We start from the raw sequence: 288358 nt of genomic DNA on the forward strand, positions 1-288358 counted from the left end.
TCCTCCCCCTCGAATCTGAGGACATAAGGGCATCCAGAGGATTCCCCAACTTCTTGCGTAGAGGACAAGACATAAGGCTCTTCGCGTTTAACTTCTTCATCATCGGATTCCCATCCCAAGATATACGGCTCATCAGAAATAACGGCACATATACGGGAATAGTCCAGGACAACCTCTTCAGTAAGAATGGCAAAGACGTTCGGAGGAGGCATAGCATGCGTCGGCAATGGATTCCTGGTGACATTAGGAAGAGCTTCCACTGCAATTTCTTTTGCCTCAATCTTATCCTGGATCCTATGCCTTAGTGCCATACATCTGTCAGTCAAATGCCCAACACTCTGGTGAAATTCGCAATACTGATCCCTTCTCCAATATTTCGGGAGAGGATTTGGGGCTTCTCGGGGTTCCAGTAGAGTGATCTTCTTGTCCCTCAACAGCTTTTTGAGAGCCACAGATAGGGAATAGGGTAGAGGGGTGAATTGTCTGGGCTCAGTTCTTTCCGGACGAACTCCTCCGGGACCTTCTCTCCTAACTGGACGAGCAGTATTCACATTGTTAACTTCCTTCGGAGGCGCCATAGGCCTTTTTCCCTCTCTGACATCTGAGGTGGAGGTTCTAGCTCTCAGGCCGCCCTTAGCCAATATGTCTTCGATCCTAGTCCCGGTCTTGATCAGATGATCGAAGTCATTGAAGTACTGGATTGACATATGAGGAAAGTAAAAGGGGGAAAGATTCTTGACGGCAATCTTGATAAGATCGTCATCCGGTAACTTGTGGGTCATTTGTGCTGCCTTTCTCCTCCATCGCCGAATGAAGGAAGTAAAGGTCTCATTGGGTCCCTGCTTCAGCGATTTCAAGTCCCTTTTTATCACGTCAATCCCCTCTTCCATGGAGAATTGCTGGACAAATTTGTTGGCTACACCTTCAAGGGTCCTGCTTTCTTCTGGTTTCAGATGCAAGAACCACTTCTTCGCTGTCCCAGTCAAAGTTCTAGGGAACACCAAAGCAATCTGCTCTGGGGATAAACTGTGCTGCTGCAACAGAGGAATGACTGACTTGAGATGGCTACGAGGGCACCCCATTCCGTCGTATTTGTCAAAGTCTGGCATTTTGAACTTGGGCGGAAGTACGACCCCTGGAGCTATCATGAACTCAGACATATCCAAATTTTTGGGACCTTGGCACTTCATGGTTTCCATATCCCGAGTCAGCTTCTCAATTTGGTCAGCCAATTCCTGTGCTTTATCAGGATTTCCCAGGTTAGGAAGACAGTTCTCTGCTGCGTACTGGCCCTCATCAAAGTCTTCGATTTCAGGCAATACAGCTGGCCTGGGAGAAACAAGAGGAACAGAAGGTATAACTGAAGGCTGCTGATTGGCCGGGTCTTTAGAGGTAGAAAGACGATCATTTTTCAGGAGGGCTATATCATCCTTCATGGCACTCAGCTGAAGAAGAATAGCCTTCATCATCTCATTCGTATCAGGACTGTTGTTACCGGTCCCTTCCATTGATTCAGATGCAAGTGAAATGGGTGAAAGGATTTCCGGACGACCAAGGAGAAGCGGCGCAGGAGAAGTAAAGGATTCTGGGGAAAAAGAAAGTCTATTCAGCCTGGAATCTGAAGACTGACGGGACCAGGCCGATTTTGAATTGACTTTCTTAGGAGCGATGATGTCCCGCTAAGACTCCTGAATGGAAGTTAATAAGTTAGATTGCACATTTGATAATTGAAATCAGGTAGCTTCCACAAATAGAGAGAAAAGAAAAGGAACACACTTTGCATTGATTAAATCGAGACAGGTTACAACGACAACGATTGGCAACATAAAAATTGATGAAACTTTGAATCGCCAACTGCTTATAACATGTATCAAGTAAAACTCTTTTCTCTATATTTTCATCTATAATGAGACCGGGATTACAATCTTTGACTTTGATTATGTTCAAGTAAAACAAGTGAAGACAGTAAAGAAATGATAATTTCATGCCGAAAATACTCATGGTTCACCAATCCGAGCTTTTCGGCTTGCAGGCCCTCCAGACATTCCTTCCTTCCGAAGTTTAGACACGAAAGCAGATCTCCTCTCCACGATTTTGTCTCTCCAAGCAGCTACTATGGATGTAATGAGATCAGGAGTAAGGTCTTCACAGTTAGGTGGTGTGATAACCTTCGGAGCACAAGAGCTTGCATTAATCTGGCAAGGGAAACACAAAGGTGCATAGAAAGATGATTTTTCTAAACCCATAAGATAGACGAATGAGTATGGGTAGGTGCTGGTGATAATTTTTGGACAGGATTGACTCACCCAATGAAATTGGTCTTCCCCTACATTCTTCAGCCAATGGCGCCACTCATTAAGCTGGGGTTGCTTAATCTTTGTCTTCCAAGAATGAAAACCCTTGAGGGTGTACTCCATGCTGTTTTGTGGCTGAAGGATAGTGAGTTTCTCACATAGCCACACATATAACAGCTTAGCACATCCGAAAAAATTATCCTGTACCTTTTTACTAGCCATAAGGTCTAAGCCATAAAAGGTTTCGGCTAGCATTGTAGGGACAGGATTCCTCCCCTCATTTATCTGATCTACTATTGTCAACAAAGTGAAAGGGGCGGCACTAGAGTCTCTGCGAAGGACATGGCGTGCAAAGACAGCAAAGACTAGAGCATTACGTCGACATTCCTGAAAACGGGAGTCAGTTGGGTCGACGTTTTTGGAAAACAACTCAATGAGGGTCTGAAATTGCACATCTTTCTCTGCTAAACAATGCAGGGTTCTCACAGTCTTATTTTCGAATAATCTGCAAAAAAGGTCATGAGGGGAGCTTATGCTTGAAGGTCGGATCCAAAGTCCCCCAGGAGGAATCTCTAACAAGGCACACCAATCTTCGAATATAGGACAAAGTTCAAAAGACCCAAATCGAAAGACATGGAAGACAGGGTCCCAACATCCAGCAGCTGCTTGAAGAAACTTCCAATCTATACCGCGACTGTTCAGATGAGTAAATGAACCGATGAAATGCTCAGCCGCACTCCTTTCTTCACATCTTAACGGAAAAGATTTAACAGTCTCCGCTATCCATTTATCTAACAAATTATTCGCCATGATCTGACCTATCATTCAAATAGGACAAAGATCAGGAAGGAATAGGAATAACTATGCGCAGACAAATGACAAGGCTAACTCGGCAATCAGTTTTATAAAAAGGATACCGTCTGAGACAATGAATTTTTCATCCAAGATGAGAGGTAAACAATAGATCAGAAAAATAGACCACGGCCATAAGATGACAGAAGTAGGTCATAAACCGGATCTAAGTCTGGCGTTGAATACCAATAACTTTACGATCAAGAGGATCAGAATGGTAGACCATGGCCATAGGGACAGCGATAAGCTATCGGCTAGATCTCGAGGTGAAACAAGTATACAGACGAACATATATCACCAAAAATGGGTTCTAAGCTAAATCAAGGCTATACCTGGGAATTAGGAGAAGGAAAACTGACTCTAAAGAATAGCCGTCATGCTCAAAATGTGCTGCAAAAAATTCAACAGCATAACGGCTAGACAAGAAAGATAAGGTGAACTCATGGTTTAACTAACTCTGAAGAGTAGCGGTCATGCTCGAAATATTCTGGGTAAAATCCGGCAGCATGACGACGCTAGAAAGGATTCCCACAACTCAACCCAAGGTATATGAATAGCGGTGGTAACAACAACTCCTAATCGGAAAACGAAATAGGGCTGCCGAAGAAAGGTGAGCCAATGAAGGACTGACCATAGGTGAGAACTCATGACAACGAGTCAAATCCCCTAATCAACAGATCAAGGACAAAGCAGGGCCAAGGTAATGGCAAGCAAAAGGCCACTGATCAGATCCAGATCTGAATAATGAATGGGTATAACTGATTGAAAAGAATGAGGGACTCTAACTAAGAGGAGAACCCTATATAATCAGTATACAAATATACACATACACATATCCTAACCAGGGGCACCAGCCCTAATCCTAATCTAGCGGAGTCAAGGAAGTCTCGACTCAAGACAGAGTGATGAGTGTACTAGGACCGTGCTGTAGCCATGTAAAATGAACTACCCTAGTCTACAAAGGGGACGGAGCTCCTAAACTCTAGGCTTGACATGTGTAAGCAACACATGTCCGACCCTTATATGAATGCAATATACTTATATAAACATAGGTACTTCCTAGTTGGGTTTCACTAAGTCAGTAAGTATATACATAATATATAAAACAAAGTAGGGCTCCGGACTCAATCTATAAGGTACTATGCGTATGAAACATACTTAATATGTATAACAAAAGTACGCCCAATGTTATACATAGTATGCTTCATTGCCCATCGGCTGCTGTAGACAAAAGTACGCCCAATGTCTACGGCTGCAGCACCGGCGCATAGCTTGGAAATAGATTCAACAGTACCATCAGGGTGTAACAACATCCCAGTCGGGCACGCACTGAATCTATCCCGTGGAGCCAATAATGATGAAAAACAAAGAAGAAATAAACAATAAACAATATGGTAATGCATGATGTGCAGTGTGTGTATCCCTCGTTTTAATTACGCACCTACTTGGTGCCCCTGGATTCTAACGATAAAGTTCCCGTTTAGCTTGGTTTTGACCCAAATTTCTTCAAAATTAATTAAAATGGCATTTTTACAGAGTTAGGCAATGTTTCAAGAACTCCCCAGCAGAGTCGCCAATCTGTGGAACCCGATCCGAGAGAGGCGGGGGACGTGCCCCCACGCGAGTCTCGGGATCATCCACGTGAAGGAGAGCTCCGCCAAGGAACTCTCGAAAGAGTGCCCCTCACAGCATGAGCGGCGATGTGAAGTGAGATACCTCTCGATTCGGGGACTAGCCCGGATTCGAGACGCACCTTAAACAAAGAAAGAGTCGCCATCCAAGGAAGTAGGCCCTGGATCCCATGCTGTGCTCTGTCGCAACAGATAACCAGAGATATATAAAAGGTCCGTGCCTGATGACGAATGGGGAAGGGGTTAGGCGCCCCCAATTCGCCCAAGTGCGAGCACCTGGTCTCTTATGCCATTTATTATTAATTTTGAAGAATTTTGGGCGAAAATCACGCGAAATGGGAACGAAGATCTCCGAGATAACGTCTATCTAATCATGCATGTCTCGGAGATGAATAAGAAGCCCAAAAAGGAAATGAAAGATGTCACCTAAGAATAGCTAGATTATGAGTGCCATGCCTAATTGGTGTCTAAGTTCTGGTGGGCACACACATGCATGCTACATCTAAAGGTATAGGATCTGTACATGAAAGTAAGAAAACACAGCAAAACATACAGCACAACCAATGACTCGACACGACACACCCTAAACTCTAAGGCGATAATTGACTCGGACCAAGATGGCCATCCATCTTAGCTGCACTACGTATCCCAGCCTCGGGAAGAATCAGAGTCAACGTAGTTCGGCGACCTATGCTAAACTATAATGCCTAACCCTCTAGGACCGCTATCCTAGACTCGATTAACTAGACCTGACTAGTTTTTAAAGCTTCTTGCGATTGCTTAAGTTCAAGTGGATTGTAATTTTTAGGACTCCCTGTATGCCCTAACTAATGCCAGTGAACCCTACACCCTAGGTGTGACTAGGCTGTGTGTCCTAAGGAAAACCGTGGGCTATCTAAGCGCGTTCTAGTCTAGCCATCGGCTCGACTAAGTGTCTAACCGACCACGACCTGAGGCCTCCTAACTCTAGGGACACTCACACGACCGGACATGACAAAGCAACACAATCAGGACAGACTCCCCACTCTACGACACCCCCAAACGCCTAGGACTGACTCCTAACTCTATGGGAGGATCTTTTGAAAATTGTTGATAAAGTTATTTTGAAGAATTTTTGTAGTTTTGGAAGGTTTTGAAGTTGTGAAAGTTATGAAGTTGTGGGAAATATTTGCAAAATGGTGACTGCACTCAGGGTGCCAGCAGCACGCCTGAGCTGCCTACGTACCCCTCAGCTAGGGATCAAGCCATCCGTAGTTCGGACCTGACTACTCCTAATGACTCGAGATTTTTGAGATTTTTGATTTTTAGTTGCTTTTGAAGTGTTTTTTGAATTTTTGACACAAGAGGACAAAATCCTATCACCATAAGGGTAGGATAGACTCCTGATGTCCCGCAAAGGTTGGACAGCATCCTATGCTTTGCGGGGGAATTGGACAGAATCACGACTCTGCAAGGGTTGGACAGCATCCTATACATTGCAGGAGCGGATGAAAATCACATGACTTGATGAGGGGATGGACAGAATCCTAACCCCTATGATGATAGGACAGACCCCTAAAAGACTGAAGGACTGACTCCTATGCTGAAGACTGACTCTGAAAGATGGAAGGACGGAATCCTAAATTTTATGAAGGGATATGACAGAATCCTAAACTCTACAGGGGTAGGACAGACACCTAAACCCTAGGATGGTAAAACCGACTCCTAAACTCTCTAGGACTGACTCTAAAGAGGAAGAAATCCCTTAACCTGCGAAGACTCTAAGGCAGGAAGGGAAGGGGTTGGCTCAAGATACATTCCGTCATAGCCCAGATCACGAGATAAAGCTTCTGAGATCAATGGATTCCTAAACCTTTAGGAAACTTTGATCAGCACGAAGGATGGAAAGGAAGCGGCAAGGACATCATCACAAATGAGAGTTTCCACAACTCATATCACCTTTCACTAACTGAGCTATTACGCACCTCAAGGCGGACTCAAGGAAAGTCGCGCAAATGGAAATGGCAGATTGAATATGTGCATTATTTCACTCGTCTAGAGGCCATTAACCATTTGATGAACCGAATAAGGACCACTACACCCTCGTAAATGTTAAATCCACAAGCCTTAAACCGATTCACATAGCCATGAAAAACAATGGTTCTGCTACAAATCATGCTTTATTGAGTAATCATACCAGTTTAATTTGTTATCTTAAACAAAGGGGCACAACAACTGTCACAGCAAAAACCTACTCTATGATCAATATAAGGATTGGTTGAACAATTCTGGTTAGAAGTACTAAAATCTAGAAGCAATTCATATCTATGCCAACTTTTGAAAGAGATTTTTAGGCCTCAAGTAAAAATCCTTTGATAAGTTTAAAACCACTTGATTCAATGACAGCCACAATGAAAATCCATTTAAATGGGTAGAGCTGACTAAGTTTTCAAAATATAAAGCAATTATGGCTAATCATAAACTTGTTGGAGCTTGGACAATCATGGCTAATCAAGTTGACTAGCTGGTAATCTCATCAAAGCTCAAACCTCAAAGAATCATTTCCACGGCTTGCCTGAAATGAAATAAGCAATTTGGTCCAGAAGAATCCAGAGACAGTGAATTAAAATGAAAGTTGTTACACAATCCAATCACAGATGAAGTTGTCGGGAGAATGAGATCGATAATACACCATCTAGATCAGCCACCACACAATTAGGAAGCAAGACCAACATTAAAATTCAAAGAGATTAATTATCATGACCTGATTCTAGAGCCATAGCTATTAAAAAAAAATCCAAAGCATACACCCAGATCAAAACACCACTCGAGCAAAAAAAACATGGACCGAAACCAAGATCAAAATTCGGAAAAATCGATCATCCTGACCTGGTTTAAGAATTAAAATATTGGGGGATGAAATCAAGAGATATACTATTGGATCAACATCATGCCATTAGAAAGCTATTCCGAAAGAAAGAGATCATTCAAGGTTTGGAACAATACCAGGGAGGGATAGAGTTGTTATACTCAGTCGGTGTATTCTTCTCGTCCTGTTCTTCAGGCCCACGAAATCTGCTTTGAAAGCCTTTGATGGATGAACAGATAACTAGAGTTTGAGGAGATGGGAAAAGGGGTTCAGATGGAAGAGGGTTTGGGGTTGGCTGATGGTGTGGAAAATGAGGGGGATGGTGGTGGCTAAAACGAAAATTGAGTGGAGGTGGACGAAGGTGGAAGGAGGTTGAAGAAATGGGTTTTTGAAATGGGTTGGGGAAAAGGGTTGAGGGTGGCCGGTGGTGACGATGGCCGATGGGGATGAGGGAGGAGAGGAGGGTCGGTGGGTCGGATTCTTGGGTTTGGGGTTTTTAAGAATAAAGAAAAAAAAAAATGGTGGTGGTGGTGCCGAGGGTGGTGGAAGAGAAGAAACGGGGAGGGTTGCGGTGGTGGCTGGTGGAGACAAAGGGGGAGGCACGGCCGGAGTAGGGGAGGTGGGCCGTCTTCTTCTTCTTCTTCCCTTTTTCTTTTTTTTTCTCTCCTCTGTTTTCTCGGTTTTTTTTTTTTTTTTGGGTTTTGGGTAAAAGCGGGGGTGGCGGTGGAGGTAGGGAGATGGGAGGAGTCGGTCGGAGATCGTGATATGGGTGGTGGAGAAGGTGGAGATGGAGGAGAAAATGGGGGTGGTGGCCGACGGTGGTGGAGGAGGGAATGGCGGTAATGGAGGGGTTTGAAGGTGGGTTTTCGAAGTGGGTTTTGATTTTTGGAGGTGGGGAAATGGGTTTCGGGTTTCGGGTTTGAGGAGGGTGAAGGTGGAGGACGGTGGGGGGATTTTCGAAGGGTTGGGTGGCGGTGGAGCTGGAGGTGGAGGACGGTGGAGGTGGGTGGAGGATTTTTGGGTTTCGAGTTTGAGAGGACGGTGGTGGATTTTGGGTTTGGGAGTTTCGGGTTTGGGAGGATGGTGGAGAGTGGCTGTGGAGGAGGAGGAAGGTGGAGGTGGGTGGTGGTTTGGGTGGGTTGTGGCCGAAAAAAAAAATGGTGGAATGGAGGCGGTGGTCGGTGGCGGCTGAGGGTAGAGGTTGCGGCTGTGGAGGAGGGTGGTTTGGGCGGGTTGTGGTGGAGTTGCAGAGGTTGAAGAGGGAGGTGGTTGGTGGTGGTGGAATGGTGAAGGTGGAAGATGGTGGTTGCTGTTGGGGTGGAGATGGCGGCTGTGGAGGAGGGTGGTTCGGGTGGGTTGGTGGTGGAGAAAAGAGAAGAAGAAAATGTGGCGGTGGATGATGAGGGCAAGGTGGAGGCACGGCCGGAATCCGGCGAGCTTGCCGGAGAAGATGTAATGGTTTTTTTTTTTTTTTTCTTGCTCTCCACTGTTCTTGATTTTTTTCTTTTCTTTGCAAAGAATCCCTACCTCCCTCATGCAAGAACTCCCTTTGTTTCTTATACCTAGGGTTAAATCCCTAACTCTAATCCTAACCATCTATGTGGCATCTTCCTTCCCTTAGTTGTTCTCAACCCTTGATCCTCTCCCTTGCCCTAATTCTATCCTAGAAACCCTAAAAACATAGAATGCCTAGTTGATCTAAGCCCTACACCTCATCTCTTTAATCCAATGGCCTAAGTATGTTGCTTGCAAAGGAAGTAATGCCCATCCTTATTAAATGCCCCCAAGATAAAGCGATTTTACCCTATTGCCATTATGCCCTACTTGCTTTTATTTCCATCAATGAGCACCCTCACTTGGTTGCTTTTCAACCCCCTCTTTTGTAATAAAGAGAGATAACACCAACACTACCCTGCTTCGATAGCCGCGCTAACCTGCTCCGAATTTTTACACCGATTGACCAATGGGCCGACATGGGCGCACCCTCATTTCGCATCGAACGAGGGGAATGATATGAGCACAGCCAGTTTTGATGATGGCACACACTCGCCCGTCTTGTTCTCCATTTTTCGCCTGATTGCCCTGAAATTTTGCAGGGGGATTCTCAAGAATACCAACAACCTGTTGGGGAGTTTGTACTCACAAATACGCACAATAAGAAGCTCCAAGACTCAAACCTTCTTCTCATTTTGGGCCCAGTCCCCAGGAATTTGCGGAGGTTAATTTTGGGATGTCTTGGGACTCGAAATTTGGGAATTTTATTGGATATTCAATTTTGGGGGACTTTAGGGCCTTGTCAAAATGGGGTGTCTACAAAAGGGATCAAGCCAACGTAGTTCGGAACAGATTTCCTAACTACTCCTAATGACTCAAGATTTTTGAGATTTTTGATTTTTCAGATGTTTTTGGAATTTTTGACACAAGAGGACAGAATCCTATCATCATAAGGGTAGGACAGACTCCTGAATATCCTGCAAAGGTTGGACAGCATCCTATGCTTTGCGGGGGGAAAGAACAGAATCACAGCTCTGCAAGGGTTGGACACCATCCTATACCTTGCAAAGAACTGGATAAAATCATATGACTTGATAAGAGGTTGGACGGAAATCTAACCCATATGATGATAGGACTGACTCCTGAACGAATGACTCTCTGGCTAAGGATAGACTCTTAAGCTAAAAGACTGGTTCTGAAACTAGTAACTCTGAGAGGGAGGTGCTAATGAGACAAGGCATGTCTCTTACGGGTGGACTCACTAATGAGACAAAGCTTGTCTCTAAAGGATAGAACATTCTCTGTATGAGACATAGCCTGTCTCCCTAAATGGGTATGACTATCTGCTGAGACGTAGCTTGTCTCACTAAAGGATGGGCTCAAGATATCTCTTTCATTGCCCTTGCAATGAAAAGGAGAATCAAAATATCCAAAATATCCAAGATATATGCCTAAAAGACTTAGAGAGTCTTCTAAAAGAAAATGATGGGACTGGGTAATTCAGACTCCTCAGTAGATATAGCAACTGAATCCACATTCATATCATTAGCACATATTGAAGGTAATTCCCCTATCATGCTCTTGCTGGATATCTTCTGTTCCCCATTTCCACACGAGTCAGAAATTTCTACATTAACAAGAGAATCAACTTCTGATTCTCTCATTCCACATTCCAGAGAGTCTATTTGGTCTTCACTCCTGAAAATCTCAGTGACGTTAGATCTATTGGGAATGCCGCCTCCAACATCTTTGGAAATGTGAAATGCAGGGGAAAATATTGTCTCCAATACGCATTGAGTTGTTCTTTCACTACATCCCTTGTGGCCAATAGGAACAGCATCAACTGAATCATATTCCAAGCAAAGATTCTGAGACTCATCTCCCGCCAAGATATAGCTATTATTCAAATTCTTTGTGGTTTCTCTGTCTCTACATTTCTTTGATAGAACCCCAGCTGAAACTTGCACAAATCTCTGCTTTCTAGTAGAAGATGTGATCAACTCTGTAACTTTCTTTTCAACAACATGCCCATGGTCAGACACCTTTTTGTTGTCTACATAACTTGGGACTGGCATGCTCTCGAGCCGAATTTCTTGACAGAAGCTTCTTCTTGGTTTGCATTGGTAAGGACAGGAAAATATCTCACTTTTAGTACTTATTATGAGCTAGCTTGCTCCAGCGAGGTGATCTTGCATATCAAGACCATCATCTGAACTGCCTCACAAAACTCACATTAAAAATAGTTTTCAAGAGCCCTCCTGAAGCAAGCATCAATCTAAGAATCTCAAAAACCCAACTACCATGCTGGGGACTATAGATTCCACCAATTTGAAGGCACAAAGTTGTTCCTGAAATCTGAGAATCCAAAACCCTAATTTACTAGAGAGAGAGAGAGCGAGAGAGGGAAAAATTTAGGGATTGGATTTTGAGCTGACGGAGCAAAAGGGGACAAGGAAAATCTGAGGGTAGACATAGAATTATTAGGTTGCCTTTATCAGTTACGAAGAAATCAAGCAACTCTACACTTTTGAAGATATTATACAAATGCTCAGGCCCTCATAAAAGAAATCCTAGGGGCTTATATTAGCCACAACCATATTTTGGTATTCCCTACTATGTCTGTAAAATAAGCACATGTGGCTATCTCTCTTATGTAACAGCCCAACTATAAAACGTCCTCAACAATGATCTATCAATATTGACATCAACGAGTGAAGAACCAGTATGCATCAAGACATTTTACCAACCAGTTCAAATCTTCCACATTACTTCACTCCAAAGGAATTACAATGTGCTTGCATAAGAGCTAAACTAGCTTTAAAAAAAATTTAGAAAAAACATGTTGGGAACTGCAACCATGCAAAATAACAAAATCTAACACCAATAACAGACTGCACTGATTGTGGACAAAACATTGACCTAGCCCTTCCTTATTTCCAATCGTTGACAAAGATCATAACAATCCTCCTTTCAGCTATGAAAATTACCACATTAACATGCCCAAATTCATTATAAATAGGCCTTTGACTCATCATTTGTAATTCAATCCACTTTATATTCTTAAACAGGTTTCAAAACATAAACCTGAATCATATCATTGCAATCAGCTCAAATTTTTACACTCAAAACTTTTACTAAACATACAAACTACCAAAAAGGTCATCAATTTTTTCCAAGTTATGAATATCTATTCTAACGAGAATTGAAATATAAAAAAAAATGTTTTCTTCAAAATTTTCAGAAATTCACAGAATATCCTACATAAGAATTAAACTTATGCATTGTTCAGGACAATTTAATGTCTATTCCGACATGTAATGGTAATTTATGTACAGCAACATATTATAGTACGCAATAGAGATAATATCACCATCATCTTTGCTCTAATTATTCAGAGAGAAGAACACTAAAATTTATCCACATGGATATGAAGAAGACAACAGAGTACTTCAAAGGCAGAATGAGATAAAATCATCTTCATTAAAAAAAATACTTTTATGACTTATCATTCTCCAAAAGAAATCAAATCAGCTAAAGCAAACATCATCACATTCATCAATTTAAAGAAGAAATCATTCAGATAAAATACCTGATTCTCTCTCTAGAACTTTGATTTGAGGAAGTTACAACTGAAATACGAAGATGTTTACCAAATGTGACGATTTTCCAAGTAAAACTCCGGATCTGAGGCTTGAAAATGAGGATCTGAGGCTTAGAGAGATGGATCTAGAGTTTTACACTTTGATCGGAGCTCTGGCGAGGTCACTGGAATGATTGACCGGAGAAGAAACCCTAGTCTCTCTCTCTCTCTCCAGTTTGAAAGAATGAGAGTCTCTCTCTGATTTTTGTAAAAATGAGATTTCTCTGCTTGGATCTATATAAGAAATGGCCGGAAAAAGTGATCGGAGTTCCGCCTTGCCGGTCGAAGGAGATGATCGGAGAAGAAGGCTAGGATTAGAGCCCGGAGGATGACCGAAGTTTGGCCGGAGGCTTACCGGAGAAGATGACCAGAAGAAACAGATCTATCGGAGCAAGGGTTTGGGGATTTTCTCTTGTTCTCTCTCCCTCTGATTTGCTTTTTAAGAAAACCTTAGATCTGAAAAAATGAGCTCTCTCCCTTTCCTTTACCCGATCGATTCTTTTTATAAGAAAGTGATAAATTCGACCTCTTTTTCTTATTTGGACAACCACCTTTCGGATAATCCACTCCCCTAGTGCATAAGAGCAAACAATAATATATCCTCCCCTTTCATTTTCCAGGACAACTCTCGTTTAAATAATGCACTCCACTATTGTATATTAAAATACACTAATGAACCTTCCACTTTTCTCCCCTGGGTCACCACAAATCGCATAACTCACTCCTCTCTTGCTATACTATACTCTACTACACTATGAACTATATTAATCTTGATGGGCAAAACTCCACAGATTTCAACAAAATTTTGCGGAGACCTACAGGGAATCCTAACCTACTCTAGGGTGAAATTTAGGGCTTTAAAACATTGGTTTTATGGGGTTTTGCATAAAATTGGACGGTTAAGGGTACGGTCAAAATGGGGTGTCTACAATAGGACTCAGATTCAGGTCCACATGACCTCGTCTGAACCGATATCTACCTCCTCCTCGTCACTTTGAGGGTCTACACCTTCTCTCCGACGAACTCGAACTGGTGCCACTTGAGGAGGAAGTTCCTCCCGAGGATGAATTTGAGCTAGACCTTGAACCGGAACCCGAACTAGAACTAGAACTACTACACATATGCGGCAAAAAGAAAAATAGAAGACGATCTAGAGAATTACCTTTGGATAATATGACCCCAAGCTCAAGCAAGCCGCGCCGAACTGAGTAAAAGGAACAAACCGCACTAGCAGAGTAAAAAGGAAAACAAAAGTTACAGATGGTAAAAATGAGACCCCGCAAGCCCTTTTATATGCGAACCTGTCAGATGGCCAGTCATATCCACCATCCGTTGAGCGCCACGCAGCATGGTATTTAATGAAGACTCGAAAAATGAAGAGCCAAATGCCAGAAGTAAAATAAAAATACCAGAAAGGGAATGAGTACAAATCTACTCATAAAAAACCAGTAACTATGGGAGATCGTACAAAAATGGAGATCGTCTTGAGCCGTGGTGGATATAACGCAATCCACTAAACGACAAAAAATGAGAGCGTCTTGAGCCGTGGTGGATATAACGCGATCCACTAAACGACAAAAATTGAGATCGTCTTAAGCCGTGGTGGATATAACGCAATCCACTAAATGAGATCGTCTTGAGCCGTGGTGGATATAACGCAATTACTAAACGACAAAAAATGAGATTGTATTGAGCCGTGGTGGATATAACGCGATCCACTAAACGACAAAAATTGAGATCGTCTTGAGCCGCGGTGGATATAACGCAATCCACTAAACGACAAAAAAAGAGATCGTCTTGAGCCGTGGTGGATATAACGCGATCCACTAAACGACAAAAATTGAGATCGTCTTGAGCCGTGGTGGATATAACGCAATCCACTAAACGACAAAAGTCCAGATCATCTGAATCCGATATGCATTCAAGAAACAAGAATACCCAAATCGTCTTGAGCCGATCTGAATAAATTCAACCGGCCAAGGTGTTGAATAAAGGGATCAATTTTCCAGATCGCCCAAAGCCGATCTTAATTCAAGAAACAAGAATATCCAGTTCGTCTGGAGCCGATCTGGAGGACCCCAGTTCATCGAAGACCTGGCCACCTCCTGTATGAGCGCCCAAGAAAACTTCCCCAAGTCATTGCAACGACTTGAAGAACTGGGGGGCAAATGATGTGGTATGCGAAATAGCTCCAATCACCATATGACACGTGACACTGGGGCAAACCCATAAAGCCCTCACTCCCTAAAGGGTATCATGGTCATTGTACCAAGCGAAAGAGAGAGTCACGTACTCACCTCACCCAACCTTGGGCCTACACCTGTCCAAGGGTAAGAAAACATGGGCAAAACTTGATCCAATAACAGGACGACACTTGTCCCAAAAGGGTAAATGAATAAACTGACACTCAAAGCCTCACTAAAAATAGCCCTCATAAAGACAAGGTAAATGACTCGAATCCCAAAAAATCACTGTTCATAGCTTTGATCTGCTCAGTTGTACCCATCACTGACTTGAGTGTCGAAGGGCCCATCCGAAGCTACGACTCCGGGTTGGCCTTCTGACCTCGTGTTCCATTATGCAGGTCGTGACCTTTTAATCAGTTCAGCAATCAGGACTCGCCAAATCAGCTCCTTCGTCACTGCCCTATTTGTTACCAATTCCGGGCAAAACACTAGGCATGCAAAATATTTCCTTCTTTGGAAATTAATACATAACTGCATGAGATTGGCTAATGTTAGCGGCAAACTTGCCAATTTACATAAAAATTATCATCCATTGCTCCGTAAGTGATCAATGGCAACCAAAAATCCATTGCTCCATAAGTAATCATTGGCTACCAAAAAAAAAAAATATGGCTGAGGTTTTTCATACTTAGTGAGGGCTAATGTTACTTGACATCACCGTAATTCAACCCATTTTACAAGTGTATCCCATGCAAATCTGGTGAGAAATGAAATTTTATGAGTTTTCACCCAAGGGGATTGAATCGCACGACCATGTTCAAAAGCTATTACAATTCCCAAAAGGCTCTCAAATGCCTATTAAAGAGGTGTAAACGAAGGTGATTCGTCCCATTATCAAAACACGGTTGTGCAGATATCAGCCCACTTCACCTATTTTCCAATTTTGAGGGCAAAATTATCACTTTGTCCAATACGAGTAGGAGCCATTGGATCACAAGTGATCACTGGTCCATATTCAAGAGAAGAGGATTTGAAGCAGTCACGATTTTTTTTTTTTTTTATCTTTTTTAGGATTTTAAGAAATTCCAACCTTTTAAGAGAGTCTTTTGTTCTTTCTAATTAAAAACCACGTGGTTTTTGTTAAAAAAAAAGAAACCAAATATTCTTTGATGGTTTTAAATAAAAAAAACCAACTGGGCTGTAGGTTTAGAGAAGGGTGTCCCAATGCCATTGCATGGTGGGAATTGTTGAAAAGCCAAGGATATTTTTGGGAAAACTGCTATTTAGCATTTTTGGAGTTTTTAACTTCAAAACTATTCGAAAAGGTAACTAAAAAAAACACCAAAACCTATTAAAAAAAGGCTATCGATATTTGCACTACCATGTTTTGATAATGGCACAAACTCCCTTTGTCTTTTATTATTTAAACATAAAAAGGAAAATATAAGGTGGTGTTTGTATCATTATCATAGAAGGCAATTGGCAGATGGTCTGTTGCAGAAGGCACCTCGTTAATGAAGACAAAATCTGCTGAAAAGTGGACCTCTGTGGCTGCTGTCAGATGCAACAGACCATCCGTGAAATGCCTTCTGCATGGACGCTAGCAAATCCCTGACCAAAATATAAAAATATAGTAGGTGCTGGTGCATGTATCAGTAGCCTTCGAAAAAGGCAAAAGAAAAAGTAAAAGAAGATTTTTCTGTTCAATAAAGGCAGAAAAGCTGTGGAATTTCGGAAAGCACGCCTACGTGATATCTGGGTCCCATTCTTCTTTCTCTCTCTGAGGTGCCTTTAACCATACTGCAATCGGTTAAAAAGCATCACCATTTAGAAAATAAAATGATATTTTGGTAAAAGTACCTTATCATTCATTTATAACATTTTTTTATTGGATGTCAATTAGAAGTTTTGTGGAAATTGTCACATCGTTTTTAAGTAGCTAATTACAACAGTGTACAATAAAGAAAAGACAAAAGAGCATAAAGAGCATTCATGTAGTGGAGAAGACTGTTGATCTTATTATGAATCCTTGTACGGTTACATGAAGGGTCTCTCTCCTCTTTCTCTCTCGAACCAAGAGGAGAGAGAAAGACACATGGGGAGTCGATTTATCACTCCCCTTACATGAATTGTCTGGTTACTTTTGGGAGATGATATTTTCACCCCTGCATTAAGTGCACACCCCCTTTATAACCTGATTTGAAGAGAAAAGTGGGCAACTTTATGTAAAATCACCTTATAAGGGGTGTGTGCAAGTACTGCAGGGGGGTGGAAATATCATCACCCTTACTTTATTGTTATTATGAATCCTACTTTTTTTATTCCTTCGCAAGATAAAGAGACTTGTCCTGCTTTGGTACAATTAAAGATCATAAACACTAATCTGTATTCTTAAACACCCAGTAAAATAACCATATGATCTTTGATTGGACAGTTGTCAACTTTGGGGAACCCCACGTCCACCAATCTGTATTCTTAAAAACCCACTAAAATAATTAACCATATGATCTTTGATTGGACTGTTGTCAACTGTGGGGAACCCCAACAAGATGAGATGCTAGAAAAACTTGTGTGAGACTTCTGAACTCCCACTCATTTTCGAATAAAATGGTAGGCCACAGCAAGCAAAGAAGTGGACCCAATTAGGTTTATTCCTGTAATATTTCAATATAAAGGCATGAGCAAATTAAAACCACTTGCACTCAGAAGAATGTCGTCGTCTTATGGCAAGCATTCCCTCTTTTTCTCATCGTCCGAAGAAGAAGACATGGTGATGAAGAAGATCCTCGAGACGCATGAGCCTGATGGCCGACAATTCGACTCCAAAGCCGTGCTTCGTGCAATAGAGAATACTTTGCATCATGCCTTCTCTTCAAATGTACGGGTAATCTACTCAAAATTTCTTAAACCTAAACCTAATCTAAACTCTTTCTCTTTCTCTTTCTCGTTTTCTTTACGTGGAAAACTGAGTCATGGAAGTTTTCATTTATCAAGAGGTTAGTCATTCTCATTATTTTATTAGAAAGTTTTTCAAAAGTTGAATGATATTAAGTGAAGCTTCTCATAGAGAAGTGCATAATGAAGCTTCAATGTAGCTCATTCATATTATTTTGATATGATACATGAGAAGTTCTTCGTAACCACGACGTACAGGCGGCGTGTATATGGTGATTAGAGCCAATCAAGAGGGTCATAAGCCAAATTCTCATAGATCAGATGATCCAAATTATTTGATTGGTGGATTGTTGCATGCTAATGTAAGCCCTAGGTTATTGGCTGGTTTTATCATTGTTCACATAAGGTGTATGGCATATAGTGTGAAAAAGAAACAAATTTATTGAAAATAATCCAGACGATATTTTGGGTTATCTTTTCATATTCTTCCTCATTAATCACTTCATATTTTATCACCTTTATGTTTCCTATTATCTTTGGATAGTTTACTGATCAGGTTGCTTTCCTATTTTGTACCTAGTTGATTTTATCTAATTTATTGTAAGGCACTTTATTTAAGGGAGTGAAAAAGTGTGAAGCGAATGGCTTTATGGATCCATTAATGAAACCTCTCATAAACATATTGTTCATTCTTACTTTATTGCTTTCATAAATAAAAGGTGGAGTCATTACTTCTCTTCTTTCTTCTTGGATGAAAGACTTTATGTTTGCTGTGATATTTTCCATCGTTGCTGAATTATAAAAAATCCAACAAATTTGGTATCATAGCAAGGTTCTTGGTGTCATAGCAAGGTACTCGATGTAAGTACAACAACCCCAGGTAATAGTTTTCAACAATTGATACCTCTTTTAAAGGTAAAAAGTATCAGTTTTGGAGTATTAAAATGAAAACTCTACTTATCTCTTACGATTTATAGGAATTATCAAGAAGGAAAAATCACTGTAACCCAACGCACAGAGATGAAAGAAAATAGAAAAAAGATGGAAGACCATGCACTACATTCAGCAAGCATTGGATCCAATGATATTTCCGATAATAATGGGAGCCAAGACATTGAAGGAGGCATGGGATGTGATTTAGAATGAAATTTCAAGGATCTGCTCGGGTAATTGCCTTGAAATTGCAATCTTTTCTTCATGAATTTGAGAGCTTGATGACGAAAAACACAGAATCAATTTAGAATTTTTTTTTTTACTGAAGTTAACACTATTGTAAATCAAATTTGGTCTCTTGGTGAAGACCTAAAAAATCAAAAAGTAATTGAAAAAGTTTTAAGTCTAATTTCTAATTTTGATTGTATTGTTGTTGCAATTAGGGAGTCTAAAGACTTAAGTTGTCCTTTGATTATTTAATGGACTCTCGTAAAGCGCATGAAGAAAGGATAAATAAATATGCAGAAAATTCGATTGAACATGTTTTTAAATTAAAACTTGAACTAAAAAAAGACACAATTAGTGGTGCACAAACACACTCATTTGAAAAAAGAGAAGCTACCAAAAGAAGAAGAAAAAAAGTTCGTGGTAAAGGAAGAAATCAGTCCAATGAAAACAAGTGGAACGCTTACAAAGGTAATCGCGATTCTCCTCAATGTTATACTTGTAAAAAGATGGGCCATGTTGAAAACGATTTTTGGTATGAAAGTATGGATCCCAATATTCCTCAAAGTACTGATTGTAAGAAAATTGGTCACGTTGAAAAAAATTGTTGGTATAAAACCAAGGATCGAGCAAATTTTCATTAAGAAAAGACAAGTGATGTAGAAACCAGTGAAAATTTATTTGTATCACGTCTTACTATAACTATTGGCGTTGTTAGAAATATATATGTTATCTTAATAGTAGTTATAATTATATGACTAGTGATAAAACAATATTTATCGAACTTGATGAATTTGTGAGATCTCAGGTTCTGATGGGTGGTAACTACCAAATTTAAGTGCAAGGAAAAGGAGTTGTTGTAGTTGACACCGAAAGTGGTAAGAAACTAATTCATGATGTTATGTATGCGCCTAGTTTAGCCCAAAATTTGATATCATTGGGACAATTTGTTGAAAAGGGAATTTTATGCCTACTTGGATTATACCAAGTGCATGATTTATAATAAGAGAAACAAAGAGATGGTAGTCTTGGTGAAGATGACTAAAAATAGAATGTTTCCTCTAAAGTTTTCCGAACTAGATGTAAACCCCCCCACTAGTAAAAAATAATGAAGAAGAGTTATTGAATATTTTTTAAGTCCTAGGTCACTTCTAAGAAAAATGAGAAATCATGTTGATATTTATCAATCATGTGATTTTCCATGTTTTGCTTTGGAACGTACGTGTTTTGAATTTGTAGCCTAAATAAAATAATGGGCTGATGCGATGAAGGAAGAAATTGAATCGATTGAAAGAAACAAAACATGGAGGTTAGTAGACTTCCCGCCAGATAAAGAAGCCATTAGACTAAATAAATTTATAATTCCAAATTCAATTTTGTTGGTTCTCTACAAAGGCATAATGACCGTTTGCTTGCCAAAGGATATGCACAAATTCTAGGTATTGATTTTTCTGAAACATTTCTCCTATTGCTAGAATCGATACCATTAGAACTGATTTAGCATTGATAGCTCAAAAAGGATAGAAGATTATTTAATTTGATGTCAAGTCAGCATTTCTCAATGGAGAATTAAAGGAGGAAGTGTATGTTGAGCAACCGCCAAGAATTGAAGTCGAAGGAGTGGAAAAATAAAGTCTTCAAATTGAAAAAAACAAGAAGCTCCAAGAGCATGGAATAGCAAGATTAACGAGTACTTAATTTGTTAACAATAATTTCAGGAAAAGTGTTAGTGAACCTACACTCTACGTAGAACTTAAGAAATGAATGAAATTCTGATAGTATGCCTTTATACTGATGACATGATATTTACTAAACATTCCTTGAAATTAATATAATATTTCAAGGAAAGTGTGATGAGTGAATTTGAAATGAATGACACAGGGTTTTTACATTATTTTTTGTCAAAAGAAATCATTCAAGATTCTCGTGAGTGTTTGTAAAAAAAAAAGTATGCACATGATTTGTTGAAAAGGTGTCGCATATTGAATTTTAATCTTGCAATCACATCGGCGAATACTAATCAAAAGCTCGTACTAGATGATCGATGAGGTTGAAGAAGTAGATGCAAAAGAATTGAGAAGCTTGATTGGCAGACTTATTTATTTAACTCATATGAGGCCTGATAAAATGTTTGCTACAAGCTTACTTTCAAGACTTATGCAAAGACCAAGTAAGCAACACCTTTGTGCGGGAAGGAGTATTAAAATACGCCCAAGGAATAATAAATTATGGGATTGGGTATAGTCAAGAGAATGACTTTAAACTTGTTACTTATACTGATAGTCATTGGGCTGGATGTGCAGATGATAGGAAAAGCACATCAGATTTTGCACCAAGTATTGGTTCTAAGATGATCTCATGGACAACAAGAAAAAAAAAAGTGTGTTTCTCTTTCAAGTACGGAAGCAGAATACATCACAACGACAAGTGCATCTTGCCAAAGATTGTGGCTATGAAGAAGTCTATTCGATTTGAAAGAAATGCAAGATAGATCTACGACAATATATTGCAATAATAAATCAACCATTTCAATGATAAAAAATCTAGCACTGCATGAAAAGACTGATCACTTCGAGACACGTCGTCAATTTGTTCGAGAACTCATAGTAGAAGGAGAAATCAAGCTAGAGCATTGCAACACAGAGGATCATATCACTGAAATGTTTACAAAAGCACTTCCATAGGAGAAGTTTTGCAAGCTACATGGTTTACTCGGCATTGAAGCTCGTTTGGATTAAGAGGGGAGTGTTGAAAATAACCCAAATGATATTTTGGGTTATCTTTTCCTATTCTTTCTCATTAATCACTTCTTACTTTATCTCCTTTATTTTCCTATTATCTTTGGACAGTTAATTGATTAGGTTGCTTTCCCATTTCTTAGCTTGTTGATTTTATCTTCTTTATTGGAAATCGCCTTATTTAAGTGAGAGAACATGTTAGAGTGTATGCCCTAAAATCCAGTTGTATTGAATCCATTATTATTAACAAAAATATCTCATTTCATGACATCTATTGGGTATTGTACAGTAGTGTGTGATGTGCTTCTTGACACACGTTTGTCCTTAGGCAGTGTTGTAGGATTGGTCATGCCCATGGATTCACATATCCTAAGGGGCGGGGAGATATGACCTTTCAGTTCTTTGCAGGCCTAGAAGTTCTTGGGTGGGGTTGGGATTGGACATCTCATACCTGGACACAGCTAGGATCAAATTTGCCTCCATACACGCACTGTGGTGGCTTATCTCGGTCACTGGGGTAGTGAACCCTAAGTAGGTAAAATGGGTGTGATGAATGGTTCATGGACTGAACATGATCATTTTACAGAATAGCATGTGGATAATGATATGGATAAGGTTATTCTGCCAGTCAAGACCCTTTATATGTCTTTCGACCTAAGGGGTCATTTTAGTCTGTGGAACCGCCTTATGGATTTGGTGTATCTCAGAGTGATACCCAATCCGAGATCACTTACTGGTAGTGTTGGATCATTGGATAACCCATGTGATCAATAGTGATGCCCAACAAGGAATCATCCACCTCTGCTATAGAGGTAGTGAATCCTAAGCAGGTAGAATGGATGTGATGAATGGTCCAAGCTCTGAACATGACCATTTTATATAATAGCCTGTGGACAGGGATATGGATAAGGTTATTTTGTGTCAGGACCTTTTATATGACCTTCGACCTGAGGGGTCATTTTGGTCTGTAGATCCGCCTTATGGCTTTGGTCTATCTAAGAGTGGTCCCTGGTCCGAGATCACTTATGGGTAGTGCTGGGTCATTGGGTGTACCCATGGGATCAATAGTGATGTCTAACAAGGAATCCTCCACCTCTGTTATAGAGGAAAGTCATTTACAAATTCGATCTCCGCAAAGGCATTAAATATTGACTAGTTAGTCGCTTTGATAGATTGTTTACCAAAAAAATGGCAGCTTGAAAGGTATACCATTGAGTGGGCCCAGGTATTGATGTCCACCCCCTAGGACCCAGCCCATAAATGAGGATTGGAAGAAGGATTTACCCATTGGATGTGATTAGGGGTATGTTGATCTGACATCTATCTTCAGGGTAATGTCCTGGTGGGGGCCACTTGCCTAATGCAATCGTAGTGAGACTACAGTGTGTGAGATTAAGGTGGGACTCATTGAGGGTTCTGAAGGATCGACTGTCGGATCCCTGCATCGATCCTACTTATGAATCGCTTGACCCATACGGATTGTTGGACGATCTGAATACCAAATTTAATAGTTAGTATGGACGGATATGATCCATTGTATGAGATACAAGGACGAGGAGCACCATACTTATGGTGTGTACATATTAATTAATGTGGTTATTTAAGCATGTGCTAATTAGATGCTTAAAACCTATTGGTTGGAAATTAAGCTAAATCTTAGTAGCTGGAATTAGGTTAAATCCTATTGGTCAAGATTAAGAAGGAGAAAAATAGATTAGAAAGGGTTTCTAGTTTTTAGTAACTTGCTTAGCAGGCTAAAATCCTTTTGGATGAAATTTGAAAAAGGAAAGAAAGATAAATACAAGAATTAGTATTTGATTTAACTTGCTAAAATAAAAGAGTTTTATTTTCTTAAAATTACAATTTGATTTGAAATAGGAAACAAAAACAATGAATATAGGGTGGGACGTCCACTCTCCGCTAGCTCTCTCTCTCTCTCTCTCTCTCTCTCTCTCTCTCTCTCTCTCTCTCCCATTTGATCTACTTCATCTCCTCCTCCTCTCTCTTCTAGTTAGAACTTGAAGAAGCCTTTAGAATTTCAGCCTCTATTGGAATTAGATTCCAGATTAGAAGAAGTGTTCTTCTTTCTCCTCCATTGTCTGTGCAACCAAAAGAGGCCACTACGGGTTTGAGAAACACCGAAAACCAAGCGGGGTGTGGATGAAGCAGTGATTATCAATCTGATAATGGTAATGTGTTCTAAAACTCCATAATTTATTTTCATCACTATGGAAATCTATTAACTAGTATCATGGGCTAAAGGCATGGGAAGAAAAGTTTTTTGTTTTACATTATTAAATGCTTCCACTACGTATATTTCTTCCCACGACGCCTTTCAGAAAAACATGTGAAGCAAATGGATTAATGGCTCCATAAATGAAAACCTCTGAAAATTGTATTGTTCATTCTTAGTGTATTGCTTTCATAAATTAAAGGTGAAGTTAATTACTTCTTCTCTTCTTTCTTCTAGGGTGAAAAACTTCTATGTTTCCTGTGAGATCTTCCATGGTTGCTAAATTATAAGGAAGAAGAATGCATCAAAATTGATAATGAAATTTGTACCTTTCCAAATTATCTCTCTCCCATTCTTCACCATACTGTTAATCTTGGGGTATAATCTAGGGATACAACACATGCTAGGCTGGGTCGGTTGAGGCCAACCAGAGTAATCAAAACCCCAACCCCTAACCCGACCTAACCTGAGTCTCGAGTTGAGGAGAGTCAATACCAACCCAACTCACTTATAAATTTCTCAACACTAATCCAACCTGTCCAACTAGATTTTCCAATTCGGGTTGGTTTGGGCCAGGTTAGACTGGATTGGGATCGGGTTGGTCTGGGTCAAAAATGGGAAAATACAAAAACTGATGATACTAAGATTTTGACATTGTGACAAAACTAGGGAGATAGCCGGGTTAGGATTGGGTCAGGTCGCCCAATGTCTCTACTGTAACCCAACTCAAAATCAAATAGGGTTTCCTTTTCCCAACCCTAACTTAACCCAACATGAGGAAATGCTAACTCAACTTGAGCCATAATCAGGTTGAATTCGTCGCGTTCGGGTTGAGCTCGACTAAAGTTGCAACCCTAAGTGAATCGTACACATTCAAGTGTACATTGATCAAAATTTGTCGAGGGGTAGGCCCTACCATGCGTGGGTCACGGGCAAACAGTTGAAACAATTGAATGGTTTTTACTTTTCAATTGGTGGCCCCAAAGTAGATGGTTCCAAAAAAACTGAAATAAAAATATAGAATATAAAAAATCTAACAAGTTAACATTATTGGACGAAATGTCTCATTCTAAAAATTAGTGTTTCAAAGAATGGATTGTTGGTCGGGGGGGTGATGTAGTCCAAAAATCTGGACGCTCTTCGTGGCGCAGCAACGGATGGAAGATTGATGAAATAAATGAAAAAATGGGCCCCTCGAACACCGTCGTAGGGAATAGAATACTTCAATCACCGTCGAATGGGATGTGATTTACTTCGATCCAGTCGAAGTCGAGTTTCTCAGAGCGAAATTAGGCAGGTGCTAATCCAAGCAACCAAAAGTTCTCAAAAGCTTAAAGGCAAATTTCATTCAATAATCAAAGTCCATTACAATGCTTACATAACATATATTTATAATAAAAGAAACCCTAAAAGCTAACTTAATACCCAAGCAACTAATCATAGCTGTCCATCTAAAATAACATAAATAAAACTTAAAACTTGACTAAACCTTATCTAAAATAGTAATCCTGTATTATACCAATACCATATTCGTAAAATGCCTATAACTTTGTCAAATCAAGTCCAAATCGCATGATTTTGGGCTCTTTAGATAGGTAATTGAAAAACCTTTCTAAAAATACCAAAATGAGGCCAAATGACGAAAATAGAAAATAAAAAATAAAAGACGATCCACGCCACACGTTCTGCATCATTCTCCCCTGGTTTAAAAAACTCGTCCTCGAGTTTTAAAGTGTTGAAGAAGATTTATCAATTGAAACTGTTGAAGATCAAATCTTGCTTCATAATCCTGAAGAGGAAAATATAATCTTTCTTGAACTTGAACCAGCTTAAATTCATAAATATTCACCGTAGGCTTCGGCACAATATCCAATAAAAAAGGATCAATATAATTTGAGGAAGAAATTGATATAATATTTTCCCGTTCACCCATCTCTTCAATCTCTATTAGTTCATCTAATATACTATCACATCTAATTTCTTTTGTTTCATCATTCAAGATTCCATAGGGCGCATCAATTATTGCTTTAAGTGATTCACAAATCATTTCGTCACCATCAAAATTAAATTGCTCATCATCTGAACTTTTAGCAATGGTTAAGAATCCATCTTTTGAATATTCATCATATATTGGTGGGGAGTCCATATTTATGATTTCCTGCTCCAATTAATAATAAAACGATTTTTAGTCTGGTATTACCCCCCAATCCTCCCAATCTTGGCATTCGACAACTCTTCTATGAAGTGATCGAAGATAATCTGTAGCAATCACGAATACACGCAAACTTTGCTACCAAACTTCTTCAACCCAAGGAAAGATCTTGTGCTCTGATACCAACTGATGCAGTCCAAAAATCTGGATGCTCTTTGTGGGGCGGCAACGAAGGCAAGATTGATAAAATAAATGAAATAGGGGCCCTTCGAACGCCGTCGGAGGGCATAGAATACTTCGTCACCCTCGAAGGGGATGTGATTTACTTCAATCCCGTCAAAGTCGAGTTTCTCGGAGCGAAACTAGAAAATACTCCTGCATGTTCTAATCCAAGCAACCAAAAGTTCTCAAAAGCCTAAAGGCAAATTTCATTCAATAATCAAAGTCCATTACAATGCTTACATAACATATATTTATAATAAAAGAAACCCTAAAAGCTAACTTAACACCCAAGCAACTAATCATAACCGTCCATCTAAAATAACATAGATAAAACTTAAAACTTGACTAAAACTAACCTAAAATAGTAATCACGTATTATATCTATACCATATTCGTAAAATGACTATAACTTTGTCAAATCAAGTCCAAATCACCTAATCTTGGGCTCTTTAGATAGGTAATCGAAAAACCTTTCTAAAAATGCCAAAATGAAGCTAAGTGCCAAAAAAAAATACTTTAAATAAAATGACGGACATAGAAAATAAAAAATAAAAGACTTGATCTATGCCACACGTTCTGCATCAGGGGGTGACTTCGGTCTTTGAAAAACTTTTGTTCAATTTCAAAACAATTTCAATTGAACTGAAAAAAAGTAAAATTAAGATATTACAATAATTTTACAATTAAAGTATTAACAGTCTAAAATTAAGAACTAAAAGGATCAACAGTGCACAAAAAAGATAAATAAATAAATATATATATATATATATATATATATATAGAGAGAGAGAGAGAGCACCATGATTTTATAGTCATTCAACCAAACCCATCCTACGCTCACTCTGAGACTTCACTAATCGATCTCCTTACGGTTGGAGATCAAATTGTTACAATCCGAAGGTTGATCTGGTGCCTTCCAACCAGCTCCAAAGCTTTATCCTAAGCGCCTTCTCCCCAAAACCCAAGCTTTATCCCCAAGCTTGACTTCCTTAGAGGTTGATATGGTGCCTCCCGCCATGTGCAATAAGAAAGTAAACAAAAGAACCTTCTCTCCAGGTTGATTTACAAAAGAAGCTCAAAAAACACTGACAAAAGAATTTACAATGTAATTCCGTAGCTATTCCCTCAAGTATCTTGCAAATGATGGCACAAAGAGATTTTTATACTTACTATAATTCTCAAAGGTAAGTCCAAGTGTTGTGTCAAATTGTTCAAGGACTTATTTATAGAGTTTGAAAGAGAAATAGCCGTTATAGTACCTCAAAACGGTCAACGAACAACGTTAGATCGATGAACTAGCCGTTGCAAAACTGACCATGCAAGAATACCCTAGATGGTCGATCGTACCACTCCATAGTTGACCGTTATCATTCCAAGGTCGACCATGGAGATCCACGGTCGACTGTGAACAACAATTCTCACAGTTTCTTCTAGTCTTCAATTTCTCTTTCCTCTAACATGTGTAATGACTTTTATGATCTTTCTTGATCAGTTTTAGTTTGAAAAAACATACTTAATATCATCCTAGTGCCATTAATCATAAGATAGTTTAGTAATTAGTTTTACATCCGAAGGAATCTCTAGTTACTCTACACTTCTTCAATGCTTGAGTAGTCCTTTATCATTCTTGCTTTAGCTCTATGGATCTTCACTTGGATTTAGATTCTTCACACATTGAATCCAAGCTCCAAGCTCCATGATTTGATCCATGCTTCTATATACTTGAATTTTGACGTTTGAAAAGAACTCTTAAATAATAATTAAGCATTAGTTTCACAACTAATATAAAATATCATATTGTTTTTGCTGTCATCAAAACATGAATTAAGATGGTGGGCTAACACATATCACCCTTAAAATTGGTGTTTTAAGTACTTGATTCGAACAATTAGTAAAAAATAGACCACTTGTCAGATAAAATTCAATGGTAGGATAAATTTTCATATGTTATTTCAAAATAAAATACTTTAGGAAAACAACACATTGCAAATAACTAGAGAAGGTAAAAGGTCACATACCTTTCACTCATAATCTAAAAATGCCAAAGTAATCACTTTTGAATTCTTTTCAAGCTTCTTCCTCCAATCCTATAAAAAATAAAATTTCAAAATCCAACTGCACACCTAAAACTTGCTTCTAATATATCCACCCTTAAAATTCAGTTCCTTCCTCCCATATTCTTCCTCCTTTATCATTATTGCTATTATTAATATTAAACCTCCAAGATTTAAAAATTATTCAAATCATTTCGGCTTGCTTTACCTAGAGGGACAAAAGATAACCATCAGTTCAGTTGTGAGGTCCAAAGTGATGCAAGGGTTGAACTTTGAGGGAGGACAGCAACTGGTTAAAGAGTCATTCTTAGAGATGTTTTCGAAAAGACAAAATTGTTCGAGATGAAAATGCAACATCTCTGTCATTCTGGCCGGTTCAAAGTTTCTTTTAGTCTACCAGGACCAGTAGATCCAAGGCCTTTTAAGACGAACTTCTATCCTAATGGCATCCTTCATGCCATTGTTATGAAATACCAGGAAACCTCCTTGCTAAGGTACGTTCCATATACAAGGTAGAATGGGAACTGAAACTTTTTTCCCCTTTTTGTGGAACTCATGGGGTAGAGAGATGGGCATTCGTTAAGGGGGATTAATCTCTCCTCCTCCTCCTCCTCCTCCTCTCTCTCTCTCTCTCTCTCTCTCTCTCTCTCTCTCTACACACACGCGTATATATAGGCTACTTATATTAGAATTACCATGTTTTAATAATTGCACAAACTCAACTAGTCTTTTGTTCTTTAATTGGCTTCTGGGTGCGTTTTAGGAATTGTAATAAATTTTTAAATAATAAACGACGTGATGAATTAATAAAATTATCAAAATGAACTAGTGCCAACAACAGTGGCACACACACATATGGGATTTTGTAGGCAATTTCTTGGAAAGCCATTTCACAACTCACTTTTGCGGGAAAGAACAACCACACAAGGCTCACCTTTTTTAACAGATTTTGTCTTATTCATTAATTCATCTGAGGTGGCTATTCTTTCGTACAAAAGTGATCCGTGAAATAGCTTTCTGCAAAATTGCCTAACAAATCCGTAGATATATAATTGCCTAGCAAATCCTTATATATACATATATCTACATAGACTACATTTATACACATATTGATGCATGACATCAAGCAACTTCACTGACAATGAGAAAAAAACTCACCTAAGGAAAAGCTAAAACTATTGTGGAGGTTGAAGATTATTCATGGTTTTGGAGCAAACTCCAAAAAGTTGTATGTCAGAACACAATTTCTTCATGAACACCTTTGATTTCATTAACTGTCCAAAAAGTCAGTCATCCCTCCCTCCTTACAATGTATATGGTAATAGGATTCTATTCTAGCCAAGCATCAAACAAGCAAGTATCCTTTACGCTATGAAAAGGAAATAACAACCAAACTAGCCTAGTCACTTGAATAGCGTGCCTCTTAATGCAATCCTCTGTTGTCAGTTAAGTTGCTATATCTAGCAGAAACTTGCCATTCATGCAATAACTATTCTTCTTTGAAATCCTATTTCACTAAATTAAGGGCAACTGCAATCTGGTAGCAACCAGTAGGTTGTTGATTCAGTGACTTCACACAACAGTAACTCCTAAATGAAAGAGAAATAAGGACAATGTTGTAAAAGGCGTTCTAATAATACAAAAGGGGGTATGGGAGTATTAAAATGGCATTAATTGTAGGCCATCCTTAGGTGGTCCATCCATGCCAGGTTGGCATGGATGAGCTTATTGTATGCTGCTGCAATAGATATAGTGCCTCATCTTCTATATTGCCAATGTCTTATGTTGGTTAGTTAATAAAAATAGAATGTATCGTCTCCTCATGTTTTATACTGCATCTATTAAGTCCACATCACTTCCAATTGTAGGTTTTGATGGGAAATGCAGAGGCAACCATGGTGAAAACTACATATGCTGCAGAAATTATTGACATTCATGAACCATTGGGGCATACCATTTTTAAGCTTTCACGCGAGGTATTTTTGGACCACCAAACTGTATTTTTGGACCACCAAAACTATTTACTAAATATGAAAGTTAATTAGTAGTTCAATGACATAGAAAGCAATGGCAGATAACATACAAGAAGTGCTCTGGGAAGGGTAACTTGCATGCAACGACGATGATGTTGTTTGATTCTCTACGGAACTATTCGTGGGATGCAAAAGTGGTTATTGCACTTGCAGCATTTGTAACGATCTATGCAGAGTTTTTGCTCATTACAGAACTCTACAACATCAATCCGCTAGCGACATTGCTAGCGATTATCAAACAGCTCCCTAATAACTTGGAGGATTTCGAAGCTCTCAAGCCTCGTTTCAAGGCAATAGGCTCTTTGGCTAAGGTTATGGTGGATGCAGCCAAATGCATTGTTGAGTTTGCAAGCCTGCCAATGCAATACATGACTGTAGATGTTGAGGCAATGACAATGAAGATTCTTACCCATGTAGCTACCTATTGGGTAATCAGAAGTGCAGTAGTCTGTTCTTCACATATCACTGATTTGATGGCAATGAATCATGAGCAAGTGCATGTTCTTTCCCTCATCTTATTTACTTGGAATTTTAAATTTGATCATATTTATTCTCTACTGATGACAATTTGAAATCATTGCAATATTACAAGATAATGCAAACCGTATAATGGTTTGATTTGTATCCAAGTCGCGAAATTAATGTTTGAGTATTAGTGCATTTTAATCACCTATTCACTAACTATGTTTCCTAAAAAGAGTTATGTTTTTCTTGTTTTTCTATGATTGAGGGGAATATTGTCCCTATATGTCCTAACAATGCAAGAACTATCTCAGGCTAACTACTACGATAGGTGTGACATGGGAACTTTGGAGCTTGGTCCATAAGGTGTGCAATCTGCATGATCACTTGAGAAAGCAATTGGATGTTTGTGAACAATACATAGGTTAGTATAACACTGAAGACCATGAGAAAAGGTTTTTACTTGTGGCTAGAAATAAAGTGCAGTCGAATCTCCAATAAGTTATACTGTCTTGGTGGTTCTATAGTCATACCCATAATTGCTAGAAGCTCCCCAGGCAAGTTTAAAGCTTGCTTCGGAAGCTAATTTCTTTTCATTAATTTCACAAATTTAGCGTGCTTCCTCTTGATTATAACCACTTCGTTGTTTGGTAAGTATGTTTTCTTAAAAGTGTTTTCCATTTTTTGAAATCAAAAGAATTTATTTAGAACGTTAAAAGCTCATCTCAACTTTGAAATAAATCTTATGTGATTTTTGTTCAAAACAAACATTAAATTCAAGTGAACAACCATTAAGCTTGTAAAACTATAAATCCCTAACTGAACAAGCATCAAGCGTGTAACACCATAAATCGATAAAAACTGTCATTTTAATTAGTTGATAAGTCCTCGTTTACTACTTATAACCATAACCTATATCGACCTTCCTCCCTAACCTACTAGAACCAGGTCCTTTTCTATACTCTTCTTGTTTGTTTAAAATAAGGCTCATTACACGAACTTCATATTCATTTTCAATTAATGATGCTTCCCACATATTTCTTCTTTACTTTTCCCATAGATTTCTTAATGCTTTCTGTTTCTCGCATTTTCAATCTTTTAGACCCATCAATTCCCTCTTTTGCTTCTTGCATCAACTTCCCACTAGCAACTATGATCTCACCAGTAAGAGGATTTACCAGGTTTAAAACATCTAATTCAAGTAGAATTTTTCTCTAAATTCAATCATTATGATGGAGAAGCATTTTATGACCCATTGTGGCTTTTACCCCTCTGTTTTTAAGCAATAACTTATTAATTACCCTCACAAAGACTGCTTTTGTGCAGTTTGTACGGAGGAACATTTATTTCTTATTATAGATCAAATTGGTACCAACCTTATTCTGATAATCAAAGTTCACTAGATAGCCTCTTTTTTTTTTGTTAAATAATTATAAAGCACCAAACCTAGTTTGAAGCATTTGGCCCATTAATGATAATGATTTCTTTGTGTGAAATAGAGGGAGAATTGTACCAGAGACTCTTGCATATCTTTGAGGAGACCCATAATGACAACGAGGAGGTGCTTAACACATTGTTTTCTAGAAAGGAGGGCTTGCTAAATTGTTCTGGTTTTACTCAGGAAAAGGTTTGTTTGAATTCAAAACCTTGTTCTTTCATATTGCGCAAGCATTATTCGAGTTACGAAATGTGAAAATGTGGCTTAATTTAACGCTAAGCTAATTATGTGTGTGCTACCTATATGGTAATAAAAGCTTTTAAACCAGGCTTTCTCTCCTTTTACTTCTGGGATTTCTTATTGTTATTTGATTCAGATTCAATTGGTTTGCCTCTAATTTTCTTCCATAGGATACTAACATCATTCTTATATTAATGATATAGTTTGGCATAGAAGTACTAAAAAGCAAGGAGATTATACTGTTAGTCTCAAAGCTAGACATCTCTCAGGAGAAATTGCTCTTCATTCTGCACCAAACATATGATCATCCAAACCACAAGGCAAATGGGAGCTACGAAATTGTTTGGGTTGTTCTTCCAAACTCCATTTCATGGACTCGTGCAGAAGAAAAAGCTTTTCACCAACTAGCAAACACCTTGCCATGGTATTCAATATCCCAACCATGGTCACTTCGTCGAGCAGTGGTGAACTATATCTTAAAAGTGTGGCACCTTGATAATGATTTGTTGATGGTGGTGTTGGATCAAAAAGGAAGGATCACTTGCCGAAATGCAATGGATATGATATTGATTTGGGGTCTTGTAGCATATCCCTTTTCAACCTCAAGGGAAGAACAACTCTGGGACGAAGCAAGTTGGACGCTAGATTTTATTATTGGGGAGATCGATCCATTGATATCTATGTGGGTATGATTCTCAATCAAATACATGCATTCAATTTTAGTATAATGCTACACTTTACATGAATGAAAACATGATCACATTCATAAAATTGTAGTTTCAAAGTTAGGATTCAAGAGTAATTAATTCGCCAAGGAAAAGTATTCAAAAATTTGTTTAGTGTTTGGGAAAAGGCATAATTATTTTCTATTTAGACCATGTATATCCCTTTTTTATTTTTTTTTCGGTAATGACACACCGTACTGTGTGCTAGGAAATTACCGCTGTTGACAACTAAACATTAATGACCACAATACAATGAGACTACTTCGTTGCTATTGCACCTGTTGATTGTTTTCGTTCTTTTTCCACACTGTACAAGACAGCTACATGCAACCAAATTGACCCATGTGGAATGCTTTTTGGGACGGTCAAATTGCAGGATAACTCTGGTCACTGGCAAATTTCTTTCGTATAAAAGATATAGGGAAAATGCTCAGAAAAATGTACTTTTTGTCTGAAATTGTCAAAAAAGGGGATGTTTTCTAAATTACCAGAGAAGGGAAGAGGGAGAAAACTTAGCCCAATTGGGGACGAAAGTATCCCCTTTCCCTCTTGCCAAAGTTACCCCTCCAATCACCCGTTGCCCATTTTCCAACAATCACCTTTACCTTGTTGTCATGATTGCTACATTTTTACCTTCTTCAACCTCTTCTCAAAGCCAACTTACATTTATACATAGTTACATACTTACATTTCTATGTAAAAGACAACAAAAAAGCATGGAGGGATGGTTAAATGCATGTGCTTGCTAGATTAGGAGGTCAATTTCTACTGTAATATCCTTTTTCAATACTTTTGAATTTGCCACAAGGTTTATAAATGATATATGAGAAATTGACAAATTATTCTTCAATTTATCCTTTAATTCAGAAATTTTGCAAGTAAAAAAAGGGCGGCCCAGTGCACGAGGCTCCTGCCATTGCGGAGTCTGGGAAGGGCTAGATGTACATCTACCTTTGGGTTATTCAATATGTTTAACAGTTGAAAAACAGGGCTACAAAATTCTGATTTTTTTCATGAATTTTTTAATTATAATTCAGACAATTTGGTAACCATGTACACACTTGACCTGGAATACACAATTCACATGTATGAGAGTTTTGAAACACATACACACACACACACGTGCATATCAATAACTCTTGTTTAATGAATCCTATGCTCACGCAGTCATAATTTCATCAACAGATTGGAGAAGGAAGAACGATTTGCCTGTATGGAAGTGATAACCTTGAATGGATTAGGGAATTTACAGGTAAGATAAATGATATTAAGAGAGTAGGTGTGCCATTAGAGCTTGTATATGTCGGAAATAACAGCACCAGAGAGCACACAAAAGAAATTGCAGCTACAATAGTTGAAGAAAGACTAAGTGGGTCATTGTCTCAGACAGGGATATACTTCTTTTGGGCTCGTTTGAAGAGCATAAGAAGTTCAAGAACACATATTGGAAAGGATATGAAGAACGATGTTATTATGAAAGAGGTGATGTCTATGTTGAGCCATGATGATGAAGAGAAAGGTTGGGTTGTGATGGGTAGAGGTTCCTCAACTGATACCATAAAACTTCATGGTAGAAAACTCATGGATTGTTTGGCACTTTTCAATGTGTGGGGAGAAAATGTAGAGAAGGTAGGCTTCTTAAGTGCCATGAGAAATTCTCTTGACCCTCCTCCTCCTCCCCCCATTGAGAAATGCAATTGTAATACCCGGTCCCAAGTATTTGGGTAATTATCCTTATCAAAGTGAACATATGATTTTTTTTTATAATGGGTGTCATTATAAAAAAATTAAGCCAAGATTAATTGTTAGAAATGGGTGTTAGTATCAAATAAAAGTTGTGAATTTTCTTTGATATGGGTAATAATATCAAATGGACTAAAGTTAAATTAGGAATCAAATATGCAATCATTTTCAATATTCAATCATAAGGTAACAATCATGTGCTATTATCATCAATGACTAAAGTTAAATTAGGAATCAAATATGCAATCATTTTCAATATTCTATCTTAAGATAGCAATCATTTCAATATTGAAAAAGAAAGAAATGTGTGGGATGTTTGGAACCTTACGAGACTACAACCTTCTTCTTTTTTTTTCTCTCCACTCTCTTCCTCTCATTGGATGAAGGTTAGTTGGTTAAATTAGGAATCAAATATGCAATCATTTTCAATATTTTATCTTAAGGTAGCAATCATTTCAATATTGAAAAAGAAAGAAATGTGTAGGATGTTTGGAACCTTGCGAGGCTACAACCTTTTCTCTCCACTCTACAACCTTTTCTCTCCACTCTCTTCTCTACAACTTTCTCACCACAACCTTTTCTCTCCACTCTCTTGCCTACAACTTTTTCTCTCCACTCTCTTCTCTCATTGGATGAAGGTTAGTTGTTGTGGGATTTAGAAAGGGGTGGTGTTGATGAAGGTTAGTAGTTGTGGGCTTTAGAAAGGGGTGGTGTTGATGAAGATTAGTTGTTGTGGGCTTTAGAAAGGGGTGGTGTTGATGAAGGTTAGTTGTTGTGGGCTTTAGAAAGAAGAAATATAGGTGTTGGATGTAGTTGTTGTGGGCTTTAGAAAGAAGAAATATAGGTGTTGGATGTAGTTGTTGTGGGCTTTAGAAAGAGGGAATATAGGTGGTGTTTGAGGCCATTGAGATGCTTGTAACTCTCCTACATTGGGATGCTTGTAACTCTCCTACAAGACCAAGTTCTACACCACTTTAGAACCATTGCAAAACAGTCCTAGAAGCCATTGCAAGTCCTAGAAGCCATTGCAAAACAGTCCTAGAAACCTCTGCAAATTGCTATTGCTGCCGGTAAATAAACTACTTTCCACCATCTTGTTGCCATAACCTTGTGTCCAAGAATCAAGGCCTACAAGACCTCATATTCCATCACATATGTCTTGAGATCAACTACGGTTGGGTGGATCTTCATCACGAATAATTGCCAAAAATCTGTAAGTTCATATTCTTGTCTTGAGATCAACTACGGTTGGGTGGATCTTCATCACGAATAATTGCCAAAATTCTGTAAGTTCATATTCTTACTCAGTCACCTTCTAGTTTCAGCTTTGCAAATTCCCTTCCTTGACAAGAACAAAAAGGAGGAAAAGAGTAGTCTTAATTAAATAAATTTGGTTGAGCAAATGGGATTGGAGTTTAGGTGCGAATAAATTTGGTTGAGCAAATGGGATTGGAGTTTAGGTGCGATGTGTTAGAAATGAGTTTTTAGAGCCGTCCTAATTTCTTTTCTTTTTAGAGGCACAATCAAATATGAAATCTTATTTAATAGGGACTGTTACACATTAGGATAGTTAAATGACCTTGGTTTACTTACTAATGTGAAGGGGAAAAAGAGGAGTTTTTGTCAACGTCAACGTCGTCCTAGAGAAAACAAAACAAAGTCAGAAATTCGTGCAAGAGGTAGGTGATCCTACCCTATGTCAGTGTATTATCAAATAATTACATTAGCTAAGTTGAAAGCTTTCTATTTCAATTTTTGCATATCTACTTTGACTTGGAACTTCTTTTGGAGAAGATTTTTACTGAACGTTTTTTTTTAGTATGTCATTCTACATAGTTGAATATCATTATGCATGGTATCCTTTAGTCTTGACATGTTTTCATCCCTATACATAAAAAGCTTTATGAAGAACATGATTTAGAAAACTAGAATTCATGAAGCAACAATTTGAAAAGCACTTTGTTTACGATATGTTTTCGTAGATTTGAAATGAGGGAAGTTCCCTATGGCTTGAAGCGTTACAAATTTATGGCATGGTATTGCAAACATTAAAATTGCTTCTCTCTATAATTGCATACAGTCTTGGTATGGAATGGATTCCGCCAGTAAGGTTGATCTCTGGTGGGGATCTAGTGCCCAACCTACCAGTGGGTGAGTACACTGGACGTGATCACGTAGACCGGTCAAATTTTATCTACCCGTAAGGTTGATCTCGGGCGGCCAGTAGGGAGTCCTCTGGCTATTGATATTGTGACATTGCGCACTTTTGGACCTGTGAGTCCTGCGAACGAGTGTTCGCCTTGGGTTACGCTACTTGCCAATAAGGTTGGAAATTGGCCACAGAGAAGACTGTTATGTTTGAAAATATATTACTGTTAAGTATTTGATTTCCAAGTGGAAAAATGCAAAATCAAGTGTTTGAAAATATATATTCTTGTCATTGATTTCCAAGTGAAAAACTGCATAACCGAGTGGTTGGAACTGTTTTGTAAAAACATGTATTTTTCTTATATAGCTTATGTAGAAATGATCTTTTTAATTCTTATCAATTTCTGCATTGGCTAAATTTTATGGCATGCTACGTCTTTTCCGCACAAGTTTGTTTTTGGTTTTCCTATTAGCTGGCTTGGATTTGGAAAACCGGCTGGGCTGTTAGCTCATTATGTGGTTTAACAAATTTCAGATACAGAGGAGCGGCAGTAGATTTGCTGAGATCAGGCACTTGGATTGGAGCCTAGGAGATTTGTTCTTTATTTCATTGTTCCAATTTAGAAACCTTTGATATTTTATTAAGGTGATTGTCTTGAAATAATTATTGTTGGATTTAGACTTATGGACCTAATCTATATTTGTATTTCATTATGAGACTAAAATTTCCGCATTTATTAGTTACTCTGATTGTTGAGAATAGTTGATCGAAAAAGGAGCCTTGCATGCTTGTGGGGGCGACCCTATGGGCGTGCGGCGGCTGTCACGTGCGCCTTACCTAGAATTATGGGTTCGGGGCGTGACAGTAAAGTGGTATCAGAGCAATAGGTTTAAGAACCGGTAGGACCTTAGGCAAAGGCAAATTGTATTTTTACTACAGGACCTTAGGCAAAGGCAAATTGTATTTTTACTACTTAGGTAAAGGCAAATTGTATTTTTACAATTTTTACTACTTACCTTCCGATTAGATGTAGGTATTTTATAATCTAGAGCCTTACTAGTGTTTGCTATTGTTGGGATAGGTATGGCTCGTACCAAGAGAATGACTGACCTTGCTCGTAGCACGACCCGACTTCAGCGAAACCCTATACCGGCTCCAGTGCAGCCAAATCAGGCGCAAGAGGAGGAGCCTCCCACCCCTATCATCCATACTGCAGAGGGAGGGACTCATCAGGAAGAGCAAGGGTTACCCCGATTAGAGCGGATGATGGAGACTTTGGTTGGGGTGGTGACCCAACAGCAGCAGCAGCCTCAGCATCATCCGCCACAGGTCGAGCCTCGTCAGCAGAATAGGATGACCGAGTTTCGGAGGATGGCCAATACATTTGGAGGGACCACTGATCCTCTCGTGGCTGATGAATGGTTGCAAGAGACCGAGAAAATCTTTGAATTTCTGGGGATGGCAGCGCCGGACAAAGTAGTAGCTGCCACGTTCATGCTTAGAGGAAGTGCAGATGCTTGGTGGAAGATGGAGAAGCGTGTCAGGGGGAGCGCTATCATTGCATGGGATGAATTCTCTACAGCTTTCTATGACAAATATTTTCCTGATAGTGTGAGGATTCTTAAGGAAAATGATTTTTTCAATTTAAAGCAAGGGAACAGATCTGTCATAGATTATGAGGCAGAGTTTACGAGATTGGGGATGTTTGCACCCATATCGGTCATGGAGGACGACGGGCTTCTTGCTCGCCGTTTCCAAGACGGACTCAGGGAGCCTATCAGGCATCGAGTAAAAGATTTCCAGCTTAAAACCTATGCAGATGTGTTGAGTAAGGCTTTACAGGTTGAGGAAGGAGTCATCAGGTCCCAACAGCATAGGGACCAGCAGAAGAAGAGATTCAGGGCAGGAGGTCAGCAGGATGGCCAGATTTCAGGAGAGCCATCTAAGAGGCCTAATTCCTACCGCCAGGGAGGTGGATCACAGCAGAGGTCAGGCGACCATCGCCCGCAGCATCAGAGTGCTGGTCAGAGGTCTAGCTTGTGTGCCAAATGCAAGAAACATCATGCAGAAAAGGATTGCCCATGGATCACTGGGGCATGTTTTGAGTGTGGCCAGTTGGGTCACAAGGTAGCAGATTGTCCTCGGAAGAGAAATTTTCAGTTTTCAGGAGCACCCCCAGCAGCGCGAGTTCCGCCCACAGGAGAGAATCGGGCACCTCCAGCGGTGCGAGTCCCGCCCACAGGAGAGAATCAGGCATGGAATAAGAAGCAGAGGATCCCAAGCCGAGTCTATGCACTAACCGAGCAGGACGCTATGGCCTCTAATGCAGTGGTGACAGGTATGTCATTAGTTAGTTGTTGATATTCTTATTCATATAAATGTCTATAAAATTTCAACGTATTGCATTTTGATGTTTGCTTAGTTAATAGTGGGAATAGGTTAACCTATGTTTGCTTAGTTAATAGTGGGAATGGGTTAACCTATGACAGGTACCCTTCCAATAGCTTCGGTCTATGCATGTGTATTATTTGATTCGGGTGCCTCACATTCTTTTATATCATCCCGGTTTGTTGTGAAGCATGGATTAGTTCATGAGCCTTTAGATGTAGAGTTATGTGTAGACACACCTGTAGGAGGTAGCCTGATTACCGACAGGATTTGCAAGTCGTGTGCAGTGAAGATCGGTGACAGGGAGTTACCCGCTGATTTGGTAGTCTTGGAGATGAAGGATTTTGATGTTATTCTTGGGATGGATTGGCTGGCTGCTAATCATGCCAGCCTAGACTGTCACAGTAAGTTAGTGACTTTTCAGATGCCAGGACAGCGAAGGTTCAGTTTTATTGGTAGTCCTGGTGGTGCGCCCACCCAAATCATTTCGGCTTGCAAGGCTAGCAGATTGTTAAGGAAGGGTTGTGAGGGATTTCTTGCCTCTATATCAGAAGTCAGTCAGGAGGCCCTCAGGCTAGAGGACATCACAATTGTACGAGACTTCCCTGATGTATTCCCTGAAGACTTGCCGGGGTTGCCTCCAGATAGAGAGATCGAATTCTCCATTGATCTTGTACCTAGCACGGGTCCCATTTCTAAGGCTCCCTATCGAATGGCTCCAGTAGAGCTTAAGGAGTTGAGTGGGCAGTTGCAAGAACTTCTTGATAAGGGGTTGATCAGACCTAGTGTTTCTCCTTGGGGTGCACCAGTGCTATTTGTGAAGAAGAAAGATGGGAGTATGCGGTTGTGCATCGATTATAGAGAGCTAAACAAGGTAACTGTGAGAAATAAGTATCCATTGCCCAGGATCGAGGATCTATTTGATCAGTTACAGGGGTCTAAAGTATTCTCTAAGATCGATCTTCGCTCGGGTTACCATCAGTTGAAGATCAAGCCAGAAGATGTGCCCAAGTCAGCTTTCAGGACTAGATATGGACACTACGAGTTCTTAGTGTTGCCATTTGGTTTGACTAACGCACCCGCGGCATTTATGGATTTGATGAATAGGGTGTTCAAGCCATTCTTAGACAGATTTGTAGTAGTGTTCATAGATGACATCCTAATCTACTCAAAGAGCCATGAAGAGCATGAAAATCACTTAAGGCAGGTGTTGCAGGTATTGAGAGCAGAGCAGCTATATGCGAAATTCAAGAAGTGTGAGTTTTGGCTTGATAGAGTGGCTTTTCTGGGGCATGTGATTTCTAAGGATGGAGTGTCTGTGGACCCCCAAAAGATTGAGGCCGTAGTGGATTGGAGCAGGCCGTCTAATGTCGCCGAAATTCGCAGTTTCTTAGGTCTGGCGGGATATTACAGGAAATTCGTAGAGGGATTTTCACGGATTGCCGTACCACTGACCCGTCTAACGCATAAGGGAACCAAGTTTGAATGGTCTGATAAGTGCGAGGAGAGCTTCCAAGAGTTGAAACGAAGGTTAGTATCGGCCCCAATCCTCACTATACCATCTGAGAGTGGAGGATTCACCATATATAGTGATGCCTCTAAGAGTGGTTTAGGTTGTGTGTTGATGCAACACGGAAAGGTAGTGGCCTATGCCTCCAGGCAGTTGAAGCCATATGAGCAGAACTATCCGACGCATGATCTAGAGTTAGCAGCAGTAGTGTTTGCATTGAAAATTTGGAGACACTACCTTTATGGGGAGCCATGTGAGGTCTTCACTGACCATAAGAGCCTAAAGTACTTGTTCACGCAAAAGGAGCTAAATATGCGTCAGAGGAGATGGCTTGAATTGCTACAGGACTATGACCTGACCATCAGCTATCATCCAGGGAAGGCTAATGTAGTAGCAGATGCTTTGAGCAGAAAGGCCCAGGGTAAGATGGCATCTTTGATAACTAATCAAAGGCAGATCATTGAGGACTTGAGGAGGTTGAGTATTGAGGTAAGACAGCACGAGCCTGGTCTGCAAATTGCGAACCTGAGAGTTCAGCCCACTTTGTTAGAGAGAATAAAGATTTCTCAGAGTACTGATGAGAGACTCCATAAGATCAGGGCAGAAGTTGAGGCAGGATCCCAATTAGATTTTCGAGTCCATGAGGATGGGTCCTTGAGGTTCGGAACTCGGTTGTGTGTGCCTGCTGATGCGGATCTCAAGAGGGAGATTATGGATGAGGCCCATAGTTCTACTTATTCAGTGCACCCTGGAAGCACCAAAATGTACAGGGACCTCAGAGAAATTTTCTGGTGGAATAACATGAAGCGAGAGATTGCAGAGTTTGTGGCTCGTTGTATAATCTGCCAGCAGGTCAAGATAGAGCATCAGAGACCTGCCGGGAAGTTAGAGCCCCTCCCTATTCCAGAGTGGAAATGGGAGCACATCACTATGGATTTTGTGACCGGTTTGCCAAAGACATTGAAGAAAAATGATGCCATTTGGGTTATAGTCGACAAGTTGACTAAGTCGGCTCACTTCTTGGCTTATAGAGTGGGTTCGACATTGGATCAGATGGCAGAGTGGTACTTGGAGGAGATTGTCAGGCTACATGGAGTGCCAGTGTCGATTGTGTCTGACAGAGACCCAAGGTTCGTGTCTCAGTTCTGGAGGAGTTTCCATAAGGCTTTGGGAACTAGGTTGAACTTCAGTACAGCGTATCATCCACAAACCGATGGCCAGTCAGAACGGACGATCCAGATATTGGAAGACATGCTGAGAGCATGTGCCTTGGATTTTAGAGGTTCTTGGGATCGGCAGTTACCTTTGGTGGAGTTCGCATACAACAATAGCTACCAATCCAGCATTCAGATGACCCCTTATGAGGCCCTCTATGGTAGAAAGTGCAGGTCTCCCATCCATTGGGATGAGGTTGGTGAGAGGCAGATTTTGGGCCCGGAGCTAGTGCATCAGGCAGAAGAAAAGGTTCAATTGATCAGAGAGCGTCTCCGAGCAGCACAAAGCAGGCAGAAGAGCTACGCTGATGTCAGGAGGCGTGAGCTTGAATTTGAAGTTGGAGATCGTGTTTTCTTGAGGGTGTCTCCCACTAAAGGAGTGGTCAGATTTGGCATTAGAGGAAAGTTGAATCCCAAGTATGTTGGGCCATACGAAATTCTTAAAAGGGTCGGGACAGTTGCCTATCGCCTTGCACTACCACCCAGTTTGGCTGGGGTGCATAATGTCTTCCATGTCTCTATGCTGAGGAAGTATGTTCCGGACCCGGACCGTGTAGTAGAATTGGCCCCTTTGCAACTCAGAGAGGATATGTCATATGAGGAACACCCGGTGCGTATCGTTGATCGAAAGGACCAAGTTCTTAGAAAACGCACCATTCCCTATGTCAAGGTACAGTGGAGAAATCACTCTGAGCGAGAGGCAACTTGGGAGCTTGAGGAGGAGATGCAGGAAAAGTACCCCCAGCTTTTTCAAGCACCAGGTATGTGAAATTCGAGGACGAAATTCTTTTTAGGGGGGTATGATGTAATACCCGGTCCCAAGTATTTGGGTAATTATCCTTATCAAAGTGAACATATGATTTTTTTTTATAATGGGTGTCATTATAAAAAAATTAAGCCAAGATTAATTGTTAGAAATGGGTGTTAGTATCAAATAAAAGTTGTGAATTTTCTTTGATATGGGTAATAATATCAAATGGACTAAAGTTAAATTAGGAATCAAATATGCAATCATTTTCAATATTCAATCATAAGGTAACAATCATGTGCTATTATCATCAATGACTAAAGTTAAATTAGGAATCAAATATGCAATCATTTTCAATATTCTATCTTAAGATAGCAATCATTTCAATATTGAAAAAGAAAGAAATGTGTGGGATGTTTGGAACCTTACGAGACTACAACCTTCTTCTTTTTTTTTCTCTCCACTCTCTTCCTCTCATTGGATGAAGGTTAGTTGGTTAAATTAGGAATCAAATATGCAATCATTTTCAATATTTTATCTTAAGGTAGCAATCATTTCAATATTGAAAAAGAAAGAAATGTGTAGGATGTTTGGAACCTTGCGAGGCTACAACCTTTTCTCTCCACTCTACAACCTTTTCTCTCCACTCTCTTCTCTACAACTTTCTCACCACAACCTTTTCTCTCCACTCTCTTGCCTACAACTTTTTCTCTCCACTCTCTTCTCTCATTGGATGAAGGTTAGTTGTTGTGGGATTTAGAAAGGGGTGGTGTTGATGAAGGTTAGTAGTTGTGGGCTTTAGAAAGGGGTGGTGTTGATGAAGATTAGTTGTTGTGGGCTTTAGAAAGGGGTGGTGTTGATGAAGGTTAGTTGTTGTGGGCTTTAGAAAGAAGAAATATAGGTGTTGGATGTAGTTGTTGTGGGCTTTAGAAAGAAGAAATATAGGTGTTGGATGTAGTTGTTGTGGGCTTTAGAAAGAGGGAATATAGGTGGTGTTTGAGGCCATTGAGATGCTTGTAACTCTCCTACATTGGGATGCTTGTAACTCTCCTACAAGACCAAGTTCTACACCACTTTAGAACCATTGCAAAACAGTCCTAGAAGCCATTGCAAAACAGTCCTAGAAACCTCTGCAAATTGCTATTGCTGCCGGTAAATAAACTACTTTCCACCATCTTGTTGCCATAACCTTGTGTCCAAGAATCAAGGCCTACAAGACCTCATATTCCATCACATATGTCTTGAGATCAACTACGGTTGGGTGGATCTTCATCACGAATAATTGCCAAAAATCTGTAAGTTCATATTCTTGTCTTGAGATCAACTACGGTTGGGTGGATCTTCATCACGAATAATTGCCAAAATTCTGTAAGTTCATATTCTTACTCAGTCACCTTCTAGTTTCAGCTTTGCAAATTCCCTTCCTTGACAAGAACAAAAAGGAGGAAAAGAGTAGTCTTAATTAAATAAATTTGGTTGAGCAAATGGGATTGGAGTTTAGGTGCGAATAAATTTGGTTGAGCAAATGGGATTGGAGTTTAGGTGCGATGTGTTAGAAATGAGTTTTTAGAGCCGTCCTAATTTCTTTTCTTTTTAGAGGCACAATCAAATATGAAATCTTATTTAATAGGGACTGTTACACATTAGGATAGTTAAATGACCTTGGTTTACTTACTAATGTGAAGGGGAAAAAGAGGAGTTTTTGTCAACGTCAACGTCGTCCTAGAGAAAACAAAACAAAGTCAGAAATTCGTGCAAGAGGTAGGTGATCCTACCCTATGTCAGTGTATTATCAAATAATTACATTAGCTAAGTTGAAAGCTTTCTATTTCAATTTTTGCATATCTACTTTGACTTGGAACTTCTTTTGGAGAAGATTTTTACTGAACGTTTTTTTTTAGTATGTCATTCTACATAGTTGAATATCATTATGCATGGTATCCTTTAGTCTTGACATGTTTTCATCCCTATACATAAAAAGCTTTATGAAGAACATGATTTAGAAAACTAGAATTCATGAAGCAACAATTTGAAAAGCACTTTGTTTACGATATGTTTTCGTAGATTTGAAATGAGGGAAGTTCCCTATGGCTTGAAGCGTTACAAATTTATGGCATGGTATTGCAAACATTAAAATTGCTTCTCTCTATAATTGCATACAGTCTTGGTATGGAATGGATTCCGCCAGTAAGGTTGATCTCTGGTGGGGATCTAGTGCCCAACCTACCAGTGGGTGAGTACACTGGACGTGATCACGTAGACCGGTCAAATTTTATCTACCCGTAAGGTTGATCTCGGGCGGCCAGTAGGGAGTCCTCTGGCTATTGATATTGTGACATTGCGCACTTTTGGACCTGTGAGTCCTGCGAACGAGTGTTCGCCTTGGGTTACGCTACTTGCCAATAAGGTTGGAAATTGGCCACAGAGAAGACTGTTATGTTTGAAAATATATTACTGTTAAGTATTTGATTTCCAAGTGGAAAAATGCAAAATCAAGTGTTTGAAAATATATATTCTTGTCATTGATTTCCAAGTGAAAAACTGCATAACCGAGTGGTTGGAACTGTTTTGTAAAAACATGTATTTTTCTTATATAGCTTATGTAGAAATGATCTTTTTAATTCTTATCAATTTCTGCATTGGCTAAATTTTATGGCATGCTACGTCTTTTCCGCACAAGTTTGTTTTTGGTTTTCCTATTAGCTGGCTTGGATTTGGAAAACCGGCTGGGCTGTTAGCTCATTATGTGGTTTAACAAATTTCAGATACAGAGGAGCGGCAGTAGATTTGCTGAGATCAGGCACTTGGATTGGAGCCTAGGAGATTTGTTCTTTATTTCATTGTTCCAATTTAGAAACCTTTGATATTTTATTAAGGTGATTGTCTTGAAATAATTATTGTTGGATTTAGACTTATGGACCTAATCTATATTTGTATTTCATTATGAGACTAAAATTTCCGCATTTATTAGTTACTCTGATTGTTGAGAATAGTTGATCGAAAAAGGAGCCTTGCATGCTTGTGGGGGCGACCCTATGGGCGTGCGGCGGCTGTCACGTGCGCCTTACCTAGAATTATGGGTTCGGGGCGTGACAGCAATCACTCAAGGATCATCCCTTATGTTAGAGACTCTAATGAGGAGATTGTGATCTGTGAAGAATGCAAACGTCCCATGGAGAAGTGTGTTCTCTATCAATGTATGTTGAGATAAGTTATGGAAAATGAATATTTTGTAATTGGGATAGCTTTGTTTAGTTTGTCCCACACTTGGGCCTGATGTAAGATTTTATAGCTTTGTATCGCCAACTTGGCATCCATGTCATGTGTAGGTGGCTTGGGTGGAGTACCAAGGTTGTTTTGAATTAAATGCTGAAGACTTTTCTACAACTAGTTCATTTATTAGTCCTAGTAAGTTATATTTCATAAAGTGGTCTAGTAAGTTTAGTTTCATTAACTAGTGTCTAGTAAGTTGAATTGCATTAACTAATGTTTAGTAAGTTGTGTTTCTTTAAGTCTAGTAAGTTGTGGTGTTGAGAATTATAGTAGTTAATGCTTTGTGTTTCTTTAAGTCTAGTAAGTTGTGGTGTTGAGAATTGTAATAGCTAATGTTGTGCAGAGATTTCCATGTGTAGTTAATGCTTTGTGTAGAGTTTCGTTTAGGGTTCTACAAAATGCGTTGTATGAGATGAAGATGAGAATTTTAGATATCAATTTGGTTGAACATTGCTCCCGTTTCCTCCTCTTAGTTATGTTCTTGTGTTCTAGATTGTTTTTCTTCCCTCTTTATGACCCGCATTAGTATCCCTTTTCAAGAAAACTGGTACTGGTTAGTAAAAACATATCTTTAATGATTTTGTTAGTGGTCTTAACACTGTTAAGCATAGACTTAAATGTAAGGAAATAAGTCAAAAAAGAGATTGCATAAAACCAGTATGGTCAACTAGTCTATAATTTTACACGGTGCTGCGCAAAATATATTACATGTGGCAAGTGCACTGATCCAAGGTTTTAAATTTCGACCGAAATATGAAATTTCAGGTTTCAGTCGAGACCGAAACCGAAATTGGGTTAAGCCAAAACGTTACAAAATTTCGGCCCGAAATTTAAAGAATATCCAGAATATCCCTAAAAAATCTGAATTTTATTCGTTATTTAATATTATCCTGAAATTTCAGCCGAAATTACATGAATTTTCCCGAAATTCCCTACGGGATAAAATATTACTTTTTCCTATTTCAACGGATTTCGAACGATATTTTGAAATTTCTCCTAAAATTTCGGTTTCGGTGAGGACCGAAATGCATTCCGAAACCGAAATTTAAAATCTTGTATGTGGATGGAGACAGGGGCCGTTTGGATATGTGGATTTTAGAATCTAGGTTTTAGCTTGAAAACAGTGTACAAGAGGGTTCATGATCAAGCTGTTGTGTGCTGTCCTGACAGTGTTTCTTGGATTTTAAGTAAAAAATCCATGTTTTAGAAATCTCTCCCGCATCCTGCACCCGGAAACATGGGATGATCTGCTGCTCTCTCACTGATGAAAAGAAGGGCAAGAAATTAGAAAACGATGGCTGGTCCGCTTCTTCTCTCGTCTCTCATATACAATTTTGAAGAAATCCCAGATTCTAAAATCCGCGAATCTAAACGGCGCAATTACTAGGATCATGTTTGTTAATTATGAAAAACGAGTGGCTTCATGGAAGAAATAATACATTTCTTTTGGAGAGAGGATCATCCAAATAAATGCGACTTTGGCAATCCTTCCCATCTATTTCATTTCTCTAATTTAAACACCGATGAAGGTACCTAACAGAATCTAAAAATTGCAATAAATAAGATTTTTTATGGAATGGTGGGACTAAAATAAGAGACTAAAACATCCTATGAAACGAGAGAAAATGAGCAATACAAATAAAGGGGCTTGGAATTGATCAACTGAAACTAAACAATAAAGCTCAACCTGGGAAATAATTATAGATTAAACAAAGAAAAGATGCCTTGTGGCATTAATTGTTGAGGATAAATAGGAGAAGAAATAGGGGGAGGGGGAGATAAGGTTCCCACCAATAGGTAAAGCATCAAGAGTATAGAGGTCCACTTGTATATCAAGACTCTTGTTTATGTCTACAGTTACAATAAGGGTGGGGAGGGGAGAACGTACTAGGATTTGGGAGGACTTTACTACAAGAAATAAAGTCATTAATCACGGACAAAATCCGTTGCCATAAGTCCAAACTCCGTAGGCAAATGCCTTCGGCGATACCATCGCCAAAATGGGCATCGCTAACTATATTGACGACAGTTAGGGCGATAGTATTACATTCGTCACCCATTAAGGGATAAATAGCGACGGGTGAAGAAATTGAAGATGAATCAGACAAGGATGGAAACCATTCATCTGAAACAGCCTAAAAAACAGAGTACCCGGAAGAGAGTCAGGATGAAAACTCAGAAAACTCCTTCAATATCTCAACAATGGATACCACAGATGGTTCCAAAAAAGCTTGAAGGAAGAAAGCAACATGAGAAGATGACCATCATCTGATCAATTTATTGACAGTAGAGCAAGAGGACAGCAAAGAAGGTCCAGCATTTGAAGAATACAACGAATCACGGTAGAAAGTTCCACATAAAACTTGGCCAAGGCGTCCAGAGACCCAATATACTCCGTCAAGCTAGTCGATTATGTAACTCATAGGTATTGAGCCGATTTCCTAGGTCTAGTGTTCCTTTTCCCGAGTTATGGATCTCCCTTCCTCGTGTATTTCGAGTTAGGAATGACGTATTGTGCTATGTATGTATCTTCTCTCTTTATCAAATAAACCGGTAGGGGTCCATGCCAAACCCCAGCTTACCCATCAAAAAAAAAAAAAATAGCGACGGGTGGTGCCGTCATGGAAGACGAATTTTTTTTTTTAAAAAAAGAAAAAGATTTTTCCCTTACCACGGTGTAATCATTCCGTCACAACTAAAATGCCGTCGTTATATATGAGTTTTTAGCGATAGCCATGTCCCTCATGCAATTCTCTGAACAAAATAGTGGTGGGTAAAGCTGTCGTGAAATTTATTTTAACACTTTTTATATATGTTTAGCGGGTTTCTTAACAGTCGCTAAATATATTTTATTTAAAAAAAAAAAGAGAGAGAAATGATATTTGCCCCCATTTCTTCCCCCAGCCACCTTCTTTAGCATAAAAAGTGTCATAAATACACTAGGAGATGGCCTAGGAAAGAAAAAGGGTCGAATATATCACTTCCCAAAAACCAATTTCATTAATCAATTGTGGCATTACAGAAAATAAAAATATAACCCATAATTGTGTGGCTCTTTGGCTTAAAGTCATGACTATGCTCCTGGAGTTCAAATCCCCTGGGCCTATGCACATGGTTTACGGGTGATTACACGCATCCGTAGGTAATAGTCCTGCCCTAAAAATTCGGGTGGGGATACCCTATGTCATAAAAAAAAAATTCATTACAACATGTGAAGTCACAATGGTTATTTTACGATAGTTGAGTTACAATGCAATTGTTCTCCAAGCATATATGCAAGGATCTCCTTCATCTCCTATATGATCATGATGACAGGAGATCTTCCGAAAAGAATTTGTTAGGGGGGCCTGTTTCCTAACTAACAGAGTCTCATTTGCTCTTTGTATAGGAGACCTGGTTGATGATACAACCTCAAAAATTGATGAAGGTGCTGATGAATACTTAATCTGCCTTTTGTTCCATCCTTAGCCCAAGAAAACCATAGAGTCAAATATGGCATCTGCTCTAAAACTTTCCTCTTAAAGGAATTCCCAGGTCTTCCTCCAAGAGAAACATATAGTCAAATATAGCATCTACATTATTTCTGTTCTACTCTTTTAATTTCTCATATCCACTTTGACAAATGAACAGGACTTGGAGATCAATAGATAAGAACATTAATTTGGTGACTTTGATCATTGAATTATGGTTGATATTTTATCTGTATTGCTGAGGAATACCCAGTTAAGGGCTCTTCCAGTACTCACAAGGATTAACTTAGGCCAAGTGTGTCCTGATAAAGTATATAATTTTTCACCTAAGGTATTAATTTAAATTTTTGTGTATTTTTAATTATATCCATCATATGAGTTTCTAAATAATTTTCATGTAGTTTATTTCATATTTAAATTCGTTTTACTTTTTGAATTACAAAGTATATTAATTATTTCCATCACATGAGTTTTAAAATTATTTTCAAGTAGTTTAATGATCCAAATAGTTAATTATAGGGAAAATTGTTAAAAAAATGCAAACATTTTCTGAAATTGTCAATCAATAGTAGCTTTTGAAAAATTATAAAAGAGGGGTTGTCGGGTACTTTTAGAAAGCTCTTAGGACAAGAATACCCTCCTGCCTTTTCCCTCCACCTTTTAGCTCTAATCCCCATGCACTTTTCACCTACCCTTTTCACCTTTTCCCTCCACCTTTTACCTTCTTCTTCCGCAAGCCATCCCAAACGTGAGAAACTCCATGAAACTCCATTGAAGCTTGCCAATCCATACGTTAGAAACTACATTGCCATTGCCATTTGAAAAAAAAACTCTATTGGTTCTCTTTAGTTTGCTTTGGGTGCTCCGGTAGGTCCATTCTCCTCCACTTGCTTAGGTTTTAGATGTTTTTTTCATGTTTTTATGTTTTTTGTTATTTGGTTTATTTTCATCCTATTTATGTTTTGACCTCTCTCTCTCTCTCTCAATGGTTCAATGGTTCAGTAGTTCTAAATGGTTCAATGGTTATAAACATTATCAAAGATAGAGTACTCTATTTAGACACTCAGAACAGCCCGTTTATACAGTTGGAACCATTATGTAGACCTCGAAACCACAATTTAGTGGTTTCGATTGATTAAATAGTGGTTCCAAGAGTGTAAATTATGGTTCTAAGAGTGTAAATAAGGGTTCATACATTATAAAAGTGATCATGAGTGTATTAATAGTGGTTTAGGTACTCATAATCAGTATGTATACAATCAGAACCATTACGTAGACTTCGGAACCACAAATTAGTGGTTTCAAAGGTTGTGAAAGTGATCATGAGTGTATTAATAGTGTCTTAGGTACTCATAATCAGTATGTATACAATCGAAACCATTATGTAGACCTCGGAACCACAATTTAGTGGTTTCGATTGATTAAATATTGGTTCCAAGAGTGTAAATAGGGGTTGTAATACTATTTCATTGGTTCCAAAAGTGATCATAAGTGTATTAATAGTGGTTTAGGTACTCATAATCAGTATGTATACAATCAGAACCATTATGTAGACCTCGGAACCACAATTAAGTGGTTTCGATTGATTAAATAGTGGTTCAAAGAGTGTACATTATGGTTCCAAGAGTGTAAATTATGGTTCCAACTATGGTTTTAAATTTTGACGGAAATCTGAAATTTCGGACCAAATTTCGGATTTCGGTGGAGACCGACATCGAAACCACAAAAAACCGAAACAGTCATTTATTTGGCCAAAATTTCGGAATTTCGGTCGAAATTTCGTTTTTTTCTGAAATTTCACACAAAATACCATTTATTATTATTATTTTAATATTATACCCAAATTTCGACCGAAATTACTGAAATTTCGGCCGAAATTTAATATTGAATAAAATACCATTTTCTTTGTGGAACCGGATTTCGACCGAAATTTCAAAATTTCAGGGTCCGAAACCGGTACCGAAATCGAAATTTTAAACCTTGGTTCCAACAGTGTAAATAGGGGTTCATACATTGTAATAGTATTTTATTGGTTCTAATAGTGGTTTAGGTACTCATAATCAATATGTATACAATCGGAACAATTATGTAGACCACGGAACCACAATTTAGTGGTTTCGAAGGTTGCAAAAGTGATAATGTGTGTATTAATAGTAGCTTGGTACTCATAATTAGTATGTATACAATCAGAACTATTATATAGACATTGGAACAATAATTTAGTGGTTTCGATTGATTAAATAGTGGTTCTAAGAGTGTAAATTATGGTTCCAACAGTGTAAATAGGTGTTCATACATTGTAATAGTATTTTATTGGTTCCAAAAGTGATCATAAGTATATTAATAGTGGTTTAGGTACTCATAATCAGTATGTATACAATCGGAACCATTATGTAGACCTCAGAACCACAATTTAGTGGTTTCGAAGGTTGCAAAAGTGATAATGTGTGTATTAATAGTAGCTTAGGTACTTATAATCAGTATGTATACAATCAGAACTATTATGTACACATCAGAACCATAATTTAGTGGTTTCGATTGATTAAATAGTGGTTCCAAGTGTGTAAATATAGGTTGTAATAGTATTTCATTAGTTCCAAAAGTGATCATAAGTGTATTAATAGTGGTTTAGGTACTCATGATCTGTACGTATACAACCAGAACCATTATGTAGACCTCGGAACCATAATTTAGTGGTTTCAATTGATTAAATAGTGGTTCCAAGAGTGTAAATTATGGTTCCAAGAGTGTAAATAGGGGTTCATACATTGTAATAGTATTCCAGTGGTTCCAAATGTGATTATAAGTGTATTAATAGTGGTTTAGGTACTCATAATTAGTATGTATACAATCGGAACTATTATATAGACATCGTGAAAATAGACTAGGCAACCTAAGAAGCGGGATGAATTAGGTATTATAAAAATTAGTTGTTTTGAAAACCTTGTTTTAAAAGATTATACCAATTACTTTGAAGTTATCTAGCATACACTTGTAAAGTAAAGAGGTTAGGATATTACCAATGGAATCAAAAGATAAGAGAGAGTAGAAAGCACACAACAAGAACATGAAGATTTATAGTGGTTCGGTCTTCTCAAAAGACCTACTCCATTCTTCTTTGTCGTTGTGGGACCCGTTCCCGCAGAGGGAGGCGTGTCCCGCCTCTCTTGGTCTCTCGGTACCCACTCAATCGGCGTGCGTTTTTTTTTAATATTGATATGAATCATCTTTTCTGTGAACTTGGGATTACTAAAGGAATCCGAATTTCACGCAAAAGCGAATGACTAGAGTCGCCACCTAGGTAAGGGACCTAGGACCCATAAGTGACAATGTAATGATCTACGATCCTAGAGTCTAAATCTGTTACCTGATTACGAGAATGGAAGGTGTTAGGCACCATTCTCGCCCGGTAAACCGGTCTTCAATTCCAAAGGTTAACTCACTTGTCTCTCTTTTAAAAGGCTCATTTAAACTCTCTTGATGTAATTTACGTGACATGCATCCTAAAAATCTAATCTCGATGTGGTTCCTAGATGCATCTTTTGATTCTCTTAATTTGGTTTGATTCAATCTATATGATCTGCTAGCATCCTCAGCCTCGTTGATCAAATCTCAGATGGAGCCAATCCTATTTCTGTTATTTTGGGGGAAACCCTTAATGGCCTAGATACGGTTTCTGCGTATTCGAGTCTCCCTTTTTCAGGATGTCTCATTCTGTTATACATTTGGCTAACTCTCAAACTTGGAGTTTTTATCCCGAGATCCAAGATAAACATCTCCATTTTGAACTTCAACGCTTGGGCATTTGGTCAACTTTTCGATACCGAGTCCGAGTGGATTGCTTGGTTAGGTACCCGCACTATAGGAGACATATTTTGAAAGTTAGATGGATACACATCTGCTGCTCTAACCACCCATAAATCCAATCATGTCAAGATTGCTTTTAATCAAACACAAATCGTAATTGTAGAGTGGGATAACTTGTACGGGCAGCAGTACAACTATATAATTTTACCCAAACTCCAAATTCATGACAATCAAACTTAGACAATCTCTAAGTCATTGCTCCAACTACAACTTTCACATGGCCTATTCACACTATATATTATTATAGGTCTTAATATGCTGCGTCTAATAGACTAAATATACCTGCTATGTTTTCACAAGCATATAACTCAAAACATTTCAAACATGACTTCAAATTTTCCACAGATAAGAAAAGTGTTCCTCAAAATAATTTCACTTTAGAACATATAATTAAAGAACATAAGAATATATCCCTTTGAATATATGCATAAAGCTTGAATTTTAACAAGTTAGAAGTCAAAAAGGGATGGAGACATGTTCAGGTAACTTGGGTTCATACTCAGAATCCATGTACAGAAAGATATAAAACATAAATCCAATGATCGTTTATTAAATCAAAAGCTAAAATCTTTAGAAAATGATAAGAGGCTAAGTTCTAAGAGTCATCATGACTAAAGGGCAGTATAAACACAAGTTGGTTATTGAACTTTAGGCCAAAAATCTATATACTACATAGTAGAAACAGAAGTAATGATATGATAACCTTAATGACTAGAGGTCTGGAGGATTCAGGAGAAAAGAAGGACAATAAAAAAAAACACTAGCTAAAGTAACAGAACAAGAAATTTGATATAAAAGCTACACTTAAAAAAATAGGTTAAGGAAAAGATACTCTATAACGCCCATATTATCATTCCCAGGTTGTGATACACATATCAAAACATGATTGAAATGGGTAAAGAAATGACACTAATGATACCATGTTCTGACAACTACGCTAAAACACCTTGTCTTCTATCATTACATTAATGAGAGTGCCACCATCAACTTCCTAAGTCTCTTAAAGAAATGATATCACCATAGCCTTGTTTTCATAATTACACTTGCTCACCATATTTTTCCTTATGGTCAGACATCAAGGAAATTCTAAGACACCTTATCTTCTACTGATTTCTATCAACCTTATCATTATATTTTCTCATATACTAAAAGGTTTGGCTACTAAAACATCATCTTGATTTAGCTAATCGAAAAGATAGAACAACGTAGGAAAAAACACGTTAACTTACCTACTATGACCATGTTTTACATGAGGACACTCCCCTAACCAACTGAACACTATAATGAAGAGCTTACCAGAACTCTATTTAGAACTCCCTCCAAGCTCATGTCAGTGATCAAATCATATTAAAGTTAAAACAGGAAGGCCAAAAGAATTGATTTGTTCACAACCTCCCTATCTTGGCTCAGTCCTTGCATTAAGATCATAAGTGCAGGTTATACTATTATCCTCATTTTCTCTTTTTAGAAAATAGTGCCATCAAACACAACAATCAAACATAGAGCAATGTTAATAGCCATTCAAAGTGGAAAATCAAATGTGAGCAAACCAATAACTTTGGAAGAAAAAAAAAATTTTAACGCAAAAGCTCCAATCGCTTAAACCTTCATCAAATAGAACACTCATCATAGGTGATATAATCATAACATTCTAATGACCATAGCAAATTAACACAATAAAAAATAAGACTGGAGATCTAGCATCAAATAAAGTAAAGGCATATATATTATATGTAAAAAAAAATAGAATATATACTTGTACTTCAGTGGAAAGGATCTAACTTCTTCTTCTTAATTAAAACTTAATCACCAGAGCCTTGCCGAAAACAATGACGAATTGCTAGATTTCACCAAGAATGATGACATTCCAGCGAGCTTGCTAAAAATTAAGCACAAAACTGAGATTTGTAAAAGAAAATTAGGTCGGAATTTACTGAAGCTCACCAAATCTGAGATCAAAATGATTGGCTCTTGGTTGAGAATGATCGGATAGAAGCCAAGAATTATCATCTTTGAGGTAAATGATCGAAGTTAGGGTAGAGATGGCCGGAAAGAAAGTTACAACAACCAAATCTTGGAGATCCGCCGGAATCAGGTGAAAGTTAGGTCAAAGCTAGGGTTCTTGACATCAAATCTAAAATTTAAAGGATAAAAATAAATGCAAACAGTAGTATTGAGTAAGAGATTACAGATCTTCCCAGATCTCCGGTAATCTCGCTGGAGAAGATGGAAAATGAGGGTTAGGGTTTTGGAATTTGGGGATTTTTTCTTTTTTTTTGGTTGCTCTGCTAGGGTTCCTCTCCAAACAAAAATGAGGTTTTCGATGTATTTTATAGGGAGATAATAAATTTACTCTCTCTTCTATCCCATGGACACCCCTGTTTGAGACGCCCTTTTCATTGCACAAATAATTTAGGGGTGCTTATTCGGTTTAAACCGAACCGAAAAAACCGAATTGGCTGAACCGAAATTATTTTGGTGCCTAAAAAATACAACCGAAACCGAATAGGTGAAAACCGAAATTAACCGAAACCGAAATTTAATTTCGGTTATTCGGTTTTTTCGGTTTAAACTGAATAGTGATAACCCTGCTATGCATATCCGGTTTCGGTTCGGTTTCGGTTTCGGTTGTAATTTTTGAGATTGATTTTGAGTCCAAAACTGATAATTGGACTCAAATCTGCTCCTAATTTTGAGGCCAATGATCAATTTTAGATTTGAGCATTTCTCAAATTGTAAGATGAACACTGAACATGGCCTAAGTTTTAACTTTTAAGGACAAAGAGCATTTCTCAATTGGGAGTTGATAGTTCTTTGTGGTGGAATAGACTTCTGTCCTGATGCCACATTTAACATTCAAACAACACAGTCAAACAGAAACTTCTTATATGGTGGAATAGACTTCCTGATGCAACATTTAACAAGCTGCCAGTCATGGAGAGCAAGCCAATGTCATTTAATGGAATAATGGCACAAAAGAAAGATTTTAATCTAAAACCCAGTTCAATAATTAAGCTGCTTGTTGTTAGCTCAACACAGCAACAACATTACAAACCCATGTCATACAAACACTTAATAGTAGTATCTCATATGTACACTGGAAGTTTACCACCCCTGTGCTTCTTCTTACATGTTGAATATTACAAAACAAGGGTCCAATCCCACATGTAACCCCTCACGCTACACAGGTTTAACTTTAACCAAGTAGCACCTTGTAACTGTTGCTAGCAAACAGGTAACAAGAGACCAATCCCACATGTAAGACTTCCTGATGCCACATTTAACATTCAAACAACACAGATTGTTTCACCGATGTAAAACCAGATTACATACACACCACCATTCAGCATTCAAGTCAAACAACAAAGAAACTTCTTAACAGGGGAAAACTATTCCACTCACCACTCAAACAACAAAGAAACTTGATAATAGGAGAAAATTCTCTCTCACATGGTGGAGATGAATTATGAATCGGGGAAAAAATTCTCCTGGAATAATTGGCATCCATTTTTTAATGTGCAAATGGGGACAAATGAAATCAGCCTGAACATTCATTCACCAGAGACAAAAACTACTAATTGAACTGAAATAAGAAATAACCAGTGTCCAGTGGTTGTTCTTGGTCTCTTAGAGTATAATTTTTTACAGAATCTAAAAAGTAGAAGACAGTCATTACAGAAAGAAAAGAACCCAATAGAAAACCAAATTAAATGGCAGCATCTTGGAGAAAAAACCTAAGCATGTTCTGTCGTTCTCAATTGGCTTTACCTATAAAAACGACACTGGAAAACAGTCAAACTGTTTGACTCAAACACAAGAAGAAAAAATAGAGGCGAAGTGCTTGTATGATGATCCAAACCATTCAATTGCTGGGCCCCACTATGGATGCATTATAAATCTCGACCATCAAACAATGGCTCTCTAATTTATTCATCAGGAAAACTCTCCACAAATCAGTATATAGATAATCTAGATATGTCATATGTGCAAAAATCAGAAGCTTTAGATAATCTAGATATGTGCAAAAATTAGCGGCCACCGAGATCAGTGGTACCAATGCCCACACCCACATGCCATTGGTTTATATAAAAAAAAGGGCTGGCCATAGTAAAACAAGGGCTACCGATATCAGCTCTCATTTGGTTAATCAAATTTCTCGTGGACTTTAGTGCTCTACCCCTTTCCAGTTTCCCCTGTATTTTTGTTAAAAATTGCAAGCATTTACTTATAAGACTGAGTCAGTAGAGTTAGTAGACCCTGTCAAATTGTCAATTGTCATCTTGCTATCATAAAAGAGAAAGACTAACAAAACTACAAAAGTAGATGCATCATGCATGTAATTCATTAATTTGTAAATTCTAGTAAGAGTGTAAGAGCAAGTAGACCCTGCAAGTAATCATAAGAGCAACTGAGCTGCCTGAGCATGTAGAACCTGCAAGGCTGCAACTACAAGCAAACATAAGATCAAGTAGACCGTGCTATCATAAGTCATACATAACAAATTTGCTCCCCTTCAAGTAATCCTTCAAACGGATCCATATGTAGTTAAGAGTTCAGACCTAAGAGGCTAAGACCTCCAAAGCTCCAATGGCCAAATAGCCAATGGGTTCAAAAATCACTAAATTAAAATACTAGTAGCAATCCACCAATGATCAAAACTTCACACAGCATACAAGTTTTAAGCCAATTACACAGAGAAAAAAAACGAGCAAGAGTATGGATAAAATTCATTGCATAACAGCAAGGGCAACAAGGCCATATGTCTCCCTTGAATATCCTCAAGAATGCAAAAGGGATGCTCCCTGCAGATAAAAAAAGATAAAAAATTATACATTGAAGGTCTTTTGTTAAGCAGATAAGAATTATGTCCCTTTAATAAGCTGAATGAATTCCCTTGTAGTTGCAGGCTTTACAAATCATGTTTTCAATACCATTGCAGGCTATGCATGTATAGCTGACAACATTTGGGTCTAAAATAAAGTTCCAAAGTTACATTTGCAAATAGAACATGTTACAAAGTATTCAAGAACTAAATGAATTCCAACAGAACAGGTTGCAAATGAATTGGAAAATAGCTTTTCCCCATCTTATTCTGTTGTGGATTCAATAACTACCAATGCCAAGTTGTAAGTAATTCAAAAAATTCCAGTATTCAAGAACTAAAGATACAAATCAAGATTCAATTGAATACATACAAGGAATTGTATAAAGCAAAGATTACAAGAAATCATACAAAGCAAAGAAGGAACCACAATTCACAAGATATGAAGAGTAGGAACTCAACAATTACAAACCTGAAACCGTCTTCCACTCTTCCATGCTTCAAAGATCAATATTTGAGGAATCATCCCCAACATTAGAAAAACCTGAAAATAGGAATACAAATAGTTAAATATAACAAACATCAAGTTTCAAGTCAAAAGCAATATATAGAAACACAATAAAAAAATAAAAAATAAAATAAATGCAAATTTACCATTTTCAAAATTTTCAAGATCCTCTAATGCTTCTTCGACATTAATCGGCATTGACGGTGATCGAAGCCAATCTTGACCACATATAAGAGCTTCTACTATCTTAGGAGTCAAAGAACTCCTAAATGCATCAAGAACACGCCCCCCCCCCCCCCCCCCCCGTGCTAAATGTGGACTCCGAAGCAACAGTGGATATGGGAACCGCTAACACATTCCGAGCTATTTCTGACAAGATAGGAAATCGGCAACTGTTAACTTTCCACCACCCTAAAATATCAAATTCGTCGGGACCTTCTTCAATCTCTTCACTTAAATATCTTTCCAACTCTGATTTGTTATCACCACCTCCGGATTCAATCTTATGCTTCTTAAACTTTTCCTTAACCATCATCCTCACATGTTCTCTCGGTTCTTGAGAATGCTCTCTTGAAGTTGATTGGCCCAAGTTTACTTGATTTTCTTGATGTGTGTTGACTGTGTTCTTATTGTTCCACTCGTTAAACAATTCAATTGTGGCCTGGAACACTTTTTCCCTCAACTCGTTGCCTTTTCCCTCTCCATACATACCAATGAGAGCAAACTTAACAAATTCCATTTTGTGTTGAGGGTCAAGAACAACAGCGATATAAATTAGTTTATTCATCTTCTCAATGTCACCCCAATACTTGTTAAACTTATCTTTCATTCTCCTCGCCATCATTACCAAGTTAAAGTCTTCACTTTGAAGCCACTCTTGCAAAAGGTATTCAACCTCGACAATTTCAGGAAAGAGAGTGTTGGATGTAACATACAATGATCCTGAAACACGTATGGTGAGCTCATAGAAGTTTTGAAGCAAGGTAGCCATCTTTCTAACTTTTTCCCAATCTTCATGATCTGGCTTCCTAATCCCATCCACATCACCGGAATCAAGTTCACCACTGAAAAAAGGATCTTCAACATCAAACCTATCAAATGCTTTTTCAAAATTTTCGGCTGACTTTAACATCAAGTATGTTGAGTTCCATCTTGTAGATACATCTAGGCACAACAAACTCTTGCTCTGGATCCTTTCGTTCTCAACACACTTTTTGAAGAGCTTCAACCTAGCCGCTGAACTCCTCACATATTTGACCGCCGCCCGAACATGATCAACAGCAATTTCCACTTCTTTTAGTCCATCACACACTACAAGATTAATTATGTGTGCTACACACCTCACATGTAGGAATTTTCCTTGACAAATGCTAGACCCCCAGTTGATAAGTCTTCTCTTTAAGTAACCAACCGCGACATCATTTGAACTAGCATTGTCCACAGTAACTGTGAACACTCTATCAATCCCCCAATCCAAAAGACACTTCTCAATGGCCTTACCAAGAGCCTCACCTTTATGACTGGAAATTGGACAAAAGTTTAGTATCTTTTTGTGCAATTTCCAATCACTGTCTATATAATGAGCCGTGAGACACATGTAGTTAATTTTTTGCAACGAAGACCGTGTGTCTGTAGTGAGAGAAATCCTTTGACATGAGTGTCTAAAAAACTTTTTCAACTTTGACCTCTCTTCCAAGAAGAATTGATAGCAATCCCTCGCAACCGTCGAACGTGACGGGATATGAAACCGAGGGCATGCAACTGACATCAAATGTCTAAACCATTCTTTCTCCACAGACTTAAATGGAAGCTCATCAATAATGATCATACGGGCTAAGGCATTCCTAATGGCCTCTTGGTCAAACTTCCAAATAGAAATGGTGCCACTACCATCCCCCTCTTGACCCTTGATCGGTTGGTAATTCAACTGTGTTTGTGTTGTGTTCATATTGCCAGGGAACTTTTTGCATAAGGTGATGTGATTCCTAAGTGAGGTAGTTCCATTTTTCTTCGGATCACAACAAAACTCCCTCTCACAATACATACAACTAGCCTTAGGTTCACCCACCTCATTAGCAAATTTTGTAAAATGGTCCCACACATCTGACCTAGGCTTCATCCCCTTTCTCTTCCGTGCGGTTCTAACCGTTTGGTTTGAGTCTGTGGGGTTTGAAGATTGCTCGCTAGAAATAAGATTAGGAGCTTCTCCTTCTTGCGACATCTACAAGATGATAGAAACAAGACACTAAGACACCCATTTCCCAACACCAAATAAGCTACCCAATAGAAAACAAGATAGACAACAAATGAGAATGACATAAGTGATTAAGTGTTACCTTCGTAGTTCGTACCCAATAGCAACGAGCCAAAGAAGATAGAATGATGCTAACACTAATAGCCCCTTGAGTGGTGGCTCAAATCCAACTATCCAAGAACAGCAAACCTATATTGAAAGTTACAAACCAAGAATAACAAATCCAACTATTTGTCAGCATACAACAAAAGCAATCCAACTATCCAAGAACAACTAATCATAACTTAACATACAATTATACAAAGTGTCAAAGTTACAAACCTCAATTCTAACAAAGAAATTCTTATCAATCTATTTCTTGAATGTAGTATATCAACACCTACATGAAGGAAAAAGAGATCGAGAAACATTAGAATTTAGAACTCCACTTGGGTAGGGTTGGGTAACTTGGGTAACTTGGGTCTTGAGTTCAGCTTTTGCTAAAAATGAATAGATATCAATCTGAACCAGTGAACCATACTACGCCATTTTAAGGTAAAAGCTCAACTGTGATCGATTTTTGGGAATTTTGGTTGAGAATAAAATGCAACTTTCAAAACTGCATATTTGTATAACTAGAGAATAAAATGCTATGGGTAAAAATAAATTTGTAGTAATGAATTAAAGACAACGTGACATCAACATTCCTACAGGCTACAGGCAGCAGCAAACTCTAACAAAAAAAATAAAAAATGGAACCCACTTTCAGTATTTTAGCAAACTCACCCCAACCCGTCCCCAACATCTGCCCTCTAATTTTATTGTGATTTTCAGTATTTTAGGTTATAAAAGAAAATAAAAAATGGAACCCACTTTTGTAGAATTTCAGAAGAGATAAATAGATAATGCCGCTTGTACCCCTAAATCCTTCACTTCTTCATCTGGGTAGTGCCGTAGTGGGTAACTGGGTATAACATACAAAACACAAATACTCAAAAAAATATTTAGCAAAATGAAATTAATTGATAATAAAATCTAAAAAAAAGAAAGAAAGAATAAAGAGATACCTCTGTGAGCTTCGAGAGAGAATCTTTTTCCAATCCTTTGATGGGGGAAAAATGGAAAATCACAAATACAAAAGTAACAAAACACAATGCTGTGTTGATTTCTGGTAGAGAAATAGAAAATCACAAATCCAAAACCAAAAACGAAAAAAAGAAGAGAGAGAGAGAGAGAGAAAGAGAAAAGAAGGATAATGCTAGAGAGAGAGATGCCTCTGTGAGCTTCGAGAGAGACGAGTAGAGCTGTAGACTGTAGAGAGACGTTGAAGAAGAGGGTTTGATGGTGTTCTCAGATTTCCGCACTTCTCTCCGCTCAAATCTGGGCGTTCCTGTGGAAAAGAGAGAGGGAATGAGAAGAGAAGGAAAGGAAAATAAAATAAAATAAAAGCTTTGGGTATTTCTTCAATTCTTCTTACATGAAGAAAAATCAAAGCTTCTTCTTCCTTTCAATATCTCTTCTTAAATGGAATAGGATGAGGAGATGAGGAGATGAGATGAGGCGGCGGTAGTCTCGTAGAGAGAAGAGAAGAGGATTAGAGGAATGTGGGTTTTGAAAAACCCTAGCTTTTGCCTAAAAGAGTAAAAGTCTTTTTGCTGTTTTGGTCTTTTGGGTTTTGCAATTTACACTTTACAGCTTATTTAGTTATTTACATTTTACAATTTACACTATGAATGTCCAATGGGCAATGGGGGCTGTCCAAAGTGAAAAAAAAGGGGGCGTGGATAACTGGAAACCAAAATAGCCAAATAGGCTAATATAAAGCCTATCTCGTATAAAGCTAGGCAATGGGGGCTGTCCAGATAAGTATAAAGGCTACCTAATAGGCTAATAAAGCCATTTTTATTTTCGGTCTCTAAAACCGAAACCGGAAACCGATACCGAAAACCGAAATTTATAAGCTTCAAATTGAAATTTCGGTTTTCGGTTCTACCGAATTTTTTTCCTTCCGAAACCGAAAACCGTAATTCTTATTGGTATCAACCGAAACCGAACCGACACAACCTGAAACCGAACCGAATGGACCGAATAAATTCGGTTTGGTCGGTTTATTCGGTTTAAACCGATTAATGCTCACCCCTATGCACAATGGTGGTTTAAGTAAGAAAGTAGGGCCCTCTTTAAGTTTTAGCTTTGCTACTTATTGGCATAGTATTAACACACCCTGATTAGATATTTAACCCCTCCTACATTACATGGACAGCCACCTCTTTAGTATTTTGACTACTCTTTTCAACTTCAGGGGTGTGCTCGGGTAAAATATGAGGGGAGTCATTTTGGCTCTTCCTTTATTGCACTTAAGATTGGTATTGGCACACCCATTGTTAGATATATCACTCCCTTGACAAATAACCTCACAAAGCCTTGTTTTGATACTTGTGTAAACTTGACCCGATTTATTCGAAATTTTGGGGACATCTTATTGAGGTTCTAAACTACGCTAGGGTAAAATTTGAGACACTAGTTCCATCATTTAGAGGAAAATTATTCAAACCAAGTGTATAAGGGTTCGGTCAAAATGGGGAGTCTACAACATGCCCAAGAAATATATAAGAGTGGGCTGAGAAAACAAAATGACATGTAAAGCGACATAAGTCGGAGGGTCTAGGGATCAGGGTGCTGCTGAATATATAACTCCAAAAGCTCGGTGACCTTCCCCTAAAGAGAAGTGAAGATACGACTGAACTCGCCATTGCTAGAGTGAACCTGTGTGCCAATAGTAGAAATACTCTGATGCATGTTGCTAACAGCAGTGCCTAAAGCACAATAGTCACTACACTGGAGCATATGAAGTTGCACCACATCGAAGCGGAGATCTCGAATCCAGTGCTCAAGACACTTGTAATGCAGAAGGGCCTCCTCTCTAGTCATGCCGAGATCATGGTGGTACTCCTCATGCTCGTACTCCTCAGGCTCAGGTGCAGGTGCTCGTGGAGGAGGAGGAGGAGGTCGCGCAAGCTGATCTTCTTGATCGAGATGCATGAATGTGATGGTCTTGGAGTTCAAAGGAGTGGGAGCCCGGATTCGTTCTTCAGCAGTAAGATGAATGCTCTTCTTCTGGAAGATACGAGTAAGAAGCATACCAAAGGGCAGGTTGGCTAAGGGTTCGGAGCATGTCTCTGTCATAACATGGAAGAGGATGTATCCTAAGTTCAGAGGTAGGTGAGAATGTAGACAGAAAATAAGGGAGGCCTCAAAAGCATGAACAGTGCCACTGATGCCTCCTCTAGGAGTAATATTGTGAATGATGAACTTGTGGAGGATTTTACTTGCAGGCTAAAGGACATTGTAGGGAAGATCTTTTTGGCCCTCAAGGGGCATTTTGTGACCGGTGGCACGATAGACAGCTGCACATTCAGAACCAATTGCTTCAATGTCATTGAGAGTGTCAGGCCAAAAGAAGATAGTAGGCCCTGAATTAGGGATAGAGAACCATTCACAGAATTCGGCACGGGTAATTGTGAATTCCTTCATATTGACTTTTGCTTGAAAGAAGGTAAAATCCGAAGCAACACTAAGATTGGCATAAAATTGTTTGACAAGGATTGGGTATGTTTCATTTTGGATGGATGCAAAGGTCTCCCATCCAAAATGAACAACCAAGGGTTTGATCTCAAACACCAAAAAATCATCTAAGACAACTTTTCGACCTAGTAGAATGCCCTTGTCACTTACCCGTTTGAAGGTTAATGCGGCTCGAGAACTACTAGAGCCAATCCATGATCACCCTCGTCTTCTTCTTCTTCGTCGTCTTATTCTTCAGCGATGGGTTCGGGTGCGGGTTCGGCGCGAGATGGTTCGGCCCTCATCTTACGAGCCGAACTGCGGTTGGGTAGAATCTTCTTAGGAGGCATGATTAGAACTTAGGGTTTTAGAGAATAAAAAGAGAGGAAAGATGGGATTTTGCGGTGAATAGGCTAAAGTTTTTTTATGGAAAGGAAGAATCGAGTGAAAAGGAGAAGGAAAAATCAGATTGTTAAAGGTTTGAAGGAGTAGGTCTAGGGTTTTGTTGAGAAAAATAAAAATGGAGAACAAGAGGAGAAATGACAAAAATCTAGGGTAGATCGAGGGTTTTGATGGAAATAAGTTAGGGTTTTTTTAGGGAAAGAGAAAATGGAGGGAAATAAAGAAGGGAAAATGAGATTTTTAGATATTTTAGGAAGTGGATTGTGGTTTGAAGGAAAATGGAGAGAATGGAGGTTCTAGGGTTTGGTGAAACAAGGGGGAAATGGAGAGAAGAGGGTTTTTAAGAATGTGGAGAATGAGATTTTTTGGGAAAATCTAAGGAGGAGGGTATGGGTTTTGGGGTTGGAGCAAGGGCGATATGAGGGATATGGAGAGGGAGCCGTCGGAAACCCTAGTTTGTGTGGAAACAGAACATGTATTTTGTTTCTAAAAAACTGCAGAATCGACGTTCGGGTGCCCAAAGACCCTGGTTCGGGCGTCTGAACCCTGAATTTGAGCAAAATTTTCATTTTTCGGATTTTTGGTAGATGTTTGAGGAGTTTTCACTTTGATTCCCATCGTCCCTTTCTTTTAGGCTATAAGGACCTACAGTGGTGAAACTCAAATAAGAATGTGTCCAAAATCAAGTGGTGTATGCTTCCCCCCTTTTGTTGTTGTTCTAAGTTGTTAGTGAATTTGATGGCTATTTTAACAAAACCAAGAACACACACATTAGGCATTTGATATAACCACGATGTAGATGTTGACAAAAGGCTAACCAATTAGGTGTTTTAATTGGAGGTGACGGTACCAGTCCCTCCTGTAGAGAGCATGGGCACTAATTTAATGATTTTTAGCTTAGGATTTGACCATCTTCATCATGTAGTCAATGCCAAGCTGGTTTGATTCGCATCAAACAAGGTTGTCAAATTCTTTTACTTGATCCTGTGGACCCCGATCCGAGAGAGGCGGAGGACGAGCCCCCGAAAGTCTCTAGATCATCCACGTGAATGAGAGCTGTACCAATGAGCTCTCGAAAGAGTGCCTCTCACAGCATGAGTGGCGATGTAAAATAAGATTGTAGACACCCCATTTTGACCGGACCCAAGTTCGCTGTGTTTGTGCGAAACCCCATCCAATCACCAAGCTAGGATTCTGAATTGCATCACAGGTTAGGTTAGTGTCTCACCAGGGTCCCTGCAAAATTGCGTCTAAATCCGTGGTCGTTTGCCTAACAAGCGAGTGTCGTAGTGTATATATTGGGTGTGGAGCAAGGGGAGTGAATCATCTACAAGGGGGCTGTCCAGGGGTAGAATAGATGGGTCAAAATTTATCATTTCCCTTTGATAAAGCCATCGGACGAAGGTTTGGAGAAGAGGGGAAATCCATTTTCGTTTCAAAAATCTGAGAGAAAATCTCAGATCTGGATCTGAGATTTTCAGATATTAAAAAGGGTTTTTCTTCATTTTTTCGTGAAATCAAGGAGAGGGAGAGGAGAAAAACAAGGAGAGAAGGAGAAGCCCATATGCAGAGAGAGAGAGAGAGAGAGGTATTGCAGAGAAGAGGGAGAAGAGGGAGCTGCGGTCATCGTCTCCTTCTTCTATGTTCCTTTAGCCGGAGCTCTGGCAGATCCCATCTCCCCACCACCGGTTGACACCACCTTCTTCTTCATCTTTTTCTCCATTTATCTTTTTTCTTCCCAAAATCCATTTCACCCAAATCAGCCACCACCGGCCAACCCCATCAAACCCATCTCAACCACCATCAAACCCCATTCCCATTTCTCTCCAATCTTCACCTCCAAGAAACCCATTGGAATCCGGCCGGCCACCATTCCGGCCGGATTCATCCATCTGCACCACCAGCACCACCTCTGCAATCCGACCAAACCCCCATCCCCATCCTCAAACCCATCTCCATTTATATCCTTCTCAGCCACACTCCCAAACCCAACCCCATCATTTCCGACCGTCCATCTCCACCACTAGCCACCACCCTCTTCTCAACCCACCTCCTCAAACCCAAACCCTCTTCATTTTTCCCCACTTTCTTCACCACTAATTCCACCTTTGCAGCCACCATCTACTGCCCAAACCCACTTCATTTCACTTTCCTCTACAACCAGACCTAACCCATACCCTCATCGACCTCCCCTGTTTTATCCATCCTTCGATCCCAATTTGTTGGTCCCATCTCTACAAACCCACCTTATCAAACCTACCCTATCTTTTACATCCAACCTTTCCACCATTTTCTCCGGCAGAATTCATTGGATTCTGATCATTTTCCGCAAGAACACGAGCTCCGGCTGGAATTTCTACTTCAAGATCTGATTATTCCAGCCCTTATAAACCTGAGATTCAGCTCCTTCTCTCTTAGATCTAAATATCCATCTTAAATTTGATCATTTTTGGCTTTCATTCTACCATTGCCTTCTCAAATTCAAGCTTCAAGTTCAGAAATATCATTTTCAAAGGCAAAATTAAGTTTCTAGAATGCTAGATCGATCATGAGCGGAATCAAACGAGTGCAAGGTTTCTTCGAGAGGTAAGAAAGAAAGTAAGGCATTTCTCATTAAATTGTTAAAACAACAATACTTGCATGTTACTCTGCTTAAATTCATAGCTGGTAGTAGTCATTTGACATGGATTTGAGTTTTATTTGTGGCTCGATGAGCATCTTATCATGGATATGAGTTCTGTTCTGAATTTTTGGTCATCCTAGTTGAGTTTTATTATTGATATGATGATGTTTTGCTATACTCTGATCATGATCGTTGAGTTGAACCTTGTAAATCAGCTTCTGGTTTGGTCATGATTAATCTCTTGTTTATTACAAATCGTATTTGTGTAGAAATGTTTATTCTATATAACAGAGTTTACAAAAATCACCTTAAGTTTTGAGGTCTGATGAAAATGACTGAAATCAGCACAAACGCGCTTGGTGATTGCACAAGCCCACCTTGTCTTTTGGTTCCTTAATTGATTTAGAGAAGCTTTGATTTATAATTCATAGCAGGTAACATTTCTACCATCTTATATTGTTGAAACCTGCAAATTTGTTTGCTCTAATTCTCTCAAAATATGGCATTGATTCGTGGGTTTGGATGCTAATTTTATCTTTGAATGCAAGATGAAAATACAAGTTTCTGTGGTGAATGGAGGGTGAAGTGATGTATGCCTAATTGATGTAGGAAATCAGATGATACAAGTATCATCTGATTTCACAGGAGACCCATGTCGAGGGTTCAGCTGAATTGTTTTGTGGTTCAATCTTTTGATGATCCTAGAGTATGTTTGGTCTATTAAGGTTACATGTTGTTGCATTTCTCGTGGTGATTTCCTTGATAAGATTACCATTCATTAACATTTTGGAGATTTGATTCTGAGACAGGTTCTGAATTATGCAATCTGAGTGTACTTTTCCTCCTTTAGATATTTGATTCCCCCTTTAGGAGACGTGTTTCGTCTTGAAAGGCAGTTCTCTTTGAGAGACATGCCTTGTTGTTTAGAGTCTATCTCATAGGAGGGTTACCTTAGTTTGGTAGGGAGTTTTCTCGTATGAGGCATGCCTTGCCTCATTTATAGAACCCCTATTTGGAGACAAGCCTTGTCTCGCGTAGAGAGTTTCCCATTTAGGAGGCTTGCCTAGCCTCATGTTAGAGTGGCCTCCTCTTTTAGAGCGAATCTTTTTCTTGGTAGTGCTATTAAAGAGTCTTTGACTAATTCGTCTTTGACGCTTTCATCTCTTAGTTGGTTTTTTAGAGAGTCTTGGACTCACTCGCTTTCTTAGTTGGTATTATTAGAGAGTCTTTGACTCACTCGTCTCTTAGTTGGTTTTATTAGAGAGTCTTTGACTCATTTGTCCTTGTTAGGGAGTCTTTGACTTGGTTGTCCTGCTTAGCAGTGTTATTAGAGAATCTTTGACTCATTTGTCTTTATTAAGGAGTCTTTGACTCATTCGTCCTTTAGCAATATTATTAGAGAGTCTTTGACTCATTCGTCTTTTAGGTGGTATTATTAGAGAGTCCTTGATTCATTTGTCCTTTTAGCAGTTTTATTAGGGAGTCTTTGACTCATTCGTTTTTTTGTGGTATTACTAAGGAGTCTTTGACTCGTTGGTTCTTTCGATGGTGTTATTAGAGAGTCATGGACTCATTCCTCCTTTAAGTTGTAGTATTAGAGAGCCTTTGGCTCATTTATCTTCGTTAGTGATTTTTATTAGAGAGTCTCTGACTCGTTTGTCCTTAGTAGAGAATCTTTGACTCAGTTATCTTGCTTAGCAGTATTATCAGAGAGTCTTTGACTCATTCATCTTTTGTTAGTATTATTAGAGAGCCTTTGTCTCAGTTGTACTCCTTCCTTGGTATTATCTGTTAGGAGTTTCTCCTTAGTGTTGTCGTCGTTCTTCTGTTTTTTAGACTAGCACAGTCTCATTAGAGCTTTTTCTTATTTGTGATCTTAGATCATTCCTTTGTCTTTGACGTTAGTTTACCGGGTTTAGGGGTTTCCCCTGTTAGCCCTAGGGTTCGGCCCTAGGGTTTTGCTTTGTATATTCCCTTAGGTCTTTGACCAAAAGGGTGAAAACTCTTTAAATTTCAAAAACATTGAAAAAAGTTTTAAAATCCAAAAACATTGAATATTTTAAAACTCAAAAAACATCAGAAATTTAAAACATCAAAAACATTTGAAAAACCTTAAAAAATCTAATGTGTTGAGTGTTTTAGAAGTATTAGCTAGGAGAGTTCGTTTCGAACTACGTTGGCTTGATCCTCTTTCGCGAGGTACGTAGTGCAGCTTGGGATTTACATCCCAAGTCCAGCCAAACTTTTTGTGAATAATGTTTTAAACCCTCTTCAAAAAACCTTTAAAATCATGTTTTCAAAAGATCTTCCTCTAAAGTTAGGAGTTTCTCCTAGATAGAGAGTTTTTAGAGTTAGGATTTTCTTTTTGATAGGGTGTTTGATTGTTTGTTTGTTGTGTGCTTGTTTTAGAGTTAGGGGTCTGTCCTAGAGTTATAGGAACGCCTCCGTCCGGTCAGTCGGTGATCCACATCGCCGAGTGATGACTAGAGTAGGATACGCTAGTCCACCCTTGGTTTTGTTTAGAAAATACAGCCTAGTTACACATAGGTTGTAGGAATCACCTGCATTAGCTTAGGGCTAATCTGCATTTAGTTAGGGCATATAGGGTGTCCTAAAATCCACAATTCACTGGAATTTAAATAATCGTACAAGAAACTTTAATAACTAGTCCGGTCTTTTAGATCGAGTCTAGGATAGAGGTCTAGGTGTCTTAGGCATCATAGTTTAGAATAGGTGCGAAGAACTAAGTGGCTCTGATTCTTGTGGAGGCGGGGATACGTAGGCTTCTTTAGATGAATACCAGACCATCCGAAGACTCGGGCTAATCATTTAGAGTCTTAGGATTTGTTGTGTAGTCATTGTATGTTTTGATGTATTTTCTTACTTTCTTGTACTGATCATATATCTTTAGATATAGCTTGCATGTGTTTGCACATCAGAACTTAGACACCAGTTAGGCATGTCACTCACAACCTAGTTGTTATTAGGTGACACATCTTTTATCTTACTTTATATTGTGTATGCTTATTATTTCATCCTCGAGTCATGCATGATTAGGTAGACGTTCACTCGGGGATATTGTTTCCCATTTCACACGATTTTTACCCAAACTTCTTTGGAGTTAATGAAAATGGCATAAGAGACCAAGTGCTTACACTCGGACGAATTGGGGGTGCTCTTCAGACCTTCTCCATTCGTAATCAAGCACGAACCCATATATATTTCTGGTTATCCATTGCACAGAGGATTTGATTTTAGGGTTCCATGGCATATCCATGGATGGCGACTCTGAGTTTATTTTAGGTATGTCTGGGTTTCGAGCCTTGGCTCCAGATCAAGACATATCTCTTTCTTTTTATATCGCCACTCGTGCTATGCTATGAGGGTGGCATCCGTTTCGAGAGTTCCTTGGCAGAGCTCTCCTTTACGTTGTGGAGATCCAGAGGCTGTTAGGGACCTGTTCCCTCACCTCTATCTCGGATCGGGGTCCACAAAGATACATCTCGATTCGAGGACTAGCCCGAATTTGAGACGTACCTTAAACAAAGAAGAGTCGTCATCCAGGGAAGTCGGCCACGAAACCCATACTATACTCTGTTGCAATGGATAACCAAAGATACAAAAAGGTTCGTGCCTGGTTACGAATTTAGACGGTCCGAAGAGCACCTCATCCGCCCAAGTGCGAGCACCTGGTCTCTTATGCCATTTATTTATTGATTTTGAAGAGTTTTGGACAAAAGTCATGTGAAATGGGAACATATATCTCTGAGAAGACGTCTATCTAATCATGCATGTCTCGGAGATGAATAATAAGCACACGCAAAAGAAATGAAAGAAATGTCACCTAAGAATAGCTAGGTTATGAGTGTCATGCCTAATTGGTGTCTAAGTTCTGATGGGGAAACACATGCATGATACAACTAAAGGTATAAGTTTGTACATAAAAGTAAGAAAACAACACAATAAAACACACATCACAACTTGATTCGACACACAACTCGACACGACGAACCCTAAAACTCTAATGCAATACTTGACTCGGACCAGGATGGCCATCCATCCCGGCTGCTCTACGTATCCCGGCCTCGGGAAGAATCAGAATCAACGTAGTTCGATGACCTATTTCTAAATTACGATGCCTAACCATCTAGAACCGCTATCCTAGACTCGATACACTAGACTCGACTGATTTTTAAAGCTTTTTGTAGAATTGCTTAAGTTCATGTGAATTGTAATTTTTAGGACTCTATATGCCCTAACTAATGCAAGTTGATCAGCCTTAAGCTAATGCAGGTGAGCCCTACATCCTATGTGTAACTAGGCTGTGCATTCTAAAGAAAACCATGGGCTAACTATATGCTTCCTAGTCTAGCCATCGGTTCGACTAAATATCTAACCGACCAGGACTCGAAGCCTCTTAACTCTAGGGACACTCACACGACAAGACACACCACGTCAACACAAACAGGATAGCCTCCTAACTCTAAAACACCCCAAACATCTAGGATAGACTCCTAACTCTAGGGGAAGATCTTTTTTGAAAAAAAGATTTTGAAGATTTTTTATATTTTGGAAGGTTTGAAATGTTTATTTTGAAAGATTTGGCTGGACATAGGATAAAGATCCTAAGCTGCACTACGTACCCTGTGAAAAGGGATCAAAGCCAACGTAGTTCGGAACAGAATTTCCTAACTACACTCTTAATGACTTGAGAATTTTGAGATTTTTGGTTTTTCAGATGTTTTTCAAGTGTTTTTATACAAGAGGACATAATCCTATCATCATAAGGGTAGGACAGACTCCTTATATCCCGCAAAGGTTGGACAGCATCCTATGCTTTGCAGGGAGGGCTGGATGGAATCACATCTTTGCAAGGGTTGGACATCATCCTATACCTTGTAGGAGCGGATAAAAATCACATGACTTGATAAGAGGTTGGACGGAAATCTAACCCCTATGATGATAGGACTGACTCCTGAAACTGAAGGACTGACTCTCTAGCTAAGGAGAGATTCCTATACTAAGGACTGACTCTGAAATTAGTAATTCTAAGGCATCAAGCTGTTCTAATATCTACACTAAATTAAACCTGTCTTTCGTACCCTACAAAAAAAAAGAAGTGGGAGACACTAAGTTCAACCTAGCGTTTCTCTCTAAAACATAAAAGCAAAATGATCATGAAAGCATTTCATTATATTCAGCAGTACCATACACAACAATATTTTAGAATCCCCCAAGGAAATGTCATGTATTATATGGGAATGAGTAACGAAAAAATGGTTTGGGTAAGGTTACTAATACCACAATTAAAAAATCATTCATAAACCTACCCTCTGCAATTAAGGAACCAAAATAACCTCAGCCATGGTAAAGGGACCTGTTACTAAAATAATCCATAGATGATCTTAGCAAAAAGTAATTCTCAGAATAACAATTATGACAGAATAATGTTGATATTAACATTTCCTAATAAATGTCTGCTCCACTTATTATTCACATTTTTCTATTTTTCTGTTTGAATATCAAGATACAAAATGGGACAGCATGCATAAGGTGCAAAATGAAACATCATACATATAGACCATAAATTGCTCTCCCTAAAGTGTTCGTTGGCAACACTATTGAAATCACAAGGGAAGTCATTTTAATGAACTAGTACCATGTAAATTTCTAGATGGATGAAACTAAAATATTCAACATGAATCATTTGACAGTTCTTAGTGAAGTTGGATCATATCAACTATATAACCAGTTAAATGATCTATACAAAATGCTATGATGGGGACAACCAAGTTTATCATTTCCTAAGGTAAGGTTCCATTTTAGAAAAAAAGGCTCAATGGAATTTCTCATATGAAAACATCCCATTCAAGGTTCTTTACATTTATTTATCAAGTAAGGGTGTACAAAATGAGAACTCACTTTAAAACTAAACAGTAGTTTTTAATGAATTTGTACCAAATCAAAGGATGTCTTGTAATCCATTTTAACCATGAGCACACAATCATATTTTGAGATAAAAAATGAAAGCTATAAATCAGGTGAAAGAAAAACATGGGTACAAAATATTGGCATTAATCCTCTATATTCTAGGAAAATGATATTAGCATCACCATGTTGGCTTAATTGCACCATCCAATAGGGTCTTTTAATATTTGAAGTTCTGTTGAGAAATCCTAACGGTTCTTCTGAGAGGTTAAAAGTAATGGATAAGGCAAATGGTGCAATTAACAAAACACAGCCACATTTAAAGTGCTGTTGAGAAATTCCATCGGTTCTTGTGAGAGGATCAAACCAAGTAAAAGGAATAGCTAGGCCAAATGGTACAACTAACAACACATGGCTATGCTAACATCACTTTCTTTATTAAATCATAGTGGCAATTTTCTAAAAAAAAATGTTCTAAAAAAAATAATTGCAATATAAAAAAAAAACAAATTAGTATGTGCAACTAAGTAACACTCATATCAAAAACTAAAAAAAAATTACCTGAGCAGAGGGAAGATGACCAAAGATTGTGGGGGCTTTCCAATGTATTTGAGTTGGCACCTCTTTCTCATGATCCTCTGTATTGGGCGAACTTGCTCGGAGGTTAGTACCACCGCCAGAGATAATGACCGAAGATTCCCATGGTTAAAATTGGTGACCTGAGTTAAGACGACGTGGAGCCGATGGCCAATAACAGCTGAAATTGTAAAAAACAACCTCTTCTCCTCTATTCCTTTTTACTCTTTCCTGCTTCCCACAGATGGTGATGATAATGAAAATTGAAGGTGATGAAGCTTGATTGTACTATTGAAGGCCTGATGATGAAGGAGGTCGATTCCGGCCGGATTCGCGAGAATCAATGGAGATCAAGGGGTTTGGTGGCTGAAATTTAAGATGGAAAGGGGTTTGATGGAGGTGACGATCAAGGAAGAAATGATGGTTGAAAGTGAAGGTAAAATAATATTATTGATGCTTGAGTGGAATGGAAGGCTTTGGCTGGCCGGAGTTGGCTGAAACTTCGGCGAATTCACCGGAGAAGATGAAATAAGGATTTGGATCTCAGGGTTTAAAATGTAAATTTAGGGTTCTAAGGTGCAAATCCAAGGCTTTTATGACCATGGGAGTAGATAGAAAGTAATATAGGTGATGTGGAGGAACTCCAGCGATCGGATCTCCGGCGGAACGGCCGGATTTTGATGAGATCTCGCCGGAGAAGATGAAGATTATGGTTTGGGAAAAATGAGATCTCCTTTCTCTCTCTTATTTTCCCTCTCTCTCTCTCTAAAAATTAAGTTTAGAAAACCTTGATTTCATGAAAAATGAGAGTTAACTTGCTATTTATAGGAAGAGAGGGAGATTGATATTGGCACTATCACTTGATGGGTGCGCGGTTGCGCAGAAAAATTGATAGGCGCACCACTGGATCGTGTCTTTTCTGCCCCAGGCCGCGAGCCTTCCAGGATAAATTCGCCCCCCTTTCAGGATACATTCACCCCCCTTTCTGGTTTACCCTACGGACACTTCTTTGGTTCGTTCGCTAGGAAAACGCACTCGGATTTCGACGAAATTTTGCAGGGACCTTGGTGAGACCCTAACCTAGCTTAGGGTGAAGTTTGGGACCCTAATTCTTTCATTTGATGGGGTTTTGAACAAACATGGAAGGTTTAGGGCACGGTCAAAATAGGGTGTCTACAACCCTAAAACTCTAATGCTTAAACCCGAGTCTTTAGATGATCTGATGTTCATTCAAAGAAGCCTACATATCCCCGCCTCTTACAGGAAACAAAGCAACGTAGTTCTTCGCCCTATTCTGAACTATAATGCCTAACTCATCTAGGACTGCTATCCTAGACTCGACCTATAAGACTTGACCTGTTGTTAATGGCTTCTTTTGCGATTATTTAAATTCAAATAAATTATGAATTTTTAGGACTCCCTATATGCCCTAACTAGATACAAGTTAACCTATTCAAATGCAGGTGGGCCCTACATCCTATGTATAACTAGGCTTTGTTCCTAAGGAAAATAATGGGTTCACTAGCGCATCCTAGTCTAGTCATCAATCGGCGATGTGGATCGCCAACTGACCCGACGAGGCGTAACCTACTCCTAGTTAGGACAGACTCCTAACTCTAAAACAAACGCAACCTGGACAGACTCCTAAATCTAAGACACCCCAAACATCTAGGACAGACTCCTAACTCTAAGGGAAGATCTTTTTGAAAAGATTTTGAAGAATTTTTTATATTTTTGGAAGGTTTGAAAATGTTTATTTTAAAAATTTTACTGAACTTGGGATAAGGATCCCAAGCTGCCTACGTACCTCGGGGAAGAGGATCAAGCCAACGTGGTTCGGAACAGAATTTCCTAACTACTCCTAATGACTCATGACTTTTGAGAATATTTTTAGATTTTTCAGATGTTTTGATGTTTTGAAATTTCTGAATGTTTTTTAGATTTTTAAAGTGTTTTCACCCTTTTAGCCAAAGGGAAACAAGGAGACAACCAGAAAGAAAAGAACACTCCTGTGATCCATAGCCTGGATAAGTGTCGGATGAAAAGACGGAACCCTTTTAGCCTAAGAGTTGTCCTAAACAAGCAAATCGGTGTCTTAAATAGACGATAGAATGGGTGAAATTTCGAAAGGTGTGAAAACCTAAGAAAACTGAGTTAGACCCTAAGAGAAAGGAGAAGAACTAAATCAAAATGAAGCCTTGTACTGCTCTTCTCTGAAAGAATGTATAGATGAGACAAAACATGTCTTCTGGAAGAAGAAGAGACAAACAAGGATGTTTGTGAGATTAGGTAAGTCTTCTAAAAGAGAGGACAACTGTAACCAATGAGACAAAACATGTCTCCTATAGGAATAACAACTAACTCTAATGAGACACTGAATGTCTCTTACGGAGGGCTCCAAGTAACCTTATCTTTGCCCTTCCAATGATAAATAGGGTTGGGCAACTAAAAGACTAAGTTAGTCTTTAACCTAATAGGGATGTGCTAACAATGAGACTTGGGTAGTCTTCTATGAGTTGACTCGCTAGTGAGACAAAGCTTGTCTCCTAAAGGGTATGACTTTTCTTTGTGAGACATGGCTTGTTTCCGTAAGGGTAGGCTCTAGATGACTCCTTCATTGCCCGTGCAACGAATATGAGGACCTTATGTCTTAAGGGATACACATCTAAAAGACTGGGCAAGTCTTTTTAAATAAAAGATGGGAGTGCTACTTGGACTAAGCAAGTCCCCTAATGATGGGCTTGGGCTAACACCTTCATCGCCCTTGCAATGAAAGGGCTACTAATGTCTAAAGGTCTTAGCAACTCTCTACCTAAAGAGGAGGGAGGCAGAAGAAATAGGGTACTACCATGACATAGCAAGTCCCTCCAAGGATGGGCTTGGGCTAACGCCTTCATCGCCCTAACAATGATAATCTTTACAATGAACTCTAATCTTGCCATTACTACCAAAGTAACCCTGTTCTAAGCTCTTAGAAATTGTAAGTACTATAAATCATTGGATGAAAACTTAAAGGAAAAATCTCAACTTACCTTTTCAGACAAGAAAATCTACTTAATTTTCAAATATTTTGTTAACTTAAGACCTTATTCAAAATACCAGTTCAATTCTATATCTGAAATGATGAATGATTACCTACCAAAATAAAAACAACTTTAACTTCTGTAAAAGACTGTCCATCTATGGATATTCCAAGCACAAACATTCTTATTAATTCAAGTCACTAGCTGGAATGATAAAGTATGTTTTTACATGAAGATCAAATCTTTGAAACACAAGCCACCAAACTGTCATAAAAAAAAACTTAGCTATTTATAAACCCTAAAATAAATGGCTGAAATATAGTGTAACATAAGCCTTACATTGTGGACCCCGATCCGAGGACGGTGCCGAGGGACGCGAGATCCCTCCTGCAATCCTCTAAGATCTCCACAAAGTGAAGGAGAGCTCTACCAGGGAACTCTCGAAAGTGGTGCCACCCTCACAACATAGCACGAGTGGCGATATAAAAAGAAAGAGATACATCCCGATCCGGAGCCAGGGCTCGAAACCAAGATATATCTGAAAATAACTCAGAGTCGCCATCCATGGATGCGCCATGGAACCAAAACAAATGCTCTGTTTGCAATGGATAACCAGAGATACAAAAGGTCCGTGCCTGATGACGAATGGAGAAGGTCCGAAGAGCGCCCCCAATTCGCCCGAGTGCGAACACTTGGTCTCTTATGCCATTTATTATTAACCTCGAAGAGTTTTGGGCAAAAATCATATGAAATAGGAACAAATATCCCCGGGAAGACGTCTACCTAATCATGCATGACCAGGGGATGAAATAATAAGCACATACAAAACAAAATAAAAAATGTGTCGCCTAATCACAACTAGGTTATGAGTGACATACCTAACTGGTGTCTAAGTTCTGATGGACAAGTACATACAAGCTACAGCTAAAAGTATAGGTCTGCACAAGAAAGTAAGAAAACACAACAAAATATACAATATAACAATACCACAAATCCTAAGACTCTAAAACGATTTAGCCCGAGCCCTCGGATGGTCTGATATTCATCCAAAGAAGCCTACGTAACCCCGCCTCCACGAGAATCAAGGCAACGTAGTTCTTCGCGCCTATTCTAAGCTAGGATGCCTAAGACACCTAGACCTCTATCATAGACTCGATCTAAAAGACCGGACTAATTATTAAAGCTTCTTCAACGATTATTTAAATTCCAGTGAATTGTAGATTTTAGGACACCCTATATGCCCTAACTAAATGCAGGTTAGCCCTAAGCTAATGCAGGTGGTTCCTACAACCTGCGTGTAACTAGGCTGTGCGTCCTAAGAAAAACAATGGGATCACTAACGCATCTTAGACCTAGTCATCAGTCGGCAATGTGAATCGCCAACTGACCGGACGGAGGCGTAACAAACCCCTAACTCTAACACAAACACAAACAAACCACACAGCACAAGACAAACTCCTAACTCTAAAACTCTCTATCTAGGACAAAGTCCTAACTCTAGAGGAAGATCTTTTCGAAAAAAAAATATTTTGGAAGATTTATATTTTTTTTTAAAAGGATTAAAAGATTTATTTACAAAGGTTTGGCTGGACCTGGGATAAGAATCTCAAGCTGCACTACGTACCTTGTGGAAGAGGATCAAGCCAACGTAGTTCGAAAATCGAACTCTTAAACTACGCTTCTAAAAGAAACACTCAGCACTTTAGATTTTCTTTAAGGGTTTTTGATGTTTTCAAATGTTTTTGACGTTTTAAATTTCTAATGTTTTTGAGTTTTCAAATATTCCAATACTTTTGGACTTTAAAATGTTTTCACTCTTAAAGGGAACACGCAAGCAATACCACAAACTAGGGCAAAGCCCTAAATCTAAAGGGGAAACCCCGAACAAACAACAAGCAATTAGCGTCTCAAAGAGACGGACCACAACAAGAAAAATAGTGTCCCAAGAACAGAGAAAACAATCTAAGATCCTAAGCAGGGAAGGCTCTATATGACTGAGTTAGTCTCTAATGGAAAAACTCCAAACTAATAACACTAAGGAAGGAGTACAAATGAGTCAGAGACTCTCTAATAACACTACCAAGTCTAAGACTCGCTCTAAAAGAGGAGGCCACTCTTACATGAGGCTAGGTAAGCCTCCTAAAGAGGAAACTCTCTATATGAGACAAGGCTTGTCTCCGAGACACAAATGACGCAGACAAGGGTTCTGATGAGACTGGGCAAGTCTCCTATATACAAAGGAGGGGAGCTCTACTCGGACTGAGCGAGTCCCCTAAGGATGGGCTTGGGCTAGCGCCTTCATCGCCCTTGCAATGAGAGGGATTCTAGTATCTAAAGAAATTTAACAGAAATCTATAAGACTGTGTTAGTCTATCAAAGAGAGAAGAAAAGGCTACCAGATAATCGCAAATTCCATTCTATTCTTATAAAAATAAATCAAGTGCTAAGCAAAGAAGAATTTTCAATAAAAAAAATACACAATCTATAGCAATCATAAAATGATAAACAACATTAATTAGTCCAGACCAGCCGTTGGATAGCCTAATAAAGTGAAAGAAAACAATATCAAACACTTCTATGCCCAACCACAAACACCACCCCAATATGGGGATGAAATCAGATGATGCTAAAGTAATCATCTGATATCATATACACATGATAATATTTCTATATCCCGCCTTGAAATCAGACAGTACTCATGTCGATAATATTGAATAGAGTAGTCATCTGATCTCCTTCTTCCTATTAAACAATTTATTTAAATAAAAATGAATGAGTGTAATAAGCTTTGAGATAATCTCACCTGAACAATCCATTTATTACCGTCTTCGAACCCTAACTCAAAGCTTAGTATGAAAGAGAAGTATTAAATTTCCAACAAATTATAGAAACACATTAAATGATATTTTCAATTTGTACAAATTTTAATACATAACAGGGCATCAACTTGTGCAGATTCAAATGTAAAAACTGTGAGAGTGAAATATAAGCAGATTTGTGCCAACAGTGGGTCTACAGCACGTAGGTTTTTGAAATTTTCCCCAAAGCAGCTGGCATCCCTAAACATGATTTACTTGAAAAACCGAACAAAACCTTAGAAATTTCATGCCCAATCACTTGATATTTGGTAATCCTCTCTTAAAGAAAACACATAATCAAAGGGAAATCGAAATTGCCACTCCTACTCCATACTAATTGACATGAATTATGTGTGAAAATGAACTAAAGAGAGGCCACGTACATTACCTGGGCTGCTAAGCAAGGGTAGCTAAAAGGATGCTTTGATGTCGGACCCGATCGAGATAGGCGGCCGCTGAGCTTGGAGCTCCGATCAATAATGGGTCGATTCGTGGAATGATGGCCGCCCGATTCGGAGCTTGAGGTCCTCAATTGGAGAGGAACCCGAGGAGATTGTCTTTGTGGCATTTCTGAACCTCTTGATCTCGGCATTTTCTATTTCTCCATCCAGATTTTCAGTAGTGGGCCACTCTGTATGCTGTCTCCATTATAAATCTACCATCCTTCGAGGCACATGGTATGGTACCTTGTTGGAAGAAAGTGACTTGATCGGCTTCCAATCCAAAATATTTGTGACTTTCAAAAAAAACTTGCGTGTGGCATCATCAGTAGATGGGCTGGTCATTATGTACCAATGTATGGGCACAAAAGCCGTTGCGCCCTCGCTTATGGACTGAGCTGCAAGTCTTTGAACACATAAAATTCGCTCAGCTTGAAGTTGAAACAGTGATTTCCCTGACGGGAGTCCAATATTAAAACATCCCTTTGGGTCTGAACTTCGAAGTCGAGTCCCCTGGCCTCCGGATAAAAACAACACAGCCAATTTCCCTTCTGAGATAGCCTTCAAACCCATCTTCCACCATCTCTCTCTTTCTTCTCTGTTTTTTTCTTTGTGGGTTTGTAAGGAAGGAAGGAAGATGGGGTCAGATTTGGGGGGGGGGGGGGGGGGGGGGGTTGATCGGATTTGGGGTGGTGGTCGGAATAAATGGAGGTTGATGGTGGTGGGTGGTGGCTGCTACGGAGGTTTGATTTGCAGAGAAATGGTTTCATGGGTGATTGAGCCGATGGTGCTCGGGTGGGGATGGCGAAATGAGAAGAGGGTTTTGATGGTGGATGATGGTTGGAAGTGAGCGGGCGACGATGGGCCGCAGATGCGGCTGGCCAAATTCCGGCCGGAGATGGGTATGGGTCGGAGAGGGGTATGGTGGAGGTAATTGGTGGCCGTGGAATGGGTTTGAGGGTGGGGATGGAGCCGAATTTGCAGATCTGGTTTTGGGGAGAAGATGAGATTTGATGAGAAAATGAAAAATGGGTTTGAGATTGGTGTAGAAATGGAGATGGAAATGGGGTTTTGGTCGTTGGGAAGAAGATGATGGAAGTGGGTTTGAGGGTGAGGATGGAGCAGATCTTAGGGGAAAATGAAAGGGGTTTGGGGTTTTGGATTTTTGCAGAGAAGAGGAAATGGGGGCTGCTAGGGGTGGAGATCTCGATGGTGGCTGAGAGGGGGTTTAATGGAGGATGCCGGCTGGGGTTAATCGTGGATGGTCGGATTCCGGTGAGAATCCGACCGGAGAAGAAGGGGGTTTCGCCGGATTAATGGAGGGGAAATGAGGAGAGGTTTTAGATGATGGCTGGTTTTAATGGTGAAGAGGGTGGCGGTCGGAGGTGGCACGGCCGGAGTAGATGGAGATGGGTTTGTGATGGGTGGAGGAGGTGGGAAAAGGTGGAGAAGAAGAAGAAGACGATGGTGGCTGGCCTCAAACCCGCTCTCGTTCTCTGCCTCTTTCTTTTCTTTTTCTTTTTAAAATCTCTCCCCTCGAAACCCTAACCGATCGAGTATATATATAAAAAAAATGATATTCGACCCCTTTTCTCCTCCGGACAACCCCCTCTAATGCATTTCTCACTGCTCTTTTTATACTACCAAAGGGGGGTCCAAGTAGAAAATGGGGGCAAGAACTCTCTCTTAATCTAAACCCTTTGATTTGATCTAATGGCCATAAAAGATTGCTTGTGAATGAAGCAACATAAAATTGCGAAGAGTGCCCTCTTTTCACATGGGAAATGACGTTTTTAACCCCCTCCCCCTTCTAAACTTGCACCAAGACACTGCCTTAGCTCGTTTGCTAGGCAAACGTGCACAGATCTTGACGAAATTTTACAGGGGCCCTGGTGGGACCCTAAGCTAGCCTAGGGTGTAATTTGGGGTCCATACACATTGATTTGAAAAAGTTATGCACAAAACAAGGAGGTGCAGGGCACGGTCAAAATGGGGTGTCTACATACATTATTCAAGTATTTCTACAAAATAATGAATAAGAAACTATAAACAATATCTATACAATTGACTACAATTTCCTAAAAGACATTAAACAAAAATGAACTGAACTGAAAAATATTTAAACTAATTGTCCAGCCTTCATTATTATTTGTAGTAATGCAATCAGTCATCCATTGCAATATATATTTATCAGGTTCAAGCACAAGCAGACTATACAAAAGTAACTCAAAGTGCTACTCAATAATGAGTTAAAGTGCTATTTAATAATCATGTCTCTAGTTATGTAAAGAACAACACACCTTTATGTTTCTAGGAAAGGATCCTCACAACTCAACTGAACAGAATAGAATAGATAATAAAAACAAAATGTCTTAAAGATAAAAATCACGCTCATCACTTTACCATGCATACGACTAAACCACAACATCAATTAAGGCATCTGATACTCATTCATTTGAATGCATATATTAAGACTTTCCAAAAATGACTGAAACAGAACCCAAAAGAGAAATACCGTTTGAGCTTTGTATGGCTGAAAAACTAACACCAAAGCTTTGGGGAAGGAATTGCATCCATGTCTCCTTACCCATACAGTTAATGAGGGCCCAGTACCTCTTCTAAAATTGAAGTCAGCCTATTCCCAATTTTACCATCAAACAAATATCATAATCCTTTGAAGGTAGCCACAAAAGAATCAGGAGAAAATAATGAATCCCGAACAATCAACATGAATTGAGCAGCATTTGAAAAAATAGAACAGAAATACAACCAGACTCTCTCTCTAATTAGGCTAGCAAAACCCTCATTTCCCAAATAAAAGAGGTTAGATTGATATTTATAGGAAAATTGGGGTGTTGATATTGGTACTACCAAAAGTGATTGGCGCGCGGTTGCATGAATTTTGATAAGCGTATGAAGAAATCGTGTCTTTTCTGCCCCTGTTCGGCCCACTCTAGGATAATTCACGCCTTTGGGGCTGTATACGACTTACTTCGCTCGTCCTATTAGGTAATTTAGCTCAGATTTCTACAAAATTTTACAGGGACCTATGGGGGACCCTAACCTATCCTAGGGTGTAATTTGAGGTCCTAACTCACTAATTTGATGGGGTTTTGCTCAAACATTGAGGGTTTAGGGCCTGGTCAAAATGGGTGTCTGCAGATGCCCCTCTTTGGCAGAGCGTGCTTGTCGTGCAAATGCCAAAGCTGAAAAGACAGCACATTTTGACTGGCCCAATATTAGAGAGTTTAAAATTTTAGATTTTTTATTTTGAAAATGATTTCCACAAGATAACATGATGAAATAGTCTTTCACCGGACTCTGACTCTGCAAACGCTGGTGAGATAGCCTCTCTCCAACTTTTAACTTGGCAAGAATTGGTAAGATTGCCTCTCTTGCAAAACATTAAATGATAGATTTGGTTGTGAATGATCTTAGAATTTGAAGAGAAAATGGGTTTGGATGTCGTGTAGGAACGGACTTGAATGTCGTGTGAGAACGAACCTAGATGGGGAAAACGGACATAAATGCCGTGTGAAAACAGACTTGAATGCCGTGTGGAAACAGACTTAGATGCCGTGTGAAAACGGACTTGAATTTCTTGTGAAAATGGACTTAGATGCCGTGTGAAAATGGACTTGAATGCCCTGTGAAAACGGACTTAGATGCAGTGTGAAAACGGACTTAGAATACCATGGAAGGCAAAGTGAGGATAAACGCTGTAGAAAGTAAAATGCTGGATGATTAAGAAAATTGAATTGGATTCCAAATTAGGAAAGGAATTTGACTGACTTAACTGGGGATCGATTGATCATCTCTTTCCGAAAGAAATAAAGAGTACATGTTCTCTGCTGAGAACAAGATTTGAATTACTTGAGCGGGTTTTGGGTACTAGCCCCCTTTCATTTTCAAAATAGAACTACATTCTACTGATGTAAAGATTATTTTGAAAACTATTTTGAGGAAAACTAATTTTCAAAAGCATTGACTTTACTGAAAAGAATTTGACTGGAGAATGGTCAAACTCCTCTTGTCTTCATTTGTTGTGAATAGCCATCTCAATTGCCACTGTTAGCTTGACATCTTTTATGACCTGATAACTCAGGTCATAAAAGATGCCCCTACTATGATTTTACTTCCATGATAGATTCATAAGAGAGCAAACACAACAAGAAACAACAAAAGGCTTTTATTTCTTGAATGTTTGAGGTTACAAAACTTTTCTCATATATAACAGACTGAATCTGACTGACATCTTTCTTTCATTTCTACCAGCTGCTAGTGCTTCGAATGGGTCTGAGAACCTGCCATTCTTCTGAACTCTTGTTTGGCTTTGTATCACCTTTGAGGAGATACAACTGCATAATTTTTCTCTTATCACCCCAGCTTTGGGAGGGATACTAACCACACAGGACTACCCACACTGAACTTTGAAGCTTGACCTTGACTCGACAAAGAAAGGACTTTAACAATGATATCAAGAACTTCGATGATGACATGACTTGAACTTTATGAGAGACTGAATCTGCTTCTTAGTCTGATAAATGTTTTAAAATGGAACAGTCTACCACTCTTAGAATCTTTTGAAAACCGTATTTAAAGGCGATTCGTTCCTCTTTTCAGAATTTCTGTCATGGTTATTATCCCTTTGGATTGCTTAGTCTTAATTCCCTAGCTTAGAGAGTGTTAAAGAAGTCTCGCTAACACTTACTCAGACATTGAAGTAATGCCACAACAAAAATGAAAGTCCAGCTGGCTTACAAAGGTTTTGTCCTTTATGATGTCACTGCCATGACCAGATCGCCTTTTTAGGTTTTCAATCTGGCGGACCGCATGCCTTATATTTTGCCTGGACTGCCTGCCCTTGCACGTTTTACATCCAGCAGGCTCAGCACCCTGATTTTTGCCTAAGCCGCACTTTCGGGTTTTCAGCTTAGCGGGTGAATGACCCTAACTTTTGCCTAGACTGCCCTTTCGGGTTTTCAGTCTGGCGGGTTTAAGACTCCATCATTTTTCTTTCTTTCTGTTTCTCTACAAACCTAGGCCTAAATACACCAGAAGGACTTTTAGGTAGGCTCGAGTGCGAACAGGCTTGGACTTTGGTTTGTTTTCTTGTATTTTGACTGAATCTGGTCCCCCCTCCAGACTGCCTACGGATCCCCAAAGAAATAGGAATCAGGTCCGCGTAGTTCACCCTTTTGGGTTTGAAGGTTTGTTTGTTTTTCGTTTGGTTTCTTTCTTTTTCTTTGAAAGATTAAAAATAACGTGACCGAACCCGAATTGATCAGGCTGCCTACGTACCCTGTAGAAAGGGATCAGGTCATGACGTAGTTGAGGTCTTTTATCTTTTATGACGCAAGTCATAAAAGATGCCCCTAGTTTGTGTGTGGCAAAGAAAGAGTTTTTTTTCTTTAGGCCCAAAAGGTTTGCAAACGGTTTTTGACTTTGAGGTTGTTGGCTTTTAAGCTCTGATCGACCAAGGATGGCCTCCTGGTGTATCTCAGCATAGTACTTCTTTAGTTGGTCCAGGTTTGTAGGTTCTGTTAATTTTTCTCCATTTTCATCGAGGAGTCTTACGGCTCTTCCCGGCAGGACCTCTTCAACAATGTAAGGTTCAGACCAATTTGGCCTGAACTTCCCTCTCAGTTCAAATACCGGTACCCTGTATGATTTCAGGACAAGATCTCCTAGCTATAGATCTCTGACCCGGACTTTCTTGTTGAAGGCCCTTTCGATTCTTCTCTGATACCCTTGGATGTGATATAAGGCTCTCAGCCTCTTTTCATCTATCATCTGTAATTCCTGATGTCTGGCTCTTGCCCATTCAGACTCTGGCAGATTTGCTTCCATCATTACCCTTAAGGATGGAATTCTCAGCTCAACAGGCAGAACTGCTTCCATTTCATACACTAGAGAGTGCGGAGTTACACCTGTAGAGGATCTTATCGATGTCCTGTAAGCCCATAAGGCAAAATGAAGTTTGTTCGACCAATCCTTATAAGTCTGAGTCATCTTAGTGGTTATGACCTTGATGTTTTTATTCGCTGCCTCTACAGCCCCGTTTGTCTGAGATCTGTAAGCAGATGACTTGTGATGCTTGATATTGAACTCTTCACATAGGTGTACTACCTCTTTCTTGAAGTGAGATCCATTATCAGAAATTAATTCATGAGGTACTCCGTATCTGCAAATGATATTTGCACGGATGAACTTCGCAACTGTATTCGAAGTTATGGAAGCATACGAAGCAGCTTCTATCCACTTTGTGAAGTAGTCAATGGCTATTAGAATGTACTCATGTCCACTTGACGACTTTGGATAAATTTTGCCAATGGTATCAATCTCCCATACTGAGAATGGCCATGGCGAAGTCAACGAGTGTAACTCCGATGGAGGCACATGAATGAGATTTGCATAGACTTGGCATTTATGACATTTTTTCACGAATGCGAAGCAGTCTGCTTCCATTGTGGGCCAATAGAATCCAAGTCTTAGGATTTTCTTGACAGCATCTTACCATTCATGTGAGGGCCACAAACACCTTCATGTGTTTCCTTTATGAGCTCTGCAGCCTGATCTTCATCAACGCACAGAAGCTGTATCCCATCAAATGACCTTCTCTACAATTCTTCACCACAAATGATGAAGTTGGTAGCTAACCTTTGAAGAGTTTTTCTCTCTTTGCTTGAGGCCTCCAGCGGATGCCCCTTGCCTGAAATAAGGTTCTTGATGTCTGTGAACCACGGCTTTCCATCTGGACATCTTACTGATATCTCTATCGCATTCATATGTGATGGAGCCCATTGTAACCTCACAGCTAAAGGTTGAACCTCCATTGTCGCAGAAATATCTAACATTGAAGCCAGAGTAGCTATTGCATCAGCAAAATGATTCCTGATCCTTGACAGATGAGTGAAAGTGATACTCCTGAACTTCTTGACCAGAGATTCTAAATATGTGTTATATGAGATCAACCTCGCCTCTCTTGTTTTCCAATCCCCATTTATTTGACAAATGATCAGGATTGAATCCCCGGACACATCTATGTCGTGAATTCGTAAAGCCAAAGCTGTCTCAAGTCCTGCAATGCATGCTTCATATTTTGCCTTATTATTGGTGCATTCAAACTGCAACTTAATGGATATAGGGATATACTCCTACTTTGGAGATACCAAAACTGCCCATATTCCTTGACCATTATTATTGACGGCTCTGTCAAAGTACATTAACCACTTGGTACTCAGAATCTCTTCTTCGACATCCATGATCTCTTCATCAGGAAAGTCTGCCTTTAGAAAAGAGTTCTCCTCAACAGGAGCATCAGCCAACTGCTCAATGATGACCCGCCCCTTAATTGATTTATGAGTGACATAAGTGATGTCAAACTCAGACAACAATAACAACCATCTAGCTGTTCTTCCAGTAAGAGCGGATTTTTCGAACAAATACTTCAACGGATCCATCAGTGAGAGCAAAAGTATCTTATTCAACAGAAGGTAATGTGTAAGCCTTTGAGTCGCCCAAACTAATTCTAGACAAGTCTTTTCCAAGATAGTGTACTTGATTTCATACTCTAGCATTTTCTTACTAATATAATATATAGGCTTTTCTTTCTTAGACCATGCATCCTGCTGAGCAAGCATACAACCCATTGCTCTATCTGTGATCAATAGCGGTTCACCAGGAATGACTGGTGATAAGACAGGAGGCAAAGACAAGCACTGCTTGAATTTTTCAAATGCTTCTTGACATTCATCATTCCATTTCTCAGAAAAATTCTTGTTCAATAACTTGAACATGGGTTCACATGTCATGGTTAGATGAGATATGAATCTCCTCAAGTATTGCACTTTGCCAAGGAATCCATGAATCTGCTTTTTCGTCTTTGGTGGTTGCCTTTCTTGGATAGCCATGATCTTTTGAGGGTCCACTTTGATTCATCTCTTGCTGACCATGAATCCAAGCAACTTCCCTAATGTGACCCCAAATACACATTTACTGGGGTTCAAGCGAAGTTGATACTTTCGGATTCGCTCGAAGAACTTTCTTAAGGCAATTGTGTGCTCTGATTGAGTCTTTTCCTTGACAATCATGTCATCTACATAAACCTCGCCTCCTTATGAATCATGTAGTGAAGAAGAGTAGTCGCAGCCCTCTGATAGGTAGCACCAGCGTTCTTAAGACCAAACGGCATCACTCTGTAGCAATATGTGCCCCACTGAGTAATAAATGATGTCTTCATCATGTCCTCGGGTGCCATCTTAATCTGATTGTAACCCGAAAATCCATCCATGAAAGATAAGAGTGCATGTTCAGCTGTATTGTCAACCAGGAGATCAATGTTCGAAAGCATAAAGTCATCTTTTGGACTTGCCTTGTTCAAATCTCTGAAATCGACACACATCCTGACTTTCTCGTCCTTCTTCGGCACCGGTACAATATTTGCAACCCATTCAGGATATTCAACTACTTCGATGAATTTTACTAAGCGTAGTTTCTTTACTTCTTCATAGACTTTCAACTCCCATTCTGTTTTAAGTTTCCGGAGTTTTTGCTTCTTCGGCTTGATGCCAGGGATTAAAGGTAATTTATGTTGTACAATGTCCTCACTCAATCCTGGGATGTCATCGTAAGACCAAACAAAAACCTCCTTAAACTCTTTTAGCAAGGTGATTAGTTGTTCGCACTCCTCATGAGATAAAGTTTTGTCAATCCGTATCTCCCAAATTAAGGATTCATCACCTATATTTACGATTTCAATTTCCTCTTCAAGTGGTTTTGCTCGGCCACTCTCCTCTTGTTGAATCATGTTTTTATTTCAAGGGGAGTTTCGTTGGCTTCCTCATTAGAGGGGGAGTCTTGATTATCATTATTAGTTACTTAATCAGGTTTAGAAACAGAATCAGTAGAAGAGACAAGTACAGGAATATACGTAAAAGAGTCTTTTATTTCATCGGAATCAATGATTACATCACTAAGATAGTCTACAGCAGGCTTTACAGACTCTGAAACAGAATGAAAAGACAAATTGACATCAGTGTCAACACAATTCGAAATATGTACAGACAGAACATCAATGAAGACGTTCTCAGACTCAGACTCGACGCCACCAGGGATAGACTCGTCACCAAATCCAGAAGTAGACCCGACCTCTACAGTCCCTGTATCAAAAGAAAAGTTAGAAATGATAGACTCTAGGTCAGACTCAGAAACTGACTCACATTTTGAAACGTCTGACTCTTTTGAAGGGATTGAACTATACTGAAAGACTACTTGGGGTATAACCTGTGAGATCCAGTTATCGAAAGGTCCCTCGGCTGGAGTATTGCAATCTTTTGGGTTCATGAAATGTGTGTCTCCTCCAATCATCGCAATAACTGATGCCTCAACTTGGAACAAGGAGTCTAGGAGTTTTGATTCAAAGTTCTCAACCCAATCTGTGTCTTGCTTCTCTGTCACTGAAATCTGATCAAGAAAGAAGTCCTCTAGCGGCTCATCTGTGAAGAAAATCTCTAAACCCGCCATTTTCTTTCCAGTTTCATCATACCAAGGCTCAAAAAAACCATAAAACGGATAATCAGCTCCTTCTTTTCTGAATCTGCCATTCATAACCATGTTGAACGGACCCATAGGAAACTCTAAGCCTCTGCGGCGGCATGTAGCCCATGTCAGCGTGTAAGCTTTCATTTCCTGAATTTCTTTTCGAGTTGGCTTGTATCCTAACCCGAATAACCCATTCGTCGTCTTCGTTTCTGACCATTCAGTCAGGCCTTGCAGATTTCTTCCCAGGCCAGCTCCCTGGACATACCCATATTGTGGCATCATTCTTCCTACATGGACATTGGTGCTTGCTAGAAACATGATATTTTCACCCATGCCTTCTTCCATAGTAATAGGAACACTCAGAGGATTCTGTTAATCCTTCATCTCGAGCAGACAGTACATAAGGTTTCTTACTTCTAAACTCTTTATCTCCTTCTACCCATCCCAAAACATACGGTTTTTTAGAAATAGCAGCACAGATACGGGAATGAACTAAAGCGACTTCCTCTGTGAAGATTGTATAAACATTCGGCGGAGGAATTGCGTGTGTTGGCAAAGGGTTGGTTGTCACATTCGGCAGTTCAATTGTAAGTTCCCCTTTGTCAATCATGTTTTGTATCTGATGTTTCAAAGCTAAACATCTATCACTGATATGGCCAGTATTACGGTGATAGTCACAAAACTGATCCTCTCTCCAGGATCTTGGCAATGGATTGGGTAAAGCCTTAATGTCAGGTAGTTTGATTTTATTATCCCTCATCAATTTCTTTAAGGCTACGGAAAGAGAATATGGAAAAGGATCAAAATGTCTCGGTTCCTTTTTCGCTGGGTGACCTTCACTAAAGTTTGTTCTCCTTGCTGGCTGGGCAGTATTTACGTTATGGACCTCTTTAGGCACTATCATAGGTCTTTTCCCTTCTCTCGAATCAGAAGAAGTTCTTTATCACAGGCCTTTGGTGAGTGCGTCCTCTATCTGGGTTTCCGTCTTAATGAGATGGTTGAAATCAAGAAAATACTGGATAGCCATTTGAACGTAATACTGTGGAGACAGATTCTTAACCACAATCTTGATCTGATCTTTGTCGGACAATCTGTGGGTCATCTGAGCAGCTTTTCTCCTCCATCTTCGGATGAAGGCTTGCTTCAACGCTTTCAAAATTTGACAAGTACACCCCCTCCGTCAACTGTCCGTCAGGTTAACCTGACGGAAAGACTAAAACTAACCATGGTTAATATTTTGAGGACAGAAATGCCCTCATTTGCAGAGGGATTAGGGTTACGCCATTTCTCACTGTCGCCATCGCCCCTCCGGCTCGTTGCCACCTTCGACCACCTCCGCCACCGCCGTCACCTCCACCACACACAATCGAACCCCACCCCATGGCTACATCAAACCCACATTTCAAGAAAAAAACTTTGATAAAAACAAAAAGAAAGCCCTAAATATTAGGGTTTTTGTGCAAATCAATATAATGATGTGAACGAAGACAAATAAAACTCCTAAATGGAGGGTTTATGTTGATAAATCAACAAGGGTTTGAATCAAACCCCAATTTTTAGTTTTCAAGTATGACAACCCTAATTTTCAGTTCGGAAAGACGAGGACATTTTGGTCTTTTCCCCCACGCTGTCAGCTCCGTCTAGTTTAAAAACCCAATGAAACCACAGGGGGTCTACTTGTAACTTTTTAAACTTTTGGGGTCAAGTTGAATGTGTCAGAAACCACAGGGGGTCTAAGTGTATTTTCCCCTAAAAATAAAATGTCTTAAAGATAAAAATCACGCTCATCACTTTACCATGTATACGACTAAACCACAGCACCAATTGAGGCATCTGATACTCATTCATTTGAATGCATATATTAAGATTTTCCAAAAATGATTGAAACAGAACCCAAAAGAGAAATATCATTTTAGCTTTGTATGGCTGAAAAACTAACACCAAAGCTTTGGGGAACGAATTGCATCCATGTCTCTTTACCCATACAGTTAATGAGGGCCCAGTACCTCTTCTAAAATTGAAGTCAGCCTATTCCCATTCTTACCATCAAACAAACATCATAATCCTTTGAAGGTAGCCACAAAAGAATCAAGAGAAAATAATGAATCCCGAACAATCAACATGAATTGAGCAGTATTTGAAAAAATAGAACAGAAATACAACCATAGGTGCCCATAGTTAACAAGGATAAAGGGATCTGCCATTGAAGAAGTGAGAGTGATCTAGAAGTGACTTAAACAAGAAATGAATTTAGTGTGCTCAACAGGACAAGGTAATTCCACTACCAAAATGTAACAACCAATATCCATTACTACATTATTTAGCATGGGCTTCTGTTAACATTGTTATGCCCTTATCTCATAAGAACACTGACTGTGTGAATATGGTAAGCATATATAGGAGTAATCTATCACAGCTGATAAGTACCAAATAATATAACTATGCTCACCATAAAAGTGTGTAAGCATAAAGCGAAAACCAATTCCCTATGATGTAAATATCAAATGTAATACAGAAAATAGCCCAATGTGGGACCTGATCCCGAGAGAGGGGCGAGCGCGCGAGGCGCCACTCTCTCCTCTCTTGGTCTCTAGTACCCACGCGATTGGCGTGTGCTTTTTACTTAGTTAATTTTTTATTTAATTCATCTTTTCCGTGAACTTGGGACCACTAAAGCAATCCGAATTCCACGCAAAAGAGAATGACAGAGTTGCCACCTAGATGAGGGATCTAGGACCCATATTGACCAGAAATCTAGGCTCATTACCTGGTTACGAGAATGGAAGGTATGGGGAGTTACCACCACAAGCACCATTCTCGCCCGATAAACCGGTCTTCGATTTCAAAAGTTAACTCTCTTGAATTTCTTTTAAATAACTCAATTAACTCTATATCAATATGCAAACTACGTGACATGCATCCTAAAATCTAATTTCAATGTAATTCGTAAATGTGTATCTTGATTTTCTTAATCTATCCAAGCACTTGTACAAGACAGCAAACCAAGCGACAATAGCAACAATTATATAAAGGTTCAGTGGTTAGCTTGTAAGGGACTTGAATCATATAACCACTAGACTATGAGCATTTCCAAAATTTCAGAGTCCATAGATCCTTCACATGCATTACATCATATACAAGACATGCCATTTCAAGATTCACACTGTAGTGCTCTATTGATCATAAAATGTAAAACATGAGCAAATATCCAAAACCTAAAAGGGAAAGGAATTACCTATTTAAACAACATTATTCTTCAATATTTGCGCTACTCATTTTTTTCTTTCCAATCAACATGGCCATCAGAAATCATTACTATTTCTAATAACTCAAGAGATTCACAGTGATAAAAGAGACATGATGATTCAATGCCATCTGGAAGGGATAAGACAAATCAAGCAAAATTCACTATAGAAATGAAGAAAGATGAAGCGATTACCTGAATCTGATTTCTTCATACACAAATATACTTCTTCTTGAAAGAATCTAAAGGCTCTTAGTTGTAGCTGCTTGAAATGGTTAAATTTCATCTGGTAATAACGAGATCTGAGTTGATTCCAGTAAATGTATCCACAACTGTAGTAAACAATGTTAAGAAATAGCTAGATTTTAACTAGAACCTTGATCATAGAAGAGGATCTTCGAATAGAACATGAACTATGTTTTTTATAGGATTGAGCTAGGGTTTATAGGAGGCAAATCAAAAGCTTCAAGCTGAGACTTGAAAGAGACAAGGCTAGCAACTCAAGGCAAATGTAAAAAGGAATCTTGACTGGAATCCGGCGAAATTTGCAGGAGAAAAATAATCGCAGCAGAAAAACAAGGCTAAAATTAAGGTTTTTGAGGAACATGATCTGGTTTATCACAAGAGAAACAACAAATCTATGGTTTCTGAAGCTAAACTATAACAATGAACTCCGAGTTAGGATTTATATTTAGGGTTTGGATCCACAATTTCTAAGATTTCTAGGGCTTGAATGGACAAAGATAAGAGAATAGCACATCCAAATGTTGAAGATCTCGCAAGATGGCAGGAATCCGGCCAAATTCACCAGAGAAGAAGAGGGAGATGATGGAACCCTAAAACCTTAGCTCTTTGTTCTCTCTCTCTCTCTCTCTCTCTCTCTCTCTCTCTCTCTCTCTCTCTCTCTCTCTCTCTCTCTCTGTGATTAGGTTAGCAAAACCCTCATTTTCCAAATAAAAGAGGTTAGATTGATATTTATAGGAAAACTAGGGTGTTGATATTGGCACTACCAAAAGTGATTAGCGCATGGTTGCGCGAAGTTTGATAAGCGCACGAAGAAATCGTGTCTTTTCTGCCCCTGTTCGGCCCACTCCAGTATAATTCACCCCCCTTCTGGCTGTATACGACTTACTTCGCTGGTCTTATTAGGTAATTTAGCTCGGATTTCTACAAAATTTACAGGGACCTATGGGGGACCCTAACCTATTCTAAGGTGTAATTTGAGGTCCTAACTCACTGATTTGATAGGAGTTTCCTCAAACATTGAGGGTTTAGGGCCCGGTCAAAATGGGGTGTCTACAGATCCCTACTCCATATATTTAGTCCACTCCTAATATCATAGAATCGGTCTTCATTAAGTGGTTTTGTAAAGATATCTGCAAGTTGATCATTTGTGTTGATATATTCAATTGAAATATCTCCTTTTAGTGTGTGATCCCTTAGAAAATGATGTTTAATCTCGATATACTTAGTCCTATAATGCCGGATTGGATTCCTGGTCAGATTAATAGCACTAATGTTGTCACAATGGATTGGAACATACTTGATATGTAGACCGTAGTCCATGAGGCTGTTCTTCATCCAGAGGACTTGTGCACAACAAGCTCCTACTGCAATATATTATGCTTCAATAGTGGATAAGGCAACATAATTTTGCATCTTACTGAACTAAGAAACTAAGGGTCTCCCACGAAACTGACATGTGCCACTTGTACTTTTCTTCTCAATCCTACCAACGGCAAAGTCAGCATCTGAGAATCCAACTAGGTTGAAATGATCAAACTTTTCATACCACAAGCCTAGGCTGAGGGTTCCCTTAAGGTACTTGAATATTCTCTTGACTACAAACAAATGGGATTCCTTAGGATCTGGCTGGAATATAGCACACAAACAAACATTGAACATGATATCAGGTCTGCAAGCAGTCAAATACAATAGGATACCTATCATCAAGGTTTTAAATTTCGATTACGGAATGTGTTTCGGTCCTCACCGAAACCGAAATTTTGGTAATTTCCCTCGAAATTTCTGGAGAATATTAAATAATATTAAAATTCAAGATTTTTTAGGATTTTCCTTAAATCTCGGACCGAAATTTTAGGAAAATTGAAATTTCGATCGAAATTTCAAATTTTCGGTCGAAATTTTATAAGGTTTCTGGTTTACCCAATATCTATTTCGTTCTCCACCGAAGCCCGAAATTTCGGACCAAAATTTCGGATTTCAGTCGAAATTTAAAACCTTGCCTATCATCCTCTATATTTCTTCTGGTCAACTAATGGGCCAATATCATCTTTCACTAGTTTGGTAGATGTAGTCATTGGAGTTGGCTTGATTGGTGAGCTATCCATCCCAAACCTCTTCAGCAATTCTTTTGTGTACTTTTCTTGGTTTATAAAGATATCATTCTTGAATTGATGTATTTGAAGACCAAGAAAGTACTTAAGTGCACCCATCATGGAGATGGGTCGGGTCAAAATCTTAACTTCCAAATGATGGGGTATTTTTTCAATTTTAAAAATTCATAAATTCTATCATGTCCAAACATTATTAAATCTCAAAAGTCTGGTAAAAAGGATCTCATAACTTGGTTTGTAAAAAAATTTCTTCTTGTCAGGTACTGGTCAACGCACTGGTCAACATAGGCATTTTAACTGATAGTGATTTTCCTTTAAGTAAATGTTCGATCTTTTAATAAAAAGTATTTTTTAAAATATTTGGTAAATATAGTAATTTTTATTTTTTTAAATATTTAACTATTAAAAAATTTCTCCTACCCTTCACGCTCACCGCTTCCCACCTTCCTGAGAGCCTTTGCTTCCCGCTTTGGCAACCATGGATCGGCTCTCTTACAGACGACTACTTTGTTTTTCCCGTCGACTTCGACTTCGTTTCCCGTCAACCTCTCTTTCCGGGTGATGGTGTCCTCATCGTTGGTCAGCTCTCTTACAGGCGACGGCTTCGTTTTCCCATCGATCTCTCTTTTTCGAGCGATGGTGTCCCCATCGTTGGTCGGCTCTCTTACAGGTGACGGCTTCATTTTTACGTTGACCTTCATTCCGGGCGGTGGTTTCCCCACCGTTGGTCGGCTCTGCTTAGGCGACGGTTTCCCCGTTGACCTCTCTTTTCAGGCGACGATGTTCATGCCATTGACCTTGTCACTAGACGATGGTTTTCCCATCATTAGTTGGTTATCCTCTTTCTCTTCTTCTTATCTGCGGCGACGGTTTTTCGTTGACCTTTTCTCCGATGGTTTTCCCATCAGTGGTTATCTTCTCTTGGCGTTGTGCTGCTTGGTCGGTGTTCCTACTCGTGGTGCTTCGCCTTTGCTCATGTGCAGACCTTTGGTTTGCCTATTTTGCTCGATGGATTCCTGTTATTTCCCTGCCGAGGTGTCACCGTTCGATCCTTCATGGTTTGTAGATGTATTTGGCGGGTTCTCATTCAAGGGAGACCCTACTTTGCTCGCTCTCGCCGTAGTGCTACTTGAGAGGGACCTGCTCTTTTTGGTGGCCGTTGATCTCGCTGTTGTACTCATATGGCCATTGTTATCTTTCATTATGTATTCTCCACACCAGATTGAGGATGAGTGTCATACCAAACTAGATGTGTGTTGTATGAGATCATGTATGTTTTCTTATATTTAGTTGTTGTTGTAGTTTCCTTTGTACGAGTTCCATGGCATATACGCTCCAACTTGAGGGGGAGTGTTGAATAACATGTAAGGGTAGTTTAGGTATTACTTGTAGTGTTAGGGGTATTGTAGTTTTTATACATTGGATGCCCTATTTGGGCTTATATATACATCATTTACATGAGGAACTCCCTAGTGGAGACTCTCCATCCTTCACTCTTCTTCTTCCTCTCTTTCTAACCCTAACTCCATTTCTAACATAAGCTTTCTATGTGACTCCTGGTTGCCCACAAATTAGTTGAAAATAGATTGACTACCTACAGTTTTCCATGTGCTCAAGCTATGTTTGGGGTTCTCTAAAGCGGAGTTGATTTGCGAGCGCATTTGAAAGTGTCTCTTATTCAAGAAACTGTTATGTACTTCTACAATGCAAAAGCTATTGAAGAAACCATGGGAAAAAACTATGCATTCTTGTTGTTTGAAAAATATCTTGTGAAAACCCTCAGTTATTGTGGTATTTTGTTATTTTCTATGGACTCGTGGTTCAAGGAACTATCCTCTCCAAGAAAATTTGCTTCTTGGAAAGGATAGTTTAGGGGAGACAAGGAGGTTATATAGGAAACACGCTTCCCATAGAGTGGGATATGTGTTCTCCATAGAGTGGGAATCAAATTTCCCATAGAGTGGGAATCGCGTTTCCCACTTTCCGAAATGGGATTCCCAAAAATCGGGGAATCAAGAAGATTCTCATTTCCAAATTGATTTTCGGGGAATTGAGATTCCCCATTCTGAGTAGACATTCCTGCTTCCTTGAGCCGATCAACGATGGGGATACCATCGCCCGGAAAAGAGAGGTCGATGGGAAAATGAAGTTTTCGCCTATAAGAGAGCTGACCAACAATGGGGACACCATCATCCAGAAAATAGAGGTTGACGAGAAACGAAGTCGAAGTCGAAGTCGGCGGGAAAACAAAACCGTCATCTGCAAGAGAGCCAAACAACGATGGAGACGTCATCGCCCGGAAAAGAGAGGTCAATGGGAAATGAAGTCGTCGCCTAGAAGAGAGCAGACCAACGATAGGGATACAATCGCCCGGAAAAGAGAGATCGACGGAAAAACAAAGTCGTCGCCTGTAAGAGAGCCGACCAACGATGAGGAAACCATCGCCCGGAAAAGAGAGGTTGATGGGAAAACAAAGCCGTCGCCTGTAAGAGAGCCGACCGATGATGGGGAAACCATCTCCTGGAAAAGAAGGTTGACAGGACAACGAAGCCATCACTTGTAAGAGAGCTGACCAACAATGGGGAAACCATCGCCTGAAAAAGAAGGTCACCTGGAAAACCGAAACTGTCGCCTAGAAGAGAGCCAACCAACAATGGGGAAACCATCACCTGGAAAGATAAGGCATAAAGCCAAGAACAAAAGGAGATAAAACAACAAACAATACGAAGATAAGATAATAAGACTGAATAGGGAGAACACCCAACAAGAACCTAATGGAAGCACAACAACACTCCCCCTCGGGCGAGACTACATGAGCCCGGAGATGACAAGACAAGGAAACAATACAACACGAAGAACAACACCAACACTTTCCCAAGATGACAACTAAGAGGACAACACTCCTTCAAGAAAACAATACTAAGACATCACTAACACTCCCTCTCAAGAAAAGATAACAAAAGAAGAACTACATGATAACACTTCCCCTCAAGTTGAAGGTCGAATACCTTCAACTTGCAACGAAAGAAGAAAAACAAGGCACCACACCTCTCTCGAACATTTTATCGAACACTTGGTGTGCTCCTTAAAGAACCCAAAGGCCATGAAAGCCACGAAAGAGAAAGAGATGACAACAAGTCAAGAATAAGAGAACCACAAGAAACAAAACAAGACAACACAAAAGACAACAACAAGCCAACAACAAGGAGATGACTACAAGACAACCAAAAGGCAACAACAAGAGAACAATAAGACAAGGATACTACACACTCTAGCTATGGAACTACATGAGGGTTTTTTTTTTTTAAAGAATGACTTCAAGGCACCACACCTCTCTTGGACATTTCATCAAACACTTGGTGTGCACCTTGAAGAACAATATAGAAAACATAGAAGACAATGAATCAAGAGGATAAAGGACAAAGATTAGGATGGAGTAGATCTCAAGACTTGAAAGAAAGAAATGATTTAAAACATAAATAGAGGTGAAAGAAACTAGAAAGAATCCAAAATGGGTTCTCGGCAACTACGGAGATTTTCCTTCTTTTTTCTTTTGGAATTTACGGCAAACCGAAGAAGGGGTTTGCGCACAAGGAGGGGAGAGAGAGATTGCCGAGAGAGAAAAGAGAGATTGGAGGGATTTGGAGAGAGAGATTTACGAAAAAAAGGGAAGAGACGGGGAGAGAAATGAGGAGATAAAATCTAAAGGGATAGATTTTAGAGATTTAGAGAGAGAGAGAGAGAGAGAGAGAATATGGTTTGTGATTTTGGCAACTCCAAAAGGAAGAAAATAAAACCGGGAGAATGGCATGCGAGAGAGATAGCGAAATAAGAATGGCGTGATGGATGAAACTCTTCTTCTTTCTTCCCTAGGATCTTTGCTCTGATACCATGTTAGAAATGGAGTTAGGGTTAGAAAGAGAGGAAGAAGAGGAGTGAAGGATGGAGAATCTCCAATAGGGAGCTTCTCATGTAAATGATGTATGTATATAGGCCCAAATAGGGAATCCAATGTACAAAGACTACAATACCCCTAACACTATAAGTAATACCTAAACTATCCTTACATGTTATTCAACACCTTCCATATCCAATAAGCTATTGAAAGCACTAAGTAAATGATGAGAATCACATGCCTTTTTATCAAGAATACCAGAGCTTTCATATGCAAGGGCCTAAAGTACCATCCAACTTTCAAGCAAGCGACAAGATGAAATGAGCTATAGAAGAATCCAAAAATATGCTTTACCACATGGTCTCAGTAACATTTAACATAAAATTGAAATTTTAGTATTAACATATTTGCAGCTTACTCACAATCACCAGGGGATTCTAATGGAAATTTATGAACACACAAACAGATCTTGTGTATTTTTCCTGGATCAATTAAAACTACAAGGGAAGGTATCTCAGAGAAGAATATCAACAGAAATTTGGGCAGAAATTGTCACATGACCAGAGATTGAGCTCATAAAATGTCCTTCATGGCAGTAGGTTGAGTGTTGTGAACTCTTCCCATCATAAACTTCCATTCCCTTACATTACTTGTATTTCTCTTCTCAAAAATAAACCTTCATTCCTTGCAGTTTGTGATCAAATTCCCCAATAGCTTTCATCAATTTTGAAGTTGTTAGAGAACATGAGAATTACTTACATATTATGTGATTTTTGCCTTTGAATCCAGCCTAAACACAGGAAGAAAAGCCACAAACTTAACATACAGATAATTTTAAAGCCAAATTCCTTAGAAAATAATACTGATGGCACAGAGGTGTTGAACAAATAGAAAGTAACGACTTTGCCTTCTCTTTGTTGATGAATCTGAGCAAGATTTCAATAGCCAGGAGTGGATACACTAGGCTATTGAATACTGAAAATAATTTGCAAACCTTGCTGATCTGAACTCGAATTTCTTCTTTCACCTTTAGGGTCAGCAAGAACTAGAAAATTCTTGCGGATTGCTCTGATACCACTTAATGCAAGTGCCCGCAGAAAAGAATTCTTGCAAGGGGATGCAAGAATACTCAAATCTGATAGTAATCTTGCATTAAATAACATAATTGGATGAAGAAAAGAATGAAAAGATTATAAGAAACCTAATCACATTTTCCAATTTTTAAGAAAAGGAAAGGGATAGAAGAGAAGAGAAAATCTCCCTCCAAGGAGGATTTCTACGGAGGGAGATTTTCTACGCAATCTCAAATCAATAAAAAACTAGTACAAGTGAGAGCAGGAGGCATTATTAGATAGTCCCTAATACAACAAAATATGTCCAAAATACTCCTAATGTAACATGTATTGCCCAAAATACCGCTACTAAGCTAAAACAAATGAAAAAACCTAGGCTAAATGAACTGTAAGGGCTAATGTAGAGCTAATGTAGAGAATGCCAAAGGGGATGCTCCTACTTTAGCTTCCTAGATAAATTCTGGGGTAAAAAAAGCCCATGTTGGCTAATTGGTGTTAGCCAATGATGATCCTTTTGCACACAAATTCATTCCTAAGAAAAGGGAAAAATATTAGTAATCAAAAGCAAATTACTTACTAATTATTGAGATATTATTAGTATCACATCCAATTCATGATGGGAAGTACACAAAACACTTTACTTGACTACAAATAGTCGATATCATGCCGCTACGACAAAGTCTTGGCAAACACTCCCTATTGTAGAATTTTAAAACATAGAACATCCTTAAATTCACACCTAGTTCTCTTATGGCCAAACCACATACTTAATAAAAGCATCCCCATCGTGTTCATATTTAGTCGGTGCAGCATCGGTAGAGAATGTACTTCTCCATAGGGCGTTTGCACTCGGCACACACCACATTCTCTTCAATCCTCCCTGTGTTACCTGGAAGGATAAGGCGAGTGCAGTGCTCATGAGTTTGGTATGGGACAAGTGCATTTGTGAGTGCTGGGATGAACCCGTCGTGCTCCACATTAGCCTTCCATTTGTCAAACTGTAACAAGCATTCAGTGATTTTCTTTCCATGGGCCTTTAAAATCTCTGTTGATCCTCTACTTATGACAACCCAACCCTCATCACTACCATCAAAGCTAAGCATAGACATTATCTCTTGCATTATAGGATCATTCTCGATTGTCCGGCCATGTTGCATCTTCGAGTACCACATGCTCTCTAAACGGACCCAGAAAAACCAGATCATCACTGGGTCCTGCCAAAACCCACTCAATTTTTCATTGCTAATGAGTGAGATGGCTTTCTTAACCCGTTCCCTGGGATTGCTCTTTCCTACATATACCATCTCTAAGGGGATTCGCACCTCTTGTATGACATGTCTCATTGCAGTAGTGAATTTTTTAATCCATTCAATGTCCTCCCCTCCATACAAGCAGATATACCTGCCTTCCTTCACCTGTTAGTAAAGTGAAATTCGATTAGCATGTGATAATGAGTAACAATTACATTCGTCACAACACATTAAGTGACACATACATGAAGAAACAGTTTAAGGGGAACTATATTAGCTCATAATTAGGGCTAATCTGTGCATATATGAATATAATGTGATCAAAATTACAATAGTATAAATCGTGAGTACATATTTTCATACATACTCTTACACTCCCTTTCAAACTATTGGATTGGTGGCGGATGCAATAGTTTGGATTGAATTCTGATAATGAGATGATTAGAGACCTTTGATAAAATATCTCAGCTACCTGATCAACGCTATGTTGGGGGGTTCCACGCAAAAGTAAAAGATCCCACAATGAAAAAGTGAATGGACGTGGAAGGGCTTATAAGGACTAGGACACCCTCCCCTTAACAGCTAGCTTTTAAGGGAGAGTTGGAACAAGTGGTATCAGACCTGGGGCGACGGTAACCCTGGTGTACCTTCGAGGAGTGAATAAACCCCTTAGGGAAGATCTCATATTCCCACATTGCTTCCGCATGGAGGGGGGGTTGTTGAGGGTTACACACAAAAGCAAAAGAACCCACATCAGAAAACTGAATGGATGTCGAAGGGCTTATAAGGACTTGGGCAACTTCCTCTTAACAGCTAGCTTTTAAGGGTGAGTTCTACTCGGGTTCCAACACGCTAGACATATAAGGGACATGAAGTCTTCTATATAATACTGTTAAAGTATTAAAGATAAATAACGCCTTTCTCCAACAGCTTGAGCTTTTGGAGAAGTTGGTAAGTTAACATGGTATCAGAGCCTGGATAGCAAAAATCCACATGCGATGGTTGGCCTAAAGTGGGACCACATGTGCCATGTGTTTGCCAAGTGGGCCACAAGTGCGGGGGAGTGTTAAAGTATAAAAGATAAATAACACCTTTCTCCAACGGCTTAAGCTTTTAGAGAAGTAGGTAAGTTAACAAATACCTTCTTTCTGATAAAGTAGTAGTCAATCTCAAGCAAGGTTTAAGAGCATCTATAGTAGTATGCATATATGTATATAAGTCACTATAGTATGAACACAAATAAATGCAATAATGAGAGTAATGAGTCATACCCATGTGAGTATCAAGGGATCAATTTCATCAACCAAAAACTCCATCCTCCATGTCTCTTCCTTCCAAAGGGCTTCCTCCCTCGATCCAGAGAAAGGGAAGGCTAAACTTCCCCATATCCACATCATATGGAGCGCATTTGGGTTCACCACCCTCCCTTGAGGGTCCAACACTACTAGCAATGGCTTCTTATCAAAATGCCACACCTCTTTAATGTATCTTGTCACGGCAGGTTCAAGCAATGAAGGATGGCTTAGCGAGTACCACGGCATTGAAGACAACAAGCGATTGAAGTTCACTTCCTTTGCATCAGTCCCTGGGGTTGTTTTGTCTACCACTGGGAGCCAGACCACTTCATAGGGCCTCTCCATCTTGTTGCCTTGGTGGCTTTCGTTGTAGATCTGTGAAAGAATGAAAAGCTCCTCATGGGAGACATCAAGGTCTGAAATGAAGAGAATCACAATCTTCCTTCGCAGTACATCAATGCTAACCTGTAAGAAAATAATGGATCAGGACATTTAATTTGGAATTATATGGTATGACTAGGAACATAGTTACAAAACCCTTGAAACAACCTCAAATTTTTTATTCACTATTTCATATTTAAAAAATTCTGAAAGAAGCCAACTATTCTCTCACTTTTTGAAATAAATATGAATTTGCAAATTTTCCAATTTAAGCGCGAGCTTGACAAAAAAATTGAAGCTCTCATAAATTATTTATCTATCTGGTGAGAAATAGAAGTATTGAAAAATGCATTGTAGTTTTCAAATCATAATCAAAACAGGATATGTACTTAACCATTCTTAATTTCATGATGTGTTGTTTCTTATTGAAAAAAAAATAACAATATATATAACTATATATATATATATAGTGAAAATATGTTAGTAAATAGAAAGCTCATGTTTTTCTGATGTTTTCTCAAACATAGACAATCTTTTCCAAACATTTGCCTTGTTTTAAGTATTCTTGAACCCGAATTTTGTAACATGATTAGGAAAGACAATTAACAATATAATAAGTGATAACCACCTTATATTAAAAAAAGTGATAAAAGCTGACATCTTTATACTGTTTGTCAACTTGTGAATAACACTTTGTACCTAATTATCATGATTCAAACATGTGAAGCATGTGATGGGGTTGCGTTTCCTTAGGAGCATCTAATTCCTCTTTGATATGCGTTTTACATAAATCCTTGATCAAGTAAATGGAAAATTATGCATTCAAAGTTCAAAACAGACCTTTCTTCTGGTGGTAGCTTCAACGATAACGAGAGGCAGCTCATCCTTCGAAGAAATCAATGCTTTCAGAATCTTCATGTTGTCGATGTGGATCGTTTCAAAGAGGCGTATGAGATTCTGGTAAGCTTCAATGTGTATCTTCTCATCTGAATCTCAACAGCACCGGCACGTTAACATTACACATATTCTAATTAGGGGTGGAATTTGGGCTGGGCCAGGTTAACCTCTTGCTAAAAATGAATTATAATCAACCCGAACCCAGCCCGATTTTATGATAAAAACTCTAACCCTAATTCCCAAAAAATCTACCCAAGTTGAACCCCTAATTCTAATTGCAGATTCTAATCTAAATTTTACATTTTGTATGTACTTGAATAATAGGCAACTAATATAAAATTAACTGAAATCTGTTTTGCATCTTTGAAGTTGGAAGTATTCATACTGACCAATATGCTGATAGCAAATAGATAGTTGCTTTCTGAGGTGCCCATGTATGTTGCTAACCTTGTGGGCCAAGCTCGAAAGCTCCCAAGCCTCTGTGGTCGAGGTTACGAACCTGAAATCAAAGCATTTCATTCTGTTATATGAATGATATATGTAAATATATATATTTTGGGTCATATTCTAGTATGAATATCAAGGAGGCTACCAATATATTTATTGTAAACTCAACATCTATCTCGTGAACAACCAGCATTTCACGCGTGTGGTCATGATGTTTATGCATATATAGTACTAAAAGTCATTGAGTCAACTCGAAATCTCTCCTTCCTCCATCCACTGAAGAGGCAAGTAAGTACCTCGATTCAACTCCTTCTCCTACACCTCTACCTGTTACGACTGATGAGCAAGTGCACTTTAGGAAGCTGTTGAGTGCCCGATGAGGTAGAATAGTTTTCAATGTGTCCATTCCGGAATACACGACGGATGGTAAATATTTCTCAGAACATGGAGTGTGAATCAAACCCATGCTCTACTGAATATACTAGACTAGTGAGTTGACTAGCCAACAAAGCGGCGTGTACAAAAAGGAAAAGAAATTAACCCACCAAAAATTTGGGCTCCACAATCTCCTAGTTAGGATAGAATGGCCCTAACAATTACAACTTACATCCTGGTACATTAAGGGGAGTGATAAATCGACCCCCTATGTGTCTATCTCTCTCCTCTTTCTCTCTCTAACCCAGAGGAGAGAGAAAGACACATAGGGAGTCGATTTAAGATATTTTGGGGTCGATTTATCATTTCCCTACATTAAAATGCAGAATAATGTGCTTGAGTTTCTATGGAGCCAATGTAGTCACCTTTCGAGTTGACTCGACTCGATCAACTTTTGGGTAAAGTCTAGTTCTATCATAAATATAGTACATATTCTTCCCTAATATTGAAGGGGCCTAGAACAATATTCATCGCCAACTCTACATCTACGCAAGGAGAACCAACATGTCCTGCATATGTGGTCATGATGTTGATGCATATTTCTAAAACTCAATTGAGTCAGCTTTCAATGTGAGTTGACTCAACTCATTAAAGACGAGTTGACTATCCAAAGCTCTGTAGGTATAAAAAGCAAAAGATCCGCAAAAAAATTTATAACCCACAACCTTCATTTTTAGTATAGAGTAGCCCAAACAAGTAAGTCTTGCATCCTACGTATGTTAAAATGTAAGAAATGTAACTATGCCTATGAAATATCTATAAATTAATAGGAAAGCGTGTCGAGTTTTCTATTGAATCACCAGCCACTCGTTCGATTTGGAATGGAGTTGAGTCTTTGAACTATATAATGATGTTCAAAAGAAGGAAATAAGATAAGCAAGCTTGTTATTGTATGTACTTACTCATGACCCATGCCAATGAGACTAATGATTTGGGAAGAACAAGCGACGACACTTCTGATGGTCCAGTAGACCGCGGTGGGGATATGGGTCATGGCCATCGAAATGGCGGGCGTGTCGGACGAAATGTACTCAGTTGGAAGCTCCTTAAACTCAATGATGCACTTAGTTACATCTAACATGGCCTTAATGAGATTGTTGAGGGCATCAAAACGTGGCTTCAAGGCATCGGTGTGCTCTAAAATATCAGGCAATTGCTTAAGTAGCGCCACCGATTTGGCGAGGGGATTCACAGTGTAAAGTTGCGCAGTGAGCCAGAACTCCCCATAGCTCACGGAGAAGGCCGCCAGGGCCAAAACCACCTTTGCGTCCCACGAATAATTTGATAATGAGTTGAATAATGCCACGGTTGTTGCATGTGCATCTCCGCCGCCGGAGCACTTGCACGATATCTGGAAAATTCGACGATTAATAGAGGAAAAAGGAATGAATGTAGCCATTAAAGAAGTAGAAAGTAGTTGGAGAGAAGCTTTAGACCCTCTCCGTAAACATGTTTAGGTTATTTAAGAGATATAAAGCAAGTAATGGGTTTGTTAGTAGTTACCTCGCATGCAATCCTATGGATGGTGTAAGCAAGAGCTTCAAGCATACCAACAAGTTCGACCTGGTGGGTCTTTTCGTCCATGGCTTCATGTGCTAGTTGTGGGGTCTACATAAACCCATAACAATTTCATATGAAATGCTCATGCATTTGTTGCAGTTGTATCAGTAGTTGCATTATTAGTAACATTATAATGGCAATTGTCATAAAAAGAAGAAGAAGAAGAAGAAGAAGAAGAAGGGCTCCTTTGGATACATCAAACATTTTTTTTTTTCAATATAATATGATAAGCATAAAGCTTTAAAAGTAAACATTATTATTTGCAAATAATATGGTTTTTAATAATATAGCTAATGACTTCCAAAAGGCCTCAGCGTCCCATTTGAAAATAATATTAGCTTGGAATAGTCCCCATTGCAAATGAGACCAATTTTAGTAGCATCAGAAAGAAGTCCTTAGCTAATGTACTAACAAAAATGTGTGTGTGTGTGGATCATTAATGTTGGGTTTTTTTTCAACGGCAAAACCTTTGGCACAAGTGAATTACGGGTTACATTTGCATATCATGCAGAAAGATAAGATTCATATACATGTATGCAAAATGTAGCCACTCCAAGAAAGAGTCATACATATTTAGCTTGATGAAGTTAGATAAAACACCGCACAAAATCTAGCCACTCCAAGAGGATGATTATGAGCTTACATAGCTTCATGTGAGCAAAATTTTGGTTTATTTTACATAAACATGATGATGATGATTATAAATAAATGTTATAGCAAAAAAATGGATTTAAGGGAGCGTAATCCTACTACTGCAATGGGAGCTGTGGCGCGCTGCAAAACATCTTCCACGATACCGAGGAGGGGTCTGACATCAATATCACGGCCATCGGGCGCATGAGTCGAAAGGATTTGCTTCATCACCACGGTATCATCCGAAGACGAAAACAGGTGGCGCTCACCCCTCATCATTTGAGTCTTGGGTGCGGCCAATGTTTGCATCTTGGTTGTGGCCATTGTTGTCGCCTTTGGTGCAACCATTTGCATTGTTGCCATTTTCGACCCGAAATAAGAGAATACTTAAGGAACACAATCTAGGGAGAGGAGAGTTGGGGAGGGGTCGTGAGGTGAAGGAATGCATGCTAGGTATATATAGTGAAAACTAAAGGAAAAAAGCCCAATGAATCTACTTCCTTGCTTCGGACAAGGGTTTAATTTAAACCTTTTTTAGAGGAAAAGTTCTTGGTTGTGTCCATTTCAAAAAAAAAAGTTCTTGGTTGTGTGGTCCCTAGAACAATTTTTTTATATTTTTTTTTTACATTGTAAAATGAAGAGAGGAGTGTTGTCTGATTTGATTAGTTTACTAAGTCATTAGCTAGATATGGTTGGTTATAACACTGTTTGAATTATAGAAGATCATAACCAAATACTTTTAGCAAAATTAAAGTATGAAGGAGGTCTTTTGACTGAAAAAGAGAATCAGTACCTTACTTCAGTCTATAATTTGGCCAAAATAGAAACAAAGAACAAAAGAAATAGATGGGGGATACTTCACTTGGAGATCTCATAAAGAGCGGAATATAAATCATGTAAATGCTTTACTTTGAGAAAGAAGAAATAATGGATGGGGTCTTAGAATGTTCCTCTTTAGAGATTCTAAAGTTTCACACTGGCTTATAGTGAGGCCCCATTCCTGTAAATAAAGTGAGACATGTAAATAAGGTAATTGCTAGCGTCCATCACAAAAGGCATTTCGGGGCTGGTCTGTCACACTTCAGACCAGCCACCTCGTGAATGAAGACAACAGCTTTTGTCTCCATTCACAAGGTGGCTGGTCTGACGTGCAACAGATCAGCCGCGAAAAGTCTTTTGCAATGTAGTAGTAATTCATATACTACTAAGAAAATGTTACTTTAGGCCATGTTTATCAAGTGGTGAGATAGGGCTAAGCCGCTAAGGGGAATGTGAGATGAAGAGACTTGAGATCGCGAGAAGAGGGTTCCAAGTTGCTAAAAAACTAGAAAAACTACATTGTATTTTGATAAGTGTTGTTAATTCCTTGTTTTTCCAGCCTTTTCTCACCATCTTCTCACTCCGTAGTCTCTCCTTCCACCCTCCCTAGTTCTCTCTCACCGCTTGATAAACTAAAATTCCATAGAAAAAATTTTCATAGGAGGCAAACATGGCACATCTTTGAGTAAGAGTTTTTACATTTTTCTTCCTACGTAAGGTCAAATTCGAGTGAGGCACAAAATAAGGGTATTTTTCTCATGTGAAAATTGCTTGGTATTCAGGTTTGGTGGAACTGTTATATTGGGATTAGTGTTGAAACTCTGCCTAAGATCTTGGTTATAGACCTTTTGGGTATCTTTTATTTAAATCTGTAATCTATGCCTATATTGTATTGGGGTACGCACCTGATGCACAAAGGGTATTTTTATCATGTGAGAATTGTATTGTTTTAGTGTTTTGTGGGGAACTTTTATATTGGGACTGGTCTTGGTTATACACTTTTGGGTATCTTGTAATTTGTAATCTCCACCTATAGCACAAGTTCTTGGATTGACTAGTATAATCAATTTGAGATGGCAATCACCAAAAATCATGGGATTTACCATTTGGTTTTCGTTGAATATCAATCCCAAAATAATGGGATTATAAAGTTTATTTTTCTTTGCTCTTGGATCTTTTCTCCTGGCTTGTAACCACTAAAATCATGGGATTAAATGCAATCCCTTAACATCTTGTATATTTACTTCTCACCGTGAGAGAATACTCATGAATTAAAAACACATTCCAGGCCTGGTTTTGACATGTTAACAGAGCTGCATTCTACGTTTAGATTCATTTCAGTTCCTCTCTTTTATGGGCATTCTTCAAACCTTTAAACGGCACCAGCTCCAACCAAACCTTGAATGAATCTAAACGTTGCTGGAACATGCGGGGTGAAGATGTAGTTCACACAGGGGAGGGAACATGCAGGTGAGGATTCAGAACGCGCTTTGTGCCAAAAATTAGGGTGCAACTCGGGTTGATTTTTAGGAATTCGGGTTGAGATTTTACCTTGAGATCGGGTCAGGTTTAGGTTGAGTTTTATTAATTTTTTACCAAAAGCTCAACCCAACCCGACCATTTTGCACCCCTACAAAAAATAAGTTGGGATTCATTAATGGTAGCCTTCCCAAACCCACATCACCTTCCTCAGATGTTACCATGCTTGCCTCATGAATATTCAAGTCTTTAAGGAACGATTTCTACAATAGTATTGCACACGTCAATTCAACACATGGTATGTGAATTGATCTTCAAGACAGATTTTCTCAAGAGCATTGCTCCTCGAATCCATCAATAGAAACAGAACATTGCTTCCCAACACCAAGGACAGTAGTCTATCTCTGCCTACTATACCACTTTGAAAGGACTTTGGGATGAGATGGGGAGTTATACTGTTCCAGTTTGCACCGGTGGTGCATCAAAAGAATTTCTGTTATCCAAGAAATGGAGAAAACCCAACAATTCTTGATAGGGTTAAATGATATTTTGGGCACCATGAGACCCAAATCCTCTCCATGGATCCCTTTACCTAACTTGAATCGAGCTTTTGCTCTTGTATGTCAAGAAGAGAAACATCAAGTTGCTGCTACTTGTTCGCCCACTATAGAAGCAGTTGCTTTTGCTACAAACTCCACCAATATGGTAGCAAAATAGACAGAAATGGTGCAACAAGTGCAGTCATTGTAGCAAGACAAGACATTGTCTAAAGAAAAAAAACCCTGTTTTGAAATAGTGGTATATCAGCAGGATGGGACTCTGTGGTTACTTGTTAGTCTCGGGTATCGCCGTGCTAGCTCTCTATTCTAACATATTGTATAGCAGGGTCCCAAATGCTAGTTTAATATTAATGGAATATGTCATTTTTCAAAAGAAACATAGTGGTATATCCGCCAAATTGGAGACAGAGAGGATGCAAATCACACATGTGTAGACATCCAGGACCAACTTTTTTTCAAGTGATAGAAGTAGGCAATATGGCTTGGTCCAATGCCAACCGTGAAGAAACAAGGGAACATGCCACTGTTGGACCACAGAATGATGTTTCCCAAATGTCCATACCCTTCTCAATCCCGAAAAACAATCATCTCATGCTAATCTTGCCTGTAAGCACTGTTGCACTAATCCTTTTCTGCATGATTCATCAACGTGGATTATTGACAGTCAGGCATCTGATCACATGACTGCACATTACCTTCGATGTCACAAGTTGGTCAGTGTTCAAATTCTAAACCAGGTAAACTATCAAATGGTTACTATGTTCATGCTTGTCATACTGAAAAAGTTGTCCTTTCCCTCCCCCTCAATCTTTCATTCATTGCGTTCTAAATTTTAATTTCAATCTCATCTTTGAGTAAATTAACTCATGATATGAATTATGTTGCCATATTTTGTCTCACCTTTGTTTATTGTTCCACCAATAACTAGAACCACCCTTTCACTATGGCAGGCATATGTGATTAAGACATTCTGTGTGAACAAGCGTTTATCTAGTATTCTTTTTATTTCTAGATATATTTCTGCTTACAATAAAATGAGCTGTGAAATTTATCATGTCAAAACAAACTAGAATTCCTTTTCCTTTTAATACTAGAAGTTGTTCTTGTCTTGCAGTAGTTCACTATGATATTTGAAGGAAAGGGTAGTACTGATCTAGATACAAAAGCACAAAGGCAGAGAAGGGAATTCAAGTTGCAATTTGGGCACTTATGCTATCTATTCAAGAACACAGGTGAACATGGACTGATAGCAAGCAAATGCACAAGGAATGGGTCTCTGTCTCGAAAGTGATTCAGTAAGGTTATATCACTCTCAGTTTCAAGTTAAATTCCTAAAAGGCCAAATGAGGTTGCCAATAAATTTCATCAAAACAAGAGAGAGACACTGGAACTGTATGTAGTACAGTCAGATTTATAGTTGTCAACTCCAAAAGAGGCTTAAATCCAAGTTCTGCATGTTTGTATTTGAAACAACTGAGAACCAATTGAAAATTCTGGAAATTCCATGTTGGATGAGTAGTTTAGAAACCTATAAAGAACCAACAACTAAAAGATGAGGAATTGGACTAGGAAGAGGATCAAAACACATGTATTTTCCACAGATTCAATGGCACACTGAGAGTTCCTTAAATGGGATACACATATCTCTCTGATTTTAAGCCTTTTGTGAGATGTTTTAGTTTACAAATATCTCTCCGATTCTTTTCAGAATTCCTCTATTCTTCATAATTTTAAGATTTTTCACACATTAAGATTGCTTTTGCTTTCTTGTAGGGAAAGTAGAAAAGGGTTATAATCCAAATATATAAAAAAAACCCAAAACTATTTAATCTCGGTTTTGATATGAGAAAAACCCATGGTCTGTTTAAGATTTCTTTAGAAAACAAAAAACCCAATTAGAACCCAGTAAATACTAATAAAGATAAGAAGTAAAATAAAGGAAATTTAAGAAATAAATGTACCAGGAGACAGGTAACAAGATGCTATGAGTTAATCAACATCATGCTGTTTAATACTGGCGATGGATTTTTGTTCCATTTTCTGAATATATGCTTCACAACAAGAACAAACCCACATAAAAAAAAGGGCAAATGCTCGGTCAGTAAGAAGCAACATAAAACCCTAAAACTGTGCCAGGAATGTGCAGAAGCAGACTCTTTATTTGAAGACTGACAATAGGAGAGTGATATCTCTGTCAGCCTTTGAAAGATTAGAGAGCTCTGCTTTTCGCAGGTTAAAAAAACCTTTGATTTACGCTTTCGTTGACACGCTCGTTGGGATACCAACGAACGCAACGCCTTACAAAAGCGAGAGTAGTCATGGAAACGAGAGTGAAAGAGCAAAAAAAACCCAAACCCTAACCCTAACCCTAACTCAGCAACGAAACCCTAACATCGCTACGATTTTCCCCTAATTTTTTCCGAGGGGGCATATTTATAGGTACAGGAAGACTGAAGAGGTAGATCGAGAAAAAACCCTATTATCACCGTACTTTTGGTTGAAAATGACTTGAATGGCCCTCCGTTTCACAGTTTTACTTCTGTGTCCCTGGGAAAAAAATAAGGGGATGATATATATTCGTCCATTTTTCTTCCCTGGGCCACCCCATTGTAGTGTAAAAGAGTCATCGTGAATACAGTTGAGGGGGCTGGCTCGGGGAAGAAAAATGGGTGAATGTATCACTTGCGAAAATTAAAATATAAAATTTAGGGAAATGTTATCAACACAACCATCATATTTTTATATTTGCACAAACCCAACTGTCTTTCCCTCTTTAATTGGCTCCTGAGAGCTTTGTAGGTAGGGGTGTCAACGGATCCACTTCGGGTCGAATCCACCTATGTCACAGTCACGATCCATTCAAATTCCTTATCGGTCGAGTCGGAGTCGGATTGTTCTTCAGATCCTACTTTCCAGGTCATGATCACGATTCATTTTAATTCGGACCGTCCATCGGAGTGTCCTATTATGTCCCACTAAGCTAAGTAAACAATTAATTTTTTAAAAAAGAGATAGAATGGAAGTCCACTATTAGTTTGTCTCTACGCATTTTCTTCAACTAAATTAAAATTTTATCTATGTTTAATCTATGTGTATAATAATGCTTATAAACAATAAAACTAATCAAAATTATATACACAAATATAATGTATAACTATTATCAAAGAATATGATCCATAAAGAACAAAACCCCTCTCTCTTTTCCTTCGTGAAAGTATGAAATGAGTGAAATCGCATTCCCATCCGATTCATTAAGTGATAAGAGAGGTTTTGACCAAAATACCCTTCATAGAAGGGTTAGCATTAACAAAATTTAGAGGGTATTTTTGTAAACCATTTCGGATCGTGACTATCCAATGGACATATGTGGCGTGCCCATACACAATCCAAAAAAATTTGGATCCCAAATTTGATGATCCGAAATATGCCCATGGATCCTATTCATATGTTTAGATCCCGTTCATTAACGTTCAGATTCGGACAATCCATCGGACCGTCTGGATGCATTGACAACCCTATTTTTAGGGAAATGTAATATAGGGCTAGCAACCGGGCGGGGGGAGGGGCGGATGTTGCATCCCCGTCCCCACTTCGAGGATGGTGAGGGATTCCCCGTCCCCACCCCGCACACTGAAGGCCAAAGGCCAAAGTACAGATTTGGAATTTAAAATTAATAATTTTTTTGATAATACAAATTATGTACTAATAATGGCATTATGCAATGTATTGAATCGAATCGGGGATGCCGGGCCCAAAGCCATCCCCCGTCCCCAGTCCGGGGAATTTTTTAAATCCCCGTCCCCATCCTTGCCCAAATCGGGGAATCTTGTGCAGGGCAGATCCCCATTTTCACGGGTGAAATTGCCAGGCCCAATGTATTAACCGCTTGACAGCTCTTTAAATACTAAAAGACAAGATGGTTTGCGAAAATATCAAAATATGGTTGCGCTGATATGAATTGCCAAAATTTAATTCAAAAAACTTCAATAAAAATTTTATTCGAGGTGAGAATCAAAATACCACCTCTTACGGCATGAAATAGATTCCAACAATTTTTCACGATATAATTCTTCATTGATTCCATTTTTTTCTTAAAACCATCGGAATCGAGCATAATCAAGAGTAGATGCCAATTCCAACCATCCAAATGCACCTTGTCGCGTTTGTCTTGTTCCTCCCCAGTCCAACCTCTTGTGGTATAAAATGAGTAGTCATAAACATGGTTTCAAATTTCGGTTTCAGAATGCGTTTCGGTCCTCACCAAAACCGAAATTTCAGACAACATTTTGAAATTTGATCGAAATCCAACAAAAAAAAAGCTAATATTTTATCTCGTACAAAATTTCAGCCGAAATTTAGGTAGTTTTGATTGAAATTTCGGCAAAATATTAAATAATGAACAAAATCAAGATTTTTTGGTGACATTCATTAAATTTAGTACCAAAATTTCGAGAAAAAATAAATTTTGACTAAAATTTTGAAATTTCAGTCTAAATAATGTAGGATTTCGAGCATTACCAATTTCGATTTCGGTCAAAATGTAAAACCATGGTCATAAATACACTAGAGTCGGTGGCATGGGGAAGAAAGTGGGGAGAATATATCACTTCCCTTGTTTTGTTCAACAAAGTCTTGCTAGTCTATCTCTATTTATTGTTAGATAATTTTCAAAATAGAAGTGTTCTAGAAAAGATTTTAAAAAGAAAAAACATTTTGTTTGTAAAGTGAGTTTGTTACGTGTGCAACAGGAAGCCCTTTTCTTTCTTGGTCAACAAGTCACTTTCTTGGTCAATAAAGCAAGAACGATAGTTTTACCTACAGATTTGTATAAGGAGGGAGTTAGAGATAATCATGTCCTCCAAGTTAGTAGGTATTGTTCGTGTGTTTGTTAGTATGCCATTTAGGTGGTTGGTTTTTACTGGCTAGTTTTACAAGGATTGTTGGTGTAAGCTTATCTCACCTATTTTCATGTAACCCAACGTGGCCTTGAGTATCTAAATAAATAAATCATTTACAGGGGGTATGCGTTTTTAACCCAACCAGTAACACTTTTGTTATTTTGAGACTTGGTTTCCTCCATTAAACCAACACTATTTCTCACTCAATTCTCATTATCCATCATACGTAAAGGGCAGAATAAGAAGGATATTCCTCTGTACATACCAAAGTGGTATCAGAGCAAGGACATGGATCAACGAGTGGAGAAGTTGGAAGGCGATGTGAGTTCTCTCACCATTGGACAACAACAAATAATGGAAAGGCTCAACGAGTTGTTCGAGATGCTTAGCCCACGTCCTGCCATTATTGATCGTGAAGAACATGAGAACTCAATGGCTCCACTCTCGAACCATGGTGTACAACCTAGGAACACCAATGGGAGCCGTAAAAACAGATCACACCATTCTTTCGCCCCAAAATTTGTCAAAATTGATTTTCCCCGTTTTAATGGAGAGGAAGATACAACTAGTTGGACATATAGAGTGGAACAATTCTTTCAGTTCCACCAGACTCCAGAAGAAGAACGCATGGCTCTTGCATCTTTCCATCTGGAGGGAGACGCTCAACTGTGGTATCAATTATTCACACAAGGAGGCGCCATAACTTGGAAGACATTTTGTGATGGGTTCCATGCTAGGTATGGTCCTGTGGACCCCGATCCGAGAGAGGCGGGGGACGGGCCCCACACGAGTCTCAGGATCATCCACGTGAATGGAGAGCTCTACCAAGGAACTCTCGAAAGAATTGCCCCTCACAGCATGAGTGGCGATAAAAGGTGAGATACCTCTCGATTCGGGGACTAGCCCAGATTCGAGGCGTACCTTAAACAAAGAAGAGTTGCCATCCAAGGAAGTGGGCCAAGGATCTCATACTATGCTCTGTTGCAACGGATAACCAGAGACATAAAAGAAGGTTCGTGCCTGGTTACGAATTTGGAAAGTCCGAAGAGCACCTCGTCCGCCCAAGTACAAGCACCTAGTCTCTTATGCCATTTATTATTGATTTTGAAGAGTTTTGGGTGAAAGTCATACGAAATTGGAACACATATCTCCGAGAAAACGTCTATCTAATCATGCATGTCTCAGAGGAATAATAAGCACACACAAAATAGAAGAAAATGGCGTCGCCTAAGAATAGCTAGGTTATGAATGTCATACCTAATTGGTGTCTGAGTTCTGGTGTGCAAACACATGCATGCTACAGCTAAAGGTATAGGATCTGTACATGAAAGTAATAAAACACAGCAAAACATACAACACAATTCAATTCTATACATGACTGGATAAAATGAAACCTAAAACTCTAATGCGACTTGACTCGGACTAAGATGGCCGTCCATCCCAGCTGCTCTACGTATCCCAGCCTCGGAAAGAATCGGAGTCAACGTAGTTCGATGACCTATTCTAACTACGATGCCTAACCATCTAGAACCGCTATCCTAGACTCGATCCACTAGACAAGACTGATTTTTAAAGCTTTTTGCATGATTGCTTAAGTTCAGGTGAATTGTAATTTTTAGGACTCTCTATATGCCCTAACTAATGCAAGTTGATTAGCCTTAAGCTAATGCAGGTGGGCCCTACATCCTATGTGTAACTAGGTTGTGCAACCTAAAGAAAATCATGGGCTGACTATATGCTTCCTAGTCTAGTCATCGGTTCGACTAAATATCTAACCGATCGACTCGAGGCCTCCTAACTCTAGGGACACTCACCCGACAGGACACACCATATCAATACAAATCAGGACAACCTCCTAAATCTAAAACACTCCAAACAGCTAAGACAGATTCCTAACTCTAGGGGAAGATCTTTTTAAAAAGGTTTTGAATATTTTTTGTATTTTTGGAAGGTTTAAAATGCTTATTTTTAAAGGTTTGGCTGGACCTGGGATGTGGATCCCAAGCTGCACTACGTACCCTGTTGAAAGGGATCAAGCCAACGTAGTTCGGAAATAGATTTTCCTAGTATGCTCCTAAGACTCAAGTTTTTTGAGAATTTTGGTTTTTTCAGATGTTTTTTTTATGTTTTTGACACAAGAGAACTGAATCCTATCATCGTAAGGAGAGGACAGACTCCTGATATCCCGCAAAGGTTGGACAGCATCCTATGCCTTGTGGGGGAATGAACAGAATAACAACTCTGCAAGGGTTGGACAGCATCATATGCCTTGCAAGAGCGGATAGAAAAGTACATGATTTGATGAGAGGTTGGACGAAAATCTAACCCCTATGACGATAGGACTGAATCCTGAAAGAAGGACTCTCTAGCTAAGGACAGATATCCTATGCTAAAGAACTGACTCCTAGTGCACAAACCTAAGAGGGGATTGCCACTGAGACTAGGCTAGTCTCCTAAAAGAAGAGGAGATAAGAAGGGTGCTAGTGAGACTAAGCAAGTATCCTAAACACAGAGAACATTATGACCAATGAGACAAACCATGTCTCAAAAAGGATGACCAGTAGGATAAATGAGACGTGGCCTGTCTCCTAAGAAGGACTCTAGATAGCTCTTTCATTGCCCTTGCAATGAATGGGCTTCTAAAATTCAATGTTCACACTTAAAAGACTGGACAAGTCTTTTAAGTAAAGAGGGGAGTGCTACTTGGACTGAGCAAGTCCCCAAATGACGGGCTTGGGCTAGCGCCTTCATCGCCCTAGCGATGAATGGAAGGATCTAATGACTTGAGGTTATTTTTATAAAAGACAAAAGGAAGAGGGATATTACATGGACCAAGTAGGTCTCCCTAAAAGATGGGCTTGGGATAGCTCCTTCATCGCCCTTTTGCAATGAAGAAAGGGCAAGGGTTCAAAGGGTGTCTAAAAAGCTAAGAAACTTCTATCTAAAGAAGGAGAAAGAAAAAAAACAGGGGGGACTACCATGACAAAGTATGTCCCTCTAAAAAATGGGCTTGGGCTAGCGCCTTCATCCCCCTTGCAATGAAAGGAAGACCTGGTCTTGTAATCAATAGAATGTCAAAATATTAAAAAAAATAAAATATCAAGAATGACCTTAAAAGAGGAAAATAATATCAAACAATTGGGTATAAATGTCAGACTCTGATATGTGATTTACTATAATAGTTATTTTACTTCCAACAACCAAACAGAATTGGACTCTCTTCCGTTCATCCTTTTCTTCCTTTTCTTGACTGATAACCTAGGTTCTCCTGCAAACCAAATTCTAAAAACTAATGTCTCATTTCTGTCATAATAACACCTCAAAAACAAATTATTGATGTATCCAAATGCATAAATCAAGACACATACATATCATAACTCTAATTGATGAGGACAAAGCATATGGTAATGAAAATGAATAATCAAACTGATCCAATCATATACAATGCAGGAACTTGGATTAAAATCGGAAGCTTATTCCTCAGATTTCTTGACTTAGAAGGTAATTAGAGATGCTAAGAACCAACATAAATCACATTAATAAGCCTACACATTCATCCAAGCATGAAGAAAAAGGTTACCTGATGTGCAATTCTAGCACTTTCAATGAATATTGTCTGACCAATTACAACAAGCTACCTAGCATCTTAATGAAAATTGTGATATCAAATATTCAACAGGTACATATAATAATCTCGCGTAAGTAAGTAAACCCAAAGCTTAATTACAAATCAATGACAGACCTCAAACAGCTTTATAGCACAAAGACAAATCATGGTGAAATGATATAAAATCCTGTTGGGCCATGGAATTTAACAATACATAATCAACAGGATAGGCATATGGGATATTTGACTCATGAAGGAATGCCCGAGTCCATACACCACAGTATTTGACAAGGTCTTTCTCATTGGTTCTAATTAGTTCATTTATAGTGCTTCACTCTAATCAAAACAGGAATTTATTACAACTCTTTACGTACCATAGGAGAAAATGTACAAGAAAAGACACAAGGTACAAGACACCAAACCCACTTTCTATTTGAAAACTATCACCACAAAGAACGACTACTAGGGCATGACTCTTATCTACAATAAAAAAAGACACTCTGCTATTACTCTAATACACTCAGAAACTTCATTGTCATCAGCTAATATAAAAAAAATTAATTTCAATCATCTTGCCTACAAAATTATCTGATCCATAACAATCTAGTCTAGAATTCAACCACATCGTACCATGTTATCGAAAATTAGGTTTAGTTTACTAATTTTAAAAATAAATTAGACTATCTGAGTTTGTTACCTCAATCTTCGTCATAATAGAACATAAGTAAGAGCTTTGTATAATCAGAAAATTAGAGAAGAAAGTGCACTGTAACACATAAAAATTTAAAATCCCGAAAAAATTGCAAGCATAAAAAAACTTTAAGAATATATTAAGAACATTTATAAAAAATCACCTTATTACTGTAATCAAATGTAGAAATTAACCAAGGGAAGAAAAGAAAATAGATGAGAGTTACCTGAAAATGAGAATCCCAAACACTCCTCTATATTTTACCTTGATGATAGACAGAGGCAATGGAGATGATGACCGATTATGAGATTAAGGGAGGAGATCAGCCGAAGCTCGAATCCGCCGGTGGATTCACCGGAGAAGAATAATTGCAGAGGATTTAGGATTTTGAAGGAATTAGGTTCAAAAGAACACAGATCGGAGAAGAGGATCGGAGCCTTGCCGGAGAAGAAGAAGGAGGAGATGAAACCCTAGCTCTCTCTCTCTCTCTCTCTCTCTCTCTCTCTCTCTCTCTCTCTATCTCTCTCTCTCTCTCTCTCTCTCTCTCTCTCTCTCTCTGAGATTTTTTAGAAAATGAAATCTCCTCCTCTGCTGAAATGGATCGGATCCACGGAGAAAATGAGCTTTGACCGGAGCAGAAGGAGTCGGGGTGTTGCCGGAGAAGAAGATGCCGGAGATGAAGGTGTGCGACTCTCAGATCCTCTTTTCTCTCTATGATTCTCGCTCTCTCTCTCTCTCTCTCTCTCTCTCTCTCTCTCTCTCTCTCTCTCTCTCTCTGTGTGTGTGCAGATCCGATTTCTAAGAAAAAGAGAAGAACTGGAGCTTTGACGGAGGTCGGCCGGAGCTAGGGTGTTGCCGGAGAAGATGCCGGAGATGAGCGGCTCTCAGATCCCCTTTCTCTCTCTCTAAAAACTCACCGATCTCTCCTTTTTTTTAAGTGATTAAGCTGGGTATTTATAGCAAATTTTTGAGGTTAATATTCGCACTACCAAATTGATTGGCGCACGGATTTGCGCAAAAATTGATAGGCGCACGACCGTTTCGTGTCATTTTCTGGTCAATGCACGTCTGTTCGAGGATAAATTCGCCCCCCTAACCAGATAAATTCACCCCCCTTTCTGGTTTACACTACGATCTTCTCTTGGCTCGTTCGCTAGGCAAACGAGCTCGGATTTCGACGAAATTTTACGGGGACTTAGATGAGACCCAAAGCTAGCCTAGGGTGAAGTTTGGGATCCTAGTTCATTCATTTGATGGGGTTTTACAAAAAATTGGAAGGTTTAGGGCATGGTCAAAATAGGGTGTCTACGGGTCCTACCCAATTTCAAGATTTTTTTGGAGAATTAGCTAAGTTGGAACAAGATGAAACTGCTCGAGACTACCAGATTCAATTTGAAAGACTGCTAACTAAGGCGGGGTATCTTGCTCCTAACCGCCAAGTTAGTTGCTTCATCAGTGGTCTGAAAGATGACATCAAGGCAGACGTATTAGCAAGGTGTCCTACGACCTTATCTGCTGCTATTGGACTAGCCCGCTTGTACGAGGCCCGCAATTTACCACAATGTTCAATTCCAACGTCAGACGCGAAGAACCCCATCACAACCAATAGTGTGCCTACACCTCCAATTCGACTAATGAGCCCCACTGAGTTGCAAGAGAGACAAGCACAAGGGTTGTGCTATAATTGCAACGAGAAGTTTGTTCCGCGCCATCGGTGCAAGAAACTGTTTTTAATAGAGGCTGTTATGAAGATGTAGATGGCAACGAGGCAATCGGCTGGGAATGGGATGAATCAAATTCCTAATTTTGGTCTTTGAGGACAAGACCAAACTCAAAGGGGGAGGGATGTTACGTGTGCAACAGGGAGCCTTTTCTTTCTTGGTCAGTAAAGCAAGAATAGTGGTTTTACTTGCAGATTCGTATAAGGAGGGAGTTAGAGATAATCATGTCCTCCAAGTTAGCAAGTATTGTTGGTGTGTTTGTTGGTATGCTATTTAGGTGGTTGGTTTTTATTGGCTAGTTTTACAAGGATTGTTGATGTAAGCTTATCTCACCTATTTTCATGTAACCCAACGTGGCCTTGAGTATTTAAATAAATAAATCATTTACAGGGGGGTATGCGTTTTTAACCCAACCAGTAACACTTGTGTTATTTTGAGGCTTGGTTTCCTCCATTAAACCAACACTATTTCTCACTCAATTCTCATCCATCATACGTAAAGGGCAGAATAAGAGGGATAATCCTCTGTACTTACCAAAGTGGTATCAGAGCAAGGACATGGATCAACGAGTGGAGAAGTTGGAAGGCGATGTGAGTTCTCTCACCATTGGACAGCAACGAATAATGGAAAGGCTCAACAAGTTGTTCGAGATGCTTAGCCCACGTCCTACCAATATTGATCGTGAAGAACGTGAGAACTCAATGGCTCCACTCTCGAACCATAGTGTACAACCTGGGAACACCAATGGGAGCCGTAATAAAGGATCACACCATTCTTTCGCCCCAAAATTTGTCAAAATTGATTTTCCCCGTTTTAATGGAGAGGAAGATACAACTAGGTTGACCTGTAGAGTGGAACAATTCTTTCAGTTCGACCACTCCAAAAGAAGAACGTGTGGCTCTTGCATCTTTCCATCTGGAGGGAGACGCTCTATTGTGGTATCAATTGTTCAAACAAGAAAGAGGCGACATAACTTGGAAGATGTTTTGTGATGGGTTGCATGCTAGGTATGGTCCTACCCAATTTCAAGATTTATTTGGAGAATTAGCTAAGTGGGAACAAGATGAAACTGTTCGAGACTACCAGACTCAATTTGAAAGACTGCCAACTAAGGCGGGGTATCTTGCTCCTAACCGCCAAGTTGCTTCATCACTGGTTTGAAAGATGACATCAAGGCAGACGTATTAGCAGGGTGTCCTATGACCTTATCTGCTGCTATCGGACTAGCCCGCTTGTACGAGGCCCGCAATTTATCACAGCGTGCAATTCCAGCGTCAGACACGAAGAACCCCATCACAACCAATAGCGTGCCTACACCTCCAATTCGACTAATGAGCCCCGCTGAGTTGCAGGAGAGACGAGCACAAGGGATGTGCTATAATTGCAACGAGAAGTTTGTTCCGGGCCATCGGTGCAAGAAACTATTTTTAATAGAGGCCTGTTATGAAGATGTAGATGGCAACGAGGCAATCGGCTGGGACGAATCAAATTCCTAATTTTGGTCTTGAGGACAAGACCGAACTCAAGGGGGGAGGGATGTTACGTGTCCAACAGGGAACCTTTTCTTTCTTAGTCAATAAAGCAAGAACAGTGGTTTTACTTGCAGATTCGTATTAGGAGAGAGTTAGAGATAATCATGTCCTCCAAGTTAGTAGGTATTGTTGGTGTGTTTGTTAGTATGCTATTTAGGTGGTTGGTTTTTATTGGCTAGTTTTACAAGGATTGTTGGTGTAAGCATATCTCACCTATTTTCATGTAACCCAACGTGGCCTTGAGTATTTAAATAAATAAATCATTTACATGGGGGTATGCGTTTTTAACCCAGCTAGTAGCACTTGTGTTATTTTGAGGCCTTGTTTCCTCCGTTAAACCAACACTATTTATCATCCAATTCTCATTATCCATCATAGGTAAAGGGCAGAATAAGAGGGATAATCTTTTGTACGTACCAAAGTGGTATCAGAGCAAGGACATGGATCAACGAGTGGAGAAGTTGGAAGGCGATGTGAGTTCTCTCACCATTGGACAACAACAAATAATGGAAAGGCTCAATGAGTTGATCGAGATGCTTAGCCCACGTCCTACCATTATTGATCGTGAAGAACGTGAGAACTCAATGGATCCACTCTCGAACCATGGTGTACAACCTGGGAACAGCATTGGGAGCCGTAAAAACGAGTCACACCATTCTTTCGCCCCAAAATTTGTCAAAATTGATTTTCCCCGTTTTAATGGAGGAAGAGACAACTAGTTGGACCTGTAGAGTGGAACATTTCTTTCAGTTCCACCAGACTCTAGATGAACGTGTGGCTCTTGCATCTTTCCATCTGGAGGGAGACGCTCAACTGTGGTATCAATTGTTCAAACAAGGAGGCGTCATAACTTGGAAGACGTTTTGTGATGGGTTGCATGCTAGGTATGGTCCTACCCAATTTAAAGATTTATTTGGAGAATTAGCTAAGTCGGAACATGATGAAACTGTTCGAGACTACCAGACTCAATTTGAAAGACTGCCAACTCAGGCGGGGTATCTTGCTCCTAACTGCCAAGTTAGTTGCTTCATCAGTGGTTTGAAAGGTGACATCAAGGCAGACGTATTAGCAGGGTGTCCTACGACCTTATCTGCTGCTATCGGACTACCCCGCTTGTCGAGGCCCACAATTTATCACAGCGTGCAATTCCAACTTCAGACGCGAAGAACCCCATCACAACCAATAGCGTGCCTACACCTCCAATTCGACTAATGAGCCCCGCTGAGTTGCAGGAAAGACGAGCACAAGGGTTGTGCTATAATTACAAAGAGAAGTTTGTTCCAGGCCATCGGTGCAAGAAACTATTTTTAATAGAGGCCTGTTATGAAGATGTATATGGCAACAAGGCAATCGGCTGGGATGAATCAAATTCCTAATTTTGGTCTTGAAGACAAGACCGAACTCGAGGGGGGAGGGATGTTACGTGTGCAACAGGGAGCCTTTTCTTTCTTGGTCAATAAAGCAAGAACAGTAGTTTTACTTGCAGATTCGTATAAGGAGGGAGTTAGAGATAATCATGTCCTCCAAGTTAGTAGGTATTGTTGGTGTGTTTGTTAGTATACTATTTAGGTGGTTGGTTTTTATTGGCTCATTTTACAAGGATTGTTGGTGTAAGCTTATCTCACCTATTTTCATGTAACCCAACGTGGCCTTGAGTATTTAAATAAATAAATCATATACATGGGGGTATGCGGTTTTAACCCATCCAATAACACTTGTGTTATTTTGAGGCTTGGTTTCCTCCTTTAAACCAACACTATTTCTCACCCAATTCTCATTATCCATCATAGGTAAAGGGCAGAATAAGAGGGATAATCCTTTGTACGTACCAGAGTGCTTTTGAAAGGAGTGTGTAAATGTGCATTGGAAATATAGTTCCACACCGGAAGTGTAAAAAGTATGAGAGAGGTATATAACTCTTTATCTACTACTATCCCTTGCTTTGTAGCAAAATGGGTTTTGGCAAAGGGTGACGGTGCGTTAACGGACCGCGGCGTGGGAAATGGGTTGTAGGGCGCTAGTGGTGCTTTTTGGTGGACTTCACACTTCGCACCACGATCTAACATCCTGAATTAAACTCGCACTGAATAGATGCCCTATGAGGGTGCAATTCAAACAGAAAAGGCAACAGTAGAATTCACCCATTCACATACTCATATGAAAATACACATGTGGTATTCCTATTTGAGAACTTCCAAAGCCATAAACTTTCCTGAAAAGCCTTTCCAAATTGCTCTTTACGTTTTCTTGTAGAAACAACATTCTAGTTTACTGTTTTCTGTACAGTAAGTAGTGTCTCACATGCTTGTATGTTCCAAAGGTGATTTAGGGTTTGTTTCCGCTTAGTGCAAAGCATCAACAAATATTTGGTGTAGAAAACACCAGGTTTCATTGTATCTTGGAGGCAAATTCGTGGTTCCCCTTGCACAGTAACTGGTGGGGGCGAATATTGCCTTAAGGAAAGCAACAACGCACCTTTAAGCGTCTCATTCATTTTTGTTTTCCCACTATCTCCACCACAAATTTGCACCAACAATTATTTTGGGAAATGATATCAGCACAACCATATTTTGATATTTTCGCAAACCATCTTGTCTTTTAGTATTTAAAGAGCTATCAATTGGTTATTACATTTCCCAAAAAGCTCTCATAAGAAGAAAAGACTGCTGGGCTTGTGCAAATATCAATATATGGTTGTGCCAATAACATTTCCCTTTATTTTTTGGGACTTTTGATTGCATAATTGTGAGAAGCTTATCTAAAAATATGCTAAAAAGAAAACCATTAGCCATAAGCTTCTTTCCTAACACCAACTTGCTACTCCTTATATGTGCCATTTGGTCACAATGGGGTCTTTTTATTCGACATCCAATCTGAGTCCACTGGTTTGGCATATGATGGTCCACAAGATAAACAGTCCTGATTATTGAGCACAAATGCCAACACATATGCGTGATCGTTTTAGTTCATCAAAACGAGATAGTCTAGCTAACTGATCTCTCTTTATCTATGGGCATTTTTCCTGTAAATCCCTAATTTGTAAACAACATATCTTAAAAAGGGAAATGATAACAGCACAACCATATCATGATATTTTCACAAACCATCTTGTGTTTAGTATTTAAAGGGCTGTCAAAAGGTTATTGCATTTCCCAAAAAGTACTCAGGAGCTGATTAAAGAAGACAGCTGGGTTTGTGCAAATGTCAAAATATGGTTGTGCTAATAACATTTTCCCTTAAAAATGCTAAAAAAACAATTGTCTACAAGGCTCTTTACTACCGGCAACTTGATAGGCCTACATGTGTCACATGGACATTATAGGGTCCTTTGATCTGATTGATCTTGGAGCACAACACTGGGCCATTACCATCTTAATTTCAAAACTCTCGAATCCCCTTTACATTGGTGTCGTTCATGTCTCAGTCCACATTTTGCCTACAAATTCAATTAAAACTCCTTTGATTCTACGAGTAATGACCGCCCCCAACTAATTACTCAGCCATGTCAACCGAGTACTCAATCACACCACACCAAGTCGATCAGGATTTGCATTGGCAGCATTTTCGCGGGCATCTGTGTTTTGAAACATTGATTATCATTGGCCCCACCATGATCAGATGATTCTAACACCTTGATCTATCTTGCCTAGTTTAAGGTTCCGCCAAGAAAAGCTAAATTGGTGAATTTTCAGGCATAGATATGTTAATACAACATGGGCTGAGAAACACAGAAGCCTAGCTCAAAAACTCTGATGATGACTTTGTATAGCTCTAAGTATATATTTTTTTAAGATCTCTATGTCCATGAGGTTCATGGGTTGGATACATCCCCTATTATTCCTGCTGACAATCAAAAAATGCATTGTCCCTAAAAGGATCACAATCTGAAATCGCAAACACAAGGCATAAAGAAAACAACAGCATTTTATTGTACTCAGTACAAACTACAACACATAAAAAGTCGCAGCTGCCCGATACTAACAAATAAAATGAGCGAAGAAGATGACCAATAGCACAGAGTAACTGTAAAGTGTAAAGACATCCCAAGGAGTCATTTTCCACAAAAGACTCACTCCAATGCCCATGGAGCCTCCCTGTTTTGGTGTTTTTCTTTGGTCTATTCAATATTAGGCCTATGCCCGAGTCATTGGATTCAATGTCTTTGGAAAGTTTCTCCCATCTTCCATTTGATTAATTTGGAAAGAAAGAAATGATCGCAAATTTAATTAGAAAGCTAAAACCATTGGACAATTAATCAATGCCATTATTGGAGAAGTTTCTGAGGTAGCTTCTTTAGGGGCCGTTTGGATACGCGGATTTTTGAATCCAAGTTTTTAGTTTGAAAACAGTGTAAAAGATGGTTCATGATCAAGCTGCTGTGTGCTGTCCTGGCAACGTTTCTTGGATTTTAAGTAAGAAAACCAGGTTTTAGAAACTTCTCCCCCATCGAGGGATTTCTAAAACTTGGTTTTCTCACTTAAAATCCAAGAAACGCTATCAGCGCGATTTTAGAATCAAGGTCTTTAGTTTGAAAACAGTGTAAAAGAGGGTTCATGATCTAGCTGTTGCATGCTGCACTGACAGCGTTTCTTGGATTTTAAGTAAGAAATCCATGTTTTAGAAATCTCTCCCGCATCTTGCGATTTCTAAAACTTGGAAAAATGGGGTCGTCTACTGCTCTCTAGCTACTGGAAAGAAGGGCGAGAAATCAAAAAACGACGGCCGGTCTCTTTCTACTCTCGTCTTCCATGTACAATTTTGAGGAAATCCACGTTTCTAAAATCCGTGTATCCAAACGGCCCTTAAATCTAAGCAATTCTCTAGAAACTAAGTGCAGAATGGTATACCTAATTGGATTTCAATTTGTAATAGTTTCTTTGCCACCACTCCCCGGCCTACTGACTCCTGGTCTGCCACTCCAAGTAGGTTGCTCAAGCTTAATTTCAATGGGAATGGTAAAACCGTGATAGGTAATGGTCAAGGTGGCAAACGGGCCGTGCCGTGCCGGCACAGCACGGAAATTCTTGGTCTAGCGTAACGGCACGATTTGGTCACTGCCGTGCCGGCACGCCAAAGGGTGGGGGTTAGGCACGGCACGACCCACGGCCCGCGGCCCACTCGTGGCGTGCCTTGGCGTGCCGTGCCATGCTGGCACGTAATGGTTTTTTTTTTTTCAAACAAGTGCATTCTCGGAATTCCGAGAAAATTCTCAGAATTCCGAGAATATGTTTTTTTCTACTGGAATTTTTCTCGGAATTCCGAGAATATGTTTTTTTCTACTGGAATTCTAATAATGCACTTATTGGAAAAATTGGAAAATTTTGCAAGCCATTTACGAAAAATTTGCACGTCAAGTTGCAAGTAATTTAAAACCAAAGATTGATTGTGCCCGGAATATTTATCCAGGAACCTGGGCGGCACCTTAAAATTTTGTTAATATAGAAAATTATTAGAGGAGGACGTAGAACCTTGCCTCTAACCCACCAACATACAAGAAAAAAAGGAAAAAAATGAAGTACAAATACATTGTGAAGTACAAGTAGAAATTAACAACTTAAAAATTCGAATCTTCATATTTCTTCAGGTGAGTCGGTTGAGTCATCCAACCAGTCCTTGAGGCACACGCATACCTCTACTGTTTTTGGTGACATTTTGCTCCGTGTGTTATCTAAGACCCTGTTACCTGCACTAAAAGCAGACTCCGATGCTACTGTGGACACCGGGGGGTTAGTAGATCACGTGCCATGGCGGATAGTACTGGATAACTTTTTTTATGTTCTTTCCACCATGTCAAAACATCAAAAGTCTCCCATTTATCAGGATTAAGGTAGCTTGAATAATCATTTCCCAGATATAATGATAGCTCATCCGAAGATGTACTAGCACTATTTTTAGGTCTTTTTGATTTATTAGTGACCAAAGTGGGTTATTTCTGGGTTGGTAGTTTTGTGAAGAACTCGGTCTTCTATGTCCATGTTCTGTCTCATAGAATGTAATCAATTTGTAATCTCATCTATACTATGCCCAGATCCAATACCTGCGTTTTCATTGCATGCATCTAAAATGACCTCTAAAACTTGTAACTTGATCCTTGGGTCTATTATTGTACTTAAAAAATATAGAGGAGGAATTTCTTGAAAATATTTTCTAAATTTATCCTCCATTCTATGAAATAGACTTCCATTTCCCAATCTCGATCTATTGTTTTTAAAACAAATAGTAATTTTATATATTTGACCCAAAATTAATTGTGAAATTGGATAGTAAACACCGGAAAGAAGATTAGTTGCATTTAAAAATACTTCTAATAAATCTGCAATAATTTCACAATTGTTCCAATATTCTAGAGATATAGTATGATTGCAAGGTGGAGGCATATGTTCTTGGCAAAATATTGTAATTATAGTTTTGAACTCAAATGATGCTTTTAACATTTTATAAGTTGAATTCTACCTAGTTTTAATATCTAAGAGGATTTTTTGTAGTTTTTTCCAAAATTTTTAAATAAAGCTTTAAATTCTTGTCTTCTATGCCCTGAAGACTGAATAAATTGAAGACAATTCTTAATAATCTCTATCTGTGGTGCAATTTCCGATAAACTATCTTCTACAGTTAAATTTAAAATATGGCATGCACATGTAATATGAAATAGTTGTCCATCTAAAATAGGTTTCAATTGAGATTTTAATAACCCTATTGATGCAGAATTATTACTAGCATTATCGAAGCTAATAGAAAAAAATTTATTTTGAATTTTAAAATCGTGAACATTGGATAATATAAATTTTGATATAGAATGACCATTATGCAGAAATTCTAATTGAGTAAAACTAAGTATTCTTTTTTCTAACATCCAGTTCGAATTAATATAATGTCCTGCTACACAAATATAGCCTTCATTTTGTTTACTAGTCCAAATATCAGAAGTTAGTGCAATTTTTCCATTAAAATTTTCAAAACTTGAAATCAATTGTTCTTTGCTTTCAATAAATAATTTAAAGGAATCTGATTTTATAGTATTTCTAGTCACTTTTTTAAAAAGTAGGATTTAGAGCTTTTTGAACATATTTTTCAAATATTTTACTTTCGGCCATAAGAAATGGTTGCTCATCTTGTATGATGTATGATGCTAGTTCTCTCCTATTCCTATCTTGAGAATAAGAAAAAATTCCTAATGAACTAAAAGTGAGGCTAAATTGGGTTTGTTTAGGGTCTAATGACCCATGCCTTGCACTACAAACAGCGGAATGCCTTACCAAGTGCCATGTTCCACCTTTACTCTTACAACTAAAATCTTTTTTACATAATTTACAAATAGCCCTATCTTCTAAAACTTCCTTAGAATCCTTCTTTTCTTCATTAGTAAAGAACTTCCATACTTGTGAAATCCTACTTCTAGACGTTTTAGTACTAGGAGCTTGATTCCCACTAGTACTATAATGTCCTTCGGTAGGTTCAGGAGCAATTGGATATTCAGATTATGGAGTATATGTATCATCATTCCAAGGTTCTACACAAGCCTCCAGTAATTCATCATTTCCCATGATTTCATTTGGTTGAAAATAGTGGTCACTTGAGCCGGCCATTTTAAAAAAATTACAAAGATGGGCTGTAAGAAAATTTTTAAAAATAAATTCTAAATACCTCAACTTTGCTTGAATCACCCACGGAGTTGTTAAACGCCTTCTTGAATACTAATTACCGCAAGTTGTTAAGCACCTCCTTTATCCCTTCTTCTTAATCGCTAATCGAAGTGAGTAACGGAGAGAAGGATTAGAGAATTTGATGTAATAAGAGAATTTGATGTAATTAGAGAGAAGATTAGAGAGAGTAATATGAAAGAGAGAGCAATAAGAGTGAGAGTAATAAGAGAGTAATTGAGGGTGAGAAATGAAAGGAGGGGGAGGGATATTTATAAGACTTGTGATATAATGAGTTACCAAAATACCCCCAAAATATAGTTGTTGGAGAGGTTATTTTGGTTAAAACATGTGTAATCCCTAAAGTACCTCCAAATATAATTGTTGTGGGGGTTATTTGGGTAAAAACAAGTAAAATCACTAATGTACCCCCAAATATAGTTGTTGGGGGGGGAGGGGTTATTTTGGTAAAACATGTGTAATCCCTAAAGTACCCCCAAATATAGTTGTTATGGGGTTATTTTAGTAAAAACATGTGTAATCCTTAAAGTACCCCCTAAATATAGATGTTGGGAAGGATATTTTTGGTAAAAACATGTGTAATCCCTAAAGTACCCCCAAATATAGTTGTTGGGGGTTATTTTAATAAAAACTTGTGTAATCCCTAAAGTACCCCCAAATATAGTTGTTAGGAAGGGTATTTTTGGAACACAAGAAATTACACAATGTAATTTCCGAAATTACCCCCCTCACTAGCCGTTTTTTCTAACTTTAAGAGGTATTTTTGAGAAAACACAAAAAAAATTCAAAAAAACACAAAAAACAAAGGCAAAATTGCCAGTGGGCCGTGCCGGTTCGTGCCGGCGGGCCGGCAAGCCTAGCCCGGCACGGCCCACGCCTTCGTGCTGTGCCGGCACAGCCCACGTCACTGTAGCAACCGTGCCGTGCCGGGCGTGCCGTGGCCCAATTGCCACCTTGAGGTAATGGTGTCATGACTAGGAAGGCTGGATTTGGTGGTCTCCTTTCATATTCAAGCGGCTATTCTACTTCGGAGATTCAGAAGAATTTTTGGAAATGTAAGACATCAACTGTAGATTATCAAACAGTTCTTGTTCTCATATTCATATAGAAGGGGTTTGCCTAGCTAACAAATTAATTAATTTTGAGAGGACTTAGTATCAGCCTAGTGGTTTGGCACGAAATGCATAATTTGTGATGTTCAGGGTTGCACCTGTGCCCTCTTTTGGCAATGGGCATGCACCGTTTTTTGCACAGGCCCTTGCCCTCTTTTTCTTCTCTTTTTCTCGTTCTTATTAACATATAATATTTGTTCGAAAAAAAAAAATACTATGGGACTTTTTTCCCTTTTCTTTTTATTTAACAAGTCAAATAAATTTACAAGAGCAAAGCAAGAAACAAGAGAAACAAAGAAGCCACCAACCCACTAGCAATACAGATTACAAGGACATATGGCCATTGCCAGTCACACCAGGAAAATAAGTGAGCATCATTAATCATATAATATATAAAGTAACAATGGAGGCACCTACAGAATGAATTTCTGACATCCAAGGCAGTGGATTTCTAAGGGATGTCTAGATCATTAACATAATTCTATTGATTTTCTCTAGATATTCAGGTTGAATTCTCCAAGGTTAGACTGAATTAATTGACATAAACACAACCAAGATCTTACAAAATAGGAAGCCATCTGTGTCATGCTCAAATTTCCATAAATAAAGTCTAAATAAATTCCTTAGAAATCCAAAAGCAGTTGTGGAAGTATCCTCTCTAAATGAGTTGCTTCGATTTTACTAATACCCTCAGCTTCAGCAATTATAGCAGCACGGTGCACAGCCTCTGTCAAAGTTAGACAATTTTAAACTTAATATTTTAAATACATTGAAATAAAAGTTAAAAACAGACTAGCTTTAAATTCTAAACTTGGGCATAAAAGTTTTCTGTCATTCAGGAATGCACACCTGTGACAAACAGTCGAAGAAGTTCGCAGCTCAGCTTCAAAGCATTTGAATTAGCTGTATCCAATGTGACAGTAAAACTGTTATAAAAATTGAAGGAAAACTAGCAATTCTACTTTGACCTATCTACCAAACATATGTGTAACATATGCTATGAGTAGAATGAGACTACAGATACAAAAGCAGATGTACCATGTGCTATTTTTGTACGATTATGGGTACAACTGTACAAGTGTCGGAATCCGACATGGATATCGAGCGAGTGTCGCATTCAACATGCTTAAAAAAGAAAGATTCATGGAGTCGCCAAAATATTTTAATCAATTCCTAAATTTTAATTTTTTTTATAATAATATGGTTATAATGAGTAATATTAGAAATTTTAAAAGGGTAAGGAAATATAATGTATTATTTTCATATAAAAAACTTATTTTTAGGATGGATAAAACTCAAAATATGTGGTTTGTGGTAATAGTATTAGGGAAAAATTAGATGAAAGAGTTCTTGAAGTGTTGTAGTGAATCCTAGAGTATTGGAACCTGACACGTGTCCAACACAGGTACTTCGCCCTTTCAGAATAAAACGTCTAACATGGACCATTTGATGGTTTAAGGTTCCTTTATTTTGTAGAATTGAGAAATCATTTCTCCAGGAGCATTCTTTTTAATGACATTTCTCCAGCAGCCTATTTACATAATGTGAGATGCTAGGTAGCTGAAAGCTTTCCAGATAATAACTCTTTTATTCATATAACATTTTGCATACAGAAAGAATAGGTTATGATTTGCAAATCTACTCTTAAGTTGATAGCAAAAGACCGAACAAGATTAAACGACAAACGCCATCATCAGGCATACAAATATTTTATTTATTTATTTATTTTTGAAATGGTTCAGGCATACAAATAATTTAACATGAAAATTACTAATCTCTACAAGCAACTTCCAGCATTTTCTCTTTTTCAGCACCCTGCCTTTCTGCTTCTGTTTCTCTCATTCTCTTCCCACTTTGGTGACTATATAGTATATACAGCTTGAATGATTAATAAAAGATAAAGAAAAAACTTTATGATAAGCATCTGGCTACTTTTCCTTGGCCATGTTTATTGATTAGTGTTAGTTGTTTCATGATTTATATGAATTTTCATACATAAATTGATTTTAACATGTACAAATATGTAAAACTTAATATGCATGAAAATGTATCCAGATGATAATAGTGCATTTAAAATGTATATAGAATTGCTGAAACAGTACAAAAATGGCATGCTTTCTCTTCATTGCTATGTCAAGAAACGTGCCCAACACAACAATATTTCATACGTGAAAATATCATTGTTACAATAGACCATTTTCTTATAATCCATATCCAAGAATGGTATGAAATACCTGTAGTTGGTCTATTCTTCTTTGATGTTCCACCTCCTACCTGCACAATTCACAAGATCATAATATTGGAGACAACAACCTGATACCATCCAAGAGGTTTGATCTACAAAGACGAATACTGTGGAAAAAAGTGAAGGATAAAAATATAAGATTTGTTGACTATCACAAAGTCACTTGTAAGTTGTAAGAGAAGATGCATCACAATAGTCACTTTATGGATATTTAGTTTCTAGACATGTGCAAGTGCTTTCTTTTTTTTCTTTTCTTTTTTGAGATGTTAATGTGTTTCAGTCATCTTAGCAACAGTTAGATTCAATTTTTTTCCTATTGGACTATTGGACATGTGTAATTTTCTTTTATGGCCATTTTATTTCGATTATTAGCATTTTTATTTAGACTAGGTGCAGGGATGTCCACATCACCTATGGCCCATGATAACCTTTTTCACCGATGGCCCACCTTCCTCACCTTTTTCCCAAGGCCAACTATCACTAAAGCCAAATCCCACACATCACCCATTAAAAAATTACAGAATTACTATTTTAGTAAGCATGGATTTACTATTTGAGGAAATGGTTTGTGAGCAGCTGCTCAGATAAGCTTATCTGAGCAGGAGCTCACAAACCATAGGGGGCCCACATTTTGGGTGGGTGGGGGGGGGGAGGGGGGGTCCAAAGCATTCATTTGGAAGGCCCTTCAATGGATAGGGTGTTTACCAAAAATCAGCCCTATAGGATCATCCTAACCCTGCCATTTGTGGAAGGAAAAAATGGGCAAAACATGGATTATTTAGAACATGCGTAGGACCGACCTTTTCTTTCACATCCCTTACAGGGAGGCCTACTACGGGGCTAGGACCAACCTTTTCTTTCACATCCCTTAAAGGGAGGCCTACTACGCCTTTCTTTCTTAGTGACCAATCTGAATAGAGCGTGATAGTAGTCGTATGCGTCCAGTTCCGCTGAAGGTTTGGATCTAGTAGAAAGAGAAAGGAGTTTCTTCGTGTCTGGCGCATGACGTCGGCTTTCCCTTCCGAATCTAATCCCACTAAGAGATCTAGCAAGGTAGATAGGAAAGAGACTTCGTCAGTAGGTAAGCGACGCCGATAGCTCACAAACCATGGGTGGGGGAGGGGCACATTTTTCAGGCCCTTCCATGGATAGGGTGTGTACCAAAAATCAGATCAATTGGATCATCCTAACCTAATCAAAGGTGGATGGGGAAATGGACAGACACTGTGTGTCCATGTTTGCCCATTTTTTCCCTCCACAAATGGCAGGGTTACGATGATCCTATAGGGCTGATTTTTTGTAAACACCCTATCCATGGAAGGGCTTCCAAATGAATGCTTTGGAACCCTCCAAAAATGTGGGCCCCCTATGGTTTGTGAGCTCCTGCTCAGATAAGCTTATCTGAGCAGCTGCTCACAAACCATTTCCTCTTACTATTTTTAGTAAATACTGACTTACTATTTTTAGTAAATGAAACACCTCAACCCATGTAAAAGACCAAAAAGGAAGAAGCCCTAAGAAATCTTGGAAATCTTGAAAAATGTGCAAAAAAGACCCTCTTGTGTCAAGGTTCTCTCTCTCTCTCTCTCTCTCTCTCTCTCTCTCTCTCTCTCTCTCTTGAAAATAGACAATTTCATTGATACTATGAAGATTACATTGGGGACCAGGGGTCCCTCCTTGCATTACATAGAATCAATTAAGGGTGGCTAGGAGCATGCTCTTAGACCAATAAAAAGCCAAAAAATGATCTTCTGGGTCAACCACTACAACGAGTTCTACACTTCCATGCGCTGCCACCCTGCCGAATACCTATTTCACTTCCATTTCAAATTCTTCATCTACTACCGCAGCTGAAAATGCCTTCACCATCCCCCCTCCTTTCCTTTATATTGCACAATGGTCTCATTTGAAAGTGTCATATTTGTGGACCCCATCAAATTATAGTTGTGACCTGCCACGACACTCAGACTGCGCCACCACATTCTAGCCAACTAATTCAAATTTTAAAAATCCTTCTCAAAGGCCTAAAGCTGTTGTGCGCCTCTAACCGTGCACGATAGCCAATCCATTGAATCCGATCATCGGCGGCCTCCACCTTGCACCACCGCCCATTCCGGGGGATCCCCATTAAACCACCAAGCCAAAAACCCTAATCTAACCCTAGAAACCACCATTTTTTACCCAAACTTCTTCCCCTTCAGCTTCACCAGAACCTAAAATCCTAAACCTACCCTTATTTTCACCTAATCCTAGAGCCCACTATTGTTCACCCTAATCCTACCCTTCTAGCCCCAACCTTGTACCTCGATCAAACCCCATCTTTACCCTCCACATCCAACCTCTTCCTTTTTTTTCCCCGAATCCGGCCACCCTTTTTCACACTCCTGCCAGGTCCACCACTTCCGACAACTCATCAGCCCACTTTCTCCATCCACCCAACCCAGATCCGATCCTTTCCCCAATAAATCCGGCCCACTCGGACCCAGCTCCGGCCATTTCGCACCTCCAGCCACCATTGTTGCATCCCCTGCGAGGTCTGCCCAACTCCGGGCATCATCCGATCACTAACACCTCATTTGCCCATCAAGGAAGAGAATAAAAAAATAGGAAAGATAGATCCAAGAGAAAGAGAAACCTGGGAGAAAGAAAGATGGCGGGAGAAGAAAAGGCAGAAAGAGAGAGAATAGAAAGAGATCAGAAAAGTAAAAGAAAAGAAGATACGGGGAGAAAGGGATATCAGGAAAGGAGAGAGGAAGATCGATCGAAGAGAGAAAGGTCAGCGAGAGATGGGGAGAAAAAGACGAGAGGGAGAGACGAAATAGGGAAGAGAGAGAGATGAAATAGGGGAGAGAGACAGGGACGGGAGAGACAGACGAGATAGGGAAGAGAGAGAGACGGGAGAGAGAGAGAGAGAGGCGAAATAGGGAAGAGAGAGAGAGACGGGAGAGGGAGAGACGAAATAGGGGAGGAAGAGAGAGACAGGAGAGAGAGAGAGAGAGAGAGACGAAATAGGGAAGAAAACGCCTCCCTCCTAGGGTTTCCATCGACCTAGGGAGGGAGCTCCTAAATCGCCTAAAAAATCGCCTTCTTTTTCCTTTTGCCTCTACAAACCTTTTATATATATATATATATATTTTTTTTTAAAAACCAATTAGGCCCAACTTCGTCGAAGATCCCTCTCTCTCTCTCTTTTCCCTTCTTTCTCTTCTCTCCTCCCCTCTTCAACAATTCCATCTTACTCTTCCCCTTCTTACATCATCTGTGCATTTTCTCCCTTCTTACATCCTACATCATTTTCCAAACTTTTTCACCCTTCCCGGATGGGTTTATAAATTCTTCTCTTTTTTTCTCTTTTTTACCCTCCCTAGTTGGGTTTATAATCGTTCCCACTTATCCTTTATCTTTTCTTCATCTCGATCTTCATTTCTCTTTTCTTGATCCGAATATTTTATGAATTGTGATCTTCTTTTCTTTCCTTGGTCTTGATCTTGATCTTTTCTGGATTTTTTTTTTTTTTTCTTGATCTTGATCTTCCTTTCTTTTGGTGATCTTAATCGTTTCTTGATTTTGATCCTTCTTTCCTTTATATCTCCTCGTCTTGACTGAGATTAACCCCTCCTTCTCATATCTCTAGTTATGTCCCTTTCTTCTGTTCGAGGCCACCTATATCTAAACGACAGGGCATGAGGCCCTGCACACTACGCAGGTACAGTCTTTTCCTACATTCTTATTTTCATTTTAACCTACTAGTATTTCTCCATTGAGTCTACCCTTCGATTCGAACCCAGCTCTGATACCAAATTGATGCGAATCTAGCTTTGATGCGAGATTGATGCAAATCGAGCTCTTATACCAATTTGATGCAAACCTAGGGTTCGTAGGTTGATTTATGGGAATTTGCACTATACATTCTCATAATAGCATAAACAACTAGTAGTAATTAAAAGACATATATTTTTACAAAGATTCAAAGTTTTTGAATTCTTCCGATAATAAAAATCGAATGAGCAAAGAGAGTTTCACATAACAGATTATAAATGAGGGAAATTAGCTCAGTAGTAATAATAAATAGATGTCTAATCAGGTCTAGCAACAAACCAGATCTAGTGACCACATTCCTCCAATGTGATAAATTCGTGATTGGATTTATTAGAGGAGAAAATGAGAGAAGAAGAGAGTGAGTTGGAGATCCCCCCCCCCCTACTTGTGTATTTATAAAAAAGAGGAGTACAATGACAAATATGCCCTTAGGGAATATACATATGTTCTAACACTCCCCCCTCAAGCTAGAATGTATGTATCATAAATTCCCAGCTTACATATCAGCCAGCTGATCCACAGATCTAGTAAAACTGTGCATATCTAGCCCTTCTGGATTCGCTGACGAATGAAACGGCAATCCACCTCAATGTGTTCGCTCATGGAAGATTGGATTTGTAGCAATATGAATTGCGGCCTTATTAGCAATATGAAATGTCATACCAAAACATATGACAGCCTCACTTAACCTCCAAACCAATGCTCGAGGAGATTGTTTTAAGCCTTAGAGAGATTTTTGCAAGTGACACGGAGGAGGGCATCTCCCCCTGAGCAACATACCCAGGAGGTTGCTCCATATACACCTCCTCAGTGAGATCACCATGAAGAAAAGCGTTCTTCACATCGAGCTGATAGAGGGGCCAACCATGGTTAACAGCCAGGAAAAGCAACATACAAACAGAGGGAATCTTGGCGACGGGAGAAAATGTCTCGGTGTAATCGATCCCAAATGTCAGCGTATACCCCTTCGCAACTAAGCGTGCCTTCAGGCGCTCAACTGATCCATCTGGCAAATACTTGATGCGAAAAACCCATCGACAGCCAACAAGCCGAGCATCGGGAGGAGGGGAAACCATATCTCAAGTATGATTCGCCTGAAGGGCGGCCATCTCAAGATCCATAGTAGCACGCCAACCTGGGTGAGCAAGAGCCTCTGGCACAGACCTAGGCATAGAAACAAAGGACAAGGAAGACACAAAGCTGTGAAAAATAAGAGTGAGATGATCATAAGAGACAGTGAGAAATAGTATGTGCAGTAGAACGGGAACAAGTACGGGAAGCAATAGGGGAGTCTACAGGCACATTTGGAGAGGGAAGAAGAGGTACCTGAGATGAGGGAGATGAGATCTCCGGCTGAGAAGACGATGCCTCAAGAGGTGGAGGTGGAACTGGTCGTCAACGCCACTCATAGGTCTTCATAATAGCAGGAGGAGGAGGAGCAACTGAAACTGGTAATGGTGCACAATCCGATACAGAGGAGCCACGAACACCTCTAATGGAGGCAAAGAGGACCCAACCGAGTCAGGAAGAACAGGAAGAGGAAGAGGAATCGTCGAGTCCAGCACAGTGGGACTACGCTCATGTAGAGGGAAGTAGGGCTTGGACTCAAAGAAGTTCACATCAGCGCAAACGGACAACTTGCGTAATCGGGGACTATAACAGCGATAACCCTTATAAATACGAGAGTAGCCCAGGAAGACACAGTGTTGCGCCTGGGGGTCCAATTTATCAAGACTAGGACTGAGGTGGTGAACAAAGCAAACACAACCAAAGACCCGGGGTGTGAGAGGAAAAGGATCTCGCTGAAGATGTAAGTTCGAAAAGATTGATTTACCATCAAGGACGGAGGATGGCAGCTTATTAGCCAGGAAACGGGCCGCAAGCATGGCATCAATCCAATAGGTTTTAGGAACTCGCATTTGAAAGAGAAGTGTGTGGATTATATCAAGCAGATACCTAAGTTTCCTCTTGGCGACACCATTTTGCTGAGAGGTGTAGGCATAAGAGGACTGATGGTTAATATCATGAGTGGATAAGAAATTATGAAAACCATTAGAGGCAGAGAAGTATTCCCAAGCACTGTCAGTGTGCAAACATTTGAGGCGGCAATTGTATCGGTTAATAACCACAGCATGGAAGGCACGAAAATCAGTAAGACCTACGAGCGATCCTTAACAAGAAAAAATCACGTCATAGGGGAGAAATCATAAACAAAAATGATGAAGTATCGGTAACCAAGAAGGGACAGAGCCCGGGAAAGACCCAAACATCAAAGTGGACTAGCTCAAATGGACTCGAAACACGACTAACCACCCGGGACATGAAGGACACACGATGGTGCTTCCCGAGCTCACAGAACTCCCATTGAAAGGGCTGAACAAGGCCAGAAAAACAGAGGATTGCAGAAGTCGTTGAAGGGAGGGATGGCAGAGACAACAATACCACTGATAGGCATCAACAGAAGTATGCAACATGGTATGAGGAGGGTCACAGTCAAGGTGATAGAGACCATTTACCACATGATCTGTAGCAATCGTCTTCCCAGTCAAAAGATCCTGAAAAACACAATAAGAGGGAAAGAAAACGACATAACAATTAAAACTTTTGGTAAGTTGGCTAACAACAAGTAGATTAAAGGGTGAATTAGGAACACATAATACCGATGACAAGGTAAGACCAAAAAGAGGAGAAATAATATTAATACTAGAGATGAGTGCAGTGGTCCCATCGGCCAAAGTAACCGTAGAGGACAGATGAAGGGGTTTAAACAAACTAAGGGAACCAGAGTTACCCATCAGATGGTTAGAGGCCCCTGAATCAATAATCCAATAGCCAGAGGTAGTAAGAAGCGAAGCTGGCGAACCACTGGGCTGTGCAAAAGGCACAGTAGGCGCTTGACAATGGGTACGCAGGCGCAAAAACTCATCATAGTCGGCCCTGGAAATATGAAAACAGTCATCATGTGCTACTAGGTCGGTGGAGGAGGATGTAGACGTATAGCCCGTAGCCACAGAACGTCCCGCTGCTTGATAAGGAGTGCAGTAACCGGCAACATGGCAGCTCGCAGAATCACGGCCAGGAACACGGCCTCAACGACCCTGACCTCTGGCAAAGTGACCAGGAACATGGCCAGAATGATCACCACCAACATATGAGCCAAGAATAGAAGTATCAATAGAAGAGGCACTGACCCATGAGGCCGCATACAGCGATGTGCACAAGGGAGGATCCCTGTGAGGGATAGAATGAACCCGTCAAGTGGGACAGAAGTCATCTGTGGGAAAGAAGCCTCCACAGAAGAGGAAGAACTCGAGACAGTAGCCGAAGGTGGAGTCGTCAATCTAATAGAATGAGTCACACTAACAGGAGGATCCATAACGACAGAAAGATAAAGACACTCGCAACCACAATGACGGCAGAGGATAAACAATATAGAAGTGAAGAATCACACGACGGGCTCGGCCATGAGATCGCAGCTCCGTTGAATAGACATAGTAAAGTGAGACATATGACCATTAGCCAGGAGGAGAATAGAGGCTAGGAAAGGAGATCGGAGGCCCAACATCACACTCAGATATTTTAGCGAACACGAGGCCTGCAATAAGGAGAAGAGAAACAGTCAAACATAGATTGAAGCCGCGAAAATGGAGAAAAAATGACCTAAGATAATTTAGGTCATTGAATAGAAGGATGGGGTAGAACCCGCGGGAGAGAAAGGACCCAAGGGAGAGGGCTTAAAACCTAGAGAAGAGGGTTTAGATTAGAGATTCAAAGAGAGAAGAAGAGGGTTTTAATGGAGGCAAAAGGGATAGGACAAGAGAGGGATGTAGGGAGGATGGAGAGTGGGATGATGAGTGGGGTGGGGTGAAGAGGGGAGATGAGAGAGGACAGTGAGGATGGAGGAAGGGGTTTGGTGAGGGGTGGCGAGAGGTGGCGAGAGAGAGGGGCAGTGAGGAGGAGGTGTCACGAGAGAGGTGGGGACAGCAAGGGGCGGGAGGGGGGCAGGGGTTGCAAGGGTGGGAGGAGGGCTGGCAAGGGTTAAGGGTGGCGCACGGGTTAGGGTTTGGGGAGAGGTGAGGGAGAAAGAAGGAGAAGAAGAGAGGTGGTTATGGTGGTCCCTACGGGATCAAAACCCAGGGGCAGGAGGGGGACAGGGGTTGCAAGGGTGGGAGGAGGGCTGGCGAGGGTTAAGGGTGGCGCACGGGTTAGGGTTTGGGGAGAGGTGAGGGAGAAAGAAGGAGAAGAAGAGAGGTGGTTATGGTGGTCCCTAGGGGATCAAAACCCTAGGGCTCTGATACCATATTAGAGGAGAAAATGAGAGACGAGAGTGGGTTGGAGATCTCTCCCCCTAACTTGTGTATTTTTATAAAGAGAAGAGTACAATGGCAACTATGCCCTTAGGCAATATACATATGTTCCAACAGGATTCACTCATCACACACGCCTTGGAGATATGACAAACCTTACCATCATCGCTTCATTGCTCTCTGGGTTTACGAAATGGACATCTGGATGACGGAGATGTTCCATGGGTTTCATTGGAGATAACACATTCATTGGAGAGGGCGTTTATTGATCGATTGTTCGTGGATGGATGTAGTCCGGCAACAACGGTGACTTCACGAGGATCCGTTTCAGCATATGGCCAGCTTCTATTTGACGGAGTCAAGTTCATCCCACATGAGAAAACTAATGTAATTCAGCCATCTTAGCCGTCGTTAGATTTAAATTTCTCCCTATTGGACTATTGGACATGTGTTATTCTCTTTTATTAGCATTTTACTTGGATAAGAAGCATTTTTATTTACCATAGACGTGAGCGATGTCCACATCGGCCACCATACCATTTTTCTCATGGCCCACCACCTTTCTCACATTTTTTCTTTAAGGACCGCCATCACTTATGTCAAACCACAAAAATCACCCATTAAAAAATATAGACTTACTATTTTTAGTGAGTGGATTCACTATTTTTTGTAAATGCAAACTTACTTTTTTAATAAGTGCGAAACCCCTCAGCCCATGTAAAAGACCAGAAAAGAGGAAGCTGGAGGTAAGTCTTGGAAATATTGGAAAAAATGTGAGAATAAGCCCCTCTTGCTTTACATCCTTGTCTCTTTCTTTCTCTTCCCATCTTTCTCTTCTCTCCTCCCTTCAACAATTCCATGTTCATCTTCTCCCTTCTTGCACCGCACCCTCTATTCATTCTCTCTCTCCCTTCTTGCATCATACATTCATTTTTCTACCTTTTTACTCTTACTGGCTGGGTTTTTAAACCATTCCCCTTTCTATCCTTCCTAGTTGGGTTTATAAATCGTTTCCCCTTTTTCATCTTTTCTTCCCCTTGATCTTCATTCCCCTTTTCTTGATCTTGATCTTGATCCTTTTAGGATCTCGATCTTCTTTTCTTTCCTTGATCATGACCGTGATCTTTTCTTGAACTTGATCTTCCTTAATTTTTATGATCTTTTTTTTTTTTTTTGAAAAGTGACAATTGTATTCATATCAGACGAATTACATTGGGGACCAGGAGTCCCAACTTCAAATTACAAAGCATGAGAGGTCAGGATTAGGGATGGACATGGTTCGGTTCGGTTCGGTTTTGGGCTAAACCCAGAACCGAACCATGTATAATCGGTTCCCTGAAATTGGAACCAGAACCGAACCATATATGTGTGGAACCGAACCGAACCAGAACCAGATATAATCGGTTCGGTTCGGTTCGGTTCTGGGTTTACCCAACCTTCACCAATGGCCCTGTTTATATATGAATTACAAGCACTAACAGTAACAGTAACAGGCACAAATTTGGGCAATGCAAAACTTATATGAAGTATGAAGAAGTACAAACAGGTGGGATAATCATGCACAAATTTTGGCAATGCATGAAGCCATGAACTACAAATTTGGGAAATAATCAGGCCCTAATATCCAAAGCAAACAGGCCCTCATTAAACCAATTCGGTTCTCGGTTCGGTTCTCGGTTCCGGGATCCCAAACCCAGAACCGAACCGAATTTTCACCGGTTCCCGGATTTTTGAACCGAAACCGAACCATATAGGAATGGAACCCAACCGAACCGAACCAAATGTGCCGGTTCGGTTCGGTTCCTCGGTTCGAACCGGAACCATGTCCACCCCTAGTCAGGATATACCCAAGACCATAAGAACTACCAAAAAGAAGTATCCACAAGACCACTAATAGCTATAGTTACTATAGATTGGCATCTTCTTTATACATTACAAAAATCCTCCATCCAAAAAGAACCATCGGCGCCAATGTCCAATTAATTCCTTAAGTCACCCAGAGATGCTTCACACTGCAAGAGATCTATAGTGCTGTCCACCCCCTACTAATTCCTAAAAACAAAGGCCATTTCTAAACTTTTACGATCATCCACGGAGATCTTGAATACAATAACAAAAACCAAACCAGACTCAAAGCTTCGTTTCACTGGTTACATCCTTTCAGACAACATCTATCCCAAAAATAAATGACTGTCCATCCCAGAATTTTTAAACCAAGAGTCCCAGCACCCTAGACTACATCATACAGTGGACAAAAGGATATAAGTGACCTGAAATAAGTCAGGCATCTTCATCGTATCATTTGTGCACCTTTCTATTTTACAAACTCAGACACAAGGAGAAAGATATCCAGGGAAAAGTTCCCTAAGCAGCGAATAACAAAGTTCCTCAAGCACACTTGGGTATAGCTTTAGCATTCTCCCAATTGCATCCCATGTTGAGTCTAACCGTCAGAACCCCATGCTCTAAAATAAGAAGCAGAAAGATGAAAAGGACCAAAGAGTACCCTCGACTAGCCATAACAACCATAGGGACTGCAATCTACCAGCGCCCAGCACTCAAAGTAATCTCCCGATCTCTGAACTGACTCCAAATATCCCAAAAAAAATGTGTATCCCATTACACCATGAAGAAAGGACCTAACCCACTAAAGCAACTAAGAAAGAAAACAAAACACGAACTTAGATCTGAACACCAAAACCTACAAGTCGACTATTTACACCAAAGATATCTACCCTCTAATTTCCAGGAGGCATGGCCTCATGCTCCCCATTTTCCTTTCCTTCTCTTTCTCCCTTTTTTCCTTTAAATCTCTTTCCGCCAATGCCACAAACAAATTCTCAGCCCCAACATCATCCCCAATTCCCCATACCCTACCACAAATACATCACCTATTGACATCATTTCATCAAGCTCTTCAGAAACATACCCTCTCCATAGCTACCCCTGAACTCTCTTCCACAGCTTTGCCTTTACCTTTATTTTCTTCTTCCTTACCCAAACGCTCTCTGACCAACTGGCTAATTTCTAGGTTCAGCGAATCTCGACCAACTGGATTCCTCTTCCAGACTCGCCCAACCTTTTTATCTCTGCCGCTTTCTCCTCTTCCCAGCGGAGACGCCGAACCCGCCTTTCCTCATCAAAAGCATTCTTGAAATGAGGAAGCTTATAGAGAGGAATAAATAATTCCTTGACGGTTTTTTTTCCCAGTTAGCCTAAAAAAGTCCTCTGCATTATCCCTTGCGACCCTTTTAAATTGTTTCCATTGTCTTTTCCAGAATCCCATTGAGATTTCTCTCGGCGTAGGAAACTACTCCGAAGCCATTTGCTCATCATATTCCAACTCCTTCAAAAGATCCAGATCCCCTACTCCGATCGAAAAGTCTTGCTCTCCCTTCCATTTCCTACTTGAGGACGCTCCTTCCTCGGACACGGCGGGACCGGATGGATTGTCAAAGCCTTCCCACGAGTGGTATATTTCAGATACAAATCTTTTCTTCCTACTCTCCTCTTTTAAATTAATTTTTATGATCCTGATTGTTTCTTAATCTTGATCTCTCGATCCTTTATCCTTCTTTACTTCATCTTTCCTTGTTTTGGTTGGGATTAGCCTCTCATCATATCTCTATTTATATCGCTTTCTTCTCTTTGAGGCTACGTACATCTAGACAGTCATGGTTGAGACCCTGCAGACTAAGTATTTCTCCATTGAGCTACCCTCACAACCCTTAATCTTATACCCTACACCCCTGCCCTTATTCAATTACCCCTTCTAAATTTATTCGGGTGATAGTTAGGGAGTTTACTTCATAGATCTGATTTGTTGTCACTTGTCAGACCCAATTAGACTTATTATTATTGACCAGTGAGCTGGTTTCCCTAATTTACAATATATTGTATGGAACTCTCTTGGCTGATTTGATTTTTATTGGCGAAAGAAGTCAAAAGCTTTATCCGGGCCGGCTGGAGTTGAGGGTACGACCAAGTAGGCTTTCTTTGGGTCACAGGGAATACAGACTCCAATGAAGTTGAAGAGTGGCTTACAAGGTATCAGAATATTAGATGAAGGTGTATCCTAAGCGGATTGATTGTTAGGGGAGACTCACTTAATGTGATCAGGTGGATGGCTGGTAGTCATCCTCATCCCTGGAGATTTGATGAGTTTATAGATGAGATCCATGAGAGAGTAGCTAGCTTTCATGTAAGGTTTCAGCATGTGAAAAGATCATCTAATTGTGCTGCAGATAGACTACGCCGTGCTGGGGTCGATAGGGCAGCCTTGGAAATCTATGATTTTTTTTTTGACACCATGATGTTAGCCTTAACCATATTAGTCGTGGGCCCCCTCTTTTCTTATTAATAATATCTTATGCTTAGCCATTCAAAAAAAAAAGGCTTTAAATTTTTGTAAAAACCAACTGTCTTTTAATTACTACTCGTTGTCTATTCTGTTATGAGAATGTACAGTGAAAATTCACATAAATCAATCTCTGAGGCCTAGGCTTGCAATGGATGTTGAGTAGCTATGAAAGAGGCGGGGTTGGTGGGGGGATCGATCAACAAACAAGCAATACAAAGATACTAGTCTTGTGTGGCTCATCATTGGATTGATTAAGAGAAACAACTTTTTTATTGGCCACAGAAAGTTGATAGGGAACAGTACCCAGATCCTTGTCAACAGCCAGTGAAAAATCATGGCTCATATAACAGCCCAGTGGCAGAACCACACACACACACACACCAGTGAAAAATCATGGCTTATATAACAGCCCAGTGGCAGAACCCCCCCGAGAGATTTTGACTCTCTCACTCATGCAGTCTCCTCTCCATCTTTTCTCTCCTCTCTTCTCCACTCTTAATACTTCAATGTAGATTCTAACATGGTATCAGAGTGAAAGATTGAAGATCGAGATTGGAGATCCCTAACCTTAACCCTAAACAGAGAAACCCTAAAACCATAACCCAAATCAATACCGTGCGACCTTCCCTAACCCTAATTGCTCCCCTTCTTGTCCATTCTCCTATTGCTGCCACACCTTAAATCATCTTTTTGTTTGTGGTTTTCCTTCCCCCCGAGCCACTCGTACCCCACCACTGCCACCCAAACAGTGCTGTGGCACCCAAAAACTATTTTTCTTTTTGTGGATTGCTACCCCCCCACAAAAAGAAACCAAAGCAAATGACATAGTATTAATCGACGAAACCAAAGCAGGAGTAAATGCTAAGTTGGAGTTATGGAGAACTACTTTGGAATCCAAAGGTTTTAGTTTAGACTGAGTAGGACTAAGACAGAATATATAGAATGCAACTTTAGTAATGTAAGGAGGCGGGACGAGGATGTAGTAAATATGATTGGACAGGAGGTACCTAAAAGGAATATCTTTCGGTGTCTTGGTTCAATTCTACATAAGGAATGAGGGATTGAAGAGGATGTTAACCATAGAATAAGAGCAGGTTGGTTGAAGTGGAAGGGAAAGTTTTATAAGACAGTAAAATTGTGTGACCACACAAGGTTAGATAGAATTAAAAATGAAGACATTCGTAAAAAGGTGGGGGTAGCACCACCGCTTAAGATGGTTTGGACATATCCAACGTAGGCCTTTGGATTCTCTGGTGAGAAGAGGTGACTCGTGCCAAATTGATGGAGTAAAAAGAGGTAGGGGCAGACCGAAAACAACTTGGGTAGAAACAGTGAGGAAAGACTTGATAGCTAGGAACATAATAGGGAACATGACCTTGGATAGGATAGAATGGAAGAAAACGATCCACGTAGAAGAACCCAACTAGAGCCAGGATTAGAGCCGGGTAGATTCCTTCTTCATGAATTTTTTCTAAAGGATTCATTTAGCCAACCCCAACTAGTTTGGGACAAAGGCTTTGTTGAGTTGAGTTGAGTTGAGTTGTGGATTGCTACACCCCAGCCACTCGCACCGTACCCTTTCTACCCTTAGTGTGTCGTACCGCCATTAAACACTCTTTCAACCTCCAAATCCTAACCCTAACCCATTGCTCTCTACAAATCAGTCCTTAAGTTTGCTCTAATCTACTTCCATCTCTTTGTCTTGATGCTCTAAACACCGATTATTTGATCATTCTCATCTCGTGGTTGGTTCCGGGCAATTGTTTGGTAATTTTCTCATGTTGGTGGTGTATGTTAGTGGAGTTGTTGCCCCTTTATATCCAAGAATGGTGCGATAATGTGTGAGAAAGCATTTGTAGATGCTTTTGTTGGTAGCATGTTCATGATTTGCTAGTAATCAGTTGTTGGTGGTGCTTGTCGTTGGTTTGGTGTTGGTTTTGGTGATATTGGTAGTCATTTGTTGGTGGCTTGATTTTTCTATGCTCTTCGTAGTTGCTATTTGTTGGTGGTGGATGTTAGGGTTTTCTATCCTTTGGAATTTCTACTAATTCTCAAACTTGATTTTTAATAATAGAATTTATCTCTTCATCTATGACTACTCTCCACTCATCTGATTGAAGGGATTCCATTACTTCTTTATAAGTAAATGATTCAGAAGAATCACTCTCCTCTAAGAATACAAAGTGATCTCTCAGCATAGATGAAAGTTTTCAGATGGAGGTAATACTTTCTTATTCATTTTCTTTCACTATTTCAAATAGTTCAATTAGTTTGTTAAGGCTCCTTGTATCTAAGAACTCTTCAAAAAATGGGTACTTTTAATTTCAATGACTCCCACTAATCCTCCTGAATGGTGGATCAGAAAATTAAAACTCTTTTGCCCTGTTTGGTTGCTTAATTTGGGGAGATCGTCGGAAGATGATGTTCCGAAGATCTGCCCAAAGCATGTTTAGTTGCCATTTTGCACTTCGACCACCAGACAACTTCTAGACATAATTATTGCTTTTTTTCTTATGTGGCGCCTACTTGGCGGCAATGTTTCCCACCCTAATCTTCTCCGTTTTTTCACCAAAATGGTGAAATTTGTGTGGGGAATGAGTAGAAGATTCTTGTCTTATTATTTTTCTCCCTTTCTTTCTCTTCCCTTTCTCTCTCTTCCGCCCTATATTTTGGTAACGACACCCTACATCTTCCGCCACTAATCTTCTCGTGCAACCAAACACTACTCACAAATCTTCCTCCTAATCTTCTCCCCATTTCCATGCTTATCTAATTCTCTTTGACTTCTTCTTCTCCTAATCTCCCAGCCTCTACAAGCAACCAAACAGAGTATTAGAGTTTTCAAGGTATCACATAAATGTACATTCAACAATTTTGTCACTAGGTTTGTCACTAGCTGACTAGGTACGCATACATGACCAGTCGATCAATGACCTTTATTTACAGGAGATGAGCTAGCATCAAAGCGATGTGATCCGTCAGCCTTATGTCCCAAAGCAGAACGCAATCATATTTCTCAGTGGAAACCTTGCCAGTGCAATAACCAAAATACAAATCCCTGCTCATCGAGGTGAGTCAGTGAGAGTAGATTGCACCGCATAGTCGGCACTCACAAGTTACAACAAATCCATCAGAAAGAGATTCTTCTCACAGAGCATCTCAGCTCGGGGTGTACCAACTCCCAACACCTCGCAGTTGGTGTTATTTTCCGCATACACGCGATAATCACCGGACTTTATTTCCTTCGTGCCCACAATACTCTCACGGTATCTGGCCACATGGTGAGTCAAGAAAAAATCAACCCACCAAGCACAATCGTCACCATCTGCCACTAGGGACTTAGAAACCACACGAACTGTGTTTTTTTGTTGTTATTTTCAATCATTCTAATTTTATCTCTTCTCAAGATAGTTCCAGTTTAAGTGTCTTGATTTCTCATAATTATAGCAAACCCCTTCGAGTTCTTATTAAGTTTGAACTTCTTAGAACCTTTAACCTTTGGTTTTCTTTCTTAAATAATCGGGTTCTAGGTTAGGCAATTTCAAATGAGGACTAGCCAAGTATTAGGTTTCAATTTTCTCTCAGTCTCAACACTGAGTACCGTAAGAAGTCGATTACTATAATCAGAGTCTTCCATGTGAAAACTTGAATCTTTTGTGGTACTACGGGTTTACAACGGCTACTACCTCCTTACCTATATTAGTCATTTTATCAATGTGGACAATTATTGATTCTCTTCCTTGGTCTTTGCAGTCTTAAAATTTGTAATCAGAAATTGAATATGATATTCTGACACACTACTGCAAAACTCTATTGTTGCATTGAACCTATACTTGCAAATTGCAGGGCATCATCTATAAGCTGTGATTCAGATTAACAGATAGCTAAGTAATGTGACATAAAGGCAGCATAGTCCCATCGCCTTGGTTGGGTAGAAGAAAAGAGGGAAACAAAATAGGATATAATCACATATGTAAATAAGTGTCTTCTTCACATTGTTGTCCAAAATTCTTCTTTTTTTCCATCTATATTGCTTTCAAGAAAAAGCAAGATTGAACACCGTACCTCGACGTCCAAAATCTCAACGCCTTCGTTTCTCTCACGCCCTGCAATGAAAATGAGGAAAGAACCAAAGAAAGGAAATATTCAAAAACAATGAGAGAGAGAGAGAGAGAGAGATTTACCTAGGGTTTTTCTTCTGCTCCAGACGACCTTGAAAATAGAGTGTATCAAATCCTAATAATGAAAAAATTTATCGATAAGCAGTCAAGGAAGCTGTGAGTATTGGAAGAAGAAGAAGAAAGTAAGAAATGGTGGGGAGTGGAAAATTAGGGCTCACGGGATCGAAGCAGTTTTCCATGGAGAAGAGAGGGAGAGAGATCCGGCCCTGTTAGCCCTCCAAAACGCTTCGAGCTTTCAAATACAGATGACAGTTTGTTTGCTACTTCGTTTTTTGGAAGTGATATATTCGTCCCTTTTACTTCCCTGGGACACTACCTTGCAGTGTAAAAGGGAAGTCATAAATACACTGGAGAGGGCTAGGGCTGGGAAACCCTAGGGGTGCAACTCGGGTCGGGTTCGGGATAAGTTTTCCCAACCCTGGTTGAGTTCGGGTCGGGTTCAGGTTGAGGGATTGGGCAATCCGACCAGAGTGAAACTCGGGCCGGGTCAGGTCGAACTCGGGTCGGGTTTGGGTTGGAAAAAGGGTTCCTCGAGTCGGGTCGGGTAGGGTTGAACCTCGGTCAGATTGGAAATCAGACCGGGTCGGGTTGGGCTCAACCCGGCTCGAGTTACACCCCTTGAGGGAAAGGGGAAGAATATATCATTTCCTTCGCCTTTTTATAATATTTGGAAAGAAATGATCCTGTGGAGGTCCCACCTTGATTGAATTATATAGTCCCTTGATCTATAATGCATCGTTTAGGGTAGATCTGGGCTCTCTGTAAGGACCTAGATATTTCATGCACTTAATGAGGCATATTTCCTCATTTTCCTTAATCAAGCATAGTTAATGAGAACACGAATGTTAAATATAATGTTACCTTATGTGTACTAATCTAACAATTAAGAAATTCGCTATGAAAATGTTATGTATAAATATGTGTATCGGTATAAGTGTATTTGGGTATATGTGTATGTATTTCCTTACATATATATATGTATACCACAAGCAAGACCATACAATTCCTTTTACCTTAGCAAGTCACATGTCTACAGGCAAGACCATGCTAAACCTTTTTACCTTAGCAAGCCACATGTCCCATGACTCATTAAAACTTCGTAGAATATCTTGCATGTGCTGGAAATAAAACAAGAGAGAGAGAGAGAATAGAAACCATATTCGTATGAGAAAGGATAAAGGAGCAAAAGGAAACAATATAGAAGAAGCTTGATTTTTGTGAGATTTCTACCCTGTTTTACGAATTTATATGTTTTATTTCTTGATATATATGTATGTTATACCTTATACGTTGATTTTTAACTCATCTTCTTATCCATGTTTGTATAAGATGAGAATGAGTTAGGGTTAGAAGAATCTCATTTGCTGATTTCATTAAATTCAAGCAGATTTCTTGACTATCTTTGAATGACTATATTCGGGTCAATTCGAAATCAAATTGAGTAAAATTTGTACTCATTTGAAGCCCTTAAAGTCTTCTTTCTAACCAAACAAACTTCACTGAAAAAATCTCAGTATTTTGAGAATTATGATGAAAATGATTAAACATGTCTATTTGTGACGGAAAATTCGAGCAAATTTTTTGCCTAAATGTTGGCCTAGTTTGACTTGCTATTTTAAAGCCAAAATTAATAAAATTATATCGAAATTGAAGCTTTCGAAGTCTATTTTCTAACAAAATAAACCTCATTGAAAAATTCCTAGTATTTTAAGAGTTATGAGGAAAATGGTAAAACCTGTATGTTTGTGACAGAAAATTCGAGCAGATTTCTGTCCTGATTTTTTACCCAGTTCAACCAGCTATTTGAAACCAAAGTTAGTGAATTTTATATTCAGAACAAAGCTTTCAGAGTCTACTTTCCAACAAAACAAACCTTGCTGAAAACTTCCTAGTAATTTGAGAGTTATGACGAAAATAGTGGAACTTGTCTATTTATGGCATAAATTTTGAACAGATTTCTATTCCATCATTAAATGTAGGGGTGGCGAAATTGGCCGAACCGGAACCGGAACCGAGCCGAAACCGAACCGAAAATTCGGTTTCGGTTTGGTTAAACCAAACCGATTCAAATTTCGGTTTGGGGATCAAACCAAACCGAAACTGAATTTTTTCAATGATTATGAGTAAGGGTGGCAAAATTTGCGGGACCGAACCGAAAATTCGGTTTCGGTTCAGTTTCAGTTTGGTAAAACCAAACCGATTCAAATTTTGGTTCGGTTCGGTTCGGTTTGGGGGTCAAACCGAACTGAAACCGAACCATTGCACCCCTAGTTAAATGGCATTAGTAGGACCGTCGCAGGGATCCGATGGCTATTCCTGCAGGCCCACGAGGGCCCCACTGCGATCTCACACAATGTATTTGAACTACGATTGCATTAGGCAAGTGGCCCTCACCAGGACATTCCCTGAAGAAGACCATTACATCTATAAATCCGAAGCACATCCAATGTGCATATCCTTCCTCCAATCCTGCATCTATCAAGTTGGGTCCTATGAGGCGTGGACATAACTTACCCCTTGGACCCACTCAATGGTATACCTTTCTATCTATCAGTTTTAGCCTGCAAATGCATTAGCAAAATCCTTTTCAAAACCTTTGATAAACACTTTTATCAAATCGGCTGGCCAGCCTTTTACTAAAGATCTTAACTGATATTGAAACTATAAATACAATTCCTCTTTAAGAGATCGAAGTGGAGGATTCCTTGTTGAGCATCACTATTGATCACATGGGTTTGCCCGATGACCCAGTACTACGCTCTGCTAATCCTATTTGGACTACGGTTAGCTAAACCAAAGCCATAAAATTTGCCCACGTAACAAAACGACCCCTCGGGTCTATAGACATATCAAAAAGGGTATTGTCTGACAGAATAACCTTACCAAATCCATATCCACAGGTTATTCTGTTAAGTGATCCGTTTAGTGCGTTATCCAATCATCGCACCCCTTCTACCTGCTCAATGTCAACTATCGGCCACCCCAATGCGTGTATGGAGGCAGGATCGATGCCGGTTGTGTACAGGTACGAGATGTCCAACCTCAACCCACTGTGACTAATAATATTCTAGGTCTTCAAAGAATTAGGAGGCCATATCTCCCTACTACCTAAGGACAAACGTGTGTCAAGAAGCACATCATACACTCTAAAAAATACCTCTCTATGTGCGTGGCCTATCCTACAATGCAACCTAAGGACAAACATGTGTCAAGAAGCACATCGTACACAAAAAATACCTAATAGATGAAATAATTAATTTATTATCAAATATAAGTTTCAATATGATCAGAACTGGCTTTTAGGGCATACACTCTAACAGATCTTCGGGTGAGTTACTTAGACTAAACATAAAAGACTTGTAAAATGAAAAACATTAGTCCAAGTTTAACAAATTGAGTTTGTTAAAATGAGAAACATGGGTTTGGGAGAACTTGTTGAATCCTTAGGCTAACAATATCATATCTCCTCGTCCCTTATGATCAGTGAATCCATAGCCATGATATTCCTATGATGCTACCTAAGGCAAACACATGTTAAACAAGCACATCACACATTTCTTTTATGATACCCAATAGATGTCATGAATAGTTCATTTATAATTAAGGTTCAATACAAGCATTACTGGCTTTTAGGGCATACTTTCTAACAGATACTACGTGATTGTATCAAGAAAATAAAAGGGGAAGGTATCACCTGAACCGTGGAGAAGGTCTTTTCGTTGGATTCGAGGAGAGCACCACTCAACTCCTCAATGTCTTCTTCCTCGTTCTTTGGCCTTTTGTCCTTTCAAGAAGCCAAAACTTATAATTTTAAGGGTTTTGAGCTGTTTTTGGTACTTCTTGCCAAAATGTAGGTTATAAGTTCCTCTCAAGTGCATTGACCTTAGGCCTTTTCAGATATTAAAACCAATGAATTTTGCATGTTTAAGCCACGCGAGACTAAAAGTCTGGAAAGAATGGTGGCTATGGAATTTGTTTCTAAATTTGGGAAATTTACGAGCGCAAAAGGATATTTGTGAGCGCAAATGTAACCTTAATTGTTGGGTTTTGCGACAATTGCGATGGCAAATGGCACGAGGCCCGGTTTTGACCAAAACTTGGAGGATTTCTTGATTTTTGAAGTGTTCGAAGGTGGGTGATGATTAGATGGGGCACGGTTAATGATTTTTTTTGCTTTTTTGTCCGTGTGGTCTTCACGTTCTAAATTTTGCTCCTTATTGGACTCATCATAGTGACAAACTATCATCAATTCAAATTGATAGAGTTTTTCAAAATAAAAATGTTTTGAAAAGGTTTTACAAAAGGAAAGTGCATTTTGTTTGTAAAGTTGGGTGCTTTTGGAAAGAGGTGTAAAAGTGTTTTGGGAAATAGCCAATGGGTAGTGCTTGGGCCAATGCGATCTGGTTCATCATATCGTGGGTAACAGCTAGTGGATGATCAGGTGCGATATGGACCGTTAGATTGTGTCCCATCGCGTACCAACAATAAAGACTCGATCGGGTGAAATCTGCAATCTAGCGGCAACGGGGAGGACGGAGGTTTTACACAAACCGACAGTCACTCCAGGATCGATATGGACCGTGGCACGATCTAACGGTTAAATTAGTAGCCCTTCATGATTGGGTGCCACCAAAGGGTGCATTTCAATGTGAAAAGGCACCAAAATGTATATAAAATGACTAGAAACTTGTCATTTCATGAAAAATCCGAAAATATAGATTGAGGGAGTAGATTTGAGAAATTCCAAAGCATTTTTTCTCTCTCTAAAAGCCTTTCTAAATTTGTTTTTACCCATTTGAAATTTTGTCTCTAGTGTTCTGTCATTCTAGAAACACAGACACTAGAATCTTTCGTACTTGTCAAATCCAAAGGGTGATTCAGGTTTTGTTTCCGTTTGGTGCAAAGCGTCAACAAACATTTGGTGAAGAATTCACTGTGCTTCATTGTATCTTGGAGGTGAATTCGTGGTACCCCTTGCACACAATTGATAGGGGTGAATATCGTCTTAAGCGACAACGCGGCTTGAAGCATCTCATTCTAATCTTTCCTCTTCATCTCCACCACCATCAATTTCTCCAACACAAACTAGGCAAAATGAGGTGTCTATACTTACTGTGTAAATTATGCAAACAAAAATATTTTGTTTATTCTTCTTTATCACATTTTAACTATGCTTCGAGTATATGCGTCGCTTATATATTGGACTTTCCAGGCTATTTTGTAGAAAGCCATTTTGTGGCTCACTTTTTCAATAGAGAACAACCTTCTCAATATTGCATAAACAGCTACCTCATAGCAGAGGTTGTCTTGTTCATCCTGTTGTGGGGTCCAGCCCATGTAGGCCCCACACTCACGCACCGAATCCTATTGAATAGGAAAGTATACTTTTCTAGTTGAAAAAGGAAAGAGAGAGAGAGAGAAATGGTGGATTAGTGTTGACGTTTTGTAAAATGTTAAAAAAAAAGAAGGAACCCAATCGTGGGTTGTGTGCCGTGGAGTGCAAATAGAGAAAAAAAGGAGAGAGAGAGAGAGAGAGAGAGAGAGAGAGAGAGAGAAGAAGAAGAAGAAGAAGAAGAAGAAGAAAACTAGGGTTTTCTTGGTGACTCTTTTAGAGGGTTTTGTGTGGGATCAAAACCAAGGATTTGGAGCGTTCTTCTTGGAGATTTTCACCGCGCCGTTGAATCCTCTCGTTGCATGGAGATTTCACGAGGATTTGAGTTTCTTCGACTTGAAGATCGAAGTGGGTAATTTTTTGTGAGAAAGTGGGTTTTATTGTTCGCAACAAAGTAACCTTTTATCTCTCTTATTTCTTGTATGATCTCAAGTTTTGGGTGAAGATTTGAGAAAGATATGTTGTATTACTTATTTGATTAGTGGATATTTCGTCAAATTCGCCCCGTGGTCTATTCCCTCTTCGTTGGAAGATTTTCCAGGTAAATCTTTTGTGTTCTTTTGTCTGATTGCTCTCTTGATTCTTTGGTTTTTTAAATCCACATATTTATTTGCTTCGTAATTAAAGTGGGTTTTCGTTTGTGAAAAACCCAACACATTCGATGTCGTTGTTTTGCGAAATTGCATAGTATATATCATATCATCACATGGCAAGTAATTATATGGGTTAGTTATTTGTCATTGATTATTATATTGAAGAAAGTAAAGCAATATGTGACTAACCAAAGAAAATATCAAACCCAAGTGCTTACCTATCATGTACAAGCAGCTGACATCCGTACTAACATATTTTGATAATGACACTACTTAGTTTGTTTTGCACTTTCTAATTAGCTTTTAACGAACGTTAACAGTACTCGAGTGCTATCAAAATCCAATTAGTAAAATATTGGTTTATATTTTTATATAATAATCTTCTACAAGGTAAGGTGTATACTTAGGTTGTTATTTCTTTCTCTACCTTTTCGAATTTAATAATCTATATTAATTTTAGGAGCTCTCCTTTTCTTAAGTCAAGGATTGCTTTTTTAAATTGACCGATTTGTTTGCTTGTTTTTGTAATCTCATAAGATGCGTCTTAATTCATGTAAACCAGCACACGTGGCCATTCTCGATTTATAGAGAGATCCCCAACATGGGCTCACATACTTATTGAAAATGTCTACATTAGACATGACTAGTTTAGATGGTGAAAGTGCCGAGGTTTTGGGATTAGAAGAATTCTAACACGAGAAAGGGGTCCACTAGCATGGGAACCAACAATTTAGTTTTTTTAAAACTATTTATGGTTGCTTGCTAGCTGGAAGAAATGGGCTAGTGTAGTAGTGCTGGAAATTTGAAAATCTTAGCATGTTTTTTGAAAATTTGTAAAAAAAAAAATCATGGTATTTTCGTTTGGGTTAGGAAAAAATGGAGAAAAAGAAAAAAATGGTTTGAGAGGGCAAATATTACTGACCTGAATTGGTTCATAACGTGATTGATCTTCTTAGAAGGAATATCAACCTCTCGACCTGCTTCGAGGGAAGGGTCAATCCTTCTTTATGCACAAAACCACAATTTCTAGGACAAAATTTTTCATTGATTCAAAAAGGCCACGTACATGTCATTTATAGAAAATCCCTAATGTAGATAACCCTTATCTCTAAGACTCCTACCTATACTAAACAACTAGAGAGAGAGAAAATCTAAAAACAACAAATTTTTAAACTAATTTATTTCACCTTAAGCGGGACCCATCTAGGCACGTAACAACAAAAGAGGGGGGAGATTCGAGAGGGTGTGACAGTATTGCGTCACTGTTTCATATACAGAAGATAATAAAGGAGAAAAGTACGGAATGCGTTTCGAGAAATTACGGATTTAGGGTACTTTTGAAAACAAGTATCAAACACGGGTGATTCTTCAAAATCGGGTGGGAAAAAAACCCTGATACCCTTCTGACATCAACAAAAATCTCATTTTTCATTACTGTCCATTAAATTGGCGCTCTTCACAAGGCTTCTTTTGGTTTGTCTGAATGTGTAATTGAACCGACAGAACCTTGGGTTCGTTTCTATCTTAGCCGTCAGAAATAACTAGAGATGGATGGATGCTTGACACGTGTTGAAAATTTTTTTTGAACGCTAGCACCTCTATACACAACTGGTTTGGTTTGGATTTGAAATCTTTCTTTGAACCCAGAGTCCCTTGGGTTCGTTTAAATCTTGGCCGTCACCAATATGCATAGAAGGTCGGATCCACGACACGTGGACATCAATATGGAACTGTGGCATCTTCTAATAATACCATCTTTCTGTATGAGATTCCGCCGGCGTACCCATTATTTCTGCCAGCGTACACTCTATTTCTGCGTACACCCTATTTCGTTCGACATACCCCTTGATATTCCAGCGGCGTATTCAATATTCCAGCGGCGTACTCGATACCTTTGGAACACATGCTTAAGCCCAGAAAATCCGGCAGCATACTCGATATTCCGGCGGTGTACTCTAAAATCCAACAGCGTACTTGATATCTTTGAACGATGGGTGTTTTTTAAATCGGCGGCGTACTTGATATTTCAGCGGTATACTCAAGAATCCAGCGGCGTTCTAAGCCAAAAGAGACGTGGAAAATAATAAAATGTTCAATAACGTCGTCGTTCTAAGCCAAAAGAGACGTACGTGATTTGACGTGAAAAGTGGGCAACTTTAACACTTTTTGATGATATTTTCACTCCCCCTGTATTAACGTTCTCATCATTTAAAAGATAATGATTGACGTTCTCATCGATCAAGAAAGGCAACATACGAGGACTCTGATCATGTCAGAAGGGTATTAGGGTCTTTTTTCCACCCGATTTTGAAGAATCACCCGTGTTTGATGCTTGTTTTCGAAAGTATCCGAAATCCATAATTTCTCGAAACTATCACACACATTCCGTACTTTTCTCATAATAAAGGTACTAAAAGGGCTTTGACCCCCCTTTCTTGGCTGTATGTACCATGGCCGTTGCTCAGTCTATCTTTGGATGAGGCCATGTGGTCATTATTCTAACAAGGAGTGAGGAGAGAAAAAAATATGGTTTTAGAGGGTAGGCGTGATGAGATGACATGACAAAACCCTTTTTTTTTTTTTTTGTTATATTTTTCCTGTTTTCCAGCATCCTCTCTTTGATTTGTGTGTGGTTTTTTTTTTTTTTTTTTGGTGATGGCCAAACATGCCCTTAAAAAACAGATGGACATGCATTCCTTTTCAATGATCTAAGTTATTCACATTCTTTGGACTTTTGCTGTAAAGGAATCATGTTCCAAAAGTCTCCTATTTGAAGGATCTCAACCATCCCAGTTTACCTCCTAAATATGGACACAAAATTAAAGAGCTAGGATTATCTTATGCAAAATCATCTTTAGTGAGTTCCATAAGATGAATTGTCTACGACCCATTATTTATGGCTACTGATTTCCACGACGAAGTTGAACTCGCTTTGTTTTTCAAACATGGTTAGGCAGATATCAATTGCACTATCCATTCAGCGACATAATACTACGCCGCATACTTTGTTTTGAGTAAAGGGAAATTATATTTTCACCCTCTCTGCAGTACACATTCGCACCCCCTTACAACTTGAACCGTGGGCAACTTTAATGCTGTTTGACGTCAAATCATGTTAAGATGGGGGCGAATGCGCAGAGGGGATATCAATATATCATCGCCTTGAATAAATTCTATTGGCAGTTGATATCTGCAATACCATATTTTTATGGGTTCTGCTAACGAGTGGTTAAGGGTGTCAATTTTGGCTAGGGCTCGGAAGCTCGCTCGAATCCTTAACGAGCCGAGCTGAACAGAGCCGGCTGGCCAGGCTCGTTAAGCTGAACGAGCCGAGCCCGAGTTAGGCTAGGCTCGGCTCGGCTCGTTAAGAATTTAATATATTTAAATATATATATTATATATTAATATATACACTAAAAGGGTTGTCCAGGGAGTGAAAGGAGGAGGCAAAATATGTCACTTCTTTTTTGGAACCCCATTTGTTACTTGGACCACCCCCCCATAGTGTAAAAAGAGTAGTAAAAAAACACTAGATAGGGCTGTCCAGGGAAGATGAGGGGTGTGAAATTAATATAATTCGAGTTCGATAAGGCTCGCGAGCCGCTTGTGAGCCTGGCCGAGCCTGACCGAGCCGAGCCGAGCCGAGCCTGGTTTGAGCCCGAGCCGAGCTTTTGAGCTTAACGAGCCAAGCCGAGCCTGGCCAAGCTCGGCTCGGCTCGGCTCGGCTCGTCTACACCCCTACGAGTGGTTAAAGGTGCATTGGAAAATAAATTTTAGAATCATTTTACATGCTACCACACTTTTACACCTATTTTGAAATTTCTATATAAAAACATGTGTAAAATTTCTTTTCCAATGCACCTTAACGAGTATCCTAAGCAAAACCGTATTTTTTATAATAAAACCACTAGCCCTGTTTTACACTTTTTAATTAGCTTTTAGTGGCTATTACTGTAGTTAAGATGCTATCAAAATCCAATCAGAGATTTTAAAACAACATTCGATTCCTTAAAAGGCAAATTAGATAGTTTTACAAAGATGACTACAGTTAGTTTTATAGATTCTATATTCCATAGGTAGCCATATGTAAGACTAATACCTAAAGACTTTCTAGCAATTAGTCCCTTATGGTCAATCCAAGACTTGCCCCATCAATTCAACGGTTTAGATAAACAAAGATTGGTCGACTCCCCAAATTGATAAATCAACTCCCCATGTGTATTTCTCTCTCCTCTAGGTTAGAGAGAGAAAGAGGAGAGAGATAGACACATGGGGAGTCGATTTATCCATCTAGGGAGTCGATTTATCACTGCCCTTTGGTATATATCGTATGCATCGGAATTGATCATTCAATCTATTGAAATAATATCAGCTGTCAAAGGTTATTACAGCTCCCAAAAAGCTCTCACAAGCATGGTTTTAAATTTCTGACCGAAATTTTGGATTTTGGATATCAGAACAACCATGTTTTGATATTTTCAATAACTCATCTTGTCTTTGTTAATACAGCTCCAAAAAAGCTCTCACAAGCATGGTTTTAAATTTCGGCAGATATCCGAAATTTCTGACCGAAATTTTGGATATCGGTCAAGTTCGAAACCAAAATGTAACTAAATTGAAATTCCCGAAAGTTGGCCGAAATTTCAACAAAAATGCCCTTTTTTTATTTCTTTACAGAATTTCGGCCCAAAAAACAGAAATTTCAGGACTTTCAACCGAATTTCGGGGTTTCGGCCAGGTCCGAAATTTTACCGAAACCGAAGTTTAAAACCATGCTCACAAGCCAATTAAAAAGAAAAGACAAAATAAGTTTGTGCAATGATTAAACCATGTTTGTGCTGATATCATTTCCCTTCAATCTATTCCTTGTTTTTTCTCTTCTTGAAGATAAAATAACACGTTTCTTATCCACATATCTAGTCACTTTCCGCACATGGCGCAGGCTAGTAAATTCAACTGATGGCTGCTACCTTAGTCTCTCAGTCTCTCTCTCTCTCTCTTTTTGTCCAGCAAAAAGTAAAGCCCCCCCCCTTCTCTCACTCTCTTTTCTTCAAGGAAGAAACAGAACCAACCCTTCAAAAGAAGGAAAATTAAAGTCATATTATGTGGGTATAGTTTCTTCCTTAGTTGAGATTAGAATTGGGTTTTAGAGATGGGAGGTGTAACCTCATCCATGGCAGCAAAATTTGCATTTTTTCCACCAAACCCTCCTTCTTACAAGCTATTATTAGATGATATAACAGGTCTTTTAACTCTTAGTTGTTTTCCCCATCGTGAGAACGTTGATGTTCTCAAATTACCCACTAGACGCAACACTGAGATCATTGCTATTTATGTCAGAAACCCCATGGCCACTTCTACACTTCTCTATTCACATGGAAATGCTGCAGATCTAGGGCAAATGTATGAGCTCTTCATCGAATTGAGCATCCACCTTAGAGTTAATCTCATGGGGTATTAATCTTTTGTCTTGAATCTTTCTCTTTGTCTCAATATTTTTTTTGTAACTTTTAAATTTGGTGATTTTTTTTTATTGTAATGATAGTTTGGTTGTTTTTAGAATCTTGGTTTTAATTCTGGAGCTTTTGGATCTGCACAGTTTGATTATGTAGTAAAATTTAATTGGGTATCATAGAAGTTTTTCTTTTCTCTTTCTTTTTTTTTCTTTCTAGTTTTGGTATCTGGGTTTTTACAGTATGAATATGTAGCAAGATTTAATTGGGTCTCATAGAAGTTTTTCTTTTTTTCTATCTTTTTTTTTTTTCTAGTTTTAGTGTCTGGATTTTTACAGTTTGAATATGTAGCAAAATTTATTTGGGTCTCATAAAAGCTTTTCTTGTTTGGTTTTTTTTTTTTCTAGTTTTAGTGTCTGGGTTTTGAGCCTCTAGCTCAACGGTCAAGGCTGTGTTCTTCAACCTGGAGGTTGGAGGTTCAATCGTAGCTTACCAACCGAAAAAAGATGTAGGAAAAATTTAACTGGGTCTGATAGATTTTTTTTTTTTTTTCTAGTTTTAGTGTGTGTGTGTGTGTGTGTGTTTTGTTTGGGAATGACGTTTTAATGGAAGGCATTGAAACTCTGCTAGATATAGATCTTCCCTCGAGTATCTCTCTGTCATTTTTTTTCCTCCAAAATTTGGGGATTCCTTGATTTTACCAGTACTTTGGTGTTTTAGTATCTGGGGTTTGATTCTGGAGCGTTTAGCTCTGCACACTTTGAATATGTAGCAAAATTTAATTGGGTCTGGTAGAAGTTTTGTCTTCTTCCGAGTTTTAGTTTCTGGGTTTTGTTTGGAAATGATGTTTTAATGGAAGGCATATTAAAAATCTGCTAAATAAAGATCTTCCCACTTGATTTTTTTACCTACATCTAAGATCTTGATGATTCTTTCCTCCATCTCTCTGTCTCATTTTTTTTCCTTCAAAATTTGGAGATTCCTCAATTTTACCACTACTTTGGTGTTTTAGTATCTGGGTTTTGATTCTGGAGCGTTTAGGTTTGCACAGTTTGAATATATAACAAAATTTAATTGGGTCTCATAGATTTTTTTTTTTCAAGTTTTAGTGTCTGGGTTTTGAGCCTCTAGCTCAATGGTCAAGGCTTTGTTCTTCAACCTGGAGGTCGGAGGTTCAATCCTAGCTTACCTACCAAAAAAAAAATGTAGCAAAATTTAACTGGGACCGATAGAAGTTTTTTAACCCTAGTTTTAGTTAGTGTATGGATTTTGTTTGGAAATGATGTTTTAATGGAAGCCGTATTGAAACTCTGCTAAATATAGATCTTCCCACTTGATCTTCTTAGCTACTCCTCTACTAAGTAAGATCTTGATGATTGTTCAGATCCATGCCTCCACTTTGTGTGTTAGTTGTTTATTTTATAAGCCTATTGCTTTTCTAGCGTATGACTTTAATTGGAAGTGGTGTTTTGATACAAACTAATTTCTGGTGAATTTAGCTGGAACTGATTGGTGTTTGTGACCGATCAGTTGATTCGGACACAAAAAGAGAGAAAAGATAAGCAAATTGTCCACGGATGCTCTTAACTATTTGACAACCCGATCTAATATAGGATTTTGCCACTTTTATTGTTAGATTATTTATTTTGGTATCTAGTTATGATATTTTTGTTTTTACTTTGGTTGATAGTATGCTCATTTTAGTCGATGAGATTTAATCATGGTTTTAAATTTCAGTATCGGTACTGGTTTCGGACCTCACCGAAGCTTAAATTTCGGACGAAATCCGATGTAATGGTAAAAATAATATTTTATTTGTTACAAAATTTCGGGAAAATAATCAAAAATTTAAAAAATTGAGATTTTTTGTTGAATTTCCTAAAATTTCGGACCAAATTTCGGAGAAAAAAACTAAAATTCAAAATCTCGGTCGAAATAAAGTCGTTTTGGGTATTTGTCATTTCGGTAATTTTGGATTTCGGTCGAAATTTAAAACCATTGTTGTGATGGATGACGGTGTTCTATCACAAAAGATTAGAGGTTCTGGCAAACTGATTTCGGTTCAGTTAGAATTTTTAGTTAAATATACTAAAATAAGAACTTGGAATGTTCTCCTCTATGTTTGTCTCCTGTTTAGATTTTAAGATTTCACATCTTAGTCTGGTACTTGGGTTTTTGCTTGATTTTGTAACTCTGGGTTGTATTCAAAGAACTATGGAGACTGTATCGAATGCATATGTACCCACGTTTTAACTCCTGAAGATGATTCTTCACTTACAATTTGTATGGGAATACTGGAGAATTCAGGTCTACCCATTTGAACTCTGTATTTAATTTAATCGTAAAAGTGATTTGAATAAACTACAAACACTCTTGGATCTTTTAACAATCGACTCAAAATAAAACTGCACTGTGATTATCTCCAGAATCTTGATTTTATTGATGTTTCAATAGAAAGATGATTGGAATGCTAGTGAATTGAGCTCTATCTTGTTAGAGTTTCTAGCTGTAAAATATACAGTTGAGGTTGTTGTGTGTTCAAGTATTCCAGTCTGAGATCACAAGCAAGCTTTTGTTTCTTCTATGGAAGCACCATTCCATGTCGGAGAAATCTATCATGCGGAAATGTGTGGTAACTTTGTCAGCATGAAAAAGAAGTGGTGATTGAAAAATATGCCAATGTCTAGAGAAGCTGAATTTAAAAGGATAGAAATCCATGGGCTATGTCCATTATCCTCTTCAGTTTCTTTCAAATGATTTTTTCAGGAGGAAAACTACCAGATTTCCAACTCCAGATTTCCAGATTGTCCGTGAGGCATGGGTGCAATTGTGCCAGTTTAGTATAGCACAATTTTCTCTGAACTTTAGTGTAGAAATTTCTTTTCCTCATACTTTTATGAAGAATTCTGACGATGCATGTTTGAGATATGCTATGTAATGAGACAACCTTATTCCAGTGGCCACGATTGCTATCTTCCATATGTGCATTGGAGTCCCTGTTTTTTCCATTAATCCTTCTTTAGTATTATTGTTCCGTCTGTGTTGGAAGTGTTTGTAGAAAGGTTGGGTATCCTCATTTGATGCTAGCCTTATGTTCTGACTTTGTTGGGCTGCATGTGCTTCATTAGTTTCATCAGTGTTTTAGTTCATAATTGTTAGGAGTCCACCCGTTATTTTTTCATATGACAACAAATATTGGTTCCGTCGTAGTTGGAGTTGAAATGATAATTTTTAACAAATCTGGTCTAAACAATTTTTAGCAGGTTTTGGACTAAGGGAGTCCATGATATGTAGTCTTGTTGGATATCCCATGCTATGGTATTTGTATATCCAAAGCCTAATTGCTCAGTCCCTTTCCTTGGAGTAAGATCATTATGGACTCAACTTAAGCTGAATGAGATTTACCTTTTGATGGGGGAACATCCCTGACCCTTGCAAATTTTTTGGGTGTCAATATCAATTTGGGGTTATATTAGCAGTAGTGTGTCAATCAATATTTGCTGTCATTATCAAATTCGAACCATAATTTCTTTAGAGTGTCATTATCATGTCCAGGTTCCAATATCACTTTGGGGCATTATTATCATGGGAGTGCCATTGTCAATAATGGCTAGGTCACATCAAGCATATGACATAGGGTGATGCTACTTAAGAGAAGGATGACCATAAAGTAGTTTACATGATGCGTTAGGAGTCCTAATTGGTTTGAAGAGTCCTAGTTTACTTATATTAGGGAGAGTGTATGTAACAGAAGTTTTATTTCAATGAGGAAGAAGGGACACCTCATTTTGTGCCGATCACGACCAGCACACAGATCAGAGCTCCCGAGCTCTGATGATGACAAGTCTCGAACAAAAAAACTTTGATGCCCTATAGATAAGATTGAAAGCATTTTTAGTCCAAAATTGAGTTATAATCTTTGGAAAAAAATATCAGCACAAGGCTTTCAAAAAGCACCCATAAAGATCAGTTTTCAAACATTTTGGAGTGGTCAAATGGCCCTCATGACTGGGCAAGTTCGGTCAGACACTTTTTAATGCATCAAAATTTAAATTGATATCAGAAGCTTCCAGATAAGGCTTAACACTTGTTTTCCCTCCAAAATTCAGTCCAATGTCGCCACTAAATGGAAATTTCGGCCCATCTTGGTGCCTATAAATAGGTCATCAAGCTTGAAAAAGGAAAGCATTGAAGGAGAATTCTCAAAGGTAATATTCCAGTACGTGTTTCCGAACACGTATTTCCGAACACAGGAAAACTCCCGAAGAACTCTTTTGAAGAAATCCTCCCTCTCATATTGAACTGCCCAGCTCTGGAGAAAGAACAACTGAGGAGCTCTTCATAAATCATCTTTCCACCTTCATCCTCTGGCCGATTTTTTCTTTTTTTATCCTTTTTAATGTAGTTTCTCATTTCTAGATCCCTCCTGCAATATTTTAGTTGTTTTGAGATCTGTAGAATAGTCTTTTTTTTGAATGGCTGAGAATAGTCTCTCTCTTTCATTTGTGCAAGTTTCAGTAGCTTCTCAAAAGCCACTTCATTTTCCAGCAACTTGGAAAATCGAGGGGCTCTACAGTCTAAATTCCTTCTCTGTAGAGATCTGAATTTTTGATGAAACTAGAGCCAGATCAGCTGTAAATTCCAGATCTGAACCTCCAACCTTTGTCGGTGAAAATGGGGAGATAGTAATTCGAGATTTTGCCTCATCAAAACCTTGTTTCTTATGTAGTAGAGGGTGACGGCAGCCCCTTTTATCCTCTTCTAATTTCCATAGATCTGATATCCAAATGACGTAGATCCAACTGGAATCAGGGGGTTATCTATTGTTTATATTGTTTAAGTCTTCTGATGATCCCGAACCTTTCTCTCAAATCCTCTTTCTGTTTTTTCAGGCAAAATGGCCAAAAGGGAAGAAATTGGAATTGCTTTGAAACGTAGTTTTAGATTTGGAACTTCTGAGAATTCCGATCGGAGGGAGGTATCCCGACCGACAGGTCTTTTGGTAGTTCTTCTAGATTTGTTTACACTAGACATGAATGAACAAGTGAGCCTTTGTTCGCCTGAAGATGCCATTATGAGAAATTCGAACGACTGGATTCTATTGGCAGATTAGACTTCTGGTAAGTCTTATACGTCTAGCCAGAGCAGGGACACTGGCTGTGCATCCGATATTCACTGAAACATCTGAATGGCCATCGTACCACGGCCAAAAAGGATGCCTGGAAGCCCCTGGAATCCGACTGGATCAGAGGTTATCACTGTTCTTATTTTAGCAGATCTGAATCCCTTTTATAATCATTGTGCTCAATCATTGTTCCTTTTCCATAGTGTTCAGTAAATCCCATTTTTAGGAAAATATATTAATATGGATAAATCTCTCACTTAATTAGAATTCATCTAGTAGAGACCGATCTATGGTGGGGCGAGATCAGGTGCCTAACCACTTCTTATCTCGTAACTAGTGTCGAACTCAGATTTGGATAAAGCAGATTGTGTCACGATCTGAGTCAACCCGGGGCCCTATAACCCCTCAATTTCTATCTGGATAATGTATAAAGGGTGGACTACCGTTAAAAAAAATGTATAAAGGGTGGACTACCCATTTAACAGGTTGTGCACTCCTTAAGAAAGGAAACCCCTTTGCGACCTTGATTGCACTACATGATTGGGTCTTCTCCACCCTTTTCTCCTGTTTGGGTTGACCTTGATCTGGTTGATCCAACAAGATAATATTCCCTCTAGTCCATCAATATCTTCTGACGTCCCGCACCCATCAAACATGGCTGAGAATAGCAATCGATTAGAAGACTTGGATAGATCGGATGACTGCAGTCCGGGAACGGATGCAGGCTCAACTTGACGGCATGGCCCAACCTGGACCAGCCCCTCCCTGTTGCCCAAGCCATTGTACATCTAGAGCCTGATGACGAAGAGAAGTGTGGCAAAGAAGTGTTAAACGGGAGAAACTAGGGCTCCTCCTCAGACAATGGACCCTACCATCATAGAGAAAATAGAATGAATGGAACAGACTCTGGAAAGTTAAGGGACTGGTAGACCCGTTGTTAAACCTAGAGGACTTATCCTTCTTTCTAGATGTCCCCTTGCCCGGAAAGTTTAAGATGTTGGACATAGAAAGTATGACGGGACTGGGTGCCCAACCACCCATCCAAAAAATGTTCATCATATATCTGTGATCTCAGAGGCTGCTATCCAATCAGAACATACCCGAATTCTTTCAAAGAACATTGATGAGCATTCCTTTTAAGTGGTTCCTTGGACTGGACAAGCTCAAGTTCCGGACTTGGGAGGAAATTTCCTATGAGTCTGTTAATCATTTTACATACAACACGGAGGTGGAGGGGACCTGACTCGACTTAGAAACAATGATATAGGAACCGCAGGAAGCTTTCACAACATTCATAACCTGGAGGCGGCAAAAGGCTGTGCAAATGATTGATCAAACCTGTGAGAAAGACCGGATTCAAATGGTCTTGAAGTGTCTTGCCTCTTAGTTCTCCCAACATCTAATCTCCAAGTACTTACCACCCTTTGATGCCTTTATACAAGCAGACAATTAGGTTGAGGAGACCTCCTTTCTCGAGACTTGGACACCAAAGCAATGAAACATAAGGCTATGCAAAAGTCGAGATCAATGTGATCAATAGTATCCATCCTCATCCGCTCCTCAATCCCATTCCCATCTCCCGTCCATTCTAACCAACAAAAATGGTCTCCCAGCCAACAGGCTTCTAAGACTACAAAATAAGTCTTTTTATCTCGACGTGATTTTGTCTTCCATGCTGAAGAAATTGATACCAAAAAAATCTCTTGGCACCTTTACAGCGTAAGCTAATACGGAACCCTCCCCTGAGAAACTACAACCCCCAAGAGTACTCTGTGTACAATCAAGGGCATGATCACATGACGGATAAGTGTTTCACATTGAGACATGCCACCCAGGACCTGATTGACTCGGGAAAGTTGGTCCGTCCCGGTCATCCCAATGTGACCTCAAACCCCTTGCCTCCCCATAATGTGCCACCACCTACCAACGTCAATCCCATCATTCTCGACAATCTTTCTGTTGATCCGACCACATTTGTTCAACCTCTTCATTCCCAGCCGGATCTAATGCTGCGAATAATTGATGTCACTTTGTCCGCATATATTCTCTTTTCATGGAGGAACCCTTCCCCATATATAGTGTCACGTCCCTATGATTTAGACGCTTCTTCTTACCTCCCCTACTATATGTCTCCCGAACCCTACCAGTTGTGACCTTTCCCCCGAATCTCTACCTGAGCAAGGGGCATTTACCATCACAAGTGTCGACGAACCACTCATTGTTTATGAAACCATGATGGAATGCGACGAGGTTCGTCATATTATTGGGGGACGAGAGGTGGGGAGGAGACACTTTAAACCATTAGGGTGTGTTTGGATTACAAGAATCAGGACTCAGTATTAACATCAAACTCCAATCCTATTCTAATTGCCTCAGTAAAAGGGAATATAATTTCAATTCTAGTATTTTGGGGGTGTCTATTCCAATGTGTGTGTGTGTGTGTGTGTGTGAGAGAGAGAGAGAGAGAGAGAGAGAGAGAGAGAGAGAGAGAGAGAGAGAGAGAGAGAGAGAGAGAGATTCGTCAAAATTGAATTTTTTTGTGAAACGGAGAGGGGGAGGAAGATTCGTCAAAATAGAGAGAGATTTTCTCTGCGAAATTCTGGGTGGATGTTGGTGGGGATAGCACTTGCAAGAGAGGCAGCAGAAAAAACAACAAAACTAGAGTGGCTTTTCTGTGGTAGCAGTTGTGGGCTAGGCCAGTGGACGTCGATGGGGGTAGCAGCTGCAGGCATGGTTTTAAATTCCAAAATTTCGGATTTCGGCCAGGACCGAAATTTAAAATCGAAACCGAAATTATAAGATTTTCACCGAAATTTCCACCAAAACCGAAATTGCCACCAAAATTTCCACTGAAATTTCGTTTTCAGCTGAGGCTAAAACCGAAACTGAAATTTTAATCTTTGACTGCAGGAGAGGGGTTTTTGGGCAGAGAGATACACACGGAGAGATTTTTTGGAGAGGGGTTTTCGGGCAGAGAGAGATACACAGAGAGAAAGAGGGACTGGAATCCTGAATATCACCTCTTCGGGCCGTAATGAAATTTGCCCGAAAATTCGCAAAAATATCTGTCTGGGGTTTCACATTATTACTCCGACTAAACTGAACCAAACACTTGAATTACCGGAAAACGAATAGGATTCGGATTCTCATTCTCTATTCCGGCGATCCAAATGCACTCTTGGAGCTTTTTTTTTTTGGGTAATGCGCCCTTGCAGTTAAGAGGAGATAATCAGACTTAAATAGATGGTAAAGAACCAGAGCTGGCGATTGTAGAAGATGTTGTGGTTAAACAATTGAAGAAAACGTAAGCTGAAGTCTCCATTTGGGGTCTACTCATGGCTTTCAAGAAGCATCGAAAAGCCATTATGAAATAATTCAGCAACACCCAGGTCCCGATGGAGATGATTCCAGATCAACTTGCAGCTATCATCGGTACAATGCACATTTCAAAAGCCATAACCTTTTCAGACAAAGAGCTACCGCCAGAGGGAACCAAACTCTCTATTTGACCGTGGGCTGTCATTGGAAGAGAGTCTCTTCAGTCTTGGTTGACAATGGGTTGAACCTAACTAAGGGTTCTGGCTTATGATAACACCTGTCGGAACGTGATTAGGATTTTGAATCGGCCACTCATTGCTTACAGCACCATGATGGAATGGGGTTGTTTGTGGGGGGGGTGGGGGGGTGTTTAATGCTTTTCAACCAGTAGGGTTAAGAGGAGATAATCATTGTGAAATAGCTGGCAAAGAACTGAAGCAGGCGAATTCTAGAAGATGTTGTGATTAAATAATTGAAGAAAACCCAGGCCCGAGAGCTCATGGCTTCCAAGAAGCATCGAGAAGCCATTTTGAAGGAACTCAACAGCACCGAGGTCTCAGTGGGGATGACTCCAGATCTCAACTCACAGCTATCATTGACGTGATGTACAGTTCAAAGGATATAAATTTTTTCAGAAGAAGAGCTACCTCCAAAGGGAACCAAACACTTCTGACCATTGTATTTGACTATGGACTGTCATGGGAAGAGTGTCCCTTCAGTCTTGGTTGACAATGGTCACCCTTAATGTTTATTCTCTTTAGACAGCAGTGTAGTTCGGTTTAGGCGACTGATTTTGAATCGACTAAGGGGTTCTTGCCTAGTGATAACTCCTGCCAGAACGTGGTTGGGATTTTGATTCGACCACTCATTGCTTATGGCATTGTGATGGAATGCGACGATGTTCGTCATGTTACTTGGAGAGAGAGAGAGAGAGAGAGAGAGAGAGAGAGAGAGAGAGAGAGAGAGAGAGAGAGAGAGAGAGAGAGAGAGAGAGCGGATGGAAGCTGACAAAGAACTGGAGCCGGCGATTATAGAAGACGTTGTGATTATGCAATTGAAGAACACCTAGGCTCAAGTCTCTATTTGTTCTCTTCTAATGCCATCCAAGAAGCATCGAGAAGCCATTATGAAGGAATTCAACAACACCTAGGTCTCGGTGGAGCTGACTCCAGATCAACTCGCGACTATCATCAGCATGATGCACATTTTGAAGGCTATAACCTTTTCAGAAGAAGACCTGCCGGCCAGAGGGAACCATGCACTTCCGACCATTGTATTTAACCGTGGGCTGTCATGAGAAGACTCTCTGTAGTCTTGGTTGACAATGGGTCAGCCCTTAATGTTTATTCTCTTCAGACAACCGTGTTGTTGGTTTGGGACCAAAAAACTTTGAATCGGCCACCTGAGGGGTTCTAGCCTATGATAACATCTGCTTCCATGTGCCACTTATCCTTGCCTCCTTTAGCTTTTTTTTTTTTTGAAAGGTAACGTTAATTTTATTCCATAAATAAGAGGGGACAAGGTGTCCCTCAGGTATTACATAAACCCACAGGACACTGAGGTCCCTAAGACAGTAAACTCCCGCTATGCGGTATTAAAATACTCGTCGGTGAAATGTCAACCCCTTCCTTTGCCAAAGCATCAGCGTGAGAGTTCACGGATCTCCTTCTGTTAACTTACCAACTTCTCCAAAAGCTTAAGCTGTTGGACAAAGGCGTTATTTGTCATTTATACTTTAACACTCCCCCGCACGTGTGGCCCACTTGGCAAACACGTGGCACATGTGGTCCCACTTTGGGCCGACCATCGCATGTGGATTTTTGCTATTTGGGAGGTTTGAACTCAAGACCTTTGGCTCTGATACCATGTTAACTTACCAACTTCTCCAAAAGCGTAAGCTGTTGGAGAAAGGCGTTATTTATCATTTATACTTTAACACCTCCTATGACCAATCTGAGGAATGATGATCCAGATGAGATCACGGATGGCCTCCCGCGTAGAATATAATTTCCACGGACCAATTGATCTGTTCAGAGCCCAGCCAATCGCATTGGCAGAGTCCCCTTCGATCAAAAGGGGCCCAAGATTATTAGATGCATACCATTGAAGGCCAAAGAGGAGAGCCTTCGCCTCGGCCTCATTGGCATTGCACACACCAATAGAGCCAGAGAATGACATGGCGGTGCGACTCGCGGAGTCCCTGATGAGACCCCCGATGCCGGCTCTTCCGGGATTCCCGAGGGAGCTTCCGTCAAAGTTTAACTTATACCAACCGTCCGGTGGTGGAATCCAACTCGGGGTGATGCTACCGGATCGCCGTATTTTCGAGATGATAGTGCTCCAATTGCGGAGGACTGCCCCAATAGAATACGGAATGCCAGTTCGGCAATGACTCCAAACTGGCTTATTGTTCCATTGCCTCCTTTAGCTTATTGTTCGGATGCCCTTGGCTCAGGGTTGCACCTCCCTCTGTCCACCAAAAATTGAAGTTCATCCAAGATGGGAAGATTGATGGGAAGGTTCTCACTTAATTTGGAGATGCTGCTGTTAGTCAATGCCAAACCGTTGAGGTGGAAGGCACCTCCCATCAAAAGCCAGACCCAGTCAAAGCACAAACCCATAGGATACTCTTTCGCCGAGGTTCAACAGATTACCATTGCCGACTGAATGGGAGAAGAAATCCCTTTACCTGAAAGTGGGAGTGTCATGGTGTCCTAGATGTTCAGAGTGCCTGGTTACTTTCGTGACCAGAGCATCGCAGTGTGTCAATATCAGCCAAGCAGAAGCAGCCTTTGGACTGAAATATGTGCCCCGAACAGAAAAGTGAGAAAGAATTTAGATGGTTGCCAAGATGAAAGTCATAGCTAAGAACGAGGGCTAAGAGTTTGACCCAGTGCCTATGTGCCCGTATCCAAAGACGCTGAATGGTCAGTTTGTAAAGGAGGGAGAGGGTTTCCTCGAACCTGGGTTTCCAGAGCCCTAGATGGACAAGGCTATGGGCCAAAAATTAGCTGACCTTGAGATTTTCTTCGCCCACCAACTTCCAGATGTATCAAATTTTTGCCAAACCCTGTTCCTTGAGGCTGTCCCAAGTCTCAACAGCCAGTGAAGGCATTGAGGCAACAATGGTTGCTGCCTTGGTAGGTGGCTCGGAGCCGTGTGCCCCGAGAATTCAAGAAATCGATGGTCCTCTTTATAATTGGCCCATCTCTACATTTATTTTGGGTCATCTTCTCCATTGTCTTTCAGTGTTTCCCTTGAAGTGCCTGTAAACATTGTCTTACAACAGGTTCAGACCGGATGTGTTGATGTAACTTTGTGGATAGTGGCTGCAATTGTGTTTGTACTTGTGAAGATTGGCGCCTCGTCCCTTGTAGCTTGTATTCCAGGTTATTTGATATAATAAAGTGATCAGTTACCTTCTGAAAAATCCATCCCAAAATAAAAAATAAAAAATAGTTGCCTCCTAAAAATATATTGGCAGGCCTCTATCCGCACATGCCCTGCCCTAATGAGCCATTCCTTTTGTTAACTTACCAACTTCTCCAAAAGCTTAAGCTGTTGGAGAAAAGCGTTATTTATCTTTTATACTTTAACACTCCCCCGCATGTGTGGCCCACTTGGCAAACACGTGGCACATGTGGCCCCACTTTGGGCCGACCATCGCATGTGGATTTTTGCTATCCGGGAGGTCTGAACTCGAGACCTTTGGCTCTGATACCATGTTAACTTACCAACTTCTCCAAAAGCTTAAGCTGTCGGATAAAGGCGTTATTTATCTTTTATACTTTAACACCTTTTTCATGATGACCACTTTCTCGTCCTTAATGAGGTAGGTGGAGTCATGAAGTTAAATGAACCACTCTATCACTTTGAGAGAAATATCTATATTGTGTGTGTAGCGTGCGTGCGTGTGCACACACTTGTGTTTGTATAATATGCGTTTGTATATATATGTATATTCATATATTATATATGTATGCGTGTATATTCTGCATGCACACATATACATATATACACATATACATATATATTATGGTACTTATGTTGGCACTACCATGTTTTGATAATTGCACTAACTCATCTTGACTTTAAAAAAAAAAAAAAAAGGCTTCGGAGAGCTTTTCGGGAACTGTAATAACCTATATAAATAGGGTTCCCTAGGTTGCTCCAAAATCTGAACTAACACACACACACATACATACATATATCTTCTAAAAACTAGCGTTCCTCGCTTCCCCTCCAACTCATGTGCATGTGCCTCACCAGGTCTTGGCTTTGAAGTATTGGTTGGATACATGTCACCAAAATGGCAATTTTCTTTAATTAAAGATCCTTGTTAATAGGATTAAACATATATCTTTTTTTTTGTTTATGTGTTGATGAATTTTATCTGTAGATATTTACTTGACACATTTGATTTCATGTAGGTATGATTATTCTGGCTATGGGCAATCATCTGGAAAGGTTAGTTGTGGTTTTGCCTTCAAATATGCTTAATGAAAATATTTTGCTCTATAAATTATGTTTTTAAAATGATTTTATAAGAAATGCTTTGTTTAAGTTCATGTGTTTTCTGTTCTGTAGCCAAGTGAGCAGAACACTTACGCTGATATTGAGGCTGCTTATAAGTGCCTGGAGGAGAACTATGGTACTAAGCAAGAAGACGTTATCCTTTATGGCCAGTCTGTTGGTAGTGGTCCAACTTTGGATTTAGCAACTCGGTTACCTCGATTAAGGGCAGTAATTCTGCATAGTCCTATACTTTCAGGCTTGAGAGTCATGTATCCTGTGAAACGTACATACTGGTTTGACATCTACAAGGTTACATTCTACAACACCATTACCACTTGTGGTTGTTACTTTGTCTTAAGTTGAATGTTTTGCCAGGATTTTTTTTGTTTGAAATTGTTTTTCATTGAATTTGTGCAGAATATTGACAAAATACCATTGGTTAATTGTCCTGTGCTGATCATTCATGTAAGTATTTCAATTTATAACTTTCTTGAATGTGTTAGAACCATTCTACAATAGTCTTGCAGGAGAATTTATTTGACGTGCCAACATTTTATATGTTCTTAGGCCTACCTGTTCATGGGCACATAATCAAACAAATTGCAGACGTTCTTGACAATATCTCCTTATATCTGTATAGTGAGAACTAGGCACAAAATTTCTTTTGCTCACTTTCTTCGACTATATTTCAGTAAAGTAATTTTTGTATGGGATACTGATGCTCAATCTTTTTCCTTATCTTCAATCCAGTTGGGGAACATCACTTGGTATTTGTTGTGTCTTGCAGCAACATCTCACAAGCATAAAATAATTGAAGCAAAGTTGTCTATGATATTTACTTCTGTAATTAAAGCTTCAATATCCTGCTTTGATATTTTAAAATTTTTATTATCTACCATTCCTTTCAATAAGAGATATTTGTTGAGAGAAAGAATTAGAGAAGAGAAAGTGAGTTAGAGAGATGATCTCCCCCTCACTAATATATTTATTAATAATGGAGAAGCATAATTACATCTATGCCCTCAGGCTTATTACATATATCCAACTATATCCAGCACTGCCCCTTAAGCTAGAATGTAGATATTGTACATTCCTAGCTTGCTACAAATATCATTCAACTTTGACTTAGGCAAGGGTTTCGTAAATATGTCAGCTAACTGGTCCACAGATCGAGTAAAAGAAACCTGTATCTCTCATTTATGAATTTTCTGACGAATAAAGTGGCAATCCACCTCTATATGCTTGGTTCTCTCATGGAAAACATGATTGGTGGCTATGTGAATTGCAGCTTTATTATCACAATAAAGCTGAGCTGAAGAAGAACAAGGAAAACCAATCTCCGCCATGAGAGAACGTAACCAAAGGAGCTCCCCACTAGTATAGGACATAGCTCGATATTCTGCCTCAGCACTTGACTTCGAAACAACTTCTTGCTTTTTACTTTTCCAAGACACCAGATTGCCCCAACAAATGTACAATAGCCAGTGGTTGATCTCCTATCTGCTGGAGATCCTGCCCAATCTGCATCACAATAGCCTTCTATTCTGACATGTCCATTTTTCTTGAATAGTTTCCCTGGTGCTCCTTTCAAATAACGGAGAATCTGAACTACTGCCGCCCAGTGAGAAGTACGAGGAGCACTCATGAACTGACTGACTACTCCAACTGCATAGGAGATATCTGGGCGAGTAACTGTAAGATATATGAGCTTGCCAACTAGTCGTCTATATCTGCCAGGGTCTTCCAACAGATCTCCTTCATCTGGAATAAGCTTCACACTAGGATCCGTAGGCACAGATATAGACTTTACTCCAAGATTTCCTGTTTCTTCCAGTAGGTCTAACACATACTTTCTTTGTGATAGAGATATTCCTTGAGAAGAATAGGCCACCTCTATCTCTAGAAAGTATCTAAGTCGACCCAAATCCTTTGTAGCAGACTCTGTCTGTAAGAAACTCTTCAACCTTCTACTGCACACTGTCTAAGACCAAAGCGAATAACGGCCTCACTAAATCGACCAAACCATGCTCTTGGAGACTGTTTCAAGCCATATAAGGATTTCTTAAGGCGACAAACAGAGGAGGACATCTCCCCCTGAGCAGCATACCCTGGAGGCTGCTCCATGTAAACCTCCTCCTGGAGATCGCCATGCAGAAAGGCATTCTTCACATCAAGTTGATGCAGAGGCCAACCATGATTAGCTGCCATGGATAAGATGACACGAACTGAAGGAATCTTAGCTACAGGGGAGAAAGTCTCATGATAGTCAACCCCAAAGGTCTGAGTGTACCCCTTAGCAACCAGACGAGCTTTCAACCGTTCAACCTTTCCATCAGGTAAATACTTAATGGAGAAGACCCAACGACAACCAACTGGTCGAGTCCCAGCTGGAAGAGAAACAAGTTCCCATGTTTGGTTGGATCGAAGTGCCCCCATAGCAGCTCGCCAGCCAGGATGTTCAAGAGCCTCCTGTAATGATTTTGGTAACTCTACAGAGGACAAGGAAGAAACAAAGGCTTGAAAAGAAGGCGTTAGTCTATCATAAGAAACAAACTGAGAAATAGGATGGGCTGTAGAATGAGACCTAGTACGAGAAGCAATGGGAGAATCAGAAGTAATGGCAGATGATGCTAAAGAAGATACCTTAGTAGGCATGAGTGGGACCTCGACTGTAGTAGACGATGGATGATGAGAAGAAGGTGGAGGCCTCGTTTTCTGCACTCGTCGCTGATATTCTTTTTGTAACTGGTGGGCGAACCACTGGAACTGAAGAAGAGGGTGCCGGTTCTGAGTGTGGCGTAGGCTGGAGTGGTACCTGTACAGGGTCAGCAAGCGAAGGAAGAAACAAGGGTACCTCATCCGGGATGGAACTAGGAGTAGGAGGAATCGAAGGCCCAAAACAAGGTTCTGATTCAAAAAATGTTACGTCAGCGGAGACAAACTATTGTCGTAAACGAGGACTATAGCAGCGATAACCTTTCTGAGTCCTAGAATAACCCAGAAAGACACAACGCTTTGACCGAGGATCAAGTTTGTCCCTACTAGGTCCAAGAAGGTGAACGAAACAGACACATCCAAAGACGCGAGGGAGGAGAGGAAACAGCTCCTGTTGAGGATACGATAGACGAAAAAGGAGAGGAACCACGAAGGACAGAAGATGGGAGACGATTTGCAAGAAAACATGACGTCAACACGGCCTCTCCCCAAAAAGATTTAGGGACTCGCATTTGAAACAAAAGCGTGCAAGTAACTTCAAGTAGGTATCTCAATTTTCTTTCTGCGACACCATTTTGCTGCGAGTTGTATGCACACGAAGATTGATGAATAACTCCATGACCTATAAGATAATCCTCAAAACCATGTGTAGAAGAGAAATATTCGCGAGCATTATCAGTACGGAGACATTTGATATTGCAATTAAACTGGTTATTTATTTCAACATGAAATTTCTGAAAAGCACTGAAGACCTGGGAGCGGTTTTTCAACAAATAGATCCATGTCATACGTGAATAATCATCAATAAAAACAACGAAATACCTAAAACCATTATTGGACGCGACCCTAAAGGGCCCCCATACATCAGAATGAACTAAACTAAAAGGACTATCGACACGATCGAGGACTCTGGAAGGACACTCGGTGATGCTTCCCAAGTTCACACGATCGCATTGGAATGGAAAAATAGAAGATGAAACATAAGACGTCTGTTGAAGGCGCTGAAGGGACGGATGACCAAGATGGCAGTGCCACTGAAATGCATCGACGGATGTATGCAGGACTGTAAGAGAACGACTCCAGTCAAGGCGGTAGAGACCATCCACCTCACGACCCGATCCAATCGTTTTCCCAGTCGAAAGATCCTGAAAAATACAATACGATGGATAAAATGAGATGGAGCACTGAAGATTTTTCGTTAATTGGCTAACAGACAATAAGCTAGAAGGAGATTTTGGAACACATAAAACAGATGATAAAGAAATATTAGGTGAAGGACAAATTGTGCCAATACCAATGATGGAGGAAGTGGACTCATCAACAAGAGTAATGGTCTGAGTTCCTGTCGGAATGGAATGGAAGGAAACAACCTGAGAAGAGTTACCAGTAATGTGATTGGAGGCTCCCGAGTCAATAATCCAGGACCCGGAGCTAGAAAGTAAGGTCATGGGTGAGCTACCTGGCTGAGCAAACCCAGCAATATGATGGGAGGCATTCTGTCTGAACAGCTGTAGCTCCTCATAATCTGATCTCGTGAATGTGAAAGGTTCAACAGCATAAATAGAGGCAGGCAAAGAGGTCACACTGTCAGACGGACCGGTCACAGTGAGATGAGCTGACCGGCTTGTGTGAAGCTCTGGATGTAGTGTGTAGCATGTCTCAATCTGGTGGCCATCCCTATGACAATAAGGACGACCACGACCAGCACCAACCCTGCCACGGCCACGAGCCCGAGTAGAGTAGCCACCGCCTCTAGGTGTTCCAGACTCACCAGAACTGTTAGAAGAAACTAGAGCTGCACTCTCAGATGGAAGGCTGGGAGATGGATCATCAAGACACTGATGTGCTCGTAAATAAGTCTCCTGTAATGAGGGAATAGTGCTCGAGCCAAGGACCTGCTGACGGAAGGAAGCAAACTCAGGGCCTAAGCTCACAAGATAGTGAACAACCCAGATTTGCTCTCGCTGGCGGCGAAAAACATTGATATCAGACGGGAGGGGTAAGTAGATGTCAAGCTGCTGACATAAGGACAGAAACTGGCCATAATGAGTCTCCAGGGACAGATCACCACGGCGAAGACGCATCCACTCAGAGTAAGTAGAGCAAATACGTCGGAGATTCTCAACCCCAGAGTAAGTGTCAGCGGTATGATCCCAAATCTCCTTCGCAGTGGGAAGGAGAATCATCGTGGATGAAATGGCAGGCGTCATGCTCTGCCATAGAAGACTGCGAATCAAGGCATCTTCCATTTCCCAACGGGTGAAGGATGGGTCCGTACGTGGAGGGGGGTCTTGACGAAGAAAAATGACCTTATCTCTCCCAAGGAGATGGGTCTCAATTGCAACTTTCCTGGGAAGGTAGTTAGTTCCATCAAACTTGGCATTATTCAACTGTGGGTATGAACCCTCCACAGGTGCCAAGGTAGGGTGAGACGATGAAGAAGGAACCGACGGTGTGGTAGAAGCATGAGTCTCAGTGGTCATGCCAAGAGATGGATCAACGATGACAGGAGGTTCCATCAAGACAACAAAGATCAAGAAACAAAGAAACCACAACCAAGGGCTCCAACGAAGAGACGTAGAGAAGATGAATAAGAACTAACTAATCCACCAGGAAGCTCATAGAAAAAGCACACAAGAAAGGACCAAGTGTATTGAGAGACCCATATAGAGACTAGGAGGATGTCGAAGACGTAGTAAGAAGAGAGAAATCTAACACATTAAAGAAAGAGTGTAAGAAATAAGGCTTTTAACAAAGAAATCCAAACACTGCTTGGGTTTTCAGGGGGCGCGAGTGGGTTTGAGGGGGGGGGGGCAAAATGCTGGACTGCTTGGGTTTGAGGGGGGGCAAAATGCTGGACTGCTTGGGTTTTCAGAGGGCGCGAGTGGGTTTGAGGGGGGGGGGGCAAAAAGATGAAATCTGTTTTGGATATGGGGAAGGTTAGGGTTAGGTTTAGGGCGTGGGAAAGATGAAGATGAGAATGAGGAAGGGGTTAGGGAGAGATAAAGATGAGGATGAGGAAAGGGGTTAGGGTTAGGGTTAGGGTTGAGGAATGGAGAAGATGGAGGCTAAGGGGTTTCCCTAGGGATAAAAAACCCTGGGGCTCTGATACCATCTTGAGAGAAAGAATTAGAGAAGAGAAAGTGAGTTAGAGAGATGATCTCCCCCTCACTAATATATTTATTAATAATGGAGGCATAATTACATCTATGCCCTCAGGCTTATTACATATATCCAACTATATCCAACAATGAAGTTTGAACGTAGAGAAGTTGCATATGTAAGTGGTGTTATCTCGTTGCTGGGATCTCTACAGAGATTTATGATTCACTTAACGATTTCCTTTGATTTATATAGTTTGAGAAGTCAAGTAGTATTTGATAACAACTTCCCATTAACGATTTCTTATGATTTATATAGTTTGAAAACTCTAGTATTTGTTAACAGCCATGGAGGCTCAGTGAAGTGTTTAGCTATATATTTTTTGATTTAGGGTAGAAGATTTTTACATACCTTAAAGCCAACATTTAATGAAGTGCAAGAAACTGTTTTTGTTGCTATCGTACCCATTAAGGAGGGAAGGGGCTGCAAGGGGTGGCAAGGAGGGTTGGGGTCGCAAGGGAGGGGTGGGGCGGCAACTTGGGTAGGGGCGGTAGGGTTAGGGTTTGAGAAAAAAAGAGAGAAAAAAAAGAAAATGAGTAGTTTTTTTTTTTTTTTTTTCACCGCTCCGAAATCGGAACCCGGAGCTCTGGTACCATGTTTGATGTAACCGGGTTAACATGGAAGGAGGAAGGGGGAGAAGATGAGAGTATGAATTGCATGTGAAATGTGGTGTATGTATTATAAATAAATATTTTTATGAATTACATGTAAATGTGATGTATATTGAATTATCAGACATGTGTGTCAATCTGATATATATTGAATTATCAGACATGTGTTCGATGTTGTTAAACTATTATGAATTGATTTCCTTCCAATATGATATTTTTAAGTGTATATTTGTGCTTATTCTAGTATTTCCTGAAGTTTCATCTTAAAATTTTATCATCTGCATATGTTTCGATAAGTTTCCTTAATTTTACAGGATTTCCACCAAAATTTCGAACCGAATATGAAATGTTTTTGTTTATGTGGTGACCGAAATTGAAGCAGAAACCGGAATTTAAAACCTTGACCATTCCTGACAGCTGCTATATTAAACAACGATCCTTGCTTGCGGGTTTGGTGATTTCAACCTTTTAAAGTATAAAAGATTTAATAACACCTTCTCCAACAGCTTAAGCTTTTGGAGTAACTGGTCGTTTCACATGGTATCAGAGCCAAAGGTCCTGAGTTCAAATCTCCTTGATAGTAAAAATCCACATGCAATGGCCAAACCCAAAAGAGGGGCCACATGTGCCACATGTAGGCCAACCCTAAAAGGAGGGGGCCATACGTGAGGGGGACTGCTAAAGTATAAAAGATTTAATGACACCTTCTCCAACAGCTTAAGCTTTTGGAGTAACTGGTCGTTTCACACAACCTACTATTCACACAACCTACTAATCTTAGTTGTAAGTGTATGGATTCCTAGAGTGAATGCTATTACCTTCTCCCAGAAAGTGACTGTTGACCTATATGTTTTGGCTTTCACGATTGCTCTGTCCCTTTGGCTTATTTTGGACTGGCTAGTATTAAGGACTAATGAGGAAGATGTTTTGGTGCGGGCACCATTGCCCTTTAAGTCACTTCTTGTCAAAGACAGCTCCTTTAATGTGATTCAGTGGTTCCAATCCAATGTTGTCTTCTGATGGATATTTGCAGATGCCATTAAAGAAATGTTGAATTTTATCAGTCGCTATCGGGTGTCTTTCTAGCATACCCACTGACACGGTTTTAAATTTCCATCGAAACCAACACAAAACGCCTGAAATATTTTTGTTTCCATCCCCACCAAATTGCATATCGAAACCGAAATGCATACCGAAAGGTCTAAAACCAAAACCGTAACTATATTAGCAATATAGGATATTAGTATGTGCCTATCTAATTATATTTATATGAATTGCATGTGAAAGATTGTGTATGTATTATGCATAAATATTTATGTGGCTTCCATGTGAAATGTAATATGTACTTGTTGAGTTGGGTGTCTTGAATTCAACCCCGTTGGGTCCAAAATATTGTGTGTGACCCGGAAGCGGCCCGTTTATTCCCCGCCCGTTTTAAGTGATTTCTGCCCAATTAAAGTAAGCTTCTTTTTCCTGCTTTGTATAAGGGGCGTTACGGCTTATTTTCATATTCTTGTCTCTGGAAGAGGGTAGAGAGCTCAAAGGGGGAAAAGAGTGTAGAAGAGTTTCTGTGTGGGTTTTGGTGAGAGATACCTATTTTGTCTTGTTATCTCCAGTTCCTATAGTGGATTTTCTCGTGGCCTCTTCTGTGGATGTTGGCTTTACGCCGAACCACATAAATCTTTGTGTCTTCTTGTGTTTGCTTGTGTTTCCTTGTTTTGTTTTGCTTTGCTATTGAAATTGTAAATCGCTATTGTGGGGGCTTTTTCACAACAATACTGAATTATCAGACATGCGAAACAACACATGTCACTAGGTGTTCGATGTTCTTAAACCATCATGGATGATCGTCTTGCTTGATGATTTTTGAGTATATTCTTCTGCTCATAGTTTTAAAACTCCCTCGCGTTTGTGTCGACTCGGGTCGACTCCCCCGAGTCGACTCCCTTTTACCTCAGCTGCGTTCAGCGTTGCGCCTCATCCGCATTCTGTGTTTTTACCTAGAGTCAATAAAAACTCCTTTAAATCTCCCGAATTATGACCGCATCAACCGAGTACTCAGCTGCTTAGCTGCTTCAACCGAGTACTCGACTGCATCGTGCCGAGTCGACTAGGATCTACTTCAGCTGCGTTCCGTGCCGCGTCCGCGTTTTTAAACACAGCTAGCATTTTCTGAAGCTTCATCTTACAATTCTATCATTTGCATGGGTTTGCATATGTTTATGTGATTTTACAGGATTTTCATCGAAATTTCCAACAAAACCGAAATGTTTCCATATCCGTTGCGACCGAAACTGAAATTTAAAAACTTTGCTCACCAATCGGCCAATGTGGACATTGATTCACTTGCTCTGGTGGTAGCCCTAGAACTTCTCGTTGTATCTGAATCATTTTCCCTTGATCATGACCTTTAAGAGTGTGAATTTTCTTCCTTGTTCATGTTATGGCTCGTGAGCAGTGTGGTTATGAGCCTTTTGTAGTTTTAGCCTTTCTGTTAAAAAAGCCTCTAAATATTATACTACCAAACTTTTGTTGATGAAAATGCTCTCTAATAATTATGATTTTTTTGCTTAAAAGTTTCTTGTCTTAATGTTTCTCTAACTAGATTGAAGTTTTCATAAGAACATAAATATAAAAAATTTTGGGCAAAAAACTGTTCTTGCAAAGTTTCTAAAATTGCATTTTTGTCAAAGAAAGAAGCTTATTTAGTATGGATGCTAATATAAGTATTTTTCAAACTTAAAAACTTTTTGGCTAAATTATGATTCTCAATGGCTGATTAGAAGTTGTAAATTAGGGGTTATAGATAAAAAAAATCCCTTTTCCATTTGGTGTTGATGTTTACATTTGGTTTCCCCATGGTTTTGGTTCTTGAAGTATCCTTTTGAATTTTGATCACCCCTCTCATCCATATCGCTACAGGGGACCTCCGATGAAGTTGTGGACTGCTCTCATGGTAAGCAGCTCTGGGAGCTGTGCAAAGAGAAGTATGAACCACTATGGCTTAAAGGAGGAAACCACTGTGACCTTGAGCTTTATCCGGAGTACATTAGACACCTCAAAAAGTTCATATTGACAGTTGAGAAATCACCTTCTCAGAGGCACAGTTCGAGGCGAAGTACAGACCGATTTGAACCTTCAAGGCGTAGCACTGATTGCTTTGAGACATCGAGGATGAGCACCGATCGAAGAGAGAAACCGAGGCCAAGTACAGACAAGAATGAAAAACTGAGAAGTAATGACCACAGGTCGAAAAATAATGACAAGCTAGAAAAAATAAGAATTTCTTTTGACCAATTGGAGAAGTCTCGGAGAAGTGTAGATTGCCACGATAAGTCCAGGAAGAGCACTGACCAGATGGAGAGAGCCCGGAAGAGCATCGATCGGTTGGATAGAATACGAGCAGGGTAAAGCTTCTCCAATCAGATGTAAAGTTCATGCATGGGTTTGGATATGTGGGTGAAAATTTATTTATGGTTTACATTTATATAGTTTGTTTGTTGTAGTTGGAAACCTGTTGGATGAAATGAGGAAGAGTTTGTTTATGGTCTTTTGCTTGATGAAAACATTTTGAGAAAATAACTCATGATAATAATTATCAGTTCCTTTTTCAAAGTTCTAATTTATCTATTTAGTTTTGTTAACCATGGTAGTCTTTTGAAGTATTTTTCCTTGTGGGAAGGACATTCCACCCCAGCACTACAGTCCCGAGTGAAAAAAGCTTCACAGTTGAAAGATTACAATAAGCAAAATGAGGAGACATCATAAGAAGAAACTGTTACTACTATTTTTGTTCATCCAACATTTCAGCAAGAAATGGGTAGAGGTTTTGTCCATTTTTTTCATCTGCATCCATTCTTCCCCCTTTCAATTCAAACCATGAGTTAAAATTCCATTTTCTCCATGTGCCTACTTGATTAAATAGTGATACAATCAACAAAAATTGCTCACATTTTCACCTCACTGCATGTTCCTTCTTCACTCCATTAAAAATATGAACAAAAATTGCGTACTTAACCATGTATTATACATTTTCCGCAGCAGCACAGCCACTGATATTTTCTCCATCTCTATTCACTTTGCGTTTGCGAATGTGAATTGTTTCCTTGCTGGAGTTTGATCAAAGAGTAGTAGGCACCACGGCGTCCTATAGCAAGTAGTTGAGAGTGTGATCCTTGTTCCACAATCTTGCCATTCTTGATTACTGCTATAGTTTCTGCCTTCTGAATTGTCGATAGCCGATGAGCTACAACTACGCAGGTTCTGCCCATCATCATCTTATCCAGGGCTTCTTGAACTAAGCTCTCTGATACAGTATCAAGTGCACTAGTCGCCTCATCCAAGAGCAAAATCACGGGCTTCTTCAATATCGCTCGAGCAAGCGCAATCCTTTGCTTCTGACCACCTGATAGCTGAACACCTCTTTCTCCACAGTATGTTTCATAGCCATCCTTCATGGAACTGCAATCATCATCATCCAATAAAGTACTAACCCATGTCACAAATATCGTTCTTGGAAATTTCTCGTCAAGGGAAAATCTCCGGATATATTAATTTTTAAATCTTGGGATATATTAATTTTTTTGGGTTTATATATATGGAAAAAATGATAAAAATAAAATTATTTAAAGAATTTATAAATATATAAAATTTAAGAAAAAATATGAAATAAATATTAGGATAATATCGTATTATTGTGATCTTTTATGATAAAATGAAAAGATCGCTTTATTTTTTAAATCTTAGGATTATTTCTGGAGTTTGTTGTTTTATCAAAATGTCGTGATAAAAATGAGATATTTTGAAAATATTGGAGATATTTGTGACATAGGTGTTAACACAGAAAAATAAAGGTTCTGAGCGGAGAAAATTCAGTTAATTTGAATGTAAAATGAAAGAGAGACAAGCTTGGCATTCTACTGAATTGCACCTTATGAATTGGTGAGCATTGGCAAGAACTGCAGCCTCCATGATCTCACTTTCAGTAGCCTTTTCTTTTCCATATGCAATATTCTCATGAATAGAACCTGCAAAAAGAGTGGGTTCCTGGCTGACCAATGCGATATGGGACCTTAGAAGTCTCAAATTGTAGCTCTTGATGTCCCGTCCATCGATTTCTACTGACCCCTTTAATGGGTCGTAGAATCTCTCAATCAGCCCGATAATAGTTGATTTACCGGACCCGCTTTCTCCCACCAATGCGACTGTATTTCCAGCTTCAATTTTGATACTTAAACCTCTGAAGATCGTCTGTTCGGGCCTCGCGGGATAAGAAAATAACACGTTCTTGAGCTCAACACGGCCCTTTATCATCTTGTTACTCTTTATGCCATCTGGGTCAATTTTAGTTTGCCTGTTGAGGATCGCGAAAACTGACTTAACGGCATTGCTGCCCTTAGCTAAGTCAGAACTCATCATTCCAGCATCTGCAATTTGTTTACCTGTGCTCATCAAGAGGAAGAAGACCTGGAAGATATGTTTTGGGGTTACTAATCCTTGAATCATTAACCTCCCTCCATACCAGTAGGTCAACGCTATGCCCGCTGTGGAGAGAAACTGGGAAACAAAGAGGCCAAGACCAGAAAACCATGACTGTTTAATAATCTCCTTCCTAGGGGCTTTCAGAGCAACTTCATAAAGGCCTAATATTCTTTCCTGTGAAGAATAGGCAGTAATAGTTCTGTGATTGACCACAGCCTCACTTGCCAATTGACTGCCTGCATTTTGTGCTTGCTTAGATTTCTCAGACATATTTCTCATCAAAACTCCCCTTGAATAGAAACTCCCAATGATTAAAGGTTGCATCGCTATCATAACAATTGATAGTCTCCATGTGATCACTAGTGCTAAAATAAATGAAGAGGAGGCTGTAGTGAAGACTTGGAGTAGCAAAGACAAACGATCACCGACAAGGGCTCGAACCGTGTTGGCTTCGGTGGCTAGTCTCGCACATATTGCAGCACTCGAGTTTTCATCTTTATCGAACCACCCAATCTCGAACGTTAGCATTTTTTCAAGAAGTTTTTCTCTTATCCTTTTGGTTAGGCGTTCTCCCATGACGGCAAAGTTGTAATGCTGGATGATATTGGTGATGAGAGTCATAAATGCCAAGGTTAAAAATATGAAGCTATAGACTTTGATCTTTGATTTTATGAGGTCGTTGTTGTTGAGGAAGTAAACTGACAGAGCTGATCCCAAACAGTAGGCATGTATGGTGTGAACCGCTCCGAAGGTAATGGCACCGACACAACCCATTAAGGCTCTCCTCCACTCAGGCGAGGCCATTTTCAGCAAGTGCCATTGAGAAGGGGAAGGGTAATACTCCTTATCGTCTCCTTCATTGGGATCACTATAGTCTTGACCTTGGACAAATGATTGTGCTGGACTAGTGTACCTGCTAGACAGTGCAATACTTGGACTCATCATATTTATTATATTATGATAACTCATCATGTCCAACATATCAGGGCTATTGTTTTGTCCTGTTAGAGAATGATAAGAACTAGACCCTTCATTTTTTATGGTGGATTGTTGCATTTTCACCATAGTAGCATAAGCTCCACCTTCCCCATCGTTCATTTGGGAGAGTTGATCATGAGAACCAGACTCAACTACTTTACCAGATTGAACAACCGCTATCAAATTAGCTTTACGGAGTGTGGAGAGGCGATGGGCAATTATTATTGTTGTTCTTCCAACCGAGGCTTGATCCAGCGCGTCCTGTACAACTCTTTCAGACTCTGCATCTAAGGCACTTGTAGCTTCATCCAACAATAGTATTCTTGGGTCTTTGAGTATTGCCCTCGCAATTGCGATTCTTTGCTTTTGCCCTCCAGATATCTGAGTTCCTAATTGACCCACCTGTTGAAAAATGCAAGATGGCTTGTCAAATCAGTTCACTCACAGACTCTAATCTTGTTCATTTCATTATAATACAAGGCTACTGATATCGACACTACCATGTTTTAATAATCGGACTAATTTCTTCTGTCTTTTAGTGTTTAAACAGCTGTCAAAGGTTATTACAGTTCCCAAAAAGCTTATTAAAACATAAAAGACAAGCTAAGTCAGTGCAATCATTAATAATGGTAGTGCCAATATCAGAATCCTAAAACAAAGCTGATTATTGGATGGGAAGTTAAGTATTAGAATTATTTACTTGAGTGTCATAGCCATCAGGCAATTTAATAATGAAATTGTGCGCATTGGCGGCCTTCGCTGCGTTGACAACAAGGTCCATTGAAGCTCTATCATTGCCAAACAATATATTTTCTATAATAGAGGTTGCAAAGAGGACTGGTTCTTGGCTAACCAAACTCATCTGAGATCTCAACCACTTCAACTGAAATCTCTTGATATTCTTTCCATCCAAGAGAATGTCTCCTCTGATTGGGTCATAAAACCTTTCAAGCAAGGAGATGACAGTAGATTTACCAGAACCACTGCCTCCAACAAGGCCTATGGTCATGCCAGCATTCACTCTAAGATTGAAGCCTTGTAAAACAGGGGAGTCTGGTCTTGATGGGTAAGTGAAATGGACATTCTTGAATTCAATTTCTCCTCTCACATTTTGAAGAATTATTCCTCTTTGATCATCAGAATCAATGGCGGGAAGTCGGTCAATCATCTCAAATATTCGTGAAGCGGCAGCTACTGCCTCTGAGAATGAAGTAAGATTGGGAAATGCGCTCATAACAGCACTGAACACATCAATCAACAGAAGAGTTAAGATCAAACCCTGACATAATTAACGACACAAAAACCATCAATACAATTTTAAACCCATGTTTTTTCGGCTTTTGAAAAGGTGGTTTCCTGGAAGGTGAAAGGCCTTGTTTTCACCTTGTTATATATTGTTTAATCTCCTTAATTATAGTGGGTATACTAAGAATACAAGATAACATGTTCAGTATGAAATATTGCAGTTCTCTTTCTCTCAACAAAATCAAGGTGGTAAAAAGCAATTCAAAATCTAGTACATCACTAGTAGGTTTCTTAAATTTGTATCTGTTAATAGCTATGTCACAAATATCTTTCTCAGGAATTTCTCGCGAAGGGAAAATCTCGGGATATATTAAATTTTTTATTTTTTTGGGTTTATATCTGAGAAAAGATAAAAATAAAACTATTTAAAAAATCTAGAAATATATAAAATTTAAGAAAAATATAAATAAAAATATCGGGATAATATGAGGAATAAGATTGTGCGCTTGACCGCACCAAGCTTAGGTGCGGTCGAGGGCCCAAAACTCATGTGGGCGCACATTGTTAGGATGGCCCAAAGCATTCATTTGCAAGACCCCATCATAGATAGGGTGTGTACAAAAAATCAGCTCCATAGGATCATCCTAACCCATCCAAAAGTGGAGGGCAAAATGGACAGACACCGTTTGCCACAAATCTGCCCATTTTTGCCCTCCACTTTTGGAGGGGTTAGGATAATCCAATGGAGCTGATTTTTTGTACACACCCTATCTATGATGGGGCCTTGCAAATGAATGGTTTTGATCACCACAAAAAGTGTGGGACCCATGTGTTTAGGCCCTCGACCGCACACTCCTTTTCCTCATATTATCCCGGTATTTTTATTTATATTGGGATGATATCGCAATATTTTTATGATAAAATGAAAAAAACTGCTATATTTTTTAAATCTTGGGATTATTTTGAGATTTTTCATTTTATCAAAATGTCGCGATAAAAAAGCAATATTTTGAAAATATCGGAGATATTTGTGACATAGGTAAATAGTTGACAATTCTGTTATCTACATAGATCACACCATAAGGATCAGTAAGAAGTAGGATAAAAGTAAAACTCACATTCCTCCCAAGATGACACAGATTGCTGCAACAAAAACTTGCCCACCTTGAGCTCCCATCTCAGTCACCAAAACAGAGCCAACCCAAGCCTGATGTGACCAAACAGCATAGACCATCCCAAAACACCCTATAGCCAATCCCTTCATAAGTCCTTGCTTTATGCCAAGCTTTGTACTTTGCTCGAGCGCATGGCTAAACTTCGTCAACATCCGAGATTCGCTCACGTATGAAACCACTGTTCTAACTGATGAAACTGCTTGATCTGCTATTCCACCTGCAACTCCATAAGCCACCTTAGCCTTCACCGCCATGTCCATCATAAGCTTCCCACATATTACTCCTGGAATGATGTAGGTTAGTGTGAAGGGAAGGCCGGCCAAGGCTAACCTCCATGATAGTAGAAAAGCAACGACGAGAGAGAAGACGAAGGCGGAGGAGTTGGCAATGAAGTTGGGTATCTGCAACACAAGAAATTTGCTACATTACATCAATCGCCATTTTGCAATTCATCAGTACAGATGGTCTGATCCCATTTTATAACACACTCATCTTGCAGATTATGAAAGTCCCTTCACATTCTCTTTAATGAAACCCATGGGACCTATACCATTTCATCATGGGTCTCACTGTTTTCTATTATTATCTTGTACCCTTTACCACTGTTTAAAAACTACTTAAATCAGTCATGGACTCGCCTAGGTTGACTTGATTTTACCTTGCCCAAGTTCTCGTCGGAGCGTAAGTTGACTTATAAGTCAATCAAAAACTACTTCGACTCACCAGAGTTAGTGAAAAGTTGATCGCATCAATCATTGAGTAACAATGTTGACTCTTTTTACCTCAGACGAGTTCTCATCTAGGTCCTAAGTTTTTAAATACTGCTTCTTACTTAAAAATGACATCGATTGCCTCACTTCAAAGGTCATCATCGACCAATGTCGTTATAGCAACGAAAGGGAGAAGGTGGGCTCAAGTCTATATGAACAATTGGTCATATCTATTTAATCTTTGAGTTATGCTTAAGCGGATGGTTGTTCGATTGGATACTCGTATTTTTACTTCTGTGTCATGCCCATATATTTAAGAAGAAGAAGAAGAAGAAGAAGTACCTTCTCAGCTAGAACACCTTGAATTACATGAGCATCTGAGGAGATAGTAGATACAACCTCATACGTTGTTGAAGTAGCGGCATTGGTGTCAAAAAAACCTACGTCTTGTCGGAGAACGGACTTGAGATACATTGTTCGCATGCGGGAAACCTGTCTCTCTGCTGTTCTTGACCAGCACACACCCTCTTCGCACAGAAAGAACAAAGGAAATCATCATGGACGAATTGTCAGGCAAGGAAGCTTTGCTATAACATGGAACAGTGAGGAACCAAGAAGTGGAAAGAAAAGTTTGAATTAAGAACTAACAATATTGCAAAATCAGTTGGATATTAATTTTATAACTGTGTCCCAAAGGGAAAATGACATGTAAAGCTATTCAATTTAGCAAATTGTCATTAAAGGTTATGCATTTTAAAAACTGAAAAAATAAATTATCAAAAAATTTAGCATTGTGAAAAAAGCATAGTTACAAATAAGTATATATTGGAAACTTATCATTCCATCTTGTATTGAAAGTTGTGCCTTAAAAAAACTCGGTAAGTCAAGGAATTGAACTTGGAAGATCTCTTTTTGATTTTTCTTGTATTCTCTTTTTTAATCTAGCGACGGCGAGCCTTGGTGCAGCGGTAAGGTTGCTGCATTGTGACCACTGGTGGTCACGGGTTCAAGTCACGGAAATAGCCTATCTGCAAAGCAGGAGTAAAGCTGCGTACATCTAGCCCTCTGCCAGACCCCGCAATGGCGGGAGCCTTGTGGACTGGGCCACCCTTTCTCATTCTTAATCTAGCCCAATGTTTCAAGTTTCATTGGGGTTGGACTCGCCGCTCAATGGTTGAGACTTTGTTTCTCAACCTTGAGTTCGCCTACAAAAAAAAATGCTTCAAGTTTTGGTTTTAAAAATAGAAACTATTGGTTTTCGATTGAAATTTTGGTAAAAATCCTATAAAATTACAAAAATGTATGGAAACATACGCAAATGATGGACATTTAAGATGAAACTTAGGAAGTCTCAGAACATGTACAAAAACACAATCAAAGACTCATATAAGTAATCCATCCATAATGCATAACTGCATCGAACACCTACCGACATGCAATGTCATGTTACCGGATAATTCAATACATATCAGATTTTATATATAATTCATAAAAATATATATAGATTATACATACACCACATTTCACATGCAATTTATATAAATATAATTATGAAATACATACTTGTATAGTATACCACTAATATACTTATTCATATAAATATTTATACATTATATATACCACATTTCACTTGCAATTTATATTATATATAAATATGTAATACATACTGCTATAGTATACCATTAATAGACTTATGGTTTTGGTTTCTATATGTGTTTCGGAAGATATGGAAACATAAAATTTTTGGTCGTTCCAAGTCAGTTGAATATCTTACAAATGTAATTTTGATTATTAAAACTTTTAGTTATTTATATACTAGTATTCCTGACCCATGTTATGCATGGGTGTAAAATGGTGAGCCCCAACCCATCAAAAGTGTAAAATGGTGGGCCCCACCCAATTAATAGGGTAGAAAAGGTGGGCCCCACCCTATGCCTGGATTTGGGTAGAGATGGTGAGCCTCACCCTATCAAAACATGAGGTGTAGAATGGCAGGTCCCACCTGATAAAAAACATAAGGTGTAATGGCTCTCTCATCAATAACATGAGGATTAAAATGGTGGGCCTCACACATTCTACAAATGCTTATAGATAGATATGCTTCTCCCAATTGGTATGATTAAAATTGTTTGGTTAAGATGATTATGTAGTCATGGGAAATCATAGGTAGGACCCTCGGATTGGACGGTGTGGATAGATCAAGGGAGGGGCACATGTGGGTGCAGCTTTGATCAATCAATGTTATCCATGTGGTCCCTTGAACTGGCTGTGCCGTGGTACAAAAATACTCTCATTGGCTTGTCCCACCCATCAGACCCAAACTAATCTAGGTATTTAGTTGTTTTAATTTGACTTTCTTTCAACAAAAATAGAAGTTTGTTGTTTTAAAAAAATAAAAATAAATCATGGATATGTAAGCTACCTATGCAAGCTGCTTACCGCCGGCGACCAGAAAAGTTTTCCGTCGAGTGGCTAGTATCGTTTTGTTCCTCTTCGACCGAAAAATCACACCCTGAAGTTTCAAGTCGATCCGACGGCCACTCACTTTGAAAGCTTCGTTCTCCTGATCCGGCCGTTGGATCGACTGAAACTTTTGGGTATTATTCTATATTAAGAGAGGAACAAAAAGATACAACCCACTCGCCGGGGAACTTTTTCGGTCTCCGACGATAAGCGGCTGGCATAGGTAAGCTACCTATGCAAACTCTTAGATTCCCTTTTTCCTTTTCCTTTGGTAAATGAGAATCTAAGAGTTTGCATAGGTACCTTACCTACGCAAGCTACTTACTGTTGGTGATCGAAAAGTTTTCCTTCGAGTGTCCGGTATCGTTTTATTCATCTCCGACTGACGAATCACCCCCTAAAGTTTCAAGTCGATACGACGGCTAGATCGGGAGAATGAAACTTTCTAAGTGAGTGGCCGTTTTTGTAAATTTCAAAGTTATGGTAGTTCAAAAAATTTACGGAAACTGCCACTACTTTGAAAGCATTGTTCTCCCGATCTGGCTGTCAGATCGACTTGAAACCTTAGGGTAATATTCTATATTCAGAGAGGAACAAAATGTTACCAGCCACTTGCCGGAAAACTACCAATGCAAACTCTTAAATTACCTTTTCCCATTCTTTTTTCAAATAAATAAATTTTTAATTTTATATTGAGTCAAATTTTACAACACCCGCCCAAGTCACCTGGTTGACTCACCCTAGAAACTTTAGCTAACCAACATGAATGCAATTTCCGAATTTCCTTTAAACAATGCATTAGTAGTAGAGAGATAGATACCAATGAAAGCAGAAATTCCAACGAAGAAAGCCACGCCCATCAACTTCAATGCTTTCTGCAAATTGGATAAATTAATTAGAGATTTAGAGAAGACCCTTCTAGGATAATCAATATCAAAATTATCTGTAATTGTCATGACGCAAGCCACATGGCAAGTGATGGGGTACATTGACTGGTTGGCCACCAAGAATCCAGTCCGTCCCTTGCCCGCAAGTCCACCATGATCGGATAATCTTAGACCCTTGATCACTGCTGATCAAAATGGTCTTCTTTCTGGGCTGTTTGGAATAGTATTTCAAAATGCGGATGTGTGTCAAAACACAGCCATAGCAAATCCTTGTCACTTGGCACAATACGGTCGAGCACTTTGATGATGCGGCTAGTACTCGGTTGATGCAGTCATAACTTGAGAGTCAAAGGAATTTTAGTTTACTTTGTAAGGCAAAAGCAGACTCAGACAAAAACGTAACCAAAGAGAGTCAACTCGTTGGAGTCCATGATTATGTGGGGGAGTTTTGAAACTGTGATTTGGATGTAACAAAAAAATTGGGAATTTGTTTATGGAAAATGAACTTTTCCGTGTTGTGTAAACTCATTTTCAATGGATTTAGTTCCAAAATATAAAAAAATTCCTTGCTTGGTAAACCCGTCCATTGATGGTTTGCAATCTTTAGGGCCTCTATGGATACAACAAAAATGGTTTTTATTTGCAAATAAGATTGTTTTAAATTAATCTTATTTGCAAATGGGGACAGTAAGTACTATTGGGAAGGCATTAACTATATTATTTCTAACACTTATAATCATTATTTACAAATAAAGGTCAAAAGCATTTGCTTATAAGATTATAGGAAAAACATATTGATGTATCCAAAGAGGCTCTTAGTCCTCTGAACAAGATCTCTGGCCCACCATACATATAGCACTTCAAGGTGATCAGCAATCTTGATCGAACGGCCACCACTAATACTATTCTTTGCCTTTAGTTCGATCATGATCCGACGATCATAAATTATTTACTAATAAAATTGAAGCTTAAGATACATTTTAATCAAGGTTTATCAATGTTTAGGATCACCCCATCAGCAACCATACCAAAGGCAATAAGTTGAAATAGTCATTGTCCACTAGATCAATGGATCTTTCAATGGGTGACTCGGACAAGTCACTCATGGACTCACTAAAGTTGACTAGTTTTTACCTTGGCCGATTTCTTGTCTAAGCCCAAACTTCGAATTACCAATTCAATCAGAACTCTTTTGACTCACTTTAGTTAATGAAAAATTGACCACATCAAATATTGTGAGTCGACTCTCTTTTACCTTGCTCCAGTTTGTATTCTAGTCCAAGTTTTTAAACACTGAATACAATGAGCCAATCCGGTTCGGCTTAAACCTATAAATTGTGTGGGCTTTCTTACAATTGTCTTGTGTTAGGAGGTTTCAACCATGTTTATAGCTGAGATTAAGAAGAAAACTAACCTCGTCCACCACACGGTAGGAGAGAGAGTTATCCGCTGTTCCATATACGTTAATCGTACCGCTGAGAATCCACATGTTGATAGGGTTCATCAATCCATCTCCAATGCATCCCATGATTCCCCCAAACACCAACCACTTGTCGATCCCATCGCTATATCGGAAAAGCTGAAAAATTGACACCCTCTCCTTCTTCTCCTTCTCCTTTCCCATCCTGTTTTACCCAACAAGAGAGAGCTTAAACTCAGCCATAAGAGATCTTACCTTAGCCTTTATATATTTTTATGTTTGTGAGAATATTACATTTTCAGTCTGCCAAATGGACAGTAAAGTTAGTTGCCGGCTTTTACAAGGATTTTTTTATCCAAAACTAAGCACTTGTGTTACAACTTTCATTGTTATTGTTGTAGTTTAGCCAAGGTTTACGTTAACCGTGTGTTGATTCCTCAATACAAATAAGGAATGGAGAGTTACATAATGATTTTTTAAGTAGTGGTTTGGACTAATACTTGGCCATTTGCCCTCTTGCCTATCCCATGAAAACGATTTTGAACGGAAATTAGTGTAAAAGGGTAGTCACAAATACACTATAGGGGGCCGGCCCAGGGAAGAAAAAGTGGCCAATATGTCACTTCCCACTTGGAAAGGTCCATTTATCTCTATATATTAGTCCTGGCAATAACACCATACCATATGATAAGGCTGATTATTATTAGAGGAATGATAAAATAAAGGGCACCCTTGGGAAAAAAACAGCCAAAAAGGCACTCATATTGGATAAACGTGATTCTTGGCAAACAAGGTTACCTGCTTAGCACCTATTTTTTTCTCATTCTAGCATGCAGTTAACACTTTCTTCTCATTGATAGCATTTCTTTTATCGCATGAGTTATTTTGGCAACAAACTCTCATGAAACCGAGTTTGAAGAGACAAACACTGATGGCAAACCAGCGTCTAGTCTAACTATTGGTGTATTTTGTAAAGGTAAATGTAGAACTATTGTAGAGCCTATTAGTTGGATGGTTCACGAGTGTAGATCTATTGTGGAGCCTATTACTTGGACGGTCAAGATTAATCAAGGAGTTTGCTATAACCTTTTCTAATTGGTGTTTTGTCTTATTGATGTATTAAATTCTATTAACCTTTCCGGCTAGAAATATCAGCATGTTGCTTCGTCTGATTCATTTCCGAGCACAAATCTCATTCATTAGATTGAACCGTGAAAATAATCAATGAATGGAAAACATCTTACAACAGTGATTGGTTGTCCAAAAATATTCATATAGGGTCCCATCTCTTGATTGCTGACAAATTTCTCTTAATAAATCATTAACATAGCAAACTACACCTTTGATTGATATGGATAGTCCAAATAATAGGCTTGACAATAGATCTACACTTGCCTAAAACATAGACCTGGCAAAACCGACCCTTGCCCGCAGGTTGACCCGACCCACCTGCAAAAACATGGGTTGGGTCGGGTCAACCCGCGGGTTTTGATGCATTTTTTTAGTTTTTATTATTTCTTTAAAAAACTAAAAAAGACCCAAACTTTTTTGTCTTTTAGTTTTATGCCCTAACTTAGCCACTTAGGGTTTCTTTCATCCTAGTTCTCTGCCCCATATAAAATTATAAATAGGTTATGGTTGGCACCATAGAATATAAATAGGTTGTGGCTGGCACCATAGGTTGATCCCAACCCTCCGATCCGAATGTTAGAGGGTTGATCACTTGATCCTAACCCTCTATAGATCGGAGGGTTAGGATCAACCTATTGAAATGATTTTTGGGGCACAACCTATTTAGGCTGTGGGCCATCTAATGGACGGTTTGGGTCATCCCACGGTGCCGGCCATACCCTACTTTTAAGTTTTAACATTTCCCTAAATTAAAAAATGATTTGAATTAAAAAATGGTTTGAATTTGAGGGTGACCCGGCCCGCACCCGCATCACCCGAGGGTTGACCTGGCCCGGCCCACCCGTTTGCCAGGTGTACTAAAACATACACCAATAAAAAAAAGTTCATATGGACTGTCCAAATAATAGGAATTTATATTTGCATTAAAAAAATACATCAATAAAAAATCACCAATCATTGGACTAGACCCTGGTTTTCCATCAAACTAAGTTTCACACATGAGAGTTTGTAGTCGGAAATAACTGATACATTAATAAATGAGATTAGAATGGAACATTAAATGCAGGCTGGAATGGGAAAAAAGGACATATGGGCTAAGCAGGTAATCCGGTTACCACGAATCACGTTTATCCATACGGAGCGCCCTTCCGACTGGGTTTTGCAAGGGCGCCCTATGATAAACTGAAGGGCACCCTTGCAAAAAAAAAAAAAAAAAAAAAAAACAGCCGCAGGGGTGCTCCCATTAGATAAACGTGATTCTTGGCAACTGGGTCACGTGCTTAGCCCCTATTTCCTTTTTTTCATTCCAGCCTACATTTAATGTTTATTTCTCGTTTATAGCATTCGTTTTAATGTATGAGTTATTTCTGGCCACAAACTCTCATGTGAAACTTAGTTTGAATGCAACCAGCGTCTAGTCTAACTATTACTGTTTTTTTTTTTTTAAATATAATTGGTGTATTTTTTTAGGTAAATGTAGAACTATTGTGGAGCCTACTAGTTGGACGGTACACAAGTGTAGATCTATTGTGACTTGTGAGCCCTATTATAGTTGGACGGTCAAGATCAACCAAGAGAGAGAGAGAGAGAGAGAGAGAGCAAAATACGCTCTCAGGTTCATTTAGACATGTGATATATAGGGACGGCCTTTATATACCATCGCTATATATCTTAAAGGGTTTTGTTAATAAGTGCCCTTAGGGCACTCTTAAAGGGTTTTGTTAATGAGTGCCCTTAGGGCACTCGCTATATATCTTAAAGGAATTCTACACATGTTCTGACAAAAATGACTCAAAATATTTGTAAAATTCTCGAACGATGTAAAAAATGATTGGAAAATTCCCTTCCCAATGCACCTTAATGCACCTTAACCGTTAACAAAACCCTTAAACATATTGCGATGGCCAAAATATAACCATCTCTGTAATGATTATCATAACTGGTGCCGCTTTAGTTGAAGCATAAGAAAATTAGCAACGGTTGTCCGACAACCGTCGCCGATCTAGCGTAATTCTTGGGTCGAAGTGACTGAAGCGGAAAACCAATGGCGTCAGTCGTAAGGAATCGTCGCCGTAAAAGTTCAATTCCCATAGCGTAAATGCATAATTATAACAGTTGGCGGTAAACTCAATAAATAATCGACGTCTGACGACGATTTATTTTTAGAGAAAAGTACGGAATGTGGGCTCATATTTTGAGAAATTATGGATTTCGATCACCTTTTAAAACAAGAATGAAACACGGGCTAATTTTCAAAATCGGGTGGTCAAAAGACCCTGATACCCTTTTGATATGGACAGAGTCTTCCTTTTTCATTACTGCCTCTTAAATTGGCACGCTTCACAAGGCTTCTTTTGGTTCGTTTGAATGTGTATTTGAACCGACAGAACCTTGGGTTCATTTCTATCTTCGCCGTCAGAAATAACTAGAGACGGATGGATGCTTGACACGTGTTGGAAAACTTTTTGGAACGCTGACAACCCAAAGTCAATCATTATCTTTTCTCACTTCTCTTTTGGCGTAGAACGGTAACGTTATATTGAATACTTCTCTTTTAGCTTAGAATCTTTTCACTTCTCTTTTGGTCCTCACTTCTCTTTTGGCTTATAACGGTAACGTTATTGAATACGTCTCTTTTGGCTTAAAACGACGACATTATTGAATATTTTATTATTTCTCACGTCTCTTTTGGTTGAGAACGCCGCCAGATTCTAGAGTACACCGGCGGAATATTAAGGGCATGCCGGCGGAAATAGGGTGGAAGCGGAAATAGGGTGTACGCCGGCGGAAATAATGGGTACGCCGGTGTAAATAGGGTGTAAGCAGAAATAATGGGGTACGCCAGCAGAAATAATGGGGTACGCTGGCGTAAATAATGAGGACCAAAAGAGAAGGGAAGAGATTCAAAGCCAAAAGAGACGTATTCGTTACCGTTCTAAGCCAAAAGAGAATTGAGAAAAGATAACGTCAGCGTTCCAAAAAGTATTCAATAACGTCAGCGTTCCAAAAAGTTTTCCAACACGTGTCAAGCATCCAACCGTCTCTAGTTATTTCCGACGGCCAAGATAGAAATGAACCCAAGGTTCAGTCGGTTCAAATACACATTCAAACGAACCAAAAGAAGCCTCGTGAAGTGCGACATTTAAGAGGCAGTAATGAAAAAGGACGATTTTGTCCATGTCAGAAGGGTATCAGGGTCTTTTGACCACCCGATTTCGAAGATTAACACCCGATTTCGAAGATTAACCCGGGTTTCATTCTTGTTTTAATTTCTCGAAACATGAGCCCTCATTCTGTACTTTTCTCTTATTTTTATAGGGACAATCTTTTGTACCGTCGCTAGAAAGGTAATAACTAGCACTAACTTTTGGCGTCAATGACTATGAGATCAATGGCGACAGTTATTGTCTGTTGCAATATTTTATCTTACAGCGTTAGTTGCATAATACCGTCACTTAAAATTAACATATGGTGGCAAGTGCTGGCGGGAAAGACGCTGTAATTCATGCAGAAAATTATTAACGACTGTAGCGAGAAACATATGCTAATAATTGTGATTAAAAATTATTAAATATATTTATATTTGGTACAACATTGGTAAAGAAATAACTGTCCCCATAAAAATTATATTGGCATTGGTTAAATCTTTAATATCGCTGATATGAATTTATTAGTGACGAGTAATTTTGTTGATACCAATGTTATGTTTTAGTGCCGGTTAATTGACGACGGATAAAAAACCATCACCGCAGGCCATTTTTCTTGTAATAGGTAGTCTTTACAAAGAACAAGAGGCACAGACCAATGGACCCTGATTTTCACCAAACTACCATGACGTTCATCGGCAAGGAAACATAAATGGAATGGAGTTTTGAGAATGAATAGGCATGATTAGGAGGACACTACCATTAGATCAATTTACCTGTGGATCCCGGATAGCGGAGGGAGTGTATTGTCCTGGGAGGCCTGCCCTGTGAATTTGGGGATAGAGATCCGAATTTCACGGGAAAAGAGAAGTTTCTCAGAGTTGCCACCTAGGTTGAGGCCTAGGATCCATGATTTGTATTCCTAGTGAATTTGGGATAAGAATCCGAATTTCACGAGAAAGGCGATAACCAAAGTTGCAATCTAGTTTGGGTCCTAGGCCTCTGATTAACTCTGCTTTCGGCATGGTCTTGTCAGATATCTGAGTAAGGGATAAAGTTACATGAGAGGAAGGTGTTAGGCGCCCCTCATGCCTGGGAAAATCCGGTCACTTTAATTGAATTGGTGGATGTGTGATGAGTAAGGGATATGGCTATATGAGGGGAAAGAGTTAGGCACCCCTCATGCCCGGGAAAACCCAATCTCTTGACTTGAATTTGTGGATGTGTGAAAACTTTAGCAAAATTGATTTTAAACTCTTTTTACAATTAAGCTTATTTTTGAGTTGGGTCTTAAACAGAAAGAAAAAGAATAGGAAATAGGATTTGTATTATATGACTTGGGACAAAAGGATTCCCAAATCCTATAATTATCCTAATTATTGAAAGTAAGTAACAGAATTTAAAGAAAATGTTTTAATTGTGGAAAAAGGGAGGGGATTTAGGCTATAGGGTTTGGGGCCGAATGGGTCCCCAATCCCGTAACTACCCGCTACCGAGTTTGTAATGGAAAGACAGAAAACTGTAAATGACAGGAAATTAATAACTGAAAATAAAGAAAAAGAGTACAGTTCTTTCAGTTTGTCAAACACCTTAGGAGTGTAAAGCTCTCTTGACTGTCTCGCAGGACCTATGGTTTGTAGGAGAGAGAAAAGAGTGGTTCGAGAGAGAAAAGAACTCTATCTGTGAAGTGGAGGGGATTTGGGCTCTAGGGTTTGGAGGCAAAAGGATCCCCAAACCTTAGCTACCCGTTACCAAGTTTGTAGAAAAGTACAGAAAGCTGTAAAATTATCAAATCAAGGGTTGGTGTTGCTCCAAATTCTCAGAAATTCAGCAGAACTCCGACGTTCAGTGGTATATCTGAGGCAATTTCAACAGAACTCACTACAAGAAAAAAGGTTTTCCCCGGCGTTCTAGAACGCCGCTAAAAGATGGCCTATCCGCCGGTGATCAATTTGCCGGCGGATATCCGGCGGTCATACAACCGCCGGCGAACATACTGTGGGGAAAGATGTTGCCGGCGGTTTTATCAACCCGCCGGGGAATAACATATATTGCCGACGGTTAAAACCGCCGGCCAAGTTCAGAGAAAAGTTTTTTACGAAAAATAATGCCGGCGGTTAGAAAACGCCGGAGAAAAAGCAAACTAAGTGCCGGCGGTTAATAAACGCCGGTAATAGTAATTGTTTTGGCGGTTATCCGGTGCGTATATAATTGTTTTGGTGGCGGTTTAAATCAGGATATACCGGCGTTCAGGACCGCTGGTAAATGTGTTTTTTTTTAAAAAAAAAATTAAAAATGAAAGAGGGTTATTATTCTTCATTCCCTTCATGGGTACATATACCTGATAACAAATTATCGTTTAACACATTATCCACATCAAAGACAAGTAGAACTACACATCCAATAACATCACTTATCTTTCTTATGTTCATCCCTCCATGTAACCCTGCGTCCCACAAGTACTATGAGCGTGAAAAGCACCCCACCTTCCATCCATAACCATTCAGAAATCATATCCTCAGAAACAATTCAATCACAATGATAAAGGATGATACAAACAGGTGCAATAAAAAGACATTCAATAATAAATACCAAAAGCAAGCGAAGGAGGAATCAAATACCAAATTTAAAAACTCAATAGGAGAAAACACCAAATGGATGTTGGATTGCCATCTGCATTATATTTACACCAAATAATTCTTAAAAGTTTAATATATTAGTATCTTACGTACTTCCAACGTACTCTACATCGAAGAAAGTCCCCTATTCCATTACACTATCTGATGAAGTCATGTATCTCCTTGTTTAATACACACAATAAGAAGACGCAGCCAGGAAAGAGGGGCTTAGGTTTTACTGAATATGAACCATTCTTTAGCTTCCTTTTCATATGGACAGCCGGAAAATAAACCTGAAATGAGATACACAAGTATGAAGTAATTAAGAATACACTATGTATAGTGGACAATATCATTACATAAATAGATAAATAATGAGTAGTTACAAAGATTGCTCCAAAAACCTTCTCAGAAAATCTACCATCAGATTACATTTGCAAGGAAAAAAAATTGGTCACATTGGCATAAATATGCATCAAATGAGAGTTTTATACCATTTGTTGATGAAACAACAATCATCAAATGCAAAAAAATTCAACGCAAAATGTAATGGATTTTTGTACTAACTCCACCAAGTTAATGAAATAACAATTCCATTGTGATGCAACACATAACTCAACAGGGGCAGCTGCACCTGTTGTAGGTTGTGCCCCTGGTTGTAGGTCGCGCCCAAAAAAATGTGGCCTAGGAAATGATCATAAATCCTTCAATTTGTAACCCTTTTTTTTTTTTGAACTGATATCGTAACTCCGCAAATCGATGTGCTTAGGATCATCCTATGGCCCACATTTTTGGGGCACGGCCCATGATTGAATCCTCATTGGGTTTTGATGATGTCTTACTTTTTATTTGCGAATGGGTCTATTTGTTCTTGTGTGGTTTTGAAAAGTCTCACTTTGTATATGGTGTAACTGTCATGCATTTGAGAAGGCTTGGGAGAAAGCTTGTTCATCTGCTCCATCCGTTCTTGTGATATCTAAGAATAAAAACTACCTTCTTAAGCCAATCACCTTCTCAGGTCCTTGCAAGTCATCTGTCACAGTAATGGTGAGATAAATTTAATTAGGCAAACACATATGGGTCTTTATTTTTTTTGTATATGAAGATTGACCCCCATGCAAATTATTGAGTGTATTCGTTTCCCTTATCATTTCAGTTCATATACATGTTATATTTATTGAATGATACCAACACAGTTCTAATTAGTTCAAACTTTGGCTCAAACGGAATGGAATAGCAGAGCACTTCACAAAAATAATGGGGCATGGATGACCCAAACTAAATTCCACTGATAGCAGATTTGCTCAGTTCATGTGCACAGTTAGCCTTGGGGTGATTAATCATAGTAAGACATTTTTTTTTGAAAATATTAATCATAGTTAGAAATGGATATGCCAACAGACCATAAGATTCAGTAGCAAGCACAAACTAAAGCTTTTGACAAACTGTGAAGATAGAACATATCAAATTCTTCCTTCCCGTTAGATGAAGAGAGGAAAAAACAGTAACGCAATTAGAGCATATCAAATTCTTCCTTCCAGATGGATATGCAGAGAACAAAAACAGTAAAGCAATGCCTATGCATTGAGAAATAATAAATTCTCATATGACATGTATGCTTGAAAAGAAACAAATTGCAATGAATCTAATCGTTTCATTAGGAGGTTTTGTAGAGCTGTTAATGTCTAACAATACACTATAAAAAAAGAATTTCACAAAAAATCAATATTTAACTACGAAAAAGAATTTTACAAAAATCCATATTTAACTTTTTTTTTTCTTTTGCTATTTATTTGGGCATTAGCAAATGAAATTCACCATTCAAAAAAAAATCAATCAAATGAAATTCAGCAATTGAATTCCCTTTAGAATTACAAATACAGCAAATTGATTGTCCTGATTTGTTCATGAAGATCAAGTCATCTGTCACTCTATTCAATTTTATCCGTATCTTGTAATTGACGATTGAATATGTCTGTTAGACATGGTGGAAAAGTAGGTTTAAAAAGATCACTTCGATTTCATTCCAAGGCATGTTTTTTCCTTCCTTTCCTTTGTTGCTGTAGCTATTGAACTCTTACCAAATAATTAGAGAGAAAGCTTGCGTAGAAGGCTTACAATTTCAAAGGTGGTGGTGTAATACTGTAACCTACCAACTTGTAAAGAAAATAAGGAAACTGTTTTACCTCCTTTCTTACATTCCAAATGTATAACAAGGAAAAGGTAGAGAAATTAGTTGTGAATGATTGCATATGATGAATGGATCTTGTAGGGTCTCAATAATCTTCTTGCCCAAGAAAAATAAAGAAAGGTGATGGGAGAAAGGGAGGTAGTTTTTGATGGGGCCATGAAATGATACCTATTTTATATAGTATGGACTATGGAGGAGAATATAAGTGGATCAGGGTCGGGTCGGGTGGGTTCGGGTTTGGCAGACTTTGCCCAATTGGATTTGGGTGTAGAAAGCATTTCAGGTTGATCGGCTGGGCCAGCCCAATTTGGTAAAGTTCGATTTTGCTTAAAAATCAATGTACATGCCACAAATCAAATGGTGAGACTCATCCTGTGATCTTCATGCAATGGAGGGGGCCAGCCGATACAGAGGAGCACATCACACAGGATAATGAGGAGGCGATGGAATTTACAAAGGCCGACCATATTCAACTTGAGGAGAAGCTCTTTTCTAAGGAGGGGAGACTGACGTAGAGCGGGTTCCGGCCAAAGAGTATGGGCAATCTTTCGTGTGGGGGAGAGTATTTTTCCTAAGTTACAAAACGTGTGTTAGTGTACGTAGGAGGGTTATTTTTGTCTTTTATGTCATGCAAGATATTGTTGTTGTTATTTTTGTCTATTTAGCATCAATAAACAACTAAATGGCAAACTTTCCCTGCAACATTCTCTAATTATTATCCCATTAAAAAAATATGATCATAACCATAATCAAACTAACTAAAATATTGCACGTGACTATCCACACCTTTTGCAGGATATTGTAGTTCTTGAGTACCGACATTCTTCTTGGTAGTAGCCGGTCCAATCCGCATCTACCTTGTAGAACATTACATCCCATTCATTTCAGTCATGGCACGCAAGCTCTACAACAAACTCCTGAAAAAAATTATGTGTGAATAAATAAAAAGAAGAAGACAAATAAGGCAATATTACATAGAAAATTGATTGAAATGTACCTTCTCGAGCTTGTCAACATTTGTTGTTCAGTAATTAGGTATCTACTCAAAACCACCAAAGCCTCAAAGTTAAACAGTAACACCATAGCAATAAAATAGGCAAACGAGCAATATAATGCGCACAAGTTTTAATTCTAGATAAAGTAAGAGACCCATTATACGAAGAAGATATACAAAAGTCCATAAACGAGGAAACTTTACAAACTCAAAATGTCTATTACAATGCAACAAAAGGTATATAGTCCGAAAATCAACTATGAAACTGAAAAACAATCAAAATATATAGTAGATCAACCCCACCGTCTGATGGCACATTGTCCATAGCAGGGTTAAACAATGGGTTGAGATCGTGTAACATTTCATGCATTTCATCTTGTAGTATGGGTTCATTGTGCACTCGGTGATCACTGTCAGCCATAACACATGCCGATGGCACTGCCTCCCCATGAAAAATCCATGTATCGTAGCCCTTAAGCATCCCATCGACAACCAAATGATCCTTGGCCTGTATTCGATCAACCAAATAAATGTTGCCACATTTAACACATGGACATTTGATCTTGTTCCCATAATTAGTTCTAGCAAATGCAAAATCAAGGAACCGATCCAACCCTGCCCTATATGCTGAGTCAACTCTGTTTTATCAAAAATGGGAACATGCGTGAGGCTTATAAATTAAGATAACGAATTGGTTAAATCCAAATTTAATAAACTAACCCTACGTTATGAGGGTCGTACCTTGGAAGTTGCATCCAACTTTTATCCATGACTAGTCTCCTGCTTTACTCAAGAATAGAATGATAATGATTGGAACGAATGTGTACGACTGAAGAAAAACAAAGTGTCATTGAGGTCAAACACACTTGTTAAAATAAAGAATCCCAGTTTGAGAAGGAAAAATATTCAAAGTTGGAGGTCTAAATCCCAAGTTCTCTGCGAACACGAATTCCTAAAACATTAAAACAATGATCTTGTCCTTAAAGATAGAAAAATAGGGCATGAATCAATGCGGTTTCACCATCCATATCCAAAATGATGAACGGGTAAGTTGAGAAGAGAGATGTTAATGGTTTGATGATTAATTGGCCAGTGAAAGCCCATGTGTTTCACTCCATGGGCCATCCTTGAAGGGATGGTTTCCCATAACACCTAGCTTTCCTCTCTAAGAAGAACAACTTAACTTAAGAAAATCCACCCAAATCCCTTTCCAGAACCCTGATTCTAAGAAGAACAACATAATAATGTCTCAGCATAAAGCCATTTCAGAAAATAAACAGTGGGGAGCATAGAGGCATCCTGTCCATATTATTACTAAAGAAGTTAACGCATCCCATTATTGTTTAAAAAGAAAGATTCATTTACTCTTGGGTTAAGTTTTTATACAAGCAAAAAAAAATTGCATTAAAAGACATGCAATGTGCCTTTATGAAATCAACCAAAATGCATATACACGCACACCTGTGTCTGTAAACTTGTCTTCACCACATCAAATGGGGTTGTAAAAAGTGCTGCAGTAGATCCAGCAAGGCCCCCACACATTAGCTGCAAGGAGAACAGTTCACATCATTCACAATAAAGTGTGGTAAATCATACTTCTCAAAGAACTTGATATTAAGGTATAAATTTTGACAATCACTACAGATGATGGATATAAGCATATGAAGGGCACCAAACAATGTAAGATAGAATAATAATCGCAAGTTTATCTCTCTAATCAGTTTGCATCAGATAGTTTATATTAGGCTACAAACTTCTAAGGCGGACCTTCTTAACCACTAATCTGAAGTGCAAATAAGAGCATGTTCCAGCTTCAATACTTGCAGCCTATGCCTGCTCCAGCCCTTTTGCATCCCCAACCCAAACTACTGAAGTCCTAACTCCTAATGACAAAGAATGGAAATAAAATAGAAAAATCACACTTTTTAGCCATCTATAGCGATTTTATTACGATATTTTTATAAAAGAGAAAAATCCTGAAATAATCCTGAGAAGTCAATATATATATATATATATATATATATATATATATATATATATATATATATATATATATATAGCGATATTTTCATTTACTGTAATAATATCATGAAATTTTTATGATATTTTCACAATTTTTTTCTTAATTTATATATTTTGAAATAATTTTATTTTATCGTTTTTCCCAATATAAATCTGAAAAAAATAAAAAAGATTAATATATCCCGAAATTTTCACTTTCCGAGAAATTCCCGAGAGATATTTGTGACATAGACTACGGGCAGGCCATTGTCTCTTCCTTGGAGACTGCTGTAATTACCTTGACAACTCATTGCCTGTGTGACGAGTTGAAGAAAATAGCCCATCCCAACAGAGAAAAGACACTGCCAGCCACCTCAGTGGTTCAATGAAAGTTAGATATTGGCAAGAGATATCCTATTTTTCACAATTTTTTGAATGGTTCTATTTTTCACAATTAGAAGTTACGATCCAAAGAATGTGCCTCCTTTTCTTCTTTAGAATGCTGTAAGAAGCATTATCCACAATTAATGCCTAAAATTTCCCTTATCAAGGATATCTGACTGCTGCTGCAAAAACAAACAAAACAATTAGCAGACAGACGTCCATGAGACTCTAGGCACATGAAATATTTTGAGTTTTAAGAAAAGTAATTTCCAACGATGATGAGAACTTTATACCAGCCATCATCAGTTGAAATCAAAACTGATAAACTTGAATAAAAAATTAGAAGTAACAGTACACACTGATTAAAACATGACTAAATAATTGAGCAGAAAGAGGAACTCTACAGTAGAAGAAAAATGATTTAGCAATTAAAAGAAATGCTTATTCATGTCAATTAAAGAAAAGAACAAGCAGCAAGTTCTTGTATGGACCATTGCCTTTTTGAGTTTCATCAAAATTATTTTACTCTTACAGTCATTATTTATATCAGTTAGAAATGTTTGAAGTGTGAAATGTCATTTATGTAAAATTGCATGAACCAACAAAAGCCTACTATCTAATTGAAGTAAAATTGTCCAAAAGACACATCGTATATACAAATATAGTCAAGCGTACATTCAGAATAAGCAATATCACAGTGCTCATGAGCCCTGAACACAACACTAAAACTCAGCACAGCTTGGCTAGCTAAGTACATGTAATTAATGTAAAATTGTCCAAAAGCCACATCATATATACAAATATAGTTGAGAGTACGTTCAGAATAAGCAACATCACAGTGATCATGAGAAAGGTTTGAAATTTCAGTTTCGGCCTAAGCCAAAACCGAAATTTTAGTAATTTCGATGTAAATCTAAAAATTTCGGTATAAATTTCGGTTTCGGTCCCGGGCTGAAATTTAAAACCATGCTCATGAGTACCCTAACCCTCACACAGTTTAGCTGCTAAATAGTCAAAACAAAGTATAGATAGTAAAATAAGGAAAATATTCAAAGAAAAAAAAAGACGGTAAGGACAGAAAGCAAACCGTTTGTAATGAGTTGGGGTGAGCACTAGATTGTGTTGGTGGTATCACCAATTGTTTTAGGCGTTCATAGACATAGAACTGCAAGCAGAGAAAAAGAAAACCTTGCTAAAGCATTCAACCTCAGAAGGCACGGGAAAAAGAAAAACAAATGCCAGAGCTAATGAATTCTAAACCTGGTGAACAAACCCATGATATATGACAATCCAATAAGAGGTAACTAAAGTAGATACTAATACAGGGGTAGATACTAATACATGATTTAATAAATAAACCACATTGAGCATTAAAATCACAATATCAGATATTTCCATATGAGAAAAACGAAACCCCATCAAAACCCCAAACCCCATCTTTCACATAAAAGAGCTGAGAACCCCTAGATCTATTACACTGAACCATATCAAAAACCCAAACCACATCAAAAACCATATCAAAACAGCATCTATTACACTAAAACCACATCAAAAAACCACAAACCAAAACTCAAATGGAAACGAAAATCCAAAATCGAAACCCCAAGCTCAGTCAATGAAATCGAAACCCTATATACATCCAGGGATTTCGGCGAAGAGAGATAGAAAGAGAGAAACCCCGATGAAACCCTGATGAAATGATGAATCGTTTTGGAAGAAAAGAGAAATCGTAGATGTAAAACGAAAGTACCTTCTCCTCTTCTTCTTTTTCCACCCAAATCTCTGGATTTAGTTTAAATTGAAAGGGTCTGAGAAAGGGAAAAGGTTAAAATGAGAACCCTAGATAGATTGGGGAAGATAAAACGGCCGGATTTCTCCACTCGAAGAGGGAAAAACAGAGGTTTCCCGCGGGCAAAGCTTCAGATTCGCAACTTCGATCCTTTTCCCCTTCTTTAAACTTATCCCGGCAGCCTAACTTATGACCGCCGGGTAATACACGTTTCCACGGCGGTCAAAACCGCTGGTGAATCCTCCAACAGATTTTACCATTTTATGTGGGAACCTTCGTTGTATGCCGGCGGTTTAATCTTAACCGCAGGGAAATAGTCATATTTAGCGGCGGTGTTTAGGACCGCCGGTGAATATCCGCCGGTAATTACAACTTTTCTTGTAGTGACTCTAGCGCTCGGTGACATATCAGAGGAGATTTCGGTAGAAAATAGGTAGGATTAGTTTCTGGAAATCTCCACAAGCTTCTCTGACTGTCTCTCTCTTACTCTCACTTTCTCTCTCTAGGGTTCTCTAAAACCAAAGGGAAGGGGTGTGAATATCAAAGAGGGAGGGGTGTAAATATCAAAGAGGAGGGGTGTACTAATGCAAAAGGGGTGTGAGTATCAAAGATGGGGGTGAAAACTAGAGCAAAAGGGGATAGGGAGTGAAAAAGGGATCGGGAAGGAATGACAGAGGGTGTGAAATGAGAGGAGGGGTAAGCCTCCTTTTCGAGGCTTTTGAAATAAAGTTGCAGCCTGCGACTTTGGGAGCTCCCAAAGTCGCAGGCTGGGTGGGCCCCACCACCAAAAAGTAGTTCTGGGTCTCTAGTTTGGGTTTCCGGGAGTGGATTTCATGCTTCGGGAATGCTTGGAAGCTCCAAAATAGTTGTTTAAGTGACCCAAACTGATCTCCAGTTGTCGAAAAGTGGTCCCGAGAAGTGAAAAAGTAACTTTTGGTAGTTACTTTATGATTTTCGGTGACAGAAACGTGGTCAGTTGCTCTGGGTTGCTGGTAAGTTGTTTCTGGTTTCCAATAAAATGCCTTTGGTAGGCAAATGTGATCTTTGGTTCCTAAGGAGTATTTCTTGGTAATCGAGGGTGGTTTCCAATTCCCAGAAAGTGGTTTCTGGTGACCGAAAGTGGTTTATGGGTCTCTCTTACTTTCACTTCCTCTCTCTAGGGTTTTCTAAAACCAAAGGCGAAGGGTGCGAATATCAAAGTGGGAGGGGCTTAAATCTCAAAGAGGAGGGGTGTACTAATGCAAAAGGGATGTGAGTATCAAAGATGGGGGTGAAAACCAGAGCAAAAGGGGAGAGGGAGTGAAAAAGGGATCGGAAAGGAATGAGAGAGGGCAAGAAATGAGAGGAGGGGTAAGCCTCCTTTTATAGGCTTTTGAAATAAAGTTGCAGCCTGGGACTTTGGGAGCTCCCAAAGTCGCATAGTGGGTGGGCCCCACCACCAAAAAGTAGTTTTGGGTCTCCAGTTTGGGTGTCGGGGCACTGGGAATGGGTTTTCGGGAGTGGATTTCTGGCTTCGGGAATGCTTGAAACTCTAAAAAAGTTTTTTCGGTGACCCAAATTTATCTCCAGTTGTCAGAAAGTGGTCACGAGCAGTGAAAAAGTAACTTTTGGTAGTTACTTTATGGTTTTTTGTGACAGAAACGCGGTCAGTTGCTCTGGGTTGCTTGTGAGTGGTTTTTGGTTTCCAATGAAATGTCTTTGGTATCCAAATGTGATCTTTGGTTCCGAAGGACTATTTCTTGGTAACTGAGGGTGGTTTCCGATTTCCAGAAAGTGGTTTTTGGTGACCGAAAGTGGTTTCCGGGTCGTGGAAATGGGTTTCGGGTCCCTGGAAGTCAGCCATGTTTCTAGTTTTTTATTTTGGTTTGTGGGTTTCTTGAAAAGTGGTTATTGGTTTCAGGAAGGTTGTTCGTGGTAACCAAAGGGGGTTTCTGGTTCCCCAAAAATGGTTTCTAGTGACCGAAATGTGGTTCTGGTTCTTCGAAGTGGGTTCCGAGTTCTTGGGAAGTTGGTTTCGGGTTGCTGGTTCTGGTTTGGAGGTTATTTGATAGGTGTTTCTGGCTCCAGGAAGGTTGTTCCTCGTAGTTAAAAGGGGTTTTTGGTTCCTAAAAAGTGGTTTCTAATGACCGAAAGGCAGTTCAGGTTCCCAGAAATGGCTTCTGGCTTTTGCTTAGTTTTGATGATTGGATCTTCGGGATCTTGTGGTGCCGTGAATGATGAGTGTTGAGCTATTGGGCTTTGGGGTTTTGATCCTTAGGATCTCTGTTTGACCAATTCAGGGCTCGATCGGAAGGTATTTGTGAACTCGGATGGTTCTGGAGTTAGGCTTGGTTGTTAGGTGTTTTGGTGGTTCTGGTAGCTTTGTGTTGTTGAAAACCTAGAGCAATACTGAGAGATATATTAAGAGAAAGACTAGAGATTCTTTGGGACTCATCATAGGATTCATCATTGCACCAACCTCTCATTACTCCGGTCTTGACAAAATGGGGTTTTACATTACCCTAATCGCATCCAATGTGTACTTCCTTCCTCGAATCCTTCATTTATCGAGTTGAGTCCTATGGTGAATGGACATCAATTATCCCTTGGACCCACTCAATGGTATACCTTTTGAACTATCATCTTGAGCTCGCAAATGCATTTTAAATACCTTTTGAAAACAACCATTGCTTTTCAGAAAACCTTTGATAAACTATTTATCAAACTGACTGGCTAGTAATTATTTATTAGCCTAGCTGGGATCGAAACTATAAATGATTTTCCTCTATGAGAGAGGTGGAGGATTCCTTGTTGGGTATCATTATTGATCCCATGGTTTTACTTGATGACCCAGCACTACCCGCAGGCAATCCTGGATCAGGGACTACTATTAGATAGACTAAATCCATAAGACATGCCCACATAACAAAATGACCCCTCAGGTCTAAGGACATGTCCAAAGGTCCTGTCTGACAGAATAACCTTATCCAAATCTACATCCACATGCTATTCTATAAAGTGATCCGTTCAGTGTGTGATCCAATCATTGCACTCATTCTACCTTTGCTTAGAGTCAACTACCCCAGTGACCGAGATAAGTCACCCCAATGCATGTATGGAGGGAGGTCTAATGTTGGTTGTGTACAGGTACGAGTTGTCCAATTTCAATCCCAACCAGAAACATTCTAGGTTTGCAAAGAACCTGAAGGCCATATCTCCCTACCACATAATCTCTATATGCACGACCAATCCTATGATGCTTCCTAAGGACAAATGTGTGTCTAGAAGCACATCACACACTCCAAGAAAGTACTCAATAGATGTCATGAAACAATATATTAAAATTATAGTTTTAATACAACAATGGATTTTAGAGCATACACTCTAACATCAAATTCCACCCGAGAATCTTGAGTTTTTTCCAATGGGGGTCTTCCTTTTTGACGACTATATTGAAGCAGAGATGATGGAAACAGAATTAGACACTGATTTTGATTCCCGATTCCGGTGATCCACTCACACCCTATGGCTGCATTTGGATTACATATCATGACTGCCGGTGAAATGCACGCCTCCGAATTCAACTCCAGCACTTTGATTGGCGGTCGTGAGAGCTGGTGATATGTAATAATTAATTAGAAGCGGTCATACAATGCAAGAGAATTCATCAAAACAACGATCCAATGAAGTCTATAACGGCGGTTAGGACAATCGATAAAATGCACTGTATACCGGCGGGTCTGCATATACACCGATAAAACTTATAGGGACGCCTAATTTAGCGGCAGTTCCTTAACCGCCAGTATATTTCACATCAGTGGATATCCTTGATCGCAGATAAAAGTCCTTTTTCTTATAGTTCTTATTCCAATTCCCTGGTAAAGGTAAAGGGAATGCTATATCGATTCTAGTGTTTGGGGAGGGGCAATGGTAGAGAGGGAGTGATTGAGGGAGGAGCGGAGGAAGATAAATAGAAAGAGATTTTCTCCCTAAAATCAGTGCGATATTTTCTCGGTGAAATCAATAAACTGTGAAAAAAATAGAAGAATAAATACAAAATCGCTGCTAAAAAGAGGAATATTAAAATGCAAAAAACCCACATACATAATCAAATCCAGATAAATAAAGTCAAAAAAACCAATTTTAATGAGTATGAGTGAGAGAAAGATAGTAGATGATTTTTGAAAATCTTCCCTATGATTTCTCATCACAGAGAAGCGGGTTGACTTGGGATGGGGATGAAAAGAGGCTTGAATTGGTTCTGGCGGATGCTTCTCCGTAGTTAAGCAGTTTTTCCATGTCCCTCAATTGCATCCTCCCGACAAACGTAATGAGAACAAGTGTGAAACAAGAAAGAACGAAAATGAAATGAGGAGTTTTGGTTTGGTTTGGTTCCAAGAAGAGAGAGAGAGAGAGAGAGAGAGAGAGAGAGAGAGAGAGAGAGAGGGCAGGAAAGAAGAATACCACTTCTTCAGGCGGTCACGAAATCCACCCAAAATTCCGTCTTGCTTTCCACTAGGGCTCTCCCATTGTGCCCCTTAAGTTGAACCAAACGTCGTAATTTGTGGATTCAGAATCATACGCCGATTCTAATTCTTGTTTTCGGAAATACAAACGGGCCCTATGTATGTATCTCCTCAAGGCCCTTGCTCATGCATGATTCAAGGCTAGGCTTCCCGATTCTTTCTTGCAATCCGCGATAGGTAGAGAAAAAGACTGCTTGCTCTATTCCCATTACTAGAATTTTGAAATGAGAACCGTGAAGAGAAGGAGTTCATCAAGCTTCAATTGCGAGGAAAGCACCCCAAGAGAAGCACTCATGTACGCCTAAGCGTCTAAATGGCCTCTAGTAGGGGTGTGTTTCCCTTGTTCCCGTAGCGAGCTAACATCGATGCTTGACCTGCGTATGCGTCATGCGCATTAGTCATGTGACGAATCAAGTTTGGAATACAAGATGTTTTGCACAACAATTCTAAAAATAGAGGATATCTGCGTAATGATGGAAATGGAAAATGAAAAACAAAGAGATGATAATTAGTGAGAAGAATAGAAAGAAAGATAAAAATCATAAAAAGAAGAAACAAAAAAAGAAAAAAATAGACAAAATGAAAAGCAAAAGAGAAAGAGGAGGAAGAGAGAGAGAGAGAGAGAATTTTATTACATAAAGTAATGTTACAGTGCTCAGAGGGATATTTTTGGGTATTTTTTTCAGTATGACAAATCCTTCTTGTTAATGATTTAAAAAGCAAACCTAACTCATATTGTCAATATCTTTTTGAATTTCAGTGATACAAATTTCATTACAACACCGACGATAGCAGGCAATCTAAAATCATTCAAAAATTTAAATTTAAATTTAAATATTGAGTTTGTTTCACCTGTCAGGACGAGTGTGTCCTTAATATCAGCCTTTCACCTTTTGTGAGTGGCTGAGATGAATCATTGCAACGAGCATATGTGTTTCATCCCAATCGTTCACAAACAATTGAAAAGGCTAATTCTTAGGCAACACACTTAGTTGCAACCTGTAGGATCTTTTATCCTCGTGACACGAACTTATTCTGAAATGTTCGATGGGACAGGCAAAAATTAAACATTACTGTAAAGGTGTGTTTTACCTTTTTGTGAGAACCAAAAGAGAATTTTACCCTCAACTTAAATAAAGCACAACACCCTTCTCCTCTCCTCTAATTTTTCACCATTTTTCATCTCTGCAACACAAAGAAGATGAAGAAGAGGGGGAAGAGGAGGAAGATGAATAAGAGAAGATGAAGGTGCTAGAAAAATGGAAGTCACCAGAAAAATGGAGAAGAAGAGGAAGAAGAAGGGAAAAAAGAATGGGCATCGAAAAAAAATGGAAGCTGCCGGAAAAATGGAAGGCACCGAAAAAATAAAAAAGAAGGAAAAAAAGATGGGCATCGGAAAATATGAAAGTCACTGGAAAAAATGGAAGGCGCTGGAAAAATTGAGAGGAATAGGAAGAAAAAGGGGAAAAAGAATGGAAGCCGAGAAAAATGAAAGTCGAGGTAAGAATCGGAGTTATCAAGGTCAGAATCGGGGTTATCTGACCTTTATAGCCCTGATTCTGACCTTGATAACCCCGAGTGAGACCTTGATAACCCCAACTTTAAGTTTTTCGTTCTTCATGCTCTACTTTTCCATTTTTTCTGGCGCCTTCCATTTTTTCCGTCCATTCTTTATTCCCTCTACTTTCTCTTCTTTTCAATATTTCTGACGCCCTACATTTTTCGGCAACTTCCATTTTTTCTGGCAACTTTTATTTTTTCCAACGCCCATTCTTTTTTTCCTTCTTCTTCCTCTTCTTTTTCATTTTTTCAGCGCCTTCCATTTTTTCTGGCGACTTCCTTCTTTTTTTTTTGCGCCTTCACCTTCTCTTCTTCCCCCTCCTCCTCTTCTTTTTCTTCATCTTCCTCCTCTTCGTCATCTTCTCTGTGTTGCAAAGATGAAAAGTGAAAAGGAGAGGAGACTAGAAGGGTGATGTGCTTTATTTAAGTAGAGGGCAAAATTGACTTTTGGTTCTCGCAAAAAAGGTAAAACATGCCTTTTCAATAATGTTAAATTTTTGCCTGTCCCATCAGACATTTCAGAATAAGTTCACGTCTCGAGGATAAAAGATCCAAACTTATAATGGAGGTGAAACAAGCCCTTAGGTTTTAGGCGTTTGCTAGGGAACATCACAGAAAGGCATTTCCCGGCAGGCCGTTCATGTGAGAGCAGCCATCTCAAATGAATTACATGGATAAGACAAAATCTACTGAAAAGCGAGCCTGCTGGCTACTCTCACATGCAACAGCCAGTCACGAAATGCCTTTCTAAGAACCCCATGCTTTCTGTAACCGAGATTGGTGCCTGATGCACCCAAAGTAGACTTTCCTCAACTCCTTAACAAATCCCTAGTTTTCATATTGATTTTATAACAGCTATATTCTCGCATCAAAATTTGGTTGGGATCCTTTTGTCATTTTGAATTACATTGACAAAAGGATCATTTCACAGCTGGCTTTTGTCGGAGAGAACAACGAACTCAGTTGAATTAAATACCGAGAAAAGCACGGCATGCGGATAAAGATTGCAAGCTAATACACGACGTAGTTTTGGACTTCAGTTCAAACATGAACGAATCTTGAAAAAGTGGAGGTACAAAGACTTTTTGCCTCTTCCTGACATCATCAGAGTCCAACCTCAATCATTCTCTTTGTAGTCCCATTTTGAATATTTTATTATTTATCATTGTCTCTTTAGGCTAGCATTTAATACGCATCGATTCCATTCAGGACCCAGCCCTCCAATGAAAACCCTACCATTAAGAACAACTACTTTATTAGTTATATCTGCAACGTTCCTCGACCCGTCGTTGCCAACCAACGAAAACCCTAAACTAAGAACAACAACGTTATTAAGTATACCTACATCGTCTCTTCCACTTGATCCAAGTTGATGATGATAGATAGTCAGTCGTTAATAGCTTGTGAATATATGTATTGTAATATATGCCCTATCCAAGGGCATTACTGTCATGTAATTATTTATTTTATATAAATAGCATTTATTTTATATAAATAGCAACCAAAAGTCATAACAGACTTAAGGTTGTAGATTCTCTCAATTGTTAAACTTCTTCATGGTATCAGAATTCAGGTAGATCTCCTCCACGCCAACAACTTCTCCGATTTTTGCCAAATCGTTTTCTCTCCTTCCATGCCTATATTTCCTCCATTCAACAAAATCTTTACGCCTATTTTTCATCCAATTTTCGCCTACTTTATCTCTCCCCTTCATGCCTATTTTTCCTCCAATTTCCACTTAATTTTTCTCTCCCTCTAATTCTTATTTTCACTATTTTTTCATGCCATATTTTTCTCATCTTTACGGCTATTTTTCCTCCTACTTAGATTTCTACAACTAATAATTTCAAACCTTTTTAATGGCTTCTCCAAATACTGAAATTCCTACTGTTCTTGATCAAATTCAACCATCTTCTAATTCATCTGCATCATTCCAACAAATTTCTTCCCATCCAGTGTTTGAAATTACTAATATTAAATCTCTTGTAAATGTCAATCTTGATCAAGAGAATTTTATTCTCTGGCAAACAATATTTATTCCTATCTTAAACAATCATGATGCACTCAATCATGTTGATGGCACTTCTTCACCCCCTCATCAACCATTGTAACCGAAACTGGCGAAACAATTATCAACCCTGAATTTCTACTTTGGAAATCAATTGATGACCGGGTTGTTTCTTGGCTAAATGCCGCTCTTTCGACAGCTGTACTCAAACACATCCTAATTCCTTATCAATCCTTAACAGCGAGACAAACTTGGACTGCCATTGAAAAGCTTTCCATGATCAAGCTAGTGCTCTCCACCTCCAACTAAAAATGGAATTCAATGATCTTAAGAAAGAAAACAAAACAATGAATGTGGTCCTCCAAGAAATTAAAAACATCTCTGATTCTCTAATAGCGATAGGACATCCTTTAGATGATGTTGATCTCGTCATGCAAGCCTTGAATATGATAGTTATGTTGCTGCAGTTACTGCTCACCCCCCATTACCAAAATTTGATCAAATACGACCTGTTCTTTTGGCTCAAGAGCATAGAAAAATAAGAACTCATCCTTCCACGCCACCATTAGACAAAGCCTATTTTTGTTAGTCGTGGTCGTGGTTAGCGTGGAGGAAGGTGGGCGTGGTCGTCGTGGACGTTTCGCCTACAACACCCCTTCAACCTATGGTTGTGGAAGAGGTAATCAAAACCAATCCTTCCTTTATCGTGAATTCCATCAGTCAAAGAACTTGCTTCTTCCCAATTCTACAACCTCTTCACCCAGTATACTTGGTCGTCCTCCTATTTCTGCAACTCCAAATAGGGATATATGTCAAATTTGTAACAAGCCTAATCATGTAGCGAATGACTAAAAATCGCTTCAACCAAGCTTATACTTCTGATCATCTTCCTCAATCTTTTGCTGCCATGAACATTAATACTAATTCAAACCAAATCTGGTATCCTGACACTGGTGCAACCTCTCATATGACTCCATATGACTCCATCAGAAGGTAATATCTCAATTAAAACTCCTTATCATGGCTCAAATCGAATTTATGTGGGAAATTGTCACTTACTTCCCATTTCTCATATAGGGAATTTGACACTGAAGACACAAAATTATAATTTTAAGATGAATGATATTTTGGTTGTTCCATCTCTAAAAAAGAATTTACTTCCCGTACAAAAATTTGCAAATGATAATAATGTTTCCTTTGCATTCGATTCTTCTGGTTTTTGTGTCAAAGATTTGGCGACGAAGAAACCCCTCCTACATTGCAATCACTGTGGTTTCTTATATCCGCTATCTCTTCCACTTGCTCTTGTAGAACCAGGAAAAGAAGAAGCCCTCTCTACTACTAGAATTTCACCGACTATATGGCATAATAGACTTTGCCATCCTGGCTTCAATTTATGTTTCGTTCTGTTCTATTAGATGATTGTTCAAAATGTACAGATATTTGTAATGCTTGTGAACTTGGAAGAAGTACAAGATTGCCTTTCTCAATATCTCCTTCTCGTTCTAATTTTCCATTGGAAATAATTCACTCGGATGTTTGGATGTCACCTGTACCATCATTTTCTGGTTATAAATATTATGTATTATTTTTAGATGACCATTCCAGATTCTCCTGGGTGTATCTTTTGAAACAGAAGTCTGAAGTCTTTCATTATTTTAAAATTTTCAAGGCTAAAGTTGAAAATATTTTTCCCCATAAAATTAAATTCTTACAGTGTGATGGACGTGGAGAATATTTAAATACTAATTTTTGAGAATTTCTAAATGCAACTGGAATTCAAACTCGTATTTCTTCACCATATACCCCTCAACAAAATGGAGCTTCGGAACGAAAACAGCGTACGTTCCATGCTATTTCAAGAAAATTTGCCGTCATTTTTTTGGGCAGAGGCATTGATCACAGCCGTTCATGTCTTAAACATGTTACCTTCTTCAACTTTGAATTTTCAAATCCCATATTTTATTTTGTTTCACCAATCACCTAATTATCATTCACTTAGGCTCTATTCACTTGTTTTCCCGGGAAAGGAAAGATTTCCCGGGATTCTGACGTGGCATTAGGAAAAGAAATCCAGGAAAACTGTGTAGGAAAAGGTTTCCCGCGCCTGTTCACGTGCGCAGGATCTATGCAGGAAAATGTTTCCCGAGAAACTGCTTGCCCACCTTTCACTAGTTTTCCCGGGAAAGCAAATCCGACCAAAATAATGGGATTTGATTTCCCACACTAGTGAGAAAAGAGACATTTCCACGTCATTTTTGGCAATTCCATGTCATTATTTGACATATTCCACCCAGGCTTGTTAATTTCTCAGGAAAGCAAGTGAACACCAGAATTATGTCTTGTCAAGGTCTTGTCAAGCAAAAAGGGGTCTGTTTCCAGGGATTTGCTTTCCCGGGAATGCAAGTGAACAGAGCCTTAGAGTTTTTGATCAAACGTCTACTGCCACAAATAAACTTTCGCCTCGCTCATCTAAATGTATATTTATTGGTTATGCCCAAAATTATCAGGCCTATAGATGCTAGATATATATACAAATAAAATTATTATTTCCAGGCACGCACGTTAAATTTTATGAAGACAATTTTCGTTATTCTCTAAATTTAAAATCCAATATTTCATCCAAATCCAATTTTAATAATCCTGCGGAGATCCTATGACCTAATTTTACTTCTTCTTCATTACGTGAACCATTCTCAGAGGTAACAAAAATAAATCCATTGTTATATTCCCTTCCTACTTCCTATCCTCACATTTCTCCATCCCCTAATATTTCTCCTCTTCAACGTCCAACACGTACAAATTCAAATTTGGAAATTTTAAACTAAACAACTCAAATAAATTCTAATCCACTATCCCAAGATTCTCTCTCTCTAAACCAAAATCCAATGCGATTGCCTCTTTCCCACGTTTCTTCTCCAAAGACTACTACTCACCCTTCAATTCGTAGTTATCCAAACACCCGTTCCATTTCACACTCCCACAAATTCCTCTCACCAACCCCACGTCACACTTCACAAGTACTCCCCCCACCCCATGATTTTTCTCCAACAAATTCTTCTCTTCCTTCAACTAGTGCTTATCCAAATACCACTCCAACTAACTCACGTTTGCAACCTACCCACTTCAACGCCCTACATCCTCAAATCCACGACCACAATTCCTCTACTTTCTCTCATCAATTAATTCAAAATTCGAATTTTAATACTACAAATTTTTTGGACTCTGAAAATATTCATCAAACTGCACAACAATCCCACGATTCTCTCCTATCTCAACCACGTTCACAATGTGGCCTACCAACTGCCAATCAAATTCAAAATGACACTCAGCAAATTTTACCAACTTCAGATCTTCAACCACACGTTTCAAACAACTCTGGAAACATGTTATCTCAACCTACAGAACGTTCTCTACATCTTTTAACTACTGGTTCAAATTCAAATACTCAAACCTCTCAACCTTCGATTCATCCAATGGTTACTCGATCTAAAGATGGCACTCGCAAATTAAGATTTCTTCCTTCTCTCTTTAATAGTCAAAATAATACCTCATCCATTGTTGAACCAACATGCTTTACTGTTGCGAATAGAGAACAAGTTTGGAAGGACGCAATGTCCCTCGAATACAATGCCCTTCTTAATAATCAAACATGGGATTTAGTACCTTTACCCATCAATGAAAATGTCATTAATTGGCTCTAAATGGGTTTACAAGGTAAAGTTAAATGCAGACGCCATAGTTGAACGCTTTAAAGCACGATTGGTTGCTAAGGGTTATAATCATAGGGCAAGTCTTGACTACAACGAAACATTCACCCTAGTTGTTAAACCCACGACAATACGAATCATTCTCTCTCTCGCTTTGTCTAACAAATGGCCCATACGTCAACTGGACGTTAAAAATGCTTTTTTACATGGTGAATTGAAAGAAGAGGTATATATGACACAACCACAAGGATTTGTACACCCAGATCATCCCAACCATGTCTGCAAACTCAAAAGAGCTTTGTACGGATTAAAACAAGCTAACTATGTCTGCAAACTCAAACGAGCTTTGTACAGATTAAAACAAGCTCCGCGTGCTTGGTTTCAACATTTTATTGGTTTTTTGAAAGAAAATGGATTCAAGAATAGTCTGTCTGATAATTCAATGTTCATTTTCAAGACCCCTACAAGTATGGTTGTTCTATTACTATATGTCGACGACATCATATTAACTGCTTCAAGTAATTTTCTTTTGGATTCCATCATTTGCACACTTCAAAATGAGTTTGCAATGACAGATTTGGGTGACTTGAATTATTTTCTGGGCATTCAAGCATCAAAGACACCAAATGGATTATTTTTATGTCAAGCAAAGTATGCTACTTTAGAAGACAAAATGGAGAATTCCAAACCTGTCTCTACCCCTATTACCCCAAAAACTCAGTTGTCCGAGGATGATTCAAGTAAGCTTCTAAATGATCCAACAGAATATCGCAGAATAGTGGGGGCCCTTCAATATCTGACATTCATTAGACCGGATATATCTTATGCCGTTAATTTAGTATGTCAGTACGTACATGCATGCCCCCAGAGAAAGCCATCATCAGATCGTCAAAAGAATTCTACGCTATCTAAAGGGAACTATAAATTATGGGATTTATTTATGTTCCACTTCTATCAATCATCTTCGTGCCTTTTTTGATGCAAATTGGGCTGGTTGTCTAAATACAAGACGATCTACAACGGGCTATTGTATTATTCTCGGCAACAACTTAATTTCTTCTTGTGCAAAGAAACAGCCAACTGTTTCTCGTGCAACCACTGAATCTGAATACCGAGCGATTGCATACGCGGTTGCAGACACATGTTGGATCAAATCTATATTAAGGGAACTTGACATTTATCTATAAAGCTTGTGGAAGTGCATTGTGACAACATCGGGGCAACTTATTTAGTTGCTAATCCTATAATGCATTCACGAACGAAGCATGTTGACATAGACTACCATTGTGGTCGTGAAAAAGTCGCCAAAGGAGAACCCAAAGTCTTTTATCTTCCAACGAAACGTCAGCTTCAGATATCTTCACAAAGGGTCTCTCATCTGGACGTTATGCATATCTAAGATCCAATTTAACAGTTTTTGAAAATCCCGTACAAATTGCAGGAGGGTAATAGCCTGTGAATATATGTATTGTAATATAAGCCCTATCCAAGGGCATTACTATCATGTAATTATTTATTTATATAAATAGCAACCAAAAGTCATAACAAACTTAAGGTTGCAGATTCTCTCAATTGTTAAACTTCTTCAGTCGTTAGATAAGAAACGACAACGTTATTAAATATACCGCCAACGTTATTAAATGTTAGAACAAATGCACAAAATAAAATAAGATATTACCCGAAACAAAACAAGAAAGAACCAAGACTTAGAGGCGCGTAAACGCTTCTTGAAGATAGTTGAAGCCTCTCCCACATGCAAACGGAAGACAACTATGGCAGCACTATCTCCGGGATTCAACCAAGCCCAGATTCCCTGTACATCCAAGAGAGTTGCACTTCTCTACAATGGATCGTGTATCCACCTCCGAACGATCAAACAAGTGAAATAAGTGTTTGTTCAAATGATTTTTCTCTTTCAAAATAAACTCTATGAAAAAGGATTGTCTTTTTCATACCATTCTCAAAACCTTTTTTTCTCTTGAAAAGATATAGGTTCATTGAAGAAACTTAATCCAAGAGTCATGCATTAATCTCCATATTCATTGAAACTTCTAAAACCTAAGAGTCACCATTAATGGAACATTAAGAGTCTCACATAGAGTCAAAGCTTATCATGAATCTATTAATGTAACCAATTAAATAGATTCATTAGTCTAACTCTTCACTTATCCAAGTAATGTCCTTTATAATTTCAAGGAATATGAAAAGACATAAATTTAATTTTCAAGAATACAATTTGAAACACATTTTTAACAAAATTAATTTCCAAAATTACACTTGTAAAATATAATTTGAAACACTTTTTCCAACATTAAATATACCTCCAACGTTTTTCCCATTCCAATCGTTATATGAACTGATCGAACCACCGTTGATTAATTGATCGCCCTGATCACAAACAATAACATTATTAAATATACTGGCAACGTTTTTCCCACTTAAATCGTTATATCCACTAATTGAACCATCATTGTATTAGTTTGCAATCTTTATCCGCATGCCATACTTTTCACTCTATGTTTGGTTACTTGGAGGGGCTCGAAGATTAGTGGAATAGGAAGTCAAAGGGAGGAGACAAGCATTTTGATTTGCCTAGAGTTACTTCGAAAAAAGTATGGGGGTGTCATTACCAATATAGAAAGAGAGGAGAGATAGGGAAGAGAGAGAGATAGAGAGAGCATCATTCCCTAGAAAATTCAACCATATATGGGAGTCCAATGCATTTTGGCAACCAAACGTGGAATGGCATGCCAAATCCAAACCAAATTCCGACCGCTGTTGAGCTTTTGTGCAACCAAACTAAGCATATTAAACACGACAAAATCTGTTGATAAGTGAACTTGTGTGGCTGTTCTCCCGTACAAAATCAGTCGGGGAAATGGCTTTATAAGAAATTGCCTAATATATCCCTACTTATATTTGCACTATCGTATTTGATGACAGGACAAACTCACCTTGTTTTTTCATATTCAATTGGCTGACAGCTTTTAGGAATTGTTATATAGCTTTTGACAGCTGGTTAAACAACAAAAGACAAGGTGAGTTTGTCACATGGTCAAAACATTCTAATGAGAAAGTGAGAATATCCTCAGGATCCCTTGCTTAGTTGCTTACAAAAACATAGTCCCTATCGAGGGATATTGAAAGCGACGAAACTTTCTTTCCTCTTCACGCTTCCGCATTTCATCACAGGTCTCTCTCGATCGAAAAACAAAACAATCGCTCTTTTCAGATAAAAACCCTGAAATCAAACGATTTATGCCTCAATCAAGTAAGGAATCCGAATTTATGCCTCTCTAGTCTTTAATCCCTTGCCTGAATAATCTGATGTTGCTTTTAAATCTCAGGACAGTGGACTAGAGCGCAAAAATGGCTATCTAACACGCATTGAAGGCGCTCACTCTCAGGCTTTTGCCCTCTTTGTGGGCGCTTGCTTATCAGGTATTTTTAGTGATGAAATGGTAGTACCCTTTTTCTCAGGATGATCAGAAAGTAGAAAATCTCGTTGTTGTGATTGTGATTATGATTATCTGCTATGTGGGATTTCTAAATAATTGGTTCTATCGGACTGAGCAAAGCACTTTTGAATATCAACATAATCATAGGAAAAATGAAGTGCTTTTAGGCTGAAGTGTGGTCTCTCGTGAATATTGTAACATACAAGCAACCAAAAAATTGACATGAGTGCTGTAGAATATCGACCAGATAAATTATGGGGTGGCATAGAGTGGGGTCCACATTGCTTGGGTGATCCAAACCATTCATTTGCTGAGCCCTCCCATAAAATCTTCACAGATACCTCCACGGATCAGAGGGTTAAGATCATCCTATTGAGAAGAATTTTTGGGCACGCCAGGTCCCACTCTATTTCTGGTTCACTGACCAGATAAGTTATCTTCACCAGAAACACTTTTTCGATATATATCTATATATCTACTATAATAAGCTGGATGGAAAAGCCAAAGCTTTTTTGATTTTTTTGAAAAATCTATGGAATTTACACCTCACTTTTTTTGACTTTTTCTAACAAAGGCACCCATTCAACCCACATATTTTCAATCCTACCCCTCCTTTAAGCTTTTTAACAAAGGCACCTATTCAACCCATATATTTTCAATCCTACCCCCTCCTTTATGCGTTTTAACAATAGCACCCATTCAACCCACATATTTTCAATCCTACCCCATCCTTTATGCTTTTTAACAAAGGCACCCATTAAACTGACATAATTTCAATCCTACCCCCGTCCTTTGTTAAAAAGCATTAGAAAATATTTTTAGAAAAATATAAAAAGCATATATTTTTAGAAAAAAGTATATGATACTTTATATATTTATTTTTAGCTACTTTTTTACTTTTTTTTTCTACATATTTTTTAAATAACATTTTTTTCATATCATATACTTTTTTTTGGCCGTGTCGTGCATATTTATATTTTTTTAACACAAAAATTAATTGAGAAATTTTGTATCATATACTTTTTTTTGACCATGTCGTGCATATTTTTATTTTTTTACACAAAAATTAATTACGAAATTTTGTATCATATACTTTTTTTCCGCTGTATCGTGCATATTTTTTTTCCAGAAAAAGTAATTAGAAAACTCTTTCTTTTGCATTTTTTCATTACTTGGTACGTGGTTATGCATAATTTTTTGCTTATTGTTTCTATATATATTTAACTAATTTTTTTTTGTTATCATATCCATTTTTTTTTGCCGTGTCGTGCATTATACGTCGGGTATCATACTCCTTTTGTTGGCCGTGTCGTGCATCGCACGTCGTGGTTAAAAATATTGTTTCTACATATTTTTAACTAAATTTTTTCTTGGTATCATAGTCCTATTTTTCCGAAATTTGACACAAAATATCTGTTTTTTTAATATTAATTTAATATTTCACCGAAATTACCGAAAATACCGAAATTTCGGCCGAAATTTAATATTGAATAAAATATTGGTTTCGGGTTTGTACCATATTTCGATTGAAATTTCAAAATTTCAAGGTCCGAAACCAAAATTTTAAACCTTTAACACACCATCTCCATACATATATATATATATGTATATATATATATATATATATATATATATATATATATATATATATATATATATGTATGAGGAAAATGATTGTGAGCTTGAAGCTCATATAGCTTATATGAGCTTGAGGGCCCAAACACATGTGGGCCCACATTGTTAGGATGATCCAAAGCATTCATTTGAAATGCCCTTACATAGATAAGGTGTGTACAAAAAATCAGCTCCATAGGATCATCCTAACCCATCCAAAAGTGGAGGGCAAAATGGACAGACATCGTTTGCCACAAATCTGCCCATTTTTGCCATCCGCTTTTGGAGGGGTTAGGATGATCCAATGGAGCTGATTTTTGGTACACACCCTATCTATGATAGGGCCTTGCAAATGAATGGTTTGGATCACCACAAACAATGTGGGACCCATGTGTTTGGGCCCTTAAGCTCATATAAGCTATATGAGCTTCAAGCTCACGATCATTTTCCTCCTATGATATGGGGGCGAGGTTTCTGAGCTATAGCTCAGCCTGTGCAAGCCACTATAAACACACCATCTCCATGTTGTTTGACTCATCCTACCCATTCATTCTAAAGCACCTCACACATATAGGGTGTTCCTAACAAACCATCTCCATACCTCAATCCTAACCATTCGATCTATAGGAGCATAATTTCTAGCCATCCATTTTAAACCTCCACAAATCATAACCATAACCATAACCTATAATTCTAACCATAACCACAACCATAATCCTAACTATAACCTATAGAATGAATGGGTTGGATGAGTCAAACAACTATGGGAGATGGTGTATTTAGAGGGCTGCTCAGGCTGCGCGATACCTAAAAAACCTTTTCCCTATATATATATATATATATATATATATATATATATATATATATATGAGAATAGAGTTCCTAAGGTGTCACCTCATATAGCTTATATGAGGTGGCGCTTAAAAACATAAGGGTGGCGCTTAAAAACATAAGGGGCCCACTTTGTTTGGATGATCCAAAGCATTCATATGATAGGCCCTCACATAGATAGGGTGTGCCCAAAAAATCAACTTCACAGGATCATCCTAACCCTTCCATTTGTGGAGGTTGAAATGGATGGGTATAAACCTCCATAAATCTGCCCATTTTCAACCTCCATAAATGGAAGGGTTAGGATGATCCTATTGACCTGATTTTTTATAGGCACCATATCCATCTAAGGGCCTTTCAAATGAGTGGTTTCGATCACCCCGAAAATGTGGGCCCCTTATGTTTTGTGAGCGCCACCTCATATAAGCTATATGAGGTGACACCTTAGGAACTCTATTCTCTCTCTCTCTCTCTCTCTCTCTATATATATATATATATATATATATATATATATATATATAACCCAAGTTTTTTTTAGGGAAATGATATCAGCACAACCATATTTTGATATTTTCACAAACCATCTTATCTTTTAGTATTTAAAGAGCTGTCAAAAGGTTATTACATTTCCCAAAAAGCTCTCACAAGCCAATTAAAGAAGAAAAGACAGCTAGGTTTTGCAATATCAAAATGTGGTTGTGCTGATAACATTTCCCTTTTTTTATTCTATTATAAAGTTATTTTGCCACTTCATCTGAATAGTCTGTAGCTCTGCTTTCATCATTGGTAAGGTTGCCATACTACAATTTTCATGTTCTCTTTTGTTTCTTTTCAACGAGAATACTTGTTGATTTTGGTTTCAGAGTTTGGCCTTATCAATCTCAATAAAATGGTTGTCTTTGTGAAATGTATTGCCACATCACCACCAAGTAAGATATAGTGATAGAATGCTTCATTTGGTCAAGCTAATCCATAATTTATAATATCATCGTACTTTATTAAGAAAGTATTCATATGCATGTGATCTGGCAGTTCATGATATGATATGCATGCATTACTAGGAATTGGTTTGACTTGGTGTTCCTTTTGTTGTCAGGTTATTTTTTTTCCTGGTCCATAGGTGATATTTTTTCTGATGTTCCTTTATGCTCTTGCATTTTCTAGGATTTGTAGTTTTGTCCATAATATGCACTATATTGCTTTTCCGCTGACTCCGTTTAGGTAAAAGGGAACCTTTCACCCCTGTGGAATACATTTTTTATGGTTCATCTTGGTTTCAAGAAAGAAAATGAGATTCATGGTCTTACTTTTCATTGTTTATAATCATTCTATTTATCTATGATGGACAATTAGGGTAACTAGGACCAAGTTGGTTTAGTTAAGGCCTCACCTACAACCACTAGGATTGGCTTAAAATTCTATTTATCTATGATGGACAATGGTTAGGGTAACTAGGACCAAGCTGGTTTAGTTAGGACCTCACCTACAACCACTAGGATTGGCTTAAAAATGGGATTACACACGCACGCACAAACAGACAGACAGACAAACAGAACAAGGAACTTTTTTTTTAAACCGTAAATGATATTTTATAAATGAGAAAAGAGAAAACTGCAGCAGGGTGCGAGCATCCTGCATGAAAACATTCCTTTGGAAACCACCCTTGGCCAATTTGTCTGCTGTCTTAGGGAGACAGAGGACATCTAGTGTGTACTAGCAAAATAATACGTTGTTGATAAGTTTTATTATATACCTTTCAAAAAAAAAATTCTATTATATATTCCTGCTCTACCTCTGTAGATCGTTTGACATCTCCATGGTGCCTCAAATACCTACCCAATGACATAGAAATTGTAGAAGGATAATTACTGTTGTTTCTCCAGATACTTAATTACATATTAATTACCATTGTTGATTTGAAAAGGATTGGTGCCATTTTATTTCATATATTTCCTAGTTCTTTAACATTAATTCAATTCCTCTTATTCCTAAGTTTGAAATTCATAAATTTGTATTGAGAGTATGTTTCTTGGAAGATAACAATTTGACATCTTAACTGGGTAGGAAATAAACATATATACTCAAGTATCTAAAACCTCTCCAATTTTATTTCAGAGTTGGCACAGAATTTTGTTTAATTAGAACTGCATCTCCTTGATTCTGACAAAGTAGAGATTTTGATTTGTGATTGGGATTGGCTTCATAATTTGTTGAATGATTCTTTGATGGACTCTACAATACCAAAATATGAACATTAAGATAATTTCAAATTTAAATACATTTTGGTAGTTTGAGTCCAGGCATTGATAAGTGCTGGTGCCACCATCCTGCCTATTGAGTCCTCTACTTTCGCCATTAGTTTTGGGGGCTTCTTACTTCCAAGGTATCATTCTGTTGGAGTCTCACAAGAGAGAAGTATGCTCCATTTTCTCCTTTGGCAAGTAGTTCACCATGAGATCCCTCTTCTACAATCTTTCCATTTTCAATCACAGCTATGGAGTCTGATTTTTGTATTGTAGATAGTCTATGAGCTACAACTATGCACGTCCTTCCCACCATCATCTTTTCCATTGCCTCTTGAATGAGGCTCTCAGATTGAGAGTCCAAGGCACTTGTTGCCTCGTCCAAGAGAAGTATTGTAGGATTTTTTAATATTGCTCGAGCAAGAGCTATTCTTTGCTTTTGGCCTCCTGATAGCTGCACTCCTCTTTCTCCGCAATATGTCATATATCCATCCTTCATGCAACTGTTCTCATCAATGTTGTAAACCAACCAATTAACAGCAAGAAAAATATGTTAGTTTTATCAATATATATAGAAACAGGCAGAGGAGATTTCTTTCAGAAGAAAATGAATAGGGGTTATGAGGTAAAGTACACGCATCATTAAAAATGTTGGCGATGCGAACTAAGGATTGGTCAATGTTTACAGGATTGGCCCTTCTAGTGTATTGTCTGATATATTTAGATATAGGCTAATATTAGCATGATAAAATAATTTAGTGAATGGTATAAACCTATGATTTGGCCGACACTTCGAATTTTTTGCGGACAGTCATACCTTATAAATTCATGGGCATTGGCGAGAGCAGCCGCTTCAATGATCTCAGCTTCAGTTGCATTCTTTTTCCCGTAGACAATATTTTCATGAATTGTACCTGCAAAGAGAGTGGGTTCCTGACTAACCAGTGCGATATGAGATCTTAGAGCTCTCAAATTATACATTTTGATGTCGACTCCATCTATTTTTACTGACCCTTTTAATGGGTCATAAAATCTTTCTACCAATCCAATGATGGTGGATTTTCCTGACCCACTTTGGCCAACCAATGCAACAGTTCTTCCAGCGTCAATCTTAAGACATAGTTCGGTGAAGATGACTTGTTTAGGCCTTGAAGGATAAGCAAAATCCACATCTACAAACTCCACATATCCATTCATCTTTTCGGGCTTAATCCCATCTGGGTCATCTGGCTCTATCTTGCTCCCCCTTTCGAGAATAACAAAAACTGATTTTATTGCATCGATGCCCTTTGATAGATCCGAGGTCATGGTCCCAGCCTCTGCTATAACTCTCCCAGTTGTCACCAAGATGAAAAATGTCTGAAAGAGGTGCTTGTAACTTATCCTATCATGGTATAATAGTTTCCCTCCATACCAGAAAATTAGGCCCACATTAGCAGCGGTGAGGAACTGCGAGAGGAAGAGGCCAAAACCCGCATACCAAGACTGCTTTTGGCTCTCGCTCCTTGGGCCTTTCAGGGTATCCTCAAACAGTGCCATGATCTTTTCTTGAGAACAAAAGGCAGTGATGGTTTTGTGGTTCACAACACCCTCGCTTGCCAATTCACTGCTCTTGTTTTGTGCTTTTAAGACTTTCTTTGACATGCTCTTCATCAGAACACCTCTCGCGTAGAAGGAACCGATAATGAGCGGTTGCAAGGCAATAATTACGATTGCAAGTCGCCAGGCCAGTGCCAACCCCAAGATAAGTGCTAAGGTCGCAGCTGAGAAAACTTGAGCCGCCAACGATAAACGATCGCAAATGAGAGATCTCACCATGCTTGCTTCTGTGGCTAGCCTTGAGCATATAGACCCACTAGTGTTATTTTCTTGATCGAACCAGCCAATTTCAAATGTCAAGACCTTTGCTAGCATCTTCTCTCTGACCCTCTTTGTTAAATGCTCTCCCACGACTCCAAAATTGTAATGTTGGATCACATTCGTGATGAATGAAAGGGTAGCATAGGTTAAGAAGACATAGCAATAGAGTCTTGTCTTTGACCTGATATCATCACGATTGTTTTCAAAAAATGCAGAAAGAACCGCACCCATGCAAAATGAATGCACTGGCTGAATTGCTCCTGAGCAAAGTGCGGCAATGCAACCACAAAGTGTCCTTTTCCACTCAGGAGCTGTCATTTTAAGCAGACTCCATAAAGATGGAGGACTGTAGGAGTCTTCTTGATGCTGGTCCGTCTGATTATCGAGATCGTATGGTCGATTTTTGCTCAACTTGTCTGATGTCTCACTTCTATTTGTAGCCGTTGTAGCAGAGTTGGTTAAATCATTACTCTCAGTTTCTTTTAATTCCAAAGATGGGTCATCATAATTCATGGATGTTTGTTGTGGTTGCACCATTTTTGAGTATGGGCCATGTTTGTTTTGGATAAGTTGATCATGAGAACCAGATTCCACGACTTCTCCCAATTGAAGAACTGCGATCAAGTCTGCATTACGGATTGTAGAGAGCCGATGGGCGACTATTATAGTTGTTCGTCCAACAGAGGCCTGATCCAAAGCATCTTGCACAATTTTTTCCGACTGTGAATCCAATGCACTTGTAGCTTCATCAAGTAAAAGGATTCTTGGATCTTTGAGTAGAGCCCTTGCAATTGCGATTCTTTGTTTTTGTCCTCCAGACATCTGAACTCCAAATTGCCCAACCTTAACACAAACCGTAATTCTAAATATCCTTCCTTTTTTGTGGGCAAAGTAAAGAAGCTAATATACATCAATATCAATATATATTGGAGTCTTCTATTATACTGTATATTGGATTCAATGTTTATGATGATAGTGTAGCACTAGTATTAGTTTCTAGTAGTAGTGGTAAAACTGATGTTGTGTCAGTGCATGCTATAGCAACATTAGATATCACGGTTTTATATTTGCACAAAACTGACACAAAATAAATGAAATGATTTTGTTTTCATCCCCACCGAAACACATGTCGAAACTGAAATGCATACTGAAACCCAAACCATAAGTGTATGAGTGGTATATTATATCAATGTGTTACATAATTATATTTATATAAATTGTATGTCAAATATGATGTGTGTATTATATATAAATATTTATATGAATTACATGTGAAATGTTATCATGGAAACAGCGTCTCTGCAATGCAGGGGTAAGGCTGCGTACATCTAGCCCTCCCCATACCCCGCAATAGCGGGAGCCTCGTGCACTGGGCCGACTCCCACATGTGAAATGTTGTGAATTATCAGACGTGTGGCAACGCATGCCACTAGGTATTTGATGTGGTCAAACCATTATGGATGGTTGTCTTGCTTATATGATGGTTTCCAAGCATGAATTTGTGCTTATTCTACCATTTCCCAAAATTTATCTTAAAATTCTATCATTTGCATATGTTTCCATGCGTTTCTACAATTTTACAGGATTTCCACTGAGATTCTAAACCAAAACCAAAAGGTTTCCGTTTCTGTGCCTAAACCAAAATTTTAAACCTTGATGAGAGAGAGAGAGAGAGAGAGAGAGAGAGAGAGAGAGAGACCGATGGATCCGACTCAGCCTTCTTTCTAGTATAGGGCCTTACTCACATAGAGGGTGGGCAGGATTCATAAACTACGGACACGCATGGGAAAACCGGGAGGAGTTGTCAACGCCTACATCCATATCTTGCCAACTAGCTATATTTTCTTTCATATAAAGCTCGAGATTCACCCTAACCCTAAAGTTTTGAGAATTCAATGTCTTTGAGTTGGTGGTAAGTGAGTAGAGCTAGCCTCTGAGCGGATCGAATAGAGTTATCACGATCATGGCGACGAAGGGCATTAGGTTGCCCGTATTCATATAGTCTCGCAGCAAGCTCTGGTAGTTTCTTTGTTTCCTTGGCTGAGCAGTGAACTCCGTACGCGTAAGAAGTCCTTTATCCGCTGTACTATCAAGAGGATTAGCTGCCAAAGGTATCTATCCAACAGTAGATCCTTTAGATTCAACGTCAGCTATACTCCAACCTAGGATCGTTGGCGAGGAACATTATGAAACTGCGCAAAGAGTTAAGCAAACTTCACAACGTTACAAAGAACTTCAGGACATTATAGCTATCCTTGGGTCGGACGAATTATTCGAAGAAGATCGTTTAGCCGTAGCAAGAGCACGAAAAATTGAGTGTTTCTTATCACAACCCTTCTTCGTAGCAGATGTATTTACTGGTTCTCCAGGGAAATATGTTGGTCTCACAGAAACAATTAGGGGGTTTCAACTGATCCTTTCCTTAGAATTGGATGGTCTTCCCGAGCAGGCCTTTTATTTGGTGGGTAACATCGATGAAGCTGCCGCGAAGGCTATGAACTTAGATGTGGAGAGCAAATTGAAGAAATGAGTCAAATGACCTTAAATCTTTGTGTACTGACTCGTAATCGAATTATTTGGATTCAGAGGTGAAAGAAATTATTTTATCTAGGAATAGTGGCCAAATTGGCATATTATCAAATCATGCCCCTATTGCCACAGCTGTAGATATAGGTATTTCGAGAATACACCAACAACCAATGGTTAACGATGGCTCTGATGGGTGGTTTCGCTAGAATAGGCAATAATGAGATCACCATTTTAGTAAATGATACGGAGAGGCGTAGTGACATTGATCCGCAAGAAGCTCAGCAAATTCTTGAAATAGCCGAAGCTAGCTTGAGTAGAGCTGAAGGCAAGAGACAAGAAATTGAGGCGACTCTAGCTCTCCGAAGAGCTAGGACATGAGTAGAGGCTATCAATGTTATTTCGTATTAGTCGTTGCATCAGAATAATCAAAAGAAGTTTTGCTTATACACCATATTTGGATTCCGCCAATTGGATACAATCAAGTGTAATATGATGCAATGAAAAAAAAAAAAATCAAATCTGAGTAGTGGGAGGATAATAGGGAAAAGATACAAAATCAATAAAAACAAAGAATATAACGTGGGTAGAAAAACTTATTAGAGACCGTCGACTCCGATATCTAATAAGTTCTACCTACTATTGGATTTGAACCAATTACTCCTGCCGTATGAAAGCAATACTCTAACCACTCGGTTAAGTAGGTCATTTATCATCATAAAGAAGAAAAAAATGGGACCCATCACATCGTGGATTATAGATGGAATCTTACTTCTTAGTAATACCAATCCTTAGCAGAAAAAGGATCAGAGAGCTATATTGTCATGGGTCAGTAATCAGAGATTATTTTTTTAATCTTAAAAAGATTTCATTTTACCTTGTAAGAAAAAGATCTACTTTTTAATTAATATTTTTTAACCGTACATGGGGAGAGGGAAAGTTTCTTGAAAAATATCATTTTCTCAATTACTCCCCAACTGTTCAACGCAATCGAAATCTGTTTCTTCTTGGGGATATCAGTCTCATTAAGAGAAATCTTTTAGTGTTTGATATTTTGGTGAATGATCATCTATTGGAATGACGAGTAGAAATCGTTAATTTCTACCGTTTTCATTCTACACATCCTTTAATTTTATTTTGTTGTTTGGAATATTTTGAAGTTGTGGACTTGTTGAAATGGCATAAATAAAGGATTTTGCATCGAGGTGTGCACATGAGGGGATCTAGGATTGAACTAGGGGGTATGCTTTTTATAGATTTTGCGGTCAAAGGTGTATACATTGTGCCTTTTCATTTTTGTTTTTTTTATTTGCAATGTGGAATTATGGATTTTAAGCTTTATTTTTTCTACCAAGTCGACTCTTCAAAGCTTTGCTTCATGTAGTTGACCTCTAATGCCTCACTTCACTCAAGGTTTTAAATTACAGCCAAAACGACATGTTTCGGCCGAAATATTTCGGTTTTGGTTTCAACTGAAATGAAATCCACATGTTATCATAATTTTACATGATTTCGGCGGCAAAATTTCGGTTTTTTAACTATTCTTTAAGATTTACACCGAAATTTTATGGATTTACTCTGCAATTTTCGGGATTCCACCAAAATTTTAGGGATTCGACCTAAATTTTAGGAAATTTCACTGAAATTTTAGGAATTTCTACATAAAATTTAGGGATTTTTCACCGAAATTTTAGGTATGCCAAAAGATTTTGCTTATTTTTACTAGATTTTGGTCGAAATTCCACTGAAACCGAAATATTCCTGTTTCAGTGGTGGCCGAGACCGACAACGAAACCGAAATTTTAAACCCCGACTTCATATGCTTGCCCCCTTTAGCCCAAAATGCCTATAGACTAGAAGCTAATCACCAGACTACAAAGCATTTTGCTAGACCTCATTCGATTGAAACATGTCCCTTGTTCTTGGGTTTGTTTCCAAAGGGATGCTCTTATACTGTTATTGCCATTTGTAAACCCTTTACTTGTAAGCCATTAACTTCTTGTAATATCTTTTTAGATGGGATTCATATTTTTTAGATGGGATTCTTGTAATTTCTGCTTGGAAATGAAGAACAATCCTTTCTTTAGTATTTCTCTCAAAGTTTCATTTTTTTACAAAACCAGAAAATGTTCGAGGATTACATCTAACCTGAGAAGGGGGTAAATGCCATGCCTACTCCCTCCGCTTTTGGATTTAGTACATACAAGTACTAATAGCAATGGCAGCAATAGTAGCAGCAGCAATGGCTAATATGCGCTCATATTAGTACCAAGGTTTTAAATTTTTGGTTTTGGTTTCGATTTCAATCACCACAGAAGTGAAACGTTTCGGTTTCAGATTGAAAACTGTAGTGGAAATGTTGTAAGATCACATAAACATATGGAAAACATATTTAAATGATAAAATTTATGATGGAACTTTAGGAAATGATTGAATAAGTACAAATATACACATGGAAACCATCATATAAGCAAGATAGCTATCCATAATCGTTTAACAACATCGAACACCTAGTGATATGCATGACAACACATGTCTGATAATTCAGTACATACCATATTTCACGTGTAATTCATGAAAATATTTATACACAATGGAATTTTAAGGTGTAACTTCAAGAAATGCTACAATAAGCACAAATATACACTTTGAAACTATCACATAAGCAAGATAGCTTTTTTTTTTTTTATAAACATAGGAAAGATATCTATCCAAAATGGTTTAACAACATCGAACACCTATGACATACATAGTCATGCGTGCAATTCAGTACAATACCAATGCTACCAGGGTCGTTACCCCCCACCCACGCCAACCCAAATTGTCCCACAACTTGGGTGGCATAAACGTGGTACGTTCGTGATCTAGATTGCTAAAAATGGCAACCCTGTCGTCCCGGACTATACCAAACTCGCATATCTAGCTTTGCAAGAGGGAACACTTCGGTGGGCTAGGGAATGACAACTGCACCCTAACCTATTTGTTTGATCCTTTGTAATGCTTTTATGTTTTTATTGCAGAAATGGGTATTTTGTTTTCTATTTGCATTCTTTTAGGATTGAGTATGTAATATCCGCCGGTACTTTATTTAGTGATAGTCTGAGATCTTCATATTTTTTATATTGTGGTTTGGAAAATGAACTTTCTTTTTGAATAAATATGTATGGCATACCCCCATCATACCACGTGCCGGGCTAACCATCATACTAGTACTCATTCCTGTACCACATGCCAGAATGAATCACGTTCCAGGTAACATTCGTACATATCACTTTTCACATGTAATTTTTATAAATATTTTTACACAATACATGCACTACATTCACATACAATTCATATAAATATAATTATTTAACACATGCTAATATAGTATACCATTAATGCACTTATGTTTTTGGTTTCTATATGCATTTTGTACCTATACTCGTTCCCGTACCGCATGCCAGAATGAACCACGTTCCAGGTAACATTGGTACATATCACTTTTCACATGTAATTTTTATAAATATTTTTACACAATACATGCACTACATTTCACATACGATTCATATAAATATAATTATTTAACACATGCTAATATAGTATACCATTAATGCACTTATGTTTTTGGTTTCAATATGCATTTCAATTTGGTATGTGTTTCGGTGGGAATGGAAACATAAATATTGCAGCCGTTTCGTGTCGGTTTCGGTGGAAATTTAAAACCATGGTTAGTATGTCTAGTAGCAAGACAAAACTGTAACTTACATGTGTGTGTGTGTATATATTAATTTATATACATATGTATATACCTGTATGTATGCATATCTGTGTGTGTATATGCCTTAGTACTTCTTGTTTTGGGGCATGGATTTTGGAAATCTATATGGAATCAATATACTTATATTTAAAGAAAAAATCCAATATTTTACTTTAAAATGTGCCTGTGCTTTATGCAGAAAGAATTTAGAAAATGGAATCGAATATTTTACTTGAATACATGCATCTGCATTTTATGCTTATGGAATTTATAATCTATATTTACTTAAAGCAGCATAACTTCCAATGCTATGATATAAATGTCAGGATATGTTGGCATGCCAAGTTAGAGAGGATCATGTGTCCGACTCACTGTATATGTCACTAGATCCCTTTAAAAATATGGTGTGTAGATATGATCGGCATAAAAATAAAATGAAAATCAAGAGATTGGGGTTGGATTACTCAACCCCGTCAAAAAATTGAACTTGTAACAAATCTAAGAGAAAATTACTTACTTGGGTATCATATCCTTTGGGTAGTTGGATAATGAAGTTGTGTGCATCGGCGGCTTTAGCTGCACTTACAACTTCCTCTGTTGAAGCACCTTCTTTGCCAAACATGATATTTTCCTTAATGGAGGTCCCAAAAAGTATTGGCTCTTGGCTAACAAGACCAATTTGATGCCGCAACCATTTCAATTGAATTGTCTTTATCCCAATTCCATCAAAGAGGATTTCCCCTCCAAGTGGATCATAGAATCTTTCGATCAATGAGATGACTGTTGATTTACCTGAACCGCTGCCACCCACCAAGCCTACAGTCTGACTGGCCATTACTTTAAGATTGAATTTCCTCAGTATTGTGCTCCCTGGTCTTGATGGATAAGCAAAATCAACATCCTTAAACTCTAATTCACCTTTAACTTCCTCCATGATTTTCCCGTGTTGATCATCAGAGTTTATGCTTGGCACCCGTTCAATCATTTCAAACATCAGAGAAGCTGCAACTGTTGCCTCAGTGAGGTACTTCAGATTCGCAAGAGCACCCCCAAGCGCACTGCAAGATTATGAATCAGCAGCTGTAATGTTTCTTGTTAAATATCACAGGATGACCATCAAAGCCAAAAGACTACATTTACAGTTGGGGCTCGTATATTTTATGCCCGGTGGCATCTTTTTATATAAAATATTTTTTTTTTGAATGTTAATATCCATGACTCAGAAAAATTTGGACCATTTCTCAATTTGTGCGTGTCCCATGCTAATCTTGTATTGTTCCAATTTTGTCGGATGTCTCTGAAGAGACAAAAAGTGATAGGGGAATGATTTTAAAACAATTTGAAATAACGGCGTTGCCGGGGATTGATTTTTATATAAAATATTAGAGCATATTAACAATTTGAAATAATCTTCTCTTTTTATATAAATATTAGAGCATATTAACTATTATACAATAAGTCTATCACCCAATTAATCTTGCAATCTCGCCCCCCTTAAATTTCATTCCTTTTTACCATCTAATATTGAGAGAGTAGGAAGAGAGAGATGAACAATCTTACACTTCTTGTGAATTGTCAGATATGAGTTGACAGTCGTACACTCTTTTTGTTAGAAAGTATGAAATGCGATTAGTATCGCTGAATTTTGACACATGTTTTCTTTTTCTATTTTCTCTTCCTTCTCCCATGTTGTACTTACATATACTATTGTAAAGTATATGTACCTTGAACAACATTTTCTAAGAAGGTACTCTCTTATATCTTATATCACTAGATTTTCTATTTTTTCTATATTAACTACTAGAATTAAGAGATTATAAATTACGAACGTATTTACAATTTCGGTTCCTGGTCTAGCAATAGGATATTAGAAATTATAAATTTAGGGAAGTGATATATCCGCCCCTTTTGATCACCAGGAACACCCCCTGTCAGTGTTTGTGGCATTCAGGGGCATTGAATTCTTATGACATAAGTACAACAGCCCCTCTTTAGTCATTGATACACTGACAGGGGGTGTTCCTGGTGATCAAAAGGGGCGGATATATCATTTCCCTAAATTTATGGAACATTAATTCTGAGTGCCCCAACTGTATATTTAAAAAGTTTGGCTATCCATCTGTTTTATTTATTTTTTGAAATCTCCATCTGTTTTAGTTATAACTACACAATAGTATCTCAACTTACAGTCCTCCAACAACGATGCAAACACCTGCATTAAAGACATCTCCGCCTCGAGCACCCTTATCAGTGACTAGAATGCTTCCATACCATGCTTGAAATGCCCAGACAGCAAAGCCAATACCGATGCTTCCAACTGCCATGCCCTTCATCAACCCTTGTTTAAGCCCTAGTTGAAAGCTTTGTTCTAATGCAGCTGAGAAGCTTTCTTCAGTCTGGCGCTCTCCCACATAAGAAAAGATGGTTCTAATGGATGACAATGCCTGCTCAGCTCTCCCACCTGCAACTGCATAAGCTTCTTGTATCCTCCTTCCAACATCCACTAACAGCTTTCCGTATACTATCCCCGGAACGATCAACAGAGATAATAATGGAATTGTGACTACAGATAATCTCCAAGAGAGGAACAATGCAATCATCTGAGAACTGAAGAATGTTGCCATGTTCATAAGGAAGTTTGGGACCTGCATCAAGTAATGAAGTAAAGAAAGTGCAAGAAATATTTCTTTCTTTTTTTGAATGGTAAATAAAGCTTTCATTGAAAATAACTAACAAAAGGAAGACCGAGATGGTCAACCCCAAATAATACAGGATGATAGAAACAAGAAAAAACAAAGGAAAATCAACTATCAAGGGGGAAGGAAACTAAGAGAGTGGAATTCTAATACATTAAAGATGGAATCAGAGAGGAAGTTGTGGCTACTAGCTAGAGTCAGAGAGTTATCATTGGCGAAAGAGAATGGGATAGCATCTGATGAAAATAGAGAAGAGTTGGGGAAAGTCAAAGAAGAGTACAAAAGACTGCTATTGCAGGAAGAAATATCTTGGCGTCAAAAATCTAGAGTTAGATGGTTGAAGGAGGGGGATAAGAATACGGCCTATTCCCATGTCATTGCGAGTGTGAGAAGGCGGAGTAATAGAATAGAGATGTTGGAAGTTAATTGAAGTTCCTCTGTTAACAAGGAATTGATAATAAAGGAAATTCTGGAGTTCTGTAGGGGTTTATATGCTTCGATAGGAGTTTGCTTGTTTGGAAGAAAGGGATAGGGTCACATTAGAGAAACCTTTTTCAGAAGTGCAAGAAGAATTTCTCTTCTTCGAAACCGTAAAAAAATATATTTTAAGGAAGATTATTACAAGAGGAGCAGAGAGAGATTGCCCCACAAAGAGAATCTCTATTGACACCATCCACTAGTTTATTAACGTCTCTAAGGATGTGCAAAAGGGTTCCTCTTTTCTTCAAGAATAATTTGTGGAAGGGCATAACAATGCATGGGCTACTATATAAAATAGTGCAGCTGCCTCAGCAAAGAAAATAGCATCACCACAGTGCACTTGTAGCTCAAACCTTGACATGCGTGGCATACCTTGTGGTATCGGATGTGGCACTTGCCACAGTTTTCCTGTACTTTACCATTCAAAAAAAAAAAAAAAAAAACTGTGCCATAATTGCTTACTCTAACTATCATGTGACGCTAAAGACATGTCGTATTTTGAGTTGTGACAAAATACTTAATATATAAAGAAGAGTTACTGAAAATGCATGGTTTGCCCCTGGCACCATGTCACAAATATCTCCGATATTTTCAAAATATAGAGATTTTATCACTATATTTTGATTAACCAACAAAATCCCAAAATAATCCCGAGAAATTTAAAAATATAGTGATATTTTCATTTACCACGATAATATCATGATATTTTTTATCTTTTTTTTTTAATTAACATATTTTTATATATTTTTAAATAATTTTATTTTTATCGTTTTTCCCAATATGAGCCCAAAAAAATAATATTGAATTAAATATTCCGAGATTTTCCCTTGCCTAGAAATTCCCGAGAACGATATTTGTGACATAACCTGGCACACCATATACTTTTTAGATGTAGGTCTTAACTGGAACCCACAATCGATGAAGTGAATAGGATAGTATCAATGTGAAGAAGAAGAAGAAGAACCTTCTCGCTGAGAGCATCCTGTATGGTGAGAGTATCAGTTGAAATACTGGAAACCACTTGATATGTCATTGAACTATCTTGCTGCATGTCAAAGAAACCAGCATCTTGCCTTAATAGAGCCCGTAAGTATTTTTTCCTTAGACGAGAAGTTTGCCTCTCTGCTGTTCGAGCCCAACACAGCCCTTCTGTTACAACAACGACCAAATGATGAGGGAGAACAGTCATTTTAGTATCCATTGCTGCCTATTATGTATTGGATTGGATAGACACTAATATGTTGCAATGCCTTAATTTATAAATTCAGATTTATCCAATTCATAGTTTAGTTACCTGATCGTATTATACTCACCTATTATACTACATGATTGTCACGGTTTCTTTGGCAATTGTTTTTTATTAGGACAGAAATGCTTTTCTGTCATTAATATAGAAACTATAATTTGGAAGTTCAAAGAGATGCGGAAGGAAACTTTTCCAACTTCATGTAGAGCAAAATTTGAGAGCTGTAAGTTTTTATGATTCAAGTGACGTCATCTCTATGGAGACGGATGAATTTAGTTGCTGCTTGATTATGAGATTACAATTTGAGATCTTGGTTTATTCTCTCTAGGTTATTTATTTCTCTCCGTTTTAGATGTTTGAAAATTGTCGGTCTCTCATGTTCTTTCTAATCTACTATTGCCATCGCTGTATATTTCCATTCTCACTAAGCTTTTCAATCTGGTTGCAAACTTGAACATATTGTATGATATCACTGTTCTTTCTGTCCCTAGTCTTCGCATTCTTTTAGGTCTCACTTTGTGTTTGTTTATGTTGTGGTTATATTATTGGTATCCTACGGAGTATTTGGTGAGGTTTTCCATCAAGAAGTGTGTTTCCATCTTTATTGTTTGTTTGCACAAGTTGCCCACCAAATGTTTCATAATTTTTCTGAGTAGAATGTTTCTTACTTCTTAATAGAGATTTGGAAGTTCACACACACACACACACATATTGTCTGTTGGGTGCCTAATTTAGGATTTATTGAATTCTGATACTATTGCAAAAGAAGTGGAAATCAACTATATTTTTCTTTTATACCCTCCTTTTTTTTCCAAAGAAGTGGATTATGATGATATTACAAAAGAAGTAGAAATTCAAGGAGATTTGTGTTTTACCTAACACTCAAGTAAAAGTATATTCATGCTTTTACCCTCTTCTTCGGAAATGTATGCATACGATTCAAGGTGGCAAATGGGCTGTACCGGCCCGCGGCCCAGCAAGGCACGGCATGGATAGCTACAGTGACGCGTGCCGTGCTGGCACGGCACGAAGCCGCGGGCCGTGCCGGGCTTGGTTGGGCGGCATGGCACAGCCCGCGAGCCCGGTTCCCCCTATATAAAATGTTTTTTTTTTTTAAAAACCCGAAAATACCCCCCAAAAGTTGTTTCAAACGGCTAGTTTGGGGGGTATTTTCATCCAAAACATATATTTAAAAAAAAAAAAAAAAAAACACGGGCCGGCACGGCACAGCACGGCTGGCCGCGGGCCGTGCCGTGCCTAGCCTCGAGGGTTTCGGCCCTGTCCGGCACGGCCCATGAACCCTTCTGTGCCGTGCCCGGCCCGCGGGCCTATCCGGGCCTCATTTGGTCGGGCCGTGCCGGCCCGGCCCGGCACGTTTGCCACCTTGACATACAATGACTTCATTTGAAGTTATAACAAGATGTGCTCATTTCTACAAAGCATGGTTTAAAATTTCGGCCGAAACATGTCGTTTCGGCCAGGACCAAAACGAAATCCACATTGAATCGGATTTCTAAAAGATTTCTCCGATCACAAGATATCCACCGAAATTTTAGAAACCAAAATTTTTTCACTGAAATTTCGACCGAAACTGTAATATTTCGATTTCCATGATGGTCGGAACCGAAACTGAAATTTAAAACCTTGCTACAGAGAAGGGGTTCATTACTTCATTTTAGCAAGATAGTTCATAATCATATACATAGGTATAAAGGCAATGCTATTTTTTTTTTGAAAGATGACAAGTTTCATTAATATTCAAATAGCAATCGGGACCAGGGGTCCCATCCTACAATTACAAAATATTAAGGTGAATTAGCACAGGCATACCTGAAGCCAATTCAAAAGCAATCAGAAGATATTACAAAACTCAACTATTCCTTTCCTCTATTATAATGCCCGTATCCCTGTACCTATACATGATTCTATTGTATACGTAATCCTTTCCTTTATACGTTGTTCATTCCTTTCCTCAACCCTTTCACTTGTACCTTTTTGGACTGCACAAAAGTCTAGTTTTCCTAAGCAAGTACTTCTTGAGATTATACGAAGTCGAAGTTCATAAAAACCACCAGTGCTACAAGATTCTAAACCAGCAGTGAACCATATGAAATTCTACGGCTCAAGATTTATTAGTCTCAAGGGAATCAGCTGGTTTAGTGAATTCAAACTGGATAACCTTAGCGAAAGAACGAGTCTCTCAGGCTTTGGCTATTGGAGACCAAAAAATATTGGATGATGACCAGCAATCACATTAATTTTAAGCAAAACAAACCCCGAATGGTATTGAGGGGATTACTCCCTATCATCCTACAGCCCAGATCCTATAGTTTCAACCAGAGTCACCAAACTAAAACAATTCTGCATTTACTCGAACTCTTTACCAAGGGGAACGCCCACGCCCAACTCTCAATCTGACTTATTTAAACATCTACTCCAGGCTTGTTTTAATCATCTACTCCAGGCTTGTTTTAAATTTCTTTAGCTCTTGCCTTTTGTTCTTCCTTATCTCTTTCCTTCATTGCAAGGAACATTCTTTTGGTTGCCCCCAAATCTTCCTCATATGTAATCCCAAAACATCCCTTACTGACAATAGGTCATTAAACTCTTCCGAGAATGATCCCCTACTCCTAGAGTCATCAGAACTATTATCAACCTGCTTTGCTTTACCTCTAGAGTCCTTGGTGACTTGGGGCTCCCCAACTCGCAAATCTTCAATCCGCCCTGAGTTGCCCGGTGCAACAGCTACCCCCGGAGTCGGGCTAGATCGATTGATTTTCAAGTTTCTGATAACAGTTCTTCTTTCCTCCTCCCATAGACGCCACCGAGTACGTCTTTCCTTTTCTAGAACCTTACTGAAAATGGGGAGATCAAGGAGAAGTACATGCCATTCCTTATCACTATTCAATTCTGAAGTAGGATCCAGATTATTGATGGAGGGTGAATTTTTCTTTAGCTGAGCCAACGCTTTTTTAGCAGACTAAGATAAATCTCATAGGGGGTCGGAGATTCCTTCCTAGCAAGTTTTTCATTGTCGCGAAGGTCTTTCAGCAATTCGATATCTCCATCCTCAAACGAGAAGCCCCGAATGGGCGAAGAACTTCCATCCTGGACCGATTCTTTTCCTGACATAGCTGGCGAGCTGATGGCATCGAAGTTTTGGAGAAGCTTCTGAGATTCGTCAATTAGTCTACTTCTCCTTTGATTTTCTTTCCTAACAATACCTTTTAATTTTCTCGTAAAGACTGAAAGGCCCCCTCAAGTGACTGATACGTGTATTTCCGAGTTAGTATTTATCCGGTGTACGTTAACTTTTCCTGTTCGCAGGCGCTTTGCTTTAGAATTCTTATTATTGTCATTATGGAATCTGGTTTTAATCTTTAGCGCCTTTTTGTCCTTTACCGAGGTCAGAATATAGCTATTAGCAACATCTTTTTGAGAGGCCTTTCCTTTCTCTCCACGAGACCTTGCATTTAATATTTTCTGTGTCGACCCACTTTTAGCCTGGCCCCACTTTCCAGTCACATCAGCTTTCCTACTCTCCGACATTCCAGATGAGACAATGGCGGTAAGCTTGGGAGATTCAAAATTCAAACCGGGTCCCACCAACGGCTCCCCGTCAAGGTCGCAGGTATCGGGATTAGTGCTCGTCACCCTGTCCGGTGAGTCAGCCATCGTCGGTAACTGGGCATCGGAAATTTGTTCAGGACCCTCACAAACGTCCAAATTATCTTTGTTACTTGATTCCCCCATAACCGATACCGCCATACTATTAATACTATCCTCAGAGATCATCTTAACTCCAATAGAAAAAATGCTGGACTCCACGCTTAAGTTAATGGATGAGGGTTAATACCAATGCTGATGCAAAAGACATTCAGTGATTGTGATTACGAAAGAGTTGGGTTTGGATCAATTGACCCAGATGCTGCCCAAGGTATTCCACAGTTGACGATGACTAGGCTTGAAGAGGGATATCATTGAATCTTATCCTAACAGTTCTAGCTCCCGTGTTATAAGCCGGAACCAAGGTTGAAGAGAAGAAAGAAATCCTCCCAAAAAATCACCTCCACGCCTGAGGATTGCATTCGCCTGGGATTCTGATTCAAAGCGGAAGAGAATGTCGACAGAATTAATAGAGAAGGGCTTCTGCAGCTCCGGCAAACCCCAACAATTTTACCACACCTAAACGTCTTCCAACAACCAGGATGCAGATTTCAAAGTCCCAATGAGACAACTCTTTAAATACTGCTTTCGTTCCTCCGCCACAGTAATTGGGACCTCCAGGGGCAAGGGATCGGCATGAGTGTCAACCTGGGAGGGATCGACTTTAGGTCTCCAAACCATGGCTGGGGCCAATCTGGATTTAAGATCTAAACATTTTCTCCAGGCGTTACGCATGCCGAAATTTCTATATTGGCATTTCGGACACATCCAGTCACTGCCATTGGAAGGCAATCGGCGGTTAAATCAGAGGCTCTTCGGCCAGGGACTCTTCTCGTCCCAAATTCCAGACGTCTTGTTCGAGTCTCCCTGTCCTCAATACTACCCAGTGACCTTGAATGGGATCTAGGAGGAGCCCAGTGAGATCTATTAAGCTCGCCACCTTGCTCGAACAAGCTGAGAGTTCTCCGACAACAAATATTAGGGATCCCCAAGGATTCAAAAACTTCTAGAGCAGGGTGTCCTGCTTCCAAGAAATTTTGGAAATGAACCACAATGAGATCCAGGTTGAAACCGCAAGGGCAAATTAAAGGTTCCAACGGAAACCTAGATACCACGCCCGCTGTAAGAGGAGACCGACGGCATTTGAAAACGTCTTGGATAGTCATCCTTTAACCCCAATGGTCGAGAACTGATTGTGATTTCAAAATAAGGCAATGCTATTTTGATCCCCAACATTTGTGATATGACTACTAAAACTGATGCATCATGGCTCATAGTTATGGAATATACTAACGATCCTCGATAGTCATAACTTGTAATGTAATTGCTTATTTCATTTATCTACTAGTCAGTTTCATATTTTCATTTCATTCAGCTCATAACGCATGCCCAATGGCTTCTTGTCAAAATATCCAAAAGAAAATATTATATGTATCAAAGTGCTAAATTTTCCTTTATTCATAGAAAAATTGAACTAAAGACGTAATTATTATAGGAACATTGTTTGAGAGCCTCTATTTGTTGGAAGAAAATCTGGTCCACTAGGAACGTTGTTTGAGAGGCTCTATTTGTTGGAAGATAATCTGCTCCACTAGCTTTGTGATGTTTCATATAAGAGTAAGAAAAGGGTTCCATTGCATTTTCGCAGACTCGTCCTGTTCATCCTAGTCTTGATTTAGATTCTTGCCTAGGAAAATATCTCCTACATTTCATTGATTGTTTTACTCATGGAACTTGCTAAACATTCTAAAAGGGAGTCCTTGTATTTGTGCCACTTGATGTGGGTTAGTTTCCATGATGGATTTGAAGAGTCCTAGTTTATTTGTAATATGATTAGATAGAGTCCATGCAATGGGAGTCCTTATGTCATTAGGTTTTAAATTTCGGTGGAAATCTTGTAAAATCACGGAAACATAAACATTTCGGTTTTGGTGGAAATCTTGTAAAATCACGGAAACGCATGGAAACTTATGCAAATGATGAAAGTTTTTGATCTTCTAAAAAAACATGTGCAAATGATAAAATTTTAAGATGAAACTTTGGGAAATCCTAGAATAAGCATAAATACATACTTAGAAACCATCACATAAGCAACAAAACAATCCATAATGGCTTAATCACATCGAACGCCTAGTGACATGCATTAGTCGTGCATGTCTAGAAAAATAAAGTCAATAAAGAAGTACAATGCAAAGAAGTAGAAGAATGAACAATGACCAGTCTCCCTTCTAATGACCCCAACTCTATGTCAATATCACATAGAGTTGGACCCATGTCGATCTGATGTCCCATACATTAGATACGGTTGGTTTGCTATGCAGTTCAATGATGTTGCCTACCAAATATCATTATCTGCATTAATGAAATGAAAGACAAATAATAACATATTTCCAGTTTTTTGTCGTTCCGACCATTTCAATCGAATATCGGGAATTTCAGTCGAATTTTGGAAATCTCGGTCAAATTTCCAGAACTTCGGTCAAAGTTTCACGGAAATAATGACGTAAAGGGAAATCATGTCAATTTTGTTTCGGTGGGCATGGAAATGGAAACATTTTGGTCATTTCGGGGAAATTTCAGGGAAATTTAAAACCATAGTCATTAGGAGTTGACTAATGACAAATGTCAAATCCATCCTTGTCTTCTTTCACATCCCATTACTATTGGTAGAAAATAGGAGTCCTTACAGTGTTATGAATGTTGTTTTAAGAATAAAAGTCCATGAAAAGTCTTAAGCTGATAAGATTCCTAGTAGGGGTAGGAATTGGGGCTTACAACTTGATTTGGGTGAGATTTAGGAGTCATAATCCTCCCCTAATCATGGATTTCATGGATTTTGAAGTTTCTATAAATTGTGAAAGTCTATGGACATACCTACGTTGATATAGTTGAATAAAATTGGGTTCACACTCCCTAACTTGGCTGCCAACTAGTGCTCTCTCATTTAAGGGAGCATTGTTCCTCTTTCCTCCTTCCCTTTCCCTCTACTCTTGTTCTTTTTCTTCTTTGGTTGAGATCAGCCTCTCCTTCCACGCACTCTATCTCTCTCACCTATCGGACACACAACGACCAGAGCACGAAGGCTGGCATGCTATCCCAATTCCCAAAAAAGTAATATGTGATCCTAGATTTACATCAATTTGGTATCAGAATCTAGGTTTGAATGTCTTATCTGAATAGCGGATTATGACTTGAAGATCTGAGCTTATGGGTTGTAATCAATACCCTATGAGGATTAGAGACATACCAAGATCTTATTGAATTAATAAACGAGAATGTCTTGGCTGGGTAGAAGCTTTGAAGATGTATTTATGGCAACATAATTTGGGCGAATGACCAAATGAGGGATCAATTTTGGAAAAAATTCTTCAAAAGTCTTCTCAGGAATGTAAAATACTACGTACTGGAACGATTCGAGAGAGGAAAGCCAAGAAAGTCAAAGCTCTTGTGATGAAACTATTTGCTTGTCCAAGTGTCCTCAAGACATGGTGGATATACATGGCCAAACAAGCATACAATAAGCAATTAACTTCATTCATCTAGATCCAAGCTTGTATGAGAGGATTGACTTTGTGATAATCACTCGACTTGAATACTATGAGAGCCACACTGGTGATCCAACGTCAATTCCGATTATACGTGGTTCGCTCAAATTACATGAGGATTCAGAAAACAGCCATCATCCTGCAAAGTTGGTTCCGTCAGAACTCAGAAGTTAGTCCTAAAATACTATATGAGGATCGAAAGGGCAACAAGTGCTATCCAACACACTTGGAAGAGAAGAATCATTTGGCGTACCCAGCAGGAAGAGCTTACATGACACTTGCAGCAAGAAAGCCCGATCCAAGATGATTCCTCTGTCGATATGTGATTAGCGGAGTCGCCTGTCATAGCATTTGAACCTCTCGCAGATGTTTACTATTTAATCGCAAGCGTGCGAGCGGATGTCTACATAACTAATGAAGCAAGCATGCAGGCGGATGTCTACATAACTAATGAAGCGTAGGACCTAAGTTTCTTTCTGTATAAGTTGATACATTATAAGGAATGCATCAAAAATACGCTTGTTGATCACAGATAGGATGTCTACTTGCGCGTTGGAAGTATTTAATTTATTTGAAATCATATGCAGCCTGTGCGAAGATTTCTGTTGAACTTTCATTGTCATGCCAATCATTATATTTGATAGGGTCAAATCTTTTCAAGTGAGGAAGAATGATGGGGAGGGCCCATATTTTAATTTTTAAGTGTCCTTTAATTCTCTTGAGTTATAGAAGGGGTATTACGGTCTTTTTTCACTAATATCACTTGGGGTCCATTTGGATGCTGGGAGCGAAGATGAAATCAGAAAAGAATGGCAAAGGTGACGCTGCCAACAAGGATAGGATGGCTGGGAATCGGAAAAAATTTCGATTCCAATCTTTGTTTGGCCGATGGGGAAGGGAAAGGAAGGGAAACTGAGCTGCTGCAAGTTTCTGGATCGAGAATCGGCAGGTTGCAAGTTTCTGGGCGCGCGCGCGCGAGAGAGAGAGAGAGAGAGAGAGAGAGAGAGAGAGAGAGAGAGAGAGAGAGAGAGAGAGAGGCGTCTTCTGATATTTGAGTGAGGTGAGAGTTTTCTCTTGGAAGGCTTTGCAAAAATCAAGCTTGGAAATGGCAAAATTGAGAGAGTTTTCTATTGTAAAGGTTTTATCCCTTTCTTGCAGAGATTCTTTCCCAAAAATTAAATCGGAAAAGTGTTTTCTCTTGGAAACCTGTAGCACCTTAAAATGAAAGGGGTTTTCGTCAACGATGGCAGTTTAGGGTTCATATGACCTTCAACGATTACATGATGATAGGGTTTAGGGTTCATACGACCTTCAAACAAATTCCACATGGCCCAGGTCGCTGGTAATGACAATGACGATGGGTAAAGGCAGGGGTTACTGCCAGCAATTGCAAGTAATGATGAGACTAGAGAGAGAGAGGAGAGGAGTGGAGAGAGAAGATTTCGACAGCTTTCCTCTCATATCGTGCGGCGAAAAGGTCGGGGCAAATACGTTGCCATGTAGGCTGACAAGGCATCAACTGGACATTTTTCATTTTTCGAAAAATTACTTTACATGTAAGCCGAACTCTCGATCACCCTCTTTTTACAGGAAAAATTCGACCGTTGATTATCACTTTCCATACTTTTCCAATTTTTAGTGACATCCAAATGGAGCCTTGATTTCTTTAAGTCGCAGGTGCTTAAAATGGGGCTCAAATCTTTATTATGAATATCTCTAGTGATTGGGACATTTAATTCCTTTGTATTTAAGCACTTAAGTTAGATAGAATTAAGTGTAGCAGAGATGCGAATGCTTAGATGGATGTGCGGCCACACAAGTTTAGATAGAATTAAAAATGAAGACATTCGTAAAAAGGTTGGGGTGGCACCAATTGAGGAGAAGATGAGAGAGCACCGCTTAAGATGGTTTGGACATATCCAACGTAGGCCTTTGGATGCTCCAGTGAGAAGAGGCAACTTGTGCCAAGTTGATGGAGTAAAATGAGGTAGGGGCAGACCGAAAACAACTTGGGTAGAAACAATGAGAAAAGACTCGATAGCTAGGAACATAACAGAGAACATGACCTTGGCTAGGATAGAATGAAAAAAAATGATCCACGTAGAAGAACCCAACTAGAGCCAGGATTAGAGCCGGATAGATTCCTTTCACCTTCTTCATGAAATTTTTCTAAAGGATTCATTTAGCCGACCCCAACTAGTTTAGGACAAAGGCTTTGTTGAATTGAGTTGAGTTGAGTATTTAAGCACTAAAGTTGTTTAGTGACCACAAGGGCTCACATTGCAACATAGGTCCCTGTATTTGTGGGACTGTAGGTGGTTAGTTTTCAGGATTAGTTTGAAGCATAGTTGCCAAGGTGGGAAGCGAATTCGGGAAACGAATCGTGAAACGGAAATGAATTCGGGAAGTGAAACGGAAATGGGAAACGCAGGAAAAAAAATAGAGGAGAAATGGGTAACGGGAAAGCGATAAAAAATCATATGAGAAACGTGTTCTTTTAAAACAATTTTCTTAAGTTTCACACATATATCCGACACTTTTCACATATGTTTTTTACACGTTTTCCATATATTTCTCACGTGTTTCACATAAGTTTCTTATGTTTCCCATGCTCTTAGGAAACATTTCCCCAATTTTTTATCGCGTTTCGGAAACATTTTCGAAACTCAATTTAGGGGAAACGAGTTTCCCACCTTTCCGAAACGCGTTTTAGGGGAAATGAGTTCCTCACCTGTCCAAGGATAGAATCCTAGTTGACTAAATCATTTGACATTTGTCTTGTTACTATTTGTTTTAAGAAGGAAAATCGATGATTTACTAAGATTCCTAGTAAGGGTAGGAATTAGGGCTTACAACATAATTTGGATGAGGTTTAGGAGTCCTGATCATTCTATAATCATGAATTTAGTGTTGACGACCAGAGTGCTAAGCCCAGCATGTCATCCCAATTCCCAAAAGAGTAATATGCGAACAATGGATTCGCATCAATAAATTAGAACCTATTTACCAACATCAAGAATTAGGCGAAAGTTTTTACAACTAAGTGAGCTGATGACCCGAGTGATGTGCCAGCATTACTAATTGAGTGCCAGCATATAGCCGTGTTCTCAGTAAGAAGAGAGCCGGGGCCATTAAGTAATTATAATTACTTAACAACAGAGCACCATAAGTGGCCTCACAAGGTTGCCCATGTAAAGTTGATCCCCCTTATGAACTGCAACCTTTTTTTTTATCTGAACAGATTGTATGAACTTCAAGCTTCTCCATGTAGTTATGATATTCCACAATGTCCTAATCATTACGTAGGTTGGTCATCCCATTACTTAATTCCACATCTATTCTAATCATCATTATTGATCCTGAAGGATGCTCTAGCTCACTAACCTACTCATCATACTGCTTTATATGGCTTCGCCCGTTAGTGTTGGGAGAACATTTCTAGTGTTTCTTTCATGCTAAAGTGCTATAACAGAGCATAACAAATTCATGATATGGATTCACAAATAACATTAGCCTACTATATACAAGGAATCAGTGTAGAAGAATGCTTTGAAGATTGAAGGAGCCCCTTAGTAGAAATCAAACATGATGTTAGTTCCTTTTTCCCCTGATAATATGTAAAAGGATTCAAAAAAAAATTGGTAAAATCAGTGTTTAAAAACACGGATGTAGCGTGGAATGCGGCCGAAGAAAATCCTAGTTGACTCGGCACAACACGGTCGAGTACACGGTTGACGTGGCTTAGTACTTAGTTGACATGGTCATAATTCCAGAGTCATAGGAGTTTTTATTGACTTGGTACGTAGGGCAAAATGCGGAATGCGGCCAAGGTTAAAAGGAGTCGACTTGGGGGAGTCGACATGGACGCATGGGAGTTTTAAAACTATGGGTAAAACACAGATAATCAAAAATAGGTATCTTGACTATTGAACCTGTGGCAGTCCTTGTTTTTGTTCCCCTTTAGACACTGAGGTGAACACCTTTGCAACTGGACTCCAAAAAAATCAAAGAGGTATTTCATAAATTGAACGATTTTTCTTCTCTCGGAATCATGTTCTTTTTTTTTACTGAAGGACAAATGTTTGTCTGGATTTTTAGTCATTATATCCAATCGTTGAATAGTTAATGATCAAATGGTTCTTACTCAGAGAACCTTTTGTTATTGGTTATATAAAATCATCGCTTTAGTTATTTATTGGGTGAAAAGCATCCCTCTGTTCACTTTCGTTTCAACATTCGATCTTTGGGAGGGGTGGCGCATTGTGTGCTCTGAAGGTTTGAGGAGAGAGAAGAGAAGTCAGAAATGGGAAGTCCCACCTGAAGGTTTTCTTAAATTAAATTTTGATGGGTCCTGCCTGGGTAATCCGGGTCCAGCTGGGATTGGAGGTCTTTGTAGGGACTCCCGAGGGGGAGTATCGTGGGCTTTTGCAGGTCCAATTGGAAGGACTGATTCATCTGAAGCGGAAGTAAGGGCTGCATATCAGGGGATTAAGCGACTAAGTGATGATTCATATGATAGGGTAATTGTAGAAGGAGATTCTTCAAATGTAATCGGTTGGTTAACGGGGAGAGTGGCTCCCCCGTGGAGATTTTTGAATTATTTTGAGGAAATTTCTGATCTCATTGCAGAGTCATCTATGGTTTGTAAGCATGTTAGACGCGAAGCAAATGGGGAGGCGGATTCCTTCGCTAGATCTGGTGTTCTCAAAGAGGGGCTGGAGTGGTTCGATTTCCTTCCCCCGTGAGAAGTGTGTGATGTCTTTTTTCCTTTGTGTTTTGTTGTTATTTATGTTTTCTCTCTATGTATCTCTGGTGGACCACCTCGGCTCCCCTTTTTAATATGTTACCATTTCAGGAAAAAAAAAGAACCTTTTGTTATTTTCTTTCAGAAGATCGGACTTCTGCTCAGTAACTCTACCAAGCATTTGTGTGATAAACTAACTGCCATGAAACTTGTGGCCTGGCTCTTTTCCATGATCCCTTTAGACATTTGACTGGGCTCGTTTCCGTGATCCCTTTAGACATTTGAGGTGAATATCAGTGTATTATATCAATAGTTATATTTAGAAATATTTCCAATGTGTTTGACCCATCCCAAGATCAGATGTCATTTCTTAGTAGACAAGCTAAGACCATCACATCAATTTGGAGAGGGGAAGCTTGAAGTAGTGGGCTATGACACAAGGGCGTTTTACTTTGCATTCCCTTAAACAATATATTACAATGCATAAACTAGTAGGTTCATTTATTATTATACTGATTACCTTTTACAGGCTCTGCTAAAATCTTATATATTATGTGAATCGATAATAGTGTGATCTTTGCTAACTTTACACCGATATACCTTAATTAAATTTGTTTTTTTAATAAACAATTGTGACAATCTCTGAGGCCTTGTTCGTTTCAGATCGTGACAACCAATGGTGAGGGCCTCAACCGATTATTTGCCCAAAATTAAACACAATTTTCGGCCAATAATTGGTTGGGGCCTTCACCATCGGTTGTCACAATCTGAAACGAACAGGGCCTTAACAATATTATATGAAGAGCAACATAGAAAAAGTGCTGAAGAAAGAGGGGAGCAAGAGTAAATCTGAAGTACCTAGAAATGCACCCAAGCCCACTCCAATTGCCAGATATATTAAAGCCAAGGAGTCCTAAAGAATAAAAAAAGACACATGGGTAAGGAAAATTTGTCATGGGTTTTGAGAGAGTAAGAAATATAAACTGCAGTAATTAACATTAGAGATAAATTAGAATTGTAACTAACTCAGCCATCAGCATCATTACTATAGTTTTGATTTCTTGGGTGACAAAAATTTTACTCAGTTTTCTATTAATAAATTTGAAACCAAACCCAGGAATCAGCTCTCAAATATTTTCAAGTTGATTTACTTAAATAGTTTCTCCATTCAGTTGTTATAATAAATAACTTTTTACTTTGGAGACAGGAAAACATTGATGTTAATTTCATACTATTTGGGGAAAATGTTGCTTGCATGTAAGTTTGAATCCCAAGACCTGTCCACAAGGGGGCAAATATCTCTGGATTTTGAAGATCTCCAGATATTTCTGCTATTTTTTTTTTCGAAAAATAATATTTTACTCTCTATTGTATTTTCAAGAAACCAAATTCACTAGGTAATATTGCAATATTATTCCAATATCCTCACAAAATCTGCATACTATTCACATTTATTTGTTATTTTTAAAAAGGGAAACGATTTCAGCGCTCCATTGTTTTGATAAACATGCGCTCCACTTGTTTGTCGTCTAGTATTTAAAGGTCTTTAAAAGCTTTTTGTGAACCGTAATATTCCTCTGACAGCCTTTTAAATACTACACGATAAAAATTGGAGCGCCTGTTTATCAAAACATTGGAGTGCATAAATCATTTCCCTTTTAAAAAACTTTATTTTTAAATTATTTTGTCAGATTTTCCGGACAATATCTTGGAGGGTCTGATGAACAGCCAGATTCCAAATCAATGACCCAGAGGAGGAAAAAAAAACCAGTGAAAATCAATCTTATTGTAGGAAAAGAAACACCTTTATAATGTTATTGTGTCATAATTATTCACCATTTTTTCTATTATTGGACCTTATAGGGTCTGATGAACAGCCAGATTCCAAATCAATGACCCAGACACCGAAGACGAATAGTACCTGAACAGATCATGATCAAGATATTGGTGGATCCCTTCTGAATTGGGTTTGTTGATATCTTGTAAAAACTAACATTGAAAATCCGTCGCAAATTTTCCAAAGAAAAATATTTGTCACCAAATGCATGATGATAAGTTGAACTTTGAAAATTAGGAAAGATTAGCCAACACTACTTCGAGTGAACCGACTGAATGGACTTGATTTGTCTGAAATGAATGTTAGCGGCTTAAGCTAACACTATCACGATCAGCATCACTCCTCGATCGTGGGGACTGCAGGGGCGGAGGCACATATAGCATGAGCGGGGGCATGGCCCCCCCCCCCCCCCCCCCCCAATGACTAGCAAAATCTCTTTTATGGCACATGGCATGCATATGCATGCATGGATAGTGTTCCCCACGTTGGGTTTGAGAGCTGTGATGAGTGCCTATTCTGCACGGTTTGTCCTTTGGATCTATCAAACCTCATTTAGGTTTCTGCCAAGAAAAGCTAAACTGATGATTTTTGTAGTCTTTTATCCTACACATGAGATGTTTCTTCGGAATGGGCCAAATCCTTGTGTTAGAACCAGATTTTCTTATTTAGTTTGCTTTCCTCATTTATGTTATTTCCGTATCATATTAGGTTTCATTAACTTCTGTTCCTTACTCTGCGGATTTCTGTTTCCTGTTTTGTTTTCTGCAATTTCTATATAATATAGATGTTGCATGGGTATTTGGTAAGGAAGAAGAGAACATTGAGTTTCCTCAAATTAACTCATTGGAGACCTGTGTTTCCTCGATTTAACTCTCTTTTCCTCTTTCTCTTTCATCTTCTCTATTTTTTGTTTTGATAAAACAATTTTCTATCATCATGTGGGTCCCCATATAAATAGTCTTGATTTCAAAATACAAATTTACCCATGGGACCCAAAAATTGCGTTGTTTTTCAGGGCGCTGATATTCCCCCCCCACACGGCTGGCTAACGTTAAACGTTAGGATTTAACGTATATGTCACTTTCCCACCATTTGACCGGCTCTCTCTCTCTCTCTCTCTCTCTCTCTCTCTCTCTCTCTCTCTCCACACGCACAGCAGGAACAGTTGGTGGGCCCAACAGAAACCGTTGGTGGAATGGTGGGTCCATCTTTGAACAACGTAGGCCCCGCCGATACCACACCATAGGATTATCCAAACCGTCCATTTGATGGGCCATAAACGTAAATAGGTTGCGTCCCAAAATAACATTTCCATAGGCTGATCCTAACCCTCCGATCTAAATAGAAACTGCATCTTATGCAACCTCTATAGATTGTAGGGTTGTGATCTAAATAGAAACTGCATCTTATGGAAATGATTTTTGGGGCACAACCTATTTACATTGTGGCCCATCAAATGAATGGTTGGTCGTAAAGTAACATTAAGGCCCGTCCACAACATAGAACGATCCAAGCCGTCCATGGTTTGGATAATCCTATGGAGTTGGTCGTATAGTAACATTAAGGCCCAATCGTAGGCCCCACCGATATTTTTTCAAATTGGAGCGTACCGTACACAACATAGGAAGATCCAAGCCGTCCATGGTTTGGATCATCCTATGGTGTGGTTCGTACAGTAACATTAAGGCCTAATTTAGGCCCTACCCATATTTTTGAAAATGAAGTGTACCGTCCAGACCATAGGATGATCCGAGCCGTCCATTTGATGGGCCATAACGTAAATGGGTTGTGCCCCCAAAAGGGTTGGCCCGTCAAATGAATGGTTTGGATCATCCTGTGGTCGTACAGTAACATCAAGGCCCGTCCACAACATAGGATGATCCAAGCCGTCCATGGTTTGGATAATCCTATGGAGTTGGTCGTACACTAACATTAAGGCCCAATCGTAGGCCCCATCGATATTTTTCAAATTGAAGCGTACCGTCCACAACATCGGATGATCCAAGCCGTCCATGGTTTGGTACATCCTATGGTGTGGTTCGTACCAATTTAGGCCCCACCCATATTTTTGAAAATGGAGTGTACCGTCCAGACCATAGGATGATCCGAGCCGTCCATTTGATGAGCCACAATGTAAATAGGTTGTGCCCCAAAAATCATTTCCATAGGATGATCACAACCCTACAATCTATAGAGGTTGCATAAGATGTAGTTTCTATTTAGATCGGAGGGCTAGGAAATAATATTTTGGGACGCAACCTATTTCCGTTTATGGCCCAATATGGACGGTTTGGATTATCCTATGGTGTGGTATGGGCGGGGGCTCCGTTGTTCAAAGATGGGCCCACCGTTCCACCAACGGTTTCTGTTGGGCCCACCAACTGTTCTTGTTGTGTGTATGGGGAGAGAGAGAGAGAGAGAGAGAGAGAGAGAGAGGTCAAATGGTGGGAAAACGTTAGCCAGCCGTCAAAAGGAAGGGGGGGCGGGGGGAGGAATATCAGCGCCCTTTTTTTATCAATCTGGAATTTAAGATTCTAAGAAGTCAGTTCCAACATACGTTGGAAATGATATTTCCACCCCTTTTCACTACATTTTTCATCCCTTATAATTGTCTTTTCCTGAAAATGAAGAAAAATATAAACTAGATAGAAGAATCCTAGAGTACAACGACACCTTGGGGTTTGGATCTAGGTAAAATAATTGTGGGAAAAATTACGTGTGAAAAAAAAAATCTAGGGTCCAGTAGGTTTGCAACTTTCCTTGAAAATAGGAATTTTTTTGGAAAAACAAATCATTGGAAAATGTGTTTACTAAGGGAAATGTTATCAGCACTACTGTATTTTGATGAGGGCACTCCTCACTTTATTAAAAATACGGTATGGTCCGCACCATAGGATGATCCAAACCGTCCATTAGATGGGCCACATTCTAAATAGGTTGTGCCCTAAAAATTATTTCCATAGGTTGATCCTAACCCTCCGATCTATTTAGGGTTAGGATCAACCCTCTAACATTTAGATTGGAGGGTTAGGATCAATCTATGGAAATGATTTTGGGGGCACAACCTATTTAGGCTGTGGCCCATCTAATGGACGGTTTGGATCATCCTAATGCCCTCATCAAAATACAGTAGTGCTGATAACATTTCCCTTTACTAAATGCTGGAAGATTCGTTTTTTCATGGAAAAATTTCCAATAAAATTTTCCACGCATCCAAACAGCCCCTTTAGGCTAGGACAGTAAGTCATGCCTACAAGTTGTGGGTCCCTATCGCTGGGTCATCCAGATTATTCACTTGATGGGGCCCAACCTTAGATCTGAAATTGGTGGAAAAATGTGTTGATTGGATGATTAAATTGTCCAATCAAGAGCCTTTGAGTGGACGATCAAGATCTATATAGGCAACAATTCAAATTCAAGGACCCGATGGATGGTCCAGATCAATCAAAGATTGGGCCCATTATCTCCTGATTAAATGTGGTCCCTTACAGTGGGACCCATCACCTGACGTCAGCATGCTTTTTGTTGCTGGTGCTGCCTGTGACTCAGTCCCAAAAGGAGGCTTCTCTTTGTAAAAAAAGAGTATGAGACACACTGTAGATGGGTAAGTATAGCAGCATGGATAAACACAGGAGTGCCATTATCAAAATACAGGAGTGCAATATAATCTCCCACTGAAAATAAAGGAAGAAAAAGGTAAAGGCTACTAATGTTGGCACTACCATGTTTTCATAATTGCACTAAATCAGGTTGTCTTTTATTATTTAAAATGCTGTGAAAGGATATTACAGTTCCAAAAAGCTCTCAGAAGCCAATTAAAGAAGGAAAGACAAGCAGAGTTTGTGCAATTATTACAACATAGTAATGCCAATATCATTAACCAAGTTAAAGCAAACCTTGTTAACGTCATGGATCGTGAAAGAAGAATGAACTGCATAATTGTTCATCATCTTGCTAAGAGCAAACATGATCAGAGGAGTCGACGACCCATCGGCCACACACCCAAACGTCCCTAGTGCCATTAAACACATATCCTTCAAATCCGCCTCTGCGAAGATCTTCCAAAATGGCACATTGGGCTTTGCCAATTTGTCATTCTCTTCACCTTTAGTCATTGAATCTCCCTTCTCTTCTTCCTCTTCTCCCTTGTGATGTTCCATCTTTCTCTCCAAAGGGATTCAGGCAATTAAACCTTAAGATTCAGCTATATGTACACATTTCTCGACGTGGGCCCGTCTCTCTGTCTTTGATTCATATGAATCTACGGTGATTCTTCGATTCCAATGAATCTAAGCTCCATATTCGATTCGAAAGAATCCATGGTCTATCTTCGATTCCGATGAATCTATGAGAATGACACATTTGTTCTTAGTATTTGAACTTTGTGGCCCTATCGAATCAATACACGTGCATCTATGAATAATTAAGCTTCTTCTAAAAGGGCTTTGATTATATTCTAATGTGGTTTTGTTTTCAACGTTACTTTGAAATGATTCAAATGAAATCTAATATAGACCATAAAAACAGCTAGAGCTTCATCGCCGGATGATTTGACAAGAGAGAGAAAGAAACAAAAGAAAGGGGGAATTTTGGGTTGATTAAACCTTGTTGGCAGATAAGCATTGGTATTATCCGAGCGTATTTTAAACAACAAGACATCAGAAATGAGAGGAAACATCAATTTGTTTCTGTTGAGAAGAAGTTCACCCCTTAGCTGTTGACATTCATCCCTTTGTTTTTGTTCAGAAGTGCACCCCCTTAGCTTTTGTCATTTGTCTTGGAAATTGCTTATTTCATCTCAAGGACATTAGCATAATCTATTGACTTTTGGTTATTTAATTAAACTCCCTAGCAAATCCCTAAATTAAATTAGGGATTTGTTAAGCATTTCGCGGAAACCATTTTGTGGCTGACTTTGACATGATGAATTAAATGAACACAACAAAATCTGCTGAAAAGTGACCTTGTGTGGCTATTCTATGGTGCAAAAGTCAGCCGCAAAATGGCTTTCTGGGAAATTGCTTAGCAAATCCCGGCCGTGTTTGGATTTCAAGAAAAACATTTTTGATGGAAAATTTTTCTTGGGAATCTTTTTTCTTTCCATGATTTAGAGGGAAATGATATTATTACAGTTAATTTAGAGGGATATCACCATAAATTTAAGGCTCCTCAACTCAACTCATCTCAACTAAGCCTTTGTCCCAAACTAGTTGGGATAGGCTTATTGTAGTTGGAGTCGGCTAAATTGAAGGCTCCTCGTAAATAAAAATTTAATAAGGTTAGTCCAAATTATCTTTTTCCATGTAAAAAAGTAGGAACTTTTAGAAATATTTTTCATTTCCAAACTTTTCCAAAAAATACCTGCAAACCAAACATGGCCAAATTACTACAGGTCAATGAAATGGGATCAGTGCAGTGCATGTTTGGCAACCATGAAAAAAATTTCACGGAATTTCATTTTAACTGTGAAGAATTTTAGAGTGAGAAAGAGAGGGAGGGAAACCCGAAAAAATTACTGCTTTGTCTAGTAATTTAGTTTTTTCAAGGTTTTTTTATGTAGCATATTTTTACTTGGAAAAGATTTTATTGAAAAATGAGTTATTATACTTTGGCCATATTTGGCAACTCTGAAAAAAAAATCCATGGATTAATTGTTTATTCAGTATGAGACAGAGCTGGTGAGATAGACTTGTGAGGGGGATGGGTGAGGAGAGCATTGAAAGGGACTAGAAATCATAGAAAAAAATTCTTGTCTCCTAACTCACCATCCCCCTCCAATCTTTCTGTAGCCAAACTTGCCCGTTCCATGGTTGCCAAACATGGGCTTTAGAAATTCTTTCCCTAATGCCAAACATACCCCCTTAACGTTAACATTGTGATCATTATGAATCCATTGAAAGGAAATGAAACAGAGCTCTATGTATATGCTTTCTGATCATATCAAGGATTGCCAGTAATCTTCATGGGCCCATTATAAAAATTTCAAACTCAAGCAAATCCCATTATTAATGTTGAAACTCAAGCAAATCCAGGGGAAATTTTTGGCTAAAAAGAAAATTAATGAAATTTGTATATAAGAGGTCTGCTAGACTGAAGGCCGCCCTTGCGAAAAAAAAGAGCTGAAAGGGCACCACCATTGGCAGCAAGTGGCCAAAGTGCACTTATAATGGCCGCAAGTCAAAGAGAATTAAATGCACTTTGGCCTCATGCAGCCTATGGGGGCACTCTTTCGGCTTTTTTTATTTAATTTTTTGGCATGGCACCCCTGAGTTTTAGCATTCGTCTTATATATAATAAAGTGGAAAAAAAATTGACGTTTTTTGTCCTAATCTAGTTAGATTATGCTTTAAAATCAATCTTAGATGGATTACAAAATAGAGTAATTCTAACCCAAGACTGTATATCATTAGTTAACACTGTCGTTGATTAGAGACAATGGTGGATTGGATTTTCCTCGTTTTTTTTTTCTTGGTGAGACTAATTAAATATTCATCCGATGGAGTGAAATTACATCTATTAAAGGAGAAAATAAAGAAAACAGGGTGGGCTGATTTACCAAGGTGAAGATAGAAGATAAGTAGAGACATTTGCCAGCTTCGATTTTTATGGAAAAAAGCCAAGAGTTCCAAGTCTGCAACCTCATATGATTTGCTCCCAAATAAATAAATAAATTTAGAAAGAAGTGGAAGCTTCCATTCAGCTTGGAAACAAATTTATGGAATCGGCCATGAGATTCTTTATTTTGAAATGATTACTTTTTTTTTCAGGATTAAATACGACTGTTGCAGTCGAAATACGGACTGATATACGAGAGTGGACCCGTGCTGAGCTGGCTCTGGCTCTGAAAGATCGACCTGGAAATACAAAAGAGTTTTGGATCGAGGACCGGAGTCAGACTGCCAGGGAACTCTACGATGCCTAAGTCATATGCGGCAATAGTACGAGCTGGGCTCTCTGAGAACTCAAGATATGAAGTTATCCTACTGAGGTAGTTAGAGTCTCTGAAAGCACAATGAAGTTATCCTTGTACCCCTGGCACTATTAGTTCTCCGCGTGCCACATGTCATCTCGTTATTGGGTGGTGAATTTTACCCCAATATACTTAACACGGACATCAATAATGGGTGTGGATTCAAGGTTTAAAAGTGCAGATGTGTACGACACTGATGGTGGAGACTCTAGCATGGGCCACAGACATGGGTGTCTTTTTTTCTATTATTTGTTTTATATTTTCGTCATTTTATTTATAGCTTACTTTTTAGGCATCAAATCTCATCCGTTTGACGTGTTTTTTGTATTATTAGAAAGGTTTGGAAGTGGTATAGTTCTATTACGGGATTACTATTTTAGGTAAGTTTTAACTTTATTTAGTTTACTTTGGATTAGATGAATTGTTGAGATTAGTTTTTAATTTTAAGTTATCTTCTAGGGTTTCTTTTCTTACAAATACATCTTATGAAAGCAATATAAGGGAATATTTGAATATTGAAAAAAATTTACGTTTTGCTTGAAGCCAGAAATATGGACTTTCTTCTGCTCTCTTCTTCTTGCGGTTTGGAACCATCTTCTCTCATCTCTTCTCATATATTCTCTTCTATTTCTTCAATCAAATCAGCACAAACAAGCTTAGTAAGTCAGATTTTCTATTTTCTTTCTTGAACCCTAATAAAACTAGAAAAACCCAAAATCCATAGATCTCCCCTATTCTTTATGATTTTATTTTGAGATTTTTGAGGGATTGTTTTAGTGATTAAACCTCACCTAAAACTCATAAGAATATCAACTTTCAAACATTTTTGAACCCTATTGCAAGTTCTTACCCTTTTCAAGCCAGGAAACCTATTTTAAAGATCCATAGCCTAATCATACTATCAAATCAGAACCTAAACCTTAGAATTACCTTTCTTTTACCAACCTAAACCCTTACCTAAGATCTGGACAGCAGTTTCCTTCAATTTCCAGAGTTGCAAAAGTTACCAAAATACCCATACGGCCTAAATCTGAACTATTTTGACCAAATTCCTGCTGTTGGACATTTTTTTATTTTTCTTCATTGATTATTATTAATTTTTCATGCTTTTGTTACATCTAATTAATAGGTCTTGCATTATCTTTTAGTTGTTTTAATTGGTTGCATACGTAGGCTCAGACTAATCCTTCTATTATCAATTTATCTTACGAATCTTTATCGCTTTGATTGATTTGTATAAGGTTAAATGCATGCCTAATTATGATATTTACAATTGTTTATGCTATTTAGGCCTCATTATTGCTATTGTCCATAGATTAATTAGGAGTTAATTCAGCCCTATGTTAGTTGTTAAATGTTCTTTTAGTTTTCCGCTTAAGCCATAAACTGTCCTAAAGTCTTAATCCCATTAGGAGTGTAGGAGTTTTCCTAAATTAGGTATTGTCTTGCATCGACTTGGTATCAAAGCACATAGTGAGTTTGTTTAGGAAACCTTTTTAGGGTGTTAGTGTCCAAACTTGTGTTTAGCTTTCCTTTGCATGCCTACAAGGAGTGGTAAGGATTACCACACGATGACATCCGTTAATCAGATGTCTAATGATGAGTTGGCCCTACTCATTAGAGACACTGTGACAGATCTGAATCTTAGTCACGAGGAGATCCGGCTAAGTAAAGTGGACCGCGAAGCCCACAGTCGAGAGTTACAAGCCGTTAGTAACGAGATTCAAGCCGTGCAGAGAAGGCTTGCTGCTTTAGAAGGTCTCAGACTAGGGAACCAAGGATTCCAAAATCCACCACCTAATCTCGAAATAGCAGTCAATCAAAATCAAGGTAGCCAGGATCAGATAGTCAAATCACCTTTGGAAGGTTGAGCTATTGCCGCACTTCCCCTCAGCCACTATCTTCCCCATATGGTATTCGGATGATGCTCTTGCATCACTCTCCCCATCTTGATGTGAATTCGACCTCGGGTTATATCCGTGGTCTTCGTAGAAGGGGAAGAGGTTGCTGACATTGAAAAGGTTGTTGATGTTCTAATCATTCGGCAATGATGCTTCCATTATTCTCTAGGACTTCTGAAGCATACTTCTTGCATTCTAACTTGCTATAAAAGCCAGCCGGAAATCTTTCTGGAGTGACGTAAACCCATACTTTTTCACCCATTCCAAAGTTCAACTCTTTCCTCTTCAAATCTGTCAACTCTTTGTACTTAGCGGTGTTTTGAGAAAGTTTTCCTTCACATTAGCGTATATGAGGTGCAAAGTTTCCAACATATCCTCAACCTTCTTAGGAGTGTGAGCAGACACATGTGGAAGATGAATTAGATCCAATGGACCCTTAGGATTCTTACTGAATACTACTTGAAATGGTGACAACCTCGTACTTTGATTAATGGAGCTATTAAACTCATATTCAATCTTGGGCAGAACTAAATCCTAATTTTCAAAGCATTTCACGGTGGTTCTAAGCATGTTTTGAAGTGAACGGTTCACCACCTCCGTTTGTCTGTCACTTTGTGGGTGATATGGACTTGAAAACTTTAAGCTAATGCTAAGCCGGTTCCATAAGCAACACAGAAAATGACTTATAAATTTTGAATCCCGATCGAAAACTATAGAATGTGGAAGCTGTAGACCCCGATTCGAGAGAGAGGTGGGGGACGAGCCCCCAGCGGCCTCTAAATCATCCACGTGAAGGAGAGCTCTACCAAAGAACTCTCGAAACGGTGCCACCCTCATAGCATAGCACGAGTGGCGATATAAACTAGATACCTCTCAATCCGGAGCCAAGGCTCGAAACCAAGACGTACCTAAAATAACTCAGAGACGCCATCCATGGATAGGCCGTGGAACCCCAAAACAAATCCTCTGTGCAATGGATAACCAGAAATATATATGGGTCCGTGCCTGATTAAGGATGAGGAAGGTCCGAAGAGCATCTCAATCCGTCCGAGTGCAAGCACTTGGTCTCTTATGCCATTTATTATTAACTTTGAAGAGTTTTGGGCAAAAATCATATGAAATGAGAACAAATATCCCCGAGAATGACGTCTACATAAACATGCATGACTCGGGGATGGGTAAAAGAAAACAAACATTCAAATCCTAACTCAACACATCTAATCCTGACTCATCACATCTAAGAAAATAGTAACAAACGCATGCACAACTACAACTAAGCAGTATATAGCAGATATGATAAGCTGGAAAAAATAATAAAGCAATAAAAGAACTACAACTAAGCAAAATAATCAAGAATAATAAACTGAAAAGCAGTAAAGAGACTACAGCTAAGCATGTGATATAACAATAAAGAAAACAGTAAAGAGTTATAACTAAACATGTAAAAATAGCAATAAAGAAAGCAGTAAGAATAAGATCACTACATCTAAACAGGTAAAACGCAGTAGAGAAAACAACTCAACATTACAGCTAAGCGTATGTAAACACAAAGGCTATATAAAAAATAAAGATAACCAGAAGAAAAGAGTAAACACACTAGCATGTACCTATGCAAAAATAATGCAACATAACATACTCAATCCCTAAAATGCAAACAACAAACCCTAAACTCTAAACGTACTCCTCGACTCTTGGATGGTCTGATGTTCATCCAAGCCGCCTACGTATCCCCGTCTCCACGAGAATCAAAGTCACGGAGTTCTTCGCACCTATTCTAAGCTATGATGCCTAAGACATCTAGACCTCTATCCTAGACTCGACCTAAAAGACCAAACTAGTTGTTAAAGCTTCTTGTGCGATTATTTAAATTCCAGTGGATTGTAGATTTTAGGACACCCTATGTGCCCTAACTAAATGCATGTTAGCCCTAAGCTAATGTAGGTGGTTCCTACAACCTATCTGTAACTAGGCTGTGTGTCCTAAGAAAAATAATGGGATCACTAACGCATCATTGACCTAGTCATCAGTCGACGATGTGAATCACCAACTGATCGGACGGAGGCATAACAAACTCCTAACTCTAACACAAACACAAACACAAACAAAACACACAACACATCAAAGACAAACCCCTAACTCTAAAACTCTTTATCTATGACAAACTCCTAACGCTAGAGGAAGATCTTTTAAAAACAAGGTTTTAAAGTTGTTTGAATGATTTTTAAAAGATTTACACAAAGTCTATTTACAAAGTTTGACTGGACTTGGGATAAAGATCCCAAGCTGCACCACGTACCTCGTGGAAGAGAATCAAGCCAACGTAGTTCGAAAACAAACTTTCCTATTATGCTCCTAAAATCTTTGACTTTTCAGATATTTCAAAAGTTTTTGAATTTTAAGGGTTTTCAAATGTTTAAATGGTTTTTGAGTTTAAAGTTTTCAAATGTTTTTTAGATGTTTTATATTTTAAATATTTTTGGATTTTAAAATTCTTCAATGTTTTTGAACCTTTAAATGCTTTCACTTTTAAAGGGAACACGCAAGCACAACCACAAAATAAGGCAAAGCCCTAAATCTAAAGGAAAAACCCTGACCAAACAACAAGTGTCTTAAAGAGACGATCCACAACAAGTAAACTAGTGTCCTAAGAACAGTGAAAATGATCTAAGTTCCCACGTAAGCAAAGCTCTAATAAGACTGAGTTAGTCTCTAATCAAGGTGAAGTAATAGCAACTCAAAAAAAATAAGCTCTAATTTAAAAAGATAAACTGCTAAACAGGCAACTCTAAAGAGGGGGGCAGATGAGTCATGGACTCTCTAATAACCCTACCGAAAGATGGGGCAAATAAGTCAAAGACTTGCTATAGAAGAAGGGATTGCTTTAACATGAGGTTGAGTAAGCCTCCTAAAGGAAAAACTCTCTATATGAAACATGGCTTGTCTCCAAACAGGGACTCTATAAATGAGCAAGGCATGCCCCATATGAGAAAACTCCCTACCAAACTAAGGTAACCTCCCTAAGGGATAGACTCTAAACAACAAGGCTTGTCTCTAAAAGAGAACTGCCTTTCGAGACGAAACACGTCTCCTAATGGGGGAATCATTTAATTCTAGTGAGACAAGGCATGTCTCCTATGGGGCTCCAGGCATCCTAACAAACCAAGTTGGTCTCCAACTAGTAGGGGTACAAGTTGGCGTACAAGTTAGAGAGGCCTCTTATTAATCAGGCAAGGCATATCTCCTATATGTAAACTCTTTACTAAAGCAGACTCCCTAAGAGATGGGATATAAACGACAGGGCTTGTTTCCAAAGGAGAACTGCCTAATGAGGCAGATGATGTCTCCTAATGAGGGCTCTAGATGACTCTTTCATCGCCCTTGCAATGACATGAACTAATGGTTTTTAAGATTACATGTCTAAAAAAGTTTATAAAAGACTGAGATAGTCTTAAAACTAAAGAGGGGAGTGCTACTCGGATCGAGTAAGTCTTCTAAAGGATAGGCTTGGGTTAACGCCTTCATCGCCTTAAACAAGATGTCATACAATGCAATCATATACTATCCAAGCTCAATAATCTAAAAAAAAAATTAAACCATAACATAATTGATATCATTTCTACTTCCTAAAAATAGGAGATAAGAAATAAAATTTATTATTTATTAGTTGAATCAAGCAAAATATTTAAGCAAATTATTCTATGGTTATGCTCTGTAGCAACACTATCATAAATAGTTGCAATTCAAACATGATCATACAAATATAAGTGCCATCAATAATCAGATCACACACGCTCATAATTCAGACCTCTATGGCAACAAATTTCAATAGCTTTCGAACATCCAATGTAGTAATATTAACACAAGAAAATGATAATGTCACCTATACATTTCAACAACATTTCTTACCTTAATCAACCCTAAAACTATCATCATATGAAACTTATTATCTTGATTAAACCTATAAATCATTAGTCGGTGTGGACAAATTATGCTATCCAATTGCCACTATTAACATATACTCTACAATTTGGTATGAATACCAATAAAGGGCTGGCTAAATCAACTCTAAAAATCAAGGCCAATTCTTTGAGGCTGAAAAGACGCCTGAGTCACTCCCTACACCTAAATCTGTCCATCCATTAGACATAATAAATGAATATTCAACTCTTATGCACACTCATGCTGATACCTATGGTCTCCAGCCAATATATTAAGTTCCATATTATTGACTTCGTTTTGCATTGGTCATGGCAGTATCTCTCCCAAAATATAGTAGTATGAATATCACCTGTACTACCCCAAAAAAATGATATATCTGCAACCATATATCCATACATACATGCTTGCCCTTTGATTATCATGGAACTGAAACCTTCTTACACAGGGATTTGTTATTTAGAACCCAAATAGAATTGAGGTCAAGGGAATGAAAATAGGATACACAAATTTGAGCCAACACTTTTACATTACGAGGGAGACCATTTAAAACAAGTATAGTTACAATTCTTGGACAAATAAAAAAAATCCCAACTGATGTCTCTATATTCTGATAGCTACACAATTGATTCCAGCCTTCCATGGGCTACTCGAATGTGTTCCACATTATCCACATGGGAAAAGAAGATCAATCCAAATAAGAAAAATGTGAATCTCATACAATTAACACAACTAGGGTATACTAATATCATTTCCTATAGGGAGCTAAAGAAGGAAAGCATACAGAACTAGTCCACTAGTATGTAAAACAAAGAGGTCCAAGTCACGACTACAATCCAAATATGAATTATACTCTCCAAATTTTCATGAACTCAATGCATTGTACCCATTACAGGATAGTGCGAGAGGGTAGAGCCAACCCTGAGATTTTTCTATGCCTAGTATTAATAGCCAAACAATATTCTTATAGCCACTATAGGAATAGTAGAGCCTCCTTTTACAAATTTATTGCCCTGACTTCATGGGAAGATTAATTCCAACATGCACAAACATCCACTATTCAAGCTGGGGCAGAGATTACCCTTAAAACAATGAAACCGAGACAAATAAACTAAAGCAAAATCACAATTGAACAGCAACCTCTTATCACTACAAGAATTGGCAAGATAACTAAAGGAATACCGATATGGGGTTTAAACTAAAAAAAAAACTTCTTCTGTTAAAAAAAATGAATATAAAATGGTACTAAAGAAAAGTAACATTATCTCCATGTTCAGCTAAATACATTTTAAGAGCTTAAATGAACAAAGTGAAACAAAAATTTTAAATAAAACTGAGTTTCTCTATTATTTCTAGAATTCAAAAAAAAAAAAAAAAAACTGTGTTAAAACCAAATTGCAAACGCTAACTTTCCAAGATTACTCATAAACCGATTCAAACGGGAAAATCATTTCAGTTTCTGTAAACGTTTCACCTAGACCTTTTCTAAGTCATACTTTCAAAGCCTAAAAGGGAAATAACATAATATTCTACAAACAATAAATTGTAAAAATGTTGGTATCATTTTCCGAAAGATCATATAGAGGTGACTCTTCTCCATAAATGAAAAGTAAAAGATTGAGTCAATCGCTTTGACTTAGGCTATTAGACTACCTAAAAAAAATGACTTGCTTGGATAAGGAAACCGATTTGTGAAACATCTTTCACAATGACAACTATCTACAATTCACTAACCCTATGCCTTTTAAATTCATCTATTTAGAGCAGGGCTAGGGAAGACATAAGTGTAACCCAAAAGATAACATACAGTTATTAGCATATAAACACAAAATTATGGAAACAATTTAACCCAATTAATATCTGAAACCAAACTACCTTTACAAAGGTACCTTCAAACGTAATAATACAAAGACAGTCAAAAGTAAGTTTTGTGCACTGTAAGGAGTTACTGCGCATTAATGGCTCTCCATTTTTTTTCATTATAAATCACAAATTCAAACGTAATAATACAAAGACAGACAAAAGTAGGCTTTGTACATTGCAAGGAGTTATTGGGCATTAATGGCTGTCTATTTTTTTCATTATAAATCACAAATTCAAACGTAATAATACTAATGCTGTAAAATGTAAGTTTTGTACAGTGCAAGAAGTTACTGTGCATTAATGTCTGTCCATGTGAGAACTGTACAGGAGACCATCCACCCTTAAAATCTCATCCAACGCCTATTCACTTTTTGAACGTAAAAAGATTTTAATGAAGAAAGAAAAAGAGATAAAATGTCAGAGAGTTGTACTTGTTGCAGAGATTTTGGTCTCCTTACCTAGTTGTTGCAGAGGCTTTGAATATGTGAATAGGCAGGTGAATAGGAACAGGCAAAGAAAGATGTCTGACAAGCCTTTTCTCTCTCATCTCTCCTCTCTCTCCTCTCTCTCTCTCTCTACATCCATTTTCTCTTTTCTTCTCTGAAACCACAAATTTGGAGCTATTGGGGGTATTTTAGTCTAATCACAAATTCAAACGTAATAATACAAAGACAGACAAAAGTAGGTTTTGTACATTGCAAGAAGTTATTGGGCATTAATGGCTGTCCATTTTTTTCATTATAAATCGCAAATTCAAACGTAATAATACAAATACTGTAAAATGTAAGTTTTGTACAGTACAAGGAATTACTGTGCATTAATGTCTGTCCATGTGAGACCTGTACGAGAGACCATCCACCCTTAAAATCTCATCCAACGCCTATTCACTTTTTGAACGTAAAAAGATTTTAATGAAGAAAGAAAAAGAGAAAATGTCAGAGACTTGTACTTGTTGCAGAGATTTTGGTCTCCTTACCTAGTTGTTGCAGAGGCTTTGAATATGTGACGCAGGTGAATAGGTACAGGCAAAGAAAGATGTCTGACAGGCCTTTTCTCTCTCCCGTCCTCTCTCTCTCTCTCTACATCCATTTTCTCTTTTCTTCTCTGAAACCACAAATTTGGAGCTATTGGGGGTATTTAAGTCTAATCACAAATTCAAATGTAATAATACAAAGACAGACAAAAGTAGGTTTTGTACATTGCAAGGAGTTATTGAGCATTAATGGCTGTCCATTTTTTTCATTATAAATCACAAATTCAAACGTAATAATACAAATACTGTAAAATGTAAGTTTTGTACAGTGAAAGGAGTTACTGTGCATTAATGTCTGTCCATGTGAGAACTGTACGGGAGACTATCCACCCTTAAAATCTCATCCAACGCCTATTCACTTTTTGAACGTAAAAAGATTTTAATGAAGAAAGAAAAAGAGATAAAATGTCAAAGACTTGTACTTGTTGCAGAGATTTTGGTCTCCTTACCTAGTTGTTGTAGAGGCTTTGAATATGTGAATAGGCAGGTGAATAGGTACATGCAAAGAAAGATGTATGACAGGCCTTTTCTCTCTCCTCTCTCCTCTCTCTCTCTACATCCATTTTCTCTTTTCTTCTCTGAAACCACAAATTTGGAGCTATTGGGGGTATTTTAGTCTAATCACAAATAATACAAAGACAGACAAAAGTAGGTTTTGTACATTGCAAGGAGTTATTGGGCACTAATGGCTGTCCATTTTTTTCATTATAAATCATAAATTCAAACGTAATAATACAAATACTGTAAAATGTAAGTTTTGTACAGTGCAAGGAGTTACTGTGCATTAATGTATGTCCATGTGAGAACTGTACAGGAGACCATCCACCCTTAAAATCTCATCCAACGTCTATTCACTTTTTGAACTTAAAAAGATTTTAATGAAGAAAGAAAAAGAGATAAAATGTCAGAGACTTGTACTTGTTGCAGAGATTTTAGTGTCCTTACCTAGTTGTTGCAGAGGCTTTGAATATGTGAATAGGTAGGTGAATAGGTACAGGCAAAGAAAGATGTCTGACAGGCCTTTTCTCTCTCCTCTCTCCTCTCTCTCTCTCTACATCCATTTTCTCTTTTCTTCCCTGGAACCACAAATTTGGAGCTATTGGGGGTATTTTAGTCTAATCACAAATTCAAACGTAATAATACAAAGACAGACAAAAGTAGGTTTCTACATTGCAAGGAGTTACAGCATTGACTCTCCATTTTTTTTCATTATAAATCACAAATTCAAACGTGTCTCTCCAAGGAGTCAGAGTAGGTGAGCAGAAATGAATCATATTAAAGCTCGTTTATCTTATAGATCAGATCATCTGATCCGATCACGTCCATTGGTGACTGACAGCCGGGCGTCTTTTTGCCTTGGATTCGTTCATCAAGGTCGAAAAAAGAATAAAAAATATCTCAATACAAGATCTCATTGAGATTTGCTTTGACAAAAATATCCACCATAGGCTTCGAAATGCTAAACATCGAAAATGTCCTCATTGCTTGACTGACGAGTAATATCCTCAGTATTCAATTAATTAATATCTACGAGCTGAACTCTCTGAGAACTCAGGAAATGAAGTCATCCTATTGAGGTAGTTAGGGTTTCTGAAAGCACAATGAAGTTATCCTTTTACCCCTGGCACTATTAGTTCTCCGCGTGCCACATGTCATCTCGTTATTGGGTGGTGAATTTTACCCCAATATACTTAACATGGACATCAATAATGGGCGTGGATTCAAGGTTTAAAAGCGCAGATGTGTACGAGACTGGTGGTGGAGACTCTAGCATGGGGCTACAGACATGGGTGTCATTTTTATATTATTTGTTTTATATTTTTGTCATTTTATTTGTAACTTACTTTTTAAGCATCAAATCTCATCCGTTTGGCGTGTTTTTTGTATTATTAGAAAGGTTTGGAAGTGGTATAGTTCTATTACGGGATTACTATTTTAGGTTAGTTTTAACTTTATTTAGTTTACTTGAGATTAGATGAATGGTTGAGATTAGATTTTAATTTTAAGTTATCTTCTAGGGTTTCTTTTCTTGTAAATACATCTTATGAAACCAATGTAAGGGAATTTTTGAATATTGAATAGAATTTACATTTTGCTTGAAGCTAGAAAACATGGAATTTCTTCCTCTCTCTTCTTCTTGCGGTTTGGAACCATCTTCTCTCATCTCTTCTCATCTATTCTCTTCTATTTCTTCAATCAAATAAGCACAAACAAACTTAGTAAGTCAGATTTTCTATTTTCTTTGTTCTTGAACCCTAAAACTAGAAAAACCCAAAATCCATAGATCTCCCCTATTCTTCAAGATCTTATTTTGAGATTTTTGAGGGATTTTTTATTGATTAAACCTCACCTAAAACTCATAACAATCTCAACTTTCAAATATTTTTGAACCCTATTGCAAGTTCTTACGCTTTTCAAGCCTGGAAACCTATTTTAAATATCCATAGCCTAATCCTACCATCAAATCAGAACCTAAAACCTGGAATTACCTTTCTTTTACCAACCTAAACCCTTACCTAAGATCTGGACAGCAGTTTCGTTCAATTTTCAAATTTGCAGAAATTACCAAAATACCCATACGGCCTAAATTTGCACTATTTTGACCAAATTCCTCCTGCTGGACATTTTTTTATTTTTCTTCATTGATTATCATTAATTTTTCATACTTTTGTTACATCTAATTGATAGGTCTTACATTATCTTTTATTTCTTTTAATTGGTTGCATGTGTAGACCTAGTTTCAGACTAATCCTTTTATTATCAATTTATCTTAAGAATCTTTATCGCTTTGATTGATTTGTATAAGGTTAAATGCATGCCTAATTATGAAATTTGCAATTGTTTATGCCATTTAGGCCTCATTATTGTTGTTGTCCATAGATTAATTAGGAGTTAATTCAACCCTATGTTAGTTGTTAAGGGGGGGTTAGTCGCGGCGGATTTAAATGTGCGGACAAACTGTCCATGACTTTACAAAATTGTCCATGACTCTCTGGGGACTTGGACTTTAATGTACGGACACTTGGGACTCTGGGACTCCAGCAGAAACTTTTTAGAGTCACATTGAACCCACTATTTCTTCACAAGCTACTACCATTTGTTGCTGGAGTATTTGAAAATGAAAGAACTGTATTTCTCATGTAGGCATTTATACAAACACGTAGTCTTTATGAACTGCTGAAGCAAATATCACTAAAACAGGCAATTTGGATACCAAAAAAAAAAGGATGAAGAAGAGATGATGGATTATAAAAAACTAAGCTTTTGTACAAATATGCTATATTATAACAAAAATCCCAACAAATTGAACAAGAATATGAAAAAAATGATTTTGAACAAACTGTGACATATCAATTAAGAAAACCCTCAAAATTTGAGTGAATTCAGAGGAATGGAATTTCTTATCTTCTACTTTACCAGTCCAAGAGAGATAAAGAGAAAGAAAATGAAAAATATCAGTAAGGATCATAGCCAAAAATCTCTTAAACAAGCAACTCGTAAAACCGAAAAAACATGCAACCAAACCCCATGAAACCAGGTCCAAAATACCCATGAGGGCTGAAAAATCTCTTAAAAATGAAGGGATCATGAAGAAAAAAATGGCAGAGAGAGGGAGAAGAGCATACCTCTCAGAAACCCTAGCAATGGAAATGGATGATGAAGAATAAAATGACACAGAGAGAGGAGCATCCCTTTTGAAACCCTAGCAATGGCGTTCTCTTTTCCAGAGATTAGGGCAGAGTTGCAATGGAGTTCTTTCTTTCCCAGAGATTAGGGTAGAGGCTTGGATGATACGATACCCCGGACTTTTTAAAGTTTCACCTGTGTGAGGCGAACATTATAATCGAGCTTTTCTCTTATAACTCGGAACTTCAAGTTCGCGCCTGCGTTAAAGATCGTGACTTTCCTAAATTCCGACTAAGGGCATACTCTACAGTTCCCGAAAAAAAATGCACGTCCGACTAACGGAGGATTCTTCAAATCCGCCAAAAATCTTGTAAATCCGCCGCGACTAACCCCCCCTAAGTGTTCTTTTAGTTTTTCCGCTTAAGCCCTGAACCGCCCTAAAATCTTAATCCCATTGGGAGTGTAGGATTTTCCCTAAATTAGGTATTGTCTTGCATCGATTTGGTATCAAAGCACATCGTTAGTTTTTTAGGAAACCTTTTTAGGGTGTTAGTATCCAAACTTGTGTTAAGCTTTCCTTTGCATGCCTACAAGGAGTGGTAAGGATTACCACACGATGACATCCGTTAATCAGATGTCTAATGATGAGTTGGCCCAACTCATTAAAGACACTATGACAGATCTAAATCTTAGTCACGAGGAGATCCTGCTAAGTAAAGTGGATAGTGAAGCCCACAGTCGAGAGTTACAAGCCGTTAGTAAGGAGATTCAAGCCGTGCAGAGAAGGCCTGCTGCTTTAGAAGGTCCGAGATAAGGGAACCAAGGATTCCAAAATCCACCACCTAATCTCGAAATAGCAGTCAATCAAAATTAAGGTAGTCAGGATCAGACAATAAGATCACCTTTGGATGGTTGAGCTATCGGCGCACTTCCTCAGCCACTATCTTCCCTATATGGTATTCGGATGATGCTCCTGCACCACTCTCCCCATCTTGAAGTGAATTCGACCTCGAGTTATATCCATGGTCTTCATAGAAGGGGAAGAGATTGCTGACATTGAAAAGGTTGTTGATGTTCTAATCTTTCGGCAATGATGCTTCCATTCTTCTCTTGGACTTCTGAAGCATACTTCTTGCATTCTAACTTGCTATAAAAGCCAGCCGGAAATCTTTCTGGAGTGACGTAAACCCATACTTTTTCAAACTTCAACTCTTTCCTCTTCAAATATGTCCACTCTTTGTACTTAGCGGTGTTTTGAGAAAGTTTTCCTTCACATTAGCGTATATGAGCTGCAAATTTTCCAACATATCCTCAACCTTCTTAGGAGTGTGAGCAGACACATATGGAAGAGGAATTAGATCCAATGGACCCTTATGATTCTTACTGAATACTACTTGAAATGGTGACAACCTCGTACTTTGATTAATGGAGCTATTAAACTCATATTCAATCTTGGGCAGAACTAAATCCTAATTCTCAAAGCATTTCACGGTGATTCTAAGCATGTTTTGAATTGAACGGTTCACCACCTCCGTTTGTCTATCACTTTGTGGGTGATATGGACTTGAAAACTTCGAGCTAATGCTAAGCCTGTTCCACAAGCAACAGAAAAAATGACTTATAAATTTTGAATCCTGATCGAAAAATATAGAATGTGGAAGCCCATGATACCGTACAACCTCCTTCAAGAACAAATTAGTCAACCCAGTAGCATCCAAAGTTGTCTTACAAGGAATGAAGTGTGCCATCTTAGAGAAGTGTTCAGCAACAACAAAAATGCTATCTGTAAGCCCAAGGGTTCCCATGGGTTAATCATTCATCTTACCTTCTTGTTTTGATGCTAGCAAAACAAATTGATTAGCATTTATGGACTGATGTGTTGCTTTGAGGTGTTGTGTTGAATACAGGATTTTTATGTCATAATCGCCATTACACAACTCTTCACAACACATGACTTGTGGATAAAGGAGCAAAGGAACCAAGAGCTTGCACCTACATTGAAGACATCCTCATTTGAAGATGCTCAAGTCAAGAAGCCCAACATGAAGATCCCACAAGTTTCTAAGAAAGTGTCAAGAAGGAGCTTGGAGCTGAACATACCATTGGTGACACCTCATGCACCTCACTACATGCAGTGAAGATTGGAGGATGTTACAAGAGCCAAGACGAGGTCAAGATGTTCACCCAAGCCGAAAATGTCCAAGAAAGTGCAAAGCAGCCAAGACATTCCAAGAAGACTCAAGATTCGTATTTTTAGATTGTATTTGGAGTCCTCTTGATTTTATGTTTAAATGCACTTTCAAAAGCTTTGCAAATGATTTTTATACTTAACATTTTACATTTTTGAAAACCATCAACATACCTAAAAATGTGTTTGAAAACCTTGGACTTAAGCCCAAAGACCATTGCCCAAAAGCCCTTGGATTTTAAAGTTAAAATATAATTTCACTCAGGGCCAGTCGACCTCGACCGTGGGATGGAACCTGAAAATCCTGGCCATCTCGAATTTTATTGGGCCGGTCGACCGGGTTAAGCCGGGCGACCGCAAATGCGCTTCTGTTTCAAACAGAACAATCCAATTTGGTCTAGGGCGAGCGACTGTCGTGGGTCAGTCGACCGAGATAAGTTTTATGAGCCAAATTTTTGAGCAAACAGTTAGCCCTCGTCGGGCGACCGCCATTGGGCCGGTCGACCGCGACGGTAAGAAATTTGAAAATAGAATAGGGCGCCCGATAGGGGCAGGCAACCGCCGTAGCCCGGTCGACCGTCGCGGTCGAGCAAACTAGCCGGTTGGGCGTTTTCTGCTTGACTTTTTTAAGCCATTTATTTACAGTTTTACCCCAAACGGTCATATTTTCAAATACACTGTATATACATGATTAAAACCTATCTCTACAAGCTTTTTAACATTTAAGAAAGATCAAATCCCATTTCTCTTTGAGCTTCAATCTTTTATTTGAAAAGCTAAAAACCTCTTTGATCTTCCATTTCTACATGTTATCAAGAGGCACTCCATAGGGCTTTTATTTATTTATTTCTTGGAGTGATTGTGAGCTTTCAACTTTGTAATCCGCCTATTAAGAGGAAAGAGAGATTTTATTTTTATTTGTTCTTCATGTGAGAGTCTCCTCTTCGGCCCGTAAAGAAAGGTGAAGAAAAGAGTCTCTGATTCGACCCATGAAAAAAGGTGAATCGTGTGCAAGGGTTTGACTCCCTTGTCAAGGCTTCGTGCGAGGGGCTTCGCTTTGGCCCTTCAGAATGAAAAAGTAAGAGTTTGTTCCTTTGGAGATGAAGGAGTCGGGTGTATGGCTTTATCATTTTAGTGGAGATCACAAGGAGGTAAACTTGGAAGAGTGGAGTAGGTCAAGTTGTGACCGAACCACTATAAATCTTGTGCCTTGTGGATCTTTGTTATTTTCTCTCTCTCTCTCTCTCGCACGTGTGGTGATTGGTAATCTTTACCCTTACTTATGTTTATGCTTTAATTGAACAAGGGTTAGTGAATGCACTTACGTTAAATGTTTAAACCCTAAATTGCATTATAATATCGATTTGAACAAGGGTTAGCTAAATGTGCATGATTATAAAGTCTAAACCCTAGAGTTTATTGATATACCTATTTGAACAAGGGTTAGACTAATTAGTGCTTAATTAAATGGATTAATTTTTAATCTCCCTTAATTAAGCCTAAAATTTCTTATTGACCAATTCACCCCCCCCTCTTAGATTGTCACACCTGTATTTCATTTGGTATGAGAGCTTAGGCTCTTAAAGAGATTTTTAAATCTTAAAAATCTACAAGAGAAAAGGTCTGTTACAATCCCTATGGATTTTGAGAAAGGCTGATCTACCCTAATTTCTCCATTCTTTGATGGAAAGAATTATGGAGCTTGGACAGCACAAATGCTAGCCTATCTCAAATTCATAGATCATGACATTTTAGATGTCATTAAAGAGGGAATTTCTTTTTCAAAGAAATGCACTGAATGTGATATGAAATTGTTTTCCTCGAACTCAAATGTTATGATTTTATTGTGTTGTGGTTTAACTCCAAACATTTTTAACAATATTTCAAATTGCATTAATGCAAAAGATATTTGGACTTCATTAGAAAACACTTTTGAGCAAAATGTATGTCTCTTTTCAAATGATAAAATTTCTAGACAAAAAGAGATCTCAGAAAAATCTTTTGCAAATGAAGTTTCTTTCAAACATTTAATTTCTGATTTGAAAATTCAAATTGAAAATTTGAAATTGGAAATAAATGAACGTTTGAAAAGAAATGAAAAATTAAGTCAATTGAGCATATTTTTTATAAATAAAAATATTGACTTATTTCAAAGATGCAATGCCTTTGAGAAAGAAATCAAAAGCCTTGAAATCACAAGCAATGAACTTGTTGAAAAATATAAACATGTTTGTGAAAATGAAGAACAATTAAATGAAAAACTCTCTAATAAGAATCAAAGACTTCAAGAAGAAAAAGATAAACACACTTCTAAGTCTTATGATTCTAATTGCTCATCATCTACCAATCATAATTATTGTGGTAGAGTTGAGCATCACAATTCTAAGAGTGAGCTTGGAATTGTGAAATCTAACAAATTTGTTTGGATAAGAAAAGTTACACTCCCACAAACAAACTTGGATGGAACCAAAGGGATTTGGGTTCCAAAAGAATTCTTCTAATCTAATTAGTGAATGAGTTAGTTTAGAGGCTATGTTTAATTGTTATATCATTCACATTCATGCTAAATACTTTAAATTCATTGAATACATTTTGTATCTAGTTTTCTTGAGCTTAATGATATATCTTTTTGATTCTGAGCTTAAATGATCACATATTTTTATTTCTATAATCTAAGTATAATTCAATGATATATTTTATCCTAGATTATAGTTTTGTAGTTATTGAATATCTTTTAGAAAAGCCTATCTAAGTGCAAATCACATCACTTGTGCACTTAGCATCCACATAGCAAATCCACAATAGAAAATTCAAATGTGAGAACCACATGTGTGCTTTCATTAAAATTAACCATCCTTTTTGCCCTTGAGTTCAAATTGATCTTTCAAGTTCATTCCTATCATTCTTAAACTCTTTGTATTACAATTTTGACATTTGCTAGAATTTGGTATATTCAACTTAAGTAGAATACCATTTCTAGCAAAATTGAGTGTTAAAAGCCATATCTAAGGAAATTCACTCAAATTCTTTCTTAGACATCTCTTGCCCTAGGTGAGTAAGTATGTTTATCACCTAGTTATTTTTTAAACCCATTCTTATGTGCTTAATGATTATCATTAAATACGTAAGAAATCTTGATGGGTTAAATTGATGTATTCTAAAAATGCCTAAAATAAATATCCTCTCATGACTAAGATAAAATTCTCTAGTCATAGTAGTTCTTTTTGGAATGCATGTCTCCAAGGTGTTCATCACTTGACATTCTCTAGAAGTCCTTGGATTATTCTATACAGTCCTACATAAATATCTTTGTTTGTGTAGAGAATTGAAAATGAGTCTAGATTCAATGTATGAAACTTAATTGAGTAAAATTAAAAATGTCATAGGAATCTAGTACCATTGTTGGGCAGTTAACACATTGCGATGGGAACACTTGTTTCCTATACATCTTGGTCTTTCATGGGCCTTTTGCACTTGGTGCTTAAATGCCCTATCTTTATATGGTGGTTTGTGGATATAGGCATAGATGTTTGGACCATGATTCTTGTGTCCAAACATAGTAGACTACCCATGAATGCTTTCATTGGATGAGTCATGGATGTCTCTCTTAGACATGGAATTCTATTTATCCCTCTTATATTGTCTAAGTTCTATAGATTTAAGCTTAATTGATAATCTATATAATCTATAGTTATTTCTCCTTGTATGCTATTAGGTAAATGGTAAAGATGGTAAACTTAAACTTAAAAATCACTTAATTTGTATTCTTAGTCCTCTTACCCTGTAAGATGGAGAGTGTACACTCATCTTTAATTAAAACATCTAATTACTTTGGCTTTTAGCTAGCATCTTAACCATAATAAGCCATATGTACCTTGTGTGATATATATATATATATATATATATATATATATTATTTGCATATATTTAGGGGGAGCATGGCTTGCTGGGTTGTCACCTCTTTTGGTATCATATGACTACCTATAGCAATCATGCTTTAGTGGCCCAAGGGTGGTTTGAAAATTATTCACCTTTAAATTCCTTGGTGTCTATGTGGTTGGACAGCCCTTTGGATACATTGTATGAGTCACTTTCAAAGGGAGAACTATACATGCTCAATGTCTGTCCATCCACCTTATCATATAATGTGTGATGTGCATCACATATGATAAGTACACTCATGTGGAGCCACATTGCTCCATGTGTGTTGTAGTTAGGTCTTGTCCTATTCTTTAAATTTGAGATCATCTCTCATCTTTTGACAAGATTCCTTTGCCTGTGCCTCAGTGCCATATCTTCTCAGGCCTTTTACTTATCTTGGATAGACTTATATGTTTCTATCTCTGCCAATGATAAGTATCTTTTTCTAGAGTTTGAAAAATCTCTAGAACCCTTCTTCATTGGACAATGCCTGAGATGATCATCTCATTGTCTATGAAGTAATCTCTTATCATGTATTTTTAAATAAAAATATGTTATCATGATAAGTTCCAATGGCTGCGCTTTTACATTCATATATAAGCCATTGTGTATTGTCAGGCCTTGCATTATAAGAATTATCAAAGGCCAATGACAATCTCATAGAAGATAGATGATTTAAAAATATTTTTGAGTGTGTCATGTCCCATCATCTCTTCTAAGATTTTTGCTTCGAAAGACCCCACTCAGATCATATGTCCTTCGCAGCTTGTCTATGGTACTTGTCTCCTTCCATCGTGCCAGATGTAATAAGGTACTCAATTTTCCTGTGTCTATCTCTACATTCTTCCATAGTGAAGGATGAACTGAGACTAAGAAATTGAAGACTCTGTTTAAAGACTGGTATGTGCACTTCATGATCATCCTCTCAAGGATGACCCATCCGGAATGATTTGTCAAAAGATGCTCCCTTATATGGAAGAAAGCAAGCATTGATCTAAGCTCTTTTAAACATTCATTAGTAGAAGATATTTCCAAATACCACTTTTATCATTTCTTGAAGTGATAAAAGAAATGTGGTATTAATCTTCCATTTTAATAATGTATATTGAGCTTTATAGTTCGTATATATGTATACATGATCTTTGGGTTGCCATGGATATGTACCTCAATGATTTTATTCTCTTATCCATGTGTTTATTAGACCATTTGCCTTAAACTCATATCATCTGTCTAATAATCATCCATTCATATTCAAAGTGTGATTGGTTTATGAATAGAGCAATCTGAATGGTTAAAGGTGATTAATTAAATCATGGGTTCTGTGTGCCTTGATCTATTACATTTAAATTAGATGCACATAGTCAGGGGGAGCTTTCACTTGCAAATATACAATTCTCTAAGGGCAAGCAACTGAAACTCAAAAGTTATTTTATAGTTCTGAGCATGTTCATGCTCAGGAAGAGACTTCTCTGCCCTATGATAAGAAAACCCTCATTCATGCAACTTATGAACCTAAATGCTTATGTCATCAATCTGAGCATATTCTTGCTCAGATAGAGACTCATCTTCTTGCAAGTTGCAAATGAAGCCCAATTGTTTAAATCACTCACCTTTAAACTATTCTGCCTGGTCATGCCCTATCACATAGGTTTCACCTAGGGCCAATGACAAATAAAGGGGGGAGAGCCAAATGGTTACATACTTATGTTTATATAGATCATTGTGATATGCTCACATAGTCTAGTGCCCCCATAACTGTGCTTAACTTACATATCTTTTGAAACAAAAAATAAAAACAAAAGAAAAATCTGCTTATCATGTATTTTACTTTGTTTTATATTCTGATAAGCATTCTATGAGCTTTATTGTCAAATCATATACACTTTGAATATCTCTTATGAGTTATTCTTCATCTTGACACCCCACTTGCAGTTTCACTTGCATATCCCTACTTTTTGTTGTTGCCAAAAGGGGGAGAATTTTGGGAATTGATTAGGTAGTCCATATTGTATATGCACCATATGCTTTACATTCATATATTACACTTGTGCATATAGTGAGGGGGAGCATTGCTTCATTATTTATAGTATTTAATGCTCATTCATATATTGTTTAATATCTCCCACCTCCCTAATCAATTTGTTTGCCATCATAAAAAAGGGGGAGAATGTAAGCCCAAGGGTTCCCATGGGTTAATCATTCATCTTACTGTAGACACCCATTTTGACCGGACCCAAGTTCGCGTTGCTTGGGCAGAACCTCTTCAAATCACCAAGTGGGGATCCCAAATTGCATCATAAGCTAGATTAGGGTCTCACCAGGGCCCCGCCAAATTTCATCAAATTTCGAACAAATTTGTCAAATAAGACGAGCGGTGCGAGCATCGTAGTAAAGTATATTGCAATCATGAAGGGGGGTGAATTATCTGCGATAGAGAATCAACCGAAGCAAGGGGTGAATTAGCTCGTCTAGGACGGAGCTGATTCGTGCGCCAATCAGATTTTGTGCGCCCATTAATTTCGGGGGTACCAATATCGGTAGCCCGGTTTTAGTATATAAAAAAAACAAAAAAATCAGAGGGGAGAAATTCATTTTCGTTGAAAAACTCAGAGAGATAGAGAGAGCTTCCATCTTCATCTTCTCCGGCAAATTCCCGGAGCTCCGGTCACAAATTCTCGAGAGCTCATCCACCTATACCTCCTTCCTTCATCCCCGATCACACTACCTCCTTTTTTATTCCAATCTCTAAACCCTAGTTCCGCATCCTTGCCTCGAATCCTGGATCTGAGAGCTTTGTCTTTATAAAATTCTAGATCTGTGTTCATCTCCATCATTTAAGATCCTTAAATTCCTCAAACCCTAACCGGATTTTTGTTTCTCCTCCGATCACTTTCTAATTAAGATTTAGCCGGATTTTGATAAGCTTCGGTTGACTTCATCTTCTCCACTCAGGTTTCCGGCCAGATTGTTTTTCTTCGACGAGATTTAGTTTAGTCTAATTTGATAGCAATCATTTCTTTCGGTTATTGGATCTTATTCTGTTCTCGGTGAAATTTTGTAAGCTACCAGAGGATTTCTTCACCAGATTCAGGTAATCATCTTCATTTTGTCTGAACTTTTAATGTGATCTTTATAAAATAGTTGTCTAAAAAAATGATGAGATGATTCTCTTCACGAATTATGTGCAAATATGTTTTGAGAAGGCTCTTATAAAAATTCCTGTGAAAAGAATGTTTCGTTCTATTGATGTGTGATGACATGAGGCTTATTTCTTTGTTAAAGATCTGTTGATACAAGGCTTGTATTTTGTGAAATCTTTTAGTTCTGAAAATATGAGGATCGGATCATATAGATCTGTTGATATATAGGGATTATATTTTCATAATGATACTTTAATTCTAAAGATAAATGATTCAGATCTTATATGCTTCTTGGCATAAGATTCGGATCTCAGAATAATATTTGAATAAGTAATTATAATGCTATGAATACAAGATATGTGTCTGTATCTTTCAATCAACTTTAAACTTCTGTGGATGTGAAGCTCTTTAGACATTTTGTCAGAATTCATTGATTTAAACGTTTGTGTCTACAAATTTGAGGGTAAGGGCATAAAATATGTGGTCTAATTCACTTGAACTTTGGGAATTTTTTCATTTAGTTGTTATCTAGTATAACACTTGGATGTGATTCACAGAATCTATTTGTAAATATAAGATGTGTGTTCTATATCTTCAAATCTGTCTGATTTCTTATTTTGATATTAATTCTCTGTTCGGAATGATTATGTTTATACCGGTAGAGGCTATAGCATAATGTATGTGGTGCCAAATCAATTTGATCTTCTTGTTTATGGTAATCATATGAACTATGAGGTTTGTGTTGACATGAGGGGTTCAATTTGCTCATCTGGCGCATAACTGCTTGCTTGCTTGGAATTTGTTCGCTCTTTCTGGTTTATGGTCGCATAACAAGGTTACTTGTGAATTATGTTATTGAGTTCCCTTGCTGCATCACTTTTAGCATGAGAGTTCACGGTTGTGTTGACCATAGTCTTAGAATGGTAATTATACTGCCTTTCCTTCATTTGAATAAATCTCCCATCATAAATTTGTCTTGATGTGTGTTTGAATAAGCTATGGTCACAAGTAGATTGGTTAATGATGTCTGCTACATGATATCTCTGTTATAAGTTCACACATGTTTTACTCTTATAACGTAATTAAGGAGAAGTAATGGATGATGATGTAAATGATTTCAGTCCTTGATACAGGTGTGTTCCTAGAGGCAAACAGTTGAATATGAATTTCTTGGTGCTAGAATAAATAATTGAGTAGACTTCCTTATCATTATGGTATGTATGCTCAAATTGTTTTAAATGTTCATAAGGTAGAGAATTGACAATTTTTTTTTAAATTTCATAAGCATGTTCAAATTAAAAATGAGGACAAATAAGTTAAGTTTTGTTTTCATTTTCTGCTTTTAAAGATTTAATTCCTCTCAACTGAGAAGGGTGTTAGATTGTCAAATGGCGGAAAAAATGTAGCCGGATATCTACTGTTTATTAGAGTGAAGAGTCCGATTGGAAAATTACCACTGATTCATATCCTTGGTTTGTAAAGAGGCCTGAGCTTCACTTGGCCATTTTCAGGATGGGAATATTTGAGCATGGTTTGGGATAGTATGAAAGAAGAGGGTGAATGGCATGATTGTTATTGAATGTGTTTTTATCTTTTAATCGTTTAATTAGTAATATATTTAGGACATTTTGAATTGGCAGCAAGATAGTATACTTATGATACTCTATTTTCCTTGAGTTCAACCCCATTTCAGTTTTAAGTTATAATATATGCTTGAACAACGTTTTTTTCTACCAAAATTCTAGTGAAAAATATTCCTGAGATGTTTGGGTAATGAAGTTGATATATGCATGCTATAACAGAGAGGTATTAGGAGTGTCTGTATTATCTCATATTAGCTACAAAATATTGCAAACTGATGGAATTGGTTAATGAATTGAATGGTATTGTATTAGTTGCTTATGATTGAAATATTTGAGACCGATTTAATCATAGTGTTAGAAATGATAGTAAACTCTAAAGATTTCTATCCCTTTACCTTGAATTTAGAAAGATTAGAGTTGTGAATAATCATGCTTTAGTTGGACATGAGTGGACAGGCTCTTATTTGTTTTAAAAATTCATAGCACTTCTTATTTTGGGTTGATGTTCAGTAAGCACTACATCATGGTTTATGATATGAAATATGTTTGAACCTCTTTCTTTGAAATAACGTGGTTTTATTCATCATATAAACTTGCCTGACCCCTTTCTACTTTAAATAGAGGCTAATGTTCTTAACTCAATGGTGATTTGCTTTGTCTCTTCTTCTTGCTTAGCTAATGGTTGATACCACTACTTTATTTGGGCGATGAAGGTGCTAGCCCAAGCCCATCATTAGGGGGACTTGCTCAGTCCAAGTAGAACTCCCCTCTTTATTTAGTAGACTTTCCAAGTCCTTTTAGATACCTTTAGATATTTGATTCCCCCATTAGGAGACGTGTTTCGTCTCGAAAGGTAGTTCTCTTTCAGAGACGAGCCTCATTTAGAGCCTACCCTCAGGGAGGTTACCTTGATTTTGATAGATAGTGTACCCATAGGAGGCATGCCTTGCCTCATTTATAGAGTTCTTCTCCAAGTTGTATCCCAACTTGTACCCGTGCTAGTTGGAGACCAACTTGGTCTGTTAGTTGCCTATGTCTTTAATCATTGTTAGGGCAATGATAGGGGTAATTGGAGCCTTTCTTAGGAGACTTACTTAGTCTCGTTAGTACTCTCCTTTTGGGTGACTTTATTAGAGAGTCTTTGACTCACTTGTCTTTTAGGTGGTGTTATTAGAGAGTCTTTTAACTCATTCGTCTTCTAGGTAGTATTATTATAGTCTTTGACTCATTCGTCTTCTGTAGCGGTATTATTAGAGTCTTTGACTCACTTCCCCTTTTGGTAGAATTATTAGAGAATCTTTGGCTCATTTGTCCTTATTAGAGTCTTTGACTCATTTGTCTTTCTCATTGGTCCTTATCAAAGAGTCTTTGACTCGTTTAGCCTCTTAGTAGCAGTATTAGAGAGTCTTTGACTCATTCATCCTTTGGGTGGTATTATTAGAGAGTCTTTGACTCACTCGTCTTCTTGGTAGTGTTATTAGAGAGTCTTTGACTCACTCGTCATTTAGGTGGTGTTATTAGAGAGTCTTTTGACTCATTTGTCTTTTAGCGGTTTTATTAGAGAGTCATTGACTCATTTGTTTTTAGGAGGTGTTATTAGAGATTCTTTGACTCATCTATCTTTATGATGGTATTATTAGAGAGTCTTTGACTCATTCGTCCCTTTGGTAGTGTTAGATCATTTCCTTGTCTTTGGCACTCGCTTACCTGGTTTAGGGGTTTCTCCCGTTAGCCCTAGGGTTCGTCCCTAGGATTTTGCTTTGTGTATTCCCTTAGGTCTTTGACCAAAAGGGTG

General features: G+C 38.8%; 7 protein-coding genes, 2 long non-coding RNA genes, 1 other non-coding gene and 1 pseudogene across 11 annotated transcripts; 3 read left to right on the top strand and 8 right to left on the bottom strand.

Moving 5' to 3' along the window:
- Positions 1 to 17630: 17630 nt before the first annotated feature.
- LOC143860062 (sieve element occlusion protein) lies at positions 17631 to 46338 on the top strand. The gene is made up of 8 exons (XM_077370576.1): positions 17631 to 17829; positions 30266 to 30373; positions 30472 to 30926; positions 31207 to 31316; positions 32392 to 32519; positions 32774 to 33256; positions 34481 to 35004; positions 46144 to 46338. The coding sequence occupies exons 1-8, from the start codon at positions 17656 to 17658 to the stop codon at positions 46256 to 46258; spliced, it is 2097 nt and encodes a 698-aa protein (XP_077226691.1). The 5' UTR covers positions 17631 to 17655; the 3' UTR covers positions 46259 to 46338.
- LOC143860061 (uncharacterized) lies at positions 36894 to 46138 on the top strand. Its single transcript, XM_077370575.1, has 3 exons — positions 36894 to 37832; positions 38269 to 39525; positions 45813 to 46138. The coding sequence occupies exons 2-3, from the start codon at positions 38271 to 38273 to the stop codon at positions 45830 to 45832; spliced, it is 1275 nt and encodes a 424-aa protein (XP_077226690.1). The 5' UTR covers positions 36894 to 37832; positions 38269 to 38270; the 3' UTR covers positions 45833 to 46138.
- Positions 46339 to 101360: 55022 nt separating the features above from the next.
- LOC143862251 (protein SIEVE ELEMENT OCCLUSION B-like) lies at positions 101361 to 108066 on the bottom strand. The gene is made up of 7 exons (XM_077373257.1): positions 107762 to 108066; positions 106955 to 107059; positions 106354 to 106802; positions 104959 to 105068; positions 104513 to 104658; positions 103268 to 103756; positions 101361 to 102161 (listed from the first exon to the last, which is right to left on the bottom strand). The coding sequence occupies exons 1-7, from the start codon at positions 108005 to 108007 to the stop codon at positions 101544 to 101546; spliced, it is 2163 nt and encodes a 720-aa protein (XP_077229372.1). The 5' UTR covers positions 108008 to 108066; the 3' UTR covers positions 101361 to 101543.
- Positions 108067 to 112455: 4389 nt separating this feature from the next.
- LOC143862793 (small nucleolar RNA snoR137) lies at positions 112456 to 112615 on the bottom strand. The gene has a single exon (XR_013240501.1). It is a non-coding gene; the product is annotated as a small nucleolar RNA snoR137 (small nucleolar RNA).
- A 19462-nt stretch (positions 112616 to 132077) lies between these two features.
- LOC143861811 (centromere protein X) lies at positions 132078 to 150972 on the bottom strand. Its single transcript, XM_077372747.1, has 6 exons — positions 150795 to 150972; positions 150640 to 150691; positions 150521 to 150561; positions 133959 to 133998; positions 132574 to 132627; positions 132078 to 132451 (listed from the first exon to the last, which is right to left on the bottom strand). The coding sequence occupies exons 1-6, from the start codon at positions 150813 to 150815 to the stop codon at positions 132348 to 132350; spliced, it is 312 nt and encodes a 103-aa protein (XP_077228862.1). The 5' UTR covers positions 150816 to 150972; the 3' UTR covers positions 132078 to 132347.
- A 10630-nt stretch (positions 150973 to 161602) lies between these two features.
- On the top strand, positions 161603 to 185135 carry LOC143862684 (uncharacterized). The gene is made up of 5 exons (XM_077373758.1): positions 161603 to 162075; positions 174948 to 174984; positions 175105 to 175341; positions 175450 to 175497; positions 184443 to 185135. The coding sequence occupies exons 1-5, from the start codon at positions 161774 to 161776 to the stop codon at positions 184929 to 184931; spliced, it is 1113 nt and encodes a 370-aa protein (XP_077229873.1). The 5' UTR covers positions 161603 to 161773; the 3' UTR covers positions 184932 to 185135.
- A 322-nt stretch (positions 185136 to 185457) lies between these two features.
- On the bottom strand, positions 185458 to 196083 carry LOC143861502 (putative multidrug resistance protein). Its single transcript, XM_077372422.1, has 7 exons — positions 195874 to 196083; positions 194393 to 194447; positions 191452 to 191636; positions 190343 to 190800; positions 188680 to 189220; positions 186451 to 188381; positions 185458 to 185981 (listed from the first exon to the last, which is right to left on the bottom strand). Exons 1-7 carry the CDS (start codon positions 196081 to 196083, stop codon positions 185591 to 185593), a joined length of 3771 nt encoding a protein of 1256 aa, XP_077228537.1. The 3' UTR covers positions 185458 to 185590.
- Positions 196084 to 202729: 6646 nt separating this feature from the next.
- Positions 202730 to 205884, bottom strand: LOC143860236 (uncharacterized). 2 transcript variants are annotated; one of them, XR_013239648.1, is made up of 3 exons: positions 205752 to 205884; positions 203670 to 203807; positions 202730 to 203067 (listed from the first exon to the last, which is right to left on the bottom strand). It is a non-coding gene; the product is annotated as an uncharacterized LOC143860236 (long non-coding RNA). The 2 variants fall into 2 exon arrangements; XR_013239649.1 differs by having other exon boundaries at positions 203617 to 203807.
- An 855-nt stretch (positions 205885 to 206739) lies between these two features.
- On the bottom strand, positions 206740 to 209524 carry LOC143862210 (uncharacterized). Its single transcript, XR_013240210.1, has 3 exons — positions 209432 to 209524; positions 207421 to 207504; positions 206740 to 206788 (listed from the first exon to the last, which is right to left on the bottom strand). It is a non-coding gene; the product is annotated as an uncharacterized LOC143862210 (long non-coding RNA).
- Positions 209525 to 229925: 20401 nt separating this feature from the next.
- On the bottom strand, positions 229926 to 260561 carry LOC143861504 (putative multidrug resistance protein). Its single transcript, XM_077372423.1, has 8 exons — positions 260298 to 260561; positions 255423 to 255477; positions 242328 to 242512; positions 240375 to 240832; positions 238705 to 239245; positions 230880 to 232765; positions 230196 to 230565; positions 229926 to 230051 (listed from the first exon to the last, which is right to left on the bottom strand). Exons 1-8 carry the CDS (start codon positions 260559 to 260561, stop codon positions 229926 to 229928), a joined length of 3885 nt encoding a protein of 1294 aa, XP_077228538.1.
- Positions 239411 to 239494, bottom strand: LOC143862754 (U6 spliceosomal RNA; annotated as a pseudogene).
- Positions 260562 to 288358: the final 27797 nt, after the last annotated feature.

The sequence above is a fragment of the Tasmannia lanceolata genome, unplaced genomic scaffold (assembly GCF_043159265.1).
Source record: "Tasmannia lanceolata isolate RefF3 unplaced genomic scaffold, GAP_Taslan_0.1 ptg000037l, whole genome shotgun sequence".
In the NCBI taxonomy this organism is placed as follows: Eukaryota; Viridiplantae; Streptophyta; class Magnoliopsida; order Canellales; family Winteraceae; genus Tasmannia; species Tasmannia lanceolata.

What these genes read in the sequence shown, in the direction of transcription:
- LOC143860061 (XM_077370575.1), top strand. Translation starts at nt 38,271, where the DNA reads ATGGCTCGTACCAAGAGAATGACTGACCTTGCTCGTAGCACGACCCGA. An exon ending in CTCTAATGCAGTGGTGACAG is followed by an intron (nt 39,526 to 45,812) that starts GTATGTCATTAG and finishes AACAAATTTCAG; the next exon opens with ATACAGAGGAGCGGCAGTAG.
- LOC143861502 (XM_077372422.1), bottom strand. Translation starts at nt 196,083, where the DNA reads ATGGGAAAGGAGAAGGAGAAGAAGGAGAGGGTGTCAATTTTTCAGCTT. An exon ending in CCTACCGTGTGGTGGACGAG is followed by an intron (nt 194,448 to 195,873) that starts GTTAGTTTTCTT and finishes TCCAATTTGCAG; the next exon opens with AAAGCATTGAAGTTGATGGG. An exon ending in CTGATGGCTATGACACTCAA is followed by an intron (nt 188,382 to 188,679) that starts GTAAATAATTCT and finishes ATTTTTCAACAG; the next exon opens with GTGGGTCAATTAGGAACTCA.
- LOC143861504 (XM_077372423.1), bottom strand. Translation starts at nt 260,561, where the DNA reads ATGGAACATCACAAGGGAGAAGAGGAAGAAGAGAAGGGAGATTCAATG. An exon ending in CGATCCATGACGTTAACAAG is followed by an intron (nt 255,478 to 260,297) that starts GTTTGCTTTAAC and finishes TTTATTCTTTAG; the next exon opens with GACTCCTTGGCTTTAATATA. An exon ending in AACAGAATGATACCTTGGAA is followed by an intron (nt 230,052 to 230,195) that starts GTAAGAAGCCCC and finishes TTGGTATTGTAG; the next exon opens with AGTCCATCAAAGAATCATTC.
- LOC143860062 (XM_077370576.1), top strand. Translation starts at nt 17,656, where the DNA reads ATGTCGTCGTCTTATGGCAAGCATTCCCTCTTTTTCTCATCGTCCGAA. An exon ending in ATCCATTGATATCTATGTGG is followed by an intron (nt 33,257 to 34,480) that starts GTATGATTCTCA and finishes TTTCATCAACAG; the next exon opens with ATTGGAGAAGGAAGAACGAT. An exon ending in AAATGCAATTGTAATACCCG is followed by an intron (nt 35,005 to 46,143) that starts GTCCCAAGTATT and finishes GGGGCGTGACAG; the next exon opens with CAATCACTCAAGGATCATCC.
- LOC143862684 (XM_077373758.1), top strand. Translation starts at nt 161,774, where the DNA reads ATGGGAGGTGTAACCTCATCCATGGCAGCAAAATTTGCATTTTTTCCA. An exon ending in CTTAGAGTTAATCTCATGGG is followed by an intron (nt 162,076 to 174,947) that starts GTATTAATCTTT and finishes GATTTCATGTAG; the next exon opens with GTATGATTATTCTGGCTATG. An exon ending in ACTGGTTTGACATCTACAAG is followed by an intron (nt 175,342 to 175,449) that starts GTTACATTCTAC and finishes GAATTTGTGCAG; the next exon opens with AATATTGACAAAATACCATT.
- LOC143862251 (XM_077373257.1), bottom strand. Translation starts at nt 108,007, where the DNA reads ATGGCAACAATGCAAATGGTTGCACCAAAGGCGACAACAATGGCCACA. An exon ending in CCACAGCTCCCATTGCAGTA is followed by an intron (nt 107,060 to 107,761) that starts GTAGGATTACGC and finishes GGGTTTATGTAG; the next exon opens with ACCCCACAACTAGCACATGA. An exon ending in ATCCCTTGATACTCACATGG is followed by an intron (nt 102,162 to 103,267) that starts GTATGACTCATT and finishes CTTTACTAACAG; the next exon opens with GTGAAGGAAGGCAGGTATAT.
- LOC143861811 (XM_077372747.1), bottom strand. Translation starts at nt 150,815, where the DNA reads ATGGAAAACTGCTTCGATCCC. An exon ending in TGGAAAACTGCTTCGATCCC is followed by an intron (nt 150,692 to 150,794) that starts GTGAGCCCTAAT and finishes TTTCATTATTAG; the next exon opens with GATTTGATACACTCTATTTT. An exon ending in TCTTCGACTGTTTGTCACAG is followed by an intron (nt 132,452 to 132,573) that starts GTGTGCATTCCT and finishes TAACTTTGACAG; the next exon opens with AGGCTGTGCACCGTGCTGCT.